Here is a 282551-nt window from a genome sequence, read left to right on the forward strand (position 1 = left end):
TACACACACATATATATGTATATATATAAGTTTTTATTTCCTTTCATTGTATTTTATTTCTGTGTGTGTGTGTGTGTGTGTGTGTGTGTGTGTGTGTGTGTGTATGTTTTTCTTTCTCTCTTATTTTGGGATCTAGATCCTTTTAGCAAATAGACTAAAATACACCCAGAATCTAGTTTATTGTTTTGTTCTGTTTTACTTCTTGTTTGATTTTTTCTTATTCTGTTTTCTTTCTGGTAGAAACATAAGGCTGGCAGCAGACCTGTCCACAGAGACCTGGCAGGCCTGAAAAGACTGGCATGATATATTCAAGGTGCTAAATGAGAAAAATATGCAACCAAGAATACTTTATCCATCAAGGCTATCATTTAGAATAGAAGGAGAAATAGTTTCCAGAACATATAAAAACTACAGGAATTCATGAACACTAAACCAACCCTGCAAGAAATATTAAAGGGGATCCTTTGAACGAAGAAAGAGCCCAAAAGAAGCAAAGACCAGAAAGGAACAGAGACAATATACAGAAACAGTGACTTTACAGGTAATAAAATGGCACTACATTCATATCTTTCAATAATTACTCTGAATGTAAATGGATTAAAGGCTCCAATCAAAAGACACAGGGTATTAGATGGAATAAAATAACAAAACCCATTGATATACTGTCTACAAGAGACTCATTTTAGACCCAAAGTCACCCCCAATTGAAAGTGAGGGGGTGGAGAACCATCTATCATGCTAATGGACATCAAAGGAAAGCTGGGGTATCAGACAAACTAGATTTTAAACCAAAGATTAGAATAAGAGATGAAGAAGGACACTTTATCATAATAAAAGTGTCTACCCAATAAAAAAAAAATCTAACAATTGTAAATATTTATGCCCCTAACTTGGGAGCATCCAATCATATAAATGAATTAATAATAACATTAAAGAAACACTTTGATAATAATACAATAATAGTAGGGGACTTTAACACCCCCCTCATTGAAATGGACAGATCATCTAAGCAAAAGATCAACAAGAAAACAAGGGCTCTGAATGATACACTGGACCAGATGGATTTCACAGATATATTCAGAGCATTTCATCCTAAACAACAGAATACACCTTCTTCTCAAGTACACATGGAACATTCTCCAGAATAGATCACATACTGGATCACAAATCAGTTCTCAACCCATACTAAAAGACTGGGATTATACCATGCATATTTTCAGACCATGATGCTTTAAAATTTAACTCAGTCACGAAAGAAAATTTGGAAGAGACACAGATACATGGTTAAAGAGCATCCTACTAAAGAATGAATGGATTAAGAATTCCTCATATCAGTGAGATCATATGATACATGTCTTTCTCTGATTGACTTACTTCACTTAGCATAATAACCTCTAGTTCCAACCACGTCGTTGCAAATGGCAAGATTTCATTTTTTTTAAAAAAGAATGAATGGGTCAACCAGGAAATTAAAGAATTAAAAAAATACATGGAAACAAATGAAAATAAAAACATGACAGTTATAATGTTTGGGATGCAGCAAAGGCAATCCTAAAATGGAAATATATAGCAATAAAGGTCTCTCTCAAGAAACAAATAAAGTCTCAAATACACAACCTAACCTTACACTTAAAGGAGCTGGAAAAAGAACAGCAAATAAAGCCTAAATCCAGCAGGAGAAGAGAACTAATAAAGATTAGTGTAGAAATCAGTGACATAGCAATCGAAACAGTAGAACAGATTAACGAAAGTAGGAGTTAGTTCTCTGAAAGAATTAATAATATTGATAACCCCTAGCCAGATTTATCATAAAGAGAAGAGAAAGGACCAAAATAAATAAAATCATAAATGAAAGAAGAGAGATCACAACCAACACTGAAGAAATACAAACAATTTTAAGAACATATTATGAGCAACTATATGCCAACAAATTAGGCACTATGGAAGAAATGGATGCATTCCTAGAAACATATAAACTACCAAAACTGCTACAGAAAAATAGAAAACCTGAACAGACTCATAACCTGCAAAGAAATTGAAGCAGTAATCAAAAATCTAAAAACAAACAAGAGTCCCAGGCCAGATGTCCTCCCAGCAGAATTCTACCAAACATTTAAAGAACTAATACCTATTCTGAAGCTGTTTCAAAAAATAGAAATGGAAGGAAAACTTCCAAACTCATTCTATGAGGCCAGCATTACCTTGATCCCAAAACCAAAGAGCCCACCAAAAAGGAGAATTACAGACCAATATCCTTGATGAACATGGAAGCCAAAATTCTCATCAAAATACTAGCAAATAGGATCCAACAGTAAATTGGAAGGATTATTCACCATGACCAAGTGGGATTTATTCCTGAGCTGCAACGGTGGTTCAACATCTGCAAATCAGTCAATATGATACACGATATAAATAAAAGAAACGAGCCATATGATCCTCTCAATAAATGCAGAAAGGCATTTGACAAAATACAGCATCCTTTCTTGATAAAAACTCTTTGCAGTGTAGGGATAGAGGGAACATACCTCAATATCATAAAAGTCATATATGAAAAACCCATAGTAAATATCACCCTCAACAGGGAAAAACTGAGAGCTTTTCCCCCTAAGGTCAGGAACATGACAGGGATGGCCACTCTCACCACTGGTGTTCAACATAGTGCTAGAAGTCCTAGCCTCAGCAATTATTTATTTGAGAGAGAGAGAGAGAACAAGCAATGGGGAGGGAGAGAGAGAGAGAGAACCAGACTCCCCACTGAGCAGGGAGCCCGATGCAGGGCTCAACTCCAGGACCTGGAGATCATGACCTGAGCTAAAAGCAGATGCTTAACTGACTGAGCCATCCAGGTGCCCCTGAAGAGACTTTTTTCCTTTGGATATTCTTTTGTGCTTTGTCGAAGATTAGTTGACCATAGAGTTGAGGATCCATTTCTGGGTTCTCTAATCTGTTCCATTAATCTATGTGTCTGTTTTTGTGCTAGTACCATTCTGTCTTGATGATTACAGCTTTGCAATAAAGCTTGAAGTCCAAAATTGTGATGCTTCCAGTTTTGGTTTTCTTTTCAAAATTCCTTTGGCTTTTTTTGGGTTCCATACAAATTTTAGAATTGTTTGTTCCAGCTCTGTGAAAAATGTTGATGGTATTTTGATAGGCATTGCATTGAATGTATAGATTGCTTTAGGTAGCATAGACATTTTAACAATATTTGTTCTTCCAATCTGTGAGCATGGAACAGTTTTCCATTTCTTTGGTGTCTTCCTCAATTCTTTCATGAGTGTTCTGTAGTTTTCAGAGTACCGGTCCTTTACCTCTTTGGGTAGGTTTATTCCTAGGTATCTAAGGGTTTGTGGTGCAATTATAAATGGGCTCAACTCCTTAATTTCTCTTTGTTCTGTCTCATTGTTAGTGTATAGAAATGCAACTGACTTCTGTGCATTGATTTTATATCCTGCCACGTTGCTGAATTCCTGTAGGAGGTCTAGCAATCTTTGGGTGGAGTCTTTTGGGTTTTCCACATAGAGTATCATGTCATCTGCAAAGAGTGAGAATTTGACTTCTTCTTTGCTGATTCAGATGCCTCTTATTTATTTTTGTTGTCTGACTGCTGAGGCTAGGACTTCTAGCACTATGTTGAACACCAGTGGTGAGAGGGATGGCCACTCTCACCTGTCATTTTCGGGACCTTAGCGGGAAAAGCTCAGTATTTCCCCATTGAGAATGATATTGGCTGTGGGCTTTCTATATATGGCTTTTATGATATTGAGGTATGTTACCTCTATCCCTACACTGTGAAGAGTTTTAATCAGAAAGGATACTGTACTTTGTCAACACCTAAGAAATCACTGATCTGTTTTATGTTAGTTTAGGTTTGTTTGAATGTTGTAGAATTTTATATAAATTTGGTGATATACTGTGTATTCTTTTCTGTCTTGATTCTTTCATTCAGCATAATTATTTTGAGATTCATTCTTATTGTCATTTGAATAATTCAGCACTCTATTACCTTTTATTACTTATTAGTATCATATGATATACCACAATTTGTTTATCCAGGCCCCTGCTGATGGATGTTTGAGTTACTTCTAATTTTTTGCCTATTACCAGTAAAGCTTCTATGAACATCCATGTATAAGTCTTTGCATGCTTTCTTTATTCTTAGGTAGATACCTAAGTGTGGAATGACTATATCATAGAGTATTTGCATATTTATAAGTATATGTGTAACTTTTTAAAGAAATTGTCAGACTGTTTTCCAAAGCACTTATATCCATTTTATATTTCCACCAGCAGTATATGAGAGATTCAGTAGCTCTTCATCATTGCCAGCAGAAGGTATGGTCAAACTTCAAATTTTATTGATTCTAACAGGGATGTAGTAGTAACTCATTATGGTTTTAATTTACATTTACCTAATGGTTAATGAGGTTGACCATCTTTTCATATGCTTAGTTGCCATCCATATGTCCTCTTTGGTAAAGTATCACTTCAGATCTTTTGCCCATTTCTTATTGGATTTTAGTTTTCTTATTATTGATCTTCTATATCTGGGCCTGAGTCCTTTATCAGATATTTTCTCTTAGTTTACAGCAAGTTTTTTTTATTCTTTGGAACAGTGCCTTTGCCAGGACAAAAGTTTTTAATTTTGATAAAGTGCAACTTACCAATCTTCTTTTTCTTTTATGGATCATACTCTTGGTGTCATATTTAAGAAATAATTGCCAAACTCAAGGTCACAAAGATTTTTGTCTAATAGAGTCATATTATTTTAGATTTTTATTTGTTACACAATGAATTTTTTTACATATGAGTATACAGTTGTTCATTTGTTGAAAATATTATCAGTTCTTCACTGAATTTCCTGTGGATTGCCCAAAATCAGTTATCTGTATATATATGGATCCATTTGCCTATCTTGATGCCAATATCACATGTATGATTACTATAGCTTTATAAGGCTTTAATCAGAAAATGTGAACCCTCAAACTTTGTTCTTTTTCAAAGTTGTTTTTGTTTTTTCACTTCTTTATATTTCCATATGAATTTTATAATCAACTTGTCAATTTCTATTACAAAGACTGCAAAGATTTGGATAGGGCTTGCATTGAATCTATATATCAATTTGGGAAAAATTGGCATTTTAACAATGTCAAGTCTTCTAAGCCATGAACAAGGTATACCTTTCCATTGCTAAATTTAAACTTCTCTCTACAATATTTTATAGTTTTCAGTTTACAGATCTTGCTTTAACTATTTTTGTTTTGTTTTGATAATAGGCTAATGATGGCCTTATTGAATGAATTAGGGATCTTGAAAAGCCTGTGTATAATTGGTATTATTTTGTCCTTAAGTGTTTGGTAGAATTCTCCTCTGAAGCCACATTCGCTTGAAATATTCCTGTGGAAATTAATATCTTTAAAAGACATAGTACTGGGGATGCCTGGGTGGCTCAGTCAGCTAAGCATCTGCCTTTGGCTCAGGTCATGATCCCGGGGTCCTGGGATCGAGCCCTGTGTCAGGCTGTCTGCTCAACTGGGAGCCTGCTTCTCCCTCTCCCTCTTCCTGCTGCTCCCCCTGCTTGTGCTCTCTCTCGTGCTCTCCCTGTCAAATAAATAAATAAAATCTTAAAAAAAAAATAAATGTTTAAAAGACATAGTACTATTCAAGTGATCCATTTTTTTCTTGAGTCAACATTTGTATTTTGTGTCATCTGAAAAATTGTCTATTTCATCTGATTTGACAAATCCATTGGTGTAAAGTCATTCATAATATACCCTTATTGTTCCTTCAATATCTGTAGAATCTCTAGTGTGCAACCTCTCCATTCCAGAGATTGGTAATTTGTGTTCTCTCTCTCTCTCTTCTGATTAGTCAGGCTGGAAGTTTAACAATTTTAATGATATTCTCAAATATTTGATATTCTCAAAGAAGTTCTTGATTTCACTGATTTACACTATTGTTTTTGTTTTCTGTTACATTGATGTTGCCTGCAGTATTTATTTCCTTTCTTATATTAAAATTCTTTTTTTTAATTACCCCATTACTGGTAACATTCAAAATGGGTTATCTTTGGAAAAAATGGCAATGATTATGTTTAAAACAATATAAACATCATGTTTTGAAGTATTATATTTACTATACCATTTTTCTATTAGCACAACCTATGCTTATTTAGGCCACAAGGTCCAACTGGGTTTAAATGCTGCAAGAAAATGTCACCTTCTCTTACCTATGGATACTCCATCTGTGATTATTGGTTTGTGTTTGGATAACTATTAGCATTTTATAGGGCCCCAAAATACTGATACCTTTCCTTTGTGAATTCCTTACCACATCTTAAATAATGTTGGTTCAATTTAAACAATTGTACCTCAAACCCACACAGATATATGGAAAACTGCTTCTGTTATTTAATGAATCAAACATATTTTATTTCAACATACAGGCACAGAATTAAATATAAATTTTCTATTTTAATATGAAGACAACTATATTTGGAAAAATAAAACAACAAAGATCTATTTTACGCCTGATGTCAATACTTCTGCTAGTGCTTGGTATAAGCTGTTTCTTCAGTTTCTCATGGGCAATGCACCAAATCTACCTACATACATCCCCATTAGTTTTACTGCTCTTAAAATACTTTAAACTCAACCGTTTGGCAAGTTCCTTCAATAATATCCTTCTCTTTGTGTTCTTAGCATATTCTAGATTGCAGTACTATGAATCATTACCTTCCCTTCTGTTGCCGCCTACAATTTCTCTTCTTCAAGTATAAAATTTCTAGGTTTATAGACTAATATCATCTCAGCTTTGCAGCCTAGTCTTTACACACTTGGGTGACTGACTCTATTGACAGAAATGTTGGAAGAACAAAATTGAAACAGTCTGTGCATATTAATAATGTCAAGATTTATATTTTTGGTATAGCTCATTCTATTTACCAATTAAAATGAGGAGCATTATCTTTATAAAAGAACAAACGATCTGTTAATGATTTTAGGCAAGAAGAAATTTATTTTCTCTTAATCCAGAATTTCCTTTTCTTTTATGTGGCCTGAATTAAGTAAAAACATCATACTGCAAGGAGAGAAATCATGGAACTAGCCCCTTGTTATTGTGTGCTGATGTTAATATAGAAGAGGGCCTTCATGACTGGAAGGCATCCATGATATTAAACAGGCCATGGGGCTGTGAAGTGCTGAGAGTGGTCATGCCGAGCAACAGGCCACAGGAATGCAAATCATCCACAAAGCCAAGAGTGGAGCTAGCAGGTGGCCTTGCCCATTCATCTGATGTCAACACACTGTTCAGCTCAGGCCCTTTTAACATCTGGGAAGGCCCTCGATGGCTTTTAATTAAGTAGGACCCAGGCCATACAGTGTTCCTTCATAGAAGAAAACCACATCAAAAAAAGAGGCATCTTCTATACACTGAGGGTCACCCTCATTATATAAATAAATAGGGGCATTTAACTTAGATTGTGTGGTGGTTTTAGTTTCACATATTTTCCAGATATTATTTCAGCATTTTACAGAACATATTTCTTTGGCTTTTTCATGACCCACCAAAATTTTCATAAGGAAGAAATCTGTGCTTAGGGTTCTCTTATGACTAACATTTTATACTTTTGAAATATTTCTACTTTAAGGAGTTTTGGAGTAACCATAACATATCTTTTCAAAATGAGTTTATAGAAGATTAACCTATAATAGTGGAAAGTGTCAGGGTATGGAACTGACTGAATCTGAAGCCAAAATCATTTGTAACTAGAATTCTGCCTGAAAGTATATACATACATATATACATATAACTACCCACATACTGAATATATCAAGTTATGCAGAACAAGTCACTGTCAAAAACTACTTCAACCACACTCTTTAAGAGCCTACGAAGAGTGAAATTTCTGAAGGGTAGTCATCATGTATCGTAAATATTTAAATTAGAAAGACCAACCAGTACAATGAGACATCACCTTACACCTGTCAGAATGGCTAAAATTAACAACACAGGAAACAGCAGGTGTTGGTGAGGATGCGAGAAAAGTGAACCCTCTTACACTGTTGGTGAGAATGCAAACTGGTGCAGCCACTATGGAAAACAGTAGGAAGGTTCCTCAAAAAGTTAAAAATAGAATTGCCCTATGATCCAGAAATTTCACAACTAGGTATTTAACCAAAGGATACAAAAACACTGATTCAAAGGGACAGACACATGCACCCTAATATTTATAGTAGCATTATCAACAATAGCCAAACTATGGAAAGAGCCCAAATGTCCGTTGACTAGTGAATGGTTAAAGAAGAAGTGGTATATATATACAATGGAATATTACTCAGCCATCAAAAAGAATGAAATCTTGCCATTTGTAATGATGTGGATGGAGCTATAGAGTATTATGCTAAACAAAATTAGTCAGTCAGAGAAAGACAAATACTATATGATTTCACTCATATGTGCAACCTAAGAAACAAAACAGATGAATATGGGGAAAACAAAACAAGAGAGGCAAACCATAAAATAGACTTACCGATAGAGAACAAACTGAGGGTTGCTAGAGGGGAGGTGGGTGAGGAGGTGGGTTAAATGGCTGATGGGTATTAAGGAAGGCACTTGTTGTGATGAGCACTGAGTGTTGTATATAAGTGATGAATCACAAAATTCTACTATTGCAGCTAATATTACACTACATGTTAACTAACTGGAATTTAAATAAAACTTTAAAAAGAAAAAGGCCAACCAGGTTAGTAAGGGTTTCAGAGGTTCATTTATATTTTCATTATAATGATTTTCTAATTAGATTAGTACTTTTATCCTTTATTTTTTTTAATCTTTTTAAAGATTTTACTTATTTATTTGACAGAGAGAGACAGCAAGAGAGGGAACACAAGCAGGGGGAATGGGAAAGGGAGAGGTAGGCTTCCTGCTGAGCAGGGAGCCCGATGCGGGGCTCGATCCCAGGACCCTAGGATCATGACCTGAGCCAAAGGCAGATGCTTAACAACGGAGCCACCCAGGTGCCCCTACTTTCTTCCTTTAAAGGCAGAATTTTGTTTTCAGAGGTAAAAAGTGTTCAATGTCTTTGTGGAAAAATACTGTTTTCTTATTGGAAACTTACTAAGCTACCCTATACAAGTAACTGGTTCATATAAATTCTAAACTGTTAACCTGTGGTAAAATTTTTACCAAGAGTATAGTGAACTATTAAGAGAACCATACTAAATAAGAACTCCTGGAAATTAGAGATCATAGCTTTTATATCCACATCTATACATCTGTGTCTAAGGTGTTCAATGTGCTTGATGAAGGAAGGAAGGAAGGAAGGAAGGAAGGAAGGAAGGAAGGAAGGAAGGAAGGAAGGAAGGAAGATGCAGGTCACTTTTGATAAATGCTAAACATGAAAAACACATAAAATACAAAAATGGCACATACCCATATAATAAAATATAATGTAATACATAGAGAAAGATGGAACTCCCTGCTTCCAAAATTCAAACTTCTCAGCAAGTTGTTAAATATCCTTCAAAAACCCAGTTCTATCTAGATTTTGGCTAAAGTCCCATCATTCTTTCCTGCTAATTCACCCCTCTATCCCTATACTTTTCACCTTTCTGAGTGCATCAAGCATACCTGCAAAAGTTTTTCCACCGTCCACATAATAGAGCCCCATTCCAGACCTATTGATTCAGACTACCTTAGTTAGGTCCCTGAGTATGATATTTGTACCATATTTGAAAATATTGTAGATTTTTCTCATGTCTCACAAATATTGGTAAGTACTTACCAAACTGTTTTTCTTCCAACACATGTTCTTACCCCTACACACTTGTTTATGCTCTTCCTTCTTCCTCAAATGCTCTTTTCTGCCTCTATTTCTAATCAAAGTTAAGAGATTTCTTCTAAGTTTTTATCCCTCCCTACTGCTGAGGTTATTAAGGACTTGTAGGGACTTAAACTGGGCAGACAAGGGTCGTCTTGTCTTCCCTGAGAAAGTCCAGGCCCTCAGGACCACTCCTTCCAACTGTGAAGTCTTGAGCTCTCCAACTGTAGCAGAGTGTCCACCCTCCTTAGGCATAGTACACAGCTATCCCTCCCATAACCCTGAGAGCGAAGAGTCCAGGTCTTCCCTCCTAGATTAAGCACTTTCTACTTAATCAACTCCTAGAATGAATATCTCAGTGGCCTTCAACCTTCAAGATGCAACCTGTGTGGGGATTATTACCAAGAAGTTTCAAGAAACACAAAGGAGCTCTTATTTCTCTCCCCGCTAAAAGGGAATCTAGAATTCAGAACACAGGTCCATATATACACTTCAGGGCTCTTTCATGAAGACAAATGCACCTCTGGTGCTTTTCTGTCCCATGGCAACAAAAATAAATCATAAAGTAACCCTCTCAACATATTATCCTGCCACACAATTTTTAACCAGTTACATAGATACAGATATGTTTCTCTCTCTAATATGTTAAAGATCTTGTTATGAGATTTATAACTCATTCATTCAAAAATATATATTAAGCAACTACTCTAAATGTACCAATGATGTACATGTAAGGTAACTGTGCTAAATTCTGGTGATAAGAGAGAGAAAAGAACCTATAAAGCCCCACCCTTATGATGCATATAATCTGATAGAAAATGCATGCAAGTAAACCATCAATTGCAATGTGGCCTCCTCAGTGATGTCCTGAGAAGCACAGGAGGCTGTGATGTACATAGAAAAGAATCTAACCAAGGTTTCACCTTTAGAACACAGTGCCTGTAGATCACTGGTGCTTAATAAATATTTGTTTTATAAACTGAATACTTTTTTAAAGGCTTAAATTAGAGGTTTACATTATAAATGTCCATCATGACCCATTTCTCAAGGTGAGTAAACCCCTCTCCCTCTGCCTACTGCCCACTCCCCACCTACTCTGAGAGAGACACTTTAAAAATTATGAAGCAGTTACCAAGATAATTTTTTTCTTTCCTGTGGAATTAAACTCTACTGCTTTAAGAATTAATACTTATCTTTAGGAGAGGGGGTGGTTGTTTTCTAGACTATGGGGAGAATAAATGCACTGGTATCAGAATTTTATCCAGGTCTCCTGGTGAGATTTAGGACAAAGCCCTGCATGCCCAGCACCATTTAGGAGGATTTGGGTTTTTAATGACCAATCACATGGAGCTTTGGCATCATTAGTCTCTACATTGATTAAAGTTTGGTGGTGGGAAGATGGTGAATCTGAGGCATTCAATCCTGTGAAATAGAAAGTGGGGTATCCTAGGGGCACCTGGGTGGCTCAGTCAGTTAAGTATCTGGCTCCTGATTTTGGCTCAGGTCATGATCTCAGCATGGAGCCTGTTTAAGATTCTCTCTTTCTCCCTCTGCCCCTCTACCCCCCACTCTCAGGCACATGCTCTTTCTCTAAAATAAATAAACACATACATACATACATACATACATACATACATACATACATACATACAGTGGGGTCCTAAATGGTAGTGGATATTTGCATGCTAGAAGTTAGAAGAAAAACAGCATTTGAGGGGGTGGGAAGGGGGTGATTGGTTGGCAATGGAGAAAGCCTAATTTTAAAAAATGGGTACCCCAAAAAGTAGACTCATTGGTATATGGGGAAGTACAATTTAACAATAAAGTTAAATTCTATGTTTTCTTGCTTTCCTGTGTATCTATTCCCTATAATTACCACCAAATTTTGAGAAAAATCTGACAAAGGCATAGGTTGATTGGTAGTGATGTGGAAGAAAAGACAAGGTAGCCAATTAAATGCACTGTACCCCCACAACAAATTCTCTGCTGGTTCTCCTGGGGGAGAGTTGAATTTTTTAGGGAAGTGGATTTAGAAATTCCAGGCAGTGACCAGTAATAAAGTGAAAAGTTTTCCATAATGCAGCTAAAAGCAGTATGAATGGGCCTGTGAGACAGAGTGGCTTCATACTACACAACTAAGCAAGGAAAAGAAATAGCTACCTCCTACCCACCCCTAATACACCCTAGAAAAAAAGGGGGAGAAGCAGATAATTGGTTATTCTAATTTACCTAAAGCAAAATTCACTTTTCTGTCTCTCTGCTTCCAATTTATTCTTACAAATGACTCTATGTCTGTTTAACTCCTACATTAGCCATGGTTGGTAGGTCATATGTACTTCTGAAAGAGGATATTCATTAAGAGTATTAGAGAACATAAAGACTTAAGGGTGTTAAAGATGATATTCATAAAGGGTATAACCGATTCTATTCTGAATAAGTGTAGCAATAACTATTCTCAAATTTACTATTATAGGGCGCCTGGGTTGCTCAGTTGGTTGAGGGACTGCCTTCGACTTGGCTCATGATCCCTGGGTCCTGGGATGGAGCCCCAAATCAGGCTCCCAGCTCAGTGGGGAGCCTGCTTCTCTCTTTGTTGCTCCCTCTGCTAGTGTGTGCATGCTCTCTCTCTCTCTCTCTCTCTCTCTCTATCTCCCTGACAAATAAATAAAATCTTTAAAAAAATATTTTTAAAAAATTTACTATTATAGAACTAAAGTTTCTACTTCAGATTTCAAGTATTTCTTTAGAAATATTTTCTAGCTAATACCAGTGGAATTTCTTTATTTCCATTCACTGAAAGTTGGAATCTATATCATTTATTTACCAGTTTATATTAATACTGTTCAGACAAACTAAGAAGGTTGGCACTCAACTACATCTTTAACTAGAAATTCATTTTGTGTGTTGAAAATTTATTATAGTATTCCAATGTGCTAACAAAAAACTGTACCAAGCAAAATAGAAAAGAGAAAATTTGACTCAAGCATTGTAAAAAAGGTATGATAGTATCTTTAATTTATATAATACTTAATGGATGACTCGGACTCTGGGGCAAAAACAGTCTCTCAAATATTCTCTCCCACCGTTGACTTCTCTCCAGTTTTTTTGTCTGAATCTATAAAAGAACCGAGGGGCGTGAGTCATCTCAATATGGTGAAGAAGCAGGCCTCGTGGCCATATAGTATCCTCTGAATCCATAATGGTCCCTCCTGCAGATTCAGAGGTCTGATCTGGTGCCTGGACAATGACCACTTAGATACGATTAAAATACAGTACAAAAAGGGAGCCATTTCCAGAATTAAGCAATTATCCAGGAGGAGGGACTGGGATTGAGTGAATAACTGTATCATTGGTCTTTCATAGAATAAGAACAGGACATCCATGGGACACCTGGGTGGCTCAGTTGGTTAAGTGGCTGCCTCCGGCTCAGATCATGATCCCAGAGTCCTAGGATCGAGTCCCACATCGGGCTCACTGCTCCCTGCTCAGTGGTGAGCCTGCTTCTCCCTTTCCCTCTGCCTACTGCCCACTCCCCACCTACTCCCCCGGCCTCGCCCGCTGCTTATGCTCTCTCCCTCTCTCTCTGGCAAATGAATAAAATCTTTAAAAAAAAAAAAAAAACAGGACACCCATAGGAACAGAGGTTTCGCCTATACACACAGGTTGACAGGTGAGATAGTGGGAAATTCTCTCTCTTTAGTGAAATAGGAAGCAAGGCCATTAGCTGATAGTTTGGAGAAGAGAAGGCTGTTAACAGTTTAAGGAACTATGATATGATGGCAGCAAAAAGGCCCATTTATGGTTAGTGGTCATCAATTTACTGGGAAGCCAGGTAACATGGTTGCATCCTTATCCCATTAGACTGAGTTTATATAGCAAACAGTCGAGACCTGAATCTGATCAGGATCAGGTCTTTATTGAATAGGCAAGACGTAGAATAAGAGGGTTAAGGCAGTTTAGGATATTTTAAGGATTTATTGTCTTGACGGGCTTTTTGTTGGGTAAAAAGGGAAATCAAGACCTGAAGGAGAGCAAATGGTAGTGGGGTTGGTGGGTGAAGGGTCCTGTAGGGAAAGAGTTACTGGAGTGGGTATATTAGAGGGAGGAAGCTGGAAAGTTGAAAAAGAAAAATTGTGTCTGAAATTAGACTTAAGCAGATATTGCAGTTATAATAATAATGCCTAAATATGACAATGGGTATTGGTGACTGTAGTAAATGAAGAAAAAAAAAGTGATAATTTGACTACATCCAAAGTTATTATATATCAAAAACATCACAAAATTATAATGCAAGGGACACAATGACAAATGTGTTTGCAAGATATATGATAAAAGGTTAATAAATTAACCAAATAAATATCTCTTTTAAATCCATAAGGAAAAGAAAAGCATCCCAATGAAAATTGGCAAACACAGGCTTAGGCAATTCTCAAAATAAGATGTGCAAATAAATAATAAACGCATGAAGAACTATTCAAGCAAATTAAAGCATCTGTCAAATTTGCAAAAATATTTGCAAACTGGAACATCCAATGTCAGCAGATTTATAGTAATAAAATACAAATATATACAATGCTGTTAAAATTTTAAAACAGAACAACATTCTCAAAGTGACCTTTGAATCTCAAAAAGGTACATATCCTTTGGCTCACTAATTCTGTATCTAGGAATTTATTCTATGTCAGAATCAAAAATGTGTGTTTCTGATTATTTTTATTTGGGGATTTATTTAGCATTATATTAGTGAAAAATTGAAATCATCTTAAATATTAGAAACACCTTGCAGGAAATGGTTGTATAAAAGTAGACAGAATGAAACACTGGGCCATCTTTGAATACCATTTTCAAATAAAACTTAGTAACAAGGAAATCTTCATTAAAGAGTGCTAAGGAAAAAACAAAACCAAACAAAAAGTGCTAAGTAACCAAAGCAGACTACAAAACTATACATATCCAGTTTGCTCCCCAAATAATTATGTATGCTTGTGTATGTGTGTTCAGGGATGTTATATGTGCATACAATTACATACATAAAGTATGGAAGGAAAACCTTTGGTACTGCTATCTTCAGATGCTGGATGACTTAAAAATACTTTTTAACAGTACTCATGTTCTACCTTATATGGGGATGCTCAGCTACAATTTGAGAGAAGTCAACATAAAAGAAGCAAGGATAAGATAGAAAGATAGAACAAGGGCGCCTGGGTGGCTCAGTTGGTTAAGCGACTGCCTTTGGCTCAGGTCATGATCCTGGAGTCCCAGGATCAAGTGCCACATAGGGCTCCCTGCTCGGCAGGGAGTCTGCTTCTCCCTCTGACCCTCTTCCCTCTTGTGCTCTCTATCTCTCATTCTCTCCCTCTCAAATAAATAAATAAAATCTTTAAAAAAAAAAAGAAAGAAAGATAGAACAAGGGAGTCTTGACATAATTGGATTTCTCAATGCAGTGGTGTGCAAATCCAATTGCCCAGTGTCTTTCCCACAATCTTGTTGAATATACAAATATGTTATGTATACTCTGTTTTTTGCTTGTTTTGTTTTCTTTTGTTTTTCCTTATGTAGATTTAACTATGTTTTGATCATTTGAATCAGAATGGTAGAAAGAGATTAATTTAATCTCTTTTATGAATTACATAGCAATAAATTCTCAGTACATAATCTTTGTCCTAATTTGTTTCCTCATAATAGATTCCTAGAAGAGACTGAATGTGCCAAATCATACTGGCTGTTATTACAGTTAAAAGAACTATGGCATAGAGATGTTATCCAGGATGACCAGCCAGTCATATAGGCAGGGTTTCAAAGGGTGACCATACATGGATGTGTTCACTATTTCTAGGTTCTGGCCCCCAGTTTTGAAAGTCAAGAAACTGGACTTTCATTGGTAAAGATGAGGTTCAGAGAGAATATCAACTCTAGTAGGAATGCCAATTTATGGAATCAGAACTATTACTTTCATGCCAAATGAAATGTCAATGGAATTGATCAGTGATCTCTCTCTATAGGGGGTCCAACTTCCCCCCCCGCCCCCCGCTCCCCAGGCCATTTGGCAATGTCTGAAGACATTTTTGGTTGTCATAACTGAAGAGTACTCCTTGCATCTAGGCAGTAAAGACCAGGGATGGAGCTAACCATCCTACATTGCACAAGACATAGTCCTCCATGACAAAGAATTATTCAGCCCAAATGTCCATAGAGCTAAGATTGAAAAGCCCTGGAACAGAGACATATACCAGCCCAGTGATTCAGATAATTTATCCCAACTGATCATCTATCATCTTTCATAGGAAGCAATAGAGTTACATATTTTTTTTTAATCTTTGTATTCTCTATTTGTAGCCTCCATGCTGAGTTCAGAAGTCTCCAAACAGCCTACAACACAGTTAATTAGAGTTCAACTTCCTTTGTTCTAAGCACATTCCATTCCTGTCTCTCTAGGATTCTAACCCAGTCAGATTAACTGGAGCTTTAAGGTGTGGCCACAGTGCTTCATTTGCACAAACAAACTGGATCATAGATATGCATATTTCAGCTTTGACAACTAGAAATTGTCAAACTGGTTGTAGTAATTTACACTCTCTCCAACAGAGTTATAATCCATATCCTAAACCACGCTTGGCATTTCCAGACTTTAAATAGTCTGGAAAGTCCTGTAAAGAACTTTCCCTACAGGAAATGTCGATCTTGATGTAAAGTGGCATTTAATTATTTTTTTAATAAGCCTTTTTTCTGAATTCTATGTCAGTGAGAATCTATTGATACTTTATCAGCTATTCTTGTTTCTTCTACAATTTGCCTATGATATTCATTCACTTTTCTGTTAGCTTTTTTTTTTTTAGTGTTTCTTATTGACTTACAAGAATCTTTGTATTTGTCCTTCTGTTCTTTTTTCTGATATTACATACTGTTATATTATTCAATAACATTTATTTATGATAGCAATTCTTATTGATGACATTTCAGATCATTTTTATTTTTTTAAAGATTTTATTTATTTATTTGACACAGAGAAAGAGAGAGAGAGATAGTGAGAGAGAGTGCACAAGCAGGGGGAGCTTCAGGCAGAAGGAGGGAGAAGCAGGCTCCCTGCTGAGCAAGGAGCCCCGTGAAGGACTTGATCCCAGGACCCTGGGATCATGACCTGAGCCGAAGGCAGCCGCTTAACCAACTGAGCCCCCCAGACACCCCCAGATCATTTTTAATCTTAAAAAATGTGTACATGAGTGTTAATTCCAAAAAGTGCCGCCCCCAAGAGTTTACAAATCTCAGAGAAGCAAAGATAATTACTGTGTCTTATGTCTGAAAATATTTTTCTCTTTTAATAGATGTGAAATTATAATTATAATAACATTTCTAGTTATATAATACTATTATAAATATAAGTTATACTAATATTATAATGTCATTTCTAGATTTATATATTTATTTCAAGGTATCTTAATCTCTTAGTTTACCTTTGAATTTCCTTCAAAATATAGACCTCTGCAATAAGGTCACTGCTTATTACTTATATTTATGCCATTTAAGGTAGTCATAAATGTTTTACCTAATGATTTTAAAATAAACTATGATGTAATTTGCTAGTGTTTCTCTTTGCTGTGAGAAAACTATAACAAAGGGGGTGCCTGGGTGGCTCAGTTAAGTATCTGCCTTCGGCTCAGATCATGATCCCAGGGTCCTGGGATCAATCACCGCGTTGGGCTCCCTGCTCGGCGGGAAGCCGGCTTCTCCCTCTCCCACTTCCCCTGCTTGTGTTCCCTGTCTTGCTGTATCTGTCTCTGTCAAATAAATAAATAAAATCTTAAAAAAAAAAGAAACCACAACAGAGATTTATTTTACTTTATACAGAGCTGCATGGCATCTCTCTCATTTGCTTATTCAACAAATATTTGCTGTATTCCCACTGGGTGACCGGTGGTGTTTTAAGCACACAGAATATACTAGGATACAAAATAAACTTAGGGGCACCTGGGTGGCTCAGTCAGTTAAATGTCTGACTTTGGCTCAGGTCATGATCTCAAGGTCCTGGGGTTGAGCCCTGGGTCAGGCTCCCTGATGAGGAGGGAGTCTGCTTCTCCCTCTCTCCATCTCCCTCTGTTCTTCCCTCCCACTCATGCTCTCTCACCCTCTCTCTCTCTCTCAAATAGATAAATCTTAAAAAAAAATAAAAAATAAACTTAATTCCTGCCCTTATGAAGCTAACATTGTGGAGAGGACAAACAACAGCCTAAATAAATATGTAAAACACATTGCTGGCTAGTGGTGAGTGCCTAGGACAAAACTGAAGACTGAAAAGTAAGTATCTGTGTGGGAAGTGAGGAAGGGGGGCATGATTTCTCCATAGAATAACCCTCCCCAAAAAGCCTCACTGATAGGGCATTCAGGGAAAGTTAGAAATATATGGATATATGAAAAAAGAGCATTTCAAGCAAAAGACAGAATAAGAACGAAGTTGCTACAAAGCACGAGACATTAGGCAATACAGGTATGGAAAGCTAGAGGTAAGGGAACCAGAGAGGAAGGAGCAGGATAGAAGGTCAAAAAGGTAATGGAGGGGCCAGGTAAGGATTTTAGCTTTTATTCTCAGCAAGATGGGAAAGTTTGTAGTAGAGAGTAACCACATCTGATTTCAGTTTTTTTTTTTTTTAAGATTTTTATTTATTTATTTATTTATTTATTTATTTGAGAGAGAGAGAATGAGAGAGAGAGAGAAAGCACATGGGGGAGAGAGGGTCAGAGGGAGAAGCAGACTCCCTGCCGAGCCAGGGAGCCGGACGCGGGACTCGATCCCGGGACTCCGGGATCATGACCTGAGCCGAAGGCAGTCGCCCAACTGACTGAGCCCCCCAGGCGCCCCTGACTTCAGTTTTAAAGGGATCACACTAGCTTTCATTTTGAGGAAGGTCTCCCAGGAGACACGGGCATAAACAAGATCAGTTAAAAGATGGAGTTGTCTACACGTGTCTCTCCTCCAATTCCTTTTTAAACCCACTTCAATCGAGTATTTTTGCCTTTTTCCTATTAAGAGTAATATGACCTCCACATAGGTAAATCCAGAGGTCAATGCTTAGTCCTCATCTTACTTGACCTCTCAGGACCATTTGGTCTCCCTGATATACTTTTTTCACTTGACTTCCAAGATAGCACAATCTCTTCGTTTACCTCCGAATTTACAGGCTCTTCCTTCTCAGCTTCCTTTGCTGATTTCACCTCACATCCCCAGACACTTAATACAGAATCCCAGGGCTCTTTCTTCCTTTTCTCTTCCCCATCTACATGGCCGCCCTTGCTGATCTCATCCAGTCTCCTGGCTATAAATATCACGTAAATGTTGACAGCTCCCCATTGCTGTTTCTACTGAGACTTTGCCATTGAATTCAACCTCATATATCTAATTATCTGTGATGGTCATCCTCAGAACTGCTCCATCTGCAGCCTTCTTCATCTCAGTGGTAACAATTCCATTCTGCCATTCTTAACACACTGGAATCAGAAATTAGGGCTGGAAAACTAGGCTAAAGATATAAATGTTAGGGTCATCAGCATATAGATGATTTTCAAAAAATTTCCCTAGAAATTGTGTTTTGCGTTGTCTTCAACAGGATAGTTATACAAAGGATCTCCTTTGTTTGTAAATGGCACTCTTCAGGACAAATGTATTTCTTACCTACATCATAACTACAACCTATAATTTTCGGTTAATTAAGTAAATAATAATAATTATAAACAATAATTTTAATAAATTAGTAATTAATTAGATACTGGACTAAATAATTTATACAAATTACCAAATAATAACCATGCTAAACATGGATTTTCTGAAGTGCTTTGACTTGCTGGTCAGAGTTTGAAGGTAACAAAACTAACCATTTGTTTTACTTGTCCCCACCTTTCTTCCAGGCCATGTAATCAATCCCTTGATAATCTCTGTTAAAGGGTAATTTTCCAAAAAGAAGTAAAATCAAAACTCCTGAAAAGATATATAATGAACATCTATATTTTTTTAACTCTGTATTAATGAGGTAAATAGGCACTGTTAAACTTACTTAGAGAAGCCAAAGGATACATACATTTATATATTAAGAACATTGAAATGATTTTGTGAATAGACGCATTATCTACAAGCAGGGCAAGGCACAGAGCACCTACAGAAGTAGAATCAGATAATCCAAAAGAGGATGCTGTGCTATGAACAATGCTTAGTTTTCACTGAAAATATCCACTAATTTTTTTGTTTATTCTAACTTTCCTTACTGATAGAAGTATTTATATTTATTACCTGTCACATAAGAGAAAAATTGAAAAACTAGGAAAAACTAGAGAGTAATAAATAACGTGGAAAGGGGAAATTATTTTTTTCACTACTTCCAACATACTTAGATTTCTATATTTTCTGTAAAGAAACGTTAAATACAATAAACATGTTTTGGTGACAGGCACTCTTCAATTATTTTTGCTAAGTGACATAAAATTAGGTTTCTAGTTATCAAGGTTATATTCAAATTTTCTACTTTATTATCATGTAATTCAATTATAATAATTCTAGAAGACCCAGTAGAAAACTATTATTCTCCCTTTGTAACAACTTAGCACTTGAGAAAAAAATTGTCTTGAAGAGCACCAGTCAAATAACTTTCAACTAAACTTACACATGTGTGGTATAAAAAAGAAATTCTAGTCTTTGTCCTTTGTTTCCTGGCATAGAGTTTCAAAAAAACCTGGAACTTCCAGGGGAAAAATTTCTGGAGTAGGATTGTCTTTGTTACGTTAATTAGGTGACTCTGGGTGGGCCCCTAGATAGCTTCAGGTTGGGAGCTGGTCTCCAGAATGACCAACCACATGATTAGAGCACTTGAACTTTGGGTTAGCCTAAACTCTGGCAAGGAGAAGGAAGACGGAGTTTGAGTTCATCACCTAGTAAATGATTTAATCAACCATGCCTACATAATAAAACCCCAATTAAAACTCTGGACAACGGCCTCAGTGGAACTTCTGGGTTGGTGGACCCATTGATGTCCTGGGAGGGTGATATGCCTAGATTCCAAAAAGAGAGGGCTTGGAAGCTTTGCATCCCCCACTCTCTACCTTAGCCCTTGCCTATGTGTCTCTTCCATTTTGCCAAGTGTTCCTGATCTGTACACTTTCTAATAGAATCGTAAGTATAAATACAGTGCTTTATGTAAGTTCTGTTAGTTGTTCCAGCAAATTATCTAACTTGAATAAGGGTCCTAGGAACCTCTGGCATTTTTGTTGGTCGGTCAGAAATACTGGTGGCTCTGAGCCTTACAGATAGCTTCTGGCATGGGGGCAGTCTTGTGAAGGATTTTGTCTTTGCCTGTGGGATCTGCACCAACCCTGGGTAGTCAGCATGAGAGTTATACTGAATTGCAGGACACCTAGTTGCCAGAGAACTGGTGTCAGAACAGAATATGTAAATGCTGATTAGTGTAGAATAATATGTGTCAGTAATAATGGTGAAAATGTGCTTAAATGAAATACGTAAGGGGTGACCAAATTTGTTGCCAGTTGCCCATGTGATATTTAGTTATCAGATCAATTCAAATTAAAATCAATTTAGAAAACAAATTAAATTTTTCTATGAGTATTGGATTTTTCTGAATATTGAGAAATCACAATAACTTTTCCTAAAGTAAATTTTCCAAAGGATTTCCTTTCCCACCCACATAAATATATAAAGAGGAAACTTCTGGGCCAGTTCCTCCTACTGCAAAGGAGAAATATGGCAGATATCCAATGTATGTGAACAGTGTAAGCGGTAAGTCTGGATGATGTAGAAACAAAACCTACTTTTTAAGTCATCATATTTCATTGCTTACACATCTTTTTGGCATCAGTGCATCTTGATTTCATTTAACCAATTTTTTCAGCCACTTACAAAATAAAAATGCAAGGCTTTTACCAAAAATATTGGGAAAAATAAATCCAGATATAAACATTATGTCTACAGGATTGTTATAGCAGCTTCAATTACAATGAAAGCAATGTTTTTAAGTTTTCTTGCATTATGAGCATAATGCTCCCAGTATTTCAGAAGCCAGGGGTCTATTTATAATGGTCTTGGCCTCTCCGTGCCAATGCTTTGCGTACAAACTGAAGCCAGAAAATCAAGGATCCAAATTACACCATGTAGAATGCCAATGCACGTTTTTTTTTTTTCTACTTCCCAAAGCATAATAAGACTAAGAATTTGGAAAGACCAGCTAAAAATATGCTTACTCTTGAATCTTCAAGTGTGTGAAGTAAAAAAACAAGCATTTGACCTCTATTTCTTGATTCAAATCTACATAAAGCAGCATTGAAATTATCTGAAACTAATTTTTATGGCCAGGAGAAAGCATCATAAAAAATTTAAACTATACAAAAAAATGAAGTCAATGTAAGACCTCACCTCTTTCTTGCAAGACACAGTAAGAGAAAGCTTACTGGTTTGAAAAGAAGATGCGCTTTTATGTTAAAAGATTCAAGGATAAAACTGCCAGAAAACAAAGTACTGTGAGTATACCTTCCATCTGTAAATCTCAGATAGTGAAGGAAATAAAATGGATAGATGGTGGATGATAATCATTGGAAAACTGTGCTCTGTTATTGAGTAAAATTAGTTCACTGGGAACCTTCATTTCCACACAAGTCATTAGGAGAATACTGGTTTTTCTACCTACATGGTAGTAGGCCATTCTACAAACTGAAACACCCAAACCCTGGAACTTGAGCTATTTTTATTCTGTTTTCCATTTCAAGTACTGAGGTAGTACCAGATCAAATCATCACAACTTCTATTTCTTACTACCCAGATTAAGAGCTATGAAAAGTTCCGAACATTTCCATTATAAAAATATCTTTCTTGCTAACAGTACTAAAACTTCTTGGCCTGGATATTTCTAAAGTGTGTTCTAATCCCAAAATGAATCCTAAACTCTTAAATTCTGTATTTCCAATTTGGAAACAATAAATTAATAAACATTCTGTTCAGCAGACATTGGCTTTTTAAAATTATAATTCAAGAGAGACGTTAATATACCACCTTCTCCTACTCAGAAGGCGTAGCAATTATAAAGCATAACACCCATTCAGGCTCACAACCAGTTCCAGATTTCCCATACCTACAAGCAGCGTGGACCCTCGTCAAAACTTCAAGGCAAATAAAATGCCTCCTTGGAACTCCCATGGTCCCCTCAAACTTCACCACCTCAGAATTCCCTGTGTTGCATCAGGAACCCCTCCTTACCAAGGACTTGTCAGGATTAATTATGACTTAAATGACAGTGTCTAAAGAGGGGAATGCTTAACAAAAACGTGTAAATTGTATTACTGGTGTTTCAAATATTTCACATTGCTTGTTCAGCTTCTACATTAGGCTTTTCCTGCCGTGTGTAATGACGGACGTTACACATTTTCCTCGACAACCGTGAGACTAATTTGATGTAAAAATACGTAAGATTGGTCATTGAATCCCAGAAATATTTAGATGACATGGAAATGTTATCTTTTGGTGGATGGCATTCATTCTTTATGAAAGTCTCCCTTCTAAAGCTAGAACGTTTAAATTATTTCCTTCTTCAAACTGTCTCTTTATCTATCCCCCTTGCCCTTGATATAATCTTTTCTCTACAGTTCCCCCCTGATACTAACACTTAACCCAAATCTCTACTTCTCAAAGTTATTTTTGTAGTTTTCATAGATCTAAAAACCTTTATGAAATTGCATGACAAGACAATAGGCATTCTCATTCATAAAATGAAAACTTCAAAATGTACTTATTTTAGGAGCTACAACAAACAGTATACCCAAATTCTTGGTCTTTTCTTATGATAGCACTTGACTTGGTTTAGTCTCAATAAATTCAGAAGTCTCAAAGTGATCTAATATATTATATTTGAATTGGATTTTACTCCTGACTACAAAAGGGTTTTCTTAATCTATTAAATAATCTCTTTTTAAATTTACCATTCTTTATTTTTGTAGTACACTTCCATGTAATTCATTTCCTCGTAAGTAAATAAAATTCATTTTAACACTTTATTTTATTTTTATCATTTGAAATATTTACAATGTATTTAAGAACAGAAATGCAGTCTAGATTTTTAAAAAAAGAAAAGGAAAGATAAGAAAAGAAAAGGAATGCTTGTACCATAGCCTCAAAATTTTGAAGTAGTTACCTGAGCAAGATGGTGGTAAAAAGCTCATGAAACAGGAGACAAGGTTTTTCATGTTATAAAGTAGTAATAGAAAGAAACTTTCTCCACATTTTTTCCATTTTTAAAGGTCTATTTATTGTGTCTTATGCAGAATGTATGATGTCCTGCCATAAAATGAATAGGAAAAGTCATTCACTGCCATGTCCAAAGTAATTGGAAAACATAACATGTGTGAATTACCCATCTTCTCTTTAGAGAGAGGAAATATACAAGGATTCTTTTGGAAAAGCACCACAATTAAGGTGCTTATGGCAAGATCTTTCTGAAATCTTCCACTGGACCATTCCATATCCTCACAGTACTGCCTCAAATCAAACCTCATACACTACCATTCTGGTCAACTGCAATCATACAGACAAGCTCCTGCTTCTTATTTTGGAAAAGTCTGTTTTACAGGAGTTTGATCAATGCATTCTACCCAGTAAGTCAGCAAGAATCATTTTGCTGAGGGTAAAGAAATAAGGTAAAGATAGGAAGGGAGGGGAGTAGGACTTGGGGGGAGGTGGGAGATGTCATGCAAATGGGAGAAAAGAGTGAGAAAGTACTCCCACTGCAACTCAGAGAAGCACACACACTGCTAGGCTCAGGTTAGCTGAACAGGAAGTCAAGAGGTAAAGATGGGCCTGTAAGCTTCTAATTCACCAAATCTTGTAGGTAGTTGTCAAGCTCACTTCATAATTACAGACACACACACACACACACAATCATCATGTGATTTTAATTCACTTACATGCTGTTTGGTAAGATTTCTTAAGGATGGTTTTAGTCTCCTTTGAAATTAGTTTAAATTGACGCTGAGCTATGCAACATTTTTTTTTATGGCCCCTCCTTAGGATATTCTGCTTGTTTGAACTTTGCCTTTATGCTGTACCCCAGGTATAAATGCATTTCTCTAAGAAGTGCTCAACTTAAACTCATAAGTGTACAAGCCTCAGGGCACTTTTTAGTAGGTAGACTGGTTTGTTACTAGGCCTTTTTTAAATTAAAAAATGAGATCATAGTTTTCAGATTCTCTGATACTTAACTAGGGAACCATGCATAGTTTTTAAAACTATGGTAAACATTGGTCCAGGAGGAAGTTTAAGTAAGTTCCATGGTATGAAGTTTGGGGATAATAGCACACTATCCACTTGAAAAGTACTTAGCACATCTCTAAAAGGAAATGCAGACACTTGAGAGCATTCTCCAAATTTGCCTGGAACCATCACCAATCTTGTCCTGATAACTCTTGGATCCAGAAGCCTGTGGCAATAAACACTTTTGATTTTATCTACCTTTAGACTATATATATATATTTTTAAAAAACTAGATAGTGAAAAAAATATATCAGGTAACGTTTTTTGTCTAATGTCTTAAAAACACACAATGTGACCAATTTTTGTTGTGTCTTGTTGTCTTTTGCTTGTTTTCCTAGAAGAGTGCAATGTATAGGAGATTTTGGCATTCCCAGTAAAGAAAGGAAAGGTTGGATCAATATTAAATTTCACAATGTACAGAACACACAAAATGTCTAATATAGCACCCTGCATATCACAGACTCTCAAGAAATGATAATCGTTTCAAGCATTTAGTTCCTATTATGTGCCTATCTACACATTTTCTTTTATAATCCTTATACTATGAAGTAAATGGGGTTATCCTTATCCCCATTTTGCAGACAGGAAACTGAAGCACAGAGAAGTCAGGCAACTTGCTCAGGGACACACAGCTGATAGACTAGAGGGGGCTTTGAATCTGGCAATCTGCTAGAATGATAAATACAGTGGGTTCAAAGGGCATGTATGCCAGCTGCAGGATACATGGTACCAGATAAGGCTAGGAGGTATGAAGGGAGAAGATCACAGGGGCTTGTCAGCCATCTAAGGGAGTTTTTTCTTTATCCTAAGGACAATGGGAAGTCATGGAAAGGTTTTTAGGCAGGGAAGTACGTGAACAGTTATGCCAGATTATTACTTGACTGCAGTGGAAAACAGGTATCAAGAGGCAAAAGTAGATCTCAAACAACCAGGTAAAATGCTATTACACTGTATAGGCAGGTGAGTGTTATCTGGGTCTAGAAAGGTGGTGTGGGGAATGAAGACATGCTTTGGGGAAGCATTTCATATCCTAAAAGCATTTCATTCCTCTAATTAAAATCTTCAATTCACTAAAGTTCTGTTATCTGCTGAGGTGAGGCCACTTAAAAGCAACTGAACACTGCAGTACAGAAAACAAATTTATTGGGTGCCTGGGCAGCTCAGTCAGTTAAGCTTCTGTCTTCGGCATGATTCAGGTCATGATCCCACAGTCCTGGGATCCAGCCCCACATCGTGCTCCCGGCTCAGGAGGGAGTCTGCTTTGCCCTCTGCCCCTCACCCCTCTGCCCCTCACCCCACTCGTGCTCTCTCTCATAAATAAATAAATAAAAATCTTAAAAAAAAAAGACAAACAATAAATTTAATCAGTTTCAAAATTCAGTTTCAACACTACTTTCTCCAAGAAGTCTTCCTTCAGTGATGATCCTGGGTCAGATGCTCTTGCTAAATCCTCCAATTATCCCCTCTCATAGCATTTTAAAACTTGTATCTTTTAATAATCTTGTACTACTCTGTCTCCTCTGTGGATCCACAAGCTCTTTGAAAGCACTGCACCATTCTTTGTGGAATCCCCAGCATCTGGCACACAACCCGTCAGTAGTTACTCAATAAATGTTCAGTGATGTTTGAATGGAAAAAAAGAGGAGAGCATAGCTGCTTTCCACAAGAATACCTAATTAGCACAAGTAAATTTGTATCTGGGAAAATCTGTGGCATATATGCATCTGGATAAGGAGATTTGTGGTGTGTAGATGTATATATGTATGTGATGGGAGGAGGGGAGATTAGGAAGCCACTTCATACCACTTACTTAGTAAATCATTACAGTGGGCAATGAGTTCTATGGTAAAGTATTGTTTTTTTCTCATGCAGCGTCATCTCTACCTATATCAATTCCCCTATTTTTCCCAATCTTACAAACCCTTTTCTCAAACTATATATGACCACACTTGGACAGAAGTTTCCATATTTCACTGGACTTAAATTCAAAGACACCCACATGGAGAAAGTCCTTAGAAGAACAACTTTAAGTTATGAATTATAGAATGAAAATTAGAATCTTGTGTCCATATATACTCATTCTGTGTAAACAATTAGAAGTATTTCAGGGGCACCTGGGTGGCTCAGTCAGTTAAGTGTCTGCCTTCAGCTCAGGTCATAATCTCAAGGTCCTGGGATTGAGCCTGGTATCAGGCTCCCTGCACAGCGGGTAGTCTGCTTCTCCCTCTCCCTCTGCCCCTCCCCTGGCTCGTGCTCTCTCCCTTTCCTCTCTCAAATAAATAAAATCTTTAAAAAAAATATTTTGTGAAAAAAGTCAAATGGTTTTCTATTTGACCTATTTCTAAAGTCAACTGGAATTAGTTGTATAAACATTTGTTGAATTTTTTTGAGTGCCTGTTATATTTCTATGACACTATGAAAGCTATAAATATAAAAATACATATATATTCAAAATAAAATAATGCCCCCCAAGGAGATGAAATTCATGTATAAGCTTATAGAAATCAACTCCATATTCTAATGATTTGGAGAAAAATATAGCCACCCATGTAAGTCATATCCTTCATGGAATGTTCCCAATCACAAAGCAATAATTACATCAAAACAAACAAAAAAACCCTAAAGATTCACCAAAGAGCAGACTAGATTTTCTAATTCAGTATAACTATAGAATTAAGTACTGAAATTATCATTTGACTTTGCGAGAGACCATGTTGTATCATAGCAGATGTAGACTCTAATCCCTCCTTTACTTATCATTTGGGATCTCAATTTACTTATCTATAAATAAGGACAGCAATGCCCACCTGGAGTTGTAGGAATTGAAGGAAATCTTGTACATTAAATGTCTAGTATGGTGCCTAACACAATAATTAACAGACCAATAGGCAGATCCAAAACTAAATCTGTATCTGAGATCTCAGCTATGGATCCTTCAGAGTAAGCAACATGACACATTAGTTTGATACAGGATTTGAGGGAAATATGTCAGAAATGGTAGAGAAATAAGAGTGGGGATGGGAATGGGCTGCATTTTTATCAGTGTGGTTTTCCTGCCTGAGATTTCTTTCTTGGGTGAAAGAAGGAATGAGGAAGGAGATGATCTCCTCCATGAAGTCCGAAAAATTAAGAGTACCTGTTAGGCCTTATCAAATACATATAAGGGCTGAATATGAATAGAGAGATTATTTCATAGGCCAACTGATACTGATTCTCTCCGTGGTATATGGAATCAATTATAGGCATTTTGGGAAAAGGCTGGCCATATGCAGCCATGATTCATGGCTGGTTTCCTCAGGTATGTGCTGATCCACATAATACCCTGGCAAATATAACCGAGCCCTGTGAGCTGCGTCACCTCTCTCTATGTCCCTTACCTCTCCCTTTTATCTGGAAAAGAGAATAGTCTCCTGCATTTGTCATCATGAGTGTCTACTTGATAACATTTATGATAATATGTCTAAGACGCTAATAAATCTCTGGACACGGAAAACAGGCTATAGCGAGAATATAGAGTAAGAAACCCAATAAATGAAGAGCAGCTGTAGTCAAGACATTTCCCCTCTTAAATATAATCAACTGAGATTTTAAAATGAAATTGAAATACTTTTTGAGACTAATGTGATCATTAAGGATTCAAAAGGCAGGTTTATGAGCCAAATTCTGGATTGCAAAACATATGTTACATTTACTACTGAGTTTCTCTGTCTGAAGAGGACCAATATATTTCAGATCCTCTGTCACAAATCACACCACGGGGAATGCTGAAGGGAGACTGGCCACCTACATATATTTGTGAGTGTCCATTCAAAGAAGATGTTTCAATGACTGCGTGCTAATATTTATATAAATGCTATCCATTAAAATTTAAGCCCCTGATTAGAAATCTGGGTTCTTTAATAACTTTACTGCCAATGAGCAAAATGAGAAGGAGCTTGTGGGACATGCCAAGCTTTCACAACAATTGAAAGTTCATAATATGAGTAAGTGTTTAAGAATTTTTCAATATCTTCAGCTTAAAACAAACTCCAAGAAAAAAAAAGCCAAATATATCTAAATGCCATTAGTTCTTGAAAAATAAATGCTTAACTATCCATTTACCTGGTAGCGCTTTGCCAGACAAGAGCCTCAAATGCCAATATGCCTGAAAGTAGACAGAGATCGTTATGACACTATAAATCTCAGCTTTTCTTGGGGCAAATGTTATGGCTGAAATGGTGAACACAGATAGAGAAGGAACTGTGTGGCCATCTTACTTTTCTCTTACATATTTCACCAACAAACGACATTTCAGTTGAAATAAAGCTAGCAAGATTGCTAAATTACCAATAGAGAGGAGAGAACTTTTAGACCAGTTCGGTAATTCTAGTAATATTAGGTAGATGAGAAATACCCAATCTAAGGGTTGTTATGTTGAATATATTACGGATACCAAGATGGTATGGGAGTGCTTTATTTCAAAGAAGAATAATAGGAGATAGAGCTTTTATGAGAAATAAATACTATTGGCATTATTTCTAGGATGGTTAAATACAGATATTTTAAATACATACATAAGAGTATATTCACTATTGTGTAAAAGGAATTTTTAAATAATACACAATACAAATTTGGGGAAAAAAGATTGTCAAATTAAAATACAAATGTATTAATGCAATTTATTCAAGTGAAAGTAATTCCTATTAAGTGTGCATTGTGCCTATATCTCTATGTCCTTCTCAGTGTTTACTTAGGCTCCAACATTCCCCCCATGAAGTTAACAGGAGTTTGCCATGTACAGATAAAGTATACACTCTTAAAATTTAGATACTTTTGTCCTTAGCTATAAAATTATTTTCCTGTTGTATATAAAATGATAATGTTAAAATAATTTTGAAAAGGCATATGTATATCTTTAAAATATGCATGTTATAGCATCTGTATATATTTACAAATGTGTCCCAAATAGAGCAGACCCTTGATAAATATTTTATTATCTTTCATTTAAGCATTCCCTTTCATGATGGTCTGGCTTGGCATCAGAGAACATAGAGAAAATATAGAGACATCCAAACTGACTGCAAAAAATAATACACTCTGTCATGAAAAAATAATATGGAAAACAACATTTTTAAGATTTCTCATAAATTTACCACTAGAATTAGACTGTGTTCACCTGTGGAAGTTATTTAAAGTAAGGGTTTTCTATGTAAAAAAAATTTTAATGGGGACAGGTTCAAAGAAAGTTTGAATAGTAGCAAGGATTCATAGAGTTACATGGTTCTTTGAAAAGTGTGACGTAGTCGCTGTAGATTTTTCCTAACATTTGGGGTCGGAATACAAGGCCAGGCAAAAGGGCAAAGATGATTCAAAACCAGTAGATTAATTTACGTTTAGCCAATTATAATTAATATCACATCAAAGCTGTTTACATTTCTGCTGTCATCCATATGCATTAGCACCGGGTTAATGTGCAAGGCACGAACCAAATGATAGTTTGCATAAATCTCCACTGCTCTTAGATAGTGAAGTCCATTGCCCTATCCTTACTTCCTGGGAATAACCTTTGATCCTCAGATCAACAGTAAAAATAATTACTGACTTTGGCCAAACTGAGATTAGTCATTTCAGTTCTGAGTGGCTGCACAGCTGGAGACAGATGTGCAGGTCTCCTGCCTAGATCCTAAAGAATATTCCCCAAGCGTTTATATCATGCTTGTCATTCGTTTATCAGAGGCCAAATGTTTCTCTTTTGTAAACGTGTGTAAAACATTCTCAGAATTTCAAACAATAACAAACCAGGGCTGGATGTGGCCAAAATGCAAAAATAAAAGAAATCTCCCATCTGTCCAAATCAAACAGTTATATTATCAGAAAATAAGAGCTAAAAACAGCGCACAGGCATGCGCGCGCACACACACACACACACAATTCTTTTAATATAGATTTTAAATAATTTGCCCAAAGAGAGAATAATAATCAGAGAAAATGTCAGAAGTTTAAACAAGGGAAAATTACTAGAGAAAATATTTTTAATTATGAAAATATTTTTAATGTGCTAACTCTTGAAGTTAATTTTTATTGTTAAATTTTTTGTTCTTTCTCTTTTTATGCATTAATATTATTATTGACATTTTTAGGAAAAATAATCTACATTAACACAATATCTCATGTGAAATTTTATATTTGCAGTTGATATCTTTACATGTCATTAGTTCAGAGAAGATTATTCATTCATTTATTCAATAAATATTACTTAGAGTCTATTAAGTGTTGGGTACAGTTCTAGGCATTTGGAATACAAATGTGATAAAACAGAATGTGAATCTATAGGCTCAGACAGAAAATAAATTCTACTGAGTAGAGACAAACAGTAAATGAATGAATAAGTGAATTTCAAGTACTGAATGGTGGTAGGATCAGAATTCAACAAAACCGAATATGATGACTGAGAGTAGCTGGGGTGGGTGCACAGCCTGCTTTAAATGAAGACCTCCTTGAAATTTGTGTCTCCGGCTGTAAAACTTAATGATGATAAAGAGTCAATCACAGAAGAGTGGCATTAAAAACCATCTCAGCAGAATAAGCAGCAAATGCAAGAATCCCGGGTGGGACTGAGCTTGTCATATTCAAGGACCACAGAGAAAGCCAGCATAATTCGGGTACAGGAGCTTGAGAAACTTGGCAGGCACTAATGCTCACTTGGCCTTGGAGGTTATGGTAAGGAGATCTGATTTTATTTTACACGTATTTTGGGTTTTTCCTAAACATATTTTGAATCTTTTCCCCTAAGGAGCATTGATAGCATGGAAAAGCTAGACCTTTCTCTTTCTAAATTAATGAATAAGAAAGAAAAATAGGTACAATGAGGCCTATTCTAACATTAAAAAAAGAATCACTTAACAGACTCCTCTTGTTCTGTAAAGGAAATACATAATCCAGCCAAATTATGGTTTTGCCTATCTCTTTAGGCTATTGTCAAACACAAGGCGATAAGGGAAATTTCAAGTTAGATTTCACAACTGTCAAAAACCTCTTGGGGCTGATTTTTACATTTTATTGAGTTTGGCTCATGGATCGTCTGAATTGACAGAACTGACTTTACTAGGGTATCACACAGACACAGAATAAATAAATAAGCAGTATTTCAGGAAACCTATCGTTTGTATTTCAGGTGTTCACTAGCCCCCTTCTTGCTCACTTAAGAAATGACCGTCCAGAAGTCACACCACACTTGAAACCAGCTCAGGATTCACATATTTTTTAAACCTAAGCAATAAGTTCCCAAAGAAATTAATAGCGTTTTACTAAATAATTCATTAAGTAAATATTATTTTAATTTAGCTTCCCACAGTCAATAATTTTATTCCAATTAAAATCTAATACATGACTTGTCAAGACCACTAGAAAAATACAAAGAAAACTTCATAGGTAATTCCACCATTAAGAGAGAGCCATAGGTAATATTTTAGTTTCTACTTTCCAGATACTAAGACTTTTTAAGTCTACTTACTCTCTTATTTCCTGTTTGATTTTTTTTCAACTTAATTTATGAGGTCTCATATTCTTCTAAGATGCTGAATTGCTGATGATAATTGATAAACTATAATAATATCTACCTGCTGTCAGACCTTGAAATGGTTCTAAATGTTCCATTTTATTAAAAAGAAAAAAAAAGTTTTCTGAAAACCATAAAACTCCTAGAAGAAAACATCGGTGGTAAGCTCTTTGACACTTGTGTTTTTGGATTTGACACAAAAAGCAAAGGCAACAATAACAAATTAAACAATGGGGACTACATCAAACTAAATGTTTCTGCACAACAAAGGAAACCATCAATAAAATGAAAAGACAACTTATGAAATGGAAGATAATATTTGCAATTCATGTATCTGATAAGGTGTTAAAATTCAATATATATATATATATAAAACTTACACAATTCAATAGCCACCAATTCATTTTAAAAATGGGCAGATATTCTAAATTGACATTTTTCAAAAGACATAGAGAAGGTCAACAGGCCAGTGAAAACCTATTCAACACCAGTAATCACCAGGGAAAAGCAAATCAAAACCACAATGAGATACTACCTCATACCTATCCGAATAGCTATTATCAAAGAGAAGACATAGCAAGTGTTGGCTAGGATATGGAGAAAAGGTGACCCTTTGTGCACTGTTGGTGAGAATGTAAGTTGGTGGAGCCACTATAGAAAACAGTATGGAAATTCCTCAAAAAACTAAAAATAGGGGGTGCCTGGGTGGCTCAGTCGTTAGGCATCTGCCTTTGGCTCGGGTCATGGTCTCGGGGTCCTGGGATCGAGCCCCACATTGGGCTCCCCGCTCTGCGGAAAGCCTACTTCTCCCTCTTCTGCTCCCCCTGCTTGTGTTCCCTCTCTCACTGTGTCTCTCTCTGTCAAATAAATTTAAAAAAACCTTTAAAAAAAAAAAACTAAAAATAGAAATACCATGTGACCCAGTAATTCTACTTCTGGGTATTTATCCAAAGGTAATGAAAACACTAACTCAAAAAGATATTTGCACACTCCCCTCTATGTTCATTTCAACATTATTTATAGTAGCCAAGACATGGAAGGTTACCAACACTTAGGTTACTAAGTGTTCATCAATGGAAGAATTGATAAAGAAAATGTAATACATATATAATGGAATGTATGGAATACTATTCAGCCACAAAAAAGGAAATCCTGCTATTTTCAACAACATGGAAGAACCTGGAGGACATTATGCTAAGTGAAATAAATCAGACAGAGAAAGACAAATACCATATTATCGCATTGATTTGTGGAATCTAAAATGAAAACAAAAAAACAAACAAATGAAAACTCATAGGTACAAAGGACAGATCGGTGGTTGCCAGAGGTGGAGGGGTAGGTGGTTGGAGAAGTGGGTGAAGGTGGTCAAAAGTTACAAGCTTCCATCATAAGATAAAGGAGTCTTAGGAAGTAATGTACAGCATGGTGATTATAGTGAATAATACTGTATCGTGTATTTGAAAATTGCTAAGAGAGAAAATATTAGAAGTTCTGTTTGCAAGGAAAAAACTGTGTGTGTGTGGTGATAGATGTTAACTAGGCATATTATAGTGATCATTTCACAATATATACAATAATATTGAATCATTGTGTTATACACCTGAAAGTAATCTAATTTTATAGATTAGCTATATCTCAATTAAAAAAAAAAGATTATCAGGTCCAAAATGTTGATAGCTCTGGGGTTGAGAAATCATAGCTTAAGGTAAGAAATGTATAATCTTTGGATTTGGAATGAGATCTGTGTTCTTTGTGAACTGGAGAGCAGAAGTAGATGGTCAACAGAGAAAGAGAGGGAAAAAAAAGCTTCTTAAGAGAAGTACACATGGGAAAATTAATGGCTTCTTTGTTCTGGGCCTCATACCTTGATGGAAAGGCTACATTCCTGTCTCTGAGTCTATGAGGTATTCCACAGTATCCTCACATCAATTTTTACTTAAACTCTCTGCAGTTCATTTCTGCTACTTGGTCTTGCTTTGAACCTGTGCTCTAAGAAGTGGTTCCAAGAAAATTTACTTTTTGTGACGAAAACAAATAAAGAATTATAGATTAATGCACATGCAAAAAAAAATGCAAGCAGAAAAACTCACCCCAAGATCAAAATAATCTATATTGTAAAGTGGGAGAAACAAATTATCAATGAATAGTAAATGTGAAAAAAAACAAGTATTTACAATAGATTTAAATTTGTAATAGTGTAATAGGAGTAAATTTAAATTTAAATAAAGTTATGGAGTGAAATATTTATTCCTCAGACAAGTTCATTAAATTTCCTGAGCTCAGTTTCCTCATCTGCAAAACTAGAGTATCAAAAACAATATGAGTTAGACCCTTTCACTTGAATGAAAGAAAACCAACTCTATTTTATGAACAATTTGTGACAATCCTAGTGTGCTCTGAATCAGTAGAGCCCCTAAACCTTAAATACATCTAAAACCAGCCACTTTGTTATCAGACCTCTCTTTTTCTTCCTTCTTCTTCCCTCTTGCTCCAAAATCTCTGCTTCATTCATTTTTTAAAAATAAGGTTTTCTGGGATATAGTTTATATGCCATAAAGTTTAGTTTTTAAGTGTATAATTCACATTTTTCTAGCTAGGTCTCCTCAGGAAAGAGAAACAAAAGCAAAAATAAACTATTGAGACTACATCAATATAAAAGCTTTTTCCACAGCTAAGGAAACCATTAGCAAAAGAAAAAGGCAACCTTCTGAATGGGAGAGAATATTTGTAAATAATAAGGGGTTAATATCCAAATATATAGAGAGAACTTCTACAAGCCAACACCAAACACACACACACACACAAATAATCTGATTTAAAATGGGCAGAGGAAGGCACCTAGGTGGCTCAGTCTTTAAGCGTCTGCCTTCGGCTCACGTCATGATCCCAGAGTCCTGGGATCAAGTCCCGCATCTGGCTCCCTGCTCAGTGGGGAGTCTGCTTCTCCCTCTGCCCCTGCTCTCTCTCTCTCTCTCTCAAAAATAAATAAAATCTTAAAAATAAATAAATAAAATAAAATGGGCAGAGGAACTGAATAGACATTTTTCCAAAGAAGACATACAGATGGCCGACAAACACATGAAAATGTGCTCAACATCACTAATCACTGGGGGAAATGCAAATCAAAAACCATAATGAGATACCACATTACACCTGTCAGAATGGCTAGTATCTTGTCCAAAAGACAAGAAATAACAAGTGTTGGTTAGCATATGAAGATAAAAGAAACCTTGTACACTATTGGTGGAAATGTAAATTGGTGCAACCACTGTGGGAAACAGTATGGACATTTTAATCTTAAGAAAATTAAAAATAAAAAATACCATATGATCCAGTAACTATTTACCCAAAGAAAATGAGAACACCAATTCAAAAAGATATATGCGCCCCTATGTTTGTTGCTGCATTATTTATAATAGCCAAGATATGGAAGCAACCTAAGAGTTCACTGATAGATGAATGGATAAAGAAGACATGGCATACACACACACACACACACACACACACACACACACACACACCATGGAATATTATTCAGCCATAAAAAGAATGAAATCTTGACATTTGCCACAACATGGATGGACCCAGAGGGCATTATGCTAAATGAAATAAGTCAGACAGAAAAAGATAAATGCCATATGATTTCACTTATATGTGGAATCTAAAAAATAAAATAAATGAATAAAGAAACGGGCGCCTGGGTGGCTCAGTTGGTTAAGCGACTGCCTTCGGCTCAGGTCATGATCCTGGAGTCCCGGGATCGAGTCTCACATCGGGCTCCCTGCTCAGCAGGGAGTCTGCTCCTCCCTCTGACCCTCTGACCCTCTTCCCTCTTGTGCTCTCTATCTCTCATTCTCTCTCTCTCAAATAAATAAATAAAATCTTTAAAAAAAACTGATAAAAAATGAATAAAGAAACAAGCAAATGAAAAGCAGGAATAGACCCATAAATACAAGAACAAACTGATAGGTGATGGAGGGGGATGGGCAAAAATGAATGAAGAAAAATAGGAGCACAGGGTGTCAGTTATGGAGTGAATAAATCAGAGGGATGAAAGGTGGAGCACACAGAATATAGTTAACGGTACGGCAATAGCTTTGTATGGTAACAGATGGCTTCACTTGTGAGAATAGTATAAAGTACAGACTTGTTGAACCATTATGTTGTACTCCTGAAATTAATGTAATGTTGTGTGTCAACTGTATTTCGATAAAAAAAATTAATTTGATCCAATGCAAAAATACATAAAGTGCATAATTCACAAGGTTGCACAACCATCACCACCATCTAGTTCCAGAACATATGTATTACCCCAAAAAGAAACCCCATACCTGTTAGCAGTTATTTCCCATTCTCCCTTCCTCCAGCCCTCGTCATCCACTAATCTCCTTTCTGTCTCTATGTATTTGTCTATCCTGGATATTTGATATTAATGGAATCATATAAGTGTAACTTTTTATGTCTGGCTTCTTTCACTTAGCACAATGTTTTCAAGGTTCATCCACGTTGTAACATGTATCACAAATGTGTTCATTTCATTCTTCATTTTTCTGATTCTGTCTGCACCAAAGGTCTCACCTGCTCTGGCGTGGAAGGAAACATGGCTGCGAACAAGTCTGGACCTTTACTTCTTAGGTTCACTTACTGAAGGGAAAAGAGCTGTACTCTGTGAGACCCAAACAGGGAGAGAAGAGCCCTTGTCGATTAAATTTTGCAAGGCTTATCTTTAGACCAATTATGTGAGGTTAAGGGCTGAGTAGGCTACCTTTGGTCCCTCCTTTGTACCAATGAGGTGTATCAGAGGAACAGTACCAGGTTATAAAAATGTCTGATTGGAGAAAACCATATGGAATAAAGATGGAATCATATTTGAGAGTTACATTTCCCAGAATATTTTGGGATGGATGAATGAAGAGATGAAATAAATGTGTTCAGTATAATTCACATTTGTCAGACTAATTAAAATATGAAAAGAAATTTAGCATATGCAAGTATAAACTGCATTTGTTAATTGGTTTTATCTAAGAAAAGCTCGGACATTCTGGAGAAACTGTGGAAGGATAGTGATAAAAACTAGTTGCTGGAGTTTCATTAGTGGATACCTATAAGCATTTTCCCTTAATGAGCACTAGTAACAACTCTTAACTGTATTTTTTAGGAAAATGTGGAGTTTTGTGGGATGGAGTAGAAATGAAGGTGAGATGAATAGGTTAATGAAACTTTGTTGCATTACTGATTTCTAATTTCCTCTGAATTGAAATAAATGTGAAAGACAAATATTAAAATCGACTTTTTCAGATTTATTTCAGCAACTCAGGCTCCCACTTACTGTAAACTCCCTAAAAACAGAGGTGTTTCTGAACACCTCACACTATGATTGCTATTAAATACTGACTGACTTATGCCATGCATAGTTTATTTACTTGATTGTTTTGTCTCCAATATTTTTTGGCAGACCTGATAAAAATGTTTGAAAAAATCTTGAATATTGTTCAGTTGATATCTTTGGGTTTTTTATCAGTTGTGGAAATGGTTGCAAACCAGGTAAAATTTGGTGTCTGCAAAGACTGATAGTTTAAAACTAAATTGTTAAATCATTTGTTTAAATATAACTAATTAAATTAAATATATAGCTATTTAGTACCCATGTCATGCATTTTAAAAGTACATGAAAAGACAATCCAGGATTTTACATTATCCATTTATCTTTGAGATCATACTGCTATTCTAATTCCTCCAAAGAAAATGATTTAAATGAAATGATACTATCTAAAAATGATAAATATGGAACATCCTGTCATAACTATCTACAATTAAAGTGAATATGTAATTTAAAATCCAAATATTTTTTCTATGACTGTAACTCTCTACTGCAAAAGTTTTCTTCCAGATGAAGTTATTTAGATTATTATTAACGTGTAATTATCTACCAAATATACATTTTAATTTTATAACTATTAAACATAAAAATAAAATATCATTGGAAGTGACAATAAAATTGGTGTGATTCAAAAGTTAGTTAGCATATGCATTGATGAATATTTTTGTATTCCTGATATGAGACAGGTTTCAGCATAAATTATATAACTAGTTTTTATATTTGAAGTTATACATTGTATGTAACCACTTTAGTTAACCATAAATATATAGACAGGAATAAAAGAAGCAATAGTAATATCACTTAATTTTTTGTACTTTTTCAAGGTTTATACTAAAGCTACAAAGTAATATACATAACAATGTTTTAGCAATATATTAGGTTATAATTCCTTCAAGTTCTTTTTGTTTTTATTTTGTTCCAGAAAAATAAGGGGCCTGAATTGTAAAAAGTTTTGTTATCCAATCATAAGAATAAGAATAATTATATTTTTAGTTACTAACCCCCATGTACAAATGTCCCTTAATTTGGTGTCTAAAGGGAGGTTTTAAGCCTTCAAAGCAATGTGCCAGAGTAAGATTTAGGATGGGTAGGAGGGCTATCTTTCTTTTCAGTGTGGGTCAAGGGCGATTGTGAATGGGGTAGTTGGAAAGGACTAACAGAAAGACGTGTTCTCTTTCACAATAATACAAATGGAATTTGAGGACATGGACATTGATTCCTGTAAAACTTCTGGGTCTGCATAAACTAAGGCTCAGAGGTCAGAGTGCCCCAGTTTTAAGGTGAGTTGTCTTGAACAGTGGTCTCCAAAGTGAGGTGCATGAACCCGAGAAGATGTACAAGATCGTCCACCTGAGCTGAGATGCAGTAATAAAGTAGCATTACATTTATATTTTGATCGAAAATGGAAAGGAAATATACTTTTTTACAATATCCAATGTATGCACTGACACATACCCTTAATATCTAGTATCAGAGTTTGTCTGAGGAAAGAGTGCCACGAAGCTGAAGGGTTAAGAGTTAGGTGCACACTGGATCATTTGTTTTTGGCATACATGCCACAGACTGATTGCTGGTGTTTGCTTATATTACTGTTTGGCTTCTATTATTAGAAATAATAGAATCTTTACAACTCTGATATAAAATGGACGGTAATCATGAAAAATCATCTATATTCTACATAGATTCATCAGTTATTACATGGCAAATATTTAAAAGAGTTGTTGAATATAAATTTGATCCCCCAAAAGAATTTAAAGGTAAGAAAAAAGCATGAAGAAAAGACCAATCTGTTTTACTATGCTAAGAATTTGTACTCACCCATACCATAAAAAAGAGTGAAAAAGCAAGCAACAATCTGGGAAAAAACATTTGCAACTCATAAAACTAAGGATTAGTATTCTGAATGTATATTAGAATTTTTGCAAAGCAGTATGAAAAGCATAAAATACCCCCACCAACCGTTCACAAATTAATAGGAATTTCACAGTTTAGGATGCAAAAATGGCTCTACAGTTATAAGACACCCAATCTCATTAGTAATCAGGAAAATGAAAATTAAAGCCACAAGGAAATACCATTTCACACCCACCATCTGTCAATACTAAGTGCCCGTGAGAATGTAAAAATAAATAATGTGAGGGAAGTGAATTCAGCATGATGGGACTAGTGGGAGCCAAGAATGGCATTGAAAGAGGGCTAGTAAAGGAGTAGATAAGGAGCTTCTAGTGGCCATATGGATATATACAATTTATTTTTTTTAATTATACATGTACATTTGCATTTACTTGTATAAATGATATATTTAATTATTAAAAAATTATTCATCCCCAACAAATAAGAAGGGGGTGGTAAAAGAGAGAATGTGAGAATTGATGTGTTTTGGGTTTTGATTTGTTCTTTGGTTGGTTGGTTTTGTTTTTTGTTTTTTTTTACAAAAAAGAGAGTGTTCCAAATTCGCTGACCTTTTCTGTAATGGCAACTGGCCAACATTTATATGTTGTCAAAGACATATGTGGAGTGGGTACTGAGGAACACATTTTATATGACCTTCAAGATAAAGATAATGTTTATAACAAGAACATAAGAGAATTTTTAAAATTCATTTTAGAAAATGTCTTGCCATTTCAATTTGTGGTAAAATATAATGTGTATTACCTATAAAAATTATGTAAGTGCATATAAGAACTTGTGAAAAGAAGTATTTATTAACTGTCTTTAAAACATTTCAAATAAAGATGATCAGTGGTTACATAACCAATTTGTTCAAATTGTTAAGATAGTACAACTCCAAAATAGTTTGCAAGATAAACTTACGGACACCAAGGAAGATAGAAATCTAATAGTCAAGTTACAGCAAGAATTCTGAATCTATATATTATTGTGAGTTATTTTTTCAAGCTGACAGCTTCAAAACCAAGCTTGAAAAACCCTTGAAATCAAGAGACCTTCAAATTGCTGTATCACACATTATTAAACAAAGATTGGAAGAATAACAAAACAATTTCAATTACATTATGCTCACTGCAATAGTGTTACTGAATAAAATAGTTTCTACCATTATTAGATAAAATAAATTAAAACTTTATTATAATATTTACTTCAAATGTATTTATTCCAAATTAATCAATTTATTTCAAAATCTTATCAATTATCTCATTTTTATTTATTTATTTTTAAAGATTTTATTTATTTATTTATTTATTTGAGAGAGAGAGAATGAGAGAGAGCAAGCACATGAGAGAGGGGAGGGTCAGAGGGCGAAGCAGACTCCCTGCCGAGCAGGGAGCCCGATGCGGGACTCGATCCCGGGGCTCCAGGATCATGACCTGAGCCAAAGGCAGTCACTTAACCAACTGAGCCACCCAAGCGCCCCAATTATCCCATTTTTAAATGTGTATTTTGTGTACTAATAATGTTTATTGTCTAGTATTTCAGTGGTTCATAAGTATCACTTATATATAAATAAATATACATATATTGCATGTTCATGCTACAAAATTTTAATGACAAATGTGTATGATTTTTTAAAGTTTGGAGACCAATAGTCTAAACAGCTTTCTATTATCCCACGAAATTTTAAATTCGGATTTCTTGCCCTTCACCATAAACATGTGGAGAGAGGACCAATATCAGCCATCATGTTAATTCCACAAATGTTAAAGTTCCATGTCTGTGTTCTTACATCAGCTTTGTGAGGCAATTGTTTTGAATGTTCATATAGTTTGGTTCTTTCTTTAACCCGAGTTTCTAATTACTTGGGTGGAGCTTGCAAGTGTTTTCTGGTTTTTCAACATTCCACACACCAGTTATTAGTACTTACACATACTATATGAATAGCTGAATTTCTAAACAGAAGGGAAATGAATTTAGAGGGATGAATACTTTCTAAAACATGAACTGTGTAACTAGGGTATTAAGCTCTTTGAAGTTCTGAAAGCTGCAAAAACATTTTTTATTCATTTACATGAAACATCTCTCTTTTTTCGGGCAAATGCTTTCAGAGTCAACAGAGGCACCAACCACTTGATGAAATTTCCCACCTTCCTCAGCCAGACTCAGGCATCCTCTCTTCTGGTCTCTCTCTCCTTGTATAAGTTTCATTAGATTTGTATTATTTTTATCACAATGATTTTAAGTGTTTGCATTTATCTCAGTCAGTAATTCTAAATCATTGAGGAAAGAGACTGTCTTATCTAAACTTGTAAGAGATTACTTAAGAATTATTTTTGAATGAATAAATTAGTCATATACTCCTTATTCCTTACATCAGTGTCTCATAAAAGTCTTTTTAAAAAAAGTACTACCTTTGAAAATGTTTATGGTAAAAGAGTTCCATTGCCAAATATTCTTCTGCAATGTATATAGTACATTTCCTTACTAGAAATCCAAAATGTACATCAGTCTGTTAAAAGTTTCTGAGAATTTCTATAGCAAATAAGCCTATTTAAATTTCCTCAGCTCAGTATTTCCCAAATAGATGAGTCAAATCTTTTCTTTTTTTCCTCTGGAGCACATATTAATGTCCTGTAGAAGCGCTTGTCCATGCAATAATACTCTGCAAATGCTATGTTACAAAATTTCTGCTGTTAAATGTGCATGCAGAGAAAGCAATCAAGGGGAAGAGCTATAATTAGACCTATGTAATTCAGTGGTCTGTTTGCATCTAAAGGAAATGAATTCTAAATAAATTATTTACCCATGTAGGACTATGTCATTTGTTTATATTAAAAACATATGTTCTAAATTGAGAGGTAAATTCTATTCCATATTCATTTTTAGAGGAGGAAAAAAAAAGTTTTGTGGTCTGACTTGTCTAAAATGACTACAACATAAAAACCAAAAAGTGTTGCTTTAAATTAATTAAGCCAACAGAAGTCATAAGTCCAACGCAGTAAATGTTGCCTTCTGTAATGTCGGCCTTGAGAATCTCTATATTCAAAACCATGATATTAAATATCTCTAGGGATAGTTCATTAATCACAAGAGAAGATTATTCTTATCTTTTATTTTTTTACCCGAAAGAGCATTATGAAATGACCACCAATTTTATTCTTCAAGTTTGGATTTCAATTCTCTTAGCGCTTCTACAGGACATTAATATTCTCTTAGTCTGTTATTCTAACAAACTCCATAAAAGGTATACATTTTTTACAGCTAAAGTTACTCAAAAGGAATTCATCGGGTAAATAAAAACAAATTTTAATTGATAACATTTATTGTGAAATACACTTTGACATTTAAAAGTCAGTCTCATCCCTGTAAATAGCTGTCATGGTAGAGATGTTTCTATATGAACTTACTAATGAATATGTGAATTATTTGCGATATTTCTAAGATCACATTTTATTAACTCAAAGAGATTATTTTTTAAAAAATACTGCTTAGGTGAATAAAATACTGAAATAAATAGCAAATAATAAGTCATCTTTATTCCTTCAAAGGTATCAGTTATCTGTAAAACTAACCAGACTGAATGTCAGTGAAAGATTTTTTCTTTTTTAAGATTTTATTTTTTTATTGAGAGAGAGAGAGAGAGAGAGAGAGAGAGAGAGAGCACAAGAGGGAGGAGGGTCAGCCGGAGAAGCAAACTTCCCACTGAGCAGGGATCCCAATGTGGGACTCGATCCTCATGACCTGAGCCAAAGGCAGTCGCTTAACTGACTGAGCCACCCAGGCGCCCTGAGATAAGTTCTTATAATATATGTGTGGAAAGCAAACCAGCTTACAGTTTGACTTTTTTTTAGTACCAGAAAATGTTTGACGGGTGTTTCTTCATATGGAAAATGAGTAATTTCATTCAATCTCAACCATTTGAGTTACTGGAGGTGAGGGGGACAGAAATAAACACAAAAATCATAAGAATTAGACCCATAATGTTTTAGAATTTTATGCTCCTGATTGGGACTGAGTCCAAATGTGTTAACATAAATTCTGCAAACTCTTAACCTTTTACCCCGTTTCAATATTATGAAGGGGAGAAAGTAATTTTTAATTTTCTGCATATCTTATTTTGTTCCCTGAGAGAAGAGATCAAAGGAAGAAGTCTACTTCCATTCAAAGAAGCATCAAAACCAAGGAGGATATTTCTAATAATGAGCAAACAGTTACATTTTCCACACTTTCAATGTGATTAAATTACATGAAATCAATACCGGTGTGACATACGGATGACTATGAAATAACCAAGAGTAAGGAGGAAGTACCAGGCACTCTTTCATCCTTGAATATCTCCATGGAACTCTGCCACAGGAGAAAAAGGAAGAAGGGGAAAAGAAGAGATGGGACAAGGTGATGGACATTGGGGAGGGTATGTGCTACGGTGAGCGCTGTGAATTGTGCAAGACTGTTGAATCACAGATCTGTACTTCTGAAACAAATAACGCAACATATTTTAAGAAAAAAGAAAAAGAAGAAGATAGCAGGAGAGGAAGAATGAAGGGGAGTAAGTCAGAGGGGGAGACGAACCAGGAGAGATGATGGACTCTGAAAAACAAACTGAGGTTTCTGGAGGGGAGGGGGGTAGGGGGATGGGTTAGCCTGGTGATGGGTATTAAAGAGGGCACGTTCTGCGTGGAGCACTCGGTGTTATGAACAAACAATGAATCATGGAACACTACACCAAAACAAATGATGTAATATATGGTGATTAACATAACAATAAAAAATTTTAAAAAAAAGAAATAAAGTTTGTCAAAATAAAAAAAAAAAGAAAGAGTAAAATAACTCTGTTTGAAGAGATTTTTTACCATACACTTTGCTTTTGAAAACTGCTTTCCCCACAGCCTTCTTTCCTGAGCATGTGTTATTAATAATACATTTATATTATTAACATAATATATACTGGGACTAGAGTAGGATATTATTTTAACAAAGTGAAGTGTATGAGTGAAGAAAGGGGAAAATAAAGTTATTTCTAAAAACTGAGAGATGCAATGTTCTTTTCAAACATAACGGAGTCCCACGCATTTATTTTAATACTTGGTTTGTTCACTTTTTTGAATTATTTATTAATGGTATTTACTCTAGTTTTTAATAAAATCCATAACTACTTCCTTTTTCTATATACACAGCAACATCATTTTGAAAATTTCAACAATTTATAGATTTTGGCTTAAGTCCAACAAATTAGTTTTACATTTTTAAATTCAGAAGACTGATGTCTTGAAATCACACTACACATTCATTGCTACTCATTTATACACACAGTCACAATACTAAAATGTAGGCATGCCTACACGTCTGCCAAAATAAAATGGCCTGAAGCATATACTGCAGTGTCTGTGATCTATATAGTATGACTTATTTTATTTATTTTATTTTTTACTTTAAATTTTTTATTCTTATGTTAATCACCATACATTACATCATTAGTTTGTGATGTAGTGTTCCATGATTCATTGTTTGTGCATAACACCCAGTGCTCCACACAGAACGTGCCCTCCTCAATACCCATCACCAGGCTAACCCATCCCCCCAACCCCCTCCCCCCTAGAACCCACATGTTGTTTTTCGGAGGTGCTCACCACCCATGAGAAACGATCCACTCCGATTTCCCCCCCTTCATTCTTCCCGTTTGCTATCTTCTTTTTTTTTTCTTAACATATATTGCATTATTTGTTTCAGAGGTACAGATCTGTGATTCAACAGTCTTGCACAATTCACAGAACTCACCATAGCACATACCCTCCCCAATGTCCATCACCCAGCCACCCCGTACCTCCCACTCCCCCACCACTCCAGCAACCCTCAGTTTGTTTCCTGAGATTAAGAATTCCCCATATTTATGACCTATTTTAAAAATGCCAGTTTTACAAAGGAAAACATAAACCTGCCTGAGAAATATTCTATTGACTTAAAATCTCATTCTATCATCTAGCCTTTCCTGATTTTAAGAATGTTGGCCATAATTACAGAAGTGAAGCTTTAATCAAACTTGGTGCATTGATTAAATATTCACATGTGGGAGGGGTGTGGTATAGTTTATTGGATCCCAGAGGGCAGGCAGAGACAGCAAGTGTCTACCAAAAGTAGTGAGAGATACTGATATAAGAGAAGTTTAAAGAGTCAAGGATTGAGCTGGAAGTGGAGTTTTGTTATCTTTAGAAGTCAACACTGGGGGACTAATGGACACGTTAGTATGTAGAAGTGTAGAAACCAGAGTGGGAACGGCAGAAGTAAGGCAGAGAGGGGTTGTCAATGGTCATCTAATGCAGATATTATTGTCCAGGGCTGGCTTTCAGGAAGTTATTGAGGGGGTAACCTAGAGAAAGTCTGGCATCTAAAGGACTGTTGGTTTCAACTACCTTATTTGACACTTTTTTTTTCAGATGTCTAGGTGGTTTCTTTCCAGCAAAGTAAATTGTAAACAATTTGAGTGGCAAGACTGTTCTAATTTTTGTCCATTTCAAGGAGAACAAAAGGAGGGAAGTTTCAGAAGAACTTGGCTCCAATTTTAGTTTTTTATTCCCTTTCTATTATTGCCAGAACAAATCACCACAAAGCTAGCAGTTAACACAGTACACATTTATGATCTTTGAGTTCTGTAAGTCAGAAGTCTCAATTTACTCAACTGGTCTCTCTGAGTTTCCTAGGCAGTTCCTTGCCGTGTGGTAGGACTGATTTCCTCTCTGGCTGTCAGTTGGTGACTGTGCTCAGCCTCTAGAGGCCGCCCATACTCTCTGCCTCATGCCCGCCTTCCTCCATCTTCAAAGTCAGCAATATTGGGCATGGTCTTCTCACACTTTACCTCCCCTCCTGACTCATCTCTCCAGCTATTCCTTTCCGCTACATCCTTCTGTCTGATTATTCTGTCTTCCTTTCCTGCTTTTGAGAGTTTCTCGTATTTTCCAAGGTAAGATCTCCCACTCCTCATCTAACAGTGTGATGTTGACTCCCCTGTCATCATGATGTGGGATACTTGTTCTCTCCCCTTATATCCTCACATGCTTGGGAAAACAGCAGAAACAATGCTACTTGACTTCTAAGTGTAGGTCATGAAAGACAACACAGATTTTTCATTGTTCTCTTGATATATTCATTCTTGGATACTGGCCACCATGCTCTAAAGAAATCCAGATCACAAGGAAAGGCTGTGTGTAGGTGTTCCAGCCAACAGGGCCTGCTGAGGTCCTAGCTGGCAATCAGGACCAACTACCAGACACGGGAGGAAGTCTTGGCGATCATGCTAGTCCCAGCCACCATCTGACTGTAGTCACAGAGTAGTTGAGCCAAGTCAGTCTTCCAAATCATTAAGAGATAGCATAACTATCATTATTTTAAGGTGCTAGGTTTCAAGTTAGCAATAGGTAACTGGAACAGTTACATCTATATTTTATCATCTTGGCATTCTGGTCAACAACTCAGTTTTGTTTGATTTGATAAGTGGCTCATTTTAACACCTAAAGAATAAAAACAACATGTGATGATGTGATGATACCAATATAACTTAATGCAGCATTAAGAAATGAGATTAAAATCCTAGAGAAGAATATACATTTCTACCTTGCTAAGTCCCTAAAACCCATAGGAGAATGTGTCAGCCACCATGGTCCAATATATTTTCTACTAAGGTTTTCAGCTTTCCTTTTGTTTTTATGGCCATAATCAGCTCTCACTCTTACCTAAGATAACCTTTTCATATAGTTCTCTTTTTAAGTTTCTTGAGTCATTTTATCTTCATTAGGGGCACATGAGCAGGAAATATTCTGAGTTACTATGAATTTTTAAATGTATTTTGATCTTCTACTTTCTTTATAATGTGGCTTGGTATAGAATTCTAAGTTGGAAATATTTTTCGAAAGAAATTGAAAGCATTGCTCTATTATTTCCTAGTGTCCAATGTTCTCTTTGAGTCACTGAAACATCTTTAACTCATTTGTATGTAATCTATTTCTTGTGTTTCATCTATTTATCCAAGAGATTTTGGAACTTTTTTCCCCTCTTCATTGGTATTTTGATCTTTCACCAGGAGCCATTCATATATAGGCCTTTCTTAGTTCATCCCTTTTGGCCATTATAGGTCCTTTCATTTTTTTAAAAGATTTTATTTATTTATTTAAGAGAGAGAGATCACAAGTGGGAGGGAGAAGCAGACTCCCTGCTGAGCAGGGAGCCTGATGTGGGGCTCGATCCCAGGACCCTGGGATCATGACCTGAGCCGAAGGCAGACGCCTAACTGACTGAGCCACCCAGGAGCCCCTGTAGGTCCTTCCAGTTTGAAGAACTATCTTGCCGTAGCTAGGGGAAATTTTCTTTTAATATTATAAAATTTTAATATTTATTTGATCAGTTTCTTCCATCTTTTCATTCTTTCCCTCTCTTCTGAACATGTTTTTAGTATCTTCTAGATCTACCTTTCATGACTTCCATGTTGTTTTCAACGTTTGTCTTTAGCTCTGCATTATAGGAGAACTCCTTGTTATATTATGAATTCTGTTTTTTTCCCTTGAACCATTTTAATCTTTGTCCCATTCTTTTGATTTGTTTCAATTTTTGAAAAAATACTTATTATAATTTGTTTTGATTTCTAATTGTTCATTCTTTAGAAAGAATCTATTCTTTATATAATAGTCTCTCAAATCTCTCTGAATAAACCTAGTGTTTCTCAAGTGAATTAGTCTTCAAGAAGACATTTGGCAACATCTAGAGATACTTTTGCTTATCACAGTTTTGACAGTTGCTACTGAGACCTAGTGCATATATGTCAGGGATGTTGCTAAATATCCTACAATTCACAGCACCCTAGAAAAATCATCTGGTTCAAAGTGTCAGTACCAAACTTGAGAAACCTGAGAATATACATGTTAGAAATTTTTAAATTCCCTTTGTTCCATATATCACTTTCGATTCCTCGGGAGTTAGTGGATATGTTTTCTTCTCTTTATGGTGTGTGTGTGTTCCAAAGATGTGTTGATCTTAGTTCCTAACCTACATTTACACAAAAAGTACAGAGTTGTTTCATGGACTTTCTCTTTGGTGTGTGTCTATTTTCCCAAGAGCTTCACCTTTGAATGAGAGAGCCAACGATTAATTTCCGTTAGACAGTGGGGTCATGTCAAAGATCAATACCAGTGTAGAGTGCTTGGAAATAGAGAAGTGCTAGGAAGTAGGCTAGAGATTCCCTTAATTATCAAATTAAAGAGACTTTTACTCTGGGGATAAAGTCATTTACTGTAATTCACTACCAGATGAAAATTTCTTTTTCTTCTTCTCTTTCTCTCTCTTTTAATATTTTCTCCATGTCTGATGTAAAGGTCTGGAGCTATTTCAAATCCTTCTCTACTTCTCTCACAGGCCCAAACTCATTCTAGAATACCTCCCCAGACAGGTGTTAGGTTATAGCCTGGAGGCAAATGCTATTGCTGTCAGTCATATCATCTGTGTATATAGCAGAGGAGGAGGGAGACAGATAGCTCTCCAGGCCTAGCTATTACTAAAGCATTTATTTAATTATTTAATTTCCCTGATGATTCCCAAAACCATCTCCTAGTCTTTGTATTGTCACTGATCTTAGAGTTTCTCATGGGCTCCATTAGGATTGATTGCTCTCACTTCTGGAATCTTGGCTTGGATTCTGCTCTGTTTTCTCCATTAATTCCATCCCACCTGTTTTATAGCTTCCAGGGTTTGTTTAAACTTTCTGGTCCACTGGTAGCTCTATTTCCTGTTTTCCAACACGATTATGTTTTGATTCTTTATTTAAAATGTTGGTCCCAATCATTTCAATGAAACCATGGGTAGAAAGAGGGGTAAACCTGTAAACCAGAAGCTTTCCTGAATCAATTACAGACCTTAGTTTTAATAGATATGTCATTTTCTTAAATTGTCAAATGATCTGTATTTTGGTCATGTTTCCCAGAAACATAACCTTAGACAAGGATTCCTGTATAAGCGATTTACTGAGGAAATGCTTCAAAGGGAAACTATTACATGGGGAGTGGGGGGAGAGAAAGGAAGGATGCTAAGTGTGATAGGCAGAATAATGCCCGCCCCCCCCAACAACAACAACAACAACAAAACTCAAACATGTCACATTCTAAACTCTGGAACCTATGAATCTGTTATCTTTACGGCAGGAGGAACCTTACTGCTGTGATTATGTTAAGGATCTTGAGATATACTATCCTGGATTATCAAAGTAGGCCTTATCGTAAGAACGCTTGAAAGTGAAAGAGGGAGGTAGGAGTGTCAGAGACTGAGATTTGAAAATGCTACCTCACTGGCTTTGAAGATGAAAGAAGAGCCTACAAGTCAAGAAATGAAGACAGCTTTTAGAATCTAGAAAAGACAAAGAAATAATTCTCCCTTAGAGCCTTCAGAAGGACTCAGCAATGTCAACACTTCATTAGCCCAAAGGAACCAATTTTGGACTTCTGAATTTTCAGCTTGTGTACTTTTAAGCCACTGAGTTGGTGGTAATTTGTTTCCGTTGCGATAGGAAACTAATACATCAAGCATGAGTGAAATATCAGGCAAAATCTATCTAAGAGCCTCTTTGGCCTGACTCCATAGGAGCACCCTCAAGTGCAAGAGCTGCCTCTGGGTTGCCCCACATGAGGCAAGGGGCCTGAAGGCTGGATACTACCGTACCTGCTCCTCTTGATTGTTACAGTGAAGTTCCCAGAAATGATTCTCTGTGCCTTCAATTCTGGGGGTTATTTACTTATTTATTTATTTATTTTTATTTTTAATTTTTTTTTATCTAGAAAAGTCCTTTTTTGACTAAGATATAGTCATTCTATTTCTTGCAATGTAAGATTTGAACAAGGTAACGAAGGGGTTATAGGAAAGAACTTTCAGAAAAATGTGAGGAATCTGGTATTGGTCATCTGATTAAAATAGGGTAGAAGGCAAGGAAAGTCTCATTAATATTCCAAGATAGGAATCAAACAGCTCCTTAACATGAAGTGATAGCACCTGATAAAAGGTATTATCTAAGGTCATTAATAATCAAGTGCCCTTTGGAGGCAAAGACCTAGGGCACTCTGAGTCTAGTGTTAAGGAACAGTGTAAATGGCATAAAGAAATCAAAGATTCAGAGATGAGTATTTCTGGATTTGGAAAATTTATAGGAAAAAAAACCCATAAAAGTCTAGGTACTAAATAATAAGCTCAAGAAGTAACTCCAATAACACACATCTGCCCTTTACCTGATAAGCAATAAAACCTAAATGGTATTGTTTAATTCTTTCTTTCATCTACTCATTTATATATATTTTTAAAGAGTTTATTTATTTGTCAGAAAGAGCAAGCACAAGCAGGGGGAGCAACAGGTTGAGGAAGAAGCAGGCTCCCCGCTGAGCAAGGAGCCCGATGTGGAACTTGATTCCAGGACCATGGGATCATGACCTGAGCCGAAGGCAGACACTTAACCGACTGAACCACCCAGATGCCCCTCCTCATTTATATTTGAGCACATATATACATATTGGCACTTGGATAGTTGCTAGAAATAACAGAGATAAGGCTACACACATATACAATTTTTGCCTTCAGGAAGCTTACAGCCTCATACCATAGGACAGATATAGACTCCTAAATTTAAGATACACATCCATTTAATAATATAAAATATTAAATTCCCTGACCCTCATTAGGCAAAACCTGACAATTCTGGCAATTAGATCATTAAGGATAAACTGGCTTTAGAGATACTGTGTTTGGTTAAATAATTACCTTGAAAATATGGCACAAAATATCCAATCTAGATAAATAATTCCTTTCCACCAACACACTCTTCCTGATTCCACAAAAAATGTTTCCATCAGCTTTTGTGGAAAAAATATATTATATATCCTCTTCACCATGTGAAAAAATAATTGCCTATTTCACCAGATCAATGTGGTACTTAAACCTGTAAAGATTTAACCAGCTGTTTATAATTTCACCTACCCTCTATTTAACTCACATTAACTTAAAATGGAACTTGGGTAATTGCATGATGGGAATTCAAAACTCATTATTACAGATAATGAGTTTGAGATTGATTTTTCACGTTGACACTTTATACAATCTTAGAATTGATTCTAAAATGAAGATCCCATTGATAAAATAGAACTATTTCCCTACCCTATTACTATATTCACTTATGTTCCAACTAAAAAAACAACCTCAAGTTGTATCTATTTCGTATGACTGAGTAATTTAAAGTTACGTTTCTTTGATTGCAAGGCTATTCCTTAAATATATTCAAAGTGAAACCTTCAATCCAAAGCACTTATACTTAATTTTCCTGGAATTGAAATTGTGTCCAAGGCCTTTAGGGTAAAGTTGAGTTTTTAAATGTTCTAACAAAATGTTTATAAATCAGCTCTAGAGCTCTGACTTGTTAATTAAGTTAGAGATGCTGAAATCCAAGTGAGAGAAATTGTGATTACATTAGATTGATCCCTTTTATGAGCCAGAACTACTCCATTCAAAATTCTAAAATCTTAATATATTATTTGTAAAAGATAGTTATCTAAATTAAACTACTGAGATGCTTGATAAAGTAGATATGGAATAATTATCAATATATTACTACTCTTCTTGTATTGCTTTTAATACTCTTTAGAATATAGAGTATTTTCTGCTAATATAAAGGCTGCTAAGGCATTTATTTTTATTGAACTCCCTTTTCATTAGTTTTACCTGTCATACAGAATAAAAGATTTTATTTATTTATTTATTTACTTACTTACTTACTTACTTGGAAGAGAGAGCGAGAGAGAATGTGTAGGAGAGAGACAGGGAGAAGGACAAGGAGACTCTGTGGTGAGCACAAGCCTCAGTGCGGGGGCCCTTCGGAGGACTCTGCGATCATGACCTGAGCCAAATCAAAAGTCGGGCAGCTAACCGACTGAGCCACCCAGGTGCCCCTGTCATACAGGATTTTTAACCAAGTTTCAATAATTTGTCACTGCTGCTGCTGTTTGGGGGGTTATTGTTATTGTTGCTACTGATGTTGTTTCTATCATAGAAAGTGCCATTAAAAATTCCATTTTTTTTCCTTTTTTTATTATGTTCAGTTAGCCAACATATACTAATAAATAAATTAATTAATTAATTAATAAGCCATTTCTTGGATTTCTGTGAGGGACAATGTATCCAGGGTGTTCAAGGCCAATGTTACAGAGAATAAGTTCTTGAAAGTTGAGCTCTGGACAAGGAAAGCACCAAATGACCCACTTATACAAAAGTATCTTTCTCACCAAGTTGTTTAATTCCTGTTGCCCAACTATTCTCTTTCAGATTGTAACTACAGTTTGTACCTAAAAATTTAATCTTTATTAAAACTGAAATATATTACTTGAGCTGGGGTGGGACATTAATCTAGTGATACCACCATTTGACTTCCCAGGCATAAACATAATAAGAGTAGAACCAAACAAAAATGGTACCCAGGAGTATATGGCATTTTGTTGCTGAAGTAGAGCAGGGGAGAGACCAAAGGAGTTTCTGGCATTTGGGACCCATACAGACATGTCTAAACTGGATTTGAGGTATCTGAGCCGGGAGAGAAGTAACCAGAATTAGAATGCTATTCTAAGAAAGAAATATTCAGGAAGAGGGATGGGGACAGGTAAAGAGGAATGTAGTCCCTCTACTCTATCATATTTTCCAAGATGGGCCCTTGAAGAACATAAATAGCAAGTCCTTTTCTAATGTAATTTATTCACCATCATATGCTCCTTTGGAAAAGTTTCCAGTTATGATTTGTAAAATGACTATTTATCATATCTTCCACCAGAAAATAATTAACTATCTTGTCAAAAAATAACCTTACGTTAATTAGAGCATAGAAGGAATGATGGCCAACAGCTATATAGAAATTGTACCAGCTAGTAGGTGGCAATGTGTAAGTATCAGGATTCTCCCACCATGTAATTAAACTATAAGCTTTCTTTTTTTAAAAGAATGTCACTAAGTGTTCTCTTGACACAAAATAAGGGGAAAATTTTTTATTATTCTTGGGAAATAACTTGACCCTCAGCTTCCCAGAGTGACAATTTGGGAACTTTCAACCAAAACGTACCAGTTGTTCTTAATTGCCATGAGGACTAAAGGGGAATAAAGTAGGAGATACTGTATTATATATTTACTGCCTGCAAAATTAAAGGAAAAAATTGTAAAATAATTCCAACTATAAGTGAGTGCTATTTGAAAATTATTTGATATGTACAACAAAAATTAACTTTGATTAATTTTAATATATTTTATATATAATTTTGTATATAAAATATACTAATTATATATTTTATGTAATAATTTATACAAGTATATTTTATATAATTTTAACTCTAAATAAAAGAGACTCTTTTATCATAATGTAAGATGGGATGTGATGCAAAGAGTGAATCTTGAGTTTAATTCCCATTGAAAAATAATCAATAACTGAGAGATATTGTACATTAATATTCATTTTAGAAATAAGCTGTATAAATCAGATATATGCACTTGCTAAGAACTAACATTTTGAGAAACCAGAGAGAGCATAATGATACCCACACTCAGGGTTTTTGTTATATAAACCAAGTATCTTTCACCACTTTGGAACAAAATTCCACTTTATGTTTATAGTTATGTATCAGTAAGCTAAGTCCACAATAATGCTATGTAATGCTAATGCAACAACCAGTCACAAAAATCTCAACAGCATACAGGAATAAGCCTTTATTTACTCAGGTTATCTCTGGGTCAGCTAATCTAAGTGGGGCAAGGCTTGGAAGCCCTGTTGAGCTTGACTGGGTTCTTGCATGTGTCAATGGGTCTTTACCTCCGAGACTTTCTCATCCTTCTCCTGAAATAACAGGGTACCTAAACATATCCTCATGGTATTGCTAGTGATGCAATAGAGAAAGCCGAATCATTCAAGTGCTTTTCCCCACACTTTTTTCATTTCACACCCACCCAATTTTCCATTAGACATAGTAAGTTATGTTGTCAAGTTCAAAGGCAAGGAGTGGAAAAATACACTTCACCTTTTTAGTGAAAGGAACTTTAAGTCCAACAACAAAGGATATGGATAGAGGAAAGGCTGAATAGCTGGGCCTATTAATAAAGTCTACCATAACTCTGCCTGTAGCACATAGGATTTTGCTCCAGCTTCTGCTATGGCTTCCTTCTCTAATTCCATGGGCCCAAAGAGCTATCCACATTTGTTATTGGTGGTTTTCATTTGCTTTTAAACATATACAGTAAACCTCTGTTGATCCATAAAAATATCATTCAGAAAATACCTCTTCCAAACTGCCTGTTTAGGGAAGTCATTTAGAAGAATGTAGTATCTGACTCATTTTTTAGAGAAAGTGTCATGCATAGGCCAGTACTTGAGCTCTGCTTTTAGGGAGGGGCTCTAGCAGACACTAATGCCCAACAGCATGAATGTGATCATCAAATAGCAAAGGATAACAAAAATGTGGGGAATGGACATTCTGCCCCCTAGGCTTCCTTCCTGCCTCCCATCCATTCTCCCCAAACCCTCGGTTTGTTCATGCCTATCCATATTCATGCTTTTATGTATTTCCCTCCCACATGGACTCTGGGCTTGGTTCACATGACTTGCTTTGGCTTATAGGATAATAGAAAATGTGATATAAGACCCTGAATGGACTTGCACATCAGACTGTGCTTTCTAACTTCTAGGAATTCTGTAGTGACTAGCACGGAAATAAGCCTACTGGAGATTTGCAGCCTAGCCACCCCTATCACTCCTAGCTGAAACAGCACCAACCAACAGCCTACACCAACTGCCAGACATGAATAATGCTACCTAAGACCACGCAGCCCCGCAGCTGCAAAAACTGACTACAGCTTCAGGAGTGAGTCCAGATTAGATCGGTAGAACAAGGAGAGCGGAGTCTAGTCCAAGTTGCTGATCTACCGAATTGTGAGCTAGTAAATCATTGTTGTAACCCACTAAGATGTAAAGGTATTCTTTTATACGACAAACGCTGAGACATAATGTATATATGCATTTTAAAAAATACTAATAAACTCTTAGCTATTTATACTACCATTTGTACTAAGAAATAGCATTACAAATAGCTCCGTCCTCAATTAAAATCACTTTCCCATCCATTTGGGCTAACCATTATCTTGAATTTTGATTTTTTTTTTATCATTCCCTTGCTATTTTTTAATGTACACATACATATATATGCCTACAGATGTATTATTTAGTTTTGCTTTATTTTGAAAATTTATAAAAATTACATCATACCATATACAACCTTCTACGATGTACTTTATTTTTCTAATATTATGCTTGTGAGATTTATCCACAATTGTGGTTTACTCATTTCACTGCTTTATTATATGACGTATTTGTCCATTTTCTGTAGATGAACATCTGTGTCATGTCTGGCTTTTTAGTTGTAACATACATATATTTGTTTGTTTTTTATTGTTTCCTCAGATGAACACTTTTGTAATAAACCTTCTTGTATAATTTTCCAGTTCAGATCTTCAGAAGTGTTTCCACTGGTGAATACTTAGAAGAGGAATCATTAGGTGGTAAAGTCTGTGAATATTCTTTACAGGATTATGCTAAATTGTTTTCAAAATTATTTTACCAGTAATTTATACTCCCAATTTGTTTACCCGATTTATACTCCCATTAGCAGCATAATGATCCAAATTCTCTCCAACAGTCAATATTTCTTTCTTTAATAAAAACTATTCGCCAATCTGATGTGAAATGCTATCTCATTGTGGTCTTTACTTGCCTTTTTATAAATGTTAGTGAGGCTGAACATTGTCCATGTATTACTTGGTTTTTATTTCCTTCTTTGGGAAATGCCCGCTCAAATTTTTACTCATTTTTCTACTGGATTGTTCCTATACCTTTCGTCATTCATTGTTTTAATGTTTTTGTCTTCTCATCTTAATGTATGTCTCATTTACATTTAGCTAATAAGTAGGAACTCAAACTCTTCACCAAGGAAAGCTAGACAACAGAGAGTCACACACATGTCAATTTACACAACTTTCTCATGACAAGCCTTTTTCTTATTTCATTTTCTTTTTCACAGATAATACTACAGTAAACTGGTTTAGTACACTTATTTCAGAACAGATTAAGCATCTGTCTTCCTGATTTGATTGTTTGGCACTCTCTACATTCTTGTGAGGAGATGCTTGAAAAGAAAAGTAAGAAAACAGACTTCTTCAAAATGCTCATTGTGTTAAACATGCAACAGACTTGGCTAAGCTCTTCTAAATCAACTCCCAGAACATCATCTAGCATACAGCACTCCCTCAGAGCGCTGTTAGAAGCCTTGAATAATAGAACAAATAAAATACAGAGCATACTTAAAAGACTTCTTCAGGCTCTAGAGACAAAATTTGAGGCACTGATCTTTAAAGTTAGTAAAATTAAAATAAGAGCAAGCAGCACAGATTAAAGAAAGATATCAGCATAAAATTAACCATATATTCATTTTTGTCATCAGTATGAACACATGATACATGATTATGTCTAATAGAAGTAAAACACCTTAACGCCTTAATAATATTGTGCCCCTATAAAACAGTGACACAGATACTACACATCTAGAAAATTTTGGACTCATATTCACATTGTTTCCTTGTGATAGAAATTTTTCTGTATCAGTATACAGTTCTCCTAAAAACAAACTTTCTTACTCACTAGCTCCTAATGCCAAAAAAAAGTTTCAGTTTTACAAACAGAAAATAGCTCTAATTTTAGCTCAAAATAAAGCTGTGTACATGAAAGAAATTTTAATAATATGCTACATACTTGCAATTAAAAGTTTCAAGATGGGGGCGCCTGGGTGGCTCAGTTGGTTAAGTGACTGCCTTCCTACTCAGGTCATGATCTTGGAGTCTCAGGATTGAGTCCCACATCGGACTCCCTGCTCAGCGGGGAGTCAGCTTCTCCCTCTGACCCTCCTCCCTCTTGTGCTCTCTCAAATACATAAATAAAAATCTTTAAAAAAAATAAAATTAAAAAAAAGTTTCAAGGTGGAATTGGCCCCTGTCGATGTGGAGAGAGAGGGATGATCAAAAATCAGCAGCACTTCGATGAAGGGGTTTTCAGTCTCTGCTTGAAGAGCCATTTTAATGTTCAGTAAAATTTTAAATTAGAGGTATCTTCATTATGTCTCTCCTGAGACCTTTACACTACCTTTAAAGTTCATTGTCCCCCTTATTACATGTATAGAATTGATGGAAAATAATATATTACTTTTTTGTATTTGTTTTTCATTAAGAACCCGAATGCATATAACACTTATGTCGATGACATTTTATACAAAAGTTCCCTGATATTTAGCTTCATCCTTTTTCTCACTGCCACCTTCACTCTCCCAAAAATGCTCAGACTCTCTTAAAAGTACAGTAAGCATTATTATTACAAAATGATAGTTATTTAGTAAACTAATACCTGAATTTTATTTTCTACAATACCTATAGGGAGTTCCAACTGAATTTTCTCAATAAACAGAGACAACCTGGTTCACAAAGCCCTGTGGCAGACAGGAGCACAACTAAGCTGATTTTCTTCATGTCAGTGTCTGTTTCCCACAGGTAGTCCTTGGGCATAATCAAGCAGTGGGTTATAAAAGCTGGAGAAGGGCTCTCACTTAACTGCGAGGCTACTTGCAGCCGTGATCTCATTGATTGCTTCGCTTTACATATCACCTATATACTAATAATTTACAGATTTATATCTTTGCCCGGGACCTCTCCTGTAATCTCAGGGCTCATATTTCTAACCACTATTTGGAACTTCCACTCAGAAGTGAACATACCCTGAATCAAACTCTCAACTCCTTGGGGCAATCCCTCCCCATCCTATGCTGGAGCTCCGTAAATGATTCTTTTTCCATTTACTCACGCCATATATATATATATATATATATATATATTTTTTTTTTTTTTTTAAGACGGTGACAGAGAGCACAAGCGGAGCGAGCAAGCACAGGAGGGGAGAGTGAGCACGAGCGGGGAGGGGGAGGAGATAGAGAAGCAGGCTTCCCCCTGAGCAGAGAGCCTGATATGGGGCTCGATTCCAGGACCCCGGGATCATGACCTGAGCCGAAGGCAGACACTTAACTGACTGAGCCACCCAGGTGCTCCTACTCAGGCCATATTAGTGGGAGTCACCTTTAACTCACTCTTCTGTCACATCCCAGTAGCAAATCCTATCTATTGTGAAATATTTGAAATATTTGCGGATTCTAATGACTTCTCACCAACACAGTTTACCACACTGGTCCAAGTCACCATACTCTCTGAGACTGGATGATTTCAAAATTCCCTAAACTGTCTTTCTGCATCTGTTTTTACTGTCTTACCCGGGGCTCTCCTCACAACAGCCAATGATCCTTTTAAAACACAAGTCATGCCCTTTTCTACTCAAAAACTCTGAATGTCTTTTCATTTCAGAGGAAAAATTCAAAGTCTCTGTGGTGGGCTTTAAGACTCTACACCATCTGACTCCCTGCCATCTCCCTGAATTCATGTCTTCCCTCTGGCCTGAACACTCACTCACTCTACCATGACCACACTAGCTTCCTTGCTTCTCAGACGTGCCAAGCACACTGGTTGCTACCTTGGCCTGGAACGTTCTTCCCACAGATGACTACATAAATAATTTCTTTTGTCTCTATGTTCAGTTCTGTGTCACCACTACACGAATGAAGTAGCACTTTCTACTTTCTGGAGGCCTTTTATTCCCCTTTGTAATTTAGAAGTACTGAATCATCTGGTGGGCTCCATATTGTGCACCTTGTTTTATGCTGATTAGAACGCCCTCGAGGTTCCAGTTCAAGACGGCAACACAGGAAGATCCTGAATTTACCCCCTACCATGGGTACGTGGAATCTACAGCTATATAAATGGAACAATTTCCTCTTTAAAAAACCTAAAAACTGGCAGAGCAACCCCTTCATGTTGGGCAAACAAGACGGTAATCACATCAAAGTAAGAGGAAAGTCTGAGATAAAAATCTCACCATAACCGCCCCCGCCCAGCACGGAGACCCACAATCAGGAGGCACCTCAAAACCCAGAGCTTCTCCCTGAGAGGCAAAGGGTTTCTTCCTCACGTTAGGCACGCCACCATTTAAGACCAGCACCTGAGCAATGAGCCCACAAAACATCTGAATTTGAAAACAAGCTATGTTTGTGCCTGTGAGAGTTGCAGGACTGAGGTGAACTGAGAAACACCACTTAAAGTGCTAACTTGCAAACTCACCTGTCCCAGGGTCCGGTGTAGAAGCAGCCCTTTGAAAAGCACCCAGATTATATGTGAATGAGACTCATTTGCTAATTTCGAAGCATCGGTCTGAAGGGCTGGGGTCTGCTGGGTTATGCTCTGGGGTTGGAGGCTAGTGGGTGCCATCTTGTTAAAGCCTCTCCCTCTGCCTTTTTAAAGCCAACAAGGGGAGTCCCTGGGTGGTTCCGTCGTTAAGCGTCTGCCTTCGGCTCAGATCATGATCTCAGCGTCCTGGGGATCTAGCCCCGCGTCAAGTCCTGCATCAGGCTCCGCGCTCTGCAGGAAGCCTGCCTCTCCCTCTCCCACTCCCCCTGCCTGTGCTCCCTCTCTCGCTGTGTCTCTCTCTGTCAAATAAAATCTTTAAAAAAGATAAAGCCAGAAGCACCTTGTCTTGTCTTTCTTTCTTTCTTTCTCTCTCTCTTCCTTTTTTTCTTCCTTCCTTCTTTCTTTCTTTTCTTTCTTTCTTTCCTTCTTTCCTTCTTTCTTCTTTCTTTCCTTTTCCTTTTTTTTATTTAAGCAGGTGCAATCGTTTCACCTCTCCCTGCCTTGCTCCAGCCGGTGTGCACCATGTCTGCACTCTCCAGAGTGCAAGTATCTCCTGGAGGGGAGGTTCTACCTATGTCTGGTGCCCTGATTTTTATGTCTGACGACCCAGTTTTTGCAGCTGCCACCCAGGGGACACCCCTTCGTTTCCTGACTCTGGAGGCCAGGGATACTTGTGTTCCTAGGTCCCACAGAACTATAACAATCAGAGACTATGCTTGGCATACTACCATCCCCAGGGCACTGCACAGATAAGAGATTGAAACACACCCACAGCCTTTCTGTGAAAGAGGCCTACTTTGGAGCTTTGGAACTTTGGCCTTACAAGTAGGCTTCAGGTTTGGCACACATCTAGAAGCTACAGAGATGCAGGAAACACAGAAGAGGACACCATTTTTGCATTCTCCTTCCATCTTGCTCCAGGTCATGGGTATCTCCTAAAAGGGAGCTTATACACTCATCTGGAGCCATGATTTTTGCTACTGCCTCTCAGGAAAGACCTTCAGATTGCCCGATGATGGTGACCAGCAGGGCTTCACTTGTGGTCCCAAAGGACTATATATATATTTGCATACTTTAAAAGCTGCTGCCTGAGCATGTGGCTTCCATTCACCTTGAATCTAGGGGCTGACAGATCTTCCCCTGGTCAGTCAGTCACTGACTGGTCTTGGCACACACTCAACTACTGGGAGCTATTAAAATAGATAGGCTGCTTATCTCACAAAGATTTGAGAGACAACCAAGAGCTAAGGAAAGGTTGAATGCTAAGGTTCAGCAACTACACAAGGCTACTCCTTCAGTACTGGGAGAGGTGGCTGTTTCACCTAATGAATAGAAATCAACGCTGAGCCAAACAAAATGAAGAAGCAGAAGAATATGTTTCAAGCAAAACACCAGGATAAAACCTCAGGGAAAAGAAAAAGAAAGAGAGAGAGAGAGAGAGAGAGAGAGAGAGAGAGAGAAAGAAGAAAGAAAGAAAGAAAGAAAGAAAGAAAGAAAGAAAGAAAGAAAGAAAGAAAGAGAAAAAGAAAGAAAGAAAAGAAAGATCTAATGAAATGCAGATTAGAACGCCCTAAAAGTGAAAGATACTTTGCTTGGGGACGTTTGTTTTAAAATAAAGAATTGAGATCCCTCACTCAACTTTGACAGTATTCCTTTTATGCTTGCTCTTTATTTTCTATTAAAATAATAAATTAAGCCACCTTAATTTATTCATTTCCAAATTATTTATAGAACATCAACTATGAGAATATCTTTATGATAAAATTTAGGGAATTAATAAATGAGTTAACATGGTTGGACTTCTTCATCTTACCATGTAGAAGAAACATAAGATTTTCCAAATAACTTTACTAGCTGGCGTAATGTGATGCATGTCTCAGAAGCAGGAGTGCTGCAGTGGTTTATTAGAGGGATTAAACACATCTGGTTTGGTGTATTAGGTCTTTTTGAAGGAAATAGCAAATGAGAAGTCACTCCAGGAATCAGAGAAGAATATTAGCAGGCAAAATTTAGGGAGGGCGTTCCTGGTGAACGGAAAAATGTTATCAAGGCCCAGAAGCTGTATTAGTGTATTAGGGATACAGGAAATACTTTACTTCCATTTAATAATTGCCCGAGGAGGTTGGTGTGAAAGGAGATTCATTGGACCCATTATGTTCAATAGCCAAGATTTTTCAAATAGTCTTCCTTCTCATCATAACATCTTTGGAGAAGTGCTTGTTCTCTCCTATTTCATTTTCTAAGAGGAATCACCTTAGAGAGTTTATTTCATTTTCTATTTCATTTTCTAAGTGGAATCACCTTAGAGAGTCTCACTGACATCAACATGCATTGTTGAATACAATACTGTGAACTTTCGTCTTAAAGACGAGTAATTTTCAAATCACCAGAGTCTTGAAGCACCTGAGTGGCTCAGTCAGTTAAGCATCTGACTCCTGATTTTGGCTCAGGTCCTGATTTCAGGGTTGTGAGATGGAGATTAAGCCCCACTTTGGCTGCTTAAGATTCTCTCTCTCCCTCCCCCTCTCCTCCTGCCTCCTCCCCACCCCACCCTCCATCACATGCGCATTCTCTCTCTCTCTCTCTCATAAATAAATAGGTTCAAAACACCAGAGTCTTAATAACCTTAAGAGAATAACATTGTATGCCAAAATAAAATCCTTTTTTGTTTATTAATTTTAGACATGTAATTTAAAAAACTATTCTAGAAACAATTTTATGAGAAGATATGCCAAAAGTCAATAGGCAAGAGTATGTCCTTATATCCAAAACAGTAATGACTGGTTTGTATTAAAATGTAAATATACTTTATTAATATAATTAACCCAGTTTTCCTGTGGTGGGTATTGTCCAGGTATATATTTTACCTTCCTTCTACTTTCAACCTTCCTGTGTTTTAAAGTTTTAGGTGTGTTTCTTTTGAACAGAACGTTACTAGCTGTTGATGTTATCTTAAATCCAATCTGGCACTAGTGATCTTTTCAGTCCATTTACATGTAATATTATGTGACTATGTATGGATTTACTTCTATCATTTTATTATATGCAATATTTCCCCTTTGCTATGTTTTTTAAAACCCTTTTCTTCTTTTTTATCTTGTTGAATCGACTGTATGTTACCACATTGCAATTATCCCTTCTACTGGTTTAGAAGAGGGCTCAGCAAAGTACCAACTGTGGGCCGAACCTCACCCACCACATTTTTTTTAAGTAAAATCTTATTGGAATATAGTTACACATATTAGGGTGCATATCGCCAATGGCGGCTCTCCTGCTCCCACAACAGAGTTGAGTAGTTGGGACAGAAACCCCAAGCCTAAAATATTTATTATCCATCTTTTATAGAAAAATGTTGTCAACCCTGATTTAAAATATACACACTACTTTGTATTCTGAAGTTAATGAGTTTAATTTAATCATCATTAAGTAAAATGTAAAACCTATTATTTCCAACCATCCACCTTCCATTGTATGTTGACACTATTCAACCTGATTTGACACTGTTTAATTCTCTTGATTTTTAAAACCACAATTATAAGACATTATTATTTATTTTAGGCTAGCCCCATGTCTCCCATCTTCTTGCTCATCGTTATTATATATATTTCCTTTGGGGGCTGTCTTTCTTCCTGAGGTAAAACCTTTAGCAGTGCCTTTGCCATTGATAATAAACTCTCTCTCAGTTTTACTTGCCTAAGAATGTTTTTATTTTGCCCTAATGTTTGGAATAGTTTTGCTAGATATAGAATTCCACATGACAGTTATTTTTCCTTAGCAGTCTGAAGATAGCCATTATATGTTGACTGACTTCCAAGTTGAGGAGCCAGGTCTGATAAAGAGGTCAGCTGTTAGCCCAAAAGTTGTCTCCAGTTTTCTGGAATACTGATTAAATGGACGTTAGAACTCCCTTTGATCCTCATATACTTTAAGTTCTCTGAAATTTCCCATTGTATTATATTTTTCTTTCTCCAAAGTCCTATTGGTTCACTTAAAATATTTTGTATTTGTGTTTTTATTCTCTCTTCTTTAAAACATATAAAAATATACTTATTTATAAGTGTGTGTATATATGTGGGTATATGTGAATTATTGAAGAAAGTATAAAGATACATAATCTAAGATATATTATTGGCCTTGTGGCTCAAGATAGAGAATTATTTCCCTAGTTTGGGCCTCTTCTGTAAGTATCTGCAGAAAAATAAACACAGTCCAACTTTTTAAGTAGGTTCTATTATATTTCACCACATAGTAGTAGCCACAGTGAACTGGGGAAAAAATACTGCTCACCTCACTAACCCCTCAGCTTAGGTTCTGTTTCCAAACTGGATGGGTCCAGGGACTGTTTATGCAGTATTTTGTCTCTCATCCTTCTATATATAATCTTCAGAAGCTGTAGTGCATCTACCCATTCTCTCCATTGTGTATATATGTTGACCTTTGAGGAATGATGGGAGACTAGTTGCCTCTGCAAAGTTGAAACTGAGATGCAAAGGTTAAGTTGCATGTTTTAAAACTTCTGAAATTTCTTTTTTTTTTTTTTAAAGACTATATCTGTTCCAGGTTCTTCTGTCTTTGAAAGACCCATGTTTCAAACAGGCTTTAACGAATATTACAACAGACATTGAGGTAATTTTGCAGAACCAACAAATATTACAACAGACATTGAGGTAATTTTGCAGAACCTTTGCTCTTTTTAAATTGCTAACTTGGATATAGTGTCACTTTTCTGCCTAAATAAGAATAAATACTGGCATTGATTGTTACTTTTCCTACTTTCTCCTCAATTATGATCTTAATCAAACTTGATAAAATACAGATGTATATATGTATACTTAGCAACATATATGTTTCATCAGCAAAGGCATCTTCACTTCTAACTTTAAAAAGTTCCAGGCTGAAAAAATAAAATAAAATAAAATGCAAAGGAGAAAACCTAGAACTGCCAATAATCTGAAATGGAAATTGGAGGTTAGATTGAGCACTTGACTGAGTAGTTATGAGATAGGGACTTGTTTTTTGGGAAAGAGGATTTCTTCTGCCTTGAACAGAACTGCATCAAAAACATTACTCATTGTAAATTTCTTGGAAGATGATATTTGCCAGACTGTATAGTAGCCAGTAGACTCTGGCTCAGTTTCGATGATGGTGACATAGGGATTATAGAATGACAGTTCTTGAGAAAAAAATAATTTTGGATTTTCTTTCTTGTGTTTTTCTTATTTCTTTAGTAAACTGTAGACGATTTATTTTTGCCTTAAAGAACTTGATATTTGTGATTTATGCCCTCTACTTTCAAAAAGAATTAGAGCGACTTTACAAAGCAAGATACATATAAAGCAAGAAATTTAAAAACAAACACACAAACAAAAAGCCAATACCTAACTAGCTAAAAAACCCTGAGTTGTTTGGACCCTGTTAAAATAGGCTACATTATTCTGGCTTCTGATAGTAGCTTAAGTATTACCAAAGTAATACTACAAATTTACTGTTATAGCTATTTGAGAATAATTTAACTGAGCATATGTGCATATATGTCATATATCTAGTCTGAAAAATTATGAAAATACTGATGCCAATTATCTCCTCTCAAGTGAAAAAGAACAAGTGAGATATTTTTCCATCCCTGTCATTTTTGCTATTTTAAAAATTTTTTTGTTGTTTGGGCAGATTAAGAAGTTAGTTAATTCACGGACAATTCATATTGTCCATTTAACAATGGATTATTTATTAAAAACACAAAAACCAGTTTTGGCAATTAAAAACAACATAAGGAATCATGTAATCCACCAACATTTTACATCTGATATTCCTAGAGTCTCAGCTTATAACATACTTACATTTTTGTATCCCTCTTAAATAAAAAGCCAAATCAATAGAAACTAACATCACAAGTTTAATATATTTTAAAATATAGAAATATATTTAAACAGCACATTTGAAGAATCATATAATAGACTTCGTTTCTTATTCTTACAATGGTACACTATTTATTTAAAAATATATTACTTAATGTACCCCCAATATAGTTATTATCAAATTTTCTTTGATAAACTCTATTTTAAAACAACATTGTAATATACCTGAATTACAAACAAAAACCATAATATTTTTGAAGCTATTTCTGATATAAGTTTTATTTAAAAGTCCAAAAAGGTGATTAATAAGTGGTGCTTTATGAATATTTTAGATGAGTTGTAAATAAGCTTAACCGTGGAGCCACCATAAATTGCAAGTAATCCATCTAAATGTCATTCTTCCGAAAGTTAATGTGCGTTAAAGAAGCCTTAGAAGGCAAAGAAAGAAAATAAATTAATTTCAGAGGGAAGAATACACATGCACATACACACAACAGAACCTTCCCATTTGGAATTATTTGTGCTTGGAGGAAGGTTTACAAAATCCCCTTACAAAATAAGGTTTTCATTGAGCTCGTTCTCAAAGATATGAAAAATGGATTTCAGCTGTTCTTTCGAAATGGCAATTCTGTCAAAGCCATTCTGGGATTTTTGGTAATTTCCTTCAATTTAGTTTCAGTGCTTTTCCTCTAAATAAAATCCCTTGCATCACATCAATCAGCAAACTCAGTTATAAAGGAGAGCTAAAGAAAATGGCTCTGTCGGCATCTTTGCTCGCTATGTTTTATGTATGCAGTGACTCTTGCCTGTGGGGAGGGAAGTAGAGTGCATGTAAATGTTTCTTTATTTTGGACTGTTTTTAAATCTGAAAAAAATCTGCAGCAGTAGTGTTCTAGATAATAGGCAGACATGATTTATTTGAGGTAAGAAGGTTGTACTACAATTTTTTAGTGTTAACTTGGAAAGTTATGGACACAGGCTCAAGCCTGTCTCCACAGAATTCCTGAAGCTTTGAGCGCTTTGCAAAATCTACAATACACAAGCCAAGAAGGAACATGCTCCCCAGTTACACCAATTCTGTTAAAGCAAACAGTTACAACGATTATGTGTAATCTTTCAGCTTCTATGTTCTGCCTACCGCTTATTTATTCAAATCCAGGTCAACATTTCACTTTATCTAATGAAGCAGAAACTCTGAAAGAAAAATTGTGTTTATCCAAGCATTTTTGTTTGGGTTTTTTTTTGTTTGTTTGTTTTTGTTTTATTTCTAAATAAATATCCTATCAGTCTTCACTGGCACAACGTAACCAAATGCATTCAATTTCCTTCACCAGTGATTAACATGCAAAGGAGTTCTGTCAATTTCAGAAAATTATATAAAAATCGTATCAGAAAAAATGTTGAAATGGAATTGAATTAGACTTAGCATATCCCATTGAAAGTTACACTGGGCTATCTATTGTGTGATAGATCTATAAAATAGATTTTATTGATAAGGCATCCACAAAGGAGAATATATACCTTTAAATAAATAAAAGTGACTATATACACAATATTGTACATAGGTACAGAGATGAAATGAGCCAGACTAATTGTATGAAATTCCCTTCTTGTCTGAAAGCATACTTTTTATTATAGTCATAAACCTTAATACAGAACTTTTTCTTGTTACCATTATTATTTAACATCAGTGGCAGCCACATGAGCGCACTACCATATTTCTGTATTTTTTCAAAATGACATTGGAGCTGTCATCAAAGTACAGCACAGAGATGGCATTTAATTTGGTTGGAGCACAACAAGGCTTTGGTACGTGGTCAGGAAACATCAGATGAACCTGGGAAAGAAACACATGTTTTGTTTTTTTAAGAAACAAGATAGACATTTTGTCTACAGCTTTCAAATAATATTCTTGTTTTGTCACACTATCAGGCACACCCTTAAGCTATCACTCTTCTACTTACGTTCAATGGCTGAGTTGGGGGTTGGGGACTGGTAGTGAAGGATGTATTTTTAAGCATTAACACCTAGAGTCAACTCACCAGTTCTAATTATGTGTTGGGGCCTTAAAAAATATTCTACCAAGTAAGGAAAACTCCTTCTATGGAATATTCAGTGGAAATTTTCCTGGGGGAAAGAACATGGCAACTAGGACTGAGTTGCTTTTGGTTAGAACAATTACTTCTATCTACTTCATGAGAAATATAGAAGTTGTAAATGCAAATCAATGAAGGGACACAATTAGACTGTAGAAAGATTTGAATCTAAGAATTATTTTTTAAAGGACAATTAAACAATAAATCATAAAAGTTACACCAACTCTTAATTTTCCACAGTAAAGGAAACATAAAAATCACAGCAAAGTGAACTCCAGGTATAATCCAAAACTCGTTTTAAAGCAATGATTTCAACTCTTCTCTACAGAATTTTTTACCAGACTGGCTGGAGTTTAATATCCTTTTACTTTCCTTCTCCCCTTGACAAGTGCCAAAAAGCACGTTCGGCTAAATCAGAAGCAAGGAGCCTCGATATTTTACAAAATGAGTATCGCTCTCTTCCAAAGCCTCTAAAGGTAGATGTACACTGAAAGTGAAATGCTTCAGCAAACGGTTTATTCTCATTTTGACCAGACTGGCAGTCTGCCTATGATTTGCGATCATTGAGCAAGGTGCCAGAACATGGTTCCCCCTTTCCCACCCACCTACCCTGGCCCTTCCCCCAAAGGAGTTTATGGGAAGTCCCACTGATGAGTCCTAAGGGATCCACAAAAAGCCTCTCAGAGTTTTGGCTGCACAGTGTCCTGGCTGAAATGATATAGGAGCCCTGCATGTGGACAGAAACAGCAGGAAAAATGAGGTGATCTGACATGAACTTGAAATTTCCTAAGACCTCACAAAACTAAAAGTTGGATAGTTTCTACAAATTTCAGATGCAGCTTGTGTCCCTCATCAGCTTGATTTTCTATGACCTACACATACATGATTGATAACCCCTTGTTTCAATGACCTTGGCAGCTTCGCAAAGCAATCGTTCTGAAAAAAAAAAAATGGATTGTTCTTGAATGGTTTCTCAAACATATTAGTCACAAATATGCTTTCCTTTAGCAACAAACATGCCTGTCTTCTTGTTTCATGTCCTTCACAGAACAAACGTACAGAGTGCACAATGCCAGGAAAAAAAAAAAAAAATCAAACTTCCCATGTATGCTTCAAGTTTTGCAATGACGTATGTCCTATATCCCAGGACAGTGAGGCAGAGCAGGGTCTTGTTCCAAGTCCCCATCAGATTTTTTTTTTTTTTAATGTTTGTTTTTTGACACTGCCTTCTAGACTACAGCCCTAAAAGCTGACAATACGTGGTTATATATTCATAAGAAAAAAGAAAAAGAAAAATGAGAGGGAGAGTATTTTGACAGAGTTTTTTCAATAATTAAGCATTGCTTAGCCTGACGCAACCTTTGATACATTAGATACATATTCAATGAAGCAGCAGTCTGCTTTCTGAGTCATTGAGATGACAATATAAGGAGGCAAAGAATTTTCTGAGATATTAAGTGTCATTACTCTATAAACTAAGAGTGGCTGTGGCTTTGACCCTACGGAAAGACGGTGACCCTGGCTATTCTTCCAAGGCTTGAAACAGCCGCATTTCTCTTTCTGTGATTGCCTTTTGGGTCATCATGAATTCCCACAGGGCAAGGATAGATGGCTAGGGTTCACAGAGATTCTTTTTACTGGAAGAAGTTGGGAATACAACACACCCATCCTTGAAAAGCTCCCCATCCCTCAGAAATGAGATCCTGTATCAAGAAGTACTTCTATTTATAGATATAGCAAAGATGAAAGCATAACAAATCTTAAAATTGCCCCAGGAATTTCCTCTATACTTTGCATATGGCACAGAAGTAGGCAATCTCATTGGTCAAGAATAAAAAGAATATTTATAAATGACCGCCTTTCAAAATATGCATTGTTTTATCTCTCTGTTTCTCTTTACTCCAAAGTTATTTCCAAAGTTTTTGACAACACCCACGCTCTAGTGCCATAGATGTGCATCTTTGGTGTCTAACTCTTTTCCAGTACCTATGATGTCCAGACCAGAAAACATCAAGTCATTCAAGGATTTCATCTGTCAATTTATATATACCATTCTTTATTCAGAAGAAAACTGGGATAGTCTTTCCATCAGCTTTAAATTTTAAATTAATTCTGAAAAAAAAAACCTCAAGAGTCAACTCACAAATTCTAATAGTTTCGTTTTTTTGTTGATCATAAACAAGACTTACGCACAAAGATAGATTATTTTTTTCCTTATGGCTACTGCTCTCCTACTGCCATCCACCGAATAGCTACTTCTGTTACTAAGTCTTGAATCTCAAACAATTGATCCTCTTCCTTCTATCTCGATGACATATAGTTAAAATGTCCATATTAACCGAAACATTAATTCAGAATTTTATCACATGGTCTATTGCACCTTCTAGGAGCCTCTCACTCGTCTTCCAGAGATTGTACCTCTGCCAAAGCAGTAAGTCACACACCATAAGGCAGGTATGTCAGACTCTCAAGAGCTTTCATGAGCTCATTAGATACAGTACAACCATTTAGAGACCACAAAATCAACATTTCATTATTGTTTTCACAAAAATAAGCCCAGGTTATTAGAGATTAAATCACTGCTAAATTCCTGAATGAGGAAAGGAAAAAATGAAGATGAAATTCTACCTTAAAGATTATAAAAAACATAAGGATCATGAAATAGAAATGAATCTTCTACTTATTTATATTCTACTTGAAGTTTCATAATACTAAAGTATGTTGTGGAACATTCTTAAATAATTAGAGTAAAAGCCCTCAGATGAAATTCAGTAAGGCTATTATTCAATGCTTTTGCAATGATTACTAATGAATTGCTAGGTTAGAAATAGCCCTTGGGAACCTGTGTGGTTATTCATATTGCATAGTGAAGAAATCAGTACAGAGTGACCACTTCATGTGGTTACTCCAATTTTCCTAGCTGAATCCTTCCCCATTCTGGAATCAGGACTATTCTTTAAACCAGCTTGAATTTCCTGATTATACCCACAATTGTTACTTTGACTCTAAAAAGTACCAAGAGAGTTTTAAAGAAAAAAATAATGCATTTATAGCTATAAATGTATGCTTTACTTTAAAATAATGTCTATGTGATGCTTGCATCATAAACCATTTTCAATTCTACAAAGACAAAGCATACCAGAGTCTGAACTATAGCATGGTTGGTGGCATTCATGTGAGCATTGAGTGGAAAAGAACATTCTCCATCACAATAAAATGCAGCATATCCTTCTGGTGCTATAATCCAGTCCTAGAACGCACACACACACACAAACAAAAAAAAAAAAAAAAAGAAAGAAAGAAAAAGAAAAAGAATAAAAGAAATCACCAAAATAAGAATAAAGTAATTCTTAAATAATACCCATATTTAGTCTGGCTAGGTTTCTCTTCTTCATCCAACAATTATTCTAACAAGACAGCTACCCTCAAGCCCTTAATTTATTTTTAAGTTGAAGTTTACAACACAAGTATAAATATTTTCACAAGAAATTGCCCTCTGTAATTTCTCCCAAGAGGTTGCTATGTAGGATATTCATAGTATGCATTAATTCATGTATTCATGAATAAAACCATAATCATTAAATAGCATTGTAAATATTGTTTAAACAGGAAATGATGAACTCTGGAAAGTTCAAGTTAACCAGAAAGGAAAATAAGAATAAACTTAATTGAGATAATTCCCATTACTTCTTAATAACTCATTCCTGGTTTTAGAAGCCTGACAACCTCCGAAAGCTTTAATATTTGTTCCTTTTACTGTTTTTCTTTCCATTCACGTGTTAACTTTATAGTCTCTTTAGATGAAATGAATTGGAGCAAATTCTTGAGAACTGCACATGAAATTTTGGGGGAAGCCAAAAAATGGGCATATGGAATGGTTGTCCTGATTTTTTTTTCCCCAAGAAGTAAAACTCGGTCCAAATGTAAACTTATTGAATGAATTGTGTTGAAAGTTTATCAAAGTTTTAAAATGCTTACATTTTAATATTACTTTTCAATGAGATAGCCCAAATTCAATTCTGCGAATCCATTGTAATAGGATAATATAATCTAAAGACTTCAATTTAAAGTACCAATACATAAAGACATTAAAAACTATTTTGATTAAATGCTCCTCCTCACCCTGTTTGGGAAGCATATGGAAAAGACAGCAATAAAACTTTTAGGTTCGGGGAAAATTTTTTTTTTCTGTAGTTCTACTTTATAACAGACATTATAGTCCAGGAGTCTATTTCCTAGCCCTAGAGTTTGAGACCTTGGGGGGCAAATGGAATTGCTCAAGTTAATCTGAAAAACTGGTATTAAAATTAAAACTTTGGGATATTTAAACAACAGCACCTTTTCCCACTTTCTAAATATCATAGGATTACGTTTCTTCTTCAGCATAGTTGTTTTTTACTGTAAACCCTAATAATAATGTTTCAATGGTGGGAGGATAATGGGGAAATAAAAATGATGTGGATAACCCATATACCGAACAGTTATGTCAAAAATAATTGGTTCGTGTATTGGAAAAATTACTAACAAAGATTACGAGTAACTCCGGCTTTATCATAAAAGAGAAAAGAAACGCCTAAGTTGACTGATCATTCTTACCTGCCATCCCAGATCCCGGAAACTCACATAGAGTTCATGCTTCTTACAGGCTTGTTTTTGTTCACTGGTATTATAATCTGAAGATAAAAATCAGATTTTAAACAAATGGCAGCTTATCAGTATCCTATTATTTCTTTTGTGAGATCACTGATAAAATTAAAAAGAACCTGTACGCGATGTCGTAAAATATGAACTTGAATCTTAAAGCTAGAGCCACTTAACTAACCATGTGAACTGTAGGCAAATCACTTGTCCGGAGTTTCTTCTTCTGTAAAATGGAGTAATACCATTTACCTTGTGAGGTTCTGACAAGAATTTGGTTAGACTACCTGTTTTATGGTGCACAATCTGATGCCTGCCATTCATTAAGTACTAGCTGCTCAATGAATGCTCATTTATTAATTAACTCACACTATAGTGGTATTTAATATATTTACATATATTAAATATTCATGCAATATTTTTTAACATCTTCCATGAGGCAAACACTGGGAAAGTACCAACTGGGATCTTACAGAGTTGATTTTATTTTAATAAATATATTAAAGTCAGAATACTCGAAGTTGAACTTTTGATTCTTCCCCCAAAACCTGTCCAACATGTAGACCCTTCCATTTTTGACTGATGGCAGCTTTCCCAGCAAAGACAGAGAAACAGAAATAGAGAGAGAGAAAGCCAAAATATGCTGTTTTTTCCTCTTACTCTCACATCCAATCTATCAAGAAATCCTACACATTCTACCTTCAAATAGGTCCAAAACCACCTACTCTTACCACCTCCATGACTATTCCTGGTCCAAGCTGCCATCATCTTTCACCTGAATCACTGCAACCTTCTCATTGCTAATTCTCCTTGTTTCTGCCCTTGCTCATCTACAACAAAGCCATCAGGTAGACCTTCTAACAAGTAACTCAAATTATATCACTGCCCACCAAGAAGTCCCACTGGGTTTCCCTGTATCACTAAGAATGAAATACCCTCTGTGGTTTACAAGGCCCTATCTGATTTGACCCCATTACCTCTTTGACTCATTTCCCACTACTCTTCCTCCCCTTCATTCCATTCTGCCCGGGACCCCTCCTTGCTGTTTTCAATCCAGCTCAGCTTCCTCCCACCCTCACTCTTCCCTCTCCCTGAAATGTTTTCCCTTGGATATATACACATAGCTAACGCCTATAGCTTTTTCAACGTTTCATTAAAGCATCATCTTGTCAATGAATCCTTCACTAACTACCCTATTTAAGATTGCAACTCCCACTAAGGTATTCCTGATCTCCCTTACCTTGCTCTTATTTTTTTTTCCATTTCATTTATTTTTTAATAGGCCAACCCTTTCACTCATTTATTATGTGCATTGCTTCTTATCTGTTTCCACCCCCTAGAGTGTCAGCACTACAAGGTCAAAAATCTCAGTTGGTTCTGTTTGGTTTACTGATATGTCCCAAGTTTCAGAAACAGTCTCTAACACACAGTAGGTACTCAATAAATATTTAAGGAATTAACAAATGAATTCCTCAGTGTGTTCCACAAATGACTAGAAGGAAAGGAAACACATTATTTCCTTTACATATTTTAGAATATAATCTGAAAAATCCATAACCTTTTATAATTGTTTAAAAGAATTAAGGCTTGGGTTGCCTGGGTGGCACAGTGGGTTAAGCGCCCAACTCGTGGTTCAGCTCAGGTGGTGATCTCAGGGTCATGAATTCGAGGCCCGCGTCAGGCTCTGTGCTGAGTGTGCAGCCTGCTTAAAATTCTCTCTCTTCCTCTCCCTCTGCCCCTCCACCAGCCTCTTGCTCGCTCTTAAAAAAAAGAATTAAGGATTAAAGGAGAGCCTCAGTATTGCATCTGGACTAAAGTAATACCAAAGAAACACAGCGCTTTATAGAAAATCTCTGTTGTCTTCTTTGGCATTTGTTCACACTTTATACAAATAGCATTCTAAAAGCTAACCCATTTTTATTATTTCCAATACGAAATACAAAAGAGGAAAAAATATAGGGTTAGGGAGCAAAATAACTTATCCTCAAAGAAGACAGCTAATTTTTTCTTCTAGGAATAATTGCTACATTCACTCTGACAGTCATCTCTCTCAAATCAATGTAGGAGTTTACTCGGCAGAGTAGTGTGTCCTAAGATGTCACCTTCCAGCTTAATTATCCTCAGCCTCTAATGAAAATGTAGGCACATCAAAAATCCATGGAGCCTGTCTTAGAGGGTCTTGTCATCCACCTCTCACAGCTACTTCACGTAACTCTTTATTTAATTTCTGCCTAGAGCAAAATAATGATTAAATATTGAACTCAGACTTTTTTACTTCTAGGTCAGAGTTATTCCTGCTGTGCAATTAGCTTTATTAAAACAAATTAAGTATGTAGATAATGATGGAAAATGGAGAAAGAGAATTTATTTGGAATGTGGCACTCTTATTCCTTGGGTAAACTTTTTCCCTGATCAGAATGGCACAAGGAGTTAATTTCGTCCAGGCAATGGACAAGCACATGGTAACACTAAGTACAATAACATTAAATGGATAAGTTCTCTGTATCATTTTTAGGGAAAAGAAATTTTTGATTCTGGTGTTAGTTTGATTACGTAAACTTTTTGAAATTTAGAGGGAAAAAAGTCAGCTATGCATTAGACCAGGGGTCAGGAAACTTTTTTTTTTTTTAAGATAGTATTGTCTATCTTATTGTCTTAGATAGTATATGTCTAAGGAGTCTTCTTCCCTTGCAATGACTCAACTTTGCCACTACAGCATGAAAGCAGTCATAGACTACGTAAATGGATGGATATGGCTATATTCCAATAAAACTTTACTTCCGGATGCTAAAATTTGAATTTCATATGATTTCTACGGAAAACAAAATGTTATTCTTCCTCTGAGTCTTTTTCAAACATTTAAAAATGTAAAAACCATTCTTAGCAACTGGGTTATACAAACACAGGCCACCGGGCCTTGTTTCACCAGCCCCTGCACTAGACAATAATGGGAATATTTACTCATTCATCCTGTCTTAATTAAAAACACTGAATGTGAATAAAGACATTGTGGCCAATAACACATACAAGTATATGTGAAAAGCCATAAACTACGTATATGGTTACACGAATTCCATGTTTATAAAAAAAGAAAGTAAAACTTAAAATTCAAAATAGATCTGTTCCATCTATGCAGCTTTTCATACAGGCTAAGTGATGTATATAATGTAACATCACATAAAGGTAACGAGCAATGAAATTTATAACAGAATCTGATTCCAAGAATCTGATATCATAGAGCATTAGGACCATATGCTTATTCTGTCAGAAATAAAAATTAATGGATGAGTGAAATAAATGTTGTACCCAAACCAGCAAAGTCTGCAGTTAGGTTTTACTATAAATGGTTGGCAGAATAAACTGAAGGAGGAAGGGCAAGGAAATTAAATTTAGATCTCCAAAAAATAGTGATTGATAGCCCCTCGAAAATTAAAATGAAATGGACATGATGCTACCTACCATAGATTACCCTGCCCAGAAATGAAGAATTCTAACAGAAAATACTAAAATGTGCTGGTACTACAAGCACACTAGAAAAGCATGCTGACATTCCTCAACCATAATGCAGAGATTCCAAATGCAGCATTTCTTTGTTTTGTCTTTTAATGGTAACACTATTGGGAAACCAGGGCCAAAATATTGGAAGTATTGCTAAATACTTAACACAAACTTCTTTATGATCAATTTCTGCAAACAGTGCAAATTTAATGTTTTTCTTAAACTTTTAAGGAGTTAGTTTGTCTTAGAAAAAATTTGTGAAAAAAACATACATAGAGGTTAAAAAATCTGAACTCTACATGGGAGCTCAAAGGTCTGTCCACCAGTCCCTGAAAACAACCAACCAAATAAATAGACATGGGTTAGTTTAGCAATGAAGTAGGGGGAAAAAAATTTAAATCCAGACAACTCCATATACCAATATGGGTTTCATTTTTTATTGTTTAAATCTAATATTGGCTTAAGGGATGAAATGTAGATATATCTAGAAAAGAAAAGGAAAAAAAACCCAAAATAGAATTTAACATTTAAAACATGTCAAAAGCTTAAACAAGCCAAATATGATGAGATACTGTGTTTCAAAACAAAAGAAGTGTTAGCATTCTCATGCTCAGTTCCCAACAGAAAAAGGAGACAAAAGAAGTCAGCACCTAAGCATTGGGATTTTCGCTAATTTATAGAAAATGGAAATGGAAATGACGAATGAAGGTATAAGAGGTAAAGAAGCAGGAATAATGCTATAATAAACTATTTAATAATGTAAATTTTGATATGGCCCTGGGGGTAGAGAAACTCATGATAAACCCCAAACATGTTATAACAATCCCTTCAAAGATGAGGGATTTAAAAATGCTACTACTGGGGCGCCTGGGTGGCTCAGTCGTTAAGCATCTGCCTTCGGCTCAGGTCATGATCCCAGGGTCCTGGGATCGAGCCCCGCATCGGGCTCCCTGCTCAGCGGGAAGCCTGCTTCTCCCTCTCCCACTCCCCCTGCTTGTGTTCCCTCTCTTGCTGTGTCTCTCTCTGTCAAATAAACAAATAAAGTCTTAAAAAAATAAAATAAAAATGCTACTACTATTCTGTCTTAATCACCATCTTCCATATCCAGTGAATTCCTTGATTGAATTTATGCACAACCCACTAGGAATTACTGTTATTGCTTTGTGTAGGAATAACTGTATTTGTCTATATGTAGAAATGTCTGACACAGAGCAGATACCACAAAATAATAACTATCTGATACGTTTGCTTAACTCTGCTTAGCAAAGTGTCTACATGGATGATCCAGCTAATATCTTCATCTTTGAGCTTACCGACAAAAATCTGTCCACAAACCTGAGTTTCCAACTGCCTACCAGGCATTTCTAAATAAAAGCTTCCTGGATGCCTCCTAGTCACTATTTTTACTTCTGACCTTATACTCTTAAGATGCTCACTACTGGGTACCTGGGTGGCTCAGTCAGTTAAGTGGCTGCCTTTGGTTCAGGTCATGGTCCCAGGATCCTGGGATCGAGCCCCATATCGGGCTCCCTGCTTAGCAGTGATCCTGCTTCTCCCTCTGCTGCCGCTCCCCCAGCTGTGCTCTCTCTCTCTCAATTGTCAAATAGATGAATAAAATCTTTAAAAAAAAAAAATGCTCACTACTTTGGTTAACAGGATCACTTGTCATCTAGTGGCCCACGTAAGAACATTTGGTAAGTTTCTTGACTTTCTTTCTTTCTCCCTCATGTCCTACTTCAGATTGGTCCACAAAGCCCACTGACTGACTCATTTCTAGTCTAGATAACCTGTTAGAAACCCTTTGCTCTCTTGGGTACCTCATACTTCCTCAACATCCTCTTCCAGTAACTTTGTCCGAGGATAACAATTCACCCCTGCTCTCCCTCCTCCATCTCTGACCATAAGTCTCTGTCTCTTTTATGGAATTGCTTTTTCTCCTTGCCTATATTTAAAGGACTAATCCTCCCATGGGAGGCTTCATTCCTGATTTTTTTTTTTTTTACTTTATTTTCTATGGCACTGCCAAGTCCTATGCTTCATCTAAGCTCATATCCATATCTTTTTCCTATACCTTCCACTTACTCTTGACACTCCCAATCCAGAGTTCTGTCTCATCACTGCCTGCTGGCCCCACCCACATGCTTTGGTTTCCATCCCTTTCTCCAGTGTATAATCTTCACTGCTTGGAGTGTTGGATTAGATTCCTAATCATTATTTGGGCTTTCAGTTTCCTCCCTCGGCATCCCATCCTTCACTTGATGCCAAATTTAACTTTTTAAAATGCATATCTGATTATGGCACTCCTTTTTCCAATTGCCTACATGATGACACCACAGTTCCTTATTATTGCATACCTTAGTCTTTATAATTTGGTTCCTGCATACTTTTCTAGCTTTTCTCACACCTCTCCCACAAGAAAACTTGCATGCCCAGCTATTTAACATGGATACATAGCTTTGTAACTCACATCAGTCTAAAATGGCCTCACCCACCCTTCCATTTCTGGAAAATGTCTATTCTTTCTCATATAAACCTCTCAAGAAGTCTTCGGAGCCATACCTAGGTGCTGCTTCGGTGCTCTATCCTTCCTACTATTGAGTACCCTATACCTACTCTAATAGAATTGACCTCTTAATAATTACTAATGCTCATGTCTTTCCTATTGTCTGTGGGAGTGCTTTTTAAGAAGCAAGATCCTTAGCTATCCATCTTTTATCAGCATATAGTTAATATTGTGCTTATCACACAATGGATGCTCATTTAATATTGAATAAATCTATTTTACAGTAAATCATGCCCAGATATATTCTCTCTAGACAAAGACTTGACAACAGACACAATGCATTAATGTCTATTGACACATTTATTTTAGATTATCTAATTAATTGCTCAGGTAGATTCGTTAAAACCTCTGATGAGTTAAATTAGTTAAAACCTCTAATATCCTTCTTGCTTCTGAAGTCTCAAAGGCCAAGAAATTCCAAAGGTAAAGAAATACCAGGAGTATTGGTACTTTTTAGGAAGAGAGCTTCTACTTTTCTCTGATGTAATAGTCTGAACTATTTATGTACCAGTTCTGAAAAACCAAACCATATGAACTCATTTAAGAAGTAACAACAATAATGGCTAACACTAAATAAGCACCACTGTTCTTAGTTCTTTACACATATTAATTCATTTAATCCTCACAACTCATGTAATCTCATCCTAGGGGGCAGATAACTATTAACATTCTCACTTTACAGATGAAGACACAGAGGCAGAGAAAGGTGATATTTTGTCCAAGATTATCCAAATAGGAAGTGGTGGGCCCAGGATTAAATGACAAAATGATAAAGAGATGATAGATAAATAAATGTACAGGTAGATAATATAGACACCAAAATTGCTGTTTTAGGAGGGATTTCCCAAATTTTTGTGTGATTCAGGGCACAAATAACAGTTTTTAGTATTAATTATAATAGAAATCAAATGGATCAGAAACGTTCTCACATGTGCAGCCTTGTAAGATTTGCACTGCAGCCTTGATCTTGAGAGCCCCAATTTGGAAACAGCCAAAATGTCTTTTAAGAGTGCCATGACCAAATAAACTCTGATAGAAGCACTGTTGACTATATTGCAACCATTAAAGAGTGAGGTCACTCAATTTGAAAGATGGCGGAGACATATTTAAAAAAAAATCCATAAAACCAACTCTATTACATTCTGGAAAAGTAAAAACTATGAGGACAATAAAAAGATCAGTCATTGCTAAGGGGAGGGAGGAATGAATAGCCAGAGGGAGGAGGATTTTGAGGGCAGTGAAAGTACTCTGTATGATACCACAATGTCATTATACATGTCATTATACATTTGTCCAAACCCACAGAATGTACAACACCAAGAGTGAACCCTAATGTAAACTATGAACTTCAGACAATTATAGATTCATCCTTGTGATTCATCCTTGGTAAGAAAGTCACCATTCTGATGAGTAATGTTGATAATGGGGGAGGCTAAGCATTGTGGGGCAGGGGTATATGGGAAATCTTTGTACCTTCCTCTCAATTTTGTTGTGAACCTAAAATTGCTCTAAAAAAGAGTCCTTAAAAATACATGAGATACATCATTTATGTAATTAAACACACATGATAAAAATATATTCTCCAAAAGAGATGTATATATATGGGGGAAAAGATTTGTAAGTATAGGTACCATGTTGATATAAGTGTATCGGAGTAACCTATCTCAAAAGGATTTAGGTGATCAAGAGAGAACTTTAGTATTATTGATGATGTGATTATCTTCAAATAATGAAAATATATATTAATTATATGATATAAAACATTCTAAAGAAATAATTATAATTAATTGTTCTTTCTGATTTTGATTAACATCTGTTTGTCCAAGTGGCATGAGTTTACGTTATATATATTAGGCAAAAGACACTACCTATCAGAGTTGAGGATAAGTAGAGAATGCTTCCATTTTAATGACTTTTTGAAAGACTTGGCCTAAGAAATCACCATGGTTTCAGGTAGGGCCACTAAGGATTGGATTCACTTTCAACAATCCCTAGTATCCAGCACACAATCAGCAATCTTTGCAAGCAGTTCTGCAGCGAACCAGGACTTGCCATTTGTCTTATTAATTCTTCCAAATTCTTAATACTCTCTTCTTTTCAGCACTCATATAGTCCTTAGAAAAGCATCTTGCTCTCAGTAGATTCTTTAAGACCTTATCAATCTAGTATGTAAAGCCTTTTTAAGCTAATGAAAAAATTAGCTATTACCTCCATTTCCTTTCCTCCACACCCAAATTCATATAAACATCCATTATGCTGCCTCCTCGTGAAAGAGGCAATATCTCACACAATATGTTTGCTCAACCTCTTTGCCAAAAATCTCAAGAGGAACAAAGAAGGACAGTTTCTGTTGAAAATCTGGGGGCAGTGTTTCTGTGTATATTCACCTGAAAGAGGAATTTAGTTTTTTTCCATTCAGCGGACACATTAATTTAACAAGTTCCTGTTTTGTGCTAGACATTGTTCTAGGCTTTTCCATAGGAGTATAGAAGAACAAAGGATCATTGAGAGTTGGAAGGCAAGACTCTTTGAAACAGGAAGGAAATTGGGTAAAGAAAGCAAGAATGACCTGGGTTTTAATTCTCCTGCACTAATTGAGACTTTCAACATTTGACACATGCTTTGCAGAAAAAAATGCAATCAGGCAAACATCTAATACAACTCTCTTCCCCCCCCATAGGCTTCTCTCTTAGCAGTGCAGTCTTCAAACAGTATTTTATTGTAAAGTCTTAGTACTATTACAGCATTTATTATTTATATTTGAATAATTTTAAAATTTCACTGGCATTTCAAGTTTCCTAAGTATCAAATTTTGTGTTTATATTAGCATTCCCTTTCCTTAAGCCCCTGTCTGTTAGGCCAAATCCTATGAGACTTTTTCCCCGTCTGCTTGATTACTACCTATTGAAAGGTTATGTCTCATAGACACAAACCAGCTACTTTCTTTCTTATTATCAAAATATGGACATGCTCCAAAACTATCTACCACATATTTCACAGAAATGGCTGCCAATGACAAACTTTTTAAAAAGAAAATATTGGTCTATATTAGAATAATTTTGTACTCTAAATGGTGTTAGGAAACTGGTGAAAAGTTACATGATTTCTGCTCCATGTGTTTTATTCATTTCTAGTTATAGAAGTACATTTGTTACTTGTGGTCAGAAAGAGAAGATAGAGTTCACCAATAGGGAAAAGGACTTTGATGATTTCAGTCTCTGGAACGTCTCTGCCACAGTCCTTATAAGCTCCAATAATAAGTATGCAACTTACACTTTTCCCTTTGTAATTTCCTCAAAAATTATTCACTATTCTATTCATGGTTTAACAAACCTTTTTCTTAATGCAGTCTGCTACATCAAATTAAAAACATTTCAAGCAATTTCAGAACCATTCTACATGAAAAGAAAAATATACAACTTTGACAGGCTAGTATTTACAAGGAAGAAAAGGTCTTAGAAAGTTATTTTTCTCCATCTTTCATATTAAGCAATTATAATTTTTGCCAAACTAAATATCTTGTGAAGATCTTTATAAAATAGCTTTGTAACAAGGCACTAATACCATGTTTTACTTTCAAGTGAAAAATATGGTTAAACCTATTTGTTGGGAAAACTATTTTAAAACATTACTCTATATATAGCGTGTAATTCAGTATAATGTGATTTCATATAGAAATCTTCCCATTTCTGTTACTAAATACATCAAATAGACTTCTATCTAACATGATTGTCCTGGTGCCCATATTTTAGGAAGAGTCCAATGAATTCCAGTTTAGTATTTTTGTTGAGAGTTCCAGGTGCAAAAAAAAAATATATATATATATATATAACTATTTTTTTGTTTTATTTATAATCATTCTTACCTAACACTCATACACATTTGAGTAATAAAAAAACTGCAGTATGATTTTTCAGTTTCAAGTGACTGGGGACAAAAATGAAGATTTCAGGAAAAATGGCAAATACTGTCTGAATGGGTCTTTTTGGAAGAGTAAAGCATTCTAATTTTCTTGAATGCGATATGCAGGGATCGTGTCTGTTTTGTTCACCAGCTCATCCATTGGGCCTGGCAAGTACACTGCATATGGTGGACATTAACATAGAACACATATTTTTCAAATGAAGAAACATATTGTACTAAGTTGGGATGTTCTAGGATAAATTTTCCCCTTCAAACAGATTTAGTTTTTAGAGATAAAGAAAATTTCTTGGAATAAAATAGCCATCATTTTCATCTAAGAACAGCTTATGAAAATCTGTTTGCAGCCTGGACTAAACAAGGTACTTATTGGTATAAATAAAAATGATTCAATAACTTCAGATTTTGGCAGTTAGATTCATTCAGATTGACTGTACTTTTATCTCCTTTTCTATCAATTGATAGATTAAATTGCAAGCACATTAGGATCATTTTGCATCTGTAATATTTTGTTACTAGATTTTATACATATGTGTGTACGTACACACACACACACGCACGCACACACATAGATTATCTAGATAACAGTCTTCCAAATAATTAATGGAAATGTAAATATTACCTCAATTTTCATATAATCTCTGCTGCTTTTATTGTCAGAGAAAATGGAAACTGCATGATTCACATGTATCATCTTAAGTACTAAAGAGATCTCTTTATGTTGAATTTACCTGTTGCCCATCGATGTTTGAGAGGCCCCAGGGAAGTCAACTCAGCAAGTTGTGTAGTTGAGTTTTGGCTAGACTTTGTTGACGTAGCCATCTCATAATTTTATTACTGCCAGCTTGATTTTAATTTGAAGTGAATCTTTCAACATACAAAGGCAAGTCATGCTTATTTTGAAATGAATTACTGAGTGATTCACTGATGAAACATTCTGAGGATGTTCGAAGCATTGCCGGATGATTTAATAGACCAAACAAAGGTATAGCCAGAGGGTAAATTTATTGTGGCTACTTGATTTGCAACATATGACCCCATAACTCTCTGTGCACAAGGGTTGCTCTGGCTTTATCTTACCTCCAACACTGGACATTCTGGAGGAGTCCTGATGAGAGCTGGATTTATTGCGGTGTTGATTTTTCCGTTTGTTAGCTGCTCTCACGGATCGAAGAAGTACCTCGCTTGCCTTGAAGAAGGCCACCATGAACGGTTGTTTTGACTGAGGCCCATGTCTTCCCACAAGACCGGCGGATTTTACACTGATACTGCGTCCTAGAACAGAAAGCACAAGCGCTTGGTTTACGAGAAAGAAAGTTTACCTGACGTGAATGAATTCTGAGGGTGCTTTGAAAAAGTAACATTACTTTTTAAAACATTATCAGAATGTTTTCCTTGCAGGCCAAAGATTTTTATAAACACTGAAAGCTTGCCGTTACAGACAATTATCCATGCTTGGTTTTACATTTTGCATCATTCTTCACCACAGAACACCCTCCGGCTGCGTTCACTAACTGATCCTTCTCAGACCTGGAAGTCAGCAATATTTTAAATGGAAAGGCTTCACTACCATCAGCCTGGAAATGTCCACATTAAATAACAATTTCAAAATTATTAGCTATGGGCTCTTCTGCATTAAATGCCCTATAATTTTCCTCTAAGTGATAAAAGCTTGAATGGCTGCCTGGCTGTTTCCACTTTCTCCAGCTTTTTCAAGCCTTGCAAGTGTTAATTAGTGCTGATAGCCTTCCCTCCTTCACCTCTGGCCTGTGCCCAGCAAACTTGACAAAGTTATGCTCTACTTAAAGCTCTTCACAGGTCATTCTAGAAGCCCCTGCTGGAGATGGAGTTTTGCTTTAAATTCCAGTTCCTTCTCAACGCAAAGTATTTTGAAGTAATCATGGCAATTTCAGAGTTCCTCCCTCTCTGAGTTTGGACACACCTGAATGTTTACTGAAAGGATTTCAAAACTTGTTAACCAACCTGGAAACTCTAAGAAAGAAAAGTTCCAGATGAGTTTGGAGACTCACTTTTGTCTCTAAACCAGTCTGCATCCCAGACCCTTCTGAGCCATTGGGGTGGTTGTGTATCAGAGAATGACTGCAACCGGAGCCTGTGCAGGAATGCGTTAGAGGTCAAGGTGTCCTAGAGGCTAGAAATAGATGTTGATAAAGAATCTCTCCCATTGGGTAGTAATAATAATACTTACAATAATGCCAAAGGTATTTGGAGCACTTCTAAGGATGTGCTAAGTATTTTTCTAAGTGTTTTCCATGTGATATTTAATTTGATTCTACAAATACTCTAGGAGTTAGGTATTACTATTTTCCCCTTTCTACAATTCACTGTTGTTATGCTCTTCTAATTTAAAAAAAATCACTGAAAATTATATATAATATATAAATAAAATAGAAAATAAAAATGGAAAATAAAATATATATTATGTTATATATATATATAATCATTGGCTGATATGTAGTTCCATGAAAATCACCCAAGGAGGATGAACTATTTAACCTTAGGTTGTAAATTTAGTTGAGAATTACTAAAAACTCATGCAAAGTTTCTACTCTAGATACAGAAGTTACCAATCTTTTAAGAGTAATACATAATGTGGTTTGAAATATGTGCATGATTGACTCTGCCTTGCCCCCTGAGAGATGTGCATGTTTTCTTAAAATATTTATTCAGTAAAGACTGTGGAGTAACCTCAGTCCATTATAAGACCTGACCCACCTTAGAAGAAAGAAAAGGAAAACAAGTCCTTGAAACAGCATCAATGGCATTTTAGCAAATAAACTCTTGCTCTTAACAAAATTTATTTTGGCAGCATAAACACTTTTGTGTATACTTGTATTGTGCAGAGACCTTCTACCGTCAGAAAATGAGACTGTGTCATGTGAGGCTGTGCAGCTGTTGGGAGTGACACAGAGGTCCTTTAAATGTGGAGGTATTGGTTAAAAAAAGAAAAAAAAAAAAAGACTGTGCGCTAATCCAAGCAGCATCCGTGGCCTCATCAATTGTCCTACAACATATCGGGAAAACTTGTTCCGTTCCCACAATTATTAAAAGGGTATCTGCCTCACAAATGCCACTACCATCCGTCCTCCCGAAGAAAGAACTTACAAATAATCAAGGCAGTAAACCTTAAATAAATAAACATATAGGTTTCTCTTTTAAATGCAAACTTATGATGGCTCTCTGCCAGAGTCTATATTTCTTAGAAAAACTCTATCAACTAGCATAAATGAAAGAGGCAGTTTGATTTGTGGTCAGAGCAGTTTCCATTCTACTTCCACTGTAACAAATGTATTAATTCAGCTCAGACTTCCTCCTTCTGGCAGCCCTTTTGCTGTAAAAAGAGAAATTAGAAGTTCCAGCCAAATACCATACCTTGAACTGACCCACTTCAATACATAAACACTTTTACAACATGTTTATTCAGGTGTAGCACTTGAAATTGGTTTAAGATGTTTCCAGTGACAGAGAGCTCAGCAAAAGAAAAAAAAAAAAAAAGAACTGAGAAACTTGACTGTTACGGAAAAGAATAACTGGCGATCTGTTCTTCAAAAAAAAAATTTCTCTCTTAGAGTACAACATAAAATGTATTTGTTGCGTGTTTATTTTGATTTTTTAATGAAGTGTTAATTTAACAGGAACTAAATTTTCACTTGTATACATCGATGACTGCAGAAATCATTTTTAATATATGATCTCTCTAATACTAAAATAGGTTGCCACAAGATGTTCACAGATGGAATAGAGGTAAAATTAGTTTTCCATTCATTACAACACACACTGCCCCTTTTATAGTTAAATAAGCACTTAACGCAAAGTTCCAAGTTTCCTTGGGTTTGCAAGAGAGTTTCTTTTATTATCATTCTAAAACTTTCAATATTGTCACTTTTATCTGTGGAGAAATAATACTGCTCTAAAGATTTATGTTCTGAAAATTGTAAAGATGTGTGTATGTTACAAATATGGGTTTCTTGGGCTTTTACAAAGGTGGATATTGTGTGTGAAGCAAAGTACTCTTCAAACCAATGTGAACTCCCTTTAAAATAACTTTTGATATTATTAAGTTTCCTCTCAGTTTCCTTTTTACTTCAGCAATGAGGTGACTATTAAGATTCCATAAGTTAATGCTTGCTCAGTTACTCTTGGTCTTGAGCTCCACCAAGAGAACATTAACTATGTGACCTGCTCCTTCAGACACAATATACCTGTACTGATTATGTGAACTAAACCTTTTGAATGGCTGAGCAGTTGTTTCTGCTGAAAGTGTTAATAGGAACCCAGACTATATTGCATGTATTGAAAATAGTAAGTCTTTTATAAAATTGATTCGAATATGTTGCATTTTATTAGTAAATGTACAGTATGCTTTAGATACTGCAAATGTACAAAGTGGCTATACCTAAAACATTTTGATTTAGGAAAATTATAAGTAGATGTGTATCACTGTGGTTTTATTTTTCAAAGGTGATGTTTGATTGTTTGATTTCTAATTAAAACCTATAGACATATAAGGATTAAAGATTGAATATATGGGTATATTATTTCTGTTTTATTAACTACAGCGTGAGTAAAGATGGGCTTTAGGATGATATCTTCCAAAGAAATGATTATTCTTTTCACACAAAAATCAAGAGGGAAATATCTGAGGCTGGGGTTCTAACCTGCTCAATTTTGTCATTACTGAAGCTGGAGGTTGGAGACTTCCAGACCTGCCACTAAGAACTTCATGCCTTTGTCTAAGCACGGGGTCAAGATATTGTATTCACATGTGCCTAAGGGCACAACTAACTATTTGAAATTTACAGTCATTGAGAAGGTAGAGTGGCAAACAAAAGATCTATCCCAAACCTACTAGTTTTGTATTTCAGACCATTCTTTTTGGAAAATGTGACTTTCAAAATGTTTATTTCTTTAAAAAGAGCGTTATTAAAGGAGACTCTGACATAAAGCAACTCTTTAAAGGCATGTTGATATTATGAGGATAAATGGTTCCAAATATGAGCATTTAATTTCCCTGCAGAATACACAGTTTGAAAAACATTCATTTGAGGATTTATCAGTCTAAACGTTGATATCGCTCTAAGATGTTTGCATAAATTCCACTTTTTTTCTCCTATAAACCCACAGTAATTGACTGCATAACCCAAAACACCTGGGATGGAACTTGTGCCTAAATTACCTTTCCTTCATTTCAAAAAAGACTCTTGCAGCATCCTTTATGGACTGTTTCATAGACGACAAACCAGTGCATTGTTTCTCATCCACATATCCTCCTGATCTGCATTTACTTTCAATCTGTGATTAAATTTGATTCTGGTGCTCTTAAATTATAGTTTCTGTGACTCTAAATTATACTGGAATTTTACCCTTTTTAGAAACAGATGATTTAAAATGTGCAGAATTCTCTACCCAGCATACAGACTAAATCATCTTTATATCAGATTTTAAGGAATATAGGGAAGACAGAATTTTGTCTATTTAAATTCCACATACATTTTAACTCAAATTAACTTAAATTAAGCATGTTGTAATCTAGCTATAAATTTCAACTCTGTTACAATTTGATAACATTTCCATAGTTTCTAGTTTTATAGTAAAAAACACTGGCCTATTGCCAGATATAAGCACACGGATTTGAAGTATCACAAACAGAATTTTATGTTTGTGCTCGAAAATTTTTTATTTTCAAGATGGTTTACATTGCTTATAATCTCAAACAAAAGCAAGGAAAAGCTGGGATTTTAAACTATTTCAGTGATACTGGAAACTCATAGTTAAGAGGTTGCTGGAAAAGCTTTGAACTTTAGAATGCAAGGTAGTAAGTTCTTTGATTCTTCAAAGTAATTCTGGGGCTCTATTTAATAAGCTGGGCTCTTCATGCAATGCCTTTGCTAGATGTCTCTGTTCTCTTTTTTATGCTGACATTTAAAAGAGTAAATTAAAAATAACCACTTTATTTTATGTTAAATATTATATATTTATGATTATATATTCATTATGAAAAGGTATGAAAAACAAAAGAAAGGACAAATGTCATAATATATGTGAATAGGATAGGACTCCTGTGGCTGATAGTAAAAGAGAGAAGACACATCAGAGGTCTGAAATCCATGGAGGGCCATTGGGAACCAAATCGTGACACAGTGACATAAAACTAGGAGTTGAGAATTATCTGCAGACAAAAAATGCGGTTACAGTTCCTGGAAACACAGCAGTAGAAGAATTCCATTTTCCTCTATGACTAGGGTGTGTGAAGGTTAAAGAAGTTTAAGGGGAGAAGATAGTTTTTAAAGAGTTGAAATTTGGGGGGTTAGCTCAGGACATGATCTTAGGGTCATAAGATCAAGCCCCACGTCAGGTTCCACGCTGGGCATGGAGCCTGCTTAAGATTCTCTCCCTCTCCCTCTCTTTCTGCCCTCCCTCCTCCCCCTCTCCCTTTCTTAAAAGAAAATTTTTTTAAAGGCTTGAAATTTTTTCTAAGCATTTTGCTGAAGGCACTGTAATGCCCCACAGTTTGAGAAAGTGGTGGGAATTAGAAGAAAAAAAATAGAGTGTTTGGTTAGAAACATTGGCATGATGAGTCAGGGTGTAACGGGTGGGGGTGGGGGATGCAAAAATTTGAGAACTGCAGCTCATGAGACTTCAGGAAGGAGGGCCTGGGGCAAGAAACCTAAAGGATCAGGGCCAGGTTTGTGCCTAGTTGTGGAAGCTGTCCAGAACACTCAAGTGTTTTATTGCACCAAGGGTGGGACTGAGGTGATGGAAATGATCAGTCTCCTTCCATGGGACATCATTCTGAGATGAGGAATCTTACTGTCTCAGGCCTGACAAGCCCAGCAAACATCTTTGACTCAGGCCTTATTTTCAGCTGGTGGAAATATGAATCTTAAACTAGGAACTGCAGTTTACCTTCACATAAGCACTTACTTTTTCATAGCTCTTTGCTTTATATATAGCGCCTTTCCCCTGAGACCCTACAAGCTTTACAGACATCATCTGTCACATGTTCCCAAAAGATTGGTTAGCAGTTGCTCTTACAGTCCTCATTTATTTTAAGAAAGCAGAAACATTCTTTTTATAAAACCATGAAAAGAGTGAATTATTTTTAGCCTTTTTTCCAGTTATTATGGGATTTTTAAAATAAAAAAGTGCACGCACACACACACACACACACACACACACACACTTCTTTCCTTTAATAACAAAGCAGAGTTTCAGCAGAAATCAACCCAAAGGACTTTAGAAACTTTTTTGATGTGTTAAGATATCAGTGAAAAAAGCTTTTAGAATTCAAACTCATTTTAGTTTGTTTGATAGCAGTGAAATTAATTTAATTTCACACTTCATTTTATCTCTAGTGGGTGAAAGTGGTCTTTGAAATGAACTTAATGCAGTTACTTGGGAAACTGATGAGTGTCTAAAGGAAACATTCTTTTTTACCAGCTTGTACGATATATGATTCAAAAGAATTGTTATCAGACAGAAAAGCATGGCTCATTAAACGTTTGATCTTTCTTTTCCGTTTGATAAATGAACGTGTGAAATGATCATAAGCCACTTCCAGAATCTTTAGTCCATACCACCAAAATGAAAGAGAATTTTGAATCTTCAGTCCATACCACCAAAATGAAAGAGAATTTTGACACCTAATAAAAGAGAGTGAAGAGAGTAAAAGGTATTCTCCAAAATCTGCAATGAAGAGCTGAAACTGAGATACCTAATACATATACCATGATGAGTGTCTACTTTTGGAAGAAAAAAAAAAAAGAGTTAAGACTTTTGGGATTTAATTCTTTCCTTCACATATGAAGTTTGGATCACAAAACATATGTTTGAGTGAAAAAAAGCAGAACTTTTCTTCACCAGTTTCTCATGTCTCTAGCTCTGGCAAGAATATAAACTGTCCTGCCTCACATAAAGGACCAGTCACACCACCATGATGCCATGATGTTCCCCAGAGCAAAAGCATCCTTCTGAGCTGTCTGCATACAAAATAATAGCTGGGTTCCAAGAGTGGTACCTTTTGATCATCCTGAGTCAGCAGTAGCATCTGATTTCATAGCCTAAGTAGATCTTTCATATTTCTATCAGCTATAATACTTCCACATATAAATATAACTGGTACCCAAAAGTAGTAATAAGCAGGCCCTCCCAAAGGATCAAGAAAATTGGGAATTGAGAAGCTTAGCTCATTCAGTACTTCTAGCGACAAAACAGCTGCCTTCTATTGACATAGATTCATATGCCTCATATTTACCCCGTACAATAAAACAGTGTTACATTTTAAAAATGAATAAAAGAAGACTCAGAGAAGGATCAGATTTTTAATTCAGCCCTGTGAACCCTAAAGTAGTATGCTATTCCTTTAAGTACATAGTCTTCCCCTTTGTTAAAGATTGGTTGGGGCTCTTGCTTTGTTTTGAGTCTCTGCTTTCCACCTTGAGAAGACTGGAAGAAAACCATCCATCTCAGATCTGTCAGTGATACACACATGGTGTCTGGAAGAACAGTGTTATAGCTACTGCTTTTGTTAAGTTCAAGGTTGGACTTTCCTTAGTAAGCAGGAAAATAAGGATTCAACACTCCTTGCCCACCATGAAAGGGCAGGTGGTTTCCTCAGTTTCTATTCCACTCAAATTGAAACTTGTCACACTACAGAGAAATTAGCATGCATTTTTAAGGAGCTGGGATATGTCACTTCCCTATCAAAGTACTTTGCCTCTACTTTCAAATTTTGATCACCTCTTGCGATACAACTATGGGCTCTGGGTTGTCGTATGCTTTTGTTTCTCTTTTGGTTTTCTTCTCTCACACATGTGCTCTCACTAGGTGTGCCAAAGTTGAATTCTCAGCAGCACAGAACACGGTGACTGCTCATGCCTTATAGAGACTAAAGCTTCTCTTTTCTTCCCATTGTGTTCTCCACTCATGATGCAAAACCAACCCTGGTGTTATCTTTGCATATGTCTTTAAGAAATATGGGTCAGCAATAAGTTAAACACACAATGGAAAGACCAATGGGAAAGACAGAGTTAACTCTAATGGATGGTGAGAATAAGGAGAATCTCACATTCCTCATGGCCCTAAATCAATATTACCATGAAAATATCTACCCCTCAGATCATTAGTTAAACCAGAATTAGAGTCTAGAATCAGAAATATAACAAACAACAAAAACTGGCATATATTCCTGACATTGGCATTTGTTTGGCAAGATTGGTGATCCATGGTTACTGTTCTGAATTAGGGAAAATCAAAAACAGAAATACAGATGTAGCCAAACACTTCCACATCCCTTTTCATTAAGGGAAATCTAAAAAGTGGTAAAGTACATCTTTCACCAGATAATGAAGCAAGACTAACTAACTCCTGTTTGTCTCTGCTTACTTTAAATCATTGATTTCAAAACTCTTTTTCATGTATGTTTTTGAGTTATGATGCCAAAATTTGGATAAGCAAATTATGTTTACCATGTGTCTCTCATTGAAATATATACATACTATAAATTAAAACAAAGAAAACTGCCATTAAAACCCAGTTTTAAAACATTGTGTATATATAATGGACATGGTAAAATAGCATATTCGAGGTTTTCCATTTATTACTGAATATATTCCATAATCAACATCTATTTATAAAGGAAAATTATTTTCTATGAATCATTATACAAGACTAAATTAGGCTATGAGAGGCCCATTCAGGGTACTGATCAGAGAAAAAAATATAATATAGGTATCAAAAAAAGACAGAAATATTTTAAAAGATATCAGAATCATGATTCTTCATTTCCAGCAGAACAAAAGGATCTACACATTCTAATCATTTTGCTTAAAATACAAGGTTTTTAGAAAAGCAGTTCACCCAGATAAGCTCTGCTCATAGAAACACAATGAACAATTAAAAACGTGTTTCATTGCCAGAGGTTTTTTTTTTTTTCAAATTTTTTAGGGAAGAATTACCCCAGTGTGTTGCTCCCAAAACACAATTCAGGTAGTCCAAGATCTCTTTAGGGTTGAAACAATACCAACTCACAGTCAGCTTTGATGCTGGAAGGTGGGAAGGTGAGATGGAAGAAAGGATTAGCTTCACACTGATTTTTTGTAAAATAATAAATGAATGAAATTTGGAAACTGCATGCTTGACTGGCCTCGGTGCATTTGCTGCACCCTGCCTTCAACCACAAACCTGAGCACGAGCTGGCACTTAAAAAGGGCACTGAGGAAGGCAGATACAAAGATTCCATGATGGCGAATATAGATTAAGGGAGAGAAAATGGGAGGAGAACCTATCAAAATACATTAGTGAAAGACATAGCATGCAAGGGAAAAGGATGTTCATTATTAAATTCAAAATAAAGAGATGAAATTTTGGCTAAATTTAATTACATGTTGAAGTGAATCACTGGCAGAGGAAAAGTTACCTTCTTCTCAATTTATGAATGTGTCAAATTAACTATAATCATATAAGAGGCTGAAAGAAATGCTGAAGTAGTTAGATTTAGAAAACAAAAAATACGGTTAAAATGCTATTACATTTTGTATGCCAGATCACAGTTTAATTCCAGACAGAAAATACAAAAACCCAAAGGCAATTCCCAACAGATCCACCATAAAGTTCAATTTTGTCCCATAACAATCATTATCAATAGCATTTTTTTAATTTGAAAATTCTAAAAATACATTTATTTTTTCAGTTTGGAATTTGTACAAAATTCATATAATTTGTGAGAATCATAGTATATTAGAGCTTGCTCTGGAAATAAATCGTCGTTAGATTCATGGGCAAAATTCCTGAACTTTCGAAGGTGGAGTTTCCTCATGTACAACATACAATAATCATGAAGATAAAGTAGACAGACATTCCATTTAAAGAGCTAGCAAAATGCCTGGCATTTAGTAAGCTCTCAGTAAATGTTAAGTTTCCATTAGTTATTAATATTATTGCAATTGACCATCACAGCAAACACATGGCTCGAATACTTATTTAGAATGAATTAAAGATGTATCTAGGAAGTAAAACTTAGATTAATCATAAAGAACTAAAAAATATGAAATATTAGCATGGAAGAATAATTGATGTTGGTAAAAAAAAAAACACTGTGAAAATCAGGGTATCTAAAAAACAGAGTCTTCATATAGACAGAAAGTAAATTTTGATAAATAGAGTGAGTTGGAAAATACATGAAGTATAGTTTATGAAAACTGTATATGACTAATAAGAGAATTAATAGGGTCTTGGGTTGAACAAAGTACAAATTTACCAGTGCTCCAATATTTACGTTTAGTTATTCTAGCCATGAAAGGCATATTGATGATTTTGCTCATTTCTATGCAGTGGGAAAATAGCAAAAATCTAAAGCATACAGGAAAGATTTATGTTCTCTGATGTGCTTTAAGACATTACACGAGTTAGAAAACCCATAGGTCACAGCCTACCTGGGTTTGGAAAATTAACAATACTGATTTTAAACCCCAAGGGAAATCTATGTCATATTTATTTTCAGTAGACATCTAGTCATTTTTACCATAAAGATACAGGAATTCTTCTCAATGGAAATTTTTCTGAATCATTCACATAAAATGACCAATGCAGTTGTTTCTTTTAGCCATCTTATAAATATCTCTCCATGGCTTCATACAAAGAATGATTTTTAGAAACTAATACATTGCCATAGATTAATTTATGTTTTAATGTTTTTGAAATTCTATAGAAATATGATAGAAACAGAAGCCACTTTAAAGAAAATATTCTAGAAAAATTTAGATTAAGTTTTATGTTTTATTACAATACTGAAAATGTTACTGTGGCCCTTAAAGTAAAAGAAAGTATAATCCTTCTAAATTCTGTCACAAGAGCACTCTAGAAACTAATAATTATAGATTATCAACTATGAACTTATATCTGATTCCTCCCATGACTCCTTGAGAATGTGTTTATGATTATTTTCCCTACACACACACACACACACACACACACACACACACACACATGCACTTACCCCAAAAGAAAGTTCATGAGATGTCTAACATTTCTTGCTTCTTTTACCAGTTTCTCCACCTCTGATTTTATATATCTTGAGTTTTGGTTTGAATGTAACTATTTAATACCAAGCTCCTTTAAGATGGTACATTTCTATTCACTGCACTCTCTCTGAAGATAATATTTATATATATTTAAAGCTTAAAGTATAAATTTATGCTCATAAATTACAATTACCTGATAAATTATCTCATGCAATATAGTGATGCCTAGAGAAAATGTCAAATAAATGGCAAATTCTTCCAGTCACATGTAGCTCACTTCTCACAGTACAAATAATTCCATAGCCATCAACTTCCATTTATTAGGCACTTTTTTCCTTGTACCTAAATCTGCCTTTTTTTATCTTCCCACATTGATTTCATTTCTGGACTGTGGGGTAAAAGTTCAATATTACTTATTTATTTATTTAAGTATTTGAAGTTAACTATTCTTCAACTATCTTCCTAATTTATTCTTAAATATTCATCTAAAAGTCAAGCAAGTATGCTCTAATTATCCTTAACATTAAACAGTACATAAAGAACTACTTCATTTATACTAATATTTACCTAGAACAAATCATAGGGGTATATATTCCTTCGTATTTTCAGAACATTTAGCAAGATATGTGATTCTTGCAGTTTCTTGGATGTGGAGACTCATTTATTTATTTGAAACCAACTGTCATCATCATAAATTCAGCAAAAGGGAGCCATATGGTTTTATGAACAAAAATGACTTAATTGCTTTATAAGATAAAGTTCAGATAAGGGAAGAGAATATTATCAAATCTCAAAATGTTTAAAAGATCCTCTGATAAGTGGACATAATTCAGCTTTTTGAACTTAGATAAATAATGGGGAACTGTAGTCAAAACAGCCGGACAAAAAGAAAAATATCACCCTTGATCTCTGAATTTCTTCTGCTACTTATTAGCACTATGTCAGCTGATATTCAGATTAACTAACCACATAGATCATCTGACCCTTGACACAGATAAATAGTCATCTGACAACACAGGGGCTTAATTTGGAGATTTTTCCCCTGAGGTAAAAAACGACTGTCTTAGGAATCCTAAGGGTAACACAACAAACTCATTTAACCAAATACTTCCATTTAAAAATAGTAGATTCCAGGACATTAAATTTAAGCAGATATTACATTAAGAACTCTTCATCTGTCTCACATAAACATGCTCGCATTCAATAAAGGTAAACGAATCTCAAGTCAGTACCTTGTACATTTGTTTAATATATAGTGACATGAGGACTGGGATATATTTTTCTAATTAGGAATATATATTCTGGATGGAACTAGAGGGTATTATGCTAAGTGAAGTAAGTCAATCAGAGAAAGACAATTATCATATGATCTCACTCATATGTGGAATTTAAGAAACAAAACAGAGGATCATAGGGGAAGAGAGAAAAAAATAAAACAAGACGAAATCAGAGAGGGAAACAAACTGTAAGAGACTCTTAACTATAGGAGACAAACTGAGGGTTGCTGGAGGGGAGGAGGGTGGGGGAGAATGGGTAACTGGGTGATGGACATCGGGGAGGGCATGTGATGGTAATGAGCACTGGGTATTATATAAGATTGATAAATCACTGACCTCTACCTCTGAAACTAATAATACATTATATGTTAATTAATTGCATTTAAATTTAAAAAATTAAAAAATTAAGTTTGAAAAGCAAAAAAAGGAATATATATTCTGTAATTCAAAAGATGTCATGGAATTTTTAAAAAATCCAATTTTTTAACACAGCATATTTAAAAGAATTGCAGGATACTGCAATTTGGAAGACAATTTTTATCATTATGTTAAATTATTCTGTACCTAGTAAGGAAAATTAGCAATTAGCACACATCTCGAGGCTGTAGAAAAAATGACCAATTCCATTCCTTATTATTAATGTAGATGGAGCAGCTGTCAATTTCCAGCAGTGAACAACAGCAACAAAAAACCCCACAAGTTGGAACCCTGGGTACTAAATGTTCAAAAATACCCATTTTCAATCTAGTAGTGCTGGTAACTGAAGTCAATGTATTTTTAAGTTTGCACAATAACGTTGGTGAAAATAATAGATTAAATTGTGCTTTTAGAAAAGCTCTGATATGTGTAATTTCTAAAAATGGAACAGAGAAAACACTTGTGTACTAACAAGCAGAAAAAAATGCTCTAATTTTGCCCCTTTACAATGTCTGGGAAATACAGCTGCTAACCAGCATGGGTTGTAATCTGAGAAGAGGCAACTGTTAACAATGGTTTGCTTCCTTGACTTTTTGGGAGGATCTTCTCTGATGTTCTTCCAATGAGTTCATATCTTCCATCTTCCGATTATTTTATAGAAAATGGCATTTATATAGTGGGGATTTTATGCAATGTGCTATAAATATCAGTGTAACATATTTAGAAAAGACTCTTTAGCAAAGACTACCAATATTTCTTTAGCCACATGTTCTACAAACATTGAAATACTACTTGTAATTCTATATTCTTTGTAAGAACCCATTTTGATGCTAAGAGGCTCATGAAGCCAAATACTAGTAATTTATACTGAAGCATCTTTGGGTTGGAAATTTTTTCTTTCTTTTTTTTCTATTTTTAAAGATTTGTTTATTTATTTTAGAGAGAGAGAGAGTGCACGAGCCAGGGGTAGGGATGGGAGAGAGGGAGAGAGAGAATTTCAAGCATACTCAGTGCCAAGTGCAAAGCTGGAGGCAGGACTCGATCTCAGGACCCTGAGATCATGACCTGAACTGAAATCAAGAGTCGAATGCTTAACCAACTGAGCCACCCAGGCACTCTTAGAAATGTTTTCTGATGGTAATATAGGCCATCCTTTAATCAGTTATCCCTATATATATAAGCCTATCAAGTGACAAAAAGCTTGTTTCCCTTATTTTCATTGATGCAATTAGTTATTCCCTAAATATCTATATTTTCTAAGAATAAGATGATTGGGACTCAAGAAAGCTACTGTATTAAGTACTAATAATTTGATCATCTCTGGTACCTATGAATATCTAACCAATACAAGCAATCAGTCATGATGCGTATCTCTGAATGTTCACCTTTATTGACTGCATACCCCAGACTGGAATATATTTAAAAGTTTCCTACCAATAATCACTTTATCAGCCAAAGTTATTAGACATGAGCAGCATAATAACATAGTTGTCTATACACTATGCTGCTAACTCAAAGTTTAAGAACATATCAATAATCTTACCTTTTTCCAGTGGACTGTCATCATCTAAAACCTCCTTAAATCATCCAATCATCTGTGCAACCTCCTTAGTAAAAACAAACAAACAAACTCTATCCTAAGTTAAATGGAGTACCCCCTGGAGTAAGTACAAAGTCTCTGTGCATTCTCTCATCCTGATATTCAGCATAAGGACTTTTTATTCCTGTCTTACCATGTGCCAGGTACAATCACCTAATACAGCATCACACTGTCCTTGGAAGGATTACTATAACTCATTTTATTAATGCTATGTCTAAAATATGAGCTACTTTGTCAGAGTCAAGATTTGAATCTAGTTTTCCTAATGATTTCTTCTTAGAATTTATATTTCCAGAATGGAGCTATTTGTTCTCTTTATTTATCCTCCTTATTTAAATTAAATATCAAAAAAAGAATCAAAACTTTAAATTCTCTTATCTGTAGCAATAACTATAAATTTATTTATCTTATATTTAAGCATCAATTACAATGGAATTTAAATTGAGAGTTTAATACCTCTGAAATCTGTTTTTTTTTTTAAAGATTTTATTTATTTATTTGAGAGAAAGAGAATGAGAGAGAGAGAGCGCACATCAGAGGGGATAGGGTCAGAGGGAGAAGCAGACTCCCTGCCGAGCAGGGAGCCCGATGCGGGACTTGATCCTGGGACTCCAGGATCATGACCTGAGCCGAAGGCAGTCGCTTAACCAACTGAGCCACCCAGGCGCCCCTGAAATCTGTTTTCTTGATTTGGCTACAAAATTTAGTGAAACTTTGAAATCTCTATCTATAAATCTGAATTTTTACCTTGATACACTTGGAGGTTATGCCACAACTTCATTCGAAGAAAAATGGATATTAGCATCTTATTTAAAAAAAAAAAAAAACCTTATAATGTTTCTTGGACATTAAACAATACTCTGACAAAACAACATTTTGATGACTTGAATACAAATGAATCAGAAACATACGGATTGAATTTTCTTTGACGTATAAGTGGGTTTGAATAGAAAGGAAAAAAAGTCATTGGCAAAATTCATTCTGAGTATTGCCAAACCTAAAATGTCTGAAAACATAGGATTTTTTAAAAGACAATCTAATGAACCCAAAAATACTCTTTGTTTTTCCATCTCTAAATTATTCTGTAAACCCAAGTTTGAAAAAAGAATTGATTTACTTGGAAGGTGTAAACTATATAAAGCATCAAACAGTGGGAAATTATAGTGTTTGGAGGGAAATTCTAAGTCTTAAAATCTCAGTTAAATTACTATCTGTGTAAACTGTGTACATATATATGTACAAAGGATAATGATACCATAGATATATCAACAATCTTAATAAAGACCTAATAAGTCAGACAATGTATTTTTTATAATTTGGGTAGCTGAAAATCTTAAATTATAAACCAGACCTAAGCCTACTCATTTGCTATCTATTTATTTATTTATTTTAAAGATTTTATTTTTTTGACAGAGAGAGAGAGACAGCAAGAGAGGGAACACAAGCAAGGAAGGGGGAGTGGGAGAGGAAGAAGCAGGCTTCCCATCGAGAGGGGAGCCCGATGCAGGGCTTGATCCCAGGACCCTGGGATCATGACCTGAGCTGAAGGCAGATGCTTAATGACTGAGCCACCCAGGCGCCCTTCATTTGCTATTTAAAAAAGAGTACCTATCTTATCACAGAGATTTATTAACCACCATGAGAGAATGCTTGAGAACTTTAAAACTGATTTTGCACAAGTGGATCCAACCACTTGCCTGGAATCTCTAGATTTGACCATTAAGAAGCAGCAATGTTTCTTTTTTGTTAGCCTGATCATATGCTTGCTTTATTTTGCTGAAACAAACATGAGGAGTTTGGAGAATTATTCTGTATAAAAAAAAAAATCAATAAAATATCCTTAAACTCTCCTGCCAAATCCACAACAGTTCATTTGTCAAATTTCTAAAAAGAGTATTTCGTAAACTGACATAGTTTTCACAGTTCCTCTGAGGAATCATAATGCTACCTTTGATTTCAGCAATCTTTTGATTTCCAAAATATATACTTCAGTCTCTTACCTTTTTTTATTTTTTTGCAGGAGCAGGATAATCAAAATTTAATAATATGCCTCATTGATTTTCTCCTCAGCTTATAACTGAAACCATTTTAACTACTGTACTGGGAGATGGGTACAAAATTCTGCCCCTGAGTTACACCAAACTGATTTGGTTAATAATCACCCAAAAGTTACACTTTGGAATGTCTTCTTAGGAGTAACATGTTCGGTGGCAGGTGGCGTATAAAAGTCTTTTAAGTCGAAAACTCATTCAGTGATCACTCAAGACATGTTTCCAATACCTACCCACAACCTTCTTTGTACCAAGCACAGAGGGTGCAACTGTGAAGGAGCAATACACATCCTATGACCTCATGAAACTGACCTTCATTCAAACATGTAATCACTTATGGTGTTGCTGTGATTGATTAAAGTGGCAGGCCTGGTTCTTTTATGATGTGTGATCAAGCAACAAGAACATATCATACAAAAGTGAGATTTCATTTTCCCTCCATGATTTGCCTCCAAATCACTTTCCTAATAGCATCTGCACTCATATTTTAGACATGAATGTTGTTCTAGCCGACTCTGAACTATTGACTTTTTCCAGACCATACCATGCCATTTTGCCATTCTCTGCATTTACTCACAGTGTTTCATCATCCAGGAATGAATTCTTTCTTCCTGTTCTCACCACCACTCCACATACTCTCACAACTCCTTCTCTTCTCACCTCCATTTCTTTGAATCTTATTCAACTGACCTGGCTTATAAGTTACCTGAACCACAGACCTTTTGGCTCTGTCCTATCTGGAATTAACCCTCTCTCTTCCATTTTCCTGGAGTGTCTTGATGATATCACTGTTTTTAGCATTTAGGACACTTTACTTTTTCTAAAATTAGCTACCTATGTCTGTCTCCCAGATTGTATTGCCCTTTAACATGTTGTCTTCCCTGTGTAGGTACTCAATAATTTTATGTCTAACAAGTGAATAAGTAGAATCAACGAATGAATTTGAAAGCAAACTTTCCTGAGTATCATCCAGTCACAACTACCAATTACTTTTGCTGAGAAGTAAACGTATGCAGAATCCATTATTGCAAATTAAAGATAGTTTGTCTGCTCTGTTTGAAGCAATATCGCAATATCATGTTGAAAACATCAGCAGTAGTAATGAATGAAGCAATAATAAGCTGAAGCACCTGGTTATCCGTATTAATAGAGAAATGTCACAAGTAGACTCTCCATGAGGTTGCAGTTAATAAAATTAAGGTGCCAGGAGGGTCACTTTATTTCTCAAGACCAAATATGCTCCAGCTCTGGTGAAAATCTGTTTTAAGTATTGCTTAAATGCACAAAGCCAGCTTGCCTAGCACATTTAACCATTTTAATATTTTCATATTATACAATATTAAAGAGATAAAGAAAAGTAACAAAGGCTATAGGTAACCTAACTCTTAAATAAAAGATTGGGAAGCCTTTGAAAAAAAGTGAAATATTTATTTTAGATTCAAAAGCAAACACAAAGCCCCCCATATATAATACCACAATAATTTAAAGTAAAATTAATATATATAAGAGAAATAAATCGAGGAGGGCGGAACTCCAAAATATAAAGTATTCTTGGGAAGAGACTTTCTCTTCCCAAGAACTAGTCATCTATAAATTAAAAGCAAGACAGAAGCCAAATTGTATGGATAGTAAAGCAAAGAGAACCAATACAGAAGAAGGAGTGGAAAAAAACAGAAGAGAGAAATTTCAGAATTTTCAAGTGGGGTGTGAGTGGGTAGGGAATGAAAAGGCTGATCATATATCATAGATCTCCTGAGTTGTTTAGACATTTCAAGCATCTCCCCAAGGAGAAGACTGGGAGAAACACATACCAGTAATTTAATTTTTCTTCTTTGGGCCACATACCAGGGAAGAAACGACGGCTCACCCCCACAGTGCTGATTTCCCAGTCACATTTCTGACCATAAATGTACAGTAGTTTAACATTGTAAGAATTCCTGCAAGATTATTTAAATATGGGTTTTTCTCCATCTACATTTATAATGCTTGAACTCTGAAAATCCTTAATGGTAATCTCAAAGCCATAATTGGAAAATAGCCTATAATTCAAAATATTTGAATTGTTCATTAAAAAATTAAAATGTAGCATTGTAATTAAAATCTATGGAAAAGTCTAGATTTAGTGGGAAAATGTCTGAAACTGGTCAATAATACTAAGAACTCTTTCTAGATCAAGATCTGAAGCATGAAACTTTCACTAGATGAACTCTGTAATAAATTTAATTTGTATCTGTCAGCCTCATTTCATATATGCAATCCTTGGAGTACCAACATTGGTTATAATATTATTCTTAGGCTGTAAATCTGGTTATATAGGTAAAACAATGCCACTCTGAAGTCCTATCGCTTATAGCAATAAACCCCCTTGCAAGAGATCCAAGTCAGACCTAACTTCTACTTAACTCTGTATTTATTAAGCAAGGCTTTAGTGTAATATAGCAGAGGACTGAGTAGGGCAAACTCTAGGGCTAATGTGTCTATTGCCTGAGCCTGCAGAAAACTAAAGGCAGTAAAGCTTAAATAAGGCACACCCTCTAATTAATCATCCCTTTATAAACTACCTTCCCTGTGCCTAGCCCTCACATTTGCAGGGTGTGGGGCAAGAGCACAACATAAGCCCACTTGGTCTACATCTAAATATGTAAAAAGTACTAACAAATCATTAAATAAATTATGTTCTATCCTATTATCATGACAAATATAATTTTACATGACTTGAAAGTCCAGATTTGGATTTAAAATTTTTGGACTCTTTGAGTGATCAAAGGACGACAAGGCTCTGAATAAATTGGTCTGGGCTTCCCTGGCCTCCTGCTGTAATGTGCAAAGGCCCCTTTTACCACAGTCTTGGTCAATTCTGTTCCATTTGTCTGAAATGCCTGCCCCTGACCTTTTCCCCTAATCACATCTTCCTGATCTTTAAGACTGTAGTTTAGACTCACTCACTGATCTATACTTGTAAATCCACTGGGCTCTTCTCAGGATGCAGTATCACCATTCACTAATATATCTATGTGATCACTACCTGGGCCTCACTCAACTGCGAGCCTCATGAGGCATTTCTGCACTTGCTTACTGTTTTATCTCCAGCATCTAGCCAAGCATACATACCACACACTGGTGCTCAATGAATACTTGTAAGCGCAATAATTTCTGGAGCTTCTTCAAAATGAAGATTTCCTACAGACCCTCCCACCCAACAGGTGATTCTGAAGCTGTTGTCTTTGACCAAATATTGGAATATGCTAAGACCTAACGATGTTTATTTTCTGCAGTACTTTGTGCTCTTTTGTTTTATCTCCATCTTCCCTTCTCCCTTTTTGTTATTAATAGCTCCTCTGCCTGTTTCCCTGACACCACTGTATACATATAATATATATACATATATATATCTTTGTTATTTTTAGTCATTTTGAGATATCTTTTACATATAAGAATATTTATTTCAAGGTACAGCTTATAAATTCCTACAAACTATGTAGTTATATAACTACCATCATAATCAAGACATAGATCCATAGCACTTTTATAAAGCTTTCTTTTGGAGTTATTATATTACAGTAGTGCTACTTGTTTGTGTACAGGTCTTCAATACTAGATTAAAAACTTCTTGAGATCCAGAAACAATATCTAACTCTTCTTTACCCCTCCAACCCCACTACAGAGCCTCAAAATAAAGGTGTGTTGGGAAAATACGTTTACAAATCAATTAACTAATTAACATATTGCACTATCCTATGGCAGGTGCTACCTTGCACATCGTTAAGTATAAAACATTCTATTCTATCTTGGTTAAATTGTATAGAAAGCTGTAAATCTTAATGTGTCAAAACTAGCACCACAAAAAAAACATATTCGAAATTCATTGCTTACCATCTCCTGTTTCTGCACAGAGTTGTAAACCCAAATTATTCTGTGGATTAATTACCCAATGATTGCTGGTCACAGTGATATCAAAGACAAGCCAACCCACATCTAAAGCTTGGGCTTTTCTTGTGTCTAACAGGAACAGATCTGCATCCCTAAGGAGAAAAAGAACAACAACAAAAAAGTTAAAAGTGTGAAAAAAAAGATCATCATTTCCTATCCTTAAGTGAAAACATTCCAAAAGCACTCTTTAAAATAACAAAAGTTAAAAAAAAATAACAAAAGTTAATTAAAGAACAAGGGGAACAAGGGACTCAAGTGATGAGTAATAAGATACAGAGCCTTTTATTGTTGGCCTCCAACCCAAATCTGGTGCAGATTAGTAATAGCTGAAAGTAATTCCCATTTTCCTGCTCTTCGCTGGCCTTTACAGACTGACTTAGTGGTCTAGATTTGGGCTCTGATAATCAGTGTTCCCTGAAACCCCTGTCTGTAAGTAGCCTTCCCTGGCAAGTGCACTCTCAAGGGCTAAACTGGGTAGAAATGGAAGGGAAAGTAGCTACTCTAATTTGGATGAATGTGGATTGTCGAAGGAATGGAGCAGGGAAGGGCAGGATGTGATGCAAGCATCTGCTTTAGAGATAGTTTTCCCTTATTTTTCATTTTCATTATACTTGGGGTTTTTTTTCCATTATATAATATATATTTTTATTTTTATTTCATTTTCCATTTTGATTATATAATTATTTTATGGATACCAAAGGCCAAGAGAGGCTCTCAGACTGCACCATTGGATTAAAGGATGAATCCCATGAATGGAGCAGCAGATGCACCCTGACTTGCTTTAACATCTTCTGCATGCATAAGACCCCGGGGGACAGTAACGGCTATGATTATGAAAGTGTATGTTTTGGAATAGTCTCCACAGTGTCACTGTGATTAACATTTATCAATCTTAACTTTAGCAATTACATTTCCAAAGGTATGAACATTTGTTGAATTATAGTGACCTGCTTTTTATTTATTATTTCCTTACTACAGGCAGCCTCTGATCCAAAAGTTACATATGTCAAACATTTCATCCTTACAACAGCTCTTCTTCAAAGTAGCATAGAAATATACTATTATGCATTTTTATGACGTTTGATCCTGTGCTGAATCTGGGTAAGGACATATTATTTATATGAGGAAAGGCAAAGCTATGCCATAATCAGCCATGTTAAATACTGTTCTGCATTTGCCATCTAGTTGCATCACACAAGTCACTTCATAGGTGGCTTACAAAATGTAAAAAACAAATTTTGAGTAAAACCCAATTATGTATATATATTATTTCTTAAGAAAAATACTCTATTATCATTGAAAATTTAACGATTTTTAACAGAAGTGAAGATTCTTAATGTTCTGGAAGCTGCATCTTCATTTTCTTTATTTCAACTTGATTTATTTCATTCTTTCACTAACCTAGAGAAGTTAAAATAAAATAAAATGCATTCTTTCACTAACCTAGAGAAGTTAAAATTTTCTTGATTTATTTCATTCTTTAAAATAAAAGTGAAAATTATGATTATTTAAATCATCCAGCTACCCTAGTCCCAAGGATGCAACTTTCATTCTCTTTCACAATTTAATCATAATGTTTACCAAAAGGAGGGGTACACACATCTTTTCATATCGAATACGGGACTCAGTTTGAGATACCGAAGACATATGGCAAGCATAAACTACAATGCAATGAAAATATTCCATTAGTTCTCACTTGGATTTTAAGGACCCATTATATTCATAGTGTGACGGGATATCAATCCAATTCTCCCTCTTCTTCCTAACTTGGAAAACTCATCAAGTAAACAGAATCTGAGAAAACACAAATTATCCTTAAATTCTTGAGATATTTGGTGAGTATCTTTGAAGCTATACTATTGGAATAATTTAATCACATTATCGGCTTCTGAAACAGGAGGAGTCACCCTGTAGCTTGGGAAATACTCAAGTCCTACCCTGCTGTCAAGCCTGCTTTCAATTTGAAATATGGCATAAATGTTCTACTAAACTCTGCACAGTTTATAATGCCACCACCTTGGCATGAAATAAACAAACATTTGAAGAACAAAAAAGAACAAAGAGGTAAAATTTGAGAACAATTTCCACTAAGTAACAGATGTCTTTAGGTAGTTATCCAGGTAATATTTTCTATTATTTTTAAATTATGCTATTTTTCCAGAAAAATATCCCCAAACTATCCACATCCAAGTACCCAAATTTTCAAGCATGTCTGTGAAGAAAATGGTTTCAATTTTAATGGCTATATTTAGAAAAAGCATCAGCCAGAGGATTCAAGCAAGCCCTAAATATCTGAATTTCAGAGATGCAACTTTCAATTCATTGGAAGGTAAATCAAGGCAGATGGTATGGTTTGAAAAATCCATATATTTCTAGTTACCCCTCTGAAAAACTTTGAAGTTTCAATTGCTTTCATAAGCTCCATGGGTTCCTATTCCTGAGCAAAGCTATTTTATTCTTGACTGATAATTGCTATTCTTTAATTTTTCCTCTCTCCTTTTCTAGGAGCTCTTCTGCATTACCTACAGACAACAGAATACACTTTGGAAGAATCAAGTCTATTACTAATCAACACAATGGTTACAATTCTGCAATTTTCACTCATGTAATACCTTTCATAGCAGTCTCTTAAAAATAAATCCCTACCCGTTCTGTAGAAAATTAGATGCGATTTCTTTTGAAGTACAAAATCACTCCACTAAAAATGGAACTTAAATCACTGGAAATAGTAGAAATACTATGTCCTATGAACAGTATAAAATAAACCTGTTAATGTTGCCCCATCTTACTATTTTTACCTGACATTTTTATAGAAATTCTTGAAAAATCTAATAAAAGTTATTTTAAAATACTAATTCATTTAAAAGGAATGCAGTAGAGAGAAAATATATGTAGAAAAATGTATTTATTTGTAGCAGAAATAAATCCATAAAAAATTTCTGTATATTGTTTATAATCATAATAATGAAACTAAAATTAAAATCTGCATTCTAGCAAAGGCAATAAAGTCCATTTACATGGGTGTGTATAAGCAAATATTTCACAATGGTATTGTGTTAGCTTTCTAAGGCTGCCATAACAAAGTACCATAGATTGGGTGGCTTAAACAACAGAAATGTATTGTCTCACAGTTCTGGAGGCTGGAAGTCTAAATCAAGGTGTCAGTAGGGCTGGTTCCTTTGAGAGCTATGAGGGAAGTATCTGTTCTAGGCCTGTCTCCTTCTCTTATAGTTGGTCATCTTTCCTTGTGTCTTTCATATAATCTTCCCTCTGTGTGTGTCTCTGTGTCCAAATTTCCCCTTTTTATAAGGACACCCTAATTGCCTCATTTTAATATAATTATCTCTTTAGAGACCCTATCTCCAAATAAGGTCACGTGCTGAGATCCTGGAGGCTCAGACTTCAATATATGGATTGGGGGAGAGAGGGGAGCACAATTCAATCCCTAATACTATTTTAAAATATTTTTTTACAAGCAGAAATTATCCTGGATGTGAATGTTCTGGGTTTGTTTACATTAGAGCAATTATCAACATTGAAATGTTTTCAAAAACAAATATGTGAAAGTAAACTTATATTGATTAAAATGATTCATAATCACTAAAATTTGTATTTTAGTATTTGAGTATTTGTCTAGACTATGATATAAATCAGCATAATAATTTCTTACACAGCTAAATGAAATCATCATGCAGTTGTTAAATACAGTTATATTTAATAGATAAAAGATTTGTAGCATAGATACATACATACACACATTTAGAGTTTGGTACAAACACATTTACGCAGATCTTACATTAATCATGACCAGAGGCTTAAACATGTCTAGTCATGGGGAATTGGTGGACTGTAGATACTGATTTGCAAAGGTGCTTTACATTTTACTGAGAGAGGAAAGAGTTTTGTGTCTGTGCCTTAGGAGTCTAAAAATACTAGAAGGGTAGGAAGCACGGGTATTTCACTAAGGACTAAACAGCGGGAGCCAAAATTCAACAAACTTTGAATTGTCATCATACCTACAACTCGAAAGTATAGATTGATGGAATGAGAAAATTGAAGTTATATATTTAAGAATGTGACAACAGGAGAGCTAAAATTTATCTTACCATCTTTATGTAAATATCAATGTAATGTAATGATAAAAAGGATTTGGGGATCAGACAGAGCTTGAATAATTAAGGAATTCCTCAGTCTCAGTTTCCATATGTTTAAAATACAGTATGGTAACCCCTGCCTTAAAAGATTTTGTAACGACCAAATGTAATAGAATCTGAATATCTATCTAAAGGAGAGGCAAAGTATAGGTGAATTTTTACCTGGTGTGTCATAACACAGACGGCTCTAAATTGCTTAATTTTGACCTGTGAAGCTTGGGAAAGTATTATTTGGGGAGGCACATTACGATCAAATGACCTGAGTCAAGGTTATTTGGGGATGCTTAGAGCTGTTAGCAATAGAACTGGTTACAACTAAAGGAGAAAGGAGGAAGACCGAGGATAGAGGAAGGGGCAGAATGAGGATGGGAGCGGGGAGGAAAGGATAAGGAGGGAGTGGAGAAAAAGAAGACACACAAGGAAATCCAGTAACTCTTCCTGGGTGTGTTGTTTTGAAAAAGCCAATAATTGGCTGTCTTTGTAAGTCACGCTCTTAAAAATCACTTACAGGAGCATAGAGTCGGAAGTTGCATTGTGGATATCACATTTATCCATCTAGAAAAGCCTAAACACCAACAACAATAAGAAAAAAAAATGTGTACATACTGGTGCTTTTGATAACATGATATTTCCAATAACAGTATCATACACAGATTGAAAAAATGCTATTTTTCAGACAAAGATGAACCTGAAGATGATGTGGTTTGTAGTATTGTGATACGTGACTCAAAATACAGCGATAGACCTGATGTCAAACATGCATGTGAAAAGCTTGAAAGTTTCACCTATGTATTTTGAGGGTAAAACAAGGAATATGACTATATAAATATTTTATATGACATGATTAAAATATATACACATAATTATATGAGTAAATTTTTTGTTTTATTTAACTGCATTCATTATATAGCTGTATTTATAAACAAATCCATTATATAAATACTCAGTTTCTCCCTCTAACTTTTTGGATCTTTTACTTGGGTAAAGCAGATATCATTTTTATATGATCATATCATGATTATTTGTTCTCCGTATAATCAGGCATACACAGTATGCAAACACGCCCAGTATGCATGCAGTTCTGAAGGTTAACTTTCTCTACTGTCTAAATAGCTGACTAAAGGGTGTGTTCTCATTTTAAAACTAAATAAAAACTATGACGAAAAATGTCTGATGTGAAATTAGCTAGTCTGGCTACCTCTGAAGGTGACTAAATTTGATCAAAGAATACTAAAACTAAGTGGGATATAAATTACTTAGCCAAACTGTTATTTTATTGATGAGAATCAATAGATTCTCTAGCTAGCTATTCTACCTCTGAAGGTGACTAAAATTGATCAAAGAATACTAAAACTAAGTGGGATATAAATTACTTAGCCAAACTGTTATTTTATTGATGAGAAAATTTAAAGAGAGATCAAATTATTTCTTATGGTTACTCAGCTAACTGGGAGACCATATCTCAGTTTTCCATATTTCATTTTCAGAACTCTTTCCCTTATATTATGGCAGCTCCCTTGAGTCCCAAACTATATTTTGACTGCTCTCCTTATACCAAAAGATCACTGGTTTTTGGACTGGAATACCAAAATGTCGAGCTGAGCCACCAGCCTAAAACAAGATGGTAGAACTGGAGCCAAGGAGTGACCTGAGACATTTTGTAAATTTATTCATCCATCCATTCATTTACTCACTCTTTCAATTTAACATTTATTGACTCCCAGTATGGGTTTTATACTATATCAGTTTAACTAAACTGGAACTACCCTGTAAGGTTCTGGAGTAGGGTTGGCCACAAAAGAAATTTAGGTAACATTTGGAAAGTGAAAGTGAAGCAGTAGCCATATTTATGCTTGGAAGACTTCCGTTATGTTCAAGTGTTATTACAGCTTAGGCATACTGTCGAGATCTGCTGGTTCACCTTTTTGGTGTAGGGCAGCAGCTGAGCCTGCAGCTCCTTCAGATCCCACTGAATCTCCTTGTTCAGTTTCTCTGAATTCGGGGTCAGGCATGTGGACACATCTAAGGAAAGATTTGGTAGCAAGGAAATCATCTGCATCATTGAAATTGGAGGCTTGAAGATAGGTTCCAGTTTGTCCTCATGGCTTCCAGATCATCCTCGCAGGTTCTACTTTGCCCTTCTTTTCCCCAACTCACCCATCTTTTCTTTCAGTCTTCTCTGAGGACCTTAAGCTTAGCATCAAATGTAGAGCAACAGCCTTACATAGACTGCTTAACTACCTTCCACAGTTGCATAAGGTCAAATCCCTATAATAAATCAATATGGTATCATTCCCCAGAGGAATTAGACAGCTACCTTGTATTTGGTCAATTATATTGAGCCACTTACATCATAGAAGGGAAGTACTTGTTCTCACTGGAATAGGTACTGTGGATATGAATTTTCCTTCTCTGCCCATAAGGTTTCTGCTAAAATCAATATCCATGAAATTGTAGAATGCCTTATTTGCTGTCATGGAATTTTAATGCTGCTTCTGATCAAAAAGCTCATTTAACAGCAAATGAAGTGCAGAATGGACTCATGCTCATGGAATTCTTTTGTCTCACCATGTTACCCATCACCTTGTAGCAGATGGCCTGATAGGACAAGGAAATGGCCTCTTTGAAGACTCAGTGATGCCACCAGTTGGTTGTCAGTATCTTGTGCAAATGGACTAATACTCTCAGGAAGCTTTATATGCTCTATATCTGCAACCAGCATAGAACTATTTCTCTCATAGCCCTCTCTCATGAGGCTAGAAATCCAGGGGTGGAAACAGGAGTGGCTCTTCTTACTCGCTCTTCCTGATCCAATGAACAAAATTTTTGCTGCTTGGCCTCAAAATGTTGGGCTCTGTTGGTCCAGAGCTCTTAGTTTCCAATAGTAGAATGATACCATTAGTAGCCTTAGCAGTGGTTCCATTAAGTTAGAAATTGAGATATCCACGTGGTCACTTTGGGCTCCTCAGGCCAGTGAATCAACAAGCTGATAAAGGGCTGCTATAGTATGCAGGTTGATCAATCCTAAGTATCAAGAGGAAACTAAGTTGATTCCACCACTTGGGGAATGGGAAAGGAGTATGTCAGAAATATAAGACATCACCTGGAACACCCCTTAGTACTCCCATGTCCTCTGATAAAAGTCAGTGGAAAACTACAGCTCAATGCAGGCATTACTACTAATGGCCCAGACACTTCAAGAATGAATATTTTATTTACCTTACTAAGTAAGGACCAATGACTGACAGTAGTGCTTAGTGAAAACAAAAAGGATATGGTTTGCATAGCAGAAGAAGGAAGTTATAAAGACCAGCTACAACCATGTGACCAGTTACAGAAGTGAGGGTTGTAACAGTTATGAGTATTACTTTCTTATTTTGATATTAATGTATTTGTACCCCTATGAACCAATTCTTTTTTTTCCCTTCCCTATCTGCCTATCACCTACTATAAGTAGTTTTGATGGCAGCTAACCTCATATTTCATATTGAAGTGACAGGACATTAAAGGGCAATATGACCCAGCTAGAAAAGGACTGAACAACATCCAAAGATGGATAAAAAATCGGAGAATGATTTTCCTATTATATTTTTTGGAAAAGTATGAATGATTATAAAGTGTATGTGTTGGTGTCAGTCTGACAAAGATGGACTGCTATGGCTTTATATTTTGTCAAATTAGCTAAACTGAAACCCAGACTCCCAGAATTCTCTTCCCTGTTTGGTTCTGTGTAATGGTTAGCCATATAAGAAATTTGTGCAGTAGTTGAAGTGAAGCAGCAGCCAAGTTTATGCTTGGAAGATTGGTAAAGTGCCAGGTTTTCCTCCTGCTCACATGCATTGCCACTGATCTGCTGGCTCACCTTATTGTGGGGAACAGCTGGGTCTGCTGCTCTTCCAGCTTCCACTGGATCTCAGTAACACCAGTTTCTCCAAATCCTGGCCCACAGTTCCTCCTGCCAGGTCATCCTCTTCACCTTCACATCCTAAGTAAGGGGTATGTGGAGCTCATGGTGAAGTTTACCAGCTTACCCTGCAGGTCACTCACATCACTGAAGTTGGGACTTCCTGAGTACAATGGTTTCCAATATGTCCTTGGCGTTCCAGCTTATCCTCCCAGGTGTTAGTTCTCCTCATGCTCTCCTACTCCACATCCATTTTCCTTCCCAGTCACCTGTGCTACAAACTTCAGACCCATCACCACCAGATGCAGAAGCAACAGGCTCAGAGGAACTCTTTAAACAGGTCCCAAATTGCAGAAAGACAAATCACTCTAGTAAGTCCTTTATTCCTTATCACTCACATGATTCTATTTCTCTTATCCAACACTAACTGACATATTCCCTGGTATGCATTGAATTGTGTCCTTCAAAATGATATGTTGAAGTCTTAATCCTGGGCACCTATAAATATGATCTTATTGAAAATAGGGTCTTTACAGTGTAATCAAGTTGAGATTTGGTCATGAGGGTGGGGGCTATTCCAGTATGGCTGCTCTCCTTATAAGAAGAGACATAGATAGACACATTCGGAAGGAAGATAGCTATACAAAGACAAAAGCAGAGATGGAAACTATGTTAATAGAAGCCAAGGAACATCTGGGGCTATCAGGAAAGGATCATGTCTTAGAGGTTTTGGAAGGAATGTGGCCCTAGCAGAACCCTGACTTTGGACTTCTGGCCTCCAAAACTGTTAGAAAACCAATTTCTGTTGTATTAAGCCATTCCACTTTTTGGTAAGTTGTTATAGCAGCTTTTACAAACTAATACAGTTCTCTAGTTGGGATATTTCACATATTAAGTAGGAGGTGGGAGGCAGTATCAAAGAATGAAAAAGTGTCCATAAGATTTCATAACAAGGAGCGTGTTGGTGGATGATGTTGATGGATGATCAGTAGAATGGAATTACGAGAATCAAATTGCAGGAGTTGAGGGGTGAATAAATATAAGAAAGTGAGAGGATTTAAAGCAAAGTTATAATGATCTTCATTATAAGTCTAACTTTATAAAACAAAGAATCATTGTTGTAGATGGGATTGGTATCTGCTTAATTTCAACAATGACTTGCTATACGTCAGCTTTGATTAGAGTAATTATGCCCTTTAAGTCATCTTTCTGAGCTTGTTTTTTCTTCTTTAAGTAAAGATTAAAATAATATCTATCTCAAAAATATATTGCAGGGGGGCGCCTGGGTGGCCCAGTCATTAAGAGTCTGCCTTCGGCTCAGGTCATGATCGCAGGGGCCTGGGATCAAGCCCCGCACCAGGCTCCCTGCTCGATGGGAAGCCTGCTTCGCCCTCTCCCACTCTCCCTGCTTGTGTTCCCTTTCTCGCTGTATCTCTCTCTGTCAAATTAATAAATAAGATCTTAAAATATATATATATATATATATTGCAGGGATGAAAGGATACACAAATAAAAAATGCTATGCAAATTACAATTGCTATTTTCTTACCAAAACAAATTTATTGCATGTAAGTATGTATATAATAAGTTGTATGTATTATGCTTGATGGCATAATTAGGATCAGAAGTGATTTATGCAATTATTACTGCAAAAGTTCTTTAATTAACCTGTGCTTATAAATTTTGAATATAGGTATTAATTCATTCTCTTTAACTCTATTAACATTTATTGATGCATATAATCCATAATGAACCTTTGTCCCTAAATCGGTTAGAGGGAAAAAATTAAGTTGAAAACTTATCAAAAGGAAGTAAAATTATTTATATAATCAACAATTAGAGATAATGAAGGAGAAATATTCTTCAGATCATTATGGAAATATTCTTCAGATCATATTTATTTATGCATGTATATGTGTATATACACATACATTATATATTATATAATAGAGAGAGAGAAGAAATAGTTAACCAAGAGCATAATCATTCTATAATCTAACCACCAAGCACTAAACCTGGTCAAGAAAAGCTTTCAGAAATTGTCCGGAAGGGGCGCCTGGGTGGCTCAGTTGTTAAGCGTCTGCCTTCGGCTCAGGTCATTGTCCCAGAGTCCTGGGATCAAGCCCCACATCGGGCTCCCTGCTCAGCGGGAAGCCTCCTTCTCCCTCTCCCACTCCCCGTGCTTGTGTTCCCTCTCTCTGTCAAATAAATAAATAAAATCTTAAAAAAAAAAAGAAATTGTCTGGAAGATACACTTTGGAGGAAAAGTGGCATTACTCTTTTTCCATAGACATGAACCTTACAATACCAGGACTTCTCCAGTCTTTCCAAAATTTCTACTATTATAAGTATTTCACCTCCTTCCATCACCCTTTGCCTTTGAATAGCTTGTCAAGTCCAATAAAAATGTAATGATAGCCACCCAAGGACAGAGCATACATCTTTCTCTGGGCATTTGACATAAATACCACAATACCACTTAAGGAACCCAATGTACAACTCTAGTATGGAACACATTAATAAGGGACAACAAATGAATAAATTATATTCTCGAATTTTTGTCAAAAGTTTCTCTCAGAAGCAGCATTTACAAGTATTAGAATTTGACTCTGTTAGCTGACTGATATTTTCAACTGATTTTTTTTCTACCAAACAAATGTGAAATAATAAAATTCTATGAACCTCATGGAGCATCAATTTTCCGAATATCTGACTCAATGCTGCACTTACATTCTAAGGGTACAGAGTGGAAAGCACAATGGGAAGAAAAGAGAAGCTTTAGTCTCTATAAGGCATGAAATTGGTAAATTGGTAAATTGGTAAAATAGTAATATTAGATGAAAGTGAATGACAAGCATGTGAAAAAAGAAAAACAAGTTGAATTCCCACTATGAAAATTCAGTTTTCTCTCAGCAGAGTTTTTTTTTTTTTTTAATTGCCAAGATATTGTTAATGTTTAACAGGTTTCCTGGCATTACATCATCCCATATTTTTCCTCTGCAGAGAATCTAAACATGTGCTACTGGATATATATATATACACACACACAGGAGGCCCCCTCATTCAACAAGAAACAAAGAAGTAAGACTGTTACACAGATAGTCCAACCACTTTTAATGCCTCCTAATCAATGAGCCATGCACCCAGAGCTCTTAGGACTTGAAAAGCTCTTCCGCGCTATGACGCGTAGGATGCAAAATATGAAATTAGTCAAAGAAAAACTGACCGGGACTTTAGTCCCATTTTTATATTTATAACTTAAACCTTTAAATAGAACAGGGTTTCTCAACCTCAACATTATGGACATAAATGTCATTCTTTATGGTGTGGAGGAGCTGTCCTGTCCATTGTAGAACGTTTAATCGCTTCTCCCACTACCCCGGCATTTCTACTCACTAGACTCCACAAGCACTCCATCCTCCCACCCTCACCAACCGTGGCAGTCAAACATGTCTCCAGACATTGTGAAATGTTCCCCGGGGCCCACACTGCCCTAGTTGAGAACCCCGAAAGGGAGCACGAATCCCTGCACACTGCAGCGATGCAAGTTATGCTTCTGTACCATCCTGTATGGAGAAAACGACATCAACCATGGAGCATCCTGTTCTGCTATACTGCTCTCAAGAGCCCACGAAATCTTCCTGAGTGGAAATTGTCAGCGTAGACTCTGAAGTATGTCCACAGAAGAATCACAAATCTTAGCGAAGCAGGATGGGGGAGATGATGTAAATATGAAGCTGACTGTGAACTGGAATGATGACAGCTTAACTAAATATATCCAAGTAGTGAAGGTGGCTAATGACATCAAGCAGGCTAACTTAAAATGTTTTTACAATGGAGTACAAAAATTTATATTCATAGCAGAACATTAGGAAAGGGTTGAATTCTGCATAGCACATGTATACATATATAGGCACATACATGTGCACACATGTGCATATACATATGTGAAAAAATTAATTCAAGTACAGCACTCAGCACAGTGCGAGACACATGGTGAGTGCCATTAATTGGATAAGCCCTGGCTGCTATTCTTAGTAATAGTAATATTGGCATTGATAGTTTTACTTGTATTATTTCATTCCTTATACATTTAAACATTTTAATACTCAGGAATATTTCTTCTAGGACACACCCCTCTCTCTGTTTCTCTGTCTCTCTCTGCCCCTCTCTCTTCTCCTCCCTTTCACTCTCTCTCTCCCTCTGGCTATAGGAAATTCCTACTCGTCCTGAAAGGCCCAGCTCAAGGGTGCACTTCTCTCAGTGGCTTCCCTTAAGGTCCCTCACCTTCCCACATGAAGAATTAATTTCCCCTTCATTTGTGTTTCCACAACACTTAGTGCATACTTACATCATAGTGCTTAGCACATTGTATTACAGTTATTAAAGTCTGTGTGCGGCAGGCCCACCACAGCCCCTAGCCCTCAGGCTATGAGCTTCTGAGATTTTATTTACTCGGCCTTATGTCCCTTGTGCTTGCTACATGGTAGGTGCTCAGCAAAAGCATGCCGACCTCAGCTGAATTATCTGGAAAATTCAATCATGTGGAAACCTCATTTCCCAATAATGCCAGATATATGAGGTGTGACTGAGGAGCAATGCCTTCTATATAGAATTTGGGGCTGTAAGCCTTATATGAAAAGATTAAATAAGTGAAATGATGCAAAGTGTGTTAACTTTTTACCAAGAAAAATAAAAATCTGGATAAATATCAGAACACTCCTTTAAATCGCACACATTTAAATATGAGTGGGAATAAATGGGGGAGGTGGGAGATGGTAGAACTAGAATATATTATTTTAAGACTTTTAAGTCTTGCTAAGATAAATACATGTGAAAGAGATGATATAATGGGTCTTTTAAAAAATTTTCATTACCTAAACACTGCCAAAAAATTCATATATTAGATGGTTAATGGATTAGAAAATGTCTTGAATATAAAAACGTATCTATAAAACATCAGTCTGAGTTACCTTGAGAATCCCCACTATAACACTCTTCTATAAGAACATTAGGGAAAGTGAGCTTTATGTATGTGAGATATATATATATATATATATACATATATATATATATACACACACACATTGTTGAATGCATTGTATTCAAGAATACAGTCTGCACTGACATTTCAATTGTTTCTGAGTTTAATTCAAAACACTAAGTAAAATACAATCCACAAGTCTGAAGATAGAAGTTTTACATAGAAACTTTAAGAGGTGACCCTAGCTTTGAAAATGGCCAGAAGTACTAGTTTCTTTTCCTACTTCCATTTTAGTTCTTGATTTAAGAAATATATGAAGCCATAGAAAATCAATACTAAACAAAATATAATAATAATTGGATTTCAAAAGTACTTTTTTTAGTTTTTATTTAAATTCTAGCTAGTGAACATATAGTGTAATATTGGTTTCAGGAGTAGAATTTAGTGATTCATCATTTACATAAAGTACCCAGTTCAAAAGTACTTTTTAAAACTGAAATTCTTTCTGTTTTAACTGTGATGACATGATATATAAATGAAGTATTTTTAATCTGTTCCTCCTCACTTTCAGAGAGCTAAAGTCAAGACTCCCAGTTGGCACAATAACTTCCCAAAGTATAAAGGAAATATATACATATATATATATATACACACACACACACACACACACAGATACTTATCTGTCTTCATTTTCTGTGGGGAAAAAGATGCCTTCTACGGCTTATTAAAAATAAGGGCCACTTATTGCTAAATGCTAGTGTTTTGTTTAGTTTCATTTTGGTTTGGTTTTTGCCCACCTCTACCTCGAGAAGCTGGGAAGGTTATTTTGTAAAGAAATGTGTAGCATGAAGTTGTTTCATTAACATCTCTGTCTCAACTATAATTATGCTTGTTTCTGATTATAAAAATAATGTTGGCTATAAAAATTTATCAAGTACACAAGGGGATAACAATTAAAATTTCAAACCCACCAGTCAGCAATAAACACTTAGTGCTTCCTTTTGATCTGTTTTCTACATGAATTTATTTAAAATTGGTATAATTATGCCTCATACTTTAGTCAAGTAATGTTATAGTCTGAGAACCTTTCAGTGTTATAAACACAATTTCTACTTGTTATATAAAGTATAGTATCTCCATTTTCCATAAAATGAAGTGTGATATCTTATCTTCTGTTTAACACTGAAATGTCCTCAATTTATGCGATTGCAAACAATACTGTAATAAACACTTATATGTGAATCTTTGTCCAATTTGTCTACATCTCTGATATTTCTGTATAATTCATAAATAACTAGTCTCCCATCTCCATCACTCTTCAACTGTATTTCAAAGAAGAGTTTGATTACTTATTTAACATTTTCTTTCAGGGACAAGTTCAGAGATAGCTTCCATGGTGTTGCTGTTAAGTTGGGTGATATTCATTTCATTATTAAACTTAAAAATGTACCAATTCCTTTGTTATGAATCAAAGATCAGGTGATTTTTTTATTAAATAAAGGCACCTGGCATCATATTACTTACTTTATCTTTACATAAAAATAGGTATCAGTATATGGTAGCTTTTGTTACTATAATAACCACCTGCTTTTGGTTCCCCTATGCATACAATCCTCTAAACCCTAGCAAAATAGTTGCTCCTACTGAGCTATATGAGTATATATTGACCAATGTATTTATCAAGTATCAACTATGGTCTTTGTACTGTGATAAGTACTAGTTCTTCCCAAATCATCTGAAATACTTTTGTTTTGTAATACTTGTTATTGTTCCATAATACTTATTATTGTTTTTATTCTTTTCATATTTGTAAACTGAAATCCTAAGATATACAGCAATCTCCCCATAGGGAAATTCCAAAGTCCATGCTGTTATTGCTATACATCGCTATTGTCTATGGTGGCTGAAATCCCACATAGAAACCTGAAATATTCTAAGAGGCACATGTACTGTTTCTATATCATCCATCCCTTAAATATATTTATATTTCTTTGGAACAAAAAGTAGAGGTGCAAAAAGTGAATCCTGAATGTATGACAAAGACAGGGCATTTTCTCACACTGTGGATTAATAAACCTCTAGTAATGAATGAATGTCTATTTCAAAGACAAGGAAAGAATTTTGCCAGAGATTCTCTCAGCTGATCAATAGTATATAAAATTGAAATGTAGGGTATACATGCGTGAGTTTGCATGTTTTGGAGATTGAAAAAGATAACTAGGAAAAAGCCAAAACACATTAGCAAAAACAAAACCCACAGAAAATAATAAGGATAGAATAAACCTACAGGATGATTCAGCAACAATACGTGATAGATTTCAAGAATGTCAACTTAAGAGAACTGAATTAATATGGAATCGAATTTACTGAATTGAACTTTTATAAATGCTATTCAGTAAATTGGATAACAACCTATGCAATCTATACCATCCTAGAGTTTAGAATGGCGAGCCAAGAGAGTACTTAAGATTTTAGAAATCATTTCTCAAAGATTTAGGGAAAATATCAAGGATATTAGGAAATCTTGGATGTTAGAATAGACCTAAACACATGTGAAAATAAGTAAAGACTTAGCCAAATTATACTCGAGAGTACTGAAAAAGCATGCAGATATAGTTGTAGAAACACTGAGAGCAGTATTTTTCAAACCAGGTATAATTAGAGAAATAGCAAAGTTCCAAGATAAACAAATGTCCCATCGTTTGAAGAAATTGAAATTTTCAAAACTGTGAAATCTGATAAGCTAAGCATCAACACCCATAAATATTCCCAAATGTATTACTCATAAAACTCAGCATGAGTTCATCAGGAATCAATCTATAAATTATTATCAAGAGTCTCTTCTAGTAGTCCTTTATTTTCATCATGATTATTATGTCTTAAATTATGCAATTCACATACTTGGAGAAAAGAGGTGAAAGAAAGTGAAACGGATGGCTAGTTCAATGGGTAACATTTAAAAATATCCTGAGCATATACAACAATAGAGTTAAATAAAAGTTAGGATTTTAAATTGTGATCAATGTAAAGTCTGTATTTAGAGTCAAACAATCAGTAAGTATACTCCAGAGGATAGAGACCTGGTATACCAGTGGTTCCTGTAAAAAACACTTGGGATATGAAATAACTAACTATAAATTCTGTATGCATAAATATTGTGAATGACCAAAAATGGAGATAATTCAAGTATTTTAATATATGTTAATAGAGTATTATCCCAATCATGGGTAATAATAATTTCAAAATTTTAATTTGTATCAAGCAAATTAGTGCTGAGGATTAAAAAAATATTTAAGACACTATCTTTTCTTTAATGGAGCTCACAATCCAAGAGTGGAAACAAACAGAAAAAGAAAATTACAACTAAAATATTGGTTAGTTATGGCAATATAATTAAATAATATTTGGAGTATAATTTTTAATTCTCATGACTTAATCTTATTTTTTTTAATTTTATCTATTTATTTGAGAGAGAGAGCACGAGCAGGGGCAGGGGCAGAAGGAGAGGGAGAAGCCGACTTCCCGCTCAGAACCCAACTACATAGGGCTCCATCCCAGGACCCGAAGGCAGATGCTCAACAGACTGAGCCACCCAGGCGAACCCTCTCATCACTTAATTTTAAAAGACACCATCATCATTTAGTATTAAAAAATACAATGTAGTATGCCAGGCTCTTTCTCTGACAAAAACAAGCAAAAAAACCCCAAAACTTAGTATACTTATTTTATAAATGAAACTACTGGATTGAGATTTAAACAAACAAACAAAAAATCTACCCATAGACAAATAGCTAGTGAGTGTTCAAGCTGAGAAAGGAACACAGATTTTTCTGCCTTGGATTACTGCTCTTAAAATAAGATCAGCATTTATTAAAGTCCATCCGGCTGAAACAGTGTTTCATGAGTATTAAGTGTTATACGACCCAAAGGAAAAGATTTCACAGTCAAATAATTTTGATGAAGACTAGGTTTCTTTACTCTAAAGCTTTCTTAAGACTTTAATATTCTGATGTGCACTGTGAATCTCCTAGAGAATGGTCTAACAGGTAGGATTTTCAAATGCATTTGACCTCAGAAGCTTTTTATTCTTTTTTCTTCATTGAGCATTATGAGGGGCTATTGTCCCATTGAGCACCCTTTTGGGAACTCTGGCACTCTTGAAGACCAAGAGAAATCTAAACATCAGAGACTAGAAATATTCAACAAGGAGAGGGAGGAGCCTTGGAGGGGACAAGATAGTTGTCTTTAAATATCTGTCTCATCAAAGAAAGACATACCATTTCACCAAAGGGAAGATCTAGATCTAATGAATGGAAGCTACTGGAGACAGAGCTGTCCAACAAAGGTGGCTTATCACCTATAAAGGTGTTACCCAAGAGACTTCTTCACTGGGGGAAAGGCCTGAGAACTACACTAAGCTTCTTTTCAACTCTTCTATTTGATGGTTCATTTGCAGTAATTATCAACTGAAGTTTTCATATATTTAGCATTTCAGGTTATCTGTCCATTTTTGCACCATTTGAATGAACCATTTTACAGACAGAAGACATACAGGTCAATGGTCAGAACCTGTTGCAAATGTAACGCCTTATATCAAAATACGCATAACAACACACAAGCAATTTACATTTATGCCAGGGTGAAATAAAGCTGCTCTCTTCTCTAACTTACAAAACACCAAGTTATTTAAATTATTTTAATTATCAATTTTACATGTGCATACTAAAATGGAAATTTTCTCATTTACAAAATGAGACAAGGGACCTGGGAAGCATGAAACCATCTAGTATACAGATTGGTGTCAGGAGGACGGAAAAGCTAGGGAATGTGGAAGGCATTTTTCAGATCAATTACTCTTATTTTCAATGTGTCTATACCTGGCTCTCAACGTCATTACATCCAAAGAAAACATGATTTGATAGATCACATGGATTATCAATGGCTTTTACTACAATTAACCTTTGTTTGCATAGTAAGTTAGATATGAAGTCATTACCTATTTGCATATTCCTTGATGATCTGATATATGCTAATCTTAATTGTTTCATTTTCAAATCGACTATTGCTCTGGTCCTTGTATATTCGGAATTCAGCTGCTGTCACTGCTTCTCCATGAGGAATTTGAGTCAGATCAAACCGGAATTCTTTGTAATGCCTTCGCTGGTGAGAAAAATCCTTGTCTCTTTCAACTGAAGAAGAAGAAAAAAAAAAAAAAAGGAAGGAAAAAAGTTAGTCCTTTATAAAATATGGAAATTAATGGTAAATTCTCCAGCTTTGAAAATGAAGACAAACAAGTAGGATATTATAAAACGGAGAAAACACTAGAACAACAGACCCATACATGTTTCCAGTGGAAGGAAATTCCACAAACCAACATTTAGTTCAAAAGCAATATAACCTCTGTGGTTTCATACAAATTCCTGGATCTTAAATAGAAAGGCTATCCAAAAATGTTTTAAAAAGCAAAGGTTATAAAATGATTACTAGTATGTATCAGGTACCAGAACACAGAAGGGTTCATACAGGGATTAGGAATACGTTATAGAAACCCCCAGGGTTCCAGGTGAAATCAGTGATGAGATTTAGCACACCTGAGGGAGGAAAATAGGAAGGACTGAGAAATTGCAGGCACATAAGGACTATGTTTATGACATTATAAAGGTCAAGTAAATAAAACAAATTTATGTTCACAAGAAAGATTACTTCTAAAACGCCTTCCCCAGAAGAATTTTTTTCTCCTTTTAGCAAATAAAATGTTCTTTTATTTTTAAAAATATTACACTTTTATTACTTCTTATAGATTGTTTAGTACAACCTCCTTACCCATGGTGCAGCATAAAGCCTTCCAAAGATCTCTGTCTGTTCTTACTCAAAATAGAGGGAAACATATTTTTCCCCTTCAACAACCTTCCTGCTAAATGAAGTCAGAGAACTTTTCCTCTTGGGAACATTATGGAATGTTGAAGAATTCAGGACAGTAAGTGTCAGGCATATTATTATATAACCTGGCTTTGTAAAATAGAGTATTATTTCATACAGTCTCTATCCACTGGGCACCAAACACCTTCTTAAGGAATTATCTATTCAAAGGACTCGTTTTTAGTCCTGCACTATCATTTGATGAAGTTATGTTTCTCAGTGTTGGTAGCTTTCTCAAAATCTCAGTTATCTAGTATACTACAGGACAGGATCACAAAAACCTCACTCCAAAGCACTGTGCACAATGTATCTCGTAATTACAGCCTGCAATCACACTTGTGCACGTTCTCAGTAATGTGTTTCTATTGCTAAAATTGTGTTGCAAGAAGATAAAAAAATGTATAAATTGTGTAAATGAATTCACAAGTTGAAAAAGTTTATGAAAATATCTTGAAGTGCTTCGTTGAAATCATATCAACACTGCTATAAATATCCGAAACTTGGGGTCCTAAACTAGAGGAAGGATTAAGATTAAGGAAGAGAGAAGAGGGTCATGCCCATCCAGGAATGACCGTGGAAGCCAAGGCTGCTAGAACTCTGTGTTCCATGGCCAAATGAGATCCATGTCCATGAAGAAGCTCATGACAAAGGAGTACATGATTCCTTGCCTTCATCCTTCAAAACAATCTTGGGCTTGTTTTCCCCAGGAGGAGGAGGTGGTTTAGGAGAGCAAGGAGCTCATCTCCACCCCTACCTCCCATACCTAAGCCAGCAAAGAAAAATATAAACCACACCTAGGGGCATTTTTGTCCTGTGGTGCTTGGCAAGGATGGTGCTCTTCAGCTGTCTGGCTCAAGGTGATACCACCTCATCTGACTTGTTTTGTTTTTTTTTAAATATCACTATCTTGGTCCTTGGACCTAAGAAAGGTCCAGTCCCAGGGAGATCATTCATCAACTTTTCCCTAAATAAGGAAGGTAATCTCATTTTTAGGATGCTATTTTGGTCCATAATTTTAAACTTCTTTTCTGTCTAAACTTCTACTGGCAATAGCATAGACTGGTATGAACACATGTCCCGTGGCTCTGTTTGCCCATTCTCCCGACTTAGCCATGTAAGAGGGAAAGCATAAGGGTAGAAAATGCCTACATCTAATAAATGAAAGTGACTTCAAACTTGCCATGTTAAAACGTGCCACAACTTTTGTTTACAGAATACTGAACCTAATTCCCTGCAAACCTGTTCTTTTCTGATTCTAAATTAAGTAGATGATATTATAAAACAGTATTTAAATAGCACTCATTATATTCTAGTCCTATTCTAAGCATTGTGTTAATATTAACATATTATACTTTGTAACAACCAGTGAGGTAGGTTCTACTATTATCCTCACATTGAAGATGAAGTAACTGAGGAGGCAGAGAGAATAAATACCCAAGAATATGAATCAAGCATTTGAGGCCACCAGGCTATGAAATCTGAAATCTCAGATTCACAAGTCCAAAATCCCAAAAGCTCTGAAAACTGAATGTTTGGCTTCAGGTTAATTTGGCAGAAGAACTGGAAATTAGCTGATTTGAGGCAACTTAAAAGTCTCTATTTATCCCACTTTATATAAATATTTATTGCTTTGCTGCAGAAATGTTCATGTGTTTGACTAGGTTGCACTGTTGCAGACTCTGCTTGAGGAGTTCCATATTTTATCATAAATGCACCAACCAGCCATTCAAAAATATATTTTTCTATTCTGAAAGTCAATATTTAAAATTCTAAATAACAATCATCGTGCAATTTTTCATTAACAATCAATTTTATATTTGAAATTTAGACCAAAAAAAAAAAAAACCCTATAGTCCTCAAAATAAGGCCTGAGACATGAGTTTGTTAGGATCCAATCTAAAGCATGCACCTGCATAATGCAAATAAGTATTGAATTCATATTATGGAAAGTCATCTACTGTTCTGGAATCCCTTGTGAGATGTTAGTATAATAAAGTGGAAAGCTAGAATTTCAGCTGTTATTATAAAATTCAGTTTTCTAATCCAGGCTATTTAACCTAACCCCTTAAGGGGGCAAATTTTCAAAGAGTTTAATAAAATTTTATATTAAATATACCACACAAAATAAAGTTGCAGTGCAGATTTGTCCTGTGACTCAAATTCTTATATCCTATTGCTTTGAATTATAATTGCACTAGTAAATGCCGTGGGACATGTTGGAGTGAATAATGGAATAAAACTTATATTTATATAGCCTTGCACTCCTAATGATGCTCACAAATATTCACAAGGTAATCTCAGTTACCTCAAAGAGCAAGGCTAGGGAGGTGTCAAATATTAATACCCCTAATTTAAGAATAAGAAATTGGGTGATGACAGCTAGGCGGTAACAGATGTCTGTCTTCTAAAGCTCATTATAAATCTTTGCTCAATGTCCATACCACCTACATAATGACATCCTACGGTTCTGTACTTAGAGACTAGTTCATAGCTAGTATATTTTTACAATGTTTCTCAGCAGCACGCAAAAAGGTGGAGAATAGGCTGGAGAATCAAGGGCTTGATCAACAATGGTTAATTAGCATCTAACACAAACAATGCTTGATTCAAAAAAGTCTTCTAATAAATACTGAACAGAAGAGTGTATGAATGGATGAAAATATGACTCTATCTCTTCACTAAGTATCATCCTGCTGCATTACCTGTTGAGGAGAGGCATGATAATTTCTTTAACTCTCATTTGTTTGGCACATACTTCATTTAATCCTCATACCTCTCTTATGTCTCCAAGTTTCTATAACTTGCCCAAAAGCCCACTATGAATAATTGGGAGAGAACAAATTTCATTCCACAGTCAAGAATGCAATTCCCAGGGTGCCTGGGTGGTTCAATCAGTTAAGTGTCTGCCTTCCGCTTAGGTCATGATCCCAGGGTCCTGGGATCAAGCCCCACATCGGGCTCCCTGCTCAGTGAGGAGCCTGCTTCTCCCTCTCCCTCTGCTGTTCCCCCTGCTTGTGTGCACTCTCTCTCTGTCAAATAAATAAATAAAATTAAAAAAAAAAAAGAATTCAATCCCCAAGCCCTCAACAACATAACACTGTGTTTTTTTCCTAGATGTGGTTTTGTTTTATCTCATTATCACTCAGCAAAGTTGATCTTTCAATGCTTTCATTCTCCTCTATGATGCTCCTACTCTAGAGAAGATGCCATACTTTCTGGACTCTGCTCATTCTTCTAGAAGTCAATCCCCCCAATCTTTATTGTAGTAAATGTTGTGTTATATTCACTTATTTAATATTGATGCTATTTCTTATCTAAGGAAATTTTTATGAATAAGCAAGTGATTGTATTCATAATTTGAATTAATATTATGTAACATCTGTATTAGCATGCAAGGTCACCCTTTTATTACAACCATATTTTAAAATAATTGTAACTGACCAGCTGGAACTTTCCATATTCCAACCTTTTCTCCACCAGACCTACTACTAAAACTATCCTCCCAAAACAGATGAAAAAGAACATACAGACATGTTTTATATCCCTTAAGTATAAGCTTACTATAGGAGATATCCCTGCCGTGTTTATATCTAATGATTTGGGTACATATTAAGCATTGTTTCACCATATATTACAGTGTCCTATAACCCCCCGCAGTTATAAATGGCTTGGAAAGCTTAAAAGATAAACAAATAAACAAGAAGATAATCAGGAAATATATACGATTTTTGTTTTTTTAATTCATATTGTATTAAATATTTGGGCCTCTTAATTCACTCTTTAATTTAAATGTTCTATCAGCTAAATCCCATGAGATTCCTCAATCACCTTTATCATTTCTAATAAAATCTGTATTGCCGAGTTAAAATATGTAAGACTCCATAAAATCATAATTACATTCCTATTGGGTGGTAGAAAAGACGCTCTTAATCACTGGACAAACAAAAAACAAACAAAAAAACAAAAACGAAGGCAGGAGGTTTAGCTCATTGAAAGCAGATCCAGATTTGTCAAGGGGATAGAATGACACATGTTAAAACATACTGAGGTCAGGAGGTTGACACTTTTCTCTAGTGAAGACCATTCCTTTATCCCACACCACAGACACCATTTCTCTGCTGTGAAGTGGAAAAGAGAGTTTGGGAACACACGTAAGTAGATTTAAAACACACATCTGTATCAATCAATTCACCTATGAAAATTGCATTTAAAAAGAGAACACAGTGACCTGCCCAGACTGCTATTTTCATATCTGCTTACATATCTAACAAGGTCCATAGGCTGTATTTTGCCAATGGCCATACATACAGTATGGCACACACTTCTCACACTACCAATGAGGATACATGCTTGTTTGGAAGATCGCTAGGTGTAAGCCAATGAATATCACCATAAAGGTTAAATAAGTCCATCAACATAGGATTGTTTACTTACCTAAGATGATGGTTGCCAACAGTGCGCCCTGCATAAATTAAAAACAGTTGCTTTCCTGCATATATATATATATATATATACACATATATATATATATATACAAACCCAGAGAAAATAAATCACCAAAAATTCAGCAAAATTTATACAGTTTACCACTCAAAACACAATCATAATGATGGTGGTGAATATTTGCTTCTAGGAAACACGTTTTTGTCTACTTCAAACATTTGTATCTATGTGAACTACCTGGAGCAAAAAAAAGCTCACCAACGCTGACAGAACCAGAGAATTTATTAATTATTATTATTTGGTTTTAAAAAGTGGCAACATCAAAGCATCCAAGAGGTAAAATATGAATCAAAAGATTCACATTCTATGAATAATGGGCTGACAGTAAAAAGAAACAGACAGTTAAACAGAAGCCCCAAACTACATTCTAAATGCTCTAAATTGCCAGTGTTTCGCAAAGATTAAGCTTCTCGTGTTTAAAGACAGTCACTGGAAACTTTTATTGCCGAGGTATAACTTAACAGAAGTTAATGACTGATTGCAGTCCCTCTCTTTCCCAGACACCTCTCTGAATGTCTTTATCATTAATAGAAATTGGATAGAAATGTCCCGATTAAAGATTTTCACGTCTAACATATCTGAAGAGTAGAATTAATTGACAGAGGATTGCAGTTTTATCTATGTAGTGATTTATCTGCAGTCTTCGGGAGATGCATTCACGGGCAATCAGTCTTAATCTCCCACACACGGGCTATAACTCGGAAGACACAAATAGAATCAGTAGCTGCAAGGCAAAGATAGCATTCTCCCAGGAGCCTAGCCCGCTGTTGAAGGAGTACAGATCATTGTTTGCTGCTGAGTGCAAAAAACATTAAGCGATTACTCATAGAATTATTACTTATCCGCATTGCATTTTAAAGTAAAAGGGGAAGAAAGCACAGATAACATACGACTACCAAGATGTATGACTTCACAAGACATCCCTCACGGGCTAGTCCAGTGAGAAACACAAGCTGGTCCCATAGAGGCCTATTCATTGATCAGTGAGCGCACACGCACATGCTCCTTTGAATGGATAACCATTCCAGAGAGTGTGGTAAACTCCAGATTCCAGAAACCCTAAGAGCCTCTTAACACCACCGTAATGCTTGACCTGAAGGAGGGAAAACTGTCGCCCTGAATGTATTGTTTCAAAGAACAATTTCAATTGGCTTTCAAATGTTCTGTAGTTAAAATGCTCTTACTTGTACTCATAAATGCTTCCTGAATTCAGTTTTATAGAGAAGGAAATCCCAAAAGAAAGGTGAGATGGTTAAATACTTTAAATATTTTAAGGAAATGGCCAAACAAATTGGTTTCCTGAATCAATGTCAAATACACGTAATTTTGAAATTTACAAAATTTAATTAATGGTCCAATATCTAAATGTTGTTTTGCTTTAACAAATATAAGCAATTTAGGAACACAAAGAATTCAACCTTTTACAAAGAGAGCTTGGAACTGGGGTGAAGATGATGTGTGTTCTACTTGCCCTCAGACTGGATGAGCCCAGCACTCAGCCCTCAGTAGTTATTTAGATTACTATAATGATAACAGCTTTACAGATTAGGCATTGGCATGAACATGGATATATTTCATAATAATAAATTAAACAATAATAACAATAAGTTAAATAATTTTTATTTGATAAAATTAATATATTTCAAATTTTTTTCCTTCTCCCTTATTGGACTCAGTCCATCTCCTGGCTGTCAGAGGCTGCTTTTCTTTTTCTCATCTTCCACATATACTCACCTTGATAATCATCCTAAAAATAGCTACTGTATGACTTTTCCATTTGTTCAATCCCAAAATATTTATTGGATAACTGCTCTGGGCCAAATCCTAAAAGCTAAGGAGATATAAGAAGAAAAGAGATGGGAGCTCAGGATGAGAAAGAAAGACATGGAAAAGTACCATTGGGACACAACTGTGTTGAGGCTACTGGGGATATGTGTAATATAAGGCAGAATAAAAAAGGAAAGAACAACACATTGTATATAGGATGCTGCAGGAGGAGATCATTTTGAGCTTGGTCTTAAAAAAATTTTATCAGGTAAAGCGTTCATATCGATGGAAAGAGATTTGAAGGCTATGGCCAAAGTAGTGAATAATAAATAGTTCATTGTCATTGCACAATATGGAGTCTAGGAGGTGAGCAGTAGAATCTGAGGAATAGTAAGAGTTTACTGGGAATGGATCAATGTTTTCCACTCTTCCCATCCCATTGGTGCATTATGTATTCTAATAGTTGAAGACATGAACTTATATTTTTGTAATCAATATCACAGGCAAGTATATAGTCAACACTCGATCTTGAAAGAGAGTTGGATGAGTTAATGACTCCTTAATAATCCTCTCCCTTTCCTAATTTGATGGTTCTCCTCCCCCTGTCCTCTAACTAAGATGCTTTTCCCATTTTCAGAACTCCAAATCCTACCTCTACTTAACATCTCCAGTTCCAGGGTGCCTGGATGGCTCAGTTGGTTAAGCATCTACCTTCGGCTCAGGTCATGATCCCAGGATCCTGGGATCCAGCCCTGGGTTGGGCTCCCTGCTCAGTGAGGAGTCTGCTCCATCCCCTGCTTGTGCTCTCTCTCTCTCTCTCTCTCTCTCTCTCTCTCAAATAAATAAATAAAATCTTAAAAAAAAAAATCTCCAGTTCCAATGCCACAAACACCACTTTGAAAATTTCTGTCTACATTAATTTCTCCCGCTAAGAACCCCACAGCACTTTTTCTATACCTCTCTTTAGATAATGGACATGACATAATTAAGAGTGCTGGATTTGAAGTAAGAAAAACTTGAATTCAATCTTATTTACCTAACATAGTAAAGAGTGTGATATTAGGGAAAGTGATTCAACATCCCTATGCCTTTATTTATCCATCTTTAAAATGAAGGTAGATGATAAAATGCTCACTCCAGTGTGTTGTAAAGGTTAAATGATATTTGAGAGAGTCTTAATGTAAGTGCCTGGAACACAGCAAGTTCTCAAAAAGCAGTAGATATCCTATTAATCACTTTCCACTTGCATTGTAATTATTATGTCACCCCATGGGTAAGACACTTTAGAGAAATATCCACATTTACATTTTCTTCTTGTTTTGTTTCTTATCTTTATATTCCTGCATAAACTCCAAACAGGATTTTTTATATGGGAAATGATCGATAAAAGTTTAATTATAGAAAATTGCTACCTGTCCTAAAAAAACACAGCCATTTTGATCATCAAAACGTCACTTTGTTTATCTGGAATATAGGTATATTAATAAAAGGGATTAATATATTTTTTAATTCATTATGGTGGAGTTAAAATCTTTCAGGCTAGAGCTAGACTTTTACAAGAGTGGACAGAAAATAATTGTATTTTCTTGATACCCTGCTTGGCTATTTCACATGTGCAAGGTAGAGAAAGAACACAGTTGCTCATATTTTGACATTCAGATATTACCCATAATCTAATCAAATTTACTGATTCTGACACATCTCTTTAAGGGAGTCTGAGAGTCTCTCAGTTATTTTTACCCCTGAGGACAACAATACATCATAAAGCACAAAAAATATTTTGTTATTGTTTTTATCATGAGTATTTTATACAAGAAATTATGAGTTGGAATTTAAAACAAAGTTCATCTTCTGTGGATTGGATATTAATATTCAACTTCAAAAATTAGTTTAGAGTAAATACAGAATACCTGACTAATTCACTTTGTGTAATAAGAAATGATTATTTAAAGATGAGTGAGTATATTTAGTATATAAATAATGGATTTCAATCACACTGTGTACAAATATTTGAGAAAAGTTTGTGTTTGCCTATAAGAAGTCAACATAAAAGTACAGCTGTCTGATAATCACCTCTTGGTAAATATTTAGTTCCCATGTTTTCTTTAGTAGAAAAATCTGTGGGTTTTATAGATTGCCTGGCAGCTAGAGGTCAACCATTCTAATCTCACCAGATTTCACTGAATGACCTCGTGAATTCTTCTGTTCCATCAGTAAAATAAAACAGTCCATTTTTAACCACCTGAAGGTGACAAAGGTTACAGTAAGTCGGTATACGGCAAAGAACCTTCCTTTACATCTTGAATATAAAGCAATGATAGTTTATCTACAGTGAATACTTGTGGTTATCTGACAAAAACAGGTCAAAGGTTTTGTGAGTTTTCTTCTGAAATTGCTCAGTGCCTTCTCTAATGACTGATAATTGAAAACAGAGACTGGGACTACACAATGTGGTGGGTGACAGATAAGCAGTAGATTAATGCCAATACTTGGTTAGAAGACACTAAGAGGTCAGAAGTCACAGGAATTAACTCTTGTGCTACTGTGACAACACAGACATCAAAAGTCTATTATCCCTTCAACAGCCCTTCCCCAAGCCTTAAATCTATTCTCACTTCCTTTGGTTATAATTAAGAGATAATTTTGATGTCATTGTATGCATGATCTCAAACTGAAGCCACTCACCCTAAGTGTACCAATCGTCAGGGTTTGCATATCTTTATTTATATAATAAAGATTTTTTTCATATCACATTTTTGATGTAGTCAGTGCTCTTTTTGGAGAATTTTAGAAACCTTGTTCCCAGCAAAAAAGAATTGTATTTAATGGGAAGAAAGAAAAACTAGAATAAATTTGTTCAGAATTTCTCTATGGGGGTAAAATGAAGAAGGTTTCAGAGTTTGCATAGTATGAAAGACATGAGAATTTTTGTAGCTGAACATATAAATGTCTTTCTCAAATTTAGTGCTTTAAATTTTAAATTGATACAATACCTTTAATAGACTTCACTCAAGTTCAATCTGCAGTTCAGTCTGTCATTTTGAAATAAAAGCAAACTACGAATTGCTTCCAACAAATGGGTTGCATCAGTGAAGTTTGGTAGATGGAAGGAGGTCACAGAGAAATGTGATTGTTTTTAATGACATATAAGGTTACTAGACACATAATTACATACTTGTATAGGTTTTTAAGCAGAGGAATAGAATGATATACAAGAATATATTACACATACACTCTAATATAAGGGTAGCTGATCCGTCTGCTTAGGCAAGACCATAAGTAGCCTTTGGTGGCCCATGTTTGTTTCCTAAGAAGTGTGTATTTGCTGTCTGTCTCCCTCACTAGATTTTAAGCTTGACAACAGTAACACTTTTGCTTGGCTCATTGCTGTACACTCGACTCCTACCTCAAACTCTGGCATAGAGTACGTGTTCAGTATACATGTGGAATGAATGAATGTAGGAATGTATGTCAGCTTCTGGTTCTCTTTTTGGTTGGTTGGTTGTTTCAGGAGGGATAGTATGTAGACCCTGTTAATCCAACTTAGCCAAAAGTGGAATCCTTCAATCATGTACTCCTTTTTTTTTTTTTTTTTTTTTTACTGTTTCACAACTATTTTTAATTTAACAACATATCATGGACATCTTCTCAAACCGTAGACATCTTTCTATGTAAATGTGTATAGAGTTGTCTCATTCTTTTTTTTTTATTAACATATAATGTATTATTTGTTTCAGGGGTACAGGTCTGTGATTCACCAGTCTTACACAATTCACAGCACTCACCATAGCACATACCCTCCCCAATGTCCATCACCCAGCCGCCCCATGTCTTCCATCCCCCCCACTCCAGCAACCATTTATTCTTAAATGAGCCCTGCTTATATTACAATATAGTATTTTCCTAATTATATATTCCTTTTTTCCTTTCTTCTTTGAAAGGAATTCAAATAAACAATGATAACTTAGAATTTTAATGTCATATATTTATTTTCAGTTTCCACTAGCTATCTTAAAACTTAAAAATACATGCTAGACTAATAGAATCTCTATGGTTCTTAAATGGACATATTACTCTTGAGGAAGGAGGAAAAGGTAATAGATAAATTAAATAGCATTGCTCTCATTTTACGGTTATTAATAAAATTATATTGAAAATAATTTCCAGAATTAATCATGTGGTATAGAAGGTAATATTTATGCAGTTTTGGAATATAATTCATATATTCTCATTGATTTTTCTCTCTACAAAAATGCTTAAGAATTTAATTTTTCTACTATATATATAAAATATGTATATAAACATATATATATAATATATATAACCAAGTCTTTGGTAACATGTTCATAATTGTTTAATCTTCTTCCTAAATTATTGAAAATAGTTGCTCCCTTCGAAAATATGCTTTGTTTTTGTTAGTTACTTTTCTGTTAAAAAAAATATAACTGTTTCTTTTTGGTATGTTTTTCTAACATCCTCCTTGAAAGTAAAAATTCATTCCATCAGTCTGTACGTTTGCAGATAGTGCATAACTTGCTTAACATTTCTTTATAGCACATTATTAAAATGGCGTTAGATGAATCTATACACTGTATTATAAGATATTTTCTATAATTGGAGACCTACTTCAGAACATGTGTTAGATTTAATAAAGATGTAACAGGTGCCAAAATCAATAAAGAAATCATACGCTCTTCCCACATTTATTGAATGAGACCATACTGTAATTAGAGTCAAGGGATCCTTAGTGGTCTCAGGTCACAGAGTATTCATATGAATAGTCTCATATTTTGGTTGATCTGGTTTCACACTCCTGGGCTTTTCCTTTGTATTGGGATTTCAGGTCAACCACAAAACTCAGAGCAAAATTCATCACTGAGCAGTATCTGGTTTTGAGTTCAAACTATACAAATCCTCCAAGTTTCTTAAGATGCACACCTGGAAGAAACAATAAGTCTTCTGAGATCCAAGTCAGACTGTCTCATTTAGATTCAAATTTAACAACTTCCTGAGTCTCCAATCCAATTTTATATCAATTATCAGATGGCCCATTTGTTGCTAAAATTTGACGTGTTTTTCATATTATTTAATAATTCATCCAACTAACCCATATGTACTGTTCCATAAAGAACCAAATTCGGCAATAGGAAAAGCTAAGGACCAACCTTATTTCAACCACACATTACTCAAAAATGTCAGAAACTGATATCTAGTACTTCCAGAAATGAGTATGATGAGTTTGGGGTTAAAATAAGGATACCTGAATACTAGATGTTTAAGAAGGAGGTGGACTCTTAGATTGCTCTCAACATCTGTGCTGCTCAGTGACTGCTTTTCCCCACTGAGCCTCAGTTTGGAAATTTTCTGGAGAGAGGAAATGGTGGCATCAGCAGATGTCTATAGTGAGAGTGTGGTAGTATCCTGAAAACAGAGAAACTGGACAAACTTATGCATACTGAATGCTGAGTTCCCAAGCCTCTTTCCCCTATTTGGTTCCCATAATATTTGACAGCCAGGCTTGTACCTTGCAGACAAGAGAATGAAAGAGTCCTCTCATTGAAATCTCACCATTCCAGAAGAAGGACTAAGTCTCCACAAAATGGCAAAGGAAGAATATCTTAAGGAGAGAATGATACTGACAAGTTCCACCCATATGTGAAAAGTTTATCAGCTTTTTAATCTCTCACTATTAACTAAGAACAGAGAAACAAAAAGATCACTAGTTAGCTGAGAAAATTCTCTACCTTCAAATATAAAGACAAAGTAGCTCGTTAAAAGAGGAATTTGAAGGAACTTAAAAAAAAAAGCAAACTACTAAAAAACTACCATAATATCCTTTGAGAGCTAAGAGAAGATACTGCATTCATGAAACAAGAAGAAGATGCTGTAAAACAAAAAACACATATTCATTGCTAGAACATCTCTTGTAAATAAAGCTAAAATCAATCTCAGTTTGAAATATTAAGTTGAAAAATTCTTCAAAACGGAGAGAAATTAGTCAAAGTCAAAGGAGTGCAAAACAGAACAGTAGAGGAAGACTAAACAAAGAAGAAGGAGAAAGAAAATGATGAGTCCAGAATTGGCCCCAGTAGTCATGATTCCATAAAGAGAGATGGGGGGGGAAGGGAGGAAATTATCAAAGAATTAATTCAGTTCACTGATCAAAATCAAAGAATTAATTCAGTTCACTGATCAAAAGTGTAACAGTTTCAGGACTGAAAATGTCTGCTTTGTGGACAAAGATTCTCCGAGCTTCCAGAGACAAAATACAAATCACGTACGTAGGGACCCATGAATCAAAATGGATGCTAACCGCTCAAAAACAACACTGCAATCTAGAAGACAAAGGGACAAATGCCTTCAAAATCATGATAAAAAATTATTCCCACCCTAGAATTCCAGACTCAACTAAATTAGCCATCAAATATGAAGGTATAATAAGGATGCTTTAAGACATGGAAGGTATCAAAAATCTGATTCCCAAAAGCATTTCTTCGGAATTTCCTACACAAGATGCAATTCAGCAAAATGAAGTAAGCCAGAAAGAAAATGAAAGCATGGGCCACAGGAAAAAGGAGGTTTAACACAAGAGAAACAAAGATAATTCCCAGAATGATTTTGAAGGGAGATCTCAGGATCACAGCTGTGCCTCAGGCACTCGGCAAACAGTCCATCTTGGGTGTGACTCAACAGAAAGATATGTGAGGGCTAACATCACAAAGTTGGCATTTCCCATTCATACTCTTCTTTGAACCTGACAAAGTTTAGGTGATCCCAAACCAGACTAGTACCGATAAGTAGCTCTCCTGACATATATTTATAAAGTTCCTGCTCTCTTCTGAAAGTCCCACTGCCTGGGTCCTCTGAGAAGAGTCACTTCCTCTACAGTAATGTTTTTTGTTTTATGTTGTTGTTGGTTTTTTTTGTTTGTTTGTTTGTTTGTTTTTTTCTTTTTTGACTTATACCTCAGAGCTGTATGCTGACCATGGTGAGCCTAGAAGCTGAGACTACGGAAAAGCTTATACCTTCTCACTGTGTTTCAGTTGACCCGGCCTTGCTACACTCCACCACCCCCTCCCCCTGACAAATTCCCAGGGAACTATCTCCTCAGAAAGGGGCCTTTAGAAACTGTCAAGCAAACTGCACCACAATTTTATTCAGAGGCTATGTTTAGCTCATCTTCTGGAAACATTTACCTAAACACTTTTACTTAAATATCTAGCTTGGTACTTTGTATTACTTCTAATAGCAATTGGCTTTATATTTACTTATATGTGAAATATATCTGATTAAATAGAAAATATGTAATCAAGAAAACAATAATGTATCCAAGTTCATGTGTATAATAGTAATCCATGGAGCAGTTTCAAATCAAGAGCTGCCCCCATCAGTACCTCTTAGGAAACATTCCAAGAAGCTACAAAATTGCTTTTTGAACTTTGATATTTATGCTCTGCCTCAGTGTTTATACTAATTCCAAAAATCTACTTTTCTAACTTTTCCTGTGGATGTCTTTCCTTTAAAATAAATCACAGAGTGATTCGGAGTATTTAACGCTAGGGAGCATTTTCAGTAATCCTCATGGCATTGATTACAGTACGGGATGTTTAGACTCTGCAAAATGCAAAGTGTTATTTCTACCATCATATCTAAGTATACCACGAATTGCTCTTGTATAGAAACAGAAAATACACTTAAAGTTCTATTTTATTTTCTCATCCCTTGAGACGTGATCACAACGGCAAGTCAGGCATCACCCTGAAAGCATATAAACATCCCTAAGCAGTCTATTCCACATTGTTCTTAATACACAGTGACAATAAAAGCCATCTCACAGCTAAGATATGTTTCACATATTTCCAGTTATAACTAGCTTTCTTCTTTTTTGCTTTTGCAGGAAACATGCTAAAGCTGAAAACAGTGATGTGAATCCTCATTAAACAGGCGAGAGCTGACGATGATAATGGAAACCGTTAAAGGGACTCATTTGAAAAAGACACTGCATGCATCTGAGAGAGTAAGGGATTAGCAAACTCATTAATAGTCATTTCCTAATAAATTCAAGTAAGGGTTGTCACAGAACATGTAGGCAGAACAGCAACCTCAGAAGAAAAAAACAAAGTCTGTGGCGTTAACTATATTAATGACGGCACAGAAATTAGAAGCTATAGTGTCCCCTTTTTTACTCAAAGTCATACAGGATATTCTATACTAAGTCATAAAATCCTAATGAATTTATGAAACTTAGGTAGATATTTAATAGCTTTATAATATTCAGAGAATCAGTGATAATCATGATTATAAAAATTATAATTAACATTTATGAGACATTATGTGACATTATGCTAACTGTACATTGTCTTATCCAATATAATATGTATTTTGTGAAAGAAGAAAGAGAAATTCAGCTAGCATTTATTGGAAGTTTATTATCCAGCCACCACTTTAGGTAGAGAATAGTGGTGGGAACAGAAGGGAGAAAGGGGGGTAGAGAAAGTTATTTTCCTACAGGCAACTGGCTAATTGCTCTCTGAGGTGGTTGGATTCTAGAAAAAAGTAAAGATTGCAGAAAATAACATGAAATTAGTGTTAATTAAATTAGAGCATTTTTTCCATCTATGATTAATGTCTTGCTTGTTAAAATATGAAATTGTCGGTTCTCTTAAAGCCATTTCAGGTTAGATTTCAAGAACAGGTACTTCCTTTCCTCTGTCCTTGAATCTTGCCTTTCATTCACTCCTGGTTATATTCTGAGAAAAGAATTAAATAAAAGTAAATGTTATCTACATCAGCTTGATAAGTAAAATGACATACTCAGGTGTTTAACATTACTTGCTTCTTGTCTCTAACATAGAAGCCTGTCTTTATCTTTTTAAGATTCTGAAATGTCTCAGAGGAAAATCTGCACTCAGCTGGTCCATGTATTTCTTTTTTTCCAGGTCTATATTCCATTCACTGAGATTATAGCTATAAAAATTCAATCAACTATCATGTTGTTGAACCTTCACATGTGGCAGATGCTATACTATGTCTTATGGGGAATGCAACTCTCCAAAAAAAAGTGAAATTCATACTTTATATACCCTCCTTGATATATTTTTTAAAAATAAATAAAAGAACATGTTGAAATTGATAGCACAGATGAGATTTCAGAAACAGAGTCTAGATTTACTCTTTACTACTATATTACTTTGTTTGGTATACCAAACAAATGGTACAAAATCCAGGATGCAGTTAGTCTGAGGTAACTTATTTGTGAACTAGAAGTCCCTATTTAGTATTTTGACACAACGCATTTGCAGGGAAGCATTTACTTTATACTTAATATACCATCTAAAAAATAATTGCATGAGAACAAAGACCCTGTCCCCAAGTCCCCCACCAAATTCCCAACAGTTGACAAGATAAGAAAATTCAAGATTTCATCAAAACCTTACAAAAGCAAGTAACACGGATGGGACAAAATTTCCTAACTGAGCAGGCATCATCTTTTTGATTTAAAATCATCAAGGGGAACAGAATACATATTATAGACGCTACTGCTGTGCTTAAGACTAAACTACATTGTTCAGGGCTCAGGGTTATATAGTTCTATTTTACCATCTCTCTGTCTGAGGCTTGGATTCTGTCCAACTTCCAGTAACCCATTTTTCCTTTCTAGAATGCCAACTATAGCCTTCATTGTGTTCAAGAGGAAAGGCAACAGATAGAGCAGATTTGCAACACTTGAAAAACACTTCAGTGGCAAGGGACTAAGAAAGGAATTTTCGGTCAGAAACTATTTGGGGGACAGTGTTACAAACAGTTTCGATTTAAATTCAAAACCAAAGTGAGAGTTTAAGCAGCACTTGTTTAGGACTAAAGAATAGGCATATAACCTACATCACTGTTGGTATGTTTTCACTAGGTTTTAGCACAATTAAACAGTTAATTTGTTCTCTCCTAAATATTGTATAGAATGATAAGACCATTTCATTATCTATTGAAGTGTAGGATACATGGCTCAATTTCAAAACAAAACAAAATAAAATTAATACATGTGTGAACTTGACCAAGATTCTAAAAGCACTCATAAAAATAGCAGAGAATAAACAATTATTAAATACATAATTACAGGTAGTGTTTCCTGAGCTTTTAAAGTTTGCCATGCAATGAATTAAAGGCTATAAATGCATTTTTAAATTCAGTACTATATAAAGTCCATAACTAAAATTCAAAATAATCTTAAAAGTGACTGTTACTGAATTTTTGCAATAAAATTATTAACATTAGGAAGGAGTAAACATTAACCAAATCCTGGAACATGTACATACAGAGAATTATTTTGCAAAGAATAGAGAGCCTCTTTCAAAAGCAAAAACAAACAAAAACCTTCCCCCATCACTCTCAAGGGATTTAGGTCCAGAAGTAATAGTTTCATTGTTCGGCATAAAAATCTGACTTGATAAGTCTCGGTGAATCTAGTTTGTGATGAATCATTACTAAGAATGAGATTTTTGCCTACTGACTTTGTAGACTCCTGGTTGATCGTCTCTAGGCTGCAGAGACCTTTACCCCCTTCACACACACACGTAAGTAGGTATCACCAGGAGACCTCCCAGATTATCTAGTTTGCCCTCCCACCCCAGACTGGTGCCAACTAACACATTCCAGAGAGTCCTGGACAATTCTGGACTCACCCAGCTGTACTTTTATAATTTCTTGGTCCAGTGTGAAACATCAACATTAGGAAGTTCAGAGATCTGTCCGAAATACCTACTCACACTACAGTTTAAACACATTTCTTATCTTGAACTTGGGGGATATAAAAAATCAAATCAGAAGAAATATTGTGGAAGACTAAAATTAACTAATTATAGACAAAGTTCTTCACATTTCTAAGGTATAATTCTATCCAATGTGCTCTTTTTGGTATTGAAAGTATGGGAAGAACTTCTGAAAATTATGTAACTACAAGTGTTAAAATAATCCTTTGTTATCTTACAAAATACAACTATTCTAGATAGGTGATGGATGGATAGAGAGAGATGGATATTTAATTTGGGCTAAATCATTCTAGTCTTTTTAGTTTGTCTCATTAAAAGCTACTTTAAAAACTTCTGCGGGTGTTCTCCAGATCTGGGCCACCTCCAAGTTACTCATGTTTTGTATCTGTTCATTCTCTAAGTACACTAGGTATTATACAATTTTGTGAATATATCATAACATACCTAGAGTGGATAAATCTATTGATTGACAGATATTTGGGTCATTTCAAATTCTAGCATATTATAAATAAAGCTTCTATATATATTCTAGTAAAAGTCTTTTTGTGAACATAGATTTTTTTTTTAATGTCTCTTGAATAAATACCTAGAAGCACAGTTGCTGGATCTTACATGTATTTTTAGTTTTTCCAAAAACTGCCAGAAAGTGTACCAAAGTAGTTGTACCATCTTGTACTCCCACCAGCAATTCATGAGTGCTCTAGCTGTGCTGCATCTTTACCAACATCAGGTGCTATCTTTGTAAATTTTGCTATTTTAGTCAGTGTATATTTTGTTTACATTTCCTTAATAGCAAATGAAATTCAATACTTTTTCATATGTTTTTGCCATTTATAAAATGTTTTTGCCGTTTATATACATTTTCATAAACGTTTCTTATACATTCATAAACATATTCATGTTCTTTGCCATTCATTGTTGGTGAAGTGCCTATTCAGTCTTCTCATCGATATACTATTGTATGGTTTAGCTTATTATTGTTTGTAGGAATACAATATTCATTTTAGATGCAAGTCCTTGGCTGGATGTGTATATTGCTAATGTTTTTTCTGGGGTATAACTTTACTTTTCATTTCTTAATGGTATGTTATAAACAGAAGTTTTTCATGTTGATAAAGTTCAATTTATTTATCTAGAGAGAGAGAGAAAGTTACTTAGTTCTTTCAAGGTCATGAAGATATTGTCCTTATTTTTGTGTAAAAGCATTATAATTTTTTCATTTAATTCTATGATCCATCTCTGTGGATTCTACGAATTCATTCATGCTATGAATTCATATCATGACTCCCGGGTTACGTGTAGAGTATGAGGTAGAAGTTGAGGTTCATTTTTTCAATACATTTATCTAGTTGTTTCAGGACCATTTGTTGGGAAGACTTTCCTTTTCCATTGAATTTCCTTTCCTCCTTGGCACTTTAGTAAAAAATTCTTTGTAATTCTGCAGGTTTAATTCAACACTCTCTACACTCTTCCATTGCTGTGTCTGCCTGTTCTTTCTCTAATACCACATTGTCCTGATCATTGGACTTTTATACCAAATCCTGAAATTAGATAGTATAAGTCTTCCAACTTTGCTCTTCTTTTTTTCCAAGATTATCTTGGCTATTCCAGGTCTTTTTCCTTTCCATGTGCATTTTAAAGGCAGTTTATCAATTTAGATCTTTTTTAAAGATGGTTGGGATTTCAACTGTCATAACATTAAATGTATAAATCAAGTTGGGGAAGATTGTCATCTTAACAAGACTGAGCTTTCTAAATCATGAAGTCAATCTATCCCTCCATTTGTTTAAATCTCTTTAATTTATTCCAGCTATGTTTTACGGTTTTTAGGATAAAGGTCTTGTATATATTTTGTTAAATTCATTTTTGATGTTATAGTAAATAGTGTTTTTAAAATTTTATTTTCCAGTCGTTTGATGCCAGGATATAAAAATACAATTATTGTTTTATATTGACCTTGTATGCTGCGACTTTGCTAAATCCACTAATTTTTGTTAGTGATTGTGTAGAGTTTTTTAAAGGATTTTGTACATGTACCTGTTGTCTGCAAATAAAGTGTTTTACTTCTCCTTTTTAAATCTTTGTATCTTTCATTTCTCCTGACTTATTTTACTGGCTAAGAATTCTAATACAATGTTGAATAGACAAAGTAAGCATAGATATTCTTGCCTTATTCTTTTCTTTTCTTTTTAAAGATTTTATTTTTAAGTAATCTCTACCCCTAGCGTGGGGCTTAAACCCACAACCCAGAGATTAAGAGTTGCATGCTCTACCAACTGAGCCAGCCAGGAACCCCTACCTTATTCTTTATCTCAGAATGAAACCACTCAATATTTCATCTTCCAGTATAATGTTAACTGGAGATTTTATGTAGATGTCCTTTGCAATATGGATATCATTTGCCTGACCTTGAAGATTTTCACCTAGAATTTCTTAGAATACAAGTTGCCTTGCTTTGACATATCTCCACTTTCATTCATCTAGAATACATCATTATTTTAGCCATGATTATGAATGATAAATTGTAGAGAGCTCATACATTTTCATTCTTTAAAATCTGTTGAGATTTGTTTTGAGAGACAATTACATTTCTGATTAATCCTTTTAATCCTGTCAGCCTTCATTAATATAAAATTATTTTTTTAAGATTTCTATGTATTTATTTATTTATTTGAAGAGAGAGAGACAGAGACAGAGACAGACAGAGAGAGCACGAGCAGGGGGAGGGGCAGGGGCAGAGGCAGAGGCAGAGGGAGAAGCAGGCTCCCCTCTGAGCAAGGAGCCTGACAGGGGGCTCTGTCCCTGAGCTGAAGGCAGACACTTAACTGACAGAGCCACCCATGCACCCCTAAAATTATGATTTTTTTCAGAGTAGATCTGTTTTCGTTTATCTTTAGTTCTAGGGTATAAGCTCTATCCTAGGTACCCTTGCTCCTGAGGTATGGCCTCCCTGGGGTCTGAGCTGCATTTCCAAAGACTGCAATTTCTCCACACTCTGATTGGGCTAGAGTTGGGTGGGTCCCTTGCGTGTCCCGTGACTTGGCCATCTGTTTGACCCTCATCCCTGGAGCCACTGCTCTCGGCTTAGGCCTCACAGACTCTCAGTCTGTACATGCAGAGCCCAACTCTTGACTACGTTCATGAGGGCAGTTCAGTGCTTCCCCATAGGCCCCTCATCTATAGTACCTTTCCCTGAAAACCCCAACTGCCTCAGGAGCCCCAGACGCCAAATCAGCCTCCAGCTCAGGGGTTGCTGCTCTCAGCCTAGGCTCTATCTTCTTGTTTATGGTCCCCCAAAATGCCTCCACACAGAAAACCTGAGCCAGTCTGGGTCCCACCTCACATGTCCTCACTCCACTGAAGATTATAAGCCTCCACTGCCCGCTGTTCAATGCCTAGAAAAACCGTATCATATACTTTTCTCCAGATTCATAGGTTATTTTGCTTGGTTTTATTCTGTTTTTTAACATTGAAGATTCAAGTCTGAGATCATTAGTCTGTCATAGTCAGAAGAAAAAAATATTATGTACATATTTTTTGTTTGAGCCAAAATAATATATATCAACTGTAAAGAATTATTTTTCCTAACTCATCCGATTTTTGCTGTGAGACAGAAAAGAAACGAATTGCTTGCTTGCACCAGAGACAATCTCCTAAGAATTGACATCATTAAATCTATTTCCTGACTATTGACATTGATAGCCAGGATTGATTGATAAAGCTTTCTTATGAAAGCTTTAAGGCCAAAAATAAAATAAACATGAAAATAAAGTAAGACTTGTCCAAATTCTCTTTTTTCATAGGCCTAGCAAATAAAAAAAAACATGTAATGTGCATGGCTACTTCCCACCATGTAAAAACACTTTATTTTCTATGTATCCCCAGTTAGGATAAATGATTTATAGCCTTACTGATAAATGATTAGCTTTTAAAGCAGATTGGCTGGTTCATTAGATTGCTTGATACAGGTGTAAAATTTAAAAACAGTTTCCATCAAGTATTTAAGTACTTGGAGCAAAAACTTCAAAAACTTGCATACTGTCTTAACCATTTGAATATGTTTGATTTAATGTTTTTTTCTCCAAATTCAGTTACATTTTTTTTGTGTGTGCAATACCCTAACATACAAGTCCTTGGATTTCACATTGATTAGGCTGCCTTTATCTCTTTATTTTTTTTTAAGATTTTTATTGATTTATTTGAATGAGAGAGAGAGAGAGAGAGAGAGAGAGCATGAGCTGGGGGAGGGGCAGAGGGAGGGAGAGCGAAGCCGACTCCCCGCTAAGTGTGGAGCTAGGCCCTGTAAGCTCCTCAGGGGACTCCTTGGAGGGCTCATGGCAGGAGGAGGGGGCTTGACCCCAGGACCCCAAGATCATGACCTGAGCCGAAGTCAGAGTTTAACCAACTGAGCCACCCAGGTGGCTTTATCTCTTTAAAGAACTATATGGCTCTTCTGCAAGCACAATCATTTAGGAATAGTGGAAGCCAAATAAGCTATACATATGTTTAGATAAAAGGATCTGGGGGCACCTGGGTGGCTCAGTCGTTAAGCATCTGCCTTCAGCTCAGGTCATGATCCCAGGGTCCTGGGATGAAGCCCTGCATCAGGCTCCCCGCTCATCCGTCCGGGAGCCTGCTTCTCCCTCTCCCACTCTCCCTGCTTGTGTTCCCTCTCTTGCTGTCTCTCTCTGTCAAATAAATAAAATCTTTAAAAAAATTAAAAAAAAAATAAAAGGATCTGTAAGAAGTTAAGTTAGTACCTAAAGGTAATTTGAGCACTCTGATGAATTTGTTATATTTGTTTTTCGGATTTTATTATTTCAACTTTAATAACCGAAAAATTGAAATAAATAATAGACTAGATTCTACATTGGTGGAAATTTTTTCTTCTAATGATAAGAAAAATTAGGTACTAGTTTTGAAGCGAAGCTTTATATTATCATTTTATGTAACAGAATGGAGGAATTATTACACTGTACAGTGGAGTAGTCTGATAATCAGAAAAAAATTAGCTTATCTGAAACAGCAAAAATGATTGATCTGGCATACTATCATGTCAAATGCAATCTCTGGCCCATGGTATTCACTTAATAAATGAATGTTGACTGAGTTAACCAGGCTTTCCACTACAGTCTGAGCCAAGATTCTAATTCAGGATGGCTTGACTCCAGAATTGGTACTCTTAATATCCTGCCCTGAATAATATCCTTAATATCCTGCAAAGAAACTTGCATTCTCTGAATAATTTTAAAATTCAGATTATAGCACCACAAAGGAATCGTCCTTAAATTTGACTACAAAGGAATCGTCCTTAAATCTGACTACTAATGAATCGTCCTTTAAGTTTAAATAAGTGTCAGTCATAGGGTTCTCATAAAAAGTCAAACTTGACCATAAATAGCTCCCTTCACATCTCTACCAACATACACACTGAGGGAAAGGTACTGAGGGAGAAGCCCACATAGCAATCTGTTTTGACGCTACAGGATGCATTGCCTTGAGCTTAAGGAAGCTTCCAGCACCCTTTGGATAAAGCATCACATTATTTATCTGAAGATGGCAGGAGCCTACAAGTTGATTGTTCTGCTCCCTCCTCTCGCTCCCCCACAAAGCTTTTGCAGTCAGAAGAGGAAAAGCAGGCAGAATTTGGAGATGGCCCACTGGTAATTTATCAATTCTTTTAACTGTGCTGCTATCATCATGCCTCATTAATCAAATTTTGATTTGGAAAATTGAATAAAAATCATTGTCAGATTTTCTTTCCTGTAATATCAATCTAAAGACAGCAAGGTTTTTTTTTTTTTTTCGGTTTAAAACAAAAACTATCGGCAGAGGGAAGATATAGGATCATGGAGTTATAGAATGTGATAGCTATAACAGATTATGCGTATTTGTGAACTCACTTTTAATGTCATGTATTTAAACTGGAAGTAATTTCCTTTTTATAATAGACTTTTTCCTTGAGAGTTATTTTTTGAGATCTACACATTAGCAGATTACACTATTTCTCCCCCAAACTTCAGACTCCAAAATAGGTCACAGCAGATTGCTAAAATTCAACGTGCATTCAATAAATAGAATACCAATGCTTTTCTTAATAATTTTATAAATTACACAATCTACTGAAAATTTGTTGTCTTACCTTTTAAAATCTAGTAAACATACAGTTTAACTCTTGATATAATTTTGAAATTCTACAGAAAAATACGGTTTCATAACAAATGAAAGACTCAAGACATAAAACTTATGTAAGAAAAAAGTAACAATGCTGTTTAACACCTACCAAAATATTTTCTAAAAGACTTAGCTAAAAAAATGCACATTTTGAAATATTGATTTTGACATGTTAAATTCATTTTAAGTTCATTTCAAAAGCAAAAAACTGACACTTTGTATATATCATATAGCTTCAGTTTAATTCACCATGTACATGACTGTCAGTTGTATTTATTATTTCCTATACACATGAAAAACCATAAACAAATGCTATTCTCCAAGTTATTTAAAACATACTAAAATTTGAAATCCCCTAGAGGACATTCACCAAATTTTATGGCTAATATCTTTACACTGCACATGCACATAATAAGAAACAGAGCTGTCATATTTACTTCAATGGATATTTATAATGAGATTTATATTTTTGCCAAGAAACTTGAGTTTCACAACAAATCAGATATGCTGAGACAATAAAAAATAAACATGGAAATTTATGAATTATTCCAAGCTATGATTTTACCATACAAATTACTTGACATCTGCAAGTAACTAAACCACTCTGCAGCAAATTCACCTTAAACCTAAAATGGGTCTGTGGAGCAACTCTTGAAACAAAATTATGGTCTGGAAGCTTTGACAGAGTGATATAATCAGGAGGTGGTGAGATTTCCATGGAACGTGTGAATATGTAACACTTCATCTACTATAAAGATGAGTGTCTCCTACTAGCTTTAAGATATTTTTTATTTAGGCAGATCTATGGGTGATAGTAATAGTGTTCTTTAAAATTACTTAAATAGCCAATATATTTACCTGGATTAAAATATGAGGTTGAACTATCATAAAACCACAGCAAGAAAACTTTCAGAGAAACACGGGTAAGCAAGAACTGGATTTCTGTCATTCAGAGAGCAAGGCGTGGTGCTTCTATCCCTCCCTGACTTGGAAGATAAGCTATGAACCATTTATGCTCAGTTTATCAAAGTTCCCCATGCCAGTCTTCTTGGAAAACATATACTGTACCATTAAGCAGCTATTTTAATTCCTCATGCCCTTACTTTTATAGAACAAAGTATTTGGGAAGAAGGACACGGAATCCAATTCCCTCTCCTCTCCAACCCCACCCCTCATCCCCAATGTTCTAAGGTACAGAAAATCTCAGAGGAAGCAATGTTGTTCCTAGAGAGAGTTTGAGAAATGTACAGAGCTTAGACATTTAGCAGAAAGAGCAACCCAAGAGTTTCTCACAGGGAAGAATTTTCTCAGACATCACCTTGCCTTTGAATGGCCACCAAACTAAACCTTCATAAACATAAACCGGTCATTCTTTAGTACATAATAATAAAAGTTTTCACAAGAACATACATGGAAATACCAGTAATTCAACAAAAGTTCAACACAGAGAGGGAAGCATAAGTGGAATAAAGGTGATGACTGGAAATTATTGAATTATTTACTTGATACACTATCCTGTAGCCAATGTATAATTGAAAGAGGGTATGTCCATAGTAAATAAAATGGGAAGGAAAATTCCAGTACTGATTCGATAACTTTCCTTTTGTCAATATTTTACTGAATGTTATTAAAGACACATAATAGTTGTTTGGGATGGTCTTCAGTATATTATTAGAGAAAAATGCTGCCCACGTAGGATTAGAAAAGACGACAACCTGAAAGGCTAATGATAGCATTATTATACTCTCATTTACTACTCTCGTTACTTAACACTAACACAAGTTTATATGCTCAGATTCCCCTGAATGTCTGCTCTCTCATTTCAGTGTGTGTTTTGAATGCAATGGCTTTTGATATCACATGCCTTAAATTCAATATTTCATCCTAGTAGGTGCAAGTACCTATTTTATTGTTTCACCTGCTGAAGTAAGACCCAAGTCGTTACATATTTAAATATATATTATTTAAGAATAAATTATTTTTATTCTTCTGTTATATTACATTTAAGCTTTAGCTGATGTTATAATTAGGTATAGGTAGATTATATTGTTTTAATAATGTTCATGTCAGGGAATTAAATATTTGTAGTTAAGAGGTAGTTCCAAGGTGAAATCCCTTCCCGAAAGCAGGGAGAGGAAAAGCAACCACCAGGGCCGAACTCTGGACCAGATCTGTCCCAAGCACTGTATGGCTACAATTCCACTTTCTCACAGAGTGAGAATTGCAGTTCCTATTTTATAGATGTGGACTGTGACGTCCCAAGAGATTTACTTGCCCAGGTTGGCAAGCAAGAAAATACGGGAACTGGGTTCCGTCAACACATTCTAAAATGCACTTGAGCCCCTGCAGTCTTCTTTAGGGAGCCCAGGATTAACGTGCATGCCTGCCCGGGCAGACTCAACATTTCATTTCATGTTAAATATTTTGTAATGTGTCCTTTTCTATCTTGAAATAAAACTCTTAGATCCTATATCCTGCCTACCTTCATAGTTTCAATCAATATATAGTCAATATAAAATCAATACTATAAAGTAATCGATCTGTCCAGTAGAACTAGTCAGAAGTGCACCAGGCATGCAACAGCCTCAAATGTAGTTGCACTGCCATCAGCCTTGGTATTTATCAAAATGGAATATGCTGCTTCTTAAAATCCCCAACAAAAACAAGCAAGTACAATCATCCTTTGATATAAAAAATAAATCCATAAATGAAGAACCCAATCTATGTAAAAATGTAAAAATAATTTTTATTTTGATGTTAAATGGGTTTAGAATCTAGGTTTGAGTTTTTCATCTATAAGACATGTCCAATAGGGGATTAGAAATTTGTGTAAGGAGCAGAAAATTCTTCACTGTATGAAATGTTTATTGAGTGTCTCACACTCCACTTACAAAATATCAGTGATACATCTCAATATTGTGAAAGTATGGGATGCCTGGGTGGCTCAGTCGGTTAAGCGTCTGCCTTCAGCTCAGGTCATTATCCCAGGGTCCGAGGATGGAGCCCTACATCAGGCTCCTTGCTCAGTGGGGAGCCTGCTTCTCCTTCCGCCTGCCGCTCCTCCTGCTTGTGCCCTCTCTGTCTCTGACAAATAAATAAATAAAATCTTTAAAAAATATATTGTGAAAGTAAAGACTGCACTCTAAAATTTGAAAAGGACTCCTAGGGCAAATCACATCACTCCTATGGTGTTTTCATAGAGATCATTAATATTCCCAGTGAAGAGTGCTTTTAATTATATTCCAGTGAAGCTTTTTTATAAGGATAAATGATTCGAACATATCCAGTTTGACTCTTAAGACATTATTCTTAAAACAACTTTCTAAAGACTCCTATTTACTTTCTTTGTCAAAACTGCTACGTTTAGACATCCCTGTGTAAGGCCAAAAGTTTCTACTTTGAACCAGAATGCTTCTTTGTGTATATTTCTATAACACTGCTTGTAAAACATTCTGTTTGTTGTTCTGTTTCCTGGAAGACCACCCTAATGTATGAATAAATATCCTGCAAAAATTCGGCTGACTCCTGGTTTCTGGTTGACCAATTGCTGTCACTTTGGTATAATCATTCAAAGGCCAAAAGAATGCGATTTTGTAAACAGAGAAAGCCCTGCATCCCAGTCACTACATTTTATCCTCTATCGTTGCCATTTAGGAATACACAAAGTTTAGTTGATTGGCACACTACTCATGATCCAGTATATTCATACTATTCATATATTTGATATATATACACACATACATTTACACACATATACGTAAGGATAGCTACCAGATGATGGATGGCATCACAACAAGAAGAAAGTCCTTGTTTATCTCATTTCCTGCTATAACCCCAGGGTTGAAAACAGTGCCTGGTATGTAGTTGGAGCTTAATAAATATTTTGCTGATGACTGAGGAGCTGGGACTTTATGCTGTGGTCTGTGGACGGCCACAGAGGGCTTGTTGCAGGGGGATAATATCCTTTCCTAGTTTTCAACTTCATTTTCTATAAGATCTCTAGTGTCTGTCAGCCCCAAAATGTTTTGATTCTAAATATGGGCCACACATCAAGTGGGACAAAAGATGCTGCAGGAGTCATTTTTCTCTTCTTTTCTGGTCATAAAAGAATGCGGAGTTAAACCTGCTCTTAAAGTGCATCTAATCTGTGCATGATCCCCTCTAGATTTTTAACTAAGAAATTAAGTAGACGCTACTTGAGTACCTTTGGTAACAGGGAATGAACACTACCTGTAAGAGCCTCCTTTATCTCTGCACAGTTCGGACACTTACAAAATGCTTCCTCATCTTGACCTCAAATGTGATAACCAATAATTCAGGGTTCTTCCAGATTATGTCTAACCACACTTCTGTGCAAACTCAATTCAAATCTGTGATGATAATAATTAGCCTTGCTGCATTTTCCCTTCTCCAGGCTAAATGGCCATCATTTATTCCCTCAATAAATATCTATTGTGAGCCTACGAAGTGCCAGACACAGTTCTGGGGATTGGGTGTACGGCAATGAACAAAACTGACAAAGTTCCCCTCCTTATGGAGTTCATATTCTAGTGGTGAAAACTGTAATAACAATGACTAGAAGTGATGGATGAATAATAATGTCACATAGTGTAAGTATCATGTTATATATGTACATGCATACACACATACATACATTCATATCACTATAAGAGGAAGGAGTAATATGGATGCTATTTTGGATAAGATGGTTGAGGAAGGGCTCTCTGAGAAAGTGGGAATTTAAAAAAGTGAGAGTAAGCCACATATATACATTGGGGAAGAACAGTTAGGTAGTGTGGGTGGCAGGTGCGAAGGCCCTGGGGCAGGATGGTTTTGGCTTGTTTAAGGACGAGCAAGATGAACAGACTAGAGTCAATTGAACTGCAGGAAGAGTTAGGAAAAAAAATGTAGGAGAGCTAGCCAGAAACTGGATTGCCTGGAACCTTGTAGGACAGAATAAGGAGGTCAGATTTGATTCTGTGTGATGGAAAGCTTATAGATTTCCTTCAAGTGCTCCTGAACTAATTAATTGACTTAAAACACCCTCACAACCTATATTTACCTCACATGAACTTACTGAATTTTCTCTACATGTCTTTTAAATCGTGGGGACTAGAAGTTAATGAAAACAACCCTAGATTGATCCGATCAACGATAAGAATAGAACTATTTCCACCCTACTTTTTAAAAAAAATCATTTGAGAGAGAAAGAGAGAGTGAGCAGAAGGAGGGGCAAAGGGAGAGGGAGAGAGAATCTCAAGCAGACTCCATGCTAACTGTGGAGCCCGACGCAGGGTTTGATCCCAGGATCCTGAGATCATGACCTGAGCCAAAATCAAGAGCCGGCCGCTTAACCAACTGAGCCACCCAGGTGCCCCTACCCTACTTTTGATAATCTATTAATAAAGTCCAAACTTGCAATACATTCTCTGGTGGGCCTATCAACTTGTTTCCTCCTGAACTTAGGGCCAAAGAACATCTTGGAGTCTCTCACAGTACACATAGTCATTGTCAAAATCTGCTGGTGCTGTATTTTTCTCTAGATTTTGACCTAGATCAAAACTTCAAGTTTATCTCTAATACATCACCATGTTTTGGAGAACCTGGATTTAAATCCCATCTGCCCTTTACTAGTTGTACAACCTTGACCAATTACTTAACTTTTGTATATTTTATTTTTTCATAAAGCGGGATTAATAATAGTACTTATATCATAAGTATTTTTTGTTAAAGATTAAATGAGATAAACAGATACACATTGCTTCGAACATGCCTGATGAATGGCAAGCAGTATATAAGAGTTAAGTATTTTACATAACATAATTAATCAGAAATTCAACTGTCTAAGAGAGTTAATGCCTATAAAGAAAAAAAATATTTGGTTGTTCACAGATTAAAGATGTTAGTTAAAAACAGAAAATAAAAAAATAATAAAATATTCATTAATGGCAAAAAAGTTAACTGTTTTCACTTTACATGAAATATATACACACACACATATATACATTCATGCATACGTATATTCATTTATAAATTATATATATGCATATTGACTTTATATATGCATATCCAACATTCTTTCTCATAACTCTGTAACCAGAAGCTCTGGATTCCAATCATACATGCATGGTCCTATATCCTCACACTACTCAAGACATTATTCTATGCCACAGAGGTCTGCGTTCCCAAATTCTATCCAGTGTAAGCCTTATTCTGTGCATGTTTTCCACCACCCCTGTCTCTCTGCTCACAGTGATCATGCTCTTTTCCAACAAAAGTCCTCACCACAATAATTTATTTTTTGACCGCAGCACTGCCATATAAGCTATATATCTGTTATCATAAACTCTTTCATTAAATATTTATTTAGCATCTACTAAATGTATATCTGGAAGCTGTCTGACATGGTGGTTGGTAGAGTAAGTTCCAACCCCATCTTCTTATTAGTTGTGTGACTTTGAACATTTATTTAGCCTCTCCAAGCCCCAACTTCCTCATCTGCAGATGGGGAGTAATAAACAGGACTCAGCTTACACGGTGTAGAGTGGTTTAAATGATAAAGTGTACATACAGCATCTGGCATTTTGTGGAATGCAAAGTAGGTAATAGTAATAGGTGGTTATTACCCAAGTTATTGTCTTAATCTTTCTAACAGACTATAAACTCCTTAAGGAGGTTTGTGTCCCATACTTCTGTATATTCCATACATCGCACAGTGGCATGAACTGCTAATGTTGTGGTTTGTTTCATCTTTGACTAGTTTTAATAGAGTAAGGAAATAGAAAGCTGTTTATAATTTTCTTCTTAATTTTCCTTTCCCCATTCCAAACAGCCAGATAGGTCTTTGTGCTATCTTTTCTTTCAGGGGATGATTATGTTTTATGATAGAAAACAGAGGTGGCCTGTAGGCAACCTCCCTTCCTGTTTTTTTTTTGGGGGGGGTTGTGGGGTTTTTGGGTTTTTTTATGTCTCTAACTTAATGTCATTGAGGGGATTATGCTAAGTATGTCAGAGATGGAGAGCACCTAACCCTTTTGAGGGGAAATAGGTAAGAACAGCAAGACAGAACGGAAAGATTACCCAAGACTATGGAGGGAGGTCGGAAACCAGTTCCTTCTTGGAGGTAAGGGGTGGTCGGTAATACTTCTGGAAGGCGTATGGAGAGCAGGTTTCCAACCCCAGGGAATATTATTAGAATATTTCTGGAGAGGAGTATGGGTAGCAAAGTCACCAAGCTTTAAAAGAATCTTTGGGCTTGGAAAATAGAGAGTACTTCTTATTTTTCTTAACAAATCTTCATGTCATGATTTAAAACATATGCATGTATAATTTTGATAAAAATAAGAATCAACAGGGGCGCCTGGGTGGCTCAGTCGTTAAGCATCTGCCTTCGGCTCAGGTCATGATCCCAGGTTCCTGGGATCGAGTCCCACATGGGGCTCCTTGCTCGGCAGGAAGCTTGCCTCTCCCTCTCCCACTCCCCCTGCTTGTGTTCCTTCTCTCACTTTGTCTCTTTCTGTCAAATAAATAAATAAAATCTTCAAAAAAATAAATTAAAAAGGATAAAAATCAACCTAAAAGGATCAAGTATTACAAAAAGTACTTGTTAAACACTAGTCATGGCTGTTCTTACTCTGATCAGATGTCATAGAAAGCATCTGATAAGAAGAATTCTACCTGTTTCCTCTAGTAAATCATAGGAGATATGACTTAAAAAAATGAAAAGCCTTCTTTTTTTAAGTTTGGGCTATATCAGATCTTTAAGAAGTATATTTCATTGCAAAAATATCTTGAGCATATGAGTCTACAAGAGAGTTGATGATTCTATTAATTTTCCAGTAAATACAGAAAATAAAAAGGCATTGACCCAGATTTTCATACCTCCCACTACCAAAAAAAAAAAAAAAAAATTAAGGGTAGACTTTTTTTAATGTACCAAGCAGAAAATTCAGAAAATTTTTCTGTTTATTTATCTATCTACCCTCACTCTACTGAAATTGATCCAATTCAGGAAGCATGCTATATAAAAATCTTGATCTGTAAATAATAGGGGCTCAATAAGAAAGAGTAGAAGCATGGAGAAAATTCTGGAACTTCTATGAAATATAGAAAGTAAATAAATGTTGGTGTATTTTAGTAAGACTTATTTATTTTTGATGATAAAAATACATAATCATTATATGCCATTTTGAAAAATAGTAGCAAATATAAAAAAAGAAAATTAGAAAATCACTACAAATTTAATTCCCAGAGAATAAGCTCTCCGGAGGAAGCTGGTTATTTTCTCCTGGGCATTTTGTGATAGATTTTCAAAACATAGCATAAGTAGTTGTTTATTCCTTAACAGATCCATATCTCTATTATATTCCCTACTCTTTTATTTGTTAGAGCCCTGTGCTTATGCTAATTTATATAAGCTCATTATACATTTATTTTGTAACATTTACATTGTTTATTGTTTGTTACAAATTTTTTAACCAATTGATATTGATCTTCTAAATCTATTCTTCTTAGGTGGAAAAATGTTCATTTGTGATATAGTGAAACTAGCTATTTTTTTTCCAAGATTTTTTCCATTTCCATTAATAGTAGAACTTTCTCCCCTAACGAATGCTTCAAAATAAACATTAACCTCACCACATGCAGACTAGAGTTGCAATACTGTATTGCATATTTAAAACTTGCTGAGAGTAGATCTTAAAGACTCTCATCACATACACAAAAATGTGTAACTCTATGTGGTGACAGAGGCAATCATTCCACAATATCTACATATATGAAAATCATGCTATACAACTGAGTACAATGTCATATGTCAATAAATTTAATTAATTAACTAATAAATATTAATGCCATTTTTATTTGTAAGTATGCATTTATTGTATACTAAATTATTGTGCATGTTGTGTTTCTTTCTCAGCTATTCTGTTTCATGGATATATACCTTGTTATATACAAATATTACATTGCTTCTACTATTATCTCATTATATGTTATAATACATGATAAGGCCTTACCAAGTATATTAAGATTTCATAGGAAGATTCCTAAACTTCCTATTCAACTAGATCTTATCTAATTTTCATTTCAAGATGAATTTGAGTATATTTTGTCAAGATCCAAGAAAGATTCAGTTAAGAGTTTTAATTGGAATAATAGTAAATCCATATTCATTTACAAAGACAATATTTTCCACCTCTCTTCTCACTTGGGAAATGGTTTGTCTCTGAATTTATAACTTTTTTATTTACATAAAGTTTTAGTCATAAAGGTTGTTCATGTTCTTGCTAAGGGTTCCAATTAAACTTTTCATGTCTTTATGTAGTTTTTGATTTTACTTTTCTACTGTCATTGGGATGTAATTTTCTCATCAGAGGTTTTAACTGGTTGTTTATATTCAACAAATCTATGTGTTTTTAGTTTTAGTTTTATGTATGCTCATTTAGCCAAACTGATCTATTTGGTACATTTTCAGTTGATTCCCAAAGTAAACAATAAGGTTAACTATATATATATAGTTGGACTTGTTGCATTTTTCAGAACTTCCTGACCTGTTAATTATTGATGGCGATGCTGTCGTTTTGTTGTTTAGTTTGTATTTTTTTTTAATAGCCAGGTCTTTAGTGTTAAAATGTTTGCTATCAATTTGTGATAGATTTTGCCATGTGAGTAAAATATCTTTCCATTCCTAGCTTTCTCTCTCCAACAGAATCAAGGATTGACTTTTTATTGTACACCATTAACTTCATATTAAGATCACTGGTATACCAAGAGTAGGTGGTTGAAGCATTCCACATCAGGGCCAGAAAATAAAGGGATTCATTAAAGACAATAATACAACCAACCCTAAGTCACTCTGCTTTTTATTATCACCAGACCTCAGCAATTCTAAACAGTGTTAGTGATAAAATTTTCCTCCCAGAAATAATTTTGTGTTGATCAAAGTTCAAAAAACTTGTTATTGTTACCATTGTATTTTCATAATATATATGTAAGCTTCAAGTTAGCACATTTTTTATTATCTATCCCTTAATAAACACTGTATTATGTGGAGGTTAATATGGAGAACTGTTGGTTAGATAGTCAACCCCGATGCACATGGGTAAGAATTTAAGTTCAGTTATATTTTTCCTTTATAATCACTGTGCTTTCATTATTTATACCTAATCTGATTAAATGCAGAAATATGTAGTGCCACATGACTTAGTGACACAAATAGCACCCAGAGCAAGCTCAAACAATTCTGAACCATTATGAACTTCAGAAGTTTTTACCAAATACAACAGAATTTTATTATGAATTTTCTGGTGAAGATATTTCAGCAGAAAAATTTCAAATATGACATTTGAAAGCCACTAGAAGAAGTAATCCAAGGAAACACAGATAGAGTTGCAATTTCTAGAAAAGTAAAACAGGATTTTTGTGAATCTCAAAATAGGTTTAACCATACGTTTATGACTTTCCTTAACTATTTGTGTACCTGTTGTTGTACGAAATGGAACTTCTCAAAATTAAAATTTATAAAAATTATTCTTTGATCAAGTAGGAGTGAAAACAAATTGACAAAAATAACTATACTGCTGCCAAACATAAATATAGTTTTAAAAAAATCATTTGCCGAAGGCTTGAAAACAGAAACTCTAATGTTAGTTCTCATGTCTTTGACCAATATGTTGATATTGGTCAGTACTTTTCTTTATTTTCATTTCAAAAAATGCATTAATATGATTTACAAATGTTAATTTAGTACCTCTTTTCTTATACTGTAATCTTAAATTATTTTATTGGCAAACATACATATATATGAATATGTGTATATATATGTCATTCAATAAAAAAAGTTTTATTATATTTTTGTGGTTTTATTTTACTGTATTAATTTCATGATTATTATTGAAAATAATTTGTCACATAGAGAAGCAAGATGTTAAAATGATCTATTCTGAGTGTCTAGTATTCTAGGTATGCCATCAACTAAGATTATGTAATTTATTGAATTCACAGATTCCCTGATACTAAATCATCCTTTCATTTCTAGGATCAAGCTAAAACTGGTAAAGATAAATGACTATTTGAAGTTACATTTAATGTCATGTTGCAAGTACTTTAATTAAGATTTTGCCACAGGATTTTTTAATTTGATTTGCAAGTAATTTTAATTAAGTTTCTGCCATGCAGTAAATGGTCTCTCTCTTTTTCCTATTTTCTTATCCAAGTGTGCTAATTTATTAAAAATTTCTAGGTAGCCATGTTTTTAGCATTCTGGGCCAGTTTATGCAGCATTCACTTTCTGTTTCATTTTTTTTAACCCCTCCACAAATGACAAAGCTTCAAACCTTTGAAAAAATGTTTTGATCAAACTTTTAATAATTACCAATGTTGTTTACTTATTCATGTTTCTCAATTGCTGAGGTATCTCATTAAGATTTTCAGCTTATTAGCATAGAGTTAATGTAGTAATCCATAAAGTGTTAAATCAATATTTATAATTATATATCATTTCTCTTTGTATTATTTTCTTTTCTTACTATTTTGCTAATATTTGCCAGAAGCTTGTTGATTACTTGGTCTTCTGAATTAACAGCTCTTAGATGAATTACTTCTACAGTTTGTTTTCTCATTCAGTAAATTTTGTTTTTATTTCTGTATGTCACCCTTTTAGGATTTATGGGGTATATTGAATAGAATGTTTAATTTTTTTATAGATTTTATTTATTTATTTGAGAGAGAGTGAGCGAGAGAGAGAGCAGGAGTAGGGGCAGAGGGAGAGGGAGAAGACTCCTCACTGAGCAGAGAGCCCAACATGGGGCTCCAACTCAAGACACTGGGATCATGACTGAGCCACCCAGGTACCCCTAGAATGCTTAATTTATTTATCTGTATTTATTTCCATTTTTTATTTTAGGACACAAGCTCTGAAAGCATGAATTTATCACAGAGTTTAGCTTTGGCAACCACTGCCATGTTTTGATAAATTTTCATGTATTATGGCATTTTCTAAATCTTATTCCTTAAACATTTAACTTCTCTCTTAATTTAGCCAAAAGATCTATTTTTTGAAAAGTTATTCTGTCTTATGAATATTTATCAATATGACATGTGAAATGCCTACCTCTTTGCAATTTTTTTTAAGTAAGCTCTACACCCAACATGGGACTTGAACTCAGGATCAAGAGTCTCATGCTCTACACACCGAGGCAACCAGGCATCCCCTGTAATTTACTTTTACAAATGGAACGTGCTAGTGGGTCTATGGCTTTTGGCAAACGTAGAGTTCTGTGACCACCACCACAATCAAAATACAGAATGGTTCCATCACTGCTTTGCAGCTCCATTAGTAGTCAATTCCTTGCCTACCTTTAATCCATGGCAAACACTCATCTGTTCCCCATCTCCAGAGTTTTGCTTTATCCAGAATTTCATATAAGGAAATCATACAGCATGTAGCCTTTTGGGTCTGATATGTCTCACTTAGCAGAATGTATTTTAGATTTAACTGTTTTAGCACATATCAATAGTTCTCTCCTTCTTATTGTTGAGAATTTCATTGAATGGATGTACCACTATTTGTTCAACCATTCAGCTATTGAAGGACAATTAATTCTTTCTGCTTTGGGTAATTATGACTAGAGTTTCTATAAGCATTTACGTACAGGTTTTTGTGTGACCTAAGATAATATTGCTCTAGGGTAAATATCTAGAAGTGAGATTTATGGGTCACAATGGCAAGTGTATGTGTAATATACAAGAAACTCACGATTATTTTAAAGTGCCTGTATCATTTTGCATTCCTACCAACAATTTATGAGAACTCTATATCTTTGCCAGCACTGGTCGGTGTTTTGAGTTTTTATTTTTTTCCTTTTTCCATCTTAGCCATTTCTAGGACATGTAGTAGCATCTTACTGCAGTTTTAATTAGCATTTTCCTAATAACTGATGATGCTGAACATGGTTTTATGTGCTTCTGGACATCCATAACTTTTATATTTTAAAATTTATATATCTTGTGATTAGTGATTTATCTAAACATTCCATGGAATCTCAAAAAAGTGTATCTTTACACCATCTGACACATGTCAATATATTTCAAAGTGCAATCCTTAAGATGTGTCAATTAATTCAATTTTATTAATTACATTATTCAGGTATATCATTACATTTGTGTGTGTGTTCTACTATGCAGTTTTAAATGTGTGGTAAGAGCTCATATTACAATTCTGTTTCTACCAACTTTTACCCATACTTCCAGAATTGAATGTTTTATGCATTCTGATTTCTCACTTTCCATATAAAGAACAGTACTGAAGCTTGGTTGAGTTTTACAGAGTTTGTGATCATAATGACTGGTTCTGTTCCATGTCATTCATTTTCCCTGGAATTCTAGACTTGCTATCATAAAATTCGGACCCCTGCTTTCTTCTACTTGCACAGCCCTCAAACACTTTATTCTTTGATTCAGAATTTATCTAATTATTCGACTGTCACTTCAGTCGAATTACTATTGCAGTTAGCACACTATCATATCTAAATTTGGATCTCTGTTTCTGAAGTGTCTTTTAAAAGTTACACCATGTTACAGTATCGAAACTCAGAAAGTTATCATGTATGACTGAAAACTTTTCAAAGCTAAGAGAGGTTGATAAAATGATGAACATGTATAATGAAGAAACATGATTTAGAGACCAGATTTAGCTCTAACAAATACGCAGATGTGCCCTGGGACTTTTCCATAACCTCAGATGTCGCTCTCAACCTGGAAGGTGCGGAAGAGGTTAAGGTGATGAAACTGGTTTGTGAATATTCCACAATATTGAGATCATTTAAATAACCACAGATGACAAAAAGTGATACTGAAATATCTTGGGCTTCTTCTAAGCAACGAAGGCTTAGACTCAAAAATCAAACTTGGTGTAGTGTTCCATGATTCATTATTTGCGTATGACACCCAGTGCTCCATGCAGAACGTGCCCTCTTTAATCAAAAACTAATGATGTAATGTATGGTGATTAACATAACATAATAAAAAAAAATCAAACTTGGATACTAAACCAGGGGATGTAATTTGTGGCCAAATGTTGGCAATTGCTGTTGCATTAAAACATAATATGTGCACGTACTTAGTACTCCTTCCCTCCAATCCCAAAATGGGCCTTTAATGTAGTATAATCTATGAGATACTTAGGATACTTCACCATTCCAATTGTTCTTAGGTCATATATGTCTGCATGTTTTATAATTAAATTACAGAGCGTTTGGGCATAAGTTTATTTAGATCAAATCCATTTGCTCAGCTGATTTTAATTCTTAAACTGTGTCTCCTCGAAGACCATGAATTCCCCATTCTTCTTAATTTCTATTTCAGTAATCTGCTATGGCATGCCTTCGAGCAATTCTTTCTAAAGCGGAATGTGGGAGATATATTTTATAAACTCTTAAGTATTTGAAAATGTTTTTATGTGACTATTATATGCAAATGACCAGTTAGGGGGAAAGTAAGAAATCAAGCATAACAATGGGGAAAAGGTGAATAATTATTAAATATCCTGTCACAGGAGGGATTTCTAAGCATAAGCAACCATGAAATAAGACAAATTAAAAAAATGAACAAAAATAGCATAAAACTTCACAAAGAGAAAATATAAGTGGCTAACAGACATATAAAAAAATCAATCAGAAGAAATACAAATTTTAAAAAAACATGTTTTAGATTATTAAGAGTGTAAATATATATTTAATTTAGGTTTCAGTTTGATAAAATAGCATTAGCATTTACTTGCTGGTGCACGTATTAAAAAAACAAATTTGCTAAAACACAACTTAGTATATTTCAGGAGATTTAAAAAAATCATAGTACTTTTCATTTGAATGATTCATTTTATAAGAACATATTTTAAGGAAATGATCAGAAAGTGTCAGCAATGTTTACAAAACTTATATATACAGATAAACATTGCAACAGAATATATGATAGTAAAAACTGGAAAAATTGCATGCCCTGTAATAAAAGAATGTTTATATAAATGGTGAATTATTGAGGTGAAATAATATTTGTCATCAAAAATGTGCTCATAAAGAGCAAATGAATGAGAAAAATCATATACTAAAAAATCAAGAAAAACTAAGGGCCCAGAAAGAAATCCATGCTTATTTGGTCAATTAATCTATGACAAAAGAGGCAAGAATATACCTGTGTATATGTGAAAAAGACAGTCTCTTCATAAATGGCTCTGGGAAAACTGGACAGCTACATGCAAAAGAATGAAACTGGACTGTTTTCTTACACTACACACAAAAATAAACTCAAAATGAATTAAAGATCTAAAATGTGAGACCTGAAACCATAAAATTCCTAAAAGAAAACATACGCAGTAGTCTCCTGGACATCAGCCTTAGCAACGTATTTATGAATATGTTTCCTCAGGCAAGGGAAACAAAACCAAAAATAAACTATTGGGACTTCACCAAAATAAAAATGTTTTACACAGCTATGGAAACCATCCAGAAAACAAAAAGGCAACCTAAAAATGGGAGAAGAGATTTGCAAATGATTTATCCAATAAGAGGTTAACATCTAAAATATGTAACTGAACATAATAAAAAAATAAAATATGTAAAGAATTTATACAACTCAACACCAAAAAAACCCAAAAATAATCCAAATAAAAATGGGCAGACGACCTGCACAGACATTTTTCCAAAGAAGACCTACAGATGGCCAACAGACATATGAAAAGTTGATCCACATCACTCAGCATCAGGGAAATGCAAATCAAAACCACAATTAGGTATCACCTCACACCTGTCAAAATGGCTAGTATCAACAAGACAAGGAATGAAACCTACTGGTGAGGATGTTGAGAAAAGGGAACCCTGGTGCTCTGTTGGTAGGAATGTAAACTGGTGTAACTACTATGGAAAACAGTATGGAGTTTCCCCCAAAAATTAAAAATGAAAACACCAAATGATCCAGTAGTTCCACACTGGGTACTTATTCAAAGAAAATACAAACACTAATTCAAAAAGATATATGCACTCCTATGTTCATTGCAGCATTATTTACGATAGCCAAGATATGCAAGCAACCTAACTGTCCATCAACAGATGAATGGATAAAGAAGATGTGCTATATTACTCAGTCACACAAAAGAATGAGATCTTGCTACTTATGACAACATGGCAAGGCCTAGAGGGTATTATGCTAAGTGAAATAAGACAGAGAAAGACAAATACCATATGATTTCACTTATATGTGGAATCTAAAAAACAAACAGATTCAGAAATATAGAAAACAAATTGGTGGTTGCCAAAGGAGAGAGGTGTGGGGGGAAGAGGTGAAATAGGTGAGGGGATTAAGAGGTACAAGCTATCAGTTATAAAATAGCTAAGTCAAGGGAGATGAAAAATATAGCACAGGGAACACAGTCAATAATATCGTAATAACTATGTAAGTTGACAGAAAGTAACTGCACTTATTGTAGTGAGCATTGCATAATGTAATAGAATTGTCAATCACCATATCCTGAACCTGAAACTAATATAACATTGTGTATTGGTGATACTTAAATGGTAAAAAAAAAAAAAATTTAAGAATAAAGAGTACAACACATATCAACATTGTTCAACTTGATAAAAAAGGTATATTTTTAAAGTATAGAAAGAAATATATATAAAAGTATGAACAATGGTTGGTTCTAGACAGTGGAATTAAAATGTTTTTCTTGCTTTTTTTCAATTTGGATATAAAGTAACCACAGTGTCAATAAATTATATGACCTTAATGCTCTGCTTGCTGTATCTCCAAAATGGCTTTTATAAACTAGTATTTCCACATGGAAGAGTATTTCTCAGAGTGAGTTCCCCATAATTCTAGGCACCCATGGTGCTCAGTTAGGTGAGTCCCAGTTGCAATGTGCATGTGAAACCATATGAGCATATGGCTCATAATCTTTGCAGAGATTCACAATGCTCATCAGCATAATAAAGACACTGAGAAGTTTCCTCTTGGAAATATCAAAATCAGTTTAATTATTGTTTCTCAGCACAGTCCAAACCTACTTGACTTTAAAATTTCAGATAACAACTCTTAAGAAGATGTGGCAATGCTCTCAATGAAATACACTTTAGGAGGGCCACCTGCGTGGGTCAGTCAGTTAAGCAGCAGACTTTTAATTTTGGCTCAGGTCATGATTTCATGGGTGGTGAGATCCAGCCCTGCATGGGGCTCTGGGCAGAGCAGTGAGTCTGCTTGAGGATTCTCTCCCTCTGCCCCTCCCCCCACTCACTTATGCACATTCTCTCTCTCTCTCAAATAAATAAATCTTAAAAAAAGAAAGTACACTTTAGGAAATATTGATTGTGATTGAAGTGCCCAAGAGATTTAAGTAATTATTAGTCAGCATGTGCTTTAATTATTATGTGTCAATGAAAGTTGAATTAAAATTAAATATGATTTTGACCTATTCATAAGCAATAATTTTATCATATAATCTTCCTAAGTACATTTCAGTCTAAATAATTAAAAATCAAATACTGATACTATTGATATTTCTTATATTACAATCGGTAGATTGTGTAGTTGTGGTTAGGTAAAGGCAAATAGAGAAAGAGATAAAGAAACAGAATTGTTACAAAGTAGCAGGTGACATCCTAAATGCTCATCTTTACTCTGCAGCTAACTCTTGGCTTACTTTGCAAAGCAGAGATTAATGCTCAGGGGTTTAGGTACAGGTTGATATGTTAGCTATGATACCTGCTTTTTACAGTTCCTCTTGACTTTCCTTGCTTGGAATGATTGCTGAGGAGAGCTGAAAATGAATTGTCTTCAAGAACTTTATCATTTTGCTTTGAGAAATGTTGTCAACCCAAAAATATTTCCTTTTGGAAAAAAAAATTAATTATCCCAAGGCCTTAGCCTCTAATTCATAATACACCCAAGGAGCTGAAAGAATACATTTAGCTTTCACATGACACGGGGGAAATGAATGAGCTATGTGAAGGGAGCTCACTTTACACACGCCAGAGAGAGGGTTATAGCTGCTACATATCAAGAGATATGTATTAGATGTGGAGGGTCCAATGTTGTGTAGAACACAGAGGAGATGTCAGCTATAACTAGTTGGATGAAGCAGAGGCCAGAGTTCTACCTACAGCAAGAGGAATTTCCTAATCTGTAGGCTGTTGGGGGGTCCTGTGGCCCAAACTTCCACTTTAGCAGGTTTCTCATGAGATTCTCCGGCCAATCCAGAAAAGGTAGGCCAAGGATATTCATCCAAGGCTACAGGACAGCGTGCTTGAGGGGCCTCAATATTTGCCAGCAGGTTAGTAGCTGCCCAGCATCCAAATCCACCACTATTGGTTTGCTCCGATCTCCAACCTCAGCTTTTGAGGTCTTTTACTATTTGTAACTTTGATGTTCTGCCACTCTTCCATTTTGCTAAATGTTACTCCTCTTCATGTCAAGTCTAACTTTTGAAGTTGGGAATCAACACAGATTACTTTTCCTTCCCTCAGCTGGTTGCAGGGCCCCAGGGTCAGTACTGTTGGTGTCTGCAAAGAGCTTCCTGCCCCTCTGCCTGTGAGTAGTGTGAATATTTGCCTTCTTCAAAAGGCCACGGCATCCTAGTTCAGAGGAAGGCCTGTAAGAGCCCAACTCCAGGGATAAGACTCTTGGTAAGCTCACTATTTAGCAATTTTTCCCTAAAATATGAAGCATGACTAATGAAGTGAAAATATTTCAATATAAGAAGCGATGGGGAAATACACAGAACTTTACAAAGAGGTTAAACAATGTCCCAATCACAGCCTTCCCAATTGCATTCACAAAGGCAACCCGGCACAGCAGTGAAGAGCTTGGACTCTGAACCCAGTTCCTCCTCTTCCAAGGTGTAGGACTTGAGACAAATGACTTAACATCACTAGGTCTCACTTTCCTCATCTCTGAATGGGGTCATTTTGTGACGCAGTTAAATGAGTGAACACTTGAAATGCTGATAGCGCCCTGTCCTGTGCTTAATAAGCACTGGATACATGCTACCTATGGGAGACAGCGAATTCCAAGGAGAGCAGAAATCATGACCTGTCTTGAGTTCTTTTCCTCTTCTTAGTATTTCACTTGGAGAATCTGGACTTTTGTGGATATGAATTGATAATAACAGTGATGGCAGGTCAGCAGACTTGGATTTGTATTTTGTGAAAATATTTACTCCACAGGCACAGCAGCCTGATGGTGAAGAGTAACCTACTAGTAAAATATTAGGCCATTTTCCCCCATAATCACTTCAAACGTGAAGCAATAATTGCCTAATGCCTAATATCCTGAGTAAATTCAAAGCAACCTAATCAAAGAGGTCTTTATACCAATTCTTGGAACTCTCTACCAGTTTCGACTTTATAAAATGTGTCTCCACTGACTCGGAGTATCACTCGAATCCACATCATTTTCAGTATGTACAGTAACAAAGTAAACACTGAACACAACCTTGTTAGCATAGAAATGAAGAAGAGAGGTAAGGACAGGGGTTGAGATGAAGGCCAGATCAAACAACTTCATTTTGAAAAAGTGTATGACATTTTGCCCTTTTTTTCTTAGTACAACACAAATAAACAATGAGTGTTTAAGCCAAATGTATGCTCTGGAATGTGCAGCAAGCAAACAGTGCTTTTAGATACTACCTTTAAAATCACTGGAACCTCCATACATATAAAAAAACCCCACAGCTACAAACACAGGTTTCTGAAAGAGCCCCTAAGCTTTGCTGAAGCTTGGTTCTACCTTTGTTCTTTGCCCTTTGGACTAACAGTCTTCCTAAGGTTCTGTTGGCTGGTAATGGGCTCTTATTTATTTATTTTAGATTCATTTAAAGGGATTGAGATTTGAAAAATATTTTCCCTATACCTAGAAGTTTCATTGTACCTGGTTACTTAAATAACAAAACACATTCTTGCAAATAATGCTGGTGAGTGCTTTTAATTGTACATGGTGCTGGAATTTTTGTGTGGATTTTTTCAAAGTATGTGACATTGAGCAAAAAAATCCTGGCACAAGAACCAGGGATTCTGGGCCTAGACCTCGCTTCTCTTGCCTTGTGATGTTGGCAGTAAAACAGGCACAGTCTTTCGCACAGTGCCTGGTCCCTAGTAGGTAATCAGCTTCTATTTGTCAAATGACTGAATGAATGACCTTTCAGAGCTCTAGTTTTCAGAGCTGTAGACTGTGGAATCATATCTACTTCCGCAAGTGCTAGACACTGAAACGATGCAGATAAAACCATGTAAGGTACATAAAGATGCTTTCCAGAAGTATAAACCATTATCGTCACTGCGATTAAATATTACACATTTTTCGAAAGCAGGTTACCAACCAAGCTAAAGAGTAGTAGCCAGACAGATCACGGTTCCAGTACAGATTCTGCCATTTACCAGTTGGGTGACCTTTGTAAGTTATTGAATCTCTTATCACGTCTCAATTTTCACATCAACAAAATAGAAGAAAAATATTTATGCATACGATTGAGATGCAAATTAATTGACATAATGTATGCAAATTGCTCAGTCCAGTTTCTGGCATAGGAATTATGTTTATTGTTGCTTTTGTTGCTTTAATTACCACTGCTACAACTATACCATAATTTAAATGATATATATGTGACAATGTCCTATACTTTAAATGTATCACAGGCACACACAACAGAATGATAATGATTTGCTTAATTCGGATAAGTTCTTCCTCAAAGTAATTGATAACAGTAGAATGATAACTGCTTTGACACAGCAGTGCAGAAGAGAAAAATCTTACATGTTGATTTGAATAGGTGTGTATATATATATATATATATAGATTCCATATTTTATTTTAAGAACTTTACTCATCACAATGAAATATTTAGCCAAGATAATCTTTCAGCATGCTATCAAATCATGAAAAAAAACAGTAAATTCATATTTACCCACTCAGTGTATTATAAAATACCAAAAGTCAACGTGATGGCTTTACAGTATGGATACTGTAAACATGTATGCCTCTTGTTCAACTTTTCAGATCAAACCCGTAAGTTCCCATCCTGCTTCAAAATATTGTAACAGAAAGCAACTCAAGAAAAGTAATAAAAAGATGTGACTGTCATCTGCAAAAACAAAACAAAACAAAAAACAGCCCAGTCTAGGAAAGTCAAAATACTTAAGGCTAAATGGTATTAAATAGAAACAAAATTATAATGATAATACAAATAGTAATAAGAACTGCCACAAATTAGAAAAACATACCTTCAAACACGATTTGAGTTACACACAATACAAAAATTTCCTGGATTCCGTGATCATTTGAACAGAGTGGCTTTTCTATTTAGAGTTCAGGAGCTTATTCACCAAGATTTTCATCATAAATCAACTTTTTAAAAAATTACAATTAAAAAAACAAGTTGACTTATGAAAATAAGCATTAAAACTCCTCGAGACTTTTTTCCTTCTTTCCAAGGGTCTTTTAGAAAGTGCCTATGCCTTCGCAACCAATTATTTTCTAATTGTACATTATTACTTTGGCCTGCAATCAGTATGCCCTTCCCCATAACAAACAAGGAAATAGAACAGGTAATATCTGAAACTAAGGTAACATGAAAAGCACCTTTCAGCGGCACATCACAGAAACTACTGCCCCTGGGCGCTCAAAGGGAAGCCCCACAGTTACCTACAGGCTCTGTCGAGGACTGGCTTTTTTTCCCAGGACACCCTGATGAGGGAATATAAACCACCAACAGCCCAACTCCAAGACAGAGTCAGGGAAATTCAAGGGTTCATTTTCTTTTGGGTAGAGGAAAAGTCATGTGCATAATGTTCCGCAATTTCAGCAAGGATTTATTTGTCAAAGTCTGGCGGACTGGGTGTCGATCTCCTCCGACACTAGACCTCCATAGATTCTACTCTAGTAGAAGCAGTTGTCGTAGGAGTGGTGGCTGTGAAATGAGCACTTGTCTCATGAAGGTTTATGGTCTTTAACCTAACCTCACTGAGGACAATTCTGTATTAGGATCTCCACTTGACAGAGGAAGGCAACAGTTCCAGTAAAGGGACACAGTTTCCTCAAGGATATGCAGCTGTATGCAAAGCTGGTATCCGGAAACCCCTACGCTTACACCCTACTGAGATAGTCAGAGAACTAAATAATCCCTCTTCCCTCTGAGCACAGAAAACTTCTACAAGACATGAACCATAAAGCCGATTTAACTGATGACCTTCCTTCTTCCCCACTAAATGAGTCTTCAGTGCCTGCATCAAGGTTATTTGTAGAGGAACCTACAGTTTCCAAATTGAACCTTCTCTTCCGCTGCTTGTGATAATTACAGATGTAAAATCGGGTTAAAATTACCACCCTTAGCACTTTGAAGGGGAACATAGACCCTACTGGAAAGGGGCCCTTCTCCTGTGTGCTTATGTGTGATTCAAGGGCAGTGGGGGAAAGGCTCTGGACCTCAAGGCTTAGCAGTTGGTTATTCATGAGAAGTAAACTGCAGCCATACCTGCTCCTCCAGTAAATTCTGCTTCCATGAGTCACAAGAACACTGCCCGAGGAGAGGAAGGGTAGCAAAGAACAACAATAATCCCAATTTGCCTCATCCTAACATTATTTCTGCCTGCAACATTAACTGTGGAGGAGACGTCTGATTCCACTCAGAATTCAAAACGCTTTAACACACAGCCATGGGTCTTTTCAGGAAGAAAGACATAGGATTGAGAACAAGCAGACCTAAAGATTGAAAAAATAGACTGCTCTTGGTAATTGCTCTGCATATTTGCACGTGCTAGTGCTTTCTACACTGAGTTTTTGGGTTGGCAATTGTAGTCCACTGTTTGTCCTGGGATCTGCAAGTGCTACTTCTCCCCGGATTTTTGTTTTTTGTTGTTAATTTGTTTGCTCTAAAATAGTTTTAATATGGCACATGAAATTACTGATCCATATACAATTTAAGAATTTTTTCAGCATGTCAGGCCTATTTTGTCACTTCACTAACTTGTGAAGTTATTAACTCCCGCACTACATCATGATTATCTCTTGAATTTTATAATAAATTAGCAGGACAAAGAAGGTTAACATATGTGTGCACATACATATACATACACAGACATATAATTAACTTGCACTGAAACTGAAGTGATTCTAGAACTTCCATTGACTAAACCCCTAATATTCATTTACCCATTTCTGCCAAATATCTTCAGTTTGTGCCTCAAGATCCACTCTCCACCTTTCTCTCCTCTGCTCTCAGCACCAGGAAGCGGACTCTCATGAGCTCCACCAGTAGGCTCCATCGCCCTGTGGCTTTCGGTGCCAAAGGGAACGTGGCAGAAAAGTAGGGGCTGAGTATTTAGTCCTTGGTTGCCCTCCCTGCTGAGTATGTAGGGGTTGGCTGCATGGCATCTCTCTCACAAAAGCCACAGTTCCTATCAGAATACCTTCCCCACACAGCTCTCCTCTGAGTTTTCTGGTGACTGTTTCTGCTCCCTGCCCAGAAGTACTGAAGGAAGCCTCCTCTGCTCTTCCAGGTGCTGCATTATCCCGTTTTGCCAGAAAGCTCTGCCCACAACATCATAACCCTTACAACATTAGGTAAACTCTCCTCAGATGATTCAGTTTGCACCTGCTATGTCTCTTTCCTTCTGAGACGCTGATATACCCCTGGGGATAAAAAAGGGATGAATAGGGCATGGTTCCTGCTGTCACAACATGTAATCAAATACATAGGGCTGGCTTCTCTGGTGTGTGACCTGGGCAGTGGCACGGGCCCCGCACTCAGAAGGACCACATGCTTGAGCTTACACTCTGCTTCCTCTAGGTTGGAATTCTTGATAATTTTTGAACAAAAGGCCCCACATTTTCATTTTGCACTGGGCTCCACAAACTATTTAGCCAACCTTGCTGATGCAGGGCAGCCTTTTGGATACGTGCAATGCTAGTAACAATAACAGCTATTTGCTGAGGGCTTACTATGTCCCAACTGCTATTCTTAAATTTATATGCATACACTCATTTCATCCTCTCCACACCCAATGAGGAAGACATGCTTATTACTGGCATTTTTTAAATAAGGGACCAGGGGCACAGGGAGAATTTAAGTAACTTGCCCAAGGTCACATTGCTAGAAAGTGTAGGATATGGGATTCCAATCCAGGCATTCTGGCTTCTTCTATACTACTCTGCTTCTGCCATGGAAACAGAAAGGAACACAATCAGGTTGAATCTATAATTAAACCTTAAAGCCACATGAGCAGTAATATACCATGGACCTAAGACTGGCAATAACAGTGTCTCCTACAAAGGAAGGCTAATCACAAAGTTACACTAGGGACAGAAAACCTGTGCAGAGCAAATAAAATTGAATTTCTCATATCATACAGTATAAGAATAGCTGAAGGGGTTTGTAAATGTTAATAAATCTTTTGATTTTGACCTGTCTCTTAGTTCTGAATAAAATCTAAATGAGACTTGCATCTGTTTATCTTGTCTTTCTCAAACTATTTTCTTTATTCCTAACAACTCCGGGGAAGCTGGGAAACAGCAAGAACAATGAAAGTTATTTACTTCCAGAAAGAAGTTAAGTAAACACAGTATCTAAGAGGTAATTTAATTAGATTCACTTATTTCTAAAATACAGTTGTTTCTTCTACTGCAAGGGCCAATGTTTTGCTGCTTGTAAAAAGAAAAATGAAAGGCCACATCGTCATGAAGACAGGGATCTTCACCATCTTAGAAATCATAAAATAGCACATACCCTAGTTCAGTCTCTATACCAACCAAATTATTTAAAATCATACAAGGTCTTGGTTTTTAACTTTTATGTAATGTTTACACAACTCACTACCTTCCTCCCCTTGGTTATGGAGGGTTGTTGTCATTTTCCTTTCTCCCCAAACCAGTAGAGATCCTTCTGACTAATCAGAGATGGGTTTTTTCCCTTCATATTAAACATTACACACTTTAATAGATTTTGTTTCCAATTTCTTAGGTATAATTTTACCACAATCATTTAGACAAGACTCCTGCAAGTCAGGGGTGACTACTGATTACATGGATTCTTGTGGGTAAGACATCTCCGAGAAAGGCAGGTAAATACTCCGATTGTTATTTTTACCTTCCTCTCACAACTTTAAGATCCACAACTGGATCTTACACATCCCAGTCTGACATCAAAAATCACAACAGATCTCCTTTTCCCCAAATAAAGGAGCCATTTGTCAGGGCTGACGGGTACATTTTAAAGGCTATCTCAGCCAAGGGTATTATTTTAAGAGATGAGCCAATGGGGAAACCCCACAGCCCAGCCAATAAAATATGAACTTAAGGTGCAAAGCAGCACTCATAAACACGACTTAGAACAAGGGATTCATTGTTTGGCTCCAACCCTTTCAGTGGCTTCTCTGATCTCAGCCCCGCTCTGGGCGTCAGGGAAGCCTCTTCTTTTACCCTGTGGTTTTTTCAAGCTGAGCCACTACATTATTTATGACTGTAAATGTGAGTAGCCCGTCTGTACGCTCCTTGTACACACACACACACACACACACACACACACACACACACACACACACAGAGCCCCTTCCCTTTTCCCCACTTTGGTATTTTAGTGTGGAAGGATGGAAGGGTTTTCCCCTGGAGCTGATGTGGTTGGGATGTGGAATTAGCTGCTGTGTCAGTATGAGGTAGACTGAGGATTTCCCAACACATCCTACACCTGCACACCCAAAGACCAGCCTCAGATGACTCATTTCATTCATTTTCTCTCTTCCAAGGGCCTTTTTAAAAATATATATATTTTATTTCTTTCTCTGTCTCATCCTCACTGTTCTCTGCTCTTGTTCTTTTTACCCTCCCTCACCCTCTCTTCTCAACTTAAAATAAAGGAAATAATCTCTTCACAGACGTGACATGAGTGTGAAATAAAAATAAGGTAAGCTAAAGTGTTTTATAAACTAACAGAGAATGGCATTTTTTCTTAGTGTTATTTTCGGTCAGTGTTGAAGTTCTTTCTTTCTCTTTCTTTTCTTACTTTCCCTTAAATTTCCCCTTTTAAATTTTAATTATGTCATAAAATAGGGAAGGCAAAAACAATTAAGTTCTGTCAATGGGATCCTCAGGGAGAGGTGAGGAGGCAAAGAAGGATGGGATGGTGGAGAAATAATTCCAGGGGATGCCAACAGCCGGAGAAGTTCTGATGCCCTGGGGAGCTTTTCTCCTGATGGGTGGAGGCTGCAACTGGCACATCATAACCTTTTCCTTCTCAACTCCAGAGAAACAGGAGACTGTACCTAAATGATCAAGCTGTAACTAATTGATTTTCAGCGAATCTCAGCCTCCAGCTATGAAGAAACAAGGACCAAAGGCGGACCCCAGGAAGGGGCGGGGACAGTGAGAGGGGTGCCAAGAAAGCCTGGAGGTAGAGAGACCATCAAACTAAAGAGGAAAGGCCAAGTAATGTGAGGGGAGGAAGTGGGAGAGGGAGGCAATATTGAAAAAAATGGAAGAACGAAAGGAGGGAGCTGGAGGTGGTGGGTGAGGCAGCCCTAAGCCCTCTGAGTCTATGTTATCCTACCTTCACAGTTCCAGCTGTTACTTCGGAATAAACTTTTACAACTGGCTATTTGTGAGTGACCATTAAGATGAGCAAAAAGCTTTTAATTAAGCTACATGATTATAACTATCGCTGCAGCCACGCCCATCATTGGACAAGAATGTGGCTTTAAAGAAAAGAATCCCTTGGGTCACATTCATGAACGCCAAGGGTTGTTGAAGAAGAGAGTAAAAAGATTTCCACCCTCAGCAACTTCTTTTCTCTTCAAAAGTTAAAGGTGTTAAGGAAATATTGTCTTACCCAATATCAGCATTTGTTATTCCAGGCATATCCATGAATATGTACTATAATGGTTTTAGATCATCTTGTTTCCTTTCCTATCACCGCCTCCCCCCAAAAAATCTTGCATGTGTTTATAGGTAAGTTTATGTTACACAAGTGTTAATAACCCTGTTGGAGAGACTACACAGATAGGCATCTTTAGGTAGATCTGTGTATAAATTCCTCTCCATTGGGCACTTGAGTCAGCCAAAAGCAACAATAAATATCAATGATGTCTTTCAAACCTGTCAACTGAGAACATAAGCATTTTTTTCTTCTAGTACCAGGAGAGTTTAATGATTTGGGGAAGTAAGAAGAGAAGGGTTTAATTTAAAGTTTTGAAAGTATTTTTTTTCTATTTCATATCTTAACGCGCTAAATATGTTGTTATATGAAAAAATCTAAGCATCACCTTCATGTACTTCCATGCTTTAGAATTAATGCATGTTCTTGAAATATATCTAAGTTTTTGACTCCAAGCCAACTTGATGAGAATGATGAGAAACCATTAAAAAAAAACCCCAAAGTTTGTCTTTATCAGAGAAATACATGTAGACAAGGAATACTATAAAAGTAAATTTCCTGTGTTCACTGTTTTTTGTACTTTGCTCTAAAACATCTACAATGTTGTATCATTTTAATTGTACTATTGCCAAGTAATCAAACAAAAGCGCTTTCTAACTAAAAGATCTTAGAAATACACCATGTTTTATCTTAATGTAAACAGAAGATTTACTTAAAAATTGCAAGCAAGTTCCCTAATCTTCCCTTTTATTTGCATAGATATCTGATATATAAACTAACCCTTAACATTTTTTAAAAAGATGGCTAAAAAAGAAAAGATTTACAGGAAAGATATTTTTGTTCTCAACAAAACAACATGGTATTGACTGAGCAAAGATGCCTGGGATGGTCAACAGTTTTAGGGACAAAGCAGAAGAGTCAACCTGTAAGAGCTGGACGCTAGGAGACTGACAAAAATTGGCCTAAAAATAACGAATCCAATAGTGTGGAAAGTTTCTCTTCACACAATAATTAATATTTGTCTCTTCAAAGTGCACAAATCTCTAAAACAACTTAAGGGGCATAATAAGGTGCTTGTTTTCATGTTTAGTTGTTTACATGGGCCTTAAGACAATTTATTCACATTTTATTTTTTTTAGGAAATACTCATCTATTTTTCATTTATGAACAAAAAATTAATCTCATCTGAAATTTTTAAAAATAGGTATTTTGTTAAATGATTCGGAGTTTAATTTAATTCTTGATGAGCAAAACTAATGTTAGAAAAAATGTCTTTCTGAATGATAAGATAATTAAAGAAAATCCATCATTTGACTTGAAAATGACACATATTTGCATTAATATAAAGGATGCTACCATATCCTTTTAATGTAATTAAGCTTATTATGGAAACTGTCAACAGATTCTTTTCACATATTTAAATATCCAGGTGACTTCCTCAATACAAATCCCTTGCCTGTTGCTAATTTGATCATTTGCCCTTAGTCCCCACTGTATACATATCTTTTAAGACACTAAAATAAATAAATAAATAAAATCCTCCTGAGTCTTATAAGAACATTAAAAAAAATACTATTTGTTAATGAATGATACGTTAAGAACCACTGAAATTCTTAGTGCAGTTAATCATGGTATTATACTTTTACCTTTTCTAAGTCTGCTTTGACCTATTTTATTATGGAAGAAATACAGAAGTTAAAGCCTTTTACTAAGTAGTGATTGGTTGTAAGCTTTGGATATATTAGAAGGCATGGTCTAAGGATAAAATAAAATTGTGGTTCAATTTTCCTCAGAGACTACTTGGAAAAACTCAGTAGCAGGATCAATTTGTCAGTAATTTCACATGAGACATTTAGTTTGGAATTATTAAATAAAGAAAAAATAATATGATTCATTATTGAGGATAAATCACTATTCAGCAGTTCAAGCATGATAAAAATAAATATCTTCTAGAGCTTATATCTGATATTGTTTCTCTAGAATAAAATGAATAATTGTGTTTCATGGTATAGTTAGTAAACTGCTTTGTTGGTATAATCCAAACAATACAACCAAAATTTCATTGATTTAAAAATGTAAGTATTCTTTAATGATAAAAACAGCCCTAGAAGTCACTGAATAAAACTGTTTATTATTGTTTTTGGCTTTCTTATTTTGTGTAAGTGTATAAAAAGTAATGGCACACAGATTCAAAAGTCATACTTAATTCCTTTCTAAAACAAATACATTTCTTTTGTGAATGATAAAAATACTTGATTTCAATAAAATATATATTTTAGAACAGATTCATGACTGAGTTATTGTTTTTTAAAGTACATAACACAGTCTGCCCTGTTAGATTTTAGGTGACCTGAGTTAATTTTTTCAGTGATTTATTTTATGCATATGTAAATTATGCTAGATTGAAATTCTTCTATTAGAATATTAAAACTCCTTTAAATTATTGAATAATACTTTAGAAATTGCAACAAAGTAAAATATGCCATGAGCCACAGAGCATACCACTTATACTAGGAAAAAGCAATCAAACTAATTTAAAACTAAGCCATATTTTAATGGCTTGAAAGTTCCAAATGAAACCTGTTAATTATATGTAGAAGAAAACGCCTCCAGTACACCTGATTAGGGCAACCAATGATGACTTACTAAAAAACTTAATAATGAGAGCTTTGTCTCTAGCAACATGAAGTATGATTTATTAAGCACCTTATCCTTCATGCTATGATTGCTAAGAGCAAATGAGCAGAGCATAGTAAGCAACATGTTTTATAAAAGCATTCATGTACTTGAATTTGTTGCTATCTGACTTCTCAAAGACTATTTTCTTTGAGACATTATACAAGGAAGTTTTTAATTAAGTATAATAAAACGTCAATTTTAAGTCAAAGCAGATTACAGTTTTCAAAAGTTTTGAAAGTTCTTACATTAAAATGTTTCTAATTCTTTCAAGTTGATTAAATTTGTTCATAAAATTTTGTCTTCAAAGCTAACTATATACTGTTACTTTTTGAATGTCTGAAGATGTGAATTTTCATCTTTAGCCTCTACTAAAACATTTTTTAAAACTACAGCCCTTTGAAGTCTCTTTAAATTGGTAACTCCTTAATATTTTTGAGAGATGAAATATTGGGTATTAATTTACCATTTGATATTGTCAATATTTTAAAACTACCATGAAAGGACCAGCATTGAGTAAAACATAATTTAAAAAAAAATTATTCTCTAATAATGCTGCTCATCAAAGAATTTTTCAATTCATTTCTTATCTAAAAGGAAAAGGAAAACTTTTGCATAAGTAAAGACCATTATAGCATGTTTTATATTTCTCTTGCTTCTGGAAATAATCAAATGGGTATGATATCTTTTCATCATTAAGTTAAGAAATGTTAGTTTGAAGCTTCTTTTCCAAAATACTTTTCACAGTTTCAGAATCTCTCCCTGAAAATCTTTGATAGTAATCTTTTACAGCATTATTTTATCTCAGTTAATCGCACGTTGATATTTTCACAGTAGCTGACTCACCCAAATGAGAGTTTTTAGGTAGCGTATAAACGTATACTTACATGTTTGTTAAGTTGCTAACAAAAAAATGTTTCAGAAAGTCACTTTAGTTTTCAATCTGCAAATGCTTGTTTCTTTTTTATTTGTATTATTTTTTTGCCCATAGCACAACTATCCTCATAAATTTTCCTTTTTTTGTAGACTATTGCCTGTTTATTCATACATTAAAGCAAGACTGAAATTTTAACAAGATCTAAAAGGACCCAAAACTACCCAACTGTAAGTGTTTAATTTTAGCTTTTTATATTTAAAAAATTAAATATATGTACCTGTGTGTATGACTTTATTGCCTAAAGCAAAATTTTACATTGTATCAATGAAAGAAAGGAAACAGAAGCTACGGAAGAGAGTTATAGAAAATGATTTTATATAAACACTACCACCTACCAGGCAGCTACTTTACTATTAGAAAAACTTCCACTTAGTGATAACATAGTTTAACAAATAAAAGAACAACATACCTAAATTGACAAAGCTCATGACCATGTCAGCATCATTCAGAAAGTTGGTATCCTGTAGGCTGGCTAGAGGTGGGCTCTGGGTGGTCAGAGGAGTCGTTCGAGATAACTGTACGCGACGAGTGTACCCATTGGGAGAGGCTGGATATCCTTTTCTCGCTCCTCTGGTCTCTCCTGCCAGGGATGCCCTCACTGAGTATTCCGACTCTTCGGGATTTTCTTCATTGGCCATAGCATTGTATAGGTCCAGCATAAAGAGAGGTGCAGAGGAAGCTTGTTTTCCAGGTGAAAATGGTCTGGGTCTATGAGGCAAACCCAAGATAGAGAGAATTTCCCTCTGTATTTCCCGTCTTTCGTGGTTCCGTAGTCTTCTATAAATAAAACTGGAGTGAACATGATTGTCTCCCAAACCTCCTTTTGCATAACCCACTAGAACCCAGCAGCTCCAGAGGAAACCCACAATACTCCTAAGTAGAAATACAGTCAGATGCATTTTTGTCCAAAAGCAGAAGTTGGTATTTTTAGTCCTTCTTGTCCTCTTAAAAAAAAAAAAAAAAAATCTAAGTTCCTAGGAGGTATGCTTTCCCGGTAGCTGAAAAAACAAATTTACCTATTCTTCATGACAGTGACATTTCTGAACATAACATCCTCACTGATTTTTCCTGTCCTATTTTAAATATTTGGGAATATGTCAAGAGTAGTTATTCTAAGAAAGCTGAAACTTGGATTTCCAATTATCCACAGTTGGTAAGAGTTTCTCCTGCATTGATGTAGCAGAAAAAGGCTAATAGTATTTGATCAGATGACCTATGCATTCCTATATAAATTGATGCTAATCAGGCCTTTGGTATTTGAATCAACGAAAGTTGATCTTCTGATAAACTGTAGTTCCCAAAGTTATCTTCACTGGCTCTTGAGATCTTCTCAACCCTTGAGCTCTTTCCAAGACAAATCCTGATTTCTGAATCACAGATCTATGCTGATCTGCACCTTGGTGTTGGAATATATATTTGTCCGGCAGCTTGGTGATAACTTTAACGTCTTTTGTGTCGTCTTAGTGTAAAATAAGACTCAAGGTTGTACTATTCAAGTAAATGTGTTTCCCTGAATTTACTTGAAAACCTTCCTGTAAGTCCATTCACTCCCTTTCTCCTTCTAACTGTTAATTCCACCTCCAGCAGGCACAAATATACCAGCCCTCTTCAAGGGAGATCTAAAGAGTAATGTAAGCACAACCCTGCTGGGAAAGAAGAGGCTTCTCATTGTAATTTGAAACTGGTAAAGCAAAAAGAACTTAACCCTTTTGCTACCAGAAAAGCCTTCATTTTCACAATTTTATAGCCACGCATCTAACAGAGCACAGTGATACATGGGGCATAGAAGTCCTGGAGGGGGGGGGGAGCCAGTTTGCAAGCAGCACACTGAAAATTTTGCCACCAGTTTTACATAGTACTCTTTTAGATCTTTCTTTGCATAGTACACATTTAATACACTTCTGTAGTAAATCTCAGGTTGTGGCTAAATTAACATATACCTCAGTTCTATATTTGAGGTTATTTCTAGCTTTTATGAGTTATTAAAATTTACTTTTTAAAAAATAGAAGGAAGAGTTGTAAATTGAGGTTAATTTGTTGTTTCTTAATGACAGCCAGATCTTTTTAGAATAAAATACAGTAGAGAAGTAATCACTAGTAAATATATTCTAGCTCACAAAGCAGTAGTTATAGTAATTTAATAATGGTGATGAGACAGCCCAGCTTTAATGATCTTTATAGACAAAAATTTTAAACAGAAAAAATATATTTCTATTTCTCTCATTAAGTCAGTTACGGTTGAAAAACAAATACCCTAAGATACAGTGTCTGATTCTTAACTTTTAAGTCATTTCAGTTGAAATGTAAACAGACTTACAAAGACTTACAAATTAGATTTTTCCCATAAGTTATACTCAGTACTTTGGTTTGTTTTAACCCATGCAAATAAACACAAGTCAAATATTCTCTATGACTACATGCAGATCGAAATTTGCATTTTCAAAATTTCATGGGAATAATGGGGAAAGTGCACACCTTTCTAAAATACCATACTTAATCCAAGGAAATGAGCAAAGTACGTGTTTATCCTTAATGTTTAATGCCTTTAAAATTTGGAAGTCTACAATGTTTTTGTGCAGCTATAATTTTCCTTACAAGCTCTCACTTAACCTTAGGGCTCACAGTACTTTCATTGTCTGGGATATTATTCTGATACCAGTGTAGATTTATCGAGCAAATTCTAGAACTATTATGAAATTTTAATGTTTTTCTTTTACTCTACCTAGAGGCGCCTGGTTTCTTGTTTAATTTCTTTTTAAACATTTCCTCTGAGTGTCTAAAGCAAAGCCATATTTTTCACAAGTCTTCAGTTTATTGGTGAAGGCAAGATACTGAAAGGGCTGGCCAAATTTTATTGTGTGCCTTATTTTTCTTATACAAACTCACTGCCCTAAAACTTGATAATGCTGTTTAAGATTTGCCCTCCTGAAGATTCTTTATTAGCAGCCATGTAGGCTACACAGTGGCAGACCCAAGTACTGACTGACATACACGGGACACCTCTATAAAAGAGATATCGCATGAATAGCAATAGTGCAGGTTGTTAGTAAGTGAAGGAATACCATTTCAATAAGAAATGGTTTAAACCACTAAAATTCTTGAAGTTGTTTATTTCATATCCAAACCAAACTTAGAACCTTTTGGTCATTGCTGTGGATTCAGATCAAGCACTTTGAGACAAAAACAAAAATCTTTTTCTCTGCGTTTACAAAACCAATCCCAACTAAAGCCTACTACAGTTTTTCTCTACATTTTTTAAATAAATTATCAAGGTTCTGAATATGCTTCATGTCTCTAGAGTACAGCATAAAGTTACAAGTAAAAATTGGCCACACTAGAGGAAGAAACGATGCTTATTATCTTCCACACGTGCTGACTTTTTTTTTCCTAAGATACAAGTGAAAAATAAGTCTAGGTGTCACGAGTCTCAAAAACTCATTTTCCCAAAGCATGATTTATAATATCAATCAGTGTCATTGTAATTTAACTGCTTAACCAGGCATATAGCTTACCTCTATGTTGGGAATAAGTTGCCAATATTTCTAGTCAGATTTTTTAGTATCCACCCTCCCCCACCTTCCCTTCCAACTCAGACTAGATTTGGCAAACATTCATTTTTCAAAAGGATCAACATGTGCAATGAGAGCAAGAAAATAAAGAAGAAAAAAACTTGCCAGGAATAAAGGGGAAATGCTAACCACCAAATGAAAAGTCAGATTCATTTTCAATTAATTGTATTTTACTACATAATTTGGATTCCCAGGTAGATTTGTATTTATATACATGAGAGCAATTTGAAAGATAAAGTATCTGCAACTGCAAAGTATAAACATTCCAAATTTCAGAGCATGTATTTAAAAGTTGTATAAGTCATTGAACATACTGAATAAATATACGCTGAGAGAGAAGTTGGGACCGGAGAAACACCCAGAGCATCTCAAGAATTGTTCCTAAAGATAATTACATTTCAAGAAGAGAAGCCTGCATAAAAACCTCCCTTTCACAATGTAATATTTGCCTGGGCTATATAATGGAAGTGACCTTCTGGGGAGGGAGGCGGTACAGAGACAATTAAATCCAGGTAAGAGGTACTTCTTCAACTGTCATTCTTTCGGTTCATTTTATCTTTCCTTCATTAAAATTTGACACATTTAGTCCACGAATATGTAAACCAACTACATGCAATAGACAGCCTTTCAAAAGAAACTTGCTCAAAAGAAAATTGAAGCATTTGTAAATCTGTTTTGTCTGGAAGGGTCTTTGTATTTCACTTATGGTTTCTTTGTTGGTTTCTCCTTGAAACAAAAGTTCCTCCGTGAAAGACATGACTGCAGTGAAAGACAGATATCTAATATACATGGTATCTGCATTCCTAAATTATCTCTCAAGTTTGGAAAATAGTCCAAAATACTGTTAATGCGATCATAAAATTCTTAAGCAGAAGCTATCTTGGATCCTGTTGGAGGGAGTGAGGGGAAAGGGTGGGGAGGAGATCACTGAGGAGATTGGAAAGGCTGGAAGCAATGGGAGAAAACATCCCCTTCTAGAATCTTCTTGGGGAATACACACACACACATGTGCAGAACAGAGCAGCTTCTGTGATATTAAACTGCCTTCAGCTCACTCCTTTTGAGCCAAAAACATAGCACAGATAAAAGAGAGAATATGGCATGCATAGCAGTGGTGCAAAGGAAGGCTGAGTGGTGTTACACCACCCCCAGCTGCCTTAGGTTTGCTGCAGTAACCTGAAAGCGGTTACAATCATGGGCAACCTACACTTTTTTGTCTAAGGAATATCTTTTAAGGAAAACTTGGAAATTAAAAATAAAATACAGTCACCAAAAACTTTTAATGTTTGGTATTATTTTTAATGAATGGTGACATTAGTGAATATTTTGAAGTGAAAAGAGGATTTTTCAGTATGCTTTGTATTATTACACATTCCTAAGGTTGTTTTGTATCATTTCATGAGAGTAGGTTTTCTAATAGTTACTTAAGGGAGAACAAACCAACATTTAACCATTATGAATCAAACACTACTGATGAAACGCCTAAGGACTGTATGTGACAAACAGACTCCAACTGACTGACTTGAGAACAATTGGTCAGAGTATTAGGTTAGATGTTTTATCCATCAACCAAATGACAGAATATTTTAAATAGTTAGGCAGGTGACCGTTAAGCAGTTATGTAGTTAACCACAAAAGAATGTCTTCCTTGGTAGAGCAATTTATAATTTTAAAAGCTCATTCACAATAACCTACCATTTGGAATTATTTATTCATCTGATGAATATTTATTAAATGCCTACTATCTGACTACTATGTGCTGTATCTTCAGATGTTATCAAAAATTTCAAAAAAGGTTCTTGTCCCCACAGAGTTTATAATCATATATTATCATTTCAATTGATTTAATAGCATAAAATTACTTAAATATGGTTATTAACCAAGCTATTTCTACTTTTTTGAGAGAGATTACCCAGAATGAAAGCTACATAAAAGTAGGGGCTTAGTTTATTTTGTTCACCAATGTCAAAGAGTACATATTAGCCACGCAATTAATACTGGTTACACAACATATTTTTTAACAAAGATGAACAATATTCCAGAGTTTTGGCTTTTTTTTAAAGACAGTGCTCTCTGGAAACAGGAATAAGGATTCATTAGGCACATTAGCTGACCAATCACTGCATCTCTCAGTAGGTGGGCTCGCCTAATATACTAAAGGTTATTACTACCATGAAGAAATTTGCTTATTACATGCCTTATTCCAGTTATAAATTAAAGTACAAACTTCTATGTCAATACTAGACAATCATAATGACTTAGAAGGAAAAGCATCATGCAGTGAATTACGTTAGTAATTGCAAAATACCTTGGTCTATCATTACAGGGAGAGCTGGTTAGGTGATGCCTAGTGAATTGATGTGGTCCTAGACCCAAAAGAGCAGCTTTTGTCCCTGTCAATTAATACCTCATTCTTTTGAATTGTAATGGCTTATTTGTTTTGTTTTGGGGTTTTTTGGTGCTGTTTTTATGGCCTATATTACAACGCAAGAGGCCCTGAAAGTGACCATTAACAATTAACACCACCCCTGCTAAGGCTCAAGTGGATATATACAGAGTTGAGATCCGCAGGAGACACTGGGATGAGGTGAGATCTGAAAATGCCTGGACATGGGAAAAGGTACTGGATAAGACAAACTGGAGAGTACCAAAGTAAAAGCTTCTAAATTCATACTTTCCACAGTTTAAACTTTTGCAGATGAAAAACTTTACCAACATACTGACCGATGCAAAATCTGTACGACTGTTATTAAAGTTCAAGGAAGAGCATAAACTGCTAATTTACCCCAATAATTCCCATGAAAAGCAAATCAACCCTCAGTGGAAAATAAAATATATAAATGGCACTAGTCATGGTATGTCCAAATAAGACAATCTGAAGGAAATTTAAAAATTACCTAAAAGAAAATTACCTCGATAGCATATTTACTATTATCTGCAATGCTTTTAAATAAATGTCTCTATTTTTCCATAACATCTCCCCCCCCAACCCAGGAAACAGAGAATATTTCATAGGATCCTTATCAAAAGGTTTAGGATAAATTTAGAGCCTAATAAATTAACCCCAACTATATCACAAAAATTGTCCATTAGCAACAGAAAAAAAAAAATGTGTGCGTCAGTCACCCAAAACCCATTAATATTCCATAACATGAGAGGATAAGAACTCTTTTTCCTAAGACATAACATGCTGAGGAAATATAATAATGAGGGTGATAGACAATCATTATCAATATTCAAGTTATAAACATATAAAATGCCTCTAATGAAAAGTTCTCAAATCAAGTTGTACATTACAATCACAAATGGGAGCAGGTAGAATTTTTAAGAAATACTAATGGCTGCGCCACACCAAAGACTAATTAAATCATAACTCTTGAGGACAGTCCCAGACGCCAGTATTTTTTAGTACTGATTAATATATAACCAGAGTTAAGAACCGCTAACAAATGGTCTTAGAAACATCTAAACCATTACACACATAACAAGAGTATGTTTCAGTGTCATAATAGTGTTCCCAAATTAGAACAAGACCTTTGATTTCTCCTTCGTTGCTGCTAGGCTTTCATGGTAATAAACTCCTTAAACAAATACACAATGCTTGCATCCACGAAACCATGTGCATCCATTATACACCGAAATACAGCTTATTCAGCACTTACCACAGCAATAATAAAACACCATCCCTGCTCTGGCCAATTTAGTGATCAGTTGTTTCTAGAACAATTTCCTTAGATATTTGTGTTTGAACAATGTGCTTAAAATTCAATTTCTAATACAGAAAATGCTATTGTATTACGGCACGAATAAGAATATATTCTTCCAAGTGGCATCTGGGATCACATAGTCCTCTTTGCTCTTCTATGCGTACAGCTCTTTCTTGGGCTATAATATAATGTGAACAACAACATAACTCTTTAAATTCAACTAAAATAGTCACCTGAGCTCACCTAACAGGTGGCTTTCCTGCCTACACTGAATATGTTCAGTTCTGAAATTTTCCTACCTCCTTGGTTTTGAGGCGTCCGTGTGTTTGTGCGCATGCGCATGCGTGCTTGGGTGCACATGCCTCAGATGGGCGCGTGTATCTCTGAAGTTCCCTCTTGCACTGGATCGCCTTTCCATTTTGTTCCCCAGTTACTCTCTATATTTAAATGCTATTGATTTTCACTTCTTAAACCTTGCATTCTCTTGATATCTTTGTTTCTCCATTTTACAATAAACTCTTTTTTATCTGTGTCTCCATTTTTAAAAGCCTATCCTCCTAATTCTCTTATCTAGAACTCTCTTCAAGTGTGTAACTGTTTTCTTTATCTCCCACCTCTCATCGCCTCTCTCTTCCTTCAGGGTAAGCCTACCACCCCCTTAGTAATCTCCAGTTCTTTCTTCCTCCTCCTGGAACAGTTGCATTTTCCATCACTGCATGTTTATTAACAAGGCAATGATAGCATCAAATTGCAGTATAATAATACTTTTTCCATCTGATAAATGCATTTTATGCTTAAACTGCTTCTGTGGAAATGGATGCAAATATTGTAGCTTATCAACTCAACACTAGATTGGTGTTTTCAGATGCAGATATAAATCCTTTTGAAACATTCACAACTTTTTAATACTCATGGCCAAAAAATAACAATAACTCTGAATTTTAATGAGATGTGCAACCTTATTTTGAAAGCACAAAAAAATAACCTAACCTGTAACTGAAATTATATCCAGATGCTAGTCCACACCTAGCATACTGGATAATTACCTTGAGTCCAAAGTATGACCATTTTACTCTCAACATTTTTATATTCTGAAAATGAGACACAGTTCTCTAAATAGGAGGCTCTAATCCAATATGCAGTACCACTCGATACTGTCTTCTAAAATGTCTTTTAAGACTTCCAGAAGTTTCTCTAGAAATGATGCTTATCAATTGTATGTTATCTTCCAACCATTTTTAAGTAAATAAAGTTAAACCAAATCATCTACAATTTCTAATGTAATCCAGGAATTCCTCATATGTAGGTAAGCTACTCATTTACATATATTTTCAAACATGCTTCTTAAATCACTGAGAAAGACTCATTGGACAAAGACCAATCTGATAATGTCCCGTACACAGAATGGTACAAATGTCAACATTCACAACTGGTCAAGTTTTCAAGTGCTCTCTACGTGGTAAAACTTACTTCCATGGAACTTGGAAGCAGCTGGGTATTCTGAGCTTTTTCTGTTCTAAATCTGCAGATGTTAATGGGTGCTTGATTCTACAACTATAAGCCCAAAAATATGCTGGTATGCTTCCTCTACCAAACGTAATTATTGAATCATCTATATATACTGAATCAGAATCACTTAGAAGGATAAAATCAGTAAAATCACAGGGCATCAGCTTATAACTCATTGCCCTATAATATGTATACTATTTTCTTTGCAAGTACCCCTGTGTCATTTAGATGCTTGAATCTTCTAGTAGGTATTCACTACACCTTATCACATAACATGTACTCAAAGAACGTCAACCAGGAGACTAGATTTATATCTTGGTTTTGCCACTTACTGTCTGAATAACCTTGGAAAAGTCACTTTGGAATCATACATCTAGAGAGTAACAGGAAGGAGTTACTTTTCTGAATCTAAGTTTCTTCCTCTGTGAAATGGGGCAAAAAATACCTCACATGGGGTTGTTGGACCCATTAAAATGAGAGACTATATGAGAAACTGCTTCATAAAAATCAGTGTGTTTCAAAACTTATTATCATAAGCACATGGCATAGTAGAATTTAGATTCCTGTAAGCTTATCCATTGGTTGGTCCACATTGATAAACTAAGACTCAGTGTCTGTATTCTTGTTTAGTCCCTTAAAAATTATCATGAAAAGATTATACCCCAAAAGATGGTTGTTATGTCTCCAGATAGACAAAGTTAGACAAAGCCAGGGATTTTATGCTGTTATCTTTATGCATAATCTACTAACATCTTGAAGAATATAAGCATGTCTCTCCCTACTGGTATTTCTTCCTTATTTTGTCAGGCCATCTCAAATCTATGGTATCCTACTGCAGTGGCAGAAAAATAAGTTTGATTAACTAACTGTTCCTCCACTGTACAAGGGAGAGCGTTTTATTTTCATTTATTTTTTTTTTTAAGGAAGAACATTTTAAATGCACATCTACACTGAGGTTTTCCATTAGCATTAAGCAGGTAGTCCACATCTGCACTTGTTTGAGTGAAAAGAGAGGAAGAGTTAGCTTGCTCAGCTTTGACTCAAGTAAGCAACATATGACCAAAGCCTAGGAAAAAGGATGGTCCAAAGCATATAATCATGCCTATAAAAATGTGTTCCACAATGGAGACATTTACTCTTCACAATGTAAAGCATTAGATTTTGCATCAGAGTGGTTTCAAGCAGTAATTCTGGTTCTGCCTACTTTGTTACACATGAGAAAGGACACCTCTCCTCAGTTTCTTCATCTTAAAAAAGTGGGATAAGGCACCTGGGTGGCTCAGTCATTAAGCGGCTGCCTTTGACTCAGGTCATGATCCTGGGGTCCTGGGATCGAGCCCTGTGTTGGGTTCCCTGCTCAGCGGAGAACCTGCTTCTCCCTCTCCCTCTGTTGATTCCTCTGCTTGTGTTCTCTCGCTATCTCTCGCTCTCTCAAATAAATAAATAAAATCTTTTTTTAAAAGTGGGATACTAGGGCAGCTGGGGACCTCAGGCGGTTAGGCATCTGACTTTTGTTTTCAGCTCAGGTCACGATCTCAGTGTCATGAGATCGAGCCCCACGTTAGGCTTGGTGCTAGACATGGAGGCTGCTTAAGATTCTCTCTTACCGGGGAGGGGGTTGGGGAGATGGGTTAGCCTGGTGATGGGTATTAAAGAGGGCACGATCTGCGTGGAGCACTGGGTGTTATGCACAAACAATGAATCATGGAACACTACATCAAAAACTAATCATGTAATGTATGGTGATTAAAATAACAATAAAAAAATTAAAAAAAAGATTCTCTCTTACCCTCTCCCTCTGCCGATGCCCCCTAAAAAAAAAACAAACAACAACAAAAAAAACACTGGGATAATAATAATATGTATTCTAGAATATTCTTATGATTCTTAAATGACACAGTATATGAATATTCTTCCATAAGTGCAAAGCGATTGTTATGATAGCATTTGGCAGATTTATTATTCAGAACACTGTCCTTGAGAGGAATACTGAACAATTTTTATACCTTTACAGAGAGACTGTCCAAAGGATTAAGCTTGCTACTACACATTTAGAATAAATAAAGATATTTTAATGACAGTGGTGGTAGCATACAGTATTTTCCAAACAAATTTTACCATGGAGTCACTTATTTAAGGAGATGATTGCTATTTTGTAAAACACATCCTAGGACTGATCTTCAACTAGCACGTTTGGGGGAAAGAATCGATATGTTATCATTGGAGAGGCAAGAGAAAACAGTGACTAAGAGCCTATGCTCAGGAACCAGACTGAATGTAAATGCTGGCTTCACTATTCGGTAGCTATGTAACGATGCTCTACCTTGGTTTTCCAATCTTTAAAATGGGGACAGTAACAGTTCCTTCCACACAGGATTTTATGAGGTTAAATGAGTTAATAAATGTAAAGACTTAACATTGGGCCTGGCCCATAACAAATGTCAGGTACCACTAGATTTCACCATTTAGCGACCAATTCCTAGCGGACAGGACTTTTCTTTTTATGTGTCCTTATGTCCCCCTGCTGAGTGCAGTGTTTGACAGATAGATGCCCAAGAGAGGGAATGCTCATTCATTTAAAACATATTTACTAAGCATTTACCGGTAGCTAAACAACACCCACTTTTAAAGAAACATTTGTAAGTATTCACATAGCTTATTACTTTACCAGTAAAGTATTAAAATCTAAGAAATGTAGCCATGATTGTGATTGGTCCATACAAACTGTTATTATTTTGATAACACAACTCAACAAAACGCATCCTGCAATTTAAATCACAAAAGGTCAAAATGCTGATCTCCCAGAGGACGTTTTCTTATGCCGATGTGACCTGTAACAACACTAGCCAAGGGCACCAGATGAACCATAAGACATAAGATAAGTTTTACTTTTTCACATTATTACAGATGCCTTGAGAATACCATGTGGAAATAAACAACCGTAATATAAGCCTAAGATCTAACGATCAGTTCGTGACTTTCTCTTCTTCTCACTGCCCCAGCTGGAGACAGTTTTATTGTCATTTTCATTCTTTCCATTGGACGGTAAGGGACTACAAAAGATGAAATTAAAACTCGTCAAACCTGGAGCGCCTGGGTGGCTCAGATGGTTAAGCGTCTGCCTTCGGCTCAAGTAGTGATCCCAGGGTCAAGCCCCACATCGGGCTCCCTGCTGAGCAGGGAGCCTGCTTCTTCCTCTCCCTCTGCCTGCCACTCCCCCTGCTTGTGCTCTCTCTCTAATAAAAAAAAATTAAAAATCTTAAAAAGAAAAAAAAAACTCGTCAAACTGTTCTATCCTAGACTTTTTTCCCAGGTTACGTGGTAAAGGAGGTTTGAAGGAAGGAATAAACCCCTTTAAAAAGTCCCTGCCACTAACACAGATAACTGAAAAATCAATTTTTATTCATTTTGATAAAATCAGTCATAAAAACAAATTTTGGTTCACCAGCTAAAAAGAGGATCATTCAAACACAAAAAGGCTTTCCGTAAAAGTTGTTTTAAAATTAAAAGTGCCATGAATGGTTCACTAATTTGTATTTAGTTTTATTCGCCAAATATGGTCAATTCTGACTTTTATATACAGTAGGCCGATGGAGATAAAATCTCCAAGTCCAAAAATGTAACCATAATAAATGGAAGACTTTACTTTTTCCCACATTTATGAGAATAAAAATGAAACTCTTTTGGTGTTCAGACCAAACTCAAAACAAAATCCCTCAACTTCTGTTCTAGAATTCTGATGCCAGTTTTTAGCTAATGAAGTAACAATCCCCAGCACTGTTGCAAAGCTAAAAAAAAAAACCAAAAAAAAAAAAAATGGGGTTTTATACAAACACTGACAGGCCCTGAGCATCAGTGGCACTAGAAGGCGCCATCATAATTGCAGTCTCCTCAAGACATAACTTCTTTCAGGCTAAGCAGGCGAGCCAATATTTTGTATTTTAATTAAGAAACCTGGACTTTGTTTATAATAATTGACTGTTAGGTCAGTTCTTGCCAGGATATACTTGTAAAAGAGAATTTTTGCCTCAAGTAAGCTTTCATTTAAGATTTTGGAACAGATTTAAAATTGGGGATTGAAATCTTTTTTAGTCATTGATTTTAGCTTTCATTGTAATACTACCAGTTTAAGGATATATTTGTATCGATTTCCAACCTACTCATCAATGGCCACAAATATTTATTTGCTCCCTGAAGAAAACTTTTAGTCGTACTGATGAAAATATATTATCTGCTATGAACACAAAATCCACATTGTTTCCTCATTTACTAGTGAGACCTGAAAATAATTCAATGCTTGCATAGTGTTATGAAACATACCAATCAGTAGTCAAGATAGAGTAGAACACTAAAGAGATAATCTAACAATAGATAAAATATCTTAGATGTGAAACACCCATATACTAATTTTGAAAATGTCTCTTTTGGGGCTGTTCAAATTAAAGTGTTCTATACAATTAATCCTTTCAAGCTCCTATTGTCAAAAATATTTGTCTTCTCAACCATAATTATGTTTGGGAACATGTGATAATAGCAATATTACTTAATATTGTTTTAAAAGCAAATTAGAGGCAGAATACATGTCTAAATTATACCTCTAGCAAATGAGGTTCCAAAGAAAACCAAATGGAACACTGCCACCTTTTGGTTACTTAAATTGTAAAGTTGCAGACGTTTACTGTAGGGTTTTTCAATGAAAATATTTAGACATACTTGCAGCTTTTAGAAATAGTAATCCTACCTCTGTTGATATGAAAATATCCATCTTTAAATTTTTGTTTCTCAATTGTAGTTCTTTAAGTATTTCAGTTTTCATTTTGTAAGTCTGTCCCCAAACTCTTGAACTTTAGTACCTGGAAACAATTCTTCCTGTTTATTTTGTAAAGAAGGGCGGGTAATGACCTCATAATGAAAAACACAAAGGGACTTTTATATCCTAGGGCTCTGTTGTGAACATTTCTATTACTTCTCTTTATACCAAACCACAGCACTACCTTACAGAACAGGATTTTGCAATGACACACTCTAATTCCCCAAAGCACTAATTGCATTTCTTTCAGCTAGAAGGATTTATGCCTTCTCACCCCAGAAGTGTTTTATGTATAGTTTTAAATTATAGAGTAAAAAAAAAAATGATACAGTAGGTGCCTAGACACATACAGGGAGTAATTGGTGGGTGAGAAGAAACGAAGGGCTATATATAAACATAGATTTCATTTAGGGCAAGATCTGAGGTTATGATGTCTAAGTATGCAGACAAAACAAAATAAGGAAAATTAAAAGTGGGAGAATAGACAGCCCCTTAATAAATAAGATAAAGGAACTAGTTGAACAGCAAATTATACAATTTTTTTTCAGTCTAGTTCCCACAACCTGGTTGATTCTACTGATAAACAGCCCCTCAGGCTATAAAAGTAGAATAACAGTAAATAACATAGAGTCAAGATAATAAGAAATATATATATATATATGTAATTTAAATAAAAGATGTAGAAAATCTTAGGTGCTAGCAACAAAGAAGAAATGTAAAATCAGAGATTTGAAAGTGACACAGTAGATGTTCAAGGGGTTATCAGGCTCAGGTAAAGCCTCATTTCTCAGGACTGAAGATTAAATATCCATTTGGGATATGAACATGACCTTAGGACTTTGTGAGGTTATATGTAGAACCTGAGATCCCTATAAAAAGCTAAAAGACTCAAAGAGTGACTCCTGAATGGGAGAGGGGAGCAATAGCATCACTACACTTGGGGAAGTCTGGGGAAATAACAAGGATATTTAATTTAGCCTGAGGATCTAAGGGGAAAAAATCAAATTCTTTTTTAAAGATGAAAACCAAAGACTTCATGGTAGTCTTTCAGGATGGTAGTAGAATCCTCAAGTCTACAAATTAAAAACTAGTCCTAAACCAATTGAACAAACATGAGTACATGCTTTGAGTACATAGCATCCCTTCAACAACCTACGGTTCACAGCACTCCAATAGGTGGTAAAATGCTTATTGAAGAGAAGTTCAAAATCAAAAACTACAAACCATATAAATAAAGGCTTTAACATAAGCAGGAGTCATCAAATAAAACAAGTAGTATAACACATCCCAAAACTGGAGGCAATGAAATCATCTGAAGAAGACTATTTTAAAAACCATGCTTAAAATAGTTAAAGAAACAACAGAAGAACTAGAAACCATAATTAAAACACACACACACACACACATATACACACACACGCACACACACATATACACACACGCACACACACACGCATGCACACATACATATATACACACGCACGCACGCACGCACACATACATATATACACACACACACATACACACACACACACACATACACACACCAGGACATTGGGTGAAAAAAAAGAAGATTTGAAAAATAAATTAATAGAAATAAAAAATATAATCACCAAAATTAAAAAAAAGTCAATGATTTAAACAACCACTGGACACAGCTGAAAGAAAAATTAAACTAGAAGATCTAGGAAGCTTACCAATATATATATATATTACAAAAAAATAAAGAGGAAGATATAGGAAAATGAAGCATTGAGTATCTCTGCAAAACATTATGGCAGCTTTCTCTTCAACAAACGTAGGTGTTTGTCTCAGTGTAATATTTATAAACCGATTTCAAGACACACTATCCTAGTATCCACCACTACTGTACTTTCAAATATTGCTTGAAATAATCATAGAAAAACTTTTATGTGCAAGTTGAAAATAGTAAGTGTGGCTTTCAAACTACTGAAGTTAAGAAGTTTCACACATTCTACGATGGAGAAATTTGAATTGCTCATGAAAATTCTAATTTAGGTCCTCATGAGTGTGATAGGCAAACCTCAGAAATAGCTTCCTGGTATTCATGCCCTTGAATAATCACCACCTTCAGTGTGGGTTGAACTTACGGACTTGCTTCTAAGGAGTAAAATACAGAAGGAATGGGATCTTTCTTCCAATATTAGGTTAAAAAAGGATTGTAGCTTCCATCTGGTCTGCTCTCCCCTTCTCACTCTCTGGCTCTCTCTTGTGAAACACCAGCCATGCTGTTGTGAGGACATTCAGACAGCCTATGAGGCGAGAAATTGAGGCCTACTAGCAACCACATGAGTGAACCTAAACGTAGATCTTCTGAGGCCTATCCACAGCCACATGAACGATCTTGGAAGCAAACCTCTCCCCTCTATCCATCCCCATCAAACCACCGGGCGATATCACAGGTACCACCAACAGGTACTGCCAACAGCTGCAGCCTCATGATAGATCTTGAGCCATGGGAATAACATTCTTGACCCACAGAAAGTGTAAAATAATAAATGTTTGTTGTCTTAAGCTTCTAAATTTGGGGGTTATTATGTAGCAATAGATAGTTTCTTTTTTTTTAATTTTTTGAGTATAGTTAATGCATTAATTTTACATAGTAGTTAATACATTTGTTTACATACATTTATTAATACATTAGTTACATACAATGCTATTAGTTTCAGACGTACAACATAGTGATTCAACTTCTTTATATGTTATGTTATGGTCACCACAAGCGTAGCTACCATCTGTCACCATATTACAATACCATTGACTATATTCCCTATGCTGTGCCTTTTATTCTTGTGACTTATTCATTCTATAACTCAAATCCTATACCTCTCACTTCCCTTCACCCATTTTGCCCATCCCCCATCTCTCTGGCCACCGTTAGTTTGTTCTACTTATAGATCTGATTCTGCTTGTTATTTCATTTTTTTTTTTAGATTCCACATATGAGTGAAATCATAGGATATTTGTCTTTCTTAGTTGACTTATTTCACCTAGCATAATACACTCTAAGTCCATCCATGTTGTCATAAATGGTATGATCTCATCCTTTTTTATGGCTACATAATATTCCTGTGTGTGTGTGTGTGTGTGTGTGTGTGTGTGTGTGTACACGTACACACACACACACACAAACATCACATCTTCCTTATCCATTCATCTATCAATAGACATGGGCTGCTTCTCTATCTTGGCTATTATAAATAATGCTACAATAACATAGGAATTAATGAATTAATGTTTAAATTAATGTTTTCATTTTCTTGGGGTAAATATCCAGTAGAATTATCAGATCATATAGTAATTCTATTTTTAATGTTTTGAGGAACCTCCATACTGTTTTCCACAGCGGCTATACCAGTTTGCATTCCCACCAACAGTGCACAAGTGTTCTTTTTTCACAGCCTCGCCAATACTTGCAATTTTTGCATTTTTTATTTTAGCCATTTTGATAGGTGTGAGGAGGTATCTCACTGTGGTTTTAATTTTCATTTCTCTGATGATAAGTGATGAGCATCTTTTCATGCATCTATTGGCCATCTCTATCTTCTTTGGAAAGATGCCTATTTAGGTTCTCTGCCCATTTTTTAATCAGATTGTTTATTTGGGGTTGAGCTGTATAAGTAATTTCTATACTCTAAGTATTAACCACTTATTGGAGTCATCATTTGCAAATATCTTCTCCCATTCAATAGGTTGCCTTTTTGTTTTGTTCATGGTTTCTTTTGCTGCATAAAAGTTTCTTATTTTGATACATTCCCAATAGTTTATTTTTGCTTTTGTTTTCCTTGCTTCCTGCTTGTGCTCTCTTCTAGGATTTTTATTGTTTCAGGTCTCACATTTAGATCTTTAATTTTGAGTTTATTTTTGCGTGTGGTAGTGATCCAAGAAGTGATCCAATTTCACTCTTTTTCACGTAGCTATCCAGTTTTCACAAAATCATTTATTGAAGAGATCGCCATTGCCCCATTGTATATTCGTGCTTCCTTTGTCATAAATTGGCCATATAAGCATAGGTTTGTTTCTGGGCTCTCTATTCTGTTCCATTGATGTATGTGCCTATTTTCATACCAGTTAATCATACTATTTTGATTACTATGGCTTTGTAGTATATCTTGAAATCTGAAATTGCAATACCTCCAGCTTTGTTTTTTGGGGTTTTTTTTGTTTGTTTGTTTTTTCCCTCAAGGTTGCTTTGGCCATTCAGGGTCTTTTGTGGTTCCATACACATTTTTGTTTTATTTGTTCTAGTTCTGTGAAAAATGTTCTTGGTATTTTGATACAGATTACATTCAAATTGATTCTTACATGAGTAATATTTCCTTTAATTTAGGAAAATTATTGGTATCAGTATCTCAACATTTATATTGGAATGTTAAATAATATCACTCGATATCCAGTTTCTAAAGAATATGGATCTGCCGTCAATCAACTCCAGAGATATTTACAATTTTTTTAATTGAAGCATTTTATTCACACGTATGTATTACATCCCTAGAAAAAGAATGCCAGGATTTTCCCTCCTGTGTGTTTTCATTTTGCTTCTTCATGGTCCATGATGCCAGTGAGGTTGTCAGTACCATAAAACTAAATTGGCAGGACAGGAGCAGATTATTCTGCCATTTTTCTAAATCTTTTTGAGTTGTGCATCAAATCTGGGGCTAATCACTCCACACTTGTTTAACCTGTCCATGAGCTTCACACAGTCGGAAATGGAACCATGGCCTAATAAGAACCTGGTGCTGTCCTCTCTCTATGGCACTGTTAATGCTCTGGAGAGCATCTGCCAGCACAAGCGTGCTATTACGGTGGCACAGAAAGGTGGTGGAAAGAGCTAGAGATATCGTTTGTTACTCATCAAAGAAATTAGTATCAAAATCTGTTTTCTGTTTTAAAAAGCGGCTAAGAAACAAGCTATTGAAAAAAGATAATCTAAGGGGCATGCCATCTATGCAATCCTTGAGAAAATTTAATCTAAGGATAGAGTATAAAGTAAGCTTAGAATGTTAGCTTAGAACTTCCATAATGCTAATGTTGAAAATACTGTCCCATCTCTAAATATGTCCCTATTTAAAACATCACGTAACATTTTTATTTTAAAATTTAGTACCGGGGGGGCGCCTGGGTGGCTCAGTCAGTCAAGCATCCGACTCTTGGTTTTGGCTCAGATCATGATCTCATGGGTCATGGGATCGAGCCCCAGGACAGGCTCCACACTCAGCAGGGAGTCTGCCTAAAGATTCTCTCCCTCTGCCCCTCCCCCTACTCACACACTCTCTCTATTTCTCTCTCTCTAAAACAACTAAATCTTTTTTAAAAAAATAAAAAACAAAATAAAATTTAGCACCAGGGAAACATGTTTATTCTATAATTGCATTCATCCATTCATATCATAAATAGTTTATTTATTGTTTTACCGTAAGTTAGACCTTTAGGTTGGTACTAAGAATACATTTATCAGAAAAAAAGTGTCTGCTCTCACAGAAGTAGCTGTCTAAGGAACAAGCAAGCATTAAACATGGATCAAAAGGAAAAAGATGTTAAGGTGGAAGTTTTAACCAAAACCTTAAAATGGCAGATATCAGACATCAACAAGAAGTGCTAAACAAACATAAAAATTTTCAAAGGAGGTTTATAAAAACAAGTTAAAAATCCCATAAGTCCTTCACCTCAGGAATCGACAAGGATCAAAGTAGGAAGAACTGCTGGTGTGTTGTGAATTCCTCCTCCTTTTCCAGGGAGAGAACTGGGGAGGGTTTCTGCCTCTAACATCAAACTTAATTACAAGAATTTCAGGGACCCCCCTCAGAGAATATGGACATGTATGCCTCAGAGCCGGGAGTTGCAGTGGCTGGTCTTCTACTATGACCTAGAAAATGTAAAAGCAAGAAACTGCAGGCTAACCCCTCTGAGGATGAGCAAAGGGAGGTGGCTGATTTGAGATGGGCTTGTATTCCCAGAAGTTGATATAAAGCAAAAGATATTTTGAGGGTTTTCCATAGACCAGATCTGGGCCACAAAGGGGGGAAAGTCAGTGTGCTGAGCTGTGTTAGAGCCTCGCCCACAAAGGTTACCTAAGGAGTGACCTGGCTACAGTCAGTAGAAGTTAAAACCACCCCGGGCTTCTTAGAGCCTACAAAAGAAAGAAACCACAAGTGAAAGCATCACCTACATCAAGATAGTAAGTGAGAGGTGTCTGGTTATGGAGAGTAGCAGCATGTCTAAATAATGCACAGATGTGCTTTACAAAAGAAAAGGGTCCATGCTGAACATCTGTAGGCCCAGAGATGGAAACTTGCAACCTGCTGCTCTTACTTCCCTACATTAGTTACCTGAAGCTGCCATAACAGATTACCTCAAACTGGGTGGTTTACAACAATGCACACAACATGGTTCTGAAGGCTAGAGGTCTAAAATCAAGGCCATTGCTCTCTCTAAAGTCTGCAGGGGGAGGATTCTTCTTTGCCTCTTCCAACTTCTCCTGGTTGTCAGTAATCCTTGGCGTTCCTTGATTTATAGATATATCCCTCCAATAACTCCCTCCCTCCTCACATGTCTTTCTCCCTTGTGTGTCTGCCTCTCTTCTTTAATAAGGATACTGGTCATATTAGATTTATCCAGTATGACCTCATTACAATGAAGTACATCTACAAGGACACTGTTTCCAACTAAAGAGGCATTCTGAGGTTCTGAGTGGACATGAATTTTTGAGGACACTCCTGGACCCCATATACTCCCCTACCTCCCACCATTCAAATTCCCAGAGTGGTTGGAAAAGGTAGCTAGTGGTGCAGGAAATGAACAGTCAATGAGAAGAACACATTCTGACCATTTCACCCTCAACCTCTCTTCCCGACTCCTCGCTCTCTTTTCTGGCTCAGTTCTACATTTTCATCTTATACCAGCCTCTGTCTTTTTCAGTCATGTTCACATGCTCTCCGTTCCTCAAACTGGCCACTCTCTCTCTTGCCAGAGGGTGTTCACCCTGCTGATCCTTCTACTTGGATTACTCTTCTGGAATATACCTCTGCAATGAAATTATGCCCATCCTTTCAGAATTTGTATGAAATATCACTTTCTCAGAACCCAAATTCTGGTTACCAGTCTAGAACCAGTCCATGGCAAGGTTTTTATGACAAAATAAACAAAACATTAGCCAGAGTAATGATGATACAATAACAAAGATACATCAATAAATTGATAGATGGATAGATGCTTATGCGTGGGTATATATCATTTTAAGCACAGGCATTAATATAATTGCAAGATGTGCTTTCTTGAGAAAGACTGATTGTATTTTTTTATTCTGAGATTTTGCCTTTCTTGCTTTTTTATAATATTAAAGTACACTTTATGCTAGCACATTAGAGTGTTAGCAGAGGGCAGGGACTTTTTTATTGTCCTAAATTGTTAAGAATACATAAAAATTTTGAAAGCTGGCAAGTTTATGTCAGTAAAATTAGAAATTTTATTGGCTTATGAAATCAAAAAGTCTAGGAATCACACAGAATCTAATGATAAGACTTCCATACGGGCCACTAGAGGAGCGAAAACATGGAAAAATACTCAATAACAAAAGTACTCTCCTTTCACTACTATTGCCTGTTACCCTGTGTGTTTTACTCTGTTACCCTCACAGCTACTAAACCTAGTATTCCTTTATTTACCTTTGATCCCTATACCATATATCTCAATCCATTCACTCACTGTTGTCTTACTCATCATAGTCCAAATGATCACTTGCTTCAGAACTGTCCTTCATAAAGTCTCTGAATTCCTCATCTCCTTAAATTTTTAACATTCCCATCTCACAGATCTATTTCTTTAGGTCCTGCCAAGTGAATGTGTTCACAGAGTCATGCTGTAGCAGCTGGGCCCTCCTCACTACACCACAAGGCATTTATTACTATTACCAGGTTGTTGACTACTATCTTTACAGTGGCTTCTCCAGGCTAACCTAGTAACCTCAGCTTCCCATCCCAATTCAATACCCTCTTCAGCTGATGTCATAATTTATTGAGAATTCTTCACAAACCTGAAATTAATTCCCCTGTCTTAAAATGATTCTGCATCCCCATCCATTTTCTTTGCCTTTCCTGTGTCATGCAAAAAGTTACATTGAACCTCTCCCATCTCCTACGCTTGCAATGATTCGTTACTGTATCCTACTTTGCCTAAGATGATCTTCTACCACCAATTCCCTTTTTAATGTTTCCCACCATCTGCCTTTGTAAGCCACTGGACAAATATACATTCCTTCCAAATATGCAATGGTCTCAGTATAATACAAAATCTTGTGGTCACCTACCAATCCCTCAAATCATCATTCAATCTCTCTCCTATCCAAACTTCCACTTTGTTATCATTATGCATTTTGTCAAGTACTAGTATTAAAATTTTGTTCCCACCACCTAGAGCTGAAACTGTTTCTTTACATGTCAACTCTGATAACCTACTTATACTATAAAATGGATTTCCTCCATTCATGACTTTTCTGATATATCCCAACAGCCTTTGACACTGTAATTGCAATATTTAATGTCAACCCATATTTCACCATGACACCTTATCATCTGTTCAATTATATGCCGCTGATTCTCTTTCCCTTTGTATATTTAGGAAAGCTTCTGATGTGTCTTTTTCATTACTTTTTCATCTTCTACTGCCCCACTAAATATATATGTCTGTATATATATGTAATTAGTTATGATTTTTATAATGTATGTATAAACAATATATACATATATATCCCTCCAAACTTCTGTGATTTGTCCTCTTTTAGACTCACTTTTCCCAGATAATGTCTATTTTTTTATGGCTTCAGTTAATATCATCATGAAGATTATTACCAAACTAAGATTTTTAGTTCTGACTTATTTCTCACTTCCAGACCCACATTTCTAGTTGCTTGTTGAGTACTTAAAACTGAATAAACTTATGGCACTTTGGTCTCAATACATGCAAAATGAAATTTATTTGTTCTCCTTCAGGACCTGAGTACCCTTTATTCCATTAACAGTCACAATCTGTTAAGTGTTCTACATTATAGTCATTATCTGTTAAGTGTTCTCTACTCTGATACTGTAGAAGGCCTGGTAATACTAAGATATAAGATAGTTTCTACCCCTAGCAAATAACATAGTTTCTACCTTTAGGTCTGGTGGAAAAGATAGAAATACACAATTTAGTGTACTTTGATAGAGCTTAGCCCAGATTGCTCTTGGTGCCTATCGCAGACTGAAGATGATCCTAGAAGAATTTCTGAAGGGATGGTCTCTAAGCTGCTGTGTTCTAAACAGAACGCAAATTACTAAAAGAGTTCATGTTCATTTTTTCTTTGATATTATTTAACAATAGTCCTTGACCTTGTATATACATCACTATGACCTCTAGAACTGTTTTTCAAAATCAAAGTGCCTGGACTTCCAACTGAAGATCCTGATTCAGCAGGGTCAGAGTGGAGCTAAAACCATTTTATCTTTCCAAATTTCTCCACTTTAAAACTTCATACTCATTTAGAATATTACTGAAGAACCAGGATCAACTACAGAGAGGAAGATTTTTTCTAAACATGGGAAAATAATTCCTGATCATTAAAAATTGGAAGAATATCATGGGCTGCTCACATATGCTCACTTCTTAAAAAAAGGTTACCCAGACCTTCCCTCAATTCCAGGGACACCACCTGTGATAGATTTCTATCAATGTCCTTATTATCAATACCCTTATCTCTTGTGCCTGCCTCCTCCAATAGATAAGGAGCTCCTTTAAAGTAGGGGTTTTTGCTTTTTCATTTTTGGGACTTCAGTTCTAGATAATGCTATGTACGTGGTTAGCTGTTCAGTGAATGTTTATGAATTAATTAATTAATTAATGAGAACCAAATGGACCCTGGCTGAAGAATGTTCTAGGAAAATGTAAGAGCAAATAGAGTCCTAGAGGTCATAAAAGGCATGTATATTCAAGAGTAGGATGCAAAGATGTTTGTAGCCAGGGATAAGGCTGGAGAGCTAAGGATGACCCAGATTTATAAATGGTCTTGGATCCCATGCTATAGTTTTGAGCCTTTATCCTAAAGGTTATGAGAAACCTCTTGAAAAACATTAAGAAGTATATTGTAATTGAACAAATTTAAGTCATAATGTTAAGCCATACACTCAGGTGGGCAAAACTTTTAACATTCATTTTCTACAATTCACTTGTCTCAATTTTTAATCTCTATTATCATACCTTAACCAATACTATGGAAACATGGTTATTTCTAATTTAAATGCTTTCTACTCAAAATTTTCCTTCCTTGTACTCCCATTTTTGCAGGGGATATTTAATTCTATGTCATGAAAGGAAGGCATCTGGTCTCTGGCCTTTGGTTTCTATCCATACTATCATTGACTGAAATGCAGAGTCAGGCATGGTTCCCAGGATTCTAATTGGGTTAACTGGATGGATGATATCACCATTCACAAGAAAAAAGATAGAGGAATAAAAGCAGGACTGTGGAAGGATCAGAGTGGAGAACGCTATCTTTGAAGAGCCTGGGAGACAATCAAGAGATTAACTCAAGCAGGCAGACAGGCATCTGGGATCTGGAGTTTAGGAGGAAGGGCTGAGCTACAGATGGTGATGTGGATTTCGGATTCATCAGCAGAATGCCTGAGAAAGATAGGTGCTCAATAAATTCTCATCTAAAAAACAGTGGAAATGACGAGTGAAACCATGGGCATGCAAGTGTAGAGTAACGAGATCTAAGGTCTGAAAATAGAAGGTTAGAAGCATCAAGTTTTATGAAACAGGTTGAGGAAGCACTGCTCTTTAAAGAGCCACATATGTGGGAAAAGAAACAAAGAGATAGTGGTGTCACAGAACCCAAGATACCAGAGAGTTCAAAAGCATGGATTAATTACCATTCTCAAATAGCTCAGTGAGGTCAAGTAAGATAAGGAATAGAAATTGCCTGTTGTATTAAGCCATGGATTGATCTTCAAAGACCTTTACCTAAAAAAAATTGGTGGGGTGTCCTTGATGGAAAACAGATTTCAAAGTGTGTGGAAAATGAAATAGTGAGTGAAGACAACTATTTTACAAAAAATCTGATGTGTAAAAGAAGGGGAGAGATAGGTTTGCTACTGAAGGAAACGTTAAATTGGAGCGTTGCTTGCATTTACAATTGCAAAACATCATTTTTTCACTAGTCAGCATATTAGTCTCAGATCCCTGGTTATAATCCCTTCATTCTCTACATCACCTGTATCACCATCATTTGCTAAATTCTGTCAATTTTGTCTGGGAAGCAGTTTTCACATTGCTTCTTTCATTGCCCTACTAACACTCTTCTGAAGTGTAATACCTTCTTAACCTTCCTTAATTCACCTTACACAACAAGTTTACATTATCTTACTAAAGTACTGCTTTGATCACCTCATACAACTTCACATTTTTTTCAGTACTTTCCTATTGCCTATCACATAAAACAAACACAACTTTTACTTCTGGAGGAAAAAAAACCCTCAAAATTATTGCTCAGCTCATACAGTTCATTTTTTACAAGACTCTACCATTTGTCATGCCTTTCCCTCTGCCTAGAGATAATATCCTCCCCCCTTTTCCAAATTCCACTCACCATCTAAGACTCAGTCCAGACATCATCTCAACAATGATATTTGCTTTTGATCTCCCCAAGTAGAAGGGATCCCACTTTCCCAATCCGACGGTCTTGAATTCTGACAGCTCCTATCACAATGTTCACACACAGTTTGTGCTGAAGTTATTGGTGTGTTTAACTCTCTTGTGAGAGAGTAAACAGCTTAAAGATAGAGAATATGGCTTGCGTATCTCTCAGCCCTAAATGAGCTTTCCTTATACAGTACATGTTCAAGGATACCAGTAAATACCTGAATCCATTTGTTAGCAGCATGAGCACAAGAAGAGTCAAGAAAAAAGCAGTTGCAAAAAAATGAAATTATTTTACTATCTATTCAGTAACTGAGACATTCAAATGCCTCTATTATTAATTATTATTATTATTATTTTGGAATTTCATAGATCATATGTACAAAGCCTTAATCAGAACCGTAAAAATCAGTTTAAAAAAATGAATTCAATATACACAAATAACAATGATACTAACAGTCTAATGATAGTCTAATGAGAGAGACAGGAAGTTATTAATAGCAGGACATTATTGTTCCAGCCTAAGGTCCAGCACCAAATGTAAGATGTTGATGGCAGTCACCAGAGATGACAGTCATGGCCCCGCTACAGTCCCCCCACTGGCTGAAATCTGAGGCAGCCATGGTGGTACCAATTCAGCAACCCCAATGGGAACCAGAAATCCTCCATTGGACAACTCCTGTGTCTCCAGCTCTGTCTTCTCATTGTAGAGCTGGGGCCTCTCAGGCGTGATGCCTGCTACCTAGTACAGAGGGAGAGCTGGGTTTTTCCTCCATCCTGCCAGCATTTCTGCAATCTCCACCCCTACCATCGTTCAATGTGGATTCATTCTAGACCAGAGCTGCCCACTAGGAATATAATGCAACTCAGTGACCTGCATACATAATTTCAAATTTTCTAGTAGCTACAATTTTATTTTATTTTTTTAAAGATTTTATTTATTTATTTGACAGAGAGAGAGTTAGTGAGAGCAGGAACACAAGCAGGGGGGGAGTGGGAAGAGGGAGAAGCAGGCTTCCCACTGAGCAGGGAGTCCGATGCGGGGCTCGATCCCAGGACCCTGGGATCATGACCTGAGCCAAAGGCAGATGCTTAATGACTGAGCCACCCAGGCGCCCCATCTAGTGGCTACAATTTTAAAAGGTACAGTGAAACTAATAAAATTAATTGTAATAATATACCCAACATGTTAGTATTTCATGTTATCCAAAAATTACTAGTAAGATATTTTGCATTTTTTAGTCTTTGAAATATAGTGTTTTATTTTATACTTACAGTGCATTTCCATGCAGACTAGCCACATTTCAAGTGCTGAACAGCCACATGTACATGACAGCTGCCATAGGGCACAGCAAAGTGCTAGACATTTGATACCCATGGGGAAACTGAGGTAGGAAAAGATACTCAATACAACGTGGTCGGGTTTGTCTGATTTGTCCCCCCCTTGGAACACCTCAGTTACCAGATCTTGGCAAGGACATGTGGTCCTCTAAGTGGGAACTATCATGTACAATTACATTTACAACCTAGAGATCTTACACAATGTTGAATATAAACAGTGACACTGGGCGTTCCTCTTATTCCTGATTCCAAAAACGAATGTGTCTAACATTTTCCCATTAAGCACAATATTTGCTCTAGGCTGTCAGTATATACAATCTTCTATTCCCAATTTGCTAAGATCTTTTTTTTTTAAATCATCAATGTGTTTTGAATCTTATCAAATAATTTATGTACTTCTATTGAGAAAAGCATCTAGATTTTTCCCTTCCTTAATCTGGTAATGGGGCAAGTTCATTAACAGACTTTCTAATGTCAAGGTAAATTGAATTTCTGGAATGTAAGAATTTCAGTCTATATTTTTTGCATATCATCTGAATTCAGTTTGCCAATATTGTGTTTAGGATTTTTTTTGCGTATATGTTCAGGAGTAGATTGGTCCATAATTAACTTTTCTTTGTTTCCTATATCTAATCTTGATATCAAGGTTAGTTATACAACGAGTAAGGGAGCATTCCCTGGTTTTCCTTTGTCTGAAAATGTTATATGACTGAAATGATCCATTCCTTTAAAAGTTTATAGAACTCACTCATAAAATTGCCTAGATCTGATATTTTCTTTGTGGAGAGATTAATGATTTAATTTCTTTCAAGGTGATAATCTACTCAGGTTTTCTATTTTAAAAAAAAAAAAAAAACAGCATAAGGGGGCGCCCGGGTGGCTCAGCCGGTTAAGCGTCTGCCTTCGCCTGAGGTCACGATCCCCCGGGCTCCTGGGATCGAGCCTCGCCTCGGGCTCCCTGCTCGGCGGGAAGCCTGCTTCTCCCTCTGCCCCTCCCCCTGCTTGTGTTCTCTCTCTGTCTCTCTGACTAATAAATAAATAAAATCTTTACAAAAAATAAAAAATCATGGGAAAAGAGAGACTCAAACAAATGCTATGCTAGAGATGCTGACAGAACTGCTGTGGAAACATGAGGATCGGGATTGCTGAGGAGAAATGGAAAAGCAGAGGTTGCAACCCTGACTTAAGATTTGAAAGGTGAGTGGACTGTTGATGGAGGACAACTTGGGGGGGAGGCAGGGAGGGTAAGAAAAGAGGTGGCAATCTTAACCCAATGCCTCACATAAACAAAGTTTCAAAAGCATCAACTTGTATAGTATGTTCCTGGAGGAGCAAAGGGTCCCGCCTGGGTGTGCTGCATGGAAAAATACCGAAAAATATGAAAGCAGGCTGGAAATTTGAACTCAGTGCTAAAGATTTGGACCTAATCTTAATAATTACATGTAGAATGTCAAAAATAATAGAACTGCTTCCTTATATTTGTTCTTTGACAGATTAGGGCTGCCTGATATCATTATAAATCAGCATGTATTGTACTCTCTCAGGCTACTCTTCTCAAAATTTTCTAAGCTTATAATGCCCTTCTTCTATTGTGTTCTGAAAATGTCAGCACTCTGAGGGACTAGCCAGTAGCTATACCACATCTTGAATGCCTTTGCCTTTTAAATTTTACCTGAAAGAAGAGAATCAGACCCATGACTAACCACTTATTTCATTGGATAAAATAATGATTCTATCTGAAGAATAAAAAATAAAATGGAAAAGTATACATTTAGACATTGCTTTAAGAATGATTGAATATATATCTGAATTATTTTTTTCATTTTATTATAACTTCATATTTTTTCTGTCCTAGGCGGTTTAATGCTAGATATTTTGATAAAATACTGTGGTACACGAAGAATGAGATTCTGGCAGGTTCCTGACAATTTAGCAGATTGACAACAGCTGAGGTAGGGGGAGGTAACTACAGTTTATTGACTACTGCCGTGTGCTAAGCACTAAGCTACGTGTTTTGCATATATAATCTTATTTACTCTCCACAATATTTCTATGAATTAGATATTATCATTTCTTTGAATAAATGATGTAGCTTAAGTTCTGAAACTTACACATTCAACAAACAACTTTAAATTTTAAGTTAATTTAAAAATAAACAATGGCATGTATATTTTCAAAAATATTTGCTGGATCAAACAGTGTTAAATAGCTTAAGCAAGGTCATACACGTACAATTTGGCAGACACAGAATTGAACCCAGGTCTCTGATCCGAGGGCCCCAATCCTAAACGTGTTTTATTGACTGTCTGCAGCATGATTCATAAAACACAGTATCATCTAAATGAAGAGGTGATTATTATTTGATAAATCTAGGTTTCTTATAGAACTACTCCGTAAACGACTTAGCTCGGCGCTAGGCACGTAAAAAAAAAAAGGATCAGTTGATAGCGATCATTGTTACTAATGTAATTAACAATATTGATCGATAAGATAAGCCCAGCCAAGATATGAAGCAGTCAAATTTCTATTTAACAATTGAATTACTATGTTGGAATTCACCAGATGACTATAAATTCTTCACTTTACTTTGGAATAAAAGAGCTCCGGGGAGAAGGAACTGTGTGAAATGGATATGGAGGCTGTGTGTCCGCTGCAGAGGCACAGAAAGGGTAAGGGCTGAGGCATTCTTAGGAAAAGTTCAGCATATTTGTTTTTCTTCTCCCCAGGCTCAGATTTCCAGAGGCCCCAAACATAAGCAGAAAAAGAAGGGGGTGGGGAGGAAGAGTTGAAAGGTAAGGTTTAGATAAACGTGACTCATTTGTTCAGAGAAAGAGGTTGAATTCCAAAGAGATAAGGGGAAAGGAGCCCCCCTGAGGACGAGGGCAGTCAGAGCTGGGGGCTCCGGCTGGGTCAGGTTTTTCAAGAGCCACGAAGGCTAGTGCCTATTAGATTAGAAAAGCCAAACAGAGAATTTGATGGTAGAGGGAGCTTATAAACCAAGGAATAATTCAGAACTGGTCAGGAAGCCCGTGACAGCAGAGAATGATACAGTCTCATTTCCTAACCAGATAGCAGCCAAACTTGAGCACTCACTGTTCTGTCAAAAGATACCATGACAGAGGTTTTAAAAGTACACAAACTGAAATAAACAGTATTTAAGATAAAAAATCCTTGTAGTCTCATGAGGTGATTTTTTTTTTTTTTCCCCAAAAGGAACACCAAAGGACACAAGCAATTCTCTATCTGGGCCTTACTCTAGTTACTTTAATGCCTAATTCAAAAGGAATTGTGATAAATACAAACAGTGAAAACATTTTACCCAGAAGAACATTATTACTGTTAAAAGCATTGAGTAGTAAGAAACTATTATGTAACAGAGTATCCAAAAGAATTAAGTTTTAGAAGCAATTTATTAAGGCACCCAAGGAAGAGCATCTCTTTCTTAGTTCATCTTGCTCCAACTGAAATTTGAAACCGAACATTTCCCACAGATTTAGAAATAATCTATTTAAAAATTAAGCATCTTACAAATACAAAACATCTATTTATTTTTTTCCCCACTTAGAAAACTCCCAGGCACTGAGCTCAATTATTCTCCATAGACTAATGAAGGACAATGACCCTGGGTGCAACTCAAAAGACTGTAAGGTCATGGCCAATATGAGGAAGTGGATACATTTAAACTTTCCTCTAGACATTCAAATTTTTCCATTCCATTCTGGGTTTTCTGTTTTTTTGTTTTTGTTGGGTTTTTTTGTTTTTTTGTTTGTTGTGGGTTTTTTTGAGAGGGATGTGGGGGTTGAATTTGGAGAGGAACATTTTCTGAGTAGTATTTTATACACGTGTTAACTTACTAAAGCTAATACCACACTAATAACTGTTGGAGATCAAATGTCTCATTAATAATTTTTCCTAGTCTCAGGAAGCCAGAGAATAAAAAGAGAGGTAGGTGCTATTTCCTGTTTCCTTACTTAAAATCTTTATCTCTGCCTCCTCCCAGAACTCAAAAGTCTTTTTCTTTACTAACTACACTTTAAAAATTATTTCATTCGTCTGAATTGTTACTAAAATGCACAGGATTCTTCTCCAGACCAATGAGGAGGGATGGAATTTGTGACCAGTACAATCAAATAATGTTCCCGATCCATCATGGGTGTCGACATGACTGGGAGGAAAATACATGGGTAAGAACATAAATATGCATGGGGCCACGGGATAAAAGAGAGCTTGTGACGATTTCAGTGATATTTGATGAGTCCTCAAGTAAGACTTTATTCTTCCTTTAGCTGAAAGGGTCACTCATTTCAACCTTGGGTTTCAGCCAGAATTGGGAGGAGAATCAGGAAATCTACTTAGCCATTAGATAAATGATTTGCCATTAGATAAATGCATAGACACAACAGATTTTGCAGACTAGTTTTCCTGCCTATCAGTGAAAGAATTTGAGAAGGTTGAGAGGGTGCGGCGGGGTGGGGGTGGGGGTGAGGGGGAAGAAATTCCCAGCACTAGCACAATATGCGGAAGGCAAGAGAATTCACTTCATACCCCCCAGGAAGTTTGGGTACCTAAATTGTAGTGCATGGTTTGAAACATATAGGGAAATGAAGTCAAGAAGATGGGATGGGGTGAAAATGTAGATCATCTTGCTTTCCATGCAAGACTGTTTATAGTCTTTCAGGAGCTGGGGCAGTGAAGATTTTTTTTAGCTGAGACTTTACATAATCAACTGCCTGTAATGTTAATGTGACAGAGATTGAAATAAGGAGACACTGAGAGGAGGAAGACCAGGTGAGGCAATAATTCAGGGGGAAAAAGTTAGTGCTTGAACTAGTGTTTCAGGATTTATTTTTCTTTGGTGCCCACAGTTCTTGGTCACGCCGCTTGGAAGAACGAAGAGGTAGACCAGAGGAAGAGTGGTGGGCAGCAAAGCAAAGTTTATTGGGTGATAGTACAAAGCTCCCAAGGAGGGAGGGGCCCCAAAAGGGTTGCCCTCAGAGTTTCTAAATCTAGGGGTTTTTATGAGATTGTTGGTCGGCTGTTTTAATCTGATGAAGCCTCCATGTACCTCTCACCCAATCAGGTTTTTGTCTCAGCACGCAGCTACCTATCAGGGAGCTGTTCACATGCGGGAAGGGTGGAGGGCTCCTTTCAGGGTGGTGTAGAATAACAGGATGGGGTCTTTTTTCTTTAAAGGGTAGTTTCCTCTGAGGACTGAGCCCCTTGCCCCTGCCTGCCTTTCTTCCATTACTAGTAGGAGAATGGAGAAGATTGGATGCATTTTAACTACATTGCAGAGATAAATTCTAATAGTTTTAGAAATAGCTAGCTAGCTAGCTAGCTAGCTATTTATTTATTTATTTATTTATTTATTTATTTATTTATTATTTATTTATTTATTTAGAAGGGGAGAGGGAGCGAGAGAACCTTAAGGAGGTTCCATCCCCAGCATGGATCCCACGCAGGGCTCCATCTCATGACCCTGAGATCATGACCTGAACCAAAATCAAGAGTTGGATGCTTAACTGACTGAGCCACCCAGGCACACCTAGAAATACACATTTTTTTTATTTCACTTTTGGTTTGTTTAGATTTGTGAACAATATCCTACCTGTGAAATTGAAACACCTCAGTTAATAGGATTTACCAAATTCTTACAGGATCCATAAATATATTAGGTGGATCTTCATATCATGATAAATAAGACTTTTGTTCTTAAAACAAAAACAAAATAAATAAATAAATAAATAAATGTTGGGAGTTTAAAAAAAATCTAAACTTCAAATTGGCAAAATAATGATCAAAGAATTTGTTATTCAAAGTTTACCTTGAAAAGTGATATGCTAGGGAAATGTTAGTGACAGGATTTTTATTGAACTGTAGAATTAAAGGTGCCTTGCTCATAGATAGTAACCGATAGAATCATTACTAAATTTTACAATATATATTTTTAAAATGTATAGCCCACCCAATCTATATGGGATTTCTAATATCTGATAAATATAATTAAACATAATAGTATGAGGAGTGGGGGAAGAGTAAGTTAAGCCCTAGGGGCGCCTGGGTGGCTCAGTCATTAAGCGGCTGCCTTCAGCTCAGGTCATGATCCCAGGGTCCTGGGATCGAGCCCCACATCGGGCTCCTTGCTCTGCGGGAGGCCTGCTTCTCCCTCTCCCACTCCCCCTGCTTGTGTTCCCTCTCTCGCTGGGTCTCTCTCTGTCAAATAAATAAATAAAATCTTTTTAAAAAAAAAAAGTAAGTTAAGCCCCATAAAGGAAAGAGGCTGATAAATACTACCATAATAGGGGCTTATATCATTCTTTTAACTAAGCATTTAAAATACAGTACAAGGACGCCTGGGTGGCTCAGTCAGTTAAGCGTCTGTCTTCAGCTCAGGTCATGATCCCAGAGTCCTGGGATGGAGTTCCACATGGGGCTCCCTGCTCAGCGGAGAGCCTGCTTCTCCCTCTACCTACTGTTCCCCCTGCTTGTGCTCTCGCGTGCCCTCTCTGACAAATAAATAAATAAAATCTGTAAACAAAAATAAATAAATAATAAAATATAGTACAAAAGTTCCTGGAAACATATTGGAAAAAATTCTGTCATCAACCGCTTAATCTTATATTCTTTAAAATTCTGTCATCAGCCATTCTATTTTAAATTCTCTATAGTCAGACTCTTTCAAACTGAGATTCAGATATATCCAATTGTATTTTCAACCAAGCCTTGCACAGCATCTAAGTTCATCAGATTCCCCCTAAACCAGTAGCCCATACTGGCTTCTTTGAAGTACCTATTAATGGCATTATCACTTCTCTAAAACACGGTAATCCATGTGCATTCTCAAGATATAAGGCAATAGAAAAAAAATGCTGATATAAGCATTGTTAAATTACTTATTTTTTCAAATATGTTCTATATATGCATATTGTTATTTTTAATGGTATAGTATTTTCCAATACTATTCTGTGACCTATTTTATTACCTAGACTATGAATTTTTCCATGTTCCAATAGGCAGATTTATATCTTCATTTTTGGTGGTTCCATTTGATTTTACAGAATAAATGTATAGATTTGTTCTAGTTTGCTACCTCAGAAACAGTAAAAGCTTTTGTTCATATAGTTTTACGTGCTTGTCTAAACAGTTCCTTTGTTATTATTAAAGGTGGAATTGCTGGAGAAAAGTGTACTGTTGTACTTTTGCTTTTATGGTTTCTGGTATGTATTACCATATTCCCTACCTAGAGATTTGACTGATTTCTATTGCCATCAACAATGAATGAAAGTGCCTCTTTACAAAGATGTGGGTTTTGACCCAATGGTATTTTTTATTATTTACATTTCCACTTATACTGATGTTATCTGTAACTACAGATCATCTCTGAGTCACTGTATCCTTTCTTACCACCACCATTATTGTACCTGCCTATTCTACCCCTCACCAGTATGACTGCAATAACATCCTAACTGATCCCCAACTTCAAACTATCTATCCCCAACTTCAAACTGTTTACCCCAATTGCTCTCTCTCTCTCTCTTTTTAATATCAGAAATCTAACGATGTTATTCTCACATTTAAACTTCCCAGTGTCTCCCTTTGTTTAGCAAATTAAGTACAAATTCCATTGTATCACACCAGTTATAAGAAATGAATTTAACATAGCCTCAATTGTTAAAACACATAGGCATATGGCAGGGGAAAAAAAATCAATTCTCACTAGCTAAGGACAATCTCAAACAAGATCTCACTCCTCTCTTGCCTCTGCCCACCCATCCCAAATACATGAAGAAACCATGGGAGAGAATCTGCAAAAAGGAAAAAAATAAATAAAAGTAGATTTGAACTCACAACATTTCAAATATTGAAGTTCTGAATATAAAATATTAACATTTTTCAATGTTTAAATAAAGAGAATAAATTAAAAATATAAAGAAATTAAGTCTACCAAAAATGGGTCAAGTATATTTGGAAAGAACTGACCATTTTGTCTAGAAATATAAAAACACATAGTTATTAAAATTACAAACTCAGTACATGGGAGAAAATATTTGCAACTGGGGTACTTGAGTGGCTCAGTTGGTTAAGTGTCTGCCTTCAGCTTAAGTCATGATCCCAGGGTCCTGGGATCAGCCCTACATCAGGCTCCCTGCTCAGCAGAGCATCTTCTTCTCCCTCTCCCTCTGCCCCTCCCCCTGCTCATGCTCTCTGTCTCTGTCTCAAATAAATAAAATCTTTAAAAAAAAAATTTACAACTTATATTGCTTACAAAGATCATCTATCTGAAAACTAGGAATAGCTCCTCAAATCAATAGGAGACAGGTCAACAACTCAATAGAAAGATGATCAAGAGAGCTCAACAGACTTTGTCAAAGGTGACATTCAAATGGCTAGTAAACACATGAAAGTCACATGGAATGAAAATCATAACTTGAAGGCTATTGTACTACCCACCTAACTGTAATGACTAGTGCTGACTATGGAAATTCTCATTCCACCGATTGTGGAAGTGAGGTTGATATAATACTTTGGAAAAGAGTTTGGCATTATCTACTAAAACTGAAGAGGCTTATAATCTATGGATTCTACAACTAGGTGTGAACTAAAAAGAAATGCCTGTACACACACTGAGAGACACAATGGAAATGTTGATAGTGGCATTATTTGTAGTATTTTTAAACTAAAAATAATGCAAATTTATATCAGTGGAAGAATGTGGTTTGTTCACGTGATGTCATGCTATACAGAAAATTAACAAATTATAGCTATATGCAGCAATATAGGTGAATTTCACCAAAATAATGTCCAGTGAGAGAAGCCAAAAACAAAAAAATATATACACTGTATAATTCCATTTATATAAAGTCAAGACAAATTCAGAATAATGGTTACCTTCGGGAAGGATATGCCTTTGAAGAGGGTAGAGATTGGGCAGAGGTAGATTTACAGTGAAGCTGCAGATGAGTACATTTCGGGCTCCTTGCTTGCATAAGCCCATTTCAAGATCCCAAGGAAATTTGAGAAATGTGTTCACATGATCATATGTTTTTGTAAAATGTTCAAAAGAAAAACACTGAACTGCAATTGTTTAAGACTGATGGCTCATTCTTGTCCAAATTCCCTTCTGTAACACTTCCCCTTTTATTGGCTGCCTTAAGAGAGGTAATAGGCATTCAAGGGATCTATCTAAAATGAAAGTGAGTTAGTTATTCATTTAGTTTGACTCTAGTGGGATATATTTATTTGGTTAACAATCACTCTTGTGTATAGTTAAGTTCTTGCTACCATTCCAGAGTAGGACTGTCTTCTGAGAATAATTTTACCACTACAGTGTTGATTCCTTAGCTTCACGACATAAAGGTATAGAGCCAGAGGACACATGGCAATATAAGTGTATCCTATAGTGGTGGGCACTGGAGATATTTGGGTAGTGGAAAAGAAACAAAGTAAAATGAACAGAGACAGAACCTGTCCAGGGAAATTCTTCCAATCATGATGTATAAAATTATAGGTAGAGAATTTATTTCTCAGTTATATATAGTCAAAATAGAAGTTATCTTGTGACAGGACTACAGTAGATAATACAACATAAACAACTATAAAATGCACCATAAATATGTTTTTCTTTTTCTGCTGGGAATTAAGAGAAATAGAACTTCTAAAATTTCTCAGATTTGGGAGACTGAATAAATTTCAGACAAAACTAAAAAGAAAAAAAAATCCACCATTAGAAACATTGTGAAAAAAAATGAGAAATTAATAGAAAGAAATTAAAGATCACTTACAAAGAACACTAACTAAATTCAGCTGAAATGCTCAAGATCAGCACAGGAAATAATAAAATAGTTAACATCTTCAAAGTCAAAGAGAAATGTCTCTCAGTATCTTAGTGAAAAAAACGTTTCTCAACAAAACTATCTTTCAGGAACAATGAAAAAAATAAAGACTTGCATAGAGAAATAGAGTTTCATGAAAAAAAAATTCTTACATGTGATTTAAGAGGCAAGGAAAACATTCTAAGAGGAAGGCTTGAGATATACGGAGGAATGAGCAGAGAAACTGGTATCTGAATAAGCCTTGCCTATAATGATTAAAAAAATAGTAAGATTGCACTAACACTAGATAAGAAATGCCTATGAGCCAGAAAGAGGCTCAAGGCAGTTAAAGCAGTCTCAGAAGAAAAGCAAAGATGTTGATTCACTTTAGAATTCCTTAAGTTTACGTTGCATGTTATAAATTCTAGGATACTAATTAAAAGAATACAGAGCAAATAAATCAACTCTTAAACAGAAAGAGAAAAGGATGAAGGGGAAGAAATTTAATAAAAAAAAAAAACAGAAAAAAGAAAGATGGAAAAAAAACAAAGCAGTAGAAATAAATTCAAGTATATCAATAATTATAATACATTTAAATAGACTGATTTCATAAATAAAAATTAAGAAAAATACCATATTGATTAGATCTAAAAATCATGCAACATACTATTTCTAGGAGATACTCTGGAATTTAATGAACCAAAAGGATTGAAGGTAAAAGAATAAAATAAGTTATGCAAATATTTGCCAAAAGAAAGCTGCCAATGTTCTATTATTAACAAAGTTTAGAGCTAAAAATGTGATTAAATAGATTTACTATATAATAAATGTTTTAATTAACAAGGAAGCTAAAATAGTTCTAAATTCTATGCACTTAATAAAGTCACCAAGTAGATGAGGCAAAAAAAAAAGTGAGAGCGCCAGAAAGAGAAATGGAAAAATAACCAAAGTAGGGGGAGCTTTTAACATATATCTCTTAGTAATTGATAGATAAATCAAACCAGAAAAAAAAAAAATGGAACATTTGAACAGCACAATTAACAAGCTTGATCTGATGAGATTATATAGACCTTTAAAACAGAAATTAAGGACTATACATTCTACTAAATTAAACACAGAAAATAGATCATGTAATAAATCAATTACATGATCGGTTTTCAGTAAATTTCAAAGAATTGGTTTAGTGCAGAACTCATCCTCTGATCAGAATGTAATTAAGTTAGAAATCATTGTTGATAAAATAAAATGTTTTATAATTTTATTTAAGAATTTTTAAAACACATCTTAACCCGTGAGCCAATGAAGAAATTATAATGAAAGTAATCCTATATCTAAAACTGACACATAATGCAAATACAACTTGTAAAACTTGTTAAATAAAAATGAAGAGAATTCAGAGAGAAATGTAGAGCCTAAATGTTTATGTTATAAAAGAAGAAAGGCTGATAACTAATGCATTAATTATACAACTTAAGGAATTAGATAAAATAACAGAACAAAACTAAAGAAAACAACAAGAAAAAGGAAATGACAATAGGATCAGAAAAAAACGAAGTATAAAACTAAGAAAAGAGAGATGTTACAAAGCCATTATGAAAATTAAAATAGATATGCCCCTTTATGGAGACAGGGGGAGGGAAGGGAAGGGGAGGGGAGGGGAGTTGAGTTGTTCAAGGACAGGGGGAAGGTGTAAGTCACAGAGGAAATATGCTGGATTTCAGAAATCCCTTCTGATTGGAAGTTAGAGACAAAAACATTTCAACTGGCAGCTACCAAGTACTGACTTCACAATGAGGCAACAGCTAGAGAAGGATGTCACAATAAAACTGGTCAGGCAAAAAAAAAAAAAAAAAAGGTGTTTATTTATTTTAAGATTTTATTTATTTATTTATTTGACAGAGAGTGACACAGCAAGAGAAGGAACACAAGCAGGGGGAGTAGGAGAGGGAGAAGCAGGCTTCCCAAGGAGCAGAGAGCCCGATGTGGGGCTCGATCCCAGGACCCTGGGATCATGACCTGAGCCGAAGGCAGACGCTTAACGACTGAGCCACCCAGGCGCCCCAAAAATGGTGTTTATAAAAATTATTTTTTTCTCTACTTTTCTCATGATGTTTATTGTTTCTCTTGTTGTAAAAATATTTATAAAAAGTTCTTTGAGTCTTCTCTCCTGCCAGTTCACATTCCAGTCTCCTGATTACTGATAGTGCTCTCCAGGACCGACCTCGGAATCATCCTGGGGTCACGGTTTTTGGAACATTCTTGGAAGATTCCCATAGTCCTCTCATGGTCACCTGTTGATGATACGTGCTATCCAACATAATCTCAGATCATTCAATGAACCTATCCACCACCATAGTAACTCTATAGACCTCAGTTTCCACTGATTCCAGTCTTTGCATTATATAGGAGTTGATGTCAAAATAGAAAGATTATCTTGAAAAACGGGAGGCAATTGCTTGAAACAGTGTAAGGGGAAAACATACCTTTCTATGAATCTAAAGATTCAAATTAGAGAAGTCAATGACGCTGAAAAGTATTATTTTCTTCTCTTCTTTTCTCATCTTCTGTATTAAAAGAGAGACAGACAAAAGATTAGTTTTTTTATTTGAGATTTGGGGGTCAAATTTCTGAGCTTTTGCGAGACTACATAGGCAAAATACATCAGAGACAAATGATCAAATATCATACTAAGGGATTTATAAATCTGTATATATACATATATATGAATATACACACAAACACACATACACCTCAAAGAAAAATATATAAATAAGTAATTTGTAATAGAAACACAGATGGGCACTAAACATGAAAAATCCCATTTTTAACAGTAACTGAAGAAATACAAACTAAAATGGAATATCATTCTCGAGGATCACATTTGATTAATAGAAATATCCAGTATTATCCAGACACTATTTCTGATAGTTGCAGTTTGCCATATAGAGTATCTTTTAAATTTTCTCTTTAAATTCAATTTAATTAACATATATTGTATTATTAGTTTCAGAATAGAATTCAGTGTTTCATCAGTGGCATACCTAGAGTATTTTTTAAAGTTTCTGTGATTAAATAATACAATTGAATTACATGATTTAACACTTTTAGTTTATCAAAACACTTTGAAACTAGGCTCATATCCAACTGCTTACTCAACACCTGAAACTCAACATACCCAAAACTAAATTCATCTTTCCACCAAACCTCCTCCACCCACCACTTTCCCCATCTCAGGGATAGATACTCTACCTTCCCAGTTGCTCGGGTCAAAAACCTTGGCATCATTCTTTATTTTACTCCCATATCTAATATGAAAATACATTCTGCTGGCTCTACCTTCAAAATCTATCTGGAGGCTACAATTTTTCATCATCCCCACTGCTGGTTGAGGGTTCCAAGCCATCGTTGTTTTTTGTTAGAGTTACTGTTTGAGCCTCGTACCTGATCTCTCTGTTTCCACTCTTACACCTCTCTACAGGATACTACCAACAGAGCAGCCGGAGAGAAACTCCTAGAATGTAAGTTCAAATCATTCCTGTACTCAAAACCCTGTCTCCCCATTTCACTCAAATGAAAAGGCAAAGTCCTTATAACTGCTTCTGCATCAGTCAGTATAAGTAACTGTTGTTTCCTGCTTACACGAAGCAAAACAACAACAATAACAACAACAAAGAAACCGTGATGGTTCAACACAATGCCACAGTGTGATGCAGGATGAGTGGCTCCTAAATATCTCCCCTCCCAAGGGAGACTCAGGAATCTAAACTCCCTACATTCCTTCATCTATGGTTCTGCTCTTCCCTAAGGCCATCTTAGAGGGCTCTGCCTGATCTCCTCCATCGAAATGACCAACAATGAGAGAGAGAGAAGACAGAGAGAAACAGAGAAAGAGGAGACAAGGAGAAAAAGGAAGTAAGAGAGCTAGTCAGAAATTGGACTGCAGGGGTTAGGGGTCGCCTATACAAGAGGCATCAATCACTTCTGCCCACATTCTACCAGCAAGAATTCATTTTACATCCCCTCCCAGACTATAGGGAAGAATAATCTAGCTGTGTAACCAGGAGGAAATGATGTGGCACTAGCTCTTTCCCCTGCCTGGATCATTCTTCTTTAAAATATCACTGATGAAATTTTTCATCTTCTTCAAATGTTTGTCCAAATACCACTTTCTTACTGAGAGCTTTCAGACCAAACTATCCAACTGATAGCTGCATTCCCTAATTCCAATCACCTTTCCCCTACTTTACTTTTAGTATTTTCCTAATAAAATTTACTTATTTATTATGGTTATAGCTTATTATCTCTCTCCCTACTGCTACATGTAGGACATTGACATATTTTTTATTTCTAGAACAGTGCTTGGCACAAAACAGGTACTCAATAACTAGTTTGCAATAAAAATTATAAAATGGTTGTGATCCTATGGCTATTATCTTTTATTTTTTTTTTTACTCTTGACCAAAACTGTTATTTTTATTATGTTCCTTTAGCCACTGTATAGATCATTAGTTTTTGATGTAATGTTCAGTGATTCATTAGTTGCGTATAACACCCAGTTCTCATCACCACACGTGCCCTCCTTAGTACCCATCACCTTGTTACCCCATCCCCCCTCACCCCCTCCCCTCTGAAACCCTCAGTTTGTTTCCCAGGGTCCACAGTCTCTCATGGTTCATCTCCCTCTCTGATTTCTCACCCTTCAGATTTCCCTCCCTTTCCCTATGGTCCTCCGTGCTATTGCTTATGTTCCACATATGAGTGAAACCATATGATAATTGTCTTTCTCTGCTTGACTTAACTTCACTTAACTTAATCCCCTCCAGTTCCATCCATATCGATGCAAATGGTGGGTATTCATTCTTTCTGATGGCTGGATAATATTCCATTGTGTATATGTACCACATCTTTATCCATTCTTCTGTTGAAGGGCACCTTGGATCCTTCCACAGTTTGGCTATTGTAGACACGGCAGTTATGAACATCGGGTGCATGTGCCCCTTCTTTTCACTATGTCTGTATCTGTGGGGTAAATACCTAGTAGTGCAATTGCTGGGTCATAGAGTAGCTCTATTTTTAACTTTTTGTGGAACCTCCATACTGTTTTCCAAAGTGGCTGTACCAGCTTGCATTCCCACCAACAGTGTAAGAGGGTTCCCCTTTCTCCACATCCTTGCCAACATTTGTTGTTTCCTATTTTGTTAATTTTTGCCATTCTAACTGGTGTGAGGTGATATCTCGTGGTGGTTTTGACTTGTATTTCCCTTATGGCTAGTGATGTTGAGCATTGTTTCATGTGTCTGTTAGCCATTGGTATGTCTTCTTTGGAGAAATGTCTGTTCATGTCTTCTGCCCAATTTTTTACTGTGTTATTTGTTTTCAGAGTGTTGAGTTTGAGTTCTTTATAGATCTTGGGTATCAGCCCTTTATCTGTAATGTCATTTGCAAATATCTTCTCCCATTCCATGGGTTGCCTCTTAGTTTTGTTGATTGTTTCCTTTGCTGTGCAGAAGCTTTTTATCTTGATGAAGTCCCAAAAGTTCATTTTTGCTTTTGTTTCCCTTGCCTTTGGAGACATGTCTTGAAAGAAGTTGCTGTGGCTGATGTCGAAGAGGTTACTGCCTATGTTCTCTTCTAGGATTTTGATGGATTCTTGTCTCACATTGAGGTCTTTCATCCATTTTAGTTTTAAGCTTCTTATGTCAGGAGTTTTTCAACTTGATTAGTTAAGATTTTATATATTTTTTCATATAGCGAACAAATTCTTTTACTTATAATTTTCTCATTTTTATGATTTCTGGTTATTCATTTCTGATTTTGTGATTATTAAAATTGACATATTTTCTCATTTTAAATTTTTCTTCTAAATTTTGACTTCAATATTTAATTAGTAGTCATTTATTTTCATGTTTGTATAATTTCTTCATATATTACCTCTTCCAAATCCCCATTATGCTATCAATAATATTATCTGACATTTTAGGTCCAGTTAATTATTGTTATTTTTCAGTGTATTTCATATTTTTAGTATACTCATGACATTTGCATTTTGTACATATTTATAATTATTTAAACTTCACTTTATTTTTTTGTTTCAATTTTCACTAACGTTTTTATAAAAAGATATATTTATTCATGCAAAAGAATACCAATATAGCTGATAGAGAAATTATAGACCATAAATTTTCCCTTAAAAATACAAATGTTTTTCCATTATCTCCATGTATTTAATGTGTTAAGTTTGGAGGTTCTCCTGGTTTCATTTTCTTTAAAGCTAATAGTTTATCTTCTGACCAAATGCTATAGAATTTTTTTCTCTGATTTCCAAATTCAAATATTTCACTAGATTTTGTCTTGATGTTAGTCTTTTTTCATTAATATTTCCCTTGTTCCAGGAGAGACCTATCAATGTGTAGATTCAAGTCTATCTTTAGCCAAGAAAGTGTTCTTCCTTTTTCTTTGATTCTTGTTTATTGTCTTTTTTATTAGTTTTTATGAGAGCAACAATCTGTTTTCAAATTCTGCTTTTAGTTCTTCATCTTTTTTAATCCCCAACTACCAGACCTTCCATGGAAATTTAGATTACCTTCATTAGATTGACTTCAGACTATAATCTTTGTAGCTTATAAGGCAAATTTTAATTATGTTATTGCATACTTAACTTTCTTAGCTCACCCAGCTAATTCCCTTTCTATTTCTACCTGTTTCTAGGCTGGTTCTCATTTCTTCTCCATTTATTTTATTAGCCTATTGCTTTGCATTACTTTTCAAATTATCTTATTAGCATAAAGCTGTCAGATAAGTTTCCCATCTGACTTCTGGGTCTGTAGTTAGCTGGGGCTCATGGGTCCTTGGATGCAGGTCCTTTTAAATGCGTTACATTTCAGAAGTGCAAGTGAGTCCAAGTGGAATGTTTCTTTCTCTCCCAAGAGTACTCTCAGAATTTTCCAGAATTCTCAATGCTAACCTACTTCACCAAAAGGGAAAATTTCAAATTTGGCTTTTAGAGATCCCATCAATCTACACCATATCAAGCATAAATTCCTAAAATTTTATGGCAAATTTACAGCATTTTTTCCTAGTTGCCAGCGTGAATTCTGGGTTTCTCTATTATTTTGCCATTGCCACCAGAATGCAAGAGGCAAAGCAAGAAGTTAGTGTTCAGGTAATCATTTTATCTGAAAGGCCTTCAAATAGATTTTCAATTAAATGTTTTAAGAAGCAGCGAAGAGTAAAGTTAACTTTACAGGGATTTCATGTCACTGACATTGGCCTATTTTTCTTATTATTGTAACTCTAGCTTCAAAAAAGACCAAGTCACCAAGGATTTGTTATTTTTAGGGGTATCAGCCCTCTCTTGGCAAAAGTTCTCCCTCAGAAAATTTGGGAAATCAGCCCATCTAAACAAGCTCAGTGTCTCCCGTTTGTCATGATGATAATAATAAATATTTGCTTGGCTCATTCTTAAGAGTTGACAAGCAAGTCTCCCTGCTTTTACTGGTAACAAGTAACCTCCTCAAAGTCAAGCACAGTTGTTGCCTGCAGAATCTTCTCTCATAGGCTCACTTACTTCTGTTACACACTTTTCAGAGGTAAGTCCCTTCTGATGGTGTCTGCTCCCCCACTCTGCACCCGGCAGGAAGACTCCACACAGGCTGCTTACACCGCTGTCCTGGAGGCTGATCCTACAACTGACATCCATAGCTCTCTCCTGGAGACTTAAGATCATCTTAAACCTTTACTTGATTAATTAGCTGTTTTTCCTTCTACTCAAACATTTCCTAAGAAAATCCACAGAAGCTGCTCCTGCCTGAGGGAAGTTCAAATTTCCATTGTGTCCATCATCTTCAGAGCCAAAGGATGCAAAAGGGCAACTGTAAACTCCTCACCATTAGGTGGCTTTTCCACCTGTGTCGCTCCAGAATCTAGTAGAATGAATGTCAGACTCTTTCCAAGTGCTCAGTAAATATCTAGAGTCCACACAATCACACTGGCTTTCTTGTCACTAACTCTGTGTAAGGCATAGTTAATTACATTCTTCTTTAAAGTTCTAGCCTTTTAGGAACTTTAAATGCTGCTTAAGAGAGGTTAGAATATCTTCCCACATAAGATCTAAACTTAATTCTCCAAAACCCAAGCCATTTTGATTTTTCTTCACTTTATACCCATATGGCATATTGAAATTTAATAGAAAAAAAAAGGGGTAACTTTGGCTTGAATCAGAACAAATCGAACTATCATTAACTATAAAAAGAAAGGTCAAGAGCTTATTAAAATCCTTTCTACCAACCTACATACAACTTTAAAAAGACTAATATTAGAATAATTTTCACTGTGATATAAACTGAATATATTTATATGTATTTATACTCATGCAAATAAACTGCCTCAGCTACTAAAGATATTTTTTTGCCACTAAAGATATTTTTAAGAATTTATGAAATGTTCGTAGACAAAGGCTTTCTTTCTTTTCCCAGAAGTCCTATAACTCCTTGTCTCTTCATTCTTATGGCACAGGATCCTGGCTAGAATTGTGCTTGTTTTAGGATTTAGACAAGTTCAGGACAGATGAGGTGGGCACAAATCATCTATCTGCATAAAGACAATTAACTGTGGGGAAGACTTTAAGGGAATTAAGAGTAGGCACACAAGATTGAGCCAATAACACCCTCCTTAGTAGAGGATCTGAGTGATTTTGAGTGATTTCTTCTCTATTTCCGGAGGACTTACGTCTCAGTCCCAGGGAGAGTGGGAGCTACCATCAAGCAAACAACAAAACAAAACAGAAAAACCCTACTAAAATTCTGAATATTATTGGTATACACACCATAAAGGTAGAAAGAAAGACTGTTCTATAGTTTAGATCACATACCATAATTATAGAGCCTAAGGACCATCAGTGCTCCTGGCATGTGAAGGGTGCTCACACAGTTCACAGAGCAGCTTCAGCTGGGACACTTTGGGGGCACTAAATTTTCAGTAGTGGTTAAACAGCATATTTGTCAGACCCAGGAAAACCCGGTGGTATCAACAGCTTTGCCACTTTGGGAGGTGGAGGACAGAGTAAAGTCATCTCAGTGCAGAAAATGAGTCTGGTATCTTTGATTATGAAAAGAGGCAACAAGGTACACACACACACACACACACACACACACACACACACACACACACACAGAGCTTTTGATGACATTCAGTAACTCAGGTAAGTTGTCTAACCAGCTTTTTTTGAGCATGTATAACCAAATCGGAAGAAAAAGAATAAATGGAAAAAGAAAAAATGGCAGGTGGCTGTTAAAGCTAGAATACCTTACTCTAAAAACGTAAAGCACCATCTGAGAAATCCTAGAAACATCCAGAGAAAAGTTTTAATGATGGAGAATATAGTCAAAGGAATAATGTTTGTTATGAAAGATATCATCCTACATTTTTTTCCAGGCTTATGTGGACTGGCATTAAGATTGGACAACTAAGGGCACCTGGGTGGTTCACTCAGTTGAGCGCCCGACTCTTGATTTCGGCTCAGGTCCTGATCTCAAGGTTGTCAGATCGAGCCCCACCTTGGGCTCCGTGCTGGGCATGAAGCCTGCTTGAGATTCTCTCTCTCTCTCTCCCCTCCCCCGCTCCCTCCGCTCACACTCTCTCTCTATATATATATATTAAAAAAAAATTGTTCACGTAATGGGTGGACTGCAGTGATATATATGTATGTTATCTTCCCATCTGATCTAGCCTATAAATTTCCTAAGGATCAGTTATGAATACCATGCAATCCCTAGCACAGTGCCTGATATATAACAGGTGAGCAAGATATGTGTTAAATGAACAAATGTCTTTTCTTCTCTACCAAACACTCTGCCCGTGTGCAAACCCTACCAATACTATAAACCACGTTAATTCAAATTCTACTAATGTAGAAATTGCAATAATAGGCTTTCATAAGATTTTGTCCTGAAAAAAACTAAAGCACTTTCAAATTTATATTCTTATTTCTAATCGCAATACTTTTCTCAGGCAGCAAAAGTAGCAGTAGTTAATTTTATATTACAAATGATAATTTGGTATCAATAATTTAAATTATTTTTGTCAACTTATATAGTTATTTCCTTCCTGGAATAGAAGTAGAGAAAAAATTAACTTGACAGTAAGTTTTATGCTAATTTCTCTAAAATATGCTATATTCTTAAATGTCCACAATAACTCTGACTTATTTTGTTTTAAGATTTTTTTTATTTGGGAGGCACCAGGGTGGTACAATTGGTTGAGCATCTGACTCTTGGTTTTAGGTCATGATCTCAGCTTGTGAGATCAAGCCCCAAGTTGGGCTCCATGCTCAACAGGGAGTCTGCTTGGGATTTTCTCTCTCCCTCTCATTCTGCCCCTCCCCCCCAACTTGCTCTCTCTCTCTCTCAAATAAATAAATCAATATTTTAATTTTTTTTACTGTTAAGTAATCTCTACCCCCAAAGTGGGGCTCAGACTCACAACCCTGAGATCAAGAGTCACTTTCTACATAGACTGAGCCAACCAGGTGCCCCAATTATACTTTCTTTTGAAAATTATTTAGATGGGTCAAAATGATTTTAAAATACATATGCATGGATATAGCAGATGGTCTTTCTTTTCCTTTGGTAGGGTAATTAGAGTTCCCTTTTGGAAAATAAAAAGCAAGTAAATACATTGGCAATTCCAATGAGTGTCTTTAAATATTAGCTCTGCTGATTTCAAAAGAAGCCAATTGGTGCCATATTATGCCTTTATTCTCTCAAGAGAGAGCAATCTTGTATAAGACATGTCTACCTTGAAGACCACCTAATGTTTTACAACCACAATTTCTAAAGAAAAACATGATAAAAATATGGCCTAAGGCAGTACCACTATATGAACAAATGTTTTAAACCACAAAGAAAATCCTATACTTGACAAAATTTGCATGCTTTTTATATTTGCCCTTAACAGTAACCATTTAATACTCTGGGAAAATGTATATGCGTATATCAACAAATTTCCCCATAAAATCATATCCTGAGAAGTTCTAAAAAATAATATTCTCCAAAGAGGGAGTTCTGATGAGGGTTGAGTCAGAATGACAGAAAAATCTGCTAATCTCCTATCAGGCAGAAAGCTAAATAACAGTGCTATTAGAGACTTTGATGATTTTGGAGGCAAATTTAATAATGATATAAATCAAATGTTAAAATAATCCTCTAAGGAAACTTACTTCATTTGGGAGAAAAATAAAGTTTCACCAGTAACCATAGTGAGTTGATATTATTGCAGTTGTTTTCATAAGTTGTTGCCATGACTTTTTTGACTTTTGGGCTAGATTTTACCTCAAATACAACAGATGGCAGCGATTACACTTCTGTAACTTTTTTTTCTTGAATAACTAAACAGAGCACAATAAAATAAACAGGCTTATACACTAGAGAGTTTTGTCTTGTTTCACTTTTATTAAAACTAAAAGTGAACAAAGTAACTCAAACCAAATATAAAATGAGACCTCCATGTATCCCAAACTTTACCCACAAATTTTAAAATATTAAAATATTCCATTTTTTACCTTACTCATGGTTTCAAGAGGACTAAAATAAAATGGAACAAAAATAATGTAAGGAAGAAAGATGCAATGCTGACAGCTCAAATCCCAAGCAAATGTTAAAAGCCTAGGAGAAAGTTCCTCTGTATGTGTCTCACTTGCTACAAAATTTGAGAAACCAGACTTAAATGGAATTAATATTATCTGGGGGGAAAAAATCTTATAATGGGATTTTTATTCAAACATTTTCTTTTTTTTTAAGATTTTATTTATTTATTTGACAGAAAGAGACACAGCGAGAGAGGGAACACAAGCAGGGGGAGTGGGAGAGGGAGAAGCAGGCTTCCAGCCGAGCAGGGAGCCCGATGCGGGGCTCGATCCCAGGACCCCGGGATCATGACCTGAGCCGAAGGCAAATGCTTCACCGACTGAGCCACCCAGGCGCCCCTGTTCAAACATTTTCAAATTTATTTCTTAGTATTATATGATCTTTCCCCATACTCTGACTTTATTTTCTCATGACCTCTCCAAAAAAGGATTTGGGTAATTTTCAAAATTCAAACTAAAGTATACAAATAAAGCCAAATTATGATTACTATTCACAGAGCACATTTTAAGTAAGTTAACCCCAAAAGGATTATTCCATGAAAATGGCACAGTTGGTGGGAGATATGCTGTAATGAATAGAACACTTAATTAGATGTCAGGGACCAGATTTCCATTTCCAGATATTTAAAATGATGATGTATGTCCTTGAGTATGTCACTTAACTTTCTTTATTTTTCCCATTCTGGTAAATAAAGACAATAAATTCTCTGACAAGATAGAATTGGTAAATCATGCTCAAATGTTGACATATTATAATTAGTTAGGAACTTTTAATGCATCATAATAATATCAATTTTAGAACTATTAGTCATCATGATTTCATTGGCATAGATAAGAGTCCTTCCTAAATAGTGTGTGGAATGGCTTCTAAAGTGCCAAATTGCCTTTTTAATGATCTCATCGTGATTTCATTCTTTGGTTAACAGCTTGAGAATTTGGTGGAATAAAGTGTTCTGATTGAGCAATACCCAAAGTATTTGCCTATAAAATTTTTATTTTAAAAACAAACCCTGCAAAACTTCAGCAAAATGACTAAAGACCAGCCAAACAAATCTTAGTAGTGGTTGAAGATATAATCCTTCTAATCATTACTGATACTACAAAATCAATTAATCAGTAGGCATTGCAGATTGGAGGCCACCAATCTCAGTACAAATAGACTGACGTTTCATATTCACAACATGTTTCCTGACTGTAAGACTAGTACTTCTTCTTTAAATTCAGAAAAACAGAAACAGTAAAACAAAGAAAACAGTAAGTATATATAGTGCTCAGAAACAAACTAAGTTACATTTTCACTATACAACCTTTCAGGGTTGTTTTGCCAGTTTGTTTATTTCTTTCCCCCTATGCATATTCAAAAAGTCCTCTATTTACTTATGTTTTCTTTCCTGGAAATGCATCTAAACGTTAGCAGCCTAAAATAATCAGATTTTAAATTCTACATGCAAATGGACCAGGTTATATTTGCAAAGAATTTAATTCACACATGCACACGTGCACACCACACAATTATGATGTCTACTTATTACGGTTCATGCGGGCTCAGGCTTATCTGCCTGGCAGATGAGAACAACACAAGCACACCGAGACCTCCAACAAGAAGACCCTACTGGCCATGTCTTCTTGCCCGGAGCTTGTTTCATCCTCCTCTCAATTCTTGGGCACAGGACAGAAGCAGACTCACCTCAGCCCCTCCCAGCCTGGATAAGCTGAGCGCCTGGATGATGCTGAGGAGAAAGGGCTGTTCTTCTGTTGCACACACTCTGACCTAATGGGTCTCAGCCATCCCTGCTGACTATGACCACCTATATGAGGGGCCCAACGTGACTGCCTGGACACACACACAGACACACACACACGCGACACCACCTGCCACTCAGCTTACCCCCAACTTGCCCTGTATCTGCCACGCAGGAGGCGAGTACAGTAGAAGCAAAGCCTGAGTTACCTTTCTGTGGATAGTCCTGGGCTTCATGGAGATCCCTCCATAAACTGGACGGGAGCATCAGAAGAGCGGGGCACCCTGGCAGTCCAGGTAGGGGCTTCTCCTATAAGGCATGGGGCCAGCAAGACTACAGACAAGGATGTGGCAACCTGCCCTTGTCTGCTACTCTACCTTGTGAGACCACAAAAGCATTCTGCAGAAGACTAACTCTATACAAAACTATACGTGTTCATTAATCACAGAAACGTGTAAGCTGTAGAAATTTCACATGATAGGTTTGTATATTGATATAGTTTATGCACACACATCTGTATACATATGTGTATATACGTTTGTTTGTAACTTTGGGCGATGTGAGCTTATTTATTAATACTTGTTACCCCATGTTGCTCGATGCATTGTTTTAAGTTACTCTCACTTACATTGAGAATTTTATCTTTGAAGCATCATGGTATCCAGGGTAAATTTTATTCCTACAGGTGAAAATAAACAGCACATTAAAAAAGAGAGAGAGAGCTATTGAGGAATGGTGAAAGTACCCACTTAAATGTCCCTCACATAACATCCTCATACGCTGTGGCATGGAATCGTTCCAAAACTATTTTCAGAAGGATTGCAGAGGAATACTTGGGTGGGATTTGGAATGAGGGCCTCCCAGGGTGAGTTCAGGATCTTTCTAGCTCTTATTCAGCAGGGGATCCTGGAAATGACACTTAGCTTCTCCTTACCTCGCTTTTCCTAGGATTTGTTTATGCATTAAATCAATCTTTAACCCATTCCTTCCTCAATACGTTTAACACATATGTGGGAGTAGAAGTCATGGGTGAAGACTAAATAGGCCAAAGGAAAAAAATGAGAGAGAACAGGGTAGAGAATAATGGAGGAAAAGAAGCTCACAAATGATCTCTAAGTGGAGGAAGAAAAGGGTTTCGGGAAGAGAGAGGTGATCGTGGTCAGATGTCTCAGAGAAGTCAAGAAAGAAAAGCATAAGGAAAGTTGTTGTCATTTTAGTTCAGCGAAGAGAGTAGGGGATGGGATCCTGCAGTCTTCTCCTCAGAGTCTTGACAGTGAAAGAAAGAAGGCGTGTGGCATCTACCAGCCAACTGACATCCATACTTCTCTCACGGATATTGGAAGAAGATCTGGGATCTTCACTTAATTCATTAGTAATTTCCTCCGTTTTCAAAATGTCCCCAACAGAATTCATAGAACCTGCCCCTACCTCTGTGAAGCTCCATTGTAAGCAATTGTGTCAATCCCACCCAGAGCTTTAAGTTCATAAAAGGATGACAGTAAACTCCTCAAAGGTATGTGACTTATTTGTCTCTGTAACTCCATAAACTGTTGTGGCGCCAGACTCTGCGTGTTTAATAAATATTTAGAGCTCAACATGATCATAGATGCTCTATGTCAGTAACTGTGCTAAGAAAAAGCTCAAGGACAGATTTGGGTTTTTCCATGGCGGGGGGCAGGCGGATTGTTTGCTTAGTTTTTATTTTAGGCAGATAGAAATTTCACTTGCTTATATACAGAGCCAAATAAAGCCACAGAGAGGAACATACAGAAGAAAATGGGAGATTTAGCGATGGACTAAAGATTAGCAAGGAGGTGACAGGGGAGGGCAGCTGGATGCATGTAAAAGGACAGTACTTTCCACTGAACTGAAGAGGGTGTGATGGAGATAAGGATATGTGCAGATGCAGATAAATGTCTGAGGGACTGGGAATGGAAAGAGTGGAGGAGTGTGATCGGATGGGATTTTGAAAGTATTTGAGTCTACAAAGCAAGTAGGTTATCTGCTGAGTGTGAGGAGAGGAAATGGTAGAGTCTGGCTCTAGTAGAGTTGTGATGGTTTGGAGTAGCTGTTGGGGGCAACAGGCTGTCAGAGATAAGTATATGAAGTACTTGCTCCATTATGAAGACTGGCACAAAACTGAGGTTCCTAATGCTACACACATAAATGTGGTCATACAACAGCATGTAAATGCAAGTGCAATGAGAAACCAAATTTATTAATTTAAATATATGAAGACTTCTAAATTCCCTAAGTAAGAAAAAAGCTAAAATAATAAATTGGTAAAATCCGTGAGCATACAAAACACAAAAGGGAAAATAAAAAGGAAACATACTGGAGGAAATTCTTCAACTACATCAGCCATCAAGTCAGTGAACAATGTCACCAGCTCTGACTCTTAAATCAGCAAGTTGTGTTCTTCTATAAAAATTATGCCATGCATAATCAAAGAAAGATTAAAAAAACTGCCCCATAGAAAAAAGTGATGTAAATTCCCTTGAAATTCAAACATGCAGAGATATTCACTATTTACATTTTGCCTTATGTGCTTTCAGATTTTTTCCTATGCAGATACATGTATAAAAGTGAGAATTACATAGAAATTTAGAAATCCATTGAAGTATCACTTGCTTCTTTCACTGAATACACCATGAATATCTTTTCATGCTGATAAATATCCACACAATTATTGTTCATGTACATCTCAATGTAATAACACAATGCATTTAAGGAGACCTCTTCTGGATATATTCACTGTTTATAATTGTTATAGTTTGTTCCTATTACAAAGAATTCTTCAGGGAATAGTATTTTACATAACATCTTGGTACATCTGTCTAATTTTCCTAAGGGAAAAAAATTTTTAAGTGAAATTTCTGAGTCAAATTCAGCCAATTCAACCCTTTGAAACAAGTGTCCTCCAGAAAAGTTAAGCCAAGTTTTGCTTCTAAGAGCAGTGTGGTGGAGTTTGTCTCCTGAACCCATGCCAACATTTGGTATCACCCATTAATCTTTGCCAAGCTAATACACAAAATATGCTGTGACTTACCTGCATTTTTTTTAAATACAAATGAGAAGGTAATTTTTTAAAAAGTGTCTTTGATGGTCATGTATATTTCTTGTTTTCTAAATTCCTTATGAATATGATTCGTCTATAATGGTACATATTTTTTTAAAGATTTTATTTATTTGTCAGAGAGAGAGAAAGCACGCACAAGCATGGGGAGCTGCAGGCAGAGGGAGAAGCAGGCTCCCTGCTGAGCAAGGAGCCCGATGCTGGACTCAATCCCAGGACCCTGGGATCATGACATGGTAAATATTTTTAATAGTGATATTTAATGCTAGCATCAACTACTATTGGTAAAGCTCCAAGTTCATTGATTCTTTCCTTAGCTGTGTCTCATATGCTATTAACCCACTCATCAAATTTTTTATTTTTTAAATGTTCTCTGATTTTTTTTAATTTCTGCTGGTTATTTTATAATGTTTTTTATGATTTTCTATCATATCTTTTATTTCTTCAAATATTTCATAAGTAGTCATTTTAGATTATTAGCCCTTGAGAATCTAATTGATATTTTTGCTTACTTTCAGTTTTGGTAGTTTGTTTTATTTTGTATTTGGTGACATTTGAATGGGAACCCCTCTTGATGAAAGAAGCTACAAAACCATTGCAAAGAGTCTGGATTCAGGAAAAAGAGAGAGATAAATGACCATTTTGTAATATTCCCTAAGAATAATGTCACTATCTTTTCTTAGGAATTTTCTTAGGCCTGAGAAACCTATTTGAGAAGACGCTCACGGCTCTCTCTTTGTTTCAACTGAAGAATCACCTTCGGCAGATACGTGAGCTATTGATGTTTGTGCCTCAAGGGACAATGAGATTTTGTACTGCTGCCATGTGTTTCTCAAGACACTGCCTTCCCTCCATTTTCAAATTCTATAATTTTGCCTCTTTTGGATATAAATTTCTCTATAAATTTCTGTAAACTTCTCCAGCATGTTTCCTCCACACAAAGGCAATACCTGCATGTTGACCTATAATAATTTCTTTAGTATATTTCTGGAGTCTTGTGAACAAGCCATATGAATTCAGATTTCATGCCTCCAAATTTTTCCCCCTGATTCTGAACTGAGCCTGGAAAGGTTGGAAAATCATCTGTTTGGGGATTTCAATAGCAAGAGATAAGATTGAAAGAAGCTTTGAGAAAAAAAGTCTTAACCAATTAAAGTCTGTGGCAATAATCATATTACAAGTGTGACTTCCCTACCCAAATACAGTATTTAAGACTGTCTCAAGCAAGCACCCAGTAAGTTGAGAGGTAGAGTGGTAAGGAAACAAAGAAATAAATCAGCTTGAAAATCATGTATAGAAAAGAACTTCGAGTATGATAATTGCCAAATGGAAATGGCTGTTCAGAAGAGTTCAAAAGAGTTCAGAAGCCCACTAAAGTTTTTAGAAAAATGTATTATCTAAACGACCAAGAGTCCAAATGAAAAAAATAATAACAACTTGACTGATCCAGACCTAAGAGTTCCCACGGCCCCTACACATTCCCTAGTAAGAGGTGGGTTTTAAACGGATAGAGCCATCAACAGCCATTTCAGATATGGCCAAGGAGAAAATGGATAAGGAAAATCCTCTCAGAGGGCAAAGTAAAGAGGCTCAATGATACCAGATAAGACATTCTTTCCTAGAGAACAAAACAGAAGGCCAACCAAGAGCTTTCCCCACCACCACAAATAGGCTTTACAGTGCTTTGTTGCTCAGGATCCCAGGATGGCCATGGACCCATGACTTCTAAGGGTCTTCTTCCTTCCCTTTTCCCAATAAGAACGCTACTGAATTTATCCTATCCTGATCAATACTGTATCTAAGGGATGAGGGTTGAGGGAGGGAGGGATGATTCGTTATTTTAGTTTGTTGATTAAAGGACCAAGAGGAGGGGCAACTGGGTGGCTCAGTCAATTAAGCTCAGGTCATGATCTCATGGGTCACGGGATGGAGTCCCAAGACAGGTTCCATGCTTAGTGGAGAATCTGCTTGAGATTCTCTCCCTCTAAAATAAATGTCTTAAAGAAAAGAAAAAGGAAAAAAGTAAAGGACCAAGAGGAGGTGTATTTGAGCTTGATGGAGAGGACAACAGCCCTGAGGTCCTGAGCTTTGAGGTGGATGACTGCTTGAGTTTTCTGTTGTCTCCCTTGAGAGGTGGAAGCACAGAGGTAGAAGCCACCTGATCTTCTATGTCCAGAAGAGAGACAATGGCAGGCAAGTGTACACCCACCCACATGTTATATATTTCCCAGCCCCTCTTCAGACATGCATTTATTTAAAAAGTTATATCAGCTCTTAAAAGAGAAAGCAATTCTGTGCATATGTGAATGGAATTGATCTATGCTGCTCTCTCTCTTTGAACGAGAGTTAGCAGGATGGAGAGGGAGAGAGAATCTGAAGCGGACTCCACACTGAGCACAGAGCCCAATGTGGGCTTGATCCCAGTTGCAAATCACAACCTAAGCCAAAACCAAGAGCCAGATGTTCAACTGACTGAGCCACCCAGGCACCCCTGATGTATACTGCTTCTAGACCTAACCCCGAAAATGTCTCTTGAATACCCTTTCTGTTATCTATGTGACTAGGACCAAAGAATTTTGAGACAGTAGTCACACTGATGGAAAGAGGTGGAATTCTTAAGTGACTGCTTTCAAGAGAGTCATTAAACCAGCTTCAGACTGCAATGTAAAATAAAACACTAAGATTTTCTCTAGCTATACAATCCGCTTTGTATTATTCAGAGTAAATACCCTTAGCTTTGAGAGGGAAGCTAGGTGCATGGATGATATACTGATTCTAGTTGCGACAGGCTCAAGATATGTAGGAGGCCACCTCAAGATCCTGGACTGCTGAGCTGGGGCAGACACTAGAGAAGCAAGGCAACCAAGGTAGATGCTACTAAATTCTAGAAACTAAAGGATTTACAAAGATGCATTAGGGGTGCCCTGGGAGGAATTCCAACCAGAATTTGACCACACGATGATGGGAGTAGAAATATCCAAAGACATAAAAGTAAAGAAGAGTTGTTGAAATTTCTTAAGTGTCCTCTATTGAGGATTGTTTGTGGTTTAAAAACTACAAATTCATCAGTTAGGGCTTGTGGAAGCTTGTATGCCTTACAATAAGTCTTTTACTGCATAGTATGCCAAATATACTAATATGGCTAGAGTTGAAATTTGCACACTATAACTCAGATGTACAAAAAATGCTCTTTTAAAATCCAAAGATGATGTCATCTGTCTCAAGTTTCCATTTCTACTCAGTAGATAAAAAAAATCTTTTAAATACTTTCAAGGGAGCCTGGTCCTTTCAGATTCAATAGTTTCTTTTGGGTATTAGTAACTCAAATTTATCATATAAAAACTGACTGAATTTTTTATTTTTTTTATTTTTCCATCCCTCGTTCTTCCTGCTTCCCTCCCAAGGGAACACACAGTCTCAGGAAGTTAAGCTACCTTCTCTTACAATCAAGTTTAACTGAATTAGTTACTTAGAATTCTCTGCCCAGATCTGCTGAAATGTGCTTGGCCTCAACTGGTTCACTTGGTCTCTGTGCTGGCATCCACTGCTGAAGTCCATTGCCCCTCCACTGCAGCCCCGTCGTACAATCTGGTTCTTTTAAGCACTTCTAGGTCAGCCAGCAGGGCACAGGAAACTTCTGGTTGCCTAGACACCATACTCAGACAACTAGCTCAATCCTACTTACCTAGACATTTGCCTCAACCAATTCAATTTATTACCCTGCCTTATGATCCTCAAACCACACTGAGTATGGTGCTTGGAATTTCCCAAGGTATATCCAGAGATGAGGAGCAAACTTGCTTTTTCAAGGTTCTCTGGTACCATGTCTCCTCCTCCCAGGGAAACCTCAATTCTTATCCCTCACTCTTCCTTTCTTTCTCTCCAGCTCCCTCTCCTAGCAGGGAAAAGGATTTCCATTTTCCATGCCAGTAACATAAGAATTTCCCTGATGATACATTCTTAGATGAAGATGAGCTTTAGTCTCAGAATAACTTGAGGAGTTACAGAAGAAATTAGGTAATGAACAATGAGGACTCACTCTCCCTGTACAAAGTGGTCCCATAGTGAATTCTCCATGGTTCCATAGTGAATTTGGGGAACCATCTGAACACTTGTAGTATCTTTCTAAAGAAAATAAATACCAATTTTGCAAGGAAAATAGATACCTCCCACCCTACACCAGGTAGAGTGAACAATTTGATAAGTCCCAGGGCTGAGATGCTACTCTGAGCAAAATAATAAGCAAAGATTTAGTAATAGGGGTCAAACGGAGAGCTATCATAGAATAAAGACAAATTAAAGTAAAAATATGGAAGAAACACCTAACAAAATTGTTACAGAAATTATTTTCTTATACATCATTTCTAAGGATAATAAATTCTTTCTAAGGAAAAAAAACCCACTATACACCATTTTATAACTTTGAAGGACTTAACATTATTTATATAAATCTGTTCATAGGGTATAGGTTAAGTAACTGTCAACATATCTAGAAGTCCTTGAAAACTCTAAGTTAAATCTCCCCTTTAAATATTTTTATAGATAGATACTTGAATTGGGTGGATATTTCTGACAATTAGAGTCAAACTTCCAGTGGCCAGCAACAGCAAAATGAGGTAAATAGTTCCCTTTAACAATGTTGTCTTAACCTATAGTCCTTTTGAACCATTTTGGCCTTATTAGTTTTTCATGGAGACACCTGTCTCAGGGCTTTTGCCTATCCTGCTCCCACTGCCAGAAATGCCCTACACCCTGCATGTCACAAAATTCATACTCTCCATTCACTCAGGTTTCTTCTCAAATATTAGCCCATCTGGAAAGTATTTCTTGACCACATTCTATAAAATTGAACCTCCCTTCACTTTGTACCTCTGGTCTCCTTTATTTTTCTTCAAGGCACCAATCATTACCTAATAAATATTACATATTAACTTAATATTAACAAAATAAATAGATCTGCATACTGTTTTATCTACTAGAACATAAGTTGCACAAAGGTAGAAACACGGTCTTTTTTCTTCTGCATTCTTATCAGACAAGAAATATTTATTAAATACGTGAACTACACTATATCCTCCTGCATATGCTACATATTACAAACACATATGATTAAAAACTTGGAAAGCGTAAAATATATGGTAATAGTTGTAATGTAGTGATATTATAGGTGGGTTCTCTTTTTTTTTTAAACTAGTTTCAAATTATTAATGATAATTACATGCATATCATAATACAGGACTAACAGTTTTTCCCCGGGCTTCAAAAGTGTCTTTGTGAGCATCAGATAAGGTAACAAATGTAAAATTGTTGTGAAAATGATAAAAAGATTTCCATTAATGGAGGATATTGCATAAATGTGGTATTATACCTTAAAGACATATGGTAAAAATGAAATATAAAGATAATTAACAGCTAATAAATGACATAGAACATAAGCTAATTAAGGGGCTTCTGATTAGTCCATATTATCTTTCTGAATGTATTGGATTATCTATTTTTTAAATCTATTAGGATATAACCTTCACTAATATCTTCCAGTTTCTTCTGTTTCTCAATATGTCAGATTTTGATATTGCTTCGCAGATTATGTATTCTCCAAACTACTTCCATAAAAGCATGTCTCATATATAAAGGCAAACCAGGAATATATTTTACTAAGTATCATGACCTCTAAGTTGAATTGAATCCTATTGGAGAAAGAGGAAATCCTTTTAGAGGACATATTTAAGAGAAGACAACCTTACTTTTATAACTAATGACAAAATAATGCTACAAATATTCACAAAGATATTGACCTACAGTGCATTAAAAAAAGAAAAGACTAAAATGTCAGGTATGACAATATATTAGAGTGACAGAACGAACACTTTACCTCATATATGATTACCCAGGCTGTAAGCAAACCCTAAAGACTGAATAACTTTTCTAAAATTTTCTACAGCTTCACATCACCTTAACACTTCTTATTTTACATTTAGGTAAATATTTTTCCTTCTCCAGTTCCCCTATCTTTTGAACACACTGGCTTCTTCCCAGAATACTTAACTAACACCTGTAGAATTCATTATAGTATCATTTATGGCTTTGAATTCAAGCCTATAGAGCCCAAAACCTTAAAGTAGACTAATTTCTCAGAAATACAGGATTACCCATACAAAAAGGTAGGATGAGCGCACAATCTTGTAGGCAAATAATATATGTCAATGATCTAAAGAAACAATAGTAACTATTTTGCCCCAGTCTTATTTTTATAACAAGTACCTGGTATTCTAGTTAAGGGCTATTGGACGAACAACAAGGTGTTTAATGGGCTTAGCGAAGTGCCAATTATGTGATAAAATGCACCTGGTGGAAAAGCATGCTCCAGACCCTCCTTCCTCCAAGGCAGACAAACCTTGATCTCATGGATTTGGATATAATATTATTTACTGAATGACTGATTTACCTTTTGCTTATTTTTCTCTTTATGAAGCTAACTCATGCTAATTGTAGAAAACACAAACAACACAAAAAGTATTGAGTGTCAATACAATACAAAAAGATGAGGGTCTTCATCTCTAAAATAGGGGTTATCATGGTTCATTCTTCGTATGGGTAGCCCAGAAAAATTCAGTGAGTTAAAACATGTACCTAGTTTTTAGTAAAAGTTCAATAAATGCTAATTGTAATAAATACTGTCAATATTACTGTAATTAATAGGGTACGTAGGACAGTTTCTGAACCAAATAGGCACTTAAATGTCCAGTGAATTAAGGTTTGAATAAGATGGGTTAGTCATGAGTCCTTTGGCTCTTTGTCACTAATGACAATTCCCGAGAGTGTCAGGATGGCTGTCAAGTTCGTCCAGAATTCCAACCATCTAGAGGTCAAGTTTTAGCAACTCAGTTTCTGGTTCTTTACGCTTGTGTTCTAGGATGCTTTGAGTGGTTCTCAAGACATCCAGGAAACTCGGGTGGCATTGAATAGCGAATGAACAAGATTTAGTAAAGGACATACTCCATCTGTCATTCCTGCTCTGTGACTTCATAGCCATGTGGCTCTAAGTCACTTATATCTGATAAATCTGTTTATTTGTAAAATAATTGAGGTAATATAAGCTATTCAAAGTGCCAAGAATATATATAGTGGATACTCGTCCTTTTAAAGTGCACCATATAAATTAAAAACTCATCCCTAAATGGGGGGAGGGGGTGAGATGGGGCAGAGAGAGACAGAATGGGCCTGTTCAGAATCACACTCTGCTAAGCTCCTCAACCATGAATCAAGGGAAAACATCTAGTTTAGTCCAATCACAAGAACATTTGATTGAGCCAAACCTCTAACGTGAGGAGGGAAATCTGCAGTGCCAAGACATCAAGGTCCACACTGCCAATGTCAAAATACCCTCAACTCCACCTCAGCCTGGACCTGCCTGAGAACATTTTCATATCAGACTTCTACTGACAGCCTAGGTCACCACCAAATGACCACCTCTCTGACCATCTCTCCTCTTCCTGTACACTGCTATGCTTCCAAAATCCATTTGTCCACTTCTCTTAACACTCAACTATTTCTCTTTGCTGGAGAGCTTCCTTATATTTAAAGTGAACTCATCTTCATCATCAGACTTTCCCTGCATTCCTTAAAACCTGGATCTCCTCAGAGATAATTCCTGCCATAGCCTTCTTGAGTGGTGACTTCTCTCTCACACCCTAGTCCTTCGTCTCTCCATGTTCACGTATAAAGTCTCTGCTCCTTTGAAGTTTATAGCTGCTATCCTGATCATTTGACTAGAATATTCCCATATCCACTTGGATTTCAATAGCAATCTCATAGTATCCACCCCACCTGCCAAGTACAAAGTTTATCACAGGGTAAATGTTGATGCTTCTAAATCTATTCTTTAGTTTATCATCACCTTGCTCCACACCTCTCTCCTGCATACTACTATGTAATCACAGGTCTCCACAATTAATCTATATGTTCATGGCTCCTAAATCTCTCTATTCCATGTATTTTTGAGCTCCAGACCCTATAGATATTTCCATTTAAACATTCTATAGGCAGCACACATTCAAAGTTTGAGAAATGAATGCAGGCATGCCAACCCGATACCTTTAGTTACCTATTTCGGCGAGTGGCCCCATCACCACACAGTTGTTGCAATCTAGCCAGTGAAAGTCATTCTCAAGCATCACTAGTTTCCTCATCTACCAAATCTGAGCAGCCACGGAGTTCTGAGAACTACATTCCTCATCCTATCCACTTCATTCAACTCACTGATATTGCCTAAGCTCTGGCTCTGGTTTCTCTTGCACATTGTTAGAGTGTCCTTACATCCAACCTCCTTACTCTCAATCTTAGCACCTTCAAATCTATTCTCTACAGTGCTAGGAAGATGCTAAGTCAGTTCCTTCCAGTCTCCTGCCTAAAATCCCTAATGCCTCTTTCAAAGTTTTTGAGAAAATTCCAAATTTTTTAACATGGACAAAACAGGCCTTTACAAGGTGGCCCCCTCCATTCCTCAGAAGACTCTGACACCGCACTGATCTACTTGCATCTTTCAAATACACCAAATGCCTTCTCACCTCTAGATCTTTCAACATGCTAACATGCATCTCCCTATACCATGTCTTCCTTCATCTTTGTTGCCTAACCGCCTGTGTCTCTTCCACCCAAACCTGGTTAATTCCTATTCATTATTCAGGACCCAGGCTGAATCAGATTTTACCTCTCCAGGAAACTTTTCCCCAAGGCTCTCTCCTCTCATCCAGACCACTGCCCTACTTTGGGTTAGATGCCCTTCATAGCAGTTCATCTAGAACCTGGTGCTGAATTCTCTTATAGCAGTGCAAGGTGGTACTGAAATTGTCTATTTACTTATCTATGCCCCCAGTTCTATCCCCTCTTCAACCTAAACTATCAGTTCATTGAAATCAGGATTTAGATTTACTAATCTCTGTGACCCCAGTGTAATGCCTAAAATTTGGTACGTAAATATTTGATGATGAAGGGAAGAAGAGAGGAAAAAGTGAAGGACAGAGGGAGGGAGGCTGGCTTTCTGGAGAAACTGGGGTCTGTAGATATTCCCCAAAGGTCCATGCAAACATATCAGATCTGCACAGGCTCTGATCAAGATCATCAAGAAAGATCCAGAGCACCATGTATATTTAGAACACAAAAAGTCTGCCAGGATGGTTAATTATAGGTACTTTATATGGCAAACAATGCTAGCTATCACTTTCACCAGGCTCACAATATGATAATATATTACTGCAAGTTCCTTATGTGTACTCATTGATTCAATTCTTACAAGCATCCAAGACAACCATACTATTTTTATACTCAATTTTGCTGAGGAGTAATCTGAGGCAAGGAGTGATGACATAACCTGCTCAAGATAACACTGGCAGGGCAAGAGTTTGAATCCAGGCAGCCTGACTCAGAGCCTGCACTCCAATCCACTACGCAGCACAAATTTTAATTACATCTATTTACGTTGACTCACTACCAGATTACTGAATTTCACAACTCTTTGTGGAAATTCTTATTTTACATTTGTTTTATAAGATGGGCCAAAGAAAAATAATCAGACAAAAAAAATCCCTTCAACCCCCCCCCCCCCACCACCACCACACACACACACATCAGGAAACAGTCTGGAATTGAAGTGGCGATGAAATGGTTTTTCATACTTAGAGCAGCCAGGAGTTAAAGCAAGGAGTGCCTGAGAAGCATGAATCAAGTATCCAACCAGGAGCTGTGGTTAAGCATGTAAGTTTCCTACCAGGTAGGAAGAGAACCCAAGGCATGAAGGCCCTTGCCCGCCGGGCTCTGCATGACCGGTATGCATAACAGTATGCATAACATACTGAGTGTATGTTATTATTTAGGGCTACCCAAGAACTGTGCTCAAATGAATGCTTACCCCTTCCCTGCTTATGAGCCAACATATAAAAAATCATTACTCTTAGAAAGCCAATGAGTATAGAGTCTTTCCAAGCAGCTAGTCCAACTTCTAAGATTCTATGTTAATTTTTCTTTAATTCAAATCTCTTTCTGTGCCACTACGAATGATTAAGAGGTGTCATTTCAAAGAAATGGCATTTGACCAACTTTTCCCCTCCCAATATAAGAAGGCTCATCCAATTTTTTCCAGACCCATATTTAAAGGCTAATTAAATGGAAGATGCTCCACTTCTAGAACAAATTTGTAAAATCTGTATTGCATTAATAAGTTGCCCTTAAATAGTCTTTCTATAGTTCATGGAAAATACTATATTCCTCAAATGATTGTTGCCATGCTACAGTTTTGTAGGCGAAACTACTAAAGATTTCAGTGATTATAAAGCACTTTTTATAACTTCTCAGGCTCGCCTTACACAGTCTAGCAGCTCACTCAGTATATAAACTCTACCAACCTCCTGACCCATTAACGATTTTAGGAGTAAGGTACATGGCGTGTTGCATAGAATAATTTTTGAGAAAACATTGGAAAGCCACAAACAAATCTTTGAAAATAAATACTTCAACATTAGATACACAGATTAACAACAAAACTGATTTTAACTGGAAAACGTCTATCATATGGGAAGTATTAAGTGATTTCGTCAGCCTTCTCTTCAGAAAATATTTTTCTTTTTTCTCAATTACCCTTTGGTTTTCCAAAGATTTGGACTTTTCTCTCACTGCATGCACTCTTGTTAGGATCCTGTGGAGACTTGTAAAAACATTTTCTTGTATCCCAGATGGCCCTCTTCTTTTGTGTTTCATTTTTTAGAGGAGGCGGCACTACTTAACAGCTGATGGTTAGCAGTCCCTCTACCAAGTGGGCTGTTTTTGGTGTTTAACAGAGAATATAACTCTCTAAGGACCCATGCTTCAAGAGAAACACAAAGAGCTACCTACATGTATTTTAGTGGCAAACTCACTCCCTGTAAGCTAAAGTCTGAAGGGTACTTAGTAATGAACATCCAAGAAATACTTGACTTAGAAAGTGGTACACACACACATACACACTTCAATCCATGACATTAATGAGGCTTGCCAATAATTTTTGATACATGAAGGGATTAAGAAAGATTTTTACACCATGATCTAAAACAGGGCCAGATCTCAGAAAACCCAAAATCCCCAAACAGCTTCTAAGCCCAGGTCCAGGCCTGGGCACCCACAAGCCTACTTTTCTGCCTCTCTTTTTAACATAGCAGCAGAATCGGTCTGGTTCCCAGGATTCCTATCCCAGGGCACAACATATGATGCATCTCATTAGCCTGATTTCTTTCATTGCCCACCTGCTAATCACCTGTAGAAGTCCTAACCTCTTATACCTCAAAAGTGACTGGATTGGAAGGTAATTAAAATAAAGTAAGATCATATGGGTGAGCCCTAATCTGATAGGACTCATATCTTTATCAGAAGAGATTAGGATACAGACACCAGATAGGCACTGTGTGAAGACCATGTGAAGACACAGGGAGGAGACGGCCATCTATAAGCCTGGGAGAGAGGCCTCAGAGGAAACTGACCCTACCAACACCTTGATCTCAGACCTCTGGCCTCCAGAACTGCGGAAAAAAAAGTTTTCTGTTATATAATCCACCCAGTGGGGATATTTTGTGATGGCAGATATAGGTCTGCTTCACCAAAACCTAGCCCAGGGCACATCACCCGACCAGTCTCATTAACTTATTTTCTTTAATCATCCACCCAGCTAATAACCTATAGAGGGCAATAAAGTGAAGATGGCACTGAGCCCATAGCATATATGCAGCTTCAGACAACAAAAACTGAATAAGAGAAGTCAGCAAAATATTTCTGAAAACCAAGAGCTAAGCTGTCTCTTCTATGGTTAAGAATTTCACACAAAAGAGAGGAAAATAATTCATCCTATAGCCAGTGAGAATATCGCCAACAGGAAAACAGGCAACACTTTCATTTTCATCTATGTTTTCTATTTCTTACAGATTATGTGTCCTTCAGTCCTGATACACATGGAAGTACCTTATGTAGGAGAATCTCTTATCTTACAGTGCCTTCTAGCAGCCCATGAGTATACTGCAATCCCATCACTAACAACGAAGACAATTGTTCTGATGATAATTCTGTATTTGAAATGGAAACTTCAACTCTTGAATTACTAAGAAAATATTTTCAGACTTGGAGGGGATTGTAAAAGTTGCCTTAGCACTATAAAGTCAAATCCTTCTCATTTGCTCATAGGCAAATGCTTAGTATAACCTACTTCCAAGATCATGAAAAGAAAGGGTGTGAGTCCGTTAACACTTAGTGCTTTGGTAAGTCATTGGGAACACTGGTTCAGTGAATCATGAGAGACCCCTATTGACCTTTTTAGGTATTATGAGAAAGCCATCCCTACTTAAGATAGTGCATTCCCCTGTGCTTTTGAGCATTTGTGTAAATCAGGGGTGCTTGAGGATCAGTGACCAGGTTTCATTTATCTTTGTTTCCCAGCACCTACTGGGAGCCCAGTAACTATTAGCAATCCAGTAATATCCATTTGGTAATACTGAATTGTATTGGCTAGAAGTAAATTGCTTCAAGTAAGAGGTTCCCCACCGAGAGTAGATTAAATGCAAGGGAATTTATGGAAAGGATACTGGAACCTGTCACCATTCTAAAGTAGGACTAGAATTGGATCTCAGATACACCTGACACCTGGAACTAGAATGCAGTCAGGCTCTTTGTCCATTTTTTGGCTTAGTTCCTCTCTGCACATCCCTTTAATTTCTTGTGTTCTGTCCATTTCTCTAGTTCATACAAAAGTACACAGGGATGCTAGCAGAAACAAAATTCAAAATGTTGCAGTTTCTCACTAGATGTAGCAAGCCTGCTTTAGTTGGTTCCTAGTCCAGATTCTTTAGTAGAGTTTGGGCAGGGGAGGCAGCAAGTTTTAGAAAAAAACAATGAGCAGACCTTCCCACTGGAGTCTGGTCTGTAAAAGAATGAATGAACAAATGAACAAAGAGTTGTTCATATTGTCTGGCACCAGAATATTAAAATAGCCTGATAATACAAGAACATATAAAAGGACCAATATCCATATTACCATACTGATTCTCTATGTCAGATGGCTATGAAAAGTTAATATATTCAATTAATTTGGCAAATGATATAACATCAATGTAGTGGGAAAAGTTGTTAATAATGGAAAAAGCCAAAAATATTAAATCAACTAAAATCCCTAAAATTCATAAACACCAATATATGGTGAAGCTGAATGAATTTCATAAAAATTCTTCAAGTATGAATATTCTCTTTTCTTTTCAAAAACAAGGCTGACATATTTATTTAAAATGTGGACTGGTTAGACTACAATATTGGAATATTTGAAAACAGAGCAACGCCCTCTTTTTGTTGGATATCTGGTAAGTTTACTCTAATTTCAGAGGCATTGTCTCTCTTGTTCCCCCAAAACAGAATTAGCCAGATTGGGTGTGGTTTAATGATATTTGCACAAAATTCTTCCCTCTGTCACAAATTTTTGAGGCATCACTAGAGGTTTTCTGAAGAATTAAAACATTTCAGCACCATCCTATAGCCTACCTCTTAGCAGTTTTTCTGTAAATATTTGAAGATATGAATCTCCTCTGCTTACTTTCCCAATCCAATGGCAGCAAATTCAGCCCAATTTTCTGGACAATTTCCAAAATGGAAAAAGGAGATGACCATTGAAATGTAAAGAACAGAAAATGAGAGGAGGTATATGATTTCAAAATCAGGGAATTTCATGTTGAAATTCTAAATTGTTATGTGGTAGTTGTTTGATCTGCACTTTAGTTCAAATTAGGTGTTCAGGGAAGGGTTGACTTCACAGAACTGAGACCACCTAGGAGGTCTTGAACGATTCTAAAGCAACTAAACAATTCCCTAGTGTCCCTGTACATCACCTAGAACTAGCAAGGGTTCAAGCCACAGAACTGTGTTAGCAGGAAATCAATCTGAGAATTGCAAAAAATTAAATATGTTCAGTCCTTGGGGCACCTGGGTGGCTCAGTTGGATGAGCATCCCACTTCTGCTTTTGGCTGGGGTCATGATCTCAGGGTGGTGGAATCGAGCCCCACATTGGGCTCCATGCTCAGTAGGGGTCGGCTTGAGATTCTCCCTCTCTCCCTCTCCCTCTGCCTCCCAAACCATTTGCATGTTCACAAGTACATTCTCTAAAATAAATAAATCTTTAAAAAAATTGCTCAGTTCTTTAAAATCTCCAGTAGCCTGATAATTTCCAAGAACTTCTAGAAAATTTATATATATATATATATATATATATGTGTGTGTGTGTGTGTGTGTGTGTGTGTGTATATATATATTCTGTATAGTAATGAAACAACCCCTGGAAATATCTCAAGACCTACATGCTAACTCTTCATCATCCTAATGGAAATAGGTGAGACATCCTCAAGGTTGACAAGAAAAGTACTGTTGCAGGGTCTGCATTCCTCACTTTTCCCTTGTATTTCTAGTATTAAATGTGATAAGGTAAAAATGATCTCCTCCTACTCTCTTGGAGTTCTTGTTCAGAATTTCCATTGCTCCTCCTCATCTTACACACAATGGTCCCTTTAACCAAATAATCTCTTATTTAGCCAAGTAAAATCCTAGATTACAATTTGCATTTTCTTTTGATTTTACTGAGTAATAGGATTGAGATATTATAAATCCTACTAGTTTATCCTGTATAGCTGAAGCATTATTAATAAGGGGCATGATTTGTTTATGTAGAGATAGATTTCACTCTATTTCCTTTCTCTATTTCATCTGGAAACTGGGAGTTAAATCATCCTTTGGACTAAAATTTACATGGTTCTACCAACACAATTCAAAGCAGGAATTAGGTTTAAAGATCCTGTATAATAAATTTTAGTTCTCATTTTCCAAATCCCATGAACCATCCAAATAAACTTTAGATGATTTGTTTAAATGTTCCCTTTCAGTGTATTTATTTAAAATACACAAGAGCTAATGTGCTATGTTATACATGATTAATGCCCAATTAAATGTTGTAAATTGTGAACCTGGCATATTTACCCAGGAGTTAATTTTCCTTATAAAGTAGGGTATATATTCTTTATTTTATTCAACACTTTTCATGGATTTTATATTTGAATATTATCAAATTGCACCTTACTGAGAATGCTACTGAGCTGTTAAATTTCCATCATGCAATTAAAGATGAAGTCACTGTTAACATTCAGCCTAAACTCTGACCTTCAATAGAAATTACTAATTACTCATTTTAATTTTGCATTTTCCCAGTATGTTGCTGATTCATTCTTCTTCAAAGGGGATTTTAAACTATTTTCATTCCATTCACCATATCCATTCAATACCCATAATATTTTACTGATAATTTAATAGGCCAAGTCTTTACTTTGTTTTCCTCTGTAAACAGAAGAATTCAGTGCCTATTAATTTATTTGATAATATATTTTAGTACCTTAATAATTTTAGCTTCTGATTTTTCACTTCATTTAGAACTACTCTCAAATAAATTAGGTTAACATTCATGTTATATATTAGGACTCATGAAAGGTGTTATCTAAGGAAACCAGCACTATATTTTATCATGATAACAAACAAAAAGGCAAATGATATTCTCAAATGATACAATTAAACCTTTTGAATTTAGGTTTAAATTAAAATTTTCTAGGATGGGGCACGTGGGTGGCTCAGTCGGTTGAGCATCTGACTCTTGATTGCCACTCAGGTCTTGATCTCAGGGTCGTGAGTTCAAGCCCCATGTTGGGTCCCACACTGGGTGTGGAGCCTACTTAAAAAGAATAAAATTTAAAAAGAGAAAAATAATTTTTCTAGGATGACTTGGGTATTTATTATTGGTTTTAGATTTCTTCTGAATATTAAAATTGAAGCTAAACTCACTAGTTTATAAAGCTCACTAATTTATAAAGTCATGCAATTTAATTAGTTAGGAACTTTAATACATACAATTTCTTACAAAAGTGAAATTTTATTAACATATTCTTTAAAAACTCATTTCTTACTGTTAAAACAAAACTTTTATGCTTTCAATAAACATGTTGTGAATTGGCTTATGAGGTAGTTTTTGTCATTTAAATCTAGCCTGTTTTTGTTTTATTAAAACATGTAAGTGGACTGTGGAAAACTAACAATCTTCCCACGGGGGACTATGAGAAAAAGGTCACGGGCAAAGTCCATTTATTTGGATGCAACTGAAAATAGAGGAAAGAAAATGGGACCAATTGTCTTACTCCTTAATATTTCACTTCTAGACCCAAGAGAAGAAATTCTCCAAATATTTGTATTGCTTCTCAGATTAGATGTTGCTGACCTACCTCGGACTATATAGGACTTTTCTAGTACACTGAGAATTCACAGAAGTCACAGGACAATCATTATACATTTGATAGTATGAGGACTGGGAACTTGGACTAATTTTATTTATATTTCCAAGCACAGATCTTCTCAGAAGGAAATTGAAAAAAAAAAGAAACAACAACTTATATTAAGCAACACTTGGGTGAAAATAATGAGGACAATGACCCTACGTATCAGAGTCTGCAGGACCCATTTAAAGCAGTGATCAGAGGAAAATGTATAACACTAAACACTTTTATTAGTAAAAATGAAATAACAAAAATAGATGAATTTAGAACAAAGCAAGGTAAAAGAAAGTACAAAAGGAAATAATTTTCAAAAGCAAAAACTGAGGCACAACATAGAAAATAGTGTATCTGGTTTATAAGTTAAAATCCTGTTTTTTTGAAAAAATTTAAAAAGTAGCTATCATTAGCTGAGTTGATCAACAACAAAAGAAGGATAACTACAAAAAACAGTGTCATGAGAAAAATACTGAAACAAGAAAAAAATTAAATCATAGGAGAATAATTTACAGATATCTATGCAAATACATTTAAAAACTCAGATAAAATGAACTAATCTCCTAGGGAAACACAGACTACCAAAGTTGACCCATTAACATTAGAATGCTTTAAAAGACCATCTCCATTAAAGTAGTGAAGTTACTAAGGAACTGTATTAGTTTTTTAGGGCTGCTTTCACAAATTATCACAAACCTGGTTTAAAAAAAAAACAAGAGAAATTTATTCTCACACAGTTCTGAAGGCCATAAATCTGAAATCAAAGTGTCATCAGGGCCACGTTCCCACTGAAGTTTCTAGAAAAGAACCTATTGTTGCCTTTTGCAGCTTCTGGTGGCTCATGGCATTCCTTAGCTTATGGTAGTGTAACTCCATTCTCTACTTCTGTCCTCACATGGCCTTTTCCTCTATGTCTGTGTGTCTTCTCCTTTTCCATCTCTTGTAAGGACACCCACCATTGGATTTGGAGCCCATTTTAATCTGGGAGGATCTCATCTTGAGATCTTTAATTTTATCTGCAAAGACCCAAAGACTCTTTTTCCAAATAAGGCCACCTTTACAGGTTCTGGGGATTAGGACTAGAACACAGTATTTGAGGGGCCACTACAGCAACTACTCCAAAAAAAAGAAAAAAAAAAAAAAGTACAAACCTCCAGTGGTTTCAAAGAAGTCTACCAAACTTCAAAGATCAGCTAGACCTAATGCTCTATAAATTATTCCAGAAAAAAGGAAGGAAATGTCCAAATTCCTTTTATGAAACAAATATTACACTGATACCTAAACCTGAGAAAGACAGTAAAAATATAGAAAATTAAAGACCATTATCACCAGCATATACACATGCGAAAACATTAAATAAAATACTAGCAAACAGAACCCAGCACCCGATCAAGAAGATAATAATCAAGGACTGGATTTATTTTAAAAATGCAAGTTGGTTCAATATTCGGAAATCCATTAATATCATATACCACATTAATAAGTCTAAGGGTAAAAATCATAGGATTGTTGCGATTGATAGTAAGAAAGCCTTTGATAAAACTGAAATCCACTCATGATAAAAAAAAACACTCAAAAATAAGAACTGAGGGATACTTTCTTAACACTGTAAAATATGTATACCTTAGTCTTAAAGCTAGTATCTAATTTAGTGGAAAAACACTGGGAACATTTCTCTAATAACAGGAACAACACAAGTATGCCCATTATCTCCACAACTATTCTACATTGTACTAGAGGTATCAGCTGATACAGACAAAATAAAGGCATAAGTATGGGCTGAAAAACAAGTCAAACTATTTCTATTTACAGATGACAATAATATATCCAGAAAATCTTAGAATCAATCATAAAACTAACTCAGAAATAATTCAGTAAGATGGCAGGATATAAAATTGACATAAAAAATTAATGGTCTTTAAATATACAAACAATAACCAAGTAGAGATATATGATAGAGAAACTTTCATTTCTAATAGCAGAAGAGAAATACTTAAGAATATATTTAAAAAAGAAATGTGTTCAACCAATTTGATTTTATGATAAAAAATTTTTAAATGCCTAAAAGACACAAAAATAAAATTTGAACAGATGGGAAAACATCACTTATTCTTATATAGGATAATGCACTAATTTATAAATGTAATACAATTCCAATAAAAATACTAACAAGTGTTTTTTTCAATGGAATTAGAAACGTTGATACTAAAATTCATATTAAAAATGCAAAAATATTCAGGGCAACACGGAAAAAGAAAAACTATGAGGGGGGATTAACCCAACCAGATATTTAAACATAATAGAGAGTGTCTATAATTATGACAGGTTGGTACTCATTCATGAAGGTGCATATACCAGTGAAATAAATAGAAAGCCCAGAAATAGATTCAAATATATATATAAACATGCACACTCGTGCACACACACACATGGAAATTTAGTATATGATAAAGGTAGAATCTTAAAATCATTGGGGGAAGATAGATACTTTAATAAATTTTGCTAGGACAACTTGGTATTCATTTGGGAAAAGAGAAAAATCACATGCATATTTTGCACCATACACAAGAATAAACTACAAATAGGTTAGAGATCTAAATGCAAAATTTGAAACCATGCAAGTACTAGAGGAAAGCATGGAAGAATTCTCTTTAACTACAGGGTAGGAAAAGGCTTTTTGATGTTCATTCCAAATCTGGGGACAATTAAAAAAATGAATAAATTTAATTACATAACAATTTAAAAACATGTTTTATTGCAAAGAATACCATAGGTAAAGTCAAAAAGCAACTGAAAATATTTTCAACGTATATTACAAGGGTTAAAAATCTCAATATATAAACAATGCTTTAAAATAGAAGGACAAAGATCCAATCAAGCAGAAAAATGAAAAAAAATACAAACAATTCAAAGAAATAAATAAGACTAATCCTGAAGGTATGAAAAAAATGTTCAAACTCGTTCATAATTAGGGAAATGTAAATTAAAACAACACTGAGATATTTCAGAATGGCAAAATTTTGAAAGTGTGCAAACACAACCTGTTAGCAAGGCTGGGTAAACAGGCACACTCATACATTGCTGTTGGTAATACATTTCTGTACTACTTTGCAATTTTTTTGTAAGTCTAAAAATATTTTAAATTAAATTTGAAAACAAGACAACAACAAAGCCTCTAAGAACTACAAGGTGATCTAAGCTCACATATAAGATGGAAACAATTATTTGTGTTGTAAAGCTCAAAAAGAGGTAATGTATGTAAAACTACAATGAAAAATCATGAAGTGTTACATAAATTTGAAGTCTTTTTGCAGAAAATCTGAGGCAGGAACTTAAAGCGGAGATAGATTTCTGTCAGTTGTATTTCAGGTCTACAAATTCAACTTTGGGAAGGACAGGAAATCTTAACACCTCCCACTCTGGAGCTACTTATTGTCTTTCAGAAACCAGTCCAACCTTCTGTGTACTCCTCTGAGGTGGTGGAGATGAAATTCTTCAAACTACAGTTCCCAGGCTTCCTTGCCAGTTGGCTTCCTGTTAAGATCTTTCAATGGCGGAAAATTGCAGTGGAAGAAAAATGGAGGTTATCCTTCAGTGGAGGAGAACTGTAAGCAAGAGGAAGAAAGACCACCTTCCTGTTCTCCACCACCTCTTGGCACTGTCCCTGTAGCTGCAGACTGTTGACCCATCCTCCCTCCCTTCAACACTCCTAGCCCCAGCTTCTCCAAGCACCCTCAAGGCACCAACAATAGCCAGCAGTATTACACTGGTAGTTGGAGAGCCAAGCCGTGTGCTTACCAACTGGGCCACAGTCTGGGACAATTCAACACCCACCTGTCATTTCCATGTCAGCAATCTGAGTGCCCCCTAGGCCACACCACCTTCAGAGGTCTGACGCTCACCAGACCACATCCCCTGTTTAGAATCTCAATACAAATTGTAGTTTCCCTCCAGTTTTAAAGCATCAGCCCCATTGAGTCCTTCCATCAAACTCCTAGGTACCATAACCCTAGTTTTTCCTGGGACTGCTCTAACATCTTGCAGTCATTTGACTTACATACCTTGGTATCACTTTTTACTCAATGAGCAGTCCTACACCTGTGTAACCAATTCCCTAATCCACTCAGTTTGAAGTACCCGGTGAGGTTTCTGTTTTCCATCCTTGAGACAGGAATTTCTGGGTGTCTGTAGAGGGAGTAGATTTTGTTTACGGTACATTAATTCATTAATTTAATACTTATTAAGCAAATACTTGGTCACTGTCACTAATGAATGCATGAAGATAAAAAATGATGTAGTTCCTGCCTTTGGGTGTTTACAATAAATGGATAAGGTAGATATTTGAACTAGTGATCACCAGGTAAATAAGCTGTATAACACAGGAACACTCGAGGTGCTATGAGAGCCTGTGAAGAGGCACAAGAGCACAGGCAAGGGCTTTCTAGAAGGGTGAGAGGGCATCCTGTCAGAGGAAAGAGTATCTGTGAGGACATGACAGCTTCAAAGAATGTTGAATAAATCCTGTGACCAGAGGAGAGGCACACAAAGTGAAGCCAAACAGGGAGACTATTAGTGATCATGAAAGGTCTTGAATGACACAATTAATTTCAAATTCACCCAAAAGCAATGGAGAACCACTAAAAGGTTTTTTTAGAGATATTTCCTTTTTAATGATACTTGTGCAGTATGTTAAAAAAAAAAATACATCCCTTAGCCCCTAGACCATCTTCCAAAATTGTTTCTTACCTATCCTTCTGGGAAGAAGTTGACTAATGTATAAATCCACGGTGAGCACTAAATGGAGATCTTATTATGTATCAGATGTTATTCAAAGTAAGTGATATTTATTACCCAATTTAATCCTCACAACAGGGCTATTAGGTGCGCTACTTTTGTCCTTTCCGTTTTACAAAGAGGAAATCGAGGTTCAGAAAAACTCACTAACTTGCTCAGGGTCATAGAACTAGTAAGTGCAAAGTTAGGCTTTGAATCCAGCAACTATGTCTCCAGGACCTACACTGTTTGCCACTACGCTCCGGTGCTTCACACGTGTACATGGGTTTGTATGATACGTGGAAAAAAACATGAAGTAAATATTCTACCACAAATGACTCATCCTTTACATTCGACTCTGCACCTTGTTCTTTCAAGCAGTAATTTAACTTGAAGATGGTTCCTTATCAACACATTTTGATCCGCTTTCTTCTCACTACACAGTGTTCTATTATGTAAACATTCCAAACTAAAACATTCCTATATTGATTAATATAGAGGTTCCTGACAGGCTTGGGTCTTAGAAATAACGCTGCAACAAAATTAATAGCAGAGGAATTGTTCAAAGGAAATATTTATTTTTAATATTAAAAATATTGTACAATGGCCTGTTACAAATAGAAATGTTCGGTGGCCCCCTCATCACTGTAGGAGAATGCTTAGTACCCCACATGGCTGCCAATGGGAGTTTTCATCAAATTTTGTTTTTACTTTTTTTGCCTGATAGGTAAAAAGTGATTCCTACAATATTTTATTTTAAGATTTATTTATTTATTTTAGAGAGAGTGAGGGGAGGTGCAGAGGGAGAGGAAGAGCATCTCAAGCAGACTCCTGCTGAGCATGGAGCCCAGCAGGTACTCAATCTCACAACCCTCTGAGATCATGACCTGAGCTAAAAATCAAGAATCAGATGCTTATCCAATTGAGCCACCCAGGCACTCCAGGCTACAGTATTTTAAAAATAGCCCGACGCCATGAAATTTGTGTTTTGGAAAGATCATGCTGAGGCAGTATGGTGGTTAGCTTGATCACACCAGGACTCGAGGCAGAAAAGACAGGTAGGAAATAGTTAACAGCGGACTGTGTAAAAAATGATGATGGCTTAACTGGAGTAGTGCCTTGAATGTATTAGGAGGAAAAACTAAGGGGGGTACCAATCACAAAGGCCAGCTGTTGACCTTTGTTCATGATATTTAATATTATGTTAAAGGTGGGCGAGAGAGAGAAGGATTCAAGAATATTTCCTAGGTTTATGAGTTAGGAAGCCAGAAGAATTATAATGAAAACTGTCCTAGGAAACACAGAAGAAGGCACAGGTCTAGGGCCATGCCAGAGGAAACAAGGATGATAAAAAGTTCCCTACATATCTAAGATTCTATTTATTTATAGAAACTACCTTCATCCATGGCAGGGGTTATTTCAGAATATTCGTATATATTTAATGTCACTGAAGAATGAGTCATTGAATTTTGCAGCGACACAGAGGCCCTTAAATCAAATTACCCAGCACATTTATGAAACCAGCCACACCATGCCAGAGTATTCTGCTAGTATTCTGCCATCTAGTGAGTAACAATTATTTGTGCAACTTGGCCTATAAATTGGTTCTTCAGAACAAAGAAACACAAATCTTTTGCCTTCTCATCATATATGTTTTGAGTTTCCAACTCATAGAAAAATAACCTGAAAATGCCTCACATTTTTGGCAAAATCCAATCTCCTAATTATGAAATTTTTAAACTTAGAGGAAAGAATGAAAGCATAGATCCTACCGGCTGAATCCCAAAATCTGACATTGGGCTTATCCTGAAAATTGATGTAACCAAAGTCACAGGGAAAGTCCTTGAGAGTTTCCTTTATGCCAGGCCATCCCCTTCCATCATTAAAAACCACCACAACAAAAACATAAACACACACACAAAAAAATCTACTCATTTCTTCTTTGTAATAAAATATCTCTAAGTAAATAGTCTTTGTCCATTCAATGAGCTGTGCTTAATATTTTGTCATCTGAAAAATTATCTTACATGACACATTAGAGATTGTATTCAAATGTTGTAAAAGTATATCATGAAAAATGTGTTTTCTCTATATTTCTGTGAACACTTCACTGATTTCTTCTGAGTTGATTACTTGTTTTGTGCAACTGATGGACTAGTGTACTTCTGTGTTGCTAATGCCTGGTATTATTTCTCATACTTTATAGAGATTTTAACTATTAGTTTGCAAGCCTCTCTCCCCAATGGACCTATGAATTTCCTGATTGAAGACACACAATGTCATATTCAGTTTTATATCTCCTATAATTTATGATGTACAGTACCTGTTTTCAATAAATGTTAATGAATAAATGATATAAAGTGATTGAATTAATGGCAAATATTTGCAATTTCATTAACTCTAATTCAAATTAAATTAACATATAACTTAAAATAAGCAATCACTGCACTCATCTTTCTTTATGAAGCCTGGAAGAGCAAGACTGAACGTATTGCCTGAGCACCCACAGGGCCCTAAAATATAGATGTATGCTCATTAAAATTATTGGAGATAGGTAGACAAAAATCCTCCTTTGAAATTTGTCCTTATAGGTAATGGCAATATTCCCAGCCTCGTCAACTTCTTTCCTTTGGCAGATCTCTGCAGTCCATCTGTTGAACGTGAATGCTGAAATGATCTCAAAGTGAGCGTGCCTTATGGATATCTTTATCCTGCATGATTATATGCCAACAGAATGCATAATTTCAAGCTATTTCAGATAGTCAAGTGAAATTGGTCCCAAGAGAGTATTTCATTGCCTTAAGGATAACGATTATGAACAAAATCTCAAAATCATAAAATTTACCCTAAGAGTTCAATTGATTAGTACTATACAATAGTTGCAAGGCTTCTTAATTTATCTACATGTCTAACCTCTTCAATTTTACTGTATCCAAGCTCATTCTAAGGAGGTCAAAAATCCAATCGATTTTGTGGGTTTTTGGAAGTATTCTTACCAAATTATTTTCCTTTGTGCAGCTGTTTTTATTTTTGTTTTAGTACCACTGCTTTTTAAGATTTTATTTATTTATTGAGAGAGAAAGCAAGAGCACCCAAGCATGTGAGTGGGGGAGGGGCAGAGGAAGAGGAGAGAGAAAATCTGCACTGAGCACAGAGTCTGACACAGGGCTCCATCCCATGACCTGAGCCGAAAATCAAGAGGCAGACCCTTAACCGACTAAGCCACCCAGGTGCCCCAGCATCTCTGCTTTTAAAAAACAATCCTGAGTACTTTTTTGGATCGTTAATCATATTTGTATGTTTCAAAGAGCATTATCCCCAACTGTCTTGTGATACTGAAAATGCAGGAAGAGAAAAAAAGCACTTTTTCTCTCAAGAAATTTAATTTTACAATTTATGTCTGACCTCTATGATATATATTTTCTATACCTACTGTCTCTTAGACAGCTGTGTATCTCAGAAAATTTAGATAGAAGCAATATTTCTGTTCAGATAGAATCGACTAGGGATCTCAGGAGCAGGAATTAAGCATACTCTACTTTCCCCCTTCCAGGGCCTTCTTTCTTTCTCTTTCTCTTTCATAATGGCTTTTCCTCAAGAAACACATTTTCTCCTCCATCAAGCTCTGCGTTTATAGGGGTATGCTCTGTCCTCAAAGCTGGAGTGGGTGGGGAATGGAGCTGTGGTCATCCAATTTTGGCTATGGATAGTAATTTAAATTTAGAACGAAATTAGAAAAATCAATTTGGCCTCAGACCCCAACCATAGTTCCTATTAAACCTTATCTGTAACAAGCTGATATACTGATAATACTGATAAGCATTTGCCAGTGCTTGTGTCTTAGTTCTCAATAAACGCTGAAATTTGGAGGTAAGGAAAATAGTGTAACTTAATATTAGCCCCCTCCGATGCCATCATATATTATTAATGATTTCTTTTTTTCTAACTATTGACACTGACATGGCTTTATTTTCATAATTATCATGAGGTACATATTGTAAAAATACAGTGCTTCTGTTAATGATCTTCAATGGAGAAGGTTTAAAAAGTTGCAAACAGAACCAATCAGTACATAATAGAAAAATAAGAAGACTCACAGTCTTAAAAAGAATAGTTTAATAATTATATTAAAATAGTTAAAAATAAATGAAGAATATTTGTATTTAATACTTAAAGATAGTTATAATAATGTGAGAGTGAACACATGAGAGAAAAGAAGAAAGAGAGAGAGACAGAAAGAGACAGAAAGAGAGAAAAAAAGAGAAAGGAAGAAAGGGAAGGAGGGATGGAGGAAAAGGAAGAGAAAGGAAGGAAGGAAATGAAGAGGAAGGAAGGAAGGAAAGAAGGAAGGATGGAAAGAAGGAAGGAAGGAAACCTACAATAAAAGAACTCTCCTAGGGGGACCCCAAGAACATGGGAGAATTCACAGATTTAAGGAATCAACCAGTTCTAAGGACACGAACGTCTACCTGGCAATCCAGACTCCCAGAAGCACTGGCACAGAGAAGACACTGCCTCCAGGCCTCCTGAATGAGAACAGGGAGCAGTACAGCCATTCCGTGTGGAATCCACGTTTCTCCAGAGAGAAGACATCTGCATGCCGTGGAGTCACACTTCATAATTGATTCAGTAGGTGAGCCCACACAAGATCTTTTCCTCTTTCAAGCTGCATATCGTGGAGTTAATAGAGAAAATGCTTGATGCCAGAGTGGCGGGGAATCAAAACCAGGGAATTAAGAGGCCCCTCTTTGGATGTTGTTTAAACCCCGCCCTGTTTTGTCAATTACCGCAATTCTTCTGTGGAAGGAGGTATCTCATTGGCCACAGCTAAGCCTGTGGAAGAATGGGTGTGACACCCAGTTAAGACAATTGAAAGCCAACACCAAGGATGTCAGGACATCGAACCAGTAGCATAGAGAAGGGGAAAATAGTTTTCCACTAGGCCAACAAGATGAATAATACAAAAGTAGACTTCTGAATGGAAAATGCCTGAAGAGGATAACGACAAGCTTCCAGATGCCGGTCATTGAACTTTATGAGATCAGAGACATCAGCGCCTGGTAATCTAAGAAGTCACCCAGAAACTGAGTATTGAGAAAGGTTTGGTCCTAGGTATACTTGTAAACAAAGATAGCCCTACAGACTCAGAGCTATTGTTCCAAACAAACAGGACCCAAGTCCAGAGCCTTTGATTGTGCAGTTCTTTCAGACATCATCGGCTGCCCTGACAGATCAACACCTGATCGGATTTTCGTGAAGAATCCTGAGTCAAAAACACTCGCTCTGTGAAAAGGAATTGGGATATGCATGGAAGGTCAGGAACATAGTTATCTCTGCGTTGTAATAAGCTTTTAGATATAGCTTTATATAGAAAACATCAGATTTTAAAATTTAGGAAATGGAGAGCATTGGTAAAAATTTAAAATTAAGTGAAAAAATTTATATTTTTTTTACAAAATCCTTACATTAGCAAGATCGATGTAAATGCAGCGTCAGTAACACCTGGAAAATGTTAGAAATGCAAATCCTTCTGCTCCACCCCAGATCTATTGGATTAGTATCTCTAGGGTGGGACCCAGCAGTCTGTGGGGTAACAAGCCCTCCAGGTGATTCTGATAAACACTGAAGTTTGAAAACCACTGGTGAAGACTATAAAGAATGAAATAAACAGAAGTTGGAAATGTGAAAGTAAAAAGAAGTAAAACCCTTACATGGTCACATGGCAATGCTGATACCTTTGATATTAAAGGTGAGAGTTGAAAAGTGAAAAATCAACAGGGATTTTTATGAAGCCAGAATTTTTTAAAAAATATTTTAAATGTGTTCTACCTAGGAAATAATGGAACCAGGATTATATTGTGCTACATTATAATGTATTATTTATTATTTATCTACTCTTGTAAGAAAGTCAGTAAAATTTACAAAAGTAGCAAGTTCCCCTTACAAAACTACATGAAGAGAAAATCAAATACAAACTCTTGTTGGGTAAGAAAATATCAGGCTTAGGAAGAGAACAGAACAGGAAGCAGATCGCTGGACTGAGCAACATACTGAGTTCAGTGAACAAACCAAATGAAATTAGAAGTCTCAGACATCCAACCTCTAGCTTACAAAATGAATGAAATTAAAGTGTGAATAATTGCACGTTACTGATGACAGGGCTTGCTACTGCCTCTGAATCTAAGGGCATGTCTAATAAGAATGGAAATGGCTAGAGATGGAATAAATTCAGCCAACTAGCAGACCACTGGTGTGAGAAAATTGAAAATGATGGATGTCTCACAGATAAAAACTATAGTAACAAGAGTGGAAGATAGAGGCTGTTGACAACCCAGGCTGAATAATGAGCTGTCATTTAGAGATGAGCTGAAAAACAGAAAAATCATTTGGCAAGTGATAATTTTCCCCTTTTGATGAAAAAAGAAATGCGAAACCTTGCCATAAGAAGTTGGGGGTCCTTAAGGAAATCCGTGAGCAAACAGGCATGACTTTGAAATAACCGGAATCAAGAATAACGTATGCTGGAACAGGAGGCGGGGAGGTCCTAAGACATAGAGTCAAGCAGAGTTAAAGGCAGAGAATTTGAGAAATGGAGGGTGAATTGCAGAAGACAAAGAGATTCTACTGAAACTGTATTGCTCGTCCTCTGTGGGCAATCCGTGCATATGGCTCACTGCTTCTCTCACCTCTAGAACTGTGTAGCACAGAAGACAGGACTCTTCCCTGCTCATATAACTTGATTAATTGACAAATGATATAAAGCCAAGCGCCATGAAAATATAATGCTTTTCAATCAATTTTAAACAAAAAAGAACTATCCCTATACATTTTTCACCCACATGTCATTAGCTTATTACTAAGGACACCAATTTAGGGGGCGAGCCTGTGGATAAATTTGATATATTTTAAAATAAATATTTGATGATAATGACAGAAAAGCCCCCAAAGGAAGGAAGGGAGTAAATAAAGGGCAGATAAGGAGAGAGGCAAACATATTTAGATTTAATGAAAGGAAGAAAACGTCTGTACAAAGGAACCACGGGAGATCTGAGAGTAGCTCTACCTTTTATCGCCAGATCTAAAGGACCTGGATCAGGACAGGACAACCAGACCTTCCCAAGGGGGACAGTGAGATACAGACCACTATTTGAACAGAGACTTGGAAACTTCTTACAAAATCTGAAAAAAAACACAAAAGATAAATAAGGAACCATATCAAAAAATTTAGCTCACGTATAGCCGTATTCTGCAAGGTACCACTTTTTTGCAATTTGCCATCTTTCCTTCCAGTATTTTTCTAAGCACAACCACAGTGGGACAATGCTATACTTACATGTACGGAGTAGCAGTGACATACCTGGAAAATTCTCCCAGATGGTAGTAGTTGCCTCTTGAGTCCATCTTACTGGCCAGCTCTTATTCAGCTGACCTGGAACCAGCTTGTTTTGCGGCAATGAGGATGGTAAGTAGTCAAGTGAGGGATGGAAGCTGTTCTGATTCTTTTCATTAACACACCTCGCCTGGAAACAAATATCATGAATAATTTGTGAACTTTGTTTGTTTCCCTTTATCCAACTTGTATTCAGATTCCAGTAAAACAGTTTTAGCTTCTGCCAAATTACAAAATATTTTGACACCTAGTGGGGACTCGTGTACTTTTATTCATTCTCTTAGAAATTGCCCTGTGTTAATTTATTTTCAAATAAATTTTAGTATTTTATCTCCAAATAAAAATAATCTCTTTTATTTGTTACCGCATTAGGGAGATTGATTAAGAGAGCTATAAATACTGAATATTCTTATCTAGGAACAAGGCCTGTTTTTGTCTTTTGCTTTCATCTAAGTCTCTTGTATTCCCTTCATTGGAGTTTTACAGTTATCTTTACCCTGGTAGTTCACAAGTACTGCGAAATGTATTTGTAGATAAGTTATTTTTATTTTTATTATGATAATCTTTTATTCTATTTTTTTTCCAGTTACTTATATAAAGAATGCTATCTTGGAGGGACGCCTAGGTGCCTCAATCTGTTGAGCATCCAGCTCTTGATTTCAGCTCAGGTCATGATCTGGGGGTCCTGGAATCGAGCCCTTTGTCTTGCTCCCCACTGAGCGGGGAGTCTGCTTGTCTCCCTCTCACTCTGCCCCTCCCTCCACTCATGTTTCTTCTCTAAATAAATAAATCTCACCAAGCACATTAATCACACCTGATAGGTTTTGCTGTTGTTTCCTAAATAACTTCTCAATTCTGCAATCCTTTTAATATTTCTACAGTTCGGGAAACATGCCCCCAAGTTTTTCATGTGTGCAATGGTAATATCTGTAAAAGCTGATGATATGCATTCCTGCCTTGTATTTTGTGCACTTTCTAAATGCATGAGCGGACTTCTGCACCAGCCCTGACTAATAATGGTGATAACAGGCAGCTCTCCATTCAGTAAAACTGAAGGCAATCATGGGGACCGACCTTTCATTTGAAACATCCATTTTACTACCACATTTAGAGTGACTACCTATTCCTGTATGGTTAGGATTGTTGGCTTTTATTAAAAATTCCATGTGGTTTTCCTCCTTTGTGGTTCTCAAGAGTCTCACCAAAATTAGGTTGCAGACTTCAAGTTATGAACTATTTGATGCCAGATGCAGACCAGTTCATACCCGTTGGTCTTCCTCCAGTTCTGAATCAAAACTTCGGGACAGCACCCATAAAACCCTCCTGATTTCTCTGTTCCACTGTGCCAAGGAAGAGTCAACTCTGCACCCTTTTTTATTTTTTTTAAAGATTCTATTTATTTATTTGACAGAGAGAGGGAGAGAGCACAAGCAGGGGGCAGGGGGGGAGCAGAGGGAGAGGGAGAAGCAGACTCCCTGCTGAGCAGGGAGCCCCACGGGGGGCTCGATCCCAGGACTTCATGACCTGAGCCGAAGGCAGACGCTTAACCGGCTGAGCCACCCAGGTGACCCCTCAACGCTGCATCCTTAATGGGAAGGGAGCAGAGCTGTGAAGTAACCAGGTGATGTGTTTTTCACAGATACGTTGCAAAAGAATCCATGGCTTGGCCCGTGTAATGATGGATATATATCTGTTAACAAAATGACTTGATTTATAGATTTATTACATGACTCTCACCAAGCACATTAATCACACCTGACCTGCACCCAGAAGCAATAGGTCTCAAAGTTTTACCAATGGCGGGGCAACAAAAGCACAACCAGTCAGAAGACAAAAATTTGGACGAACCCCGTGAGTAATTGTCATTAATTTCATTTTCACAGATTCTTCAATCCATTTAGATTAGGAAAACAAAGATGTTTAAGGCAGAAACCTCCCACAACAGATAACTTAAACATTCCTTTTGCAAACACCAGCAAAGGAGGTAAATGTAACACAAGTGCCCGTTATGACAAGGGCCCGTAAGTAAGTCTCGCTCCAAACATAACCAGAAATTGCGTCTCTGGGAAGAGCTATCTTCATTCCAGGAAGCTTTCTCAATAAGCAAAACTTGACGGCCCTATTCTAAGGCTGAGTAGTGTCAAACGAGGTAAACAGAGAAAGCATTTTCTTTAAATTACGTTCGATTATTTATCCCAAAGATACAAATGTAGTGAAAAGAAGGGACACCTGCACCCCAATGTTCATAGCAATGTCCACAATAGCCAAACTGTGGAAGGAGCTGAGATGCCCTTCAACAGATGAATGCACAGAGAGGATGTGGAGCATATATACAATGGAATATTATTCAGCCATCAGAAAGGATGAATACCCACCATTTGCAAAGACATGGATGGAACTGGAGGGGATTATGCTAAGTGAAGTAAGTCAAGCAGAGCATTTTTTTTCAAAGCACATTTCATCCAAGGATTCCACATACTGAAAGGGTTTTTTAACCTTCATTCTAAGGGGGGAAAAAAAGCCAAAAAGGTTAAGTGACTTTCCTTGTTGACTGTGCGACATAATAATTAATTAAAAAGTAGGTGTCAAGTCACCAAGTTTAGATCTACAGCATCATTATTAAAGCCTTTTTTGATGGAAGATAAGGAGGGGAATAAGAAAACAAAAAAGGTACATACAAATTTATAATAATAAAATAATTAATTTTTATACTATAATATATAAAACAGATTATTGTTATCCCTTCTGTGATTCATAGTTTTGCAGGTTTTATAATATAACCTCTTACAGGGTGCCATATACCCTTGGTAGAAAGGGCTGACATATGTTAACATGCAGAGTTGTTTTCAACTCATTAAAACTGTGAGATTGATAGAAGATAATAACTAGACTTTCATATTTAGGATGTTTTGCACACTATACATGCTAGGGTTTACTTTTTAATGTTTTCAAGTTTTTATTTTTGAAGATTGTGAACCTTAATAATCATGAATAATAAAAATAAGCTTAGTAAAATTTGCCAGTAATTGGAAAATTAATAATAGCAAGCTATTGTGTGGCAAATTAAATCAGACTTTCTAGGAAAAAGAATCAGAAGTATCACTTTTTTAGCAAGATGCTAATAAGAATATATTTTATGGGGGCGCTTGGGCAGCTCAGTAGGTTAAGCGGCTGCCTTCGGCTCCGGTCATGGTCCCAGGGTCCTGGGATCAAGTCCCACATCAGGTACCCTGCTCCGCGGGAAGCCTGCTTCTCCCTCTCCCTCTGCCTGCCGCTCTGCCTACTTGTGCTCTCTCTTTATCTGTCAAATAAATAAAAACCTTTAAAATATATACATATTTTTTCTGTTAAGTCAACTTTTATTTAGGCATCAATATCATAAGACATTCTCATTCTACAATTAGAGAATACCAATACTAAGAGAATAGAGAACTGGTTACACATAAACAACTTTCAGTAATCACTAAGGAATCGAAAACTTTAAAAACAGGTACAGGTGGGGAAAGGGAGGCTCAACAAGCTTTATAAAAGGACCATAACAAGAATTATACAATTTCAGGGCGCCTGGGTGGCTCAGTTGGTTAAGCGACTGCCTTCGGCTCAGGTCATGATCCCGGAGTTCTGGGATCGAGTCCCACATCAGGCTCCCGGCTCAGCGGGGAGCCTGCTTCTCCCTCTGACCCTCTCCCCTCTCATGCTGTCTCTCTCTCTCTCTCTCTCAAATAAATAAATAAAATCTTTTTAAAAAAAAGGATTATATAATTTCAATTTGATACAGAACCCAAGCCTTTTTTCTATTAATACTCAGGAAAGAAAATTAAGATTTTCTTTATCATTTTTCGGTCAGCAATTAATACAAATATTTGCCTCCTCTCACCAGTGACATCCAAGGAAAAATCTAAAGACAATAGTTTTTAGGGATACTGTCTTAATTCTGGATAATTTGATTATGTAATACTGCTTCGATTGCCCCCTTTGAAGGAGATCAATTCTGAAAATGATAAATTTTTGGCTAGTACAGGACATACAAATGGGTCCCACTTAATGAAGGTCAATTCTGAATTTCTGAATTCTAAGTTTAAGAATTTTAAAGTAATTCCTGTATAGTACTTTTCATTAAGCAATCCATTTGAATCGAATAATGAAATAATGTTCACTTAGGCAGATTCGAGATAAATAACAGAATGAAATCAGCTTTCCCAATTATTTTATTAGAATAATGATTAATCAACTTATATTAAAATATTACATACAAAAAATAGTAATGGGTGAAAGTTCCTCAAGATAAAGTTTTATAGTAAAAAGAAGGGAGGGCCTGGTACTTCTAACAGACACATTTAATAAACACTGAAGTGGGATTCTAATGGTGTTAGCTTCAGGGCATAAGATATATATTAAAATATATATATATATGTTTTATGTATACTCATCTTTCTAAGGACCTTTTCAGAATAATATTACATAGTAATTAACAGGCTGCATTTGGCACTCACATCTCCTTTTGAAACATCTTACTCAAATCAATATCCTTTCTTCACTATAATTAGCACAGCCCCTGAGACATAGTAGGCACTGGCTCTATTTTAATTAGATTCTAAAACTGGTTTTCAAATGATCTGGTGTTTGTAATTTTGTGTTATAACTAGATGGCTCAACAGCAGACATGGCCTTCAATTAATATTTTAACTGAGTTCATTGAGTTCACTAGCAATCTGATCATATCTGAGAAAAATGATAAAATTTAGATTTTAAGCCACCCAGGCCTAGAAATAGATCCTATGACGATTCATCAATAGATACCCAGCCCTTGAAGTCCTACCCAAACAGCAGGCTGAACATATCCATTTCTTCAGCAAACAATAAAGTCCTGTATACTTTCACTAGGGGCTTTCCACACTCTTTAAAGAAGTAACCAAATTGATAGGATAGGATAGGAATTGATAGGTCCCTTGTTGACCTTCCTTCCTTCCTTCCTCCCTCCCTCCCTTCCTTCCTCACTTCCTCTCTCTTTCTTTCTTCCCTTCTTTTCTTCCTTCTCTCTGGACAACAAAACATATTAAAACAAGTGAAGATTAAAAAAAAAAAAAGTGAAGATAATGGAGACCATGTTCTAGTCCAAGCTGAAAAAAATGAGCAGCAAGTAGGAAAAACAAATAAAGACATGGCACCATGAATCTTCTTCACTGAAACTGGCCAAAACTCCAATGGATACTTAAGGAAAAACCCTCAGGTCAAAGTGGAGAGTCTTAAGTATATCTTTCAGTCAACATATAATTCTGCAACAGAAATTTACTCATGAAAATTGTGACCTGGAAGAAAACAAGCAGAAGTTGATGAATATAGAAGTGTAGGCTAACACAACATTCAAGAAGTAAACTGTAAACTTCAGAACGTAAGGAGACCATAAGATATTAAATTATTGTTAATCAGAAAATCCGTATCAACTGGCTCAATATTTCTGCTGAAGAAAGCTTTGACAGAATACATAAACTACCTTCCTGAAACAGAACTGAATACAATGCTTTAAAGATTAATAAATGTAAAGCTAATTCTAGAAATATCTGGTCATCAGACCCCTCCACAGAAAGATGTCCAAAAGATCAGTTGACTACATTGCCTGAAACTGGTGGATTATATTACCTATGCCTGATAATTAAGCCAAGAACTTTCTCTTCTAAACTTAGTCAAAGAAAGTGCCAAAAATAAACTTGTGCCTCTGGATAATCACCCATTTGCTTCTAGTAGAGCAGCTGAGTTTTCTGGAAGTACATCTGTCTTTGATCTGAGCTCCGGTATAAATCATTATTATGATGTTATCAAGATGACCCTTCTTTTAGCCCTTTTCCTGTGAATGGTGGAACACATAATTACCTCTTGATCAAAGAGATGGGGCAACAAGTTGAAGATTTCAGACTCGCCTCCTCTGGTAATATGGAACTGAGAGATAAAGAAAACTACATGTCTCCCATCTGGATACCAGGGCTACTTCACTGAGGCACAGTGGCTAAACATTGCTTCACCCACTCACCCAGTGTGAGTAACAAATGTCTAATCCACTACTGAAAAAGGAGTAAGAGAGACCAACTGCCCCGATTTGTCTGGAACTACCCAGAGTTTAGCGCTGAAAGTCCCATATCCCAGGAAACTTCCAGAAACTCTCAAACTAATCAAGTGGTCACTCTCAATATCCAAGACAGATGTCTCTTCTCTGCATGTAAAGGACATGCTTCAACACCAACATGAGACTTTCAATGGGGTTCCACATGGACACAGGTGAGTACCGAGATGGGTAGGATAAAATCACACTTTCGGGGCACAAATCCAGAAAGGGACTTGTTATGACTCCCTCGTTCTGAAAACTCCAAAAGTACAAAATTTTGCCCCCCCGACCAAGAAATAACACATCACTTTAGCAATCCTATCTTTTCTTCCAAATCTAAGAAGCCTGTGTGCCCTTAGATAATGATGAAAATACTCCTGACCTACAGAATCCCACTATTTATTTGGATGAACTTGTACATCTTATCTGGGCCCTGACATACTTCCCTGCTGGACCCTTGGAATGCAACTTACTCAGGAATTAATTTTTCCCTGATTACTATGCTTGTGCTCTTTAATAGAACTTATTTCTCACTACCCTGGCATGTGTGTTCTTGAAGCAAACAATAAAACTCTGATCATACATTTTTAACTAAATGAAGACCACCATTTAAATAACTGCCTACAGTACTTGCAAAAACACTTTTGCTTTATCTCAGTTAATGAAGTTTAGGTAAGTGACACGCTATTTAAATGTCATTAAAACAGCTTTATTTAGAAATCTATATCATAAAAGTAAGATCTTCCTTTCAATTAATAACTTCTTATTCTTGAAATCTATAGGTTCTACAAGACTCTGGATTAATACGATCCTTTAAAAAATTAGGTTGTGAAAGATTGAAATAATGCTAATTCTAAAATGTTTTCTAATAAAAATTACAACAAAGCAAAACACAAAAGCAGGTTTGGAGACTTTGGAAAACTTCTCTGCAAATAACTGAGAATAGGAACCTATTTTAGTTCTTCTTCATATTATCACAACAGCAAGACAGGTTTCAGAAAGTATATTTATACCCTGAGCTTTCCCAACCCAGAGGGAAGATGCAGTTGTATGCTTGAACTGTATTTAATTTTTAATAACACATTTTTCTGTTTTTTTAAAGCAGTGAATATTATTAAAATTTATGAAAAGAACTTAAATTTTCAAAAGGAAACTATTAAAATAACCAACAATCTGTGCCATCATTGTTTTATTTCTGTTCAGCCTTTTTGCAATACATTTTATGTCATATTAGGAAATCCATATTTAAAAGAAAAACAAAGCAGAATTAGATCTATATTGCTCTTTCTTGGGGATTGGGGGGCCCCGGGGTAGTTTTACAAGAGCGCTATTCTCTGGAGTAGATCAGAGTGAATCATGCTCCAGGAATGAAGATGACCACTTTTGCCAGGCTGGCTACAGTCTACTCTGCTATCTATCCCAGAATTCTTCACAAAGCCACTTCTGTTTTGAAACCCTCACCAGGGAAGGGTGTTCTCTCTTTTTCTGAATAGAGGTCACTGTCTTTCAATTTCCAAGTTTGATTAGACTCCATGGAACTTCTCTTTCCTGCCTGGGTTTCTTTTGTTGTCCCATGTGAATACTTCTTTTTCTTGAGACAGAAAGTGTGGAAAGGAAAAGTAGAAAATGAAGAAAAAAATGATATAAATGATTATACATGCTGAGAGAAAAAGGAAAAATGTGCATCTAAAGATATATTCTGTAGGGAGGAAAAATATTCAGATAAAATCTAACTAGATCCATTAAAGGCCAAACACCAGGTTAAAATATCTGAACTCATTAGGAAGGTATGTTTTCTAAAATACCATCAGAGGAATTTGCATTAAATTTATCTTTTCTTTCTTTTGGTGGGGATGGTACCATTATTTGGATACTAGAAATGAATATTCAACAATAACTCCAAAAAGAGGAGGAAAAGAGGAGAGAGTCCCCTAATGAAGGGATCACTGTGATTAAGAAGAATGTGGGTTGTAATGAGCACTGGGTATTATGTAAGAATGATGAATCACAGACCTGTACCCCTGAAACAAATCATACATTATATGCTAATTAGTTGAATTTAAATAAATTTAAAAAAAAGGAAGAAAGTAGGTTTTACACAAGCACCCTCTAGAACCAATCTCCTATGATATTGCACGTATAAGGATTATTCTAAAAATTAAAATGTTACTTCTTAATAATGACTACAAATCTTTATGAATAAAATGGAACTTCATTAAGCAAAATCTATTATTATTTCATGAAAATATTACACCCCTATTTGTTTCTGGTTTTATTCTGTTTACTACAACCAAGCATTAACAAAATGAAAATCACTGTTGAGTTCCACAGCTCTCTGTGTTCCATTATTTCAACATGCAAAGCCTCTTTTTTTTGTTCTGCTTGCCGTGGTACTAATTTCTATACTTAGCAACATAGTTTATATTTCCTAGAATTTTTAATTAATTTTTTTACAGAGTAGGGGTCATCCATAAGAGAATGTTCTGTGTATTGCTATAGAACTTCTGATCCCTGAATCATGAATTTCTAAGAAAGACCCATTCCCACAAGTTTCTTGCCAGAGCCTCCTCCATATTCTGCCACTTTTGGACAAAGTGGCAAACATACCCCAGATGCCATAGAAAAAGGAAGAAAAGGGAAGGGAAATGTTTTAAGGGTGTGTAGAGACCACAGTTCTCATTTTCAGCAACTTGTCTAAACTATGACTGATATTACCTCTTCACTATTGATTTCCTATACACCTTTCCTTTAGCAGCACCTGCACTGATTAAACTTCCCCCCCGGGGGTTGGGGAGGGGACGGTGATTTAAACCTTAATTTGTTCTGCCTGAGGAAATCAATATACGACGCAATAGTCCTGTGTCAAGGCTTACTACAGAATACACTTGTAGAATGAAGAACTCCTGGACACCCCCATCCCCTCATTCCTACCACACGCCCCCACCAGGGTCTCCAGCCATCCATTTGGTTGCAACAATCTGTGAGCAATCCAAAATGACAATGATGAGGAAGTAGTCTCACACTTAAATTTTGAGTTGATGGGGAACACGGGCTCCCCATGCCTCCCTTTGTCTTGATGGGAAGGACTTTTACTGCCCAGTAGGCATATTCTTTGCACACTCTCACTCTTCTTTTTGGACTGGGAAATTTGGGGAAAGGAGTTTATGATGCTTTGCTCAATGGTTGTGGCTCTTTCTATTAAAGCAGCACATCTTCCAGGAACAGCAGCTTTCCCTATCACAGGGGAAAGCACCCTGTCCCTGTCGGGGGCACCTGTGGTGGCTCAGTGGTGCCAGCCCCTGGTTGGGCAAGCCTGTTTAATCAGAAGTCAAGGTGTAGAAAGCCCTTGTGACCACACACCAGCACTTTCTTTTTACCCAGTTTTAATCTCCACTAAAATTTATATTTTAGCCTCCTTCTGTCTGACGCGTGCCTCTCTCTCAATTGGTTCCAAATTTGGGGTAGAGGATGTAGTCAAGGTTAACCCCTTCTTTTTTATTATTATTACGTTCATTTAGCCACTGTATAGTACGTCATTAGTTTTTGATGTAGTGGTCAATGATTCATTAGTTACATATAACACCCAGTGCACATCACAACATGTTAACCCCTTCTTTTTTTTTTTAAGATTTTATTTATTTATTTGACAGAGAGACACAGCGAGAGAGGGAACACAAGCAGGGGGAGTGGGAAAGGGAGAAGCAGGCTTCCCATGGAGCAGAGAGCCCGATGTGGGGCTCGATCCCAGGACCCCGGGATCATGACCTGAGCCGGAGGCAGACGCCCAACGACTGAGCCACCCAGGTGCCCCATGTTAACCCCTTCTAAAACCCCACACTTATTGATTAAAAGGGTAGGATTATGCCCAAAGCAGAGATTTCATTTTCCTTATAGTTAATGATCTAGAAACTTTCCAAAACTGTTTCTACTCTTGGATTCTTACGTCGTACAAAACTAAAGATAAGGAACAAACTTCATGAGAGAATTCCATAATCCTAGAATTTAAGCTAGTCTATAAGGAGATAACAGCTCTAGCTTTGTTCTATTTAACATATACCAATTCTCAAACGTTTAGAGATGCAACATAATATCTATATTGAACCACAGCTATTTTTTTCAGTTTTAAATTATTATTTTGTAGGTTGTCTAGAGACTCTTTCTTGGTGGCCATGTTTGATAAACAGAACCAATGAAAAGAGTAATTTTCATTTGGAATACAGAAGATAATAACTTTAAGGATCAGTTCTAAAGTTTTGGGATACTCGAGTTCTTAAAATTATTTTCTAAAATTGATTATGGTGTTAAAATGTGGGTGTGTATTGGTTTATATTGTGCGGATGAATGAAAACTGAAGAGCTATCTTTAATTAATTATCAAAACTATACGATAGTCCCTTGTTCAGGGTAATGATATTTTCTAATACATTTTGCCAAACAAAAAATTAACTGAACATATGTTAACAATTGCCTGGAAAAATGGATATTTATTATAGATTCATGTAAGTCATAAGCTTATTATATAAGCATAAGCCATTAGCATGGTTGATTTCCTTTTGTAGGCTTTAGATAGGTTTCCCTGAAATTCAGATAAGAATGTTGACCTGAAGAAATCCAGGCTTAAAATATGCCACTTTGATTTAGAATGAGTTCACCAAAAATTAGATAATATCCAAGCTGTATAAATTGCTGAAGTAGTTACTACATTGGACATAGGCCGTTAAACATTACTTTAAAAACAGAAAGTAATTAAAATGGATAGCTTCCATAAGTGCTTGACCCAAGTATTTATATTCCACAAAATTACACAAATTATGGCTAAGCGATGTTACTAATAGCTTCTCAGTCTTAGATAGATCATTTTGAATTTATCAGTATGTATATCAGCCTTTATTTTCAGTTTTCTGATGACATTTTTACTGATTAACTTTCTCCTGATTTAAATTGTGGTATTTTAAACATTTGTTGCTCTAGAAGAGGAATAACAAATTCCACTTGGATCAAGTGATAGCTCTTTAATAATGAAACAGATACATAAACTAGATCATTTGGTCTCTGGCTATGAAAATGACTGATGAGCCAAAGGCCTAGAGAAAGTTTTGCTAGCGGTCAGAGAGACTGTTCCAACGAAGGTAGAGAAGAATGAGGGGTGGGGGATAAAGCTGATACCTTTATTCTTTCTTCTTCTTGTAAAATAGTGTGATGGTAGGGGCAAGCTCATGAGGAAATACACTGGAGGTCAAGTTTTATTCCTTTGGAACAACCAGTTGCTCACTTTACCAGTATATTAATTTATCTAGATTTGACCTTCAAAAAATGCTTTAATTGTAGTAGGTCTTCACTTTTATTTTAATCACTTTTTAAATTGTGTCCGTTAGTTTTGGATACAGTAAAAGTTAATTGTAGTTCTGGGGCAAATACTAAGAATAATTTTTACGTGATCCATGTTTTTCCTAATTTACTGTTGTGGAAAGTGTTGCTTGTAAGAGCAAGAAGGACTTGCTTTATGTTCTTGTGTCCTGTAGACCCAATTCTCTACGCGCTAAACCAAAATCTGAGTTAGAACACACACAAAAGTTGTATGGGGCAGCTGTAGAGTGAGAAGTGACAAAAGGGCATGGAAAGAAAACCAGCCGGGAGCCGAGACAGAACGGCCATCGAATCCAGGCTCTCCCACCTGCTATCCTGGTTTCCAACTGACTTTGGGCAAGATAGCCCACATCCGCGAACTTCACGTTCGTAATCTCTAAGATGGAATCACACCTATTCAACAGGGTCGTTGTAAGGGCTAAGCACTTAACACACCCCGTGCTTACAAAGGATTTCTTAAGTATTAGAATACTCCTTGCTCCCTTTCCCTCCAAAATATTTTTCATTAATAAGGATATTTTCAGTAAACTATTGATGTCAGCAAAGACAAAGAAAGTAAGGCATAGAGGATTGTAAGAATTCTTTCTGGATAATTTATTTTAAACTAAGAAGCAAATAGCTATTACATCCATCCAAGGTCAGTTGTTGCCGAGTTGTTTTTTTTTTTCTCCCCCATCTGAGAAAACATATCTCATAACACTTTACTTCATTACCCAACTTAACAGTATATCGCTTCCCTAATCCTCCAGTGAACTGTGATTATTAAAATTCTTGGCAGCTTGATGTGCTGGAGATGAGAACATATTAACTCAATTATAGCCAGTGAGGCAGGTTTTATTAGAATACTACCTTGCCTCTTATGACTTGGGGTTAGCTTGTCAAAAGTAACAAATGAAAGACTTAACTTTCCAAAACTTTTTCTCCCCACTCCATCTGTTATATCCTTCAATATCCTCCAGAGTGCTTTGTGTACTCCAAAGAAACCTATACTTAGATATTCTTTGAATTTGAATGTGGAAATGTCCATCATATATTAATTTTGTCAGACAAGGCTTGAGTTAAATAATCTTTTGTTAGCTCTCTATCAGAGGCAAGTTCTGCTCAACAATTTTTAATTTTTTTTTTACAAAGATGTTCTGTGAGCAACATTTGACTCTTTCCCACCAACTGGGGAGACACAAAGTCAACTCTAGTGTTTAACCAGCTGCCTCGGTGCTCCTTCTTAAAACTTCAAATAATAAATAGCTTATTTGGGTCTGGTTTATTTAGAATAATTTCTAAGTTCCCATACAGAATTCTAAAATTCTATGTGAGTATGAGTAGTGTAAGCACTTACTAGGCATCCTCATGGGTTTGCCCTATTAAATACAAAATACACACAAAATAAAATCATATTAAAATCAAAGAGCTTAAAATTGAAGTCTCCCTTCAATCTTAGTCCTTAACTAGCAATAAGTGGGTTCACTCGCTCAAAGAAACAAGGTAAGCGAATTTTCATTGGAATTTTTAGTTTAATACATACATTATGTACCAGGAACTAAGGTTATAAGATAAACAGAGTATCATGGTCTCTATAGTATCCGAATTTAAAGTCTAGAGTGGGTGTCTTAGTCTGTTCAGGCTGCTATAACAGTACTTGTAAAGTAGCTTGTAAACACTGGAAATGTACTGCTCACAGTTATGGAAGCCATGGTGCCAGCATCATCTGGGGAGAACCCTCTTCTGGGCTGCCATTTTCTCATTGTATCCTCACTGGATGATGAGGAGGAGAGAGTTGTGTGGGATCTCTTTTACAAGAACACCAATCTCATTCATGAGGGCTCCACTCTCACGATCTAATCTCCTTCCCAAGACCCCAGCTCCTAATACTATCACATTGGGGTTAGGGTTTCAATTTATGAATTTTGGAAGGACACAAACATTTGTCCATAGTAGACACAGTCAGATAATTAAAGACAGCATATGGGCTTTGATGGGGCAAGCCTTTAAATGCTTCTGGCTTCTGGCTTGAACAACTAAATGGATGCTAACTGCTGTCCATCTTTAGAGAGAGCACACTGTACTTCATGAGATTAGAAGAAAAATAATTATTTCAGTTTGGGATACTCAGCCTGTGATACTCAGTTGAGTTTTAAATGCCTTTCCCAGCAAAAGCTCTAAAAAATATATAATCTTTCTTCAATTCTAATGTTACTGCTAAACCAAAATCATTTCACCCAGAAGCAAAAACAAGTGGAACTTCCTATGAGTGTTACTTTCAAATTCAAATAAACCTTCAGCCTTATAAGAAAGATGGTGACCATGTTCTACTGCTAGCCAAGAAAGAAAAGTCCTAGCAGTCAAGTTCTTTTTGATAAGACATGGAACATAGAATGTAATTACAACTACAAAGATGATGTGGGGGCTTGAGACATATGTTTCACTCTTTTAAAGAACAAAGATGAAAATTACTTCCCATGATTGAAAGAATCTAGCCATAGAATTTTTTTAAGTTTATTTATTTATTTAAGTAATCTCTATATCCAGTGTGGGGCTCAAACCCACAACCATGAGATCAAGAGTCTCATGCTCTTTGGACTGAGCCAACCAGGTACCCCTAGTCATAGAACTTTTAAGCTCAGTGTTCTGTGGATTTGTCTCTTCATTTCTTCTTTAGTCTTATGGGTTGAAATACTTGGGTCAAAGGCTATAATGTAGATATTCAGCAGTGCTGGGAGAGCAACTTAAAGAGCTTCTTCTGATAAGGTTTGAAATAAAGGCTCTCCAAAGGAGAGTAAAAAATAGCCATTGTTGAGCAAAATGAGCCCAAAGCTCAGAGAAGAGCTTTTGGTGATTACCTAAAATTCAATTTGACTTAACACAGTAAAAATTAAGGATACTGTATTTTATTGATCCTAGGTTGAAACTCCATCCCATTAAAATGGCAAATGATCTCTGAAATCAGTACTTTAATCAGTGATCTTAAAGTTCCATCATTCTGGTGGCACTAGCAATGTAACTTATGCCTAAGCATGCCTATTTATGTCATAATTTTAATAATTCTGTGCACTTTGAGTATGCATGTTGCATTTAACTGCAATAGAATGCCCTCAAAAGACTGTGTTACGATTCAGCACTGAATAAAAAGTTACCATATATCCAGAAAAGCATGGAAACAGAGCAGTGTAATATAATATAAACATCTGTATCTAACAATTACAAAAGACCTTTTGCAATGATTATAAAAACAATTATTTTGGGATGAGAAATTTAAGTTCTACTCTCAGCAAATTTCAATTATGTAGTGCCATGTTATCAACTATAGTCACCAGGTTATTTATTAGATCCAAACAAAAAAATAATAAAATGGATATGATAATTATATGGGAAGGGGGGGCTCCTTTCCCAATGTATATATACAACAAATCATCACAACGTACTCTTTACATAGCTTTCAATTTTCTTTGTCAATTACACCTCAATAAAGCTGAAAACTATTCTAAATGATAAGAAAGCATTATATTATTGTTTAATTGGTAATATCTTTTCCTTTTTAGAGGTACATAAAAGAATGGTGCCAGTTAAAATCAAAGGCATCTTAGGTTCAATAAAATGTGGTAAATGAGCAAATCCCAAGGTTTACCATTGTCTTTTCAAATATCCTTAATTAGACATCTGTTTAGTGTTATTTAAGCCTAGTTGATAATTTTAAGTTATTTTGAAAACTAGAGTCTGGATCTCAAAGAAAACTTTTTTTTCTTTTTTTAAAGTATTATATTTGTTAGTGCTACCTGATGGCAGGAAATCCTAATTATTAGGAAAGTATTTAAAAGGGAAAACAATTTCTAAAGTGCTGAAACTTTACAGTTTAAAGTAATACATTCTGGCAAATGTCCCAGACACTTTTATGGACCCGGAAGAATAGTTGCACCGGACTGTATAAAGGAAATGACATGGTAGATTTAGATTCTGATTAACTTTTCCCAGGGATTTCAGAGGAACATTCTCCAAGTCAAAGTTTTGCATGGTGGGGGCGGGGGGAGGATGTAAATTTCAGAAGTTTAAGTTTCCTGAATTGGTAGCAGATTGTTTATGCATGCCATAAAGGTTTATGCATATACAAAAGCACCTGTTTGTATAAACTACACAGGATTCTACAGCAAATGCAAGAATAAATAGAGTCCCTGTTGTCAAGAACCTTATAATCTAGACAAGGAGCTAAAATACGTATACAAATAATTATAATTCAAAATGATAAAGAGCTTCCAGGGAGATGTGAGCTGAAGACCCTGGCAACAAGAAGTTCACACATTTCTATTTTGAGTGAAAGTGGGAGGGGGTCTGGAAATCCGACTATTAAATAGAGTTGTGTGACATCAGCTGCTTTAATGAGCTACCCTTGAAAACTTAAAGTGGCATCTAATATTCTTCTTCAAAGTCAACTTAAGTATTTGTTCACTTTAAATGGTTGTTTTGAATTCTGGGGAAATAAAAAGGAAAATAAAAAGTATTCACATTGCTTTTCCTTATGATGCCATAGTATTCGATTTTAAAACTATCATTTGAATTTGTGTCATTTTTTAATGACATATCTTCTTTTTAAAACATAGTATTTCAAGATTCAGTAGAAGTAGTTGACAGTTTTATAATTTTTCATTAATGATTTCAAGGCCACTGTTTCAATTTTTAAAAAACCAACTTTGTATTAATGGGTTAATAAAATGATTTAGCACTTTCTTTTTTTAGGTACATGAATTAAATACATTTTTGTCTCTAGATCTTTTTTTGATTATTTTTTTGCTATTACTTTTGTGGGGACTTCTTTATTTCACTTTCCACCATAATCACTTATTTATAAGATTGTCTGTTTAGAAAGACCATGAGCCTTTGAAGGCAGAGTCTATACCCTACTCACTCTCCCTCCCATACCACCCAGTAGAGTGCCAGGAAATTAGCAACATTTCAATAAATATATCACGAGTGAATCTATGCATGAAAAATGTCTATAAAATGAAAATGAATTCTACAATATAAAGACAGCATATTAAAAAATATCTTGGGGGCGCCTGGGTGGCTCAGTCATTAAGTGTCTGCCTTCTGCTCGGGTCATGATCCCAGGGTCCTTGTTACATAGAAGACCACTAAGCAGACAGGATGGCATATGCATTACAGTTGACTTTGGAGTAACATGGGTTTGAACTGCTCAGGTCCCCTTACACACACATTTTTTTTGATACAGTACTGCAAATGTACTTTCCCTTCCTTATGATTTTCTTAATAACATTTTCTTTCCTCAAGCATACTTTATTGTAGGAGGACAGTATATAGTACATATAACTTACAAAATTTGTGTTAATTTATGTTATCAGTAAGGCTCCCTGTCAACAATAAGCTATTAGTAGTTAAGTCTTGGGGGAGTCAAAAGTTATATGAGGATTTTTTGACTGCTCGAGGGTCAGTGCCCCTAGCTCCCCATCCCCCCAAGGTTTGAGGGCCAACTGTATTTGCCATTCCTCCGACTGAAGCGAACTCAGAACTGCAAACTGTAATTTAATTATTTCATCAATATCTTACTGAAAAAAAGCTGTGAATAATACCTAAGTACTCTTCAACTTGCTTACTGCAAGTTAAACTTAGTTAAAATAAAGTTCATTCTTTTCTATGACTCCAGGACTCTTGCTGTTGCTATCAAAAAACAATTATTGGTTGGTTATACAGATAAATACACAGATAAATAACTATTTGTCAGACGTAGAACTCATAATTCATCCTAAAACTGGTGAGGCATCTGGAATATTAACAGAATAGGGAATACTGATCATAAAGGGATCTAGAGGTAAGTTCAGTATGCTGGGCTTTTGTTTGGTATAGCCACAAGAAACATCCAAAAAACCATTGTAGTTGCTAATTTCATGTAACAAAAGAAAATGGATTTAAGGTTTATTTTATTTAATATCATAAAGAAAGATTATTTTAGATGGCAATATGTAAAAAAGATACCACTTTCCCTCTTTCTACCAAACAGTATGAATGATCAGAAAGTGATGTTTTTTTAAAAACAAAAAAGGAACAGTGTTCAGATTATAAATAGGTCTTTGTTTTTACAGCTCCACATGAACTATTTTTCTGTGCTTATTTAAATACATATGCAAAAGGGACGCCTGGGTTCCTCAGTCAGTTAAGCATCTGCCTTCAGTTCAGGTCATGATCCCAGGGTCCTGGGATCAAGCCCCGCGTCTGGGCTCCCTGCTCAGCGGGGAGTCTGCTTGTCCCTCACCCTCTGTTGCTCCCCCTGCTTGTGCTCACACTCTCTATGTCAAATAAATAAATAAGTAAAATCTTAAAAAAATCAAATCAAATAAATACATATGCATATATTGAAACAAAACAGATACAGATACGTAAACACAATTATATATATATGTGCTCTTAAACAAAACTTGAGTCCTACTATATGTAATGTTTTTTAACAACTTTATTGGGAGAAAATTTACATACCATAACACAGTATGTGGTCTTCTGTGTCTGACTTCTTTCACTTAGAATAATGTTGTGGAAGTTTATCCACATTGTTATATGTATCAGTATTTGCTCTCTTTTTGTTGACCAATAGTATTCCACTGTATGGATTTAACATATTTTGTTTATCCATTCATCAGTGGATGGACATTTGGGTTGATTCCAATTTTCGGCTCTTATGAAGAATGTTACTATGAACATGCATGTGCAAGTCTTTGGTAGATATATGTTTTCATATTTCTTGGGTAGCTATCTAGAAGCAGAATTGCTGGGCCCTGTTGTAATTCTATGTTTAACATTTTGATAAACTGCCTAAGTATTTTCCAGAGTGACTGTACCCTTTTACATTCCAACCAGCAATATATGAGGGTTCTAATAATTCTGTATTCTCATCAATTCTTGCTATTGCCTTTTTGACTATGGCCGAGTAGTTATGAAGCAGTATTTCATTGTGGTTTTGATGTACATTTCCCTGATGACTCATGATGTGCATCTATCCCTGTGCATGTTGATCATTCTTATATCATCTTTGGAGAAATTTCTATTCAAATCCTTTGACAATTTTTAATTGGATTATTTGTTTTCTCATTACAAGAATTCTTCATATGTTCTGGATACAAGTCTCTATTTAGATATATGATTTGCAAATATATTTTCCCCATCTGTAGGTTGTCTTTTCACTTTATAGATGGTGCTGTTTGAAGCAAAAGTTTTTAAATCTGGTGAAGTCCAACTTACTGTTTTTTTCTTTTATGGCTTGTGCTTTTGGTTTCATATCTAAGACATCATTCGCTAACCCAAGATCATAAAGATTTGCTCTTATATTTTCTTCTAAGAGTATGTTTTAGCTCTTGCACCTTGTTCATTGATTCATCTTGAGCTTACATTTTGCTTATGGTGTGAGAGTAGGATCCAAATTCATTCTTTTGAATGTGAATATCTAGTTGCCCAGCACCATTTGTGGAAATGAACTGTGTTGGTACCTTGTTGAAAATCAATTGAATATTATTGTAAGGGTTTATTCCTGGGCTCTCAATTATTTTCTATTGACCTAGATGTCTATATTACAGTACTACACTATCTTGATTCTTGCAGCTTTGTAGTAAGTTTTAAAATCAGGAAGTGTGAGTTCTCCAACTTTATTCCCTCTGTCAAGATTTTTTGTCTATTCTGGGTTCCTTATATTTCTATATGAACTTTAGGATCGGTTTACCAGTTTCTGCAAAAGAAAAAAGGCACTAACTGGGATTTTTGATAGGAATTGTATTGAATCTATAGATCAATTTGAGAAATATTGCTATTTTAACAAATATTAAGTCTTCCAATCTATGAACATGGATGCTTTTCCATTTATTTAGGTATTCTTTCACTTTTTTCAGCTGTATTTTGTAGTTTTTAGGGTACTGGCCTTGAATTTTTTTGGAAAATTTATTCCCAAGTATTTTTATTCTTTTTGATTCTGTTGTAGTGGGATTGCTTTCTTAATTTCATTTTCAGATTATTCACTGATAATGTATAGAAATGCAGTTGCTTTTTGTATACTGATCTTGTTATCTACTGCAATCTTGCTGAACTCATTTATTAGGTCTAGTAGTTTTTAGTGGATTCATATTATTTTTAAAATCCCTTTTTCACTTCACAACCAATCAAGATGGATAGCTTTTCAAGTCAGTTATATATGCCTCTTTAGTTCCCATTTTAAGAGTTCACGGTATTTCCACATGATGATATAAAAAAATATGTTTATCCATCCCCCTCCTCATAAGCATTTATATTGATTTCTCTTTTTATTTTGCTATCACAAAAATACTAAAATAAAAATCCTTGATCATATGTAAATACTCACACATGTTCATATTTTTATATGTCAGAATCCTAAAAACAGAAATGACCAATCATAATGCATATTTATCTAAAATTCTAGCAAATATTGAAAAGTGGTCCCTCAAAGAGGTTCCAAATGTTTCCATCATTAAAAGAAAAAGATAGATTTATTAAGGATGACTATCAAAACAACTAACAGTTCCTGATAATAGTCTTATAACTTGGGTAGAAAGAATTCCTCACCAATAAAGCAGCAAGATTTCTTCCTGTGATAGGCAATTTTAACCAGAAATAACAAAGAGGAACTAAGAGGATTTACTGTAGTTCAATCGATCAATCATAGATGCTGTGAGCTTTCTGACATTTTTGCTTACTGATTCCCAGAGGAACATGGTTCACTAGGTCTCAGAATAGGAAGCACATGTTCGGAATGCAGAAACACATGCAGACTGGGTAGAGCTATTTAGTCAACAAACCCTTCTCCAAATAAATGATTACTCTAGTTTGTATATATCTATGCACTGATACACAAATAGATACATGTCCTCCGTATACATTTTGGCATGAAATGGTTAATCAGGAACCCCCTTGCTGTTCCTGAGGAGTATATTATAATCATATTCCAAAGGAAGGGTGATGGTGGTGCTCCCTACCAGGAGATCCTTCTTAAGTTATATCCCAACTTCTAAAGAGAGTTTTAAAGTATTCCTCCATTGCCTCTGAATACAGGGGCCATTGACTATAAGTAAATGAAAAAATAAAGACCAAAGGCCAAAGTCCCATCCATTGGAGCATCACAGCTTTAGTCTCTTCATATTATAAAATTATCAACCAGTATCTTGCAGAGAAAACAGAATGGAAGCAAAACCTTCAATAGAAACAACTTAGCCAAAATGTTTCTCTAAGTATATTGGCAAAGACTAAAATCTTTCTGCCTCACAAACATGTTCTCAGAAGCAAGAAGTCAATTGAAAATGTGAACCCTGTGTAAGATGACCAGCAGAACCTGGGAAATGAAAACTGTAAGCTATTTCAGGCCATAAGTTATAAACTTACCCACAAGATTAATGTTTATTAAGGTTTTTTTTTAAATTATTATGTTCAGTTAGCCAACATATAGTACATCATTAGTTTTTGACGTAGTGTTCAACAATTCATTAGTTGCATGTAACACCCAGTGCTCATCACAGCGGGTTTTGTTTTGTTTTGTTTTGTTTACAGAGAAAGAGCTCATCGACAGCAGAATCCAGGGTATAGGATTTCTAGTTGATAGGTATGTGTTTGGAGCTAAGTTAACACCAGAATAAAATCTGAATTGCTATTTGTCAAGATTCCTTTGTTCTTAAATAAAAATATTTTAGTTCAGTTTTTGTCTCACCCCCAAAGCACATATCTACTAAGAAATTCCTATGTGAAAACTCTGGGTAAAGTAATGACAATAATTAATGCCTTAAAGGGGAGAAAGAGGCATCCATATACATAATCATAACACAAAATCCCATAAAAGTCTACTGATCATGGTTTGCAGAGACTTTTCATGCTTTATAAGTTTAATAGTGCCAATATTCTACAAACCATATAGATATCATTAACCCTTTAAAGCTATTTGCCAAAGTAAGTTTAAGTAATTATATAGCTTTATTCAATTTTTGAAGTAATAAAAGAGGTTTTGACCCTTCAAAGGCAGGTTCTGTGTTTGTCTTGTTCACTGTATCCCTAGAATTTATCACAATGCTTGATACAGAGGAGACACTCAGTAAGGATTTGTTGAAATAATAAAGGAATTCAGATTAATGCACAAAAACATTAAGAAAGAAAAAAACACAACTTGGCCAATTTTATAAACTCCACAGAAGTATATATTTTTGTTCAGTTTTGTGACTGTCTTCCTAGAAAATTGCTATAATTGGAATTGTTGTTTAAAGTATGTTCACATTTTATATTGTAATGCATAATGACTGCAATCCTCCATAAAGTTCACATCATTTTATACTTCATCACTAGGAGACGAGGCTCCCATTTTCAAAACATGCCTTAGCACTTTGTCAATTCCTCCTCCTTGGTCATTCTGGTAAATGATAGATAATCTCGCAGTGCTATTTTCATTGGTATTCTTTTTTTTTAAGATTTCATTTATTTATTTGACATAGACAGAGAGAGAGCGAACACAGCAGGGTAGTGGCAGGTAGAGGGTGAGGGAGAAGCAGGTTTCCTGCTGAGCAAGGAGCCCCTTGCAGAGCTCGATCCCCGGGGATCATGACCTGAGCCAAAGGCAGATGCTTAACCAACTGAGCCACCCAGGTGTCCCCATTGATATTCTTTTAATTACAAAATAGAAAGAACATTTCTTGTTCTTCTACTTTTAATCATTCTTTATGAACTAGCTTTTTTCCTTCTCCAACTTTTTATGAATGTGGGAATTCTTTATATAGCACTGTTATATAGTAGCTTTTTCTACCATATGTTGCCTTTTCCTATTTTTATGTTTGTTTGTTAATGCCATCTATTCTCAAACCAAACCTACAAAAATTTCCTTCTGATTTCTGACTTTGATGTCACACCAAAGACCATTAGCAAACCCAAGATTGTGTAATTATTTATCTGTATGCTTTCTAGTTGCATTTTTTTCATTGAAATTTCGATACATCAAGAAAGTCTAAGCTGCGAGGTGTAAAATTTAAATTTGTTTTTCCAATGAGCTAGTTATTCTAATATCATGATATGTAGACCTATAGACTTGAAATGCGACATTTGTAAAACCAAAAAAATATTGATTATCTCTAGATTTTTTGGTTCTGTGTCATTTATCTTTCTATTTTAGTGGTAGTACCACCTTCTTAGAACTACACTATCTTTATAATACCTTTTGTGTTATAATATTTTTGTATTTTTATTTTATCAAGAAGTTCCCCTTTTTTAGGTAGAATATTCCAGTTTCTGGACAATTCTTTAATGTTTATCTTTTCTGATAAATTTTAAAATCCTTTAATCAGGTTTTTCTCCAAAATCTCTGTGGAATTTGTTCTAGGATTCTCAGAATATTGTTTAAAACTCTCCAGAAGGTAGTTTTTTGTATAATTTTCACACAGTTTCAAACATAATGGATTTTTTTTCAAGAAAACAGTAATAAGAAAATAAAAATAAATAAAACTATGGTTACCAGAATGGAGGTGTGTAGGGGAATGGGTTAAACAGGTGATGGGGATGAAGGCATTCACCTGTGATGAGCACCGGGTTTTGTATGGAAGTGTTGAATCACTATATTGTACATCTGAAACTAATATTACCCTGTATGTTAACTAACTGGAATTTAAATAAAAACCTTAAAAAGTAAGTGAAAAAAAATAAGTCTTAACGAGAAAATTAAGAACGTCAAAAATCTCATCATAGAGAAAAGACCCATAGGTCTTTTCAGGGAACCTAGGGTAAACTGAAAAAAATGCTGTACTTTAACCACCAGAGGGCAGTGCGCTCTAAATAATGGACAGTGGTCTTGAAAGGAAGCCCAGTTTCACTTGAAGATCAGTTACCTAAGAATAACAATAGACTATAAATTAACTTTAAACTGTAATAATTACAAACTTTTATTCTGATGTTAGCAATATAACATTTAGTTAGAATAGTCATAGAAATATAGTCAACACTAAATGATCTGTATTAATATGTCAGTTGCTCCCTGCACAGCCACATTGCGAAGACCAACATGAAAACACATACCTCTGAACGAGAGGTCTCTCGTCTGAACGAGAACTCCCTGAAGACAGGAACTGTGTCTTGTTCACCAGTTGATTCAGGATCCAGTTTATAGTAACAACTCAAATATTTCATGAAGAAAAAAACTGACCTAGAGTCTCAGCCCTGGGCATATCTGAATTAATTCACATGAAACCTGATGCTACATTAGGAACTAGTACTACCCTTAAGCAAGAGGTTCTCCTGTCCTGGGCCCTGCACTTCTGCAGGCCCCGCTTGCCTCCTCTAGCCACACACCCCCCCCATCTGGGCTGGAACTACCCTCTCTCCCTTCCACGGTCAACACATGGCCACCTAAAATCTGTGATCACCGTTTTATATCATGTTCTGGGTACCTCAGACAGAATTAACTGGAATCCACATTCAGAGACTGTGTGGTCTGCTTCTCTGAGCTCAACTTACCTGAGCTGATCATGCTCTGACTGTGAATACCACTAGACCCAAAGGCTAGCCAATGGGAAGCTATTTTTTTGGAATGTAGACAGAGTTTCATTGTGCAGGCTAGGATTTATGGACAAGAGAAATGGAAGGGGGATTTTATCTTTTTATTCCTTATATATTTCTAAATTGCATCATTTTTAATAACTAGTGTGTATTAATTGTATAACTTTTTTAAATACAGAGGAAAAGATACAGGAAGTAGAATTAATATGATTTGGTGACAGATTGGATGTCGAAGGTGAAAGGGAATGAGTGGTCTGTCCCTATCTTTTGGGCTTGGGGACTGGTT

The 282551-nt window shown here is 35.8% G+C and overlaps 1 protein-coding gene and 1 long non-coding RNA gene across 3 annotated transcripts; both read right to left on the reverse strand.

The window, feature by feature from the left end:
* Nucleotides 1–67380: 67380 nt before the first annotated feature.
* Nucleotides 67381–177778, reverse strand: BMP5 (bone morphogenetic protein 5). Of its 2 annotated transcripts, XM_025890638.2 has the most exons (7): nucleotides 177273–177778; nucleotides 122216–122408; nucleotides 104121–104269; nucleotides 83942–84136; nucleotides 72838–72914; nucleotides 71381–71491; nucleotides 67381–67982 (listed from the first exon to the last, which is right to left on the reverse strand). In XM_025890638.2, exons 1-7 carry the CDS (start codon nucleotides 177760–177762, stop codon nucleotides 67833–67835), a joined length of 1365 nt encoding a protein of 454 aa, XP_025746423.1. In that variant the 5' UTR covers nucleotides 177763–177778; the 3' UTR covers nucleotides 67381–67832. The 2 variants fall into 2 exon arrangements, with proteins under 2 accessions (XP_025746423.1, XP_025746424.1); XM_025890639.2 differs by lacking the exon at nucleotides 71381–71491.
* An 80109-nt stretch (nucleotides 177779–257887) lies between these two features.
* LOC141374843 (uncharacterized) lies at nucleotides 257888–260766 on the reverse strand. The gene is made up of 3 exons (XR_012381984.1): nucleotides 260656–260766; nucleotides 258248–258410; nucleotides 257888–258069 (listed from the first exon to the last, which is right to left on the reverse strand). It is a non-coding gene; the product is annotated as an uncharacterized lncRNA (long non-coding RNA).
* Nucleotides 260767–282551: the final 21785 nt, after the last annotated feature.

Source organism: Callorhinus ursinus, unplaced genomic scaffold, assembly GCF_003265705.2.
Source record: "Callorhinus ursinus isolate GAN/ISIS: 27379988/994484 unplaced genomic scaffold, GSC_fseal_2.0 scaffold22, whole genome shotgun sequence".
NCBI classification, from domain to species: domain Eukaryota; kingdom Metazoa; phylum Chordata; class Mammalia; order Carnivora; family Otariidae; genus Callorhinus; species Callorhinus ursinus.

What these genes read in the sequence shown, in the direction of transcription:
- BMP5 (XM_025890638.2), bottom strand. Translation starts at nt 177,762, where the DNA reads ATGCATCTGACTGTATTTCTACTTAGGAGTATTGTGGGTTTCCTCTGG. An exon ending in TCCGGGATCTGGGATGGCAG is followed by an intron (nt 71,492 to 72,837) that starts GTAAGAATGATC and finishes TGTGCGTTCTAG; the next exon opens with GACTGGATTATAGCACCAGA. An exon ending in ATGCTATAGTTCAGACTCTG is followed by an intron (nt 67,983 to 71,380) that starts GTATGCTTTGTC and finishes TTTCTTTCCCAG; the next exon opens with GTTCATCTGATGTTTCCTGA.